Source organism: Corythoichthys intestinalis, chromosome 6, assembly GCF_030265065.1.
Source record: "Corythoichthys intestinalis isolate RoL2023-P3 chromosome 6, ASM3026506v1, whole genome shotgun sequence".
NCBI lineage: Eukaryota > Metazoa > Chordata > Actinopteri > Syngnathiformes > Syngnathidae > Corythoichthys > Corythoichthys intestinalis.
The window spans coordinates 39,110,675-39,399,032 of record NC_080400.1 but is presented as its reverse complement, the minus strand read 5'-3'; the positions used below and the strand labels follow the sequence as shown (position 1 = coordinate 39,399,032).

At 40.0% G+C, this 288,358-nt stretch overlaps 8 protein-coding genes across 19 annotated transcripts in view; 3 read left to right on the top strand and 5 right to left on the bottom strand.

Moving 5' to 3' along the window:
• sarm1 (sterile alpha and TIR motif containing 1) overlaps nt 1–8,281 on the bottom strand; it is an 8,302-nt gene extending 21 nt beyond the window's left edge. The window contains exons 1-8 of the mRNA XM_057839186.1: nt 7,336–8,281; nt 4,246–4,864; nt 2,125–2,337; nt 1,934–2,025; nt 1,544–1,870; nt 1,268–1,457; nt 973–1,094; nt 1–853 (exon numbers count right to left, since the gene is read on the bottom strand). The exon at nt 1–853 is cut by the window's left edge and continues 21 nt beyond it. Of these exons, the coding sequence (XP_057695169.1) occupies nt 751–853; nt 973–1,094; nt 1,268–1,457; nt 1,544–1,870; nt 1,934–2,025; nt 2,125–2,337; nt 4,246–4,864; nt 7,336–7,802 (2,133 nt within the window). The 5' untranslated portion in view covers nt 7,803–8,281 and the 3' untranslated portion in view covers nt 1–750. The remainder of the gene's footprint in view (nt 854–972; nt 1,095–1,267; nt 1,458–1,543; nt 1,871–1,933; nt 2,026–2,124; nt 2,338–4,245; nt 4,865–7,335) is intronic.
• A 14,316-nt stretch (nt 8,282–22,597) lies between these two features.
• Nucleotides 22,598–31,182, top strand: vtna (vitronectin a). Of its 2 annotated transcripts, none has more exons than XM_057839740.1 (8): nt 22,598–22,714; nt 24,065–24,184; nt 24,270–24,713; nt 26,816–26,955; nt 27,043–27,199; nt 27,283–27,435; nt 29,621–30,121; nt 30,408–31,182. In XM_057839740.1, exons 1-8 carry the CDS (start codon nt 22,657–22,659, stop codon nt 30,527–30,529), a joined length of 1,695 nt encoding a protein of 564 aa, XP_057695723.1. In that variant the 5' UTR covers nt 22,598–22,656; the 3' UTR covers nt 30,530–31,182. The 2 variants fall into 2 exon arrangements, with proteins under 2 accessions (XP_057695723.1, XP_057695724.1); XM_057839741.1 differs by having other exon boundaries at nt 22,656–22,714; nt 24,041–24,184.
• scarf1 (scavenger receptor class F, member 1) lies at nt 30,960–56,742 on the bottom strand. Of its 2 annotated transcripts, XM_057839738.1 has the most exons (11): nt 56,576–56,742; nt 56,304–56,365; nt 56,091–56,192; nt 52,575–53,115; nt 52,292–52,510; nt 43,544–43,672; nt 42,587–42,693; nt 42,395–42,506; nt 36,482–36,606; nt 36,251–36,388; nt 30,960–32,445 (listed from the first exon to the last, which is right to left on the bottom strand). In XM_057839738.1, exons 1-11 carry the CDS (start codon nt 56,674–56,676, stop codon nt 31,409–31,411), a joined length of 2,673 nt encoding a protein of 890 aa, XP_057695721.1. In that variant the 5' UTR covers nt 56,677–56,742; the 3' UTR covers nt 30,960–31,408. The 2 variants fall into 2 exon arrangements, with proteins under 2 accessions (XP_057695721.1, XP_057695722.1); XM_057839739.1 differs by lacking the exon at nt 36,251–36,388.
• A 4,679-nt stretch (nt 56,743–61,421) lies between these two features.
• Nucleotides 61,422–83,939, bottom strand: rilp (Rab interacting lysosomal protein). Of its 4 annotated transcripts, none has more exons than XM_057839783.1 (8): nt 83,371–83,939; nt 78,317–78,449; nt 71,929–72,050; nt 69,075–69,260; nt 68,768–68,931; nt 66,771–66,898; nt 66,591–66,665; nt 61,422–64,416 (listed from the first exon to the last, which is right to left on the bottom strand). In XM_057839783.1, exons 1-7 carry the CDS (start codon nt 83,698–83,700, stop codon nt 66,640–66,642), a joined length of 1,089 nt encoding a protein of 362 aa, XP_057695766.1. In that variant the 5' UTR covers nt 83,701–83,939; the 3' UTR covers nt 61,422–64,416; nt 66,591–66,639. The 4 variants fall into 4 exon arrangements, with proteins under 4 accessions (XP_057695766.1, XP_057695763.1, XP_057695764.1 ...); XM_057839780.1 differs by having other exon boundaries at nt 61,422–64,473; nt 66,776–66,898; XM_057839781.1 differs by having other exon boundaries at nt 61,422–64,473; nt 66,776–66,898; nt 78,317–78,446.
• A 2,485-nt stretch (nt 83,940–86,424) lies between these two features.
• On the bottom strand, nt 86,425–112,469 carry prpf8 (pre-mRNA processing factor 8). Of its 2 annotated transcripts, none has more exons than XM_057839505.1 (43): nt 112,333–112,469; nt 110,020–110,143; nt 109,755–109,923; nt 109,456–109,620; nt 109,166–109,384; nt 108,877–109,089; nt 108,635–108,760; nt 105,398–105,503; nt 104,907–105,097; nt 104,715–104,834; nt 103,417–103,606; nt 103,195–103,314; nt 102,979–103,113; nt 102,734–102,863; nt 102,152–102,348; nt 99,245–99,451; nt 98,786–98,949; nt 98,585–98,711; nt 97,106–97,298; nt 96,804–96,991; nt 96,476–96,714; nt 96,165–96,311; nt 95,862–96,072; nt 95,633–95,749; nt 95,279–95,526; nt 95,017–95,196; nt 94,587–94,722; nt 94,311–94,480; nt 94,039–94,168; nt 93,787–93,933; nt 93,526–93,686; nt 93,229–93,420; nt 91,791–92,028; nt 91,585–91,713; nt 91,363–91,476; nt 91,085–91,258; nt 90,764–90,957; nt 90,427–90,666; nt 90,203–90,344; nt 87,692–87,832; nt 87,466–87,605; nt 87,103–87,305; nt 86,425–86,969 (listed from the first exon to the last, which is right to left on the bottom strand). In XM_057839505.1, exons 2-43 carry the CDS (start codon nt 110,129–110,131, stop codon nt 86,815–86,817), a joined length of 7,020 nt encoding a protein of 2,339 aa, XP_057695488.1. In that variant the 5' UTR covers nt 110,132–110,143; nt 112,333–112,469; the 3' UTR covers nt 86,425–86,814. The 2 variants fall into 2 exon arrangements, with proteins under 2 accessions (XP_057695488.1, XP_057695487.1); XM_057839504.1 differs by having other exon boundaries at nt 112,253–112,423.
• A 377-nt stretch (nt 112,470–112,846) lies between these two features.
• On the bottom strand, nt 112,847–125,504 carry aifm4 (apoptosis inducing factor mitochondria associated 4). Of its 3 annotated transcripts, none has more exons than XM_057839512.1 (19): nt 124,858–125,504; nt 119,699–119,779; nt 119,275–119,384; nt 119,071–119,180; nt 118,896–118,940; nt 118,734–118,815; nt 118,555–118,667; nt 117,252–117,338; nt 117,089–117,180; nt 116,875–117,005; nt 116,665–116,780; nt 116,516–116,587; nt 115,521–115,584; nt 114,589–114,665; nt 114,380–114,497; nt 114,220–114,318; nt 114,078–114,153; nt 113,828–113,932; nt 112,847–113,539 (listed from the first exon to the last, which is right to left on the bottom strand). In XM_057839512.1, the coding sequence occupies exons 2-19, from the start codon at nt 119,776–119,778 to the stop codon at nt 113,509–113,511; spliced, it is 1,608 nt and encodes a 535-aa protein (XP_057695495.1). In that variant the 5' UTR covers nt 119,779; nt 124,858–125,504; the 3' UTR covers nt 112,847–113,508. The 3 variants fall into 3 exon arrangements, with proteins under 3 accessions (XP_057695495.1, XP_057695492.1, XP_057695494.1); XM_057839509.1 differs by lacking the exon at nt 124,858–125,504 and adding an exon at nt 120,304–120,471; XM_057839511.1 differs by lacking the exon at nt 124,858–125,504 and adding an exon at nt 120,304–120,471 and having other exon boundaries at nt 119,332–119,384.
• Nucleotides 124,941–164,512, top strand: tlcd2 (TLC domain containing 2). 2 transcript variants are annotated; one of them, XM_057839517.1, is made up of 5 exons: nt 124,941–125,539; nt 125,619–125,701; nt 134,316–134,398; nt 161,543–161,945; nt 163,784–164,512. In XM_057839517.1, exons 1-4 carry the CDS (start codon nt 125,361–125,363, stop codon nt 161,921–161,923), a joined length of 726 nt encoding a protein of 241 aa, XP_057695500.1. In that variant the 5' UTR covers nt 124,941–125,360; the 3' UTR covers nt 161,924–161,945; nt 163,784–164,512. The 2 variants fall into 2 exon arrangements, with proteins under 2 accessions (XP_057695500.1, XP_057695499.1); XM_057839516.1 differs by having other exon boundaries at nt 161,543–164,512.
• Nucleotides 164,513–172,297: 7,785 nt separating this feature from the next.
• On the top strand, nt 172,298–286,561 carry ccdc92ba (coiled-coil domain containing 92Ba). Of its 3 annotated transcripts, XM_057839513.1 has the most exons (6): nt 172,298–172,488; nt 172,589–172,686; nt 173,266–173,571; nt 174,017–174,211; nt 185,740–185,787; nt 285,232–286,561. In XM_057839513.1, exons 4-6 carry the CDS (start codon nt 174,079–174,081, stop codon nt 285,942–285,944), a joined length of 894 nt encoding a protein of 297 aa, XP_057695496.1. In that variant the 5' UTR covers nt 172,298–172,488; nt 172,589–172,686; nt 173,266–173,571; nt 174,017–174,078; the 3' UTR covers nt 285,945–286,561. The 3 variants fall into 3 exon arrangements, with proteins under 3 accessions (XP_057695496.1, XP_057695498.1, XP_057695497.1); XM_057839515.1 differs by lacking the exon at nt 173,266–173,571; XM_057839514.1 differs by lacking the exon at nt 173,266–173,571 and having other exon boundaries at nt 172,298–172,686.
• The last annotated feature ends 1,797 nt before the right edge of the window (nt 286,562–288,358 follow it).

The following is a 288,358-nucleotide window of genomic DNA, read 5'->3' as shown; positions in this document are numbered from 1 at the left end:
GTGACAATAATTGTTCAGTATATGCAAAATAATGCTGGACATAATTTGTCTGGCTGAAGCTGTTTAATTGAATATTACGTCATCAGGTAAATATTGAATTCCACCTCTGCATTATTGAAGAATGTGACTGTTGGTGTCAACAGGTCTAGAGCCCTGTGATTTATATTTGTGTTTTATGTTTTACTACGTGTACAGTAAGGTTCTTTCTCATAAATACACAGAAGAGGAAACAATTTGCCTGGCGAAACAATACAGTATTTACATGCTTAACATGTAATGCCATGGACAACAGGACCACAAATCTGAACAGGTTGTGTCATGGATTCAACTATATGCTATTATTGCATGTTCCAATGCCAAAGACAAATTGTGTGTTAAGTGTAAATTTTATTTTGAATGTAAGCTCAACAAAAATTACATTTTGATGCTATGATTTTACTGGCTGAACAACATAACTGCTAATCCTTTCACTGTTCCTGAGACAAAAAAGGTGTACGCTGTACCTGATAGCACATTATTAAGAACAGAGGGTCACAGTTTTATGCACAATCCATTAAGACTTAATATTATTTGCAATATATAATTTCTTTAAGCTTTTAACTCATTCACCTCCATTGATGGCAACAGTTCAATGATTGAACGTCTTCACCATCTATGGCAGCCATTGTGTTAATATTGTCAAGTTAGCTTCACATGCACAAAGGTCTGAGCAGGAGGCTTCTGTAAAGAGCTATTCTAACCAAATTATTTTCACTTCTTCTTTTGCTCTTTGGTGCTATCAAGGAGGTCTTGGTTTCCCTTTAGAAAGCGGAGGATCTTCTCAATTGAGGCCTCTTGATATTCATGGGACCATCTGTGTCAAAACAATGCAAGGGAGTAAGCTACTGATATGGTTCGTGTGTCGGTAAAATATAAATAATGCAGCGAAAACAATATTATTAATTTGTGATTTACAAAGCAATCACTACTCACTTGATGCCATTGAAGTTGAGAATTGATCTCATGTCCTCTGGCAGAGACATGGGATCGGGCCATGTAAAGTAATCCGTAACTGGGACAATGTTCTTCTTACCAGCCAAGGCGGTGACTATTTCCTGTGACATCAGATGAATGATAATGCTAGCTCTGCATATATAGTCAAAAAATACAGCCACTAAAGATATTTTAGAGTCTTTTTTTCTCTACATTCAGAATCAGTATTTTCAAATGGATCTCTCCAAATGAAATTAGGCCAACAACTATTATCAATACCTTACATTGAGCTGACCTTATGCACCCAGTCTTTCATGGCTGTGTCCCCCATGCACTTGTCTAAAGCGTTGGCAGACAGGACCAGGATGAAGTTCCGAGCTCGCTGGACACTCTGAATCAGTTTGTCTTCAAATTTACCAGCCTCCAGCTTTTCCACATCAATGAAGACACTGAACCCTCGAACTTGCAAATGCACCTTTAGAAGGCTTTGGTTCCAGGAATAGATGGAGAATAAAGTTGAGTTATGTAAACAGAACACATTTAGAAACAGAACTGATACTAAAGCTCTGACCTTGCTAGTTGAGATCCGGTAGTCCGGCGGTAGCTGATGAACACATCTGGTCCCGCAGGCTGGGCGTCCGTGTTGCAGGGTCTCAGCGGTTTCCGACTGATTGCGAGGATCTTGGCCCGGTGGACTCCATTGAGTATGTGACAGTCTTGCAAGAGTTGCTGATCCGTCAAGGTTTGGATGTTGTTGCGGTCCACTCCCGACTGGACGAGACCGTACGTGTACTGGCGGAAACGAGGGTCTGCCTCCGTCAGCCAGTCAGCCATATTGTGTGGGTCGCACGTGGCATAGTTGGCATACGTTTTGAGCACACGAAGGTCTCTAAGGAACCTGGACATACAGTGGGATCTCAAAGTGAAGGTGGTCCTGTCTGGTCGCGTTCAATTCACTTGCCTCTTGCGGCATATGCCAGCAGTCATGCCCAGGTCTTGACTCAAATCTTCCTCTGTGATGTTCAGCAGAAGGTCCCCATCCACCTGGAGCTCCTGGCTCATTATACAGAAACAAAACACATCAGAGACGAGCGAGACAAGATGCTTCATAATGAGGCTTCGTGATATGACAGGCCAAAAATCAAAACTGACCTGGAAGCGGTCGCAGAATGTGCTGAAGCCAACCTGCTGCAACCAGGTCTGCACTTCGCACGTTTTCCAATTCGGCACAGAAGACAGGATGCGCTTGGGAACTTCCTCTCCCATCATTCTGAGCGCGCGCTTGGCTAGTGAACAGGCCGTTCCATTGCTGGAGTACATCACGATTCTTTTTAGGCTTTGCACTGCTCCAATCTCTTGAAAAATCTGGGAACCGGATCATTAGGCATTTTGAGTTTGATTGGTCTATTTGACTTTTTTGCCTACATTTCGGACGGATATGACAGTTCACCCTATGTATGTGACGCATGAACAAAGCACCAACCACCCACACTTCTTCATGGACCAATCAATTAGGCACCATTTATTACACGCCAACTCTGTTCTAACGTTAATCAACATTCAATTACCTTGCACAAAACCACTACTGGCAATTTAACCATATAACCCCCACACGCACTTGAAGCTAGCAAATTGCTTTACTATTGACAACCAACCACTTAACTGAAACTCACTCAAATATTCACGCAAAAATGTTACCATTTTTTTGATCAATCTACCACTGTACTATAAATACTACAGAGAGGAAAATAAGTACCCTGTGAGAGACAATCTACAAAAAAAATCCCGTAATCACTGTATGATTTTGTTCACAATTTATTTGTATTATACTCCTGCAAATAAGTATTTGAACACCTGAGAGAATCAATGTTAATATTTGGTACAGTAGCCGTTGATTACAATTACAGAGGTCAAACGTTTTCTGTAACTTTCCACCAGATTTGTATAGACTGCAGCAGGGATTTTGTACCACTGATCCACATAGATCTTCTCTAGATCAATCAGATTTCTGGGCTGTCACTGAGAAACACGGAGTTTGGGGTTCCTCCAAAGATTTTCTGTTGGGTTTGGGTCTGGAGACTGGCTAGGCCCCTCCAGAATCTGTATATGCTTTTTACGGAGCCACTCCTTGGTTATTCTGGCTGTCTGTTTCAGGCGATTGACATGTTGGAAGACCCAGTCAGGACTCATTTTAATGCTTTAACTAAGGGAAGGAGGTTATTCTCTAAAATCTCACAATACATGGCCCTGGTCATCCTCTCCTTAATACAGTGCAGTCATCCAGTCCCATGTACAGAAACACTGTGCTACTACCCCCATGCTTCACAGTAGGAATGGTGTTCTTGGGATGGTACTCAATATTCTTCTTCCTGCAAACACTATTAGTGGAATTAAGACCAAAAAGTTCCATTTTGATGTCATATGACCAGATGACTTTCTCCCATGACGCCTCTGGTTTATTCAAATGTTCATTGGCAAACTTAAAACAGGCCTGGACATGTGTTGGTTCAAGCAGGGGAACCTTCCGTGTCATGCATGATTTCAATCCATGAAGACCAACAGTATCCTTGGAAATGGTGGTCCCAGCTCCTTTCAGGTCACTGATCAGCTCCTCCTGTGTAGTTCTTGGTTGATTCCTCACCATTCTTAGGATCATTGCGACCCTATGGAGCAGATCTTGTATGGAGTCCCAGTCTGAGGGAGATTGACAGTCATGTTTGGCTTCTTCCATTTTTTAATAATTGCTCAAATGGTCGTTCTTATATCACCAAGCTGCTTGGCAATTGCCCCGTAACCCTTTCCAGCCTTGTAGAGGTCTACAATTCTGTCTCTGGTGTCTTCGGACAGCTTTTTGGTCTTGACCATGTTAGTAAATGGAATTTTTCTTATTGCATGGGGTGGACAGGTGTTTATATGGAGCTAACTGCCTCAAACAGGTCGAAAAGTCAGACTCAAAAAGTCTACCTCCACTCCACTTATTTGTTGGACTTTTTAGGGGTGACTAACAGGTCTTTGAGGCTAACAATTCTCGCTAATAGACATGTGTTCAAATACTTATTTGCAGCAGTATAATACAAATAAATTGTTAAAAAATCATACAATGTGATTTATGGATTATTTTTTCTTTAGATTGTCTCTCACCGTGGACAACCACCTACCATGAACATTTCAAACCCACCCATCATTTGTAAGTGGGAGAACTTGCAAAATCACAGGGTGTTCAAATATTTATTTTCCTCACTGTATATATCCCTTTGAACACAGTAAATATACCTTGGTGTTGCGTTGTCGGGATTTGATGCTGGTCTCAACGCAGAGGTAGAAGGCCGCGATACACTTTCCTTCTAGTCTTGTTCCATCCAGAAGGGGCAAGAGGTGCTGCAGGTCAGACGCTGTCTTCCCCTGCATGCAGTCTGCGCTGTCTGACAAACTGCGAGCAAAATCATCTGGGTCTAGAGATGCAATGAAGGGTTCCACCAACTCCAAGGTGCCGGATTTCACCACCTCCTTCTCGATTTCTCTGTTTGCTGCCAAGACTGTGACGGCCAGGCACGCGTGGAAGCGAATGAGTTCGTCTTCTTTGGAGAAGGCCAGAGGAAAGAGCCATTCAGCGGCCTGCTTCTCGATCATCCATCTCTGGCAGCGGTGGCCGCCGTACATGGCGCAGTTGGCCAAGGCCACAGCACAGTGACGCAGTACAGTGGGGTCCGTACCCCTGCACCAGTACAGCAGAGCATCGAGGGCGCCATTTTTGATGAGGTGGACAGACGTCTCCTCGGTGTGTTTGAACATGTGCTCTAGGATTCCTGACACACTACGTGCCAGCTGGGCATCTTCTTGCTGCCGGGTCAAGTTGAGGATCACCCCCAACCCTAGACGGGCTACGTAATCTCTGTCAGAACAAGAGCCAAAATATTAAAATGGCACACTCAATCTAAGTTGAAAAGGGCACTTCTCTATAAAAAAATGGGAACCTCTTAAACACTATGTGATGCAGTTTGTGAATCCTCTCTATGAAAAAGGCTATATAAAAATAGGTACTATATGACTTCCCTGTAAGAATTTCACTGCACAGCCCACACTTCCTGGATTTTACCTGACCCATTTTATTATTATTATTATTGTAAATGTTATCTCTATGATTTATTATATTCTTGACCTGCTTTTTATTCATGTTATAGCTACATTCCCTGTATGGGACTACAAATGTGGTTTAGTTGGGGCAATGCTTTAAGTTTAAACAGTCATATGCACTGTTTTAAATATGCAGTGGTATGAAAAAGTATCTGAACCTTTGGGAATTTCTCACATTTCTGCATAAAATCACCAGTAAATGTTATCTGATGTTTCTCAAAATCAAACAGATGGAAAAAACAGTGTCTGATTTAACTAAAACCATCCAAACATTAATAGGTTTTCATATATTTTAATGAGGATAGTATGCAAATAATGACAGAAGGGGAGGGGGGGGTTAAGTGAACCATCACATTCAACATTTTTGATCGCAGGTCTTCAGACCGCTCTTTTGGCCGACCCATATTGCACAGACAATGCTTTTCTTCAAGACAATTCTTACCAGGTGTGTGTTTTATAGTGGGTAGGGCAGCTTTAAACCAATCAGGTGTGCGCCCAATCACTGATGACTTAAATTCATCGGTAAAAAATTGTTTCAATTGCTCTTTAAGTCTCCTTCGGAAGAGAGTTCACTTACTTATTTTTCTCCCTTCTGTCATTAGCCACGTTTACATGCTGACTTTTATTCATACCGATTCAAATCATTCCGAATGGAAATTTCACATCAGCTGTTTACATGTCACTTCATCTATTCCGATCCAGCGTTTACATGTGACTGCCTTTATTCCGAAAGGACGTTTGACAACTGCCGTCTGACATGCGCAGATTAATCAAAACAAAGCGTCACGTTGCAAAACATGGAGATCGATCGTCAGATCAGCTGCTGTTTTAACTTTTCGAGTGGAAACAAAACTTCAGAATGATACGCCGTTCATTTAAAAAGTTGTGTGGGTGCGCTGTGCGTGTGCTTGGAAGCCATGTTGCAAGTGACGTTACTTACCTCACCAAGTGACGTCACCACGTCAGTACGGCGCATGTGCAGAAAGAACGCAACCAGACACCATTCCGCTTCCCTGTTTACATGATATAATTTTACTTCTAATCGGTTTGGGAAAAGGAATATTCCACCCCTGTGAATCGGAATGAAATTCCATTCGGTTTGGGCCTGTTCATTCCGAATGAGGTGTTTATATGGAACACATTTATTCGGTTTGAACAAATATTCCGATTGTAATTGGAATATTTGGCGCCATGTAAACATGGCAATTGTTTGCATGCCATCCTCATTACAATATGAAAACCTATAAATGTTTGAGTGGTTTTAGTTAAAGCAGACACTGTTTGTACATCTGTGTGGTTTTGACAAAGATCAGATCACATTTGATGGTGATTTTATGCAGAAATGTGAGGAAATCCAAAAGGTTCAGATACTTTTTCATATCACTGTATATACCTCTACATATTGTTCATACATGTGATTTTCTGATAACATCCATTGCTGTCTGGTGCCACTGTGACCATTATAAGCAGTATAGAAAACAGATGTCTTGGTGGATGGACTGATTGATGAATTGCTTCTTATTTCCGGGATGCACAGGAAGTGTTGCTGGAATTGCACAACTTACATGTGATTCCTTCTCCATGCTGTCCTTCAGACACTTCAATAATTTCACCAGCTAAGAATAGATTATTTTTTATCAAAATTGAACAATCTCAGCTAAAACTTTGAAAGAAGAAGTGACATTTTGTTTTAAATTCTGATGGAGGAGAAACTGTAGAAAAAGAAAAGAGTGTCTCATTTGTGGCCAGGGCGGGGCTCAAATGAAACTAGTTAATGATTATAATATAATAATTGTAATACTCCATACCTGATAACAATGAACTGGTTTGGATCCTTGTGCTGTATGTAGATTGCTTGTCTGCTTCTTTTTTAAATGCATGTTCATTTTATTTTTTTAATGTATTTCTATAATTGTGATTTTATTTTGTCATTACTCTATTAATACAGCGTTGATTTACAAAAAACAGCACCTTTGACTTTCTCCAAAAAGAACGAAAATGTATAGCCTAATATTGAAGCATTCCGACATATTTATGGATACACTGTAGTGTGCCTATACCTTCCACTTGCGCTGCATATTAAAGAACTGATCATTATTTTTCTTTTCTTGAAACACAGCTTGGATTTAGTAACCTTTAGTGATCTATTTTATCGTGTGAACCATCATCTCTGTCCCAGCTCTGTGAGACAGGTGTCCCTCATGGTATTGTCCACAGTGTGACATTTACCTGTTGTCTGAGACCAGTATCTGCTCCAGAAGTTTAGCAGACTCGTAGGTGATCTCCACAGCAGGTGTCTGCTGGAGCTGTAGCAGGAGCTCCAGGGCTCCGTCCAGCCGGATCCTGTTGCAGATCGCTTCGGCCACCTGACGCCCCACTGCGGGGAGAACCCAGGCTTCCTCCACTAACTGGTAGATCTCCGCGATGGCCCTGCGCGTCTCGTCAGATTCGGACGTTTCCTTGGCGCGTTTCAGCCGCTGAATGGCGGAGCGCAGAGCGGGCAGTGCGCCGTCCAAAGCCGCTTGCACGTCAGCGTGGATCCCCGGAGACACCGGTCTCGGCTGCTCGGCCCCGGAGCCGCTCCTCCCGCGCTGGAGTCGGCTGACGTATTCGGGCACCGTCAGACGGTCTGAGCTGAACATGACTGATAAATGTCTGTAGATCCTCCAAAGGAAGAAAGTGAGAAAAAAGAGCATCTACCGGCGGAAGCAACGGAAACCGCGGCTTTGTTTACAAGAACATCAGATTGGCTGACGTGCTCTGTCCACTTGGTTAATAAGCAAGCAAACAAGGCCTCTAATATTAATCCCAAACGGCAACTCCCTTGAAATGTTTTTAAATGTTCAGATCTCCATCGACGTGCGCCAAATTCTAAAAGACATTTCAAACAATCATAACATGACGAAGCTTGGATGCAAATGAGGCATAAAGCGCATAGGAGGTCCTTTTGTCTTTTCCTGTTGTCAAGTCTGCTAGTCTCACACTTTCTTACAACCGACGCACGGTTTATTTCCAAACATCAAGACAGATGAAAAGATCTTTTTTGAAAAATAATGAAATACCGCTCCCCAGTCAGAGAAAATGACCTGTCACTGCAGTGACATCGGTCAGCAGTCGCATCCGCGAGCTGCAAGCTTGCGTCCTCCGGAGAGTTGCTCGCAATGCTCAGGTTGCACTTTGCACCGCCCGCCGATCGTGGAAGCTGGCGGGATGAAGCTTGGATTAAAACAAGCACCCCTCCTGATCGCCTCTCTCCTGCATCACAACTTCCCTTGGAAACAGGCATGCTGATGCTGGTCCTCTTCTACTGGACATCTGTCTTTGTACATTCAATTTGTTGTAATAAATAGAAAATAAAAACGGATTACTGTATTTTCTCTAATGTATTAAAATACGTATTAATTAGGGCTGCCAAACGATTAAAATTTTTAATCGAGTTAATCACAGTTTAAAAATTAATTAATCGTAATTAATCGCAATTCAAACCATCTCTAAAATATACCATATTTTTCCGTAAATTATTGTTGGAATGGAAAAATATGACACAAGACGATCAATGGATAGAAATACTTATAGTTCTTAAAAGATAAATGTTAGTACAAGATATAGAAATTTTATATTAAAACCCCTCCTAATTTTGTCGTTTTAATACAATTTGTAAAATTTTCAAGCAAAAAATAAACTAGTAGCTCGCCATTGTTGATGCCGCCGAGAGGTGACGTCACATGGGCTCCCTGCCGTTCTTCCACAGTGTTTTTAAAGCGGAAATGTGAACTAAGGTTGGCCAACCATGTTTTTGAATAATATCAATGGCTAAACAATTATAAGCATATTTTCATTATTTTTTTTAACGCAACCCTTCCAGATTCTTTGTTTAACCCATAGTAACGCCCTTGACGACCAAAATGCTTTTCTTTGACAATCTTCGGAAATCTTCGGAATTGACGTCACACCAAGAACTGCGAGGGAAGTCCACCATACACACAGTATTGTTGCATTGCTTCTCGGTAAGATGCCACGGCGGTGTGTGGCGATGATTTGTTCTCACTGAAACGAAAAGTTGTATGAAGGATAGCAGGGCACGTAAATGGACATCTTTCGTTCGCACGGAGCGAATAAATTTCACGCCATCATCGAGTAGTGCTCTCTGCTACAAACACTTCGAAGATGCCTGCTTCCTTAACCGGTCTGCTTATGATCAAGGATTTGCCAAAATGTAAATGTGATTTTTGGATAGATGACTGATGACTTTGTCAAAGCAGAGCTGCCAACTGTTGTGGAATGAACCGTAGAGGCTAGCGACGTTAGCCAAAAGCTAACTCGTGGCAATCCCCAATCATAGTTTTTGTTGCGTTCGCTAGGTTAACCGTGTTTAAATTGTGCTTCATCTACGATCTTGTCCGAAAGGGTTAATCCACTGTCAATTGGGAAAGGGGTGTGGATGTGCATATAAGCGGGTCGCCGTCGCGGTAATTCACGGTCACGTAGCCGTAAGAGACACACACCACCGGTGAGTTTATGCACATTTATTTGTATTTGTATTGCGATCGGGCCTCCTCCCACGTGAAGTGCAATCGAACTCTAGCGACACCTGCGCTCAACGTTGAGGTCCGGGGCCAAACTTTAGAGTCAAGGGTCAAAGGTCGAGCGCGATGCGGCCTCTGTCTTCAAATCGCGAAACGTTGACTGATTTGTATCAATTCTGCCCTACAATTAAATACGCCCTCTCTGATTGGTCATCAGTCCAGACTGTGGGGTGGAACCCCAACCCTGCTCTGATTGGCCAGTACTCCTTCCGGTCTGCAATCTGTGTGTGACCAACCCACTCCAATTGAACATCCCCTCCAGGGTGGCAGCTGTGAGTTTTTTGTAAAACAGTTTATGAATGAGTTTAAAGTGTATTTAAACAATGAGCACTAATTCCGGTTGCTTACTGCACTTTAGGCCCACATAGTCTAGTCAAATCATTTTCTCCATCATGTTTTGCCCGTTAAAGACTATTTAACAGATGAATGTGAGATTATTCCACTTACTTACTTCAGTAAATATTGCCATTTGTTCTTATTAAGCACATACATCTAAAAGTTGTTCATTTTTTACCTAAATAAAAAAAATTGCTTTCAAATAATGTTTTGAACCATATTTATTCTGGAATTAAGAATATTTATGACATTTCAAAGCTTTTTAAAGATTACATATAGGAATTTATTTTAAGGAAGTGTGTTTTTGGCCAATGTAAAAGAATCCTAAATGCCTTGTTTGTTATATAAAATACGTATTCACAGATGAGCTGATTCATTCATATTTTAGGTCAATTTGTGTGTGTTGTCTTTTCTGTGGTAGTAGCAGGCGGTTGAATACGGCTGTTTGAATGTTAGAATAGAATAGGCTTTGTCATTCAAATAGTACAATGACATTAAAAATAGCAACACCCTATCAGTGCATCACACAATAAATTAATGTCAATACATAAATAAATAATATACACTACTACTACCTAAAAATAAATTTAAACTAAGCAGTGTACGAAGGATGATGTTGAAATAAATAAGATAGCTGACTCCTGAACTACGCCAATAGCAAACTGCAATATGCAAGTGTTAATCAGATATACAAGTGTTAAGAAACTAGTATTCCATTAGAAGTAAGTCACTAGGTTTTAAATTTTCATTCACGAGGTCATTCTGCCCAACAGGTAACAAGTTACCTCTGGGTGGTCTTGGCATCTTTCCATTCCGCAGGGTGGTTGAGCATCTGTTCAGAGGCTGCGGGAGGGCGGGACCAAAGTTTGACGTTGTTTCCCTCAAGTGACGTCGTAGTCCGAAGCGCAGCATTATAGATTTCATCATTACTGCGTTTTAGCTGTTGTGTTGTCTTGGCCTATTTTTTCTCCACTTTCAATTAAGGGCATTAGGACTTTTCCCAATCTCTATGCTTTAAATGTATTTGTTATAACACTCAAATTCCAGTTTTTTTCTTGTATTTCAATAAAGGAGCTATAGTACACAGTAAAAGTTAAGCAGCCTGTATTGAGTCTTAAATAAGTTTAATGATAAGCAAGTGTTTTGCAGATATTGAAGTGTTGAGAAATAAGGACTAGGTTTTTAATTTTCTGTCTGCACTCATTGGGAAAGTGCACAATATACAGGACTATATGCTATGCCGAACATACTGCATATTTGTGTGTGTAAAAAGTAGCTGAGACATGAAGTACATATCAATGTGTTTTATTTTACAAGGTCATTGACCGCCTCCTTAAAATTTACAAAGTTTTCAAAAGACCTGCCAGAAAGTCCTTTGGACGTGGACGCCTTGACCGTGTAGTTTTTGTTTGTTTGTTTTTTTTTTGGAATATTTTTTTTGACCCTGTGCGGATTGGCCACAAAGCGCCCAGGCGCGTAGTATTTTACATTGCCAGTCTTCATCATCACCTTGTGGTGGTGGTGCTTGTTGTTGTGCTGCTGCTACTGCCGCTGCTGCTGATGATGGTGTATTTGCTACAGCAGGTCATGTTGATAATGCTGCTAATGCTGATGCACAAGCTGACGTGAGGGGCGTAGCTGGTGCAACTTTGCCTTTAGCTCGCTACAGAACAAAAAATAAATATCACGGGTAAGCCCTGAAATGCATTAAAACACTGGCAAAGGAAATTATGTTATTTTTTAATCGACCTACTAACCTCCTCCTCCTTTGTGAGGATGTACAATCGAAATCTCTTAACGTGACATTGATGTCCTACTCCGTCATCAGTAGCCACTGACGCACAAAGCAGAAGGCTTCCTGGGCCATCTTCCATTCTTCTGCGCTTTCGGCCTGGAGATCGTTACGGATGAGCTTGGAGAAGTCATAAAACTGCCACATATCCTCGAACGTGAAGGACCGGAAGCGGCCATGCCCGCAGATGGCCCGGTCGATGTTCTGCTCCAAGTGGCATGACACCGGAGGGAACATATCCACGTAGCGTAGAAGCTGCTCCTTCAGCCTCCACTCCCCAGTTTTGGTGTCGCACCTTCCCTTCTGTCGTCGCCTCTCCTTCACGTGGCCATCGAGGAGACTTTTTAAGAGAGCATGCAGTAGTTGTTTTAAACCGACATTTTTTATTTTGGGTAACAAAGACACACAATCCACTGCCTATTATCAATTTCTTATATATACTCACTACTTGACATAGCCGACATCTTCCTCCGTAAGCCACATGAAGGTCTTGCCTTTGTATTTCCCAAAGGTCACCGTGAGCTGGCCGGGGATCTGCTGGCCTGTTGGAGCTGCGGTGACGGCAAGGCAGTTTTTCCTACCTGTTAGGTGTAAAAAAAAAAAAAAAAAAAAAAACACATCAGACAAGAAGTAATAATATAGTTCAATTCATTTTTTAAATGAAGGAGATGTTTTTTTTTTTTGTTTAAAAGGCATCCAGAACAATACCTTGTTTGTACATGTACTTCTCAAGCGCAGTTTAGGCAGCAAAGCGTGGTGGCCGGTCATCGCTTCTGATGTACACTGAGAAACACAAAGGCAAGTGTCAACACAAAAGCAGGACATGACACGGAGGAAAAATTCTAGATGATGGTAATAATAAAATTGCGTTTTTGTCGGTTGTGAAGAGGATGCCTCCATTCCTAGCTGGCAATTAGAAAAAGAAAAATGACTTGATGTTCAGAGATGCTAAAATGTTGAGAGGGGTGTCTTGAGTTCATATAATTCCCAAATTCCAAATAAAAACGAAGTTATTGGGGAAAATGCAAAATTGGCCCACTTACAAAATGATGACGTCTATGTAGTACAGTATTTCTGTTTTGTTTAGTGTTTTTTTGTAATCCAAATAGGGAGCAATTACAGTGTGGGCATCATACTAGGGAGGATCACGTCACAACAAAAAATGCATTGAACAGAAGTGAAATGAATGAGTTATCGGTTAAATTTGTGACTAGTTACAAGTAATACAAGACGTATAGCACACGGAGTCATTGAACGTTAACTTTACATGCGTCGGCTAATTATTATTAGCGCGGCGCAACGCGCACAACACGGCTTATCCACACACCAGCTAGCCTAGCTAGCGTTAGCTCGAATCGGTAATTGAAAAACAACACTCGGTTTGCATCGTTTTTGGCGAATTTCATACACAATATTTACCTTTTCGGCTTGTCGATTGAGCGCGTGGGTCTTTTCGCCGATTGCGTCTTTTGGGCCAACCGCAGGCGCGCCGTAAGGAGGAGGCGGGCCGCCGCGGTCTGCGTTCGCGGAGCCAATCACGGGCGTCCGCGGTCGTAGGCGAGGAGAGCCGATTGGCCGCGGCCGAAAAAAGGAGGCGGGCCGCGGTCCACGTTTCGGCCAACGGCGACGCGGGATTATCCACAGCAAAAGGAGGAGGCGGACCGCGGTCTACGTTTCGGCCAACGGCCGCGCGCCGTCTACGCTCGTCCACGTTCTACGTTTGCACTCTCCGAGTTCCGAGTCCTGCGATCTATTTCCACCTTCATGCTTCAAGCATTGCATTGCATTTGTACGGGTCGGCGTTTCTTTCACGGTGATCGCTTCTAGTTTGTGTTTTACGAGAGCCGCTGACAGGTGACAACTAGCGTGTTGGCATTGAGTCCATCTCGTAGCGAATCAGCGAGCGGCTCAAGTCACGCAGTGAATCGTGGGAAATGTAGTCCCGGGACAACACTGAAGTGGTGCTTTGTTATCTGTTCGCTTGTGTGAAAAAACTACATTTCCTCACGCCATTAGACGCCACTTGCTGCCGAGAGCCCTAAGCTGTGTTTGTACTGTTAGCTCCATGTGTTAATAAAGAAACGAAGTTGTCAGCACGTCGTGTGTTCGATACCTTTGACAACAAAAAGCTCATAACAAGACACTATGCACGATCCGTTTAAGAGACGCTGGGACTGGAGAGCTGTGAGTGGGAGGAGGCGAGGCGGTGAGATGAGCGAGAAGCAAAACTTTGCGGTCAAATGTGGCGGCAGTCCACTATTATTTTGTTTTCTTATTGTTGCCACAATAAAGTGGAGAAAGCCATCAACGACTCATCTCCTTTCCCCCCAACGTTTTTATATTATTATTTTATATGCACAAGAGCTGCCGGATCTGCCAAAATGAACATGAAGTCTGATTATTATTTTTTTAAACAATGTCATCAGATAGACAAAAACATAAAATGATGTGCAAATGCCTGCATCTTCAAATCATGAAAATAATAACAGCCTATATATTACCAATCTTGTAATCTCGATGGGTCTTGTCTCCATTCCATGTCAGGTAGTCTAGGCACATTGTTTGCATCCTGATTAGCGTCTGGCTAATACATGTTAGGTCCAAAATGAAATTCCAACCTCCTCTTCTTCCTCCAACTCTTCAAAAATTTGGATCTCCTCCCTTGCGCTTGATCTATCGCTTATATCGCTGTTTGAATCATTGTTTGAAGGGCTTTGTATGGCGGCCGTACATATGGAGCGCTGCCATCGCTGTTCTCGGTGTGACGTATCACTTACGGGTTCGTCCACTTTTAGGCTCGAACTTCGGAAACGCGATTATTTTGTCAAATATACAACATATAAATTATTTTTTTCATGCATTATTTGTTGGACAATGTTTAATTACTTTACTTGTGACCCTATTTGGCATGTTATGAAATTACTTCACATTTCTGCTTTAACTACATAAGGTAGTGATTGAAATACACCACAAGGTGTCAATGGCGAGTTTTAAATTACTTAGAAATCAAGCCAATGAGTGTGTTTTGTCCCTCGACCGACGCTGTAGTTCCCTGTTTACTTGTCCATCCATTGTACATCATTTGAATGCTGGCTTCACAACGTACGTGACCTATGATCGTTTGTATATTGTGACTGAATATTGCCATCCAGTGTATTTGTCGAGCTAAATGACAGCTAAACGAAATGTTTGAATAGTTTGTCCAAAGTCTGAGCATCATTAATACAGATAGAAGCGCGTTTCTTTTTGTGAACATTATTTTTTTGAGCGATAGGGATATTATTTTTGCTCTGTATTCTGTCCTCTATGTGTGTGAGTACACAAATTGACAGATAGCGAACAGCAGAAACTCCACAGAGAAATCAGACGTTGAGGCAAAGTTAAATGGGCTTTACTGTAGTCATCAATTCTCTTGACAGGAGCACGTTTCAGATTATTGTAAAACTGAAAATAATAAACATTGTGCCAATAACTTGCACAAGACACAAAATAACACAAAGTATATACACACGTTTCCATATGAGTAGCACTAGCCAATTAGCTCACAAGCAACAAATAATGTAACTACATTGCACCATATATGTAAACAACCACATCACCAATAATTACACAATGTTCATGAATATATACAAAGGAAGAATGCAACTCACAAGCGATGCATGTATAAGAGACAAACAGTGTGATAAGACAGCGAGAACTGCCACTCAATACTGGATGCAGACGTTAGCTGGTCTGTATAGCAGTGTATTGGTATGAGTTCGCGTCGACGTAATCACTTCAGCAGAGCGTGCTGAAACCCATAAAATCAGTCGCACCCAAGCGCCAACAGAGGGCGACAAAACACCAAAAAACACAAGTAACAAGTGGACATGACACTGTGCTGTCATTTTAATCTGTTTGAGCGGGGCATTTGCGTTAAATGCGTCAAATATTTTAAAGTGATTAATTAAAACAAATATATATATTACCGCCCGTTAACGTGATAATTTTGACAGCCCTGGTATTAATTTATGAATTTATGTAAATAATACATATTTGTTCATGCATTCTTTCGTCTTCTATATATCGCTTATCCTCACAAGGGTAACAGGCATGCAGCAGCATATACCAGCTAATTATGTGCAAGAGACAGCGTATACCTTAAACTGGTTCTTAGCCAATCGCAGTACATGTTTATTACTTTATTTCTTTTACATATAAATGCTGTATATACAGTGTATCACAAAAGTGAGTACACCCCTTGCATTTCTGCAGATATTTAAGTATATCTTTTCATGGGACAACACTAAAAAAATGATACTTTGATATAATGAAAAGTAGTCTGTGTGCAGCTTATATAATAGAGTTAATTTATTTTCCCCTCAAAATAACTCAAAATTGGCAACAAAAGTGAGTACACCGCATGGGAACTACATACATCCCTACATATCTCACGAATATGAACCTAATTAATTGATAGGCTAACGACAGTACATACTGTAATTTTCGCACTATACGGCGCACCAGACTAAAAGCCACCACCCACCAAATGTAACAGAAAAATGACATTTGTTCATAGATAAGCCGCACTGGACTATAAGTCACAGCTCTCCTCACAGTATTATGGGATATTTACACTAAAAGATATTAACCAGTAACAATGTATTTGACAGCGGCAACATACAGTAGGGCAAATAAGTATTTAGTCAACCACTAATTGTGCAAATTCTCCCACTTAAAAATATTAGAGAGGCCTGTAATATGGGTAAACCTCATCCATGAGAGGCAGAATGTGGGGAAAAAAACAGAAAATCACATTGTTTGATGTTTAAAGAATTTATTTGCAAATCATGGTGGAAAATAAGTTTTTGGTCAATACCAAAAGTTCATCTCAATACTTTGTTATGTACCCTTTGTTGGCAATAACGGAGGCCAAACGTTTTCTGTAACTCTTCACAAGCTTTTCACACACTGTTGCTGGTATTTTGGCCCATTCCTCTATGCAGATCTCCTCTAGTGCAGTGATGTTTTGGGGCTGTCGTTGGGCAACACGGACTTTCAACACCCTCCACAGATTTTCTTTGGGGTTGGGATCTGGAGACTGGCTAGGCCACTCCAGGACCTTTAAATGCTTCTTACAAAGCCACTCCTTTATTGCTTTGGCTGTGTGTTTGGGATCATTGTTATGCTGAAAGACCCAGCCACGTCTCATCTTCAATGCCCTTGCTGATGGAAGGGGATTTTAACTCAAAATGTCTCGATGCATGGCCCCAGGGGCGGACTGGTAATCTGTGGGTTCTGGAGGATCACAGAACGGCCGGTGCCCTGGACGGCCGGCGGCCGCCATTCATTATACATCACTGTTTTTATCCCCCCCTACCCTCTGATTATCTACAGTTCGCATCCAATCCGACAGGTGGCAGCAATGCGCCTGGCTGTGCACTGCCAATCTGATAGAAGAACGATGAAAGCACAGAGTTCATTGGTTCCTTGTGGAAGCAAAATAGCGACGAGCGTCAATATGGATGGTGGTGGCAAAAAAAGAAAAGAGAAGGGGTGGCGCGGCGAAGGTTAGGGAGAAAAAAATCAAGAAACTGGAGAGCCAAGCATTAAAATGTCATAAATTGACAAATATTTTCGCAAGCAGCAGTCTGGCTGCAACGGCCACGTCGGGTAACAAGTCAACAGCCCAGCCCCCGACGATGGTGAGTGTGGGAGCGGCAGCCGCTCTGACTTGCAGCCGGTGCAGGGAGAGAGAAAAGAAGAGGGAGGGGGGTAATGATATGGAAGTTCCCCAGACAAGCGCAGGGCAAGTAAGTAGGGATCAAGAGGGTTACTTGCTCGGTATACTGGCAATTGTTATCCACCTGGTAGCTACATTTTAAATGAAATAAATGACAATTAAAGAGTTAGTGCCAGCTAGCCCATGTACCCGTTTACAATCGTGTCAAGTTACAGTATGCTAGTCCTACTATCACTCTCCTAAGAAAAATATTTTAGCTGTAAAACAACGTATGCACACGCAGCAGCAATATTAATTCAGAAGAAATATAACAAAATATTAATAAAATGAATGGTTTTACTTTAAAGTTTAGGTAGTTAAATTGATGTTATATATATTATTAATAATTTATATATCGTTTTGTTTTCTGGTTAATACTTTCCAATGATGGTTATGTATACAGGATTTGTCTTGAAATGTTTATTGTATTTTCTTTGAAATTTATTATTTGTATGGCAAGATTAATTATGGCAGGGGTCTCCAAACCGGTCCTCAAGGGCCGCTGTGGGGCCTGTTTTTTTTTTTTCAAATGATCGAGTACCGACAGTTTAACCAATGAAGTTTCGGCTAAAACAAGCAGCACCTGACTGCAATCAAAAGATTACACTTGTAAGACATCAGATTGGTGCATAGGTGTTGTCTTGTTTTGTTGGAATGAAATCCTGCGCCCGCTGCGGCCCTATGTGGAATGGTTTGGAGACCACTGAATTATGGCATAAACAATGAAGTCATTTTATAGACAGAGACATATAGAGATATATTATAATCAATTGGATACATAAAACTTGCTTTGAAAAATAAATTCTTTCATTTGTTTATTCAGGTTGATCATAGAGCTAGTACAGAAAATGAATGGATCAGCCTTGCAGTACTTTGAGCGCCCCAAGTCAGACAGTCACAGTCTAGACACATTTTCTTCATTTTCTCTCAAAGTGCACGAAATTGATGCATTTTACAATAAAATGTAAAAAGAAAAAAATTCTCCCCGCGGGGGCATGCCCCCGGGGGTCTGTGTCTCCCTTCGTATAGCGATTCTTGTGGGCTGGGCTGAGTCAAAGTCCAGGGCTGCTTTTTAGTCCCAGTCCGCCCCTGCATGGCCCCATTCATTCTTTCCTTTACACAGATCAATCGTCCTGTTCCCTTTGCAGAAAAACAGCCCCAAAGCATGATGTTTCCACCCCATGCTTCACAGTGGGTATGGTGTTCTTCGGATGCAATTCAGTATTCTTTCTACTCCAAAAACGAGAACCTGTGTTTCTCCCAAAAAGTTCTATTTTGGTTTCATCTAACCATAAAGCATTCTCCCAGTCCTCTTCTGGATCATCCAAATGCTCTCTAGCGAACCGCAGACGGGCCTGGACGTGTACTGGTTTCAAAAGAGGGACACGTCTGGCAGTGCAGGATTTGAGTCCCTGGCGGCGCATTGTGTTACTGATCTGATCTGATACTGTTACTGTGGTCCCAGCTCTCTGTAGGTCATTCACTAGGTCCCCCTGTGTGGTTCTGGGATTTTTGCTCACCGTTCTTGTTATCATTTTGACGCAACGGGGTGAGATCTTCCATGGATCCCCAGATCGAGGGAGATTATCAGTGGTCTTGTATGTCTTCCATTTTCTAATAATTGCTCCCAAGGTTGATTTTTTTTTTTACACAAAGCGTTTTACCTATTGCAGATTCAGTCTTCCCAGCCTGGTGCAGGTCTACAATTTTGTCTCTAGTGTCCTTCGACAGCTCTTTGGTCTTGGCCATAGTGGAGTTTGGAGTGTGACTGACTGAGGTTATAGGCAGGTGTCTTTTATACCGATAATGAGTTTGAAACAGGTGTCATTAATACAGGTAATGAGTAGAGCCTCGTTAGACCTCGTTAGAAGAAGTTAGACCTCTTTGACAGCCAGAAATCTTGCTTGTTTGTAGGTGACCAAATACTTATTTTCCACTCTAATTTGGAAATAAATTCTTTAAAAATCAAACAATGTTATTTTCTGTTTTTTTTTCTCAACATTCTGTCTCTCATGGTTGAGGTTTACCCGTGTTGACAATTACAGGCCTCTCTAATCTTTTCAAGTAGGAGAACTTGCACAATTGGTGGTTGACTAAATACTTATTTGCCCCACTGTATATACTGTATATATCAGAGGTGGGTAGAGCTAGCCAAAAATTTTACTCAAGTAAGAGTAGCGTGACTTCAAAATAATATTACTCAAGTAAGAGTATAATTGGTCATCAAAAATGTACTCAAGTACAAGTAAAAAAGTATTTGGTTAAAAGAATACTCAAGTAATGAGTAACATTGTGACTAACTGCTCACAATCTCTGATTTTTAAAAAGTATATTTTTTCTAAGCACAACTTCATCTATATGAACTTTTGTTATTATTATACTGTACTACAAACAGTTACATAACCACATTAAGCCAAAGAAATACAACAAAAATAATTGAATTCCGGCGAGAGAAAAAAAATCTGCAGAACTGAAGCATCATTCCTTCAAAGAGCATGAGTGCCCTCTGGTGGAGAAAATTGTTTGTAGGTGACTAAATACTTATTTTCCACTCTAATTTGGAAATAAATTCCTTAAAAATCAAACAATGTGATTTTCTGTTTTTTTTCCACATTCTGTCTCTCATGGTTGAAGTTTACCCATGTTGACAATTACTGGCCTTTCAAATCTTCGCAATTGGCAACTTGCACAATTGGTGGTTGACTAAATACTTATTTGCCCCACTGTAAGACTGTAAGAAGACCAAATGAACCACCATGAAGCTTTGAATCAATTTGCTGCAAAGCTTCATTGTTTCAAGAAGCTTCAGTTGGCCATTACTTCTCCCTTGGGGGAGACAGTCAACCTCTGCTACTACCTGCTGTAAACACTGTTGTCGTCTAACATGCCTCCTAGCATGCATTGCAGTGCTAATGATGTAAATAACAATCAAATTTTATATTCTGAGCTAATTATTTCTTCAATTACTGTGAAGAACTTAATTAAGCATTAATTTAGGAACTTCAATTCATGCTTATAACAGATGTCATTTAGTGTCATCCAGCAAATTATCTCACCTTTGAATGAATGTAAAAGATCTGAGCTGGACATAGAGTTAGTGACATAATTAGCCGGATGACACTGAATGACATCTGTCATAAGCATTCAGTAATGACCATGATACTGTCATGTCATAATTATGGTGGTCTAATGACAGTTTTAAGAAGAAAAAAAAAAAAGTAGTGGCTTATAGTCCGAAAATTACGGTACTATTTGTTATGTGTATTGGTTCAAGTGATACACCGTTTGATTCAAACTTTTGTTTAAAAAAGAAAAAAAAAAAAACTACTAAAGAAAGATTTTCAAAACCTTCAGAATAAAGGTCTGGGTTTTATTTGCAAATTTAAATTGCAATATTTTAACGTAAATTATATTAATATTCATAGTAAAAACAAACTTGTTATTAATGTCTTAACTATACAGCAATGCAAAAAATGAACATTTGTCTTAAGACCACTCAGCATTGTCTGTCTCAATAAACAAATTAAGTACAACTGAAAAACCTCTTGGTCAGGGAATAACAAAGATAAATAAAAATGTGGTCTTTAGTTAGGTAAAAAACTGCGGCTTTTGTCCCCAAGCACAGCCAAATCCTACAAAAAATAAATAAAACTCATTTGGGCTGCTTTAAGACCACCAAAATAAAATAAAAATGAAAATTGGGTGAGAAGGGTGTAAACCTACATTTCTGACGGTTTAATTAACCTTAACAGTAGAAAATACATACAGGAGTATACTTCTCTTTAAGCAGCTTCCTACCCAAGTTTTGCATGTTAGCAAGTTCACATAGCTTAATGTTATGCTAACTCTGATGCAGGTCAGACTTTCAGTAGCAAAATTAGTGGTGTGTTCCCCACCTCCACACCATTGATGTCTTTTTACATTACTTACAGTGGCTGCTGCTGGCCACAAAAAAATGTAATATCTCTCCTCATCAAAGGGGGCGGAGGAGGCGGCATGTTGTCGACATGTTGTCTGTGTTGGGCTGTGTGTGTGTGTGTGGGGGGGGGGGGGGTAAGTCAGCAGCCAAACAAACATGCATATCGGAAGACGATTTAAATTACCTACTGTACATATATAACTGAACTCATTATATAGTGGAAATGAGGTTGCTTAGTAGTTGGTGGAGACAATTTGAGCATCCTGAAAAGTTGGTAGTCTTATGTCCCTACCGTTCATATGCAAACCTACACCCTTGGTTCAATCCCAGGATATTGACTTCCTGTGTGGACCTTGCATGTTCATTCCAGAGCATTTTTTTCCCCAGGTACCAAGGTTTCCTCCCCTGTGCGAAAAACATGCATGGTATGCTGACTATACACTCCAGCTTGCACATAGGTAAGAGTGTATGCGTGTGCGTGCGTGTGTGTGAATGGTTGTTTGTCTTGTTGTTCCTGGTGATTGGTTAACAACCAATTTAGGGTGAACCCTGCCTACTGCTCATAGTTAGCTGCGATAGGCTCCTGCACCCCGACAACCTTTGTAAGGTTAAGCGCCACGGAAGATGAATGGATAAATAATACGAAAGCCCTGCTATTGTTACCAGGCAAAAATACGGTACGAACTTCTGTGCATTCATATTAAACTGTCACTTTTAAACATATGAATGATTCATTATCATTGCTCTGTAAAAATAAATCATCCACATTGGAACATAGTTACTCTTGTCACTTAACTCCATCCTCATTATCACACTGAGTGCAAAACATGCAAATAAAATTTTGGTCTGATTTAAGAGCTTAGTAAAAACCAACAGGTACTGTAAATGATGCCTGAGTGAAATCAAAACATACACAAACCCATAGAGTATTAAATTAAAATACGGGATTTGAAGTCATTAACATGTTGCTTAAATGTTCTTTTTGTATTGATCTCATTCACTGTATCTGTCTGTTCTTTGCCCATGTAGAAAGAATGCAGGACACTTGGCAAAAGCAAACACCGGAAGTGGGGTGACTGACACATGTTTCCAATGATTGAGAGCACACGGTCTATCATTTTGGTCTCATTCTGTCCTCTCCCACTGCAGAGGAAACATGAGGCTGCGGGTCTTGCTGCTCCTTGGTCTTGTCACTCAGATTTTAGCAGCAGACGGTGAGTACAAACAGGGATCTATATTTATGTTTCAAATAGGCAATAGTAAATTTCAAATATAGAGGACATTATGTGTTTCCCTGCAATTGGCTAGTGTACTTTGTTTCTTGTCCAACTCCAGCTGGGATAGTCAGGTTTGCAGTAGTTTGTCAAAAGAGAGAGTGTATGGTTGTCTGTCCCTATATGCATGTGCTTGGTGATCCGCTGTCCACCAGTGCATGCTGGAGTCACCCTGAACAAGCATAACCAGTATAGAAAATGAATTGATGGATCAACTTAATTATTTTAACTTTCATAATAAGACAGTTTTGTTATTTTGGGGTCTCAAAAACATTAAAAATTGAACAAAACAAATATAAAATGTGTTCAATTTTCCAGTCTTCAAGCAAAATTGAGCTTAAGTTGATCCTGTTTTACGTGATTGACTTTTTTTTCTGCAACCTAACAAAGGAACCGCTGCAGTTGAATCAGTCTAATTGTTGCTAATACACGTCAGAAATAATGTCCTACATTTCTGAGAGACAAAACTGCACTGAAGATCCTGACAAGCACAGCGTCAACATTAGGGAACAATGACATGCGAGTCCCTCTATTACCACTAGTGCTTTCCTGTGTTGAGAACCTTACAGAAGGAAAACAATTTCCGTACTGCCTTTGATGGGGGGAAAAAAAGCAATAAAAGAAATAAAAAATTAAAGATATCTTGCAAAAAAGACATTTCTACAGACGTGTCAGAGAAAATGTTTTCTCAATTTAAAAAAAAAAAGGACAATATTGGTGAAGACTTTTGAAGGTATCAAGGCAAAGATTCATGCAGCAAAGCAATACTACTGTAGATACAAAAAAAACCTGCTCGACAGTATAAGGACTAGGAGCCAAAATTGAACCTTCCAACCAGTCGATGATCCTGAACATGCTGCAAGGAAAACAAAGGAGTAACTCGAGGACAAGTCTGTGAATGTTCTTGTGTAACCTTAAATTGGATACAGATGGAAAAATCTCTAGTGAGATGAAGAATGAGAGAAACTGGGTAAAACTTGGTGTTCCGAGCTTACAGCATCATACTCGTTGGATTTTATTGTATTAATACTAAAATGAAAACATCTGTTTTTCTGTATTTTGTGAATGTATTACCATTCTATTACTACAAAGTACTTTGTGTGTTTACTTTGAAAAGTTCTATAGAAATATCCGAGACTGCTGCCAATGGACTGTATAATATTAGGTATTTGAAGAAGAGCCAAACGACTTTTCATGTCCTTGTTTTTGTTCAAATTAGAGGACAGTGGTTCAGTATTTTAACATGTGTGCATTTATTTTCTGTAGAATGCTAACTTTTCTTCGTTAAAGAGTCATGCATGGGCCGCTGCGAGAATGGCTTCGATTCCGAGAAGACGTGCCAATGTGACACCATGTGCAAGTACTACAAGAGCTGCTGCGCTGATTTTGAGGCCACTTGTGGCATGATGAGTAAGAATCCCCTCTTGTGGTATCGCTGCGCAAAGCTAAAATATTGAATAATTAAAACGCTAGCTTTTACTCTCTCTCCTCCTAGCTCGTGGGGACACATTTGAGTTAGCAGAAGATGACGATTATCTTGAAAGCACCACGCTAACAGCACGTAAAGCGCCCGTCAACAGTCCCACTCTGTTGCCTGTTTTGGACTTTGCGTACAAACCGCAACAGCGACCTGCAGCCACATTAGAAATGAAGAAACCTCCACCGAGGTCTCCGAGACCCACCGTCCCACTATCAGTGAAACCCTCTAATGACACTGAAGTCAGTTTACCAGCAGCCCCTCCAAGAGCCACCATCCTGTCTTCAGCAAAACCACAGAGTAGCACCTATGTCCAGAATGCCCAGACAACCACAACCCCCATGATACCTGCAACCACAACTGGCACCACTGCAGCTCCTGACCCTGACGCTGAGAAATGCAGCGGCAGACCCTTTGATTCATTCATGCAGTTGAAGAATGGCTCCATCTTTGCCTTCAGAGGTGAGTCTACACACCTTATATTTTTTCCAATTCAAACCATTAAAATCTTGAGAGATCAATGATGATGTTGTCAGAAAAAAATGTTTCTTTGATTGTTGCTGGTGTTCATTATCATTCAAAGATCAATCGTGCTTGAAAAAGCTCGGATGTTCCTCCACTGGTTCTCAGTTCCTTTCAACCTTCATGTCCCATACCAGGTCACAGCTTTGATGCTTGTTAACAATCCCAAGGGAAAGAATTCCCTAATTGCCAAAAAAGGGTGTTACCTATAAGACATGAAAGAAGAGGAATCTACCCACACACACTGACCATGAACAATTACCTATGATCATGAGGCGTGAAGTGGCGAAAGTGAGTCAACAACTAAAGTTTTTGTGAAACCTAGTATAAGAGAAATAATGTAAAAAAACAAATTGAATGTGTTAAGAGAAATTTCATACGTTCCCACTTCAGGGCGTGATGCCCATTAAGGAGTTTTTGTTGGTTCCGTATTTTTTGAGTAGCTGTGCATATCGCAAAAACAAATGCGTCTTATAGGTGAACATACTGTGTTAGTGACATGCCTGCCAGAGGTGGGTAGTAACGCATTACATGTACTCCGTTACATTTACTTGAGTAGCTTTTTGAGAAAAATGTACTTGTAAGAGTAGTTTTACTAAGCCATACTTTTTAATTTTACTTGAGTACATTTGTGAAGAAAAAAACGCCACTCTTACTCTGCTACTTTGGGCTACAAAGGACTCGTTACATTTTTCCTCTTTATTCTACATATTAGATTTATTTCTTTTTTTTCCAGCGATGCCAAGAGTACCTCTACTAATTTCACCAATCAGACGCCGCAACAATATTCACATGACTACAATAGCCCAATCAGATGCAAGCTTGCCGTTCTATGATCACGCCAGCCTGTTCAATCACGTGGCGTTTTTAAAGCACTGTAAAAAAGAAAGAAGTATAGAGCGCTGCCCTCAACATGACTCGAAAGCGCAGATTTTAACCTCTCTCCCAGTCTTTATTTGACACCGATTTACCAGGGAAAACTGAACATATGATCCTTTTAATTTCATAATAGTAACTATGAAGGAACTATTTACTATTCAAACTAGGAACTATTTTCTCCACTAGAAGGCACTCACGCTCTTTGGACGAATAATGCTTCATTTCATTAATTTTTTTTTCTTTTGCCAGAATTCTTTTTTTTTTCTTTCTTTATTTCTTTGGCTTAATTGGGTTATTTAATGGGTTACTGTACAGTATCATTGTAACAATAGTTCATATAGATAACTTTGTGCTGCGAAAAAAAATAGCGTTGTTTAAAAAAAAAAAATGTAAACAGTTACTCACAACGTTACTCATTACATGAGTATACTTTTCACAAAATAAACATTTCACAAAAACCAACAAACAAACAAAATATTTTTTTCTCTTGTCCCTGAGTACATTTTTTGGATGACCACTTTTACTTGAGTAATAATATTTTGAAGTAACGCTACTCTTACTTGAGTACAATTTTTGGCTACTCTACCCACCTACTGATGCCTGCACACAAAGCATGTCGTCACATGTCGTAGTGTGTTTCGGGCGGTAATTATGGTCCCTTCTGCATGTCTCAGTCAGTTGCTTTTTTGGCAATTTCGAGGATTTTGTACTCCCAGGGTTAACATTTTCTTAGATGTTTACGTGGGTAGAAAAAAAAAATCAAGCCAGTTACATTGTTTTCTTGAAATATTTTCAGAATTAAAAATTGTTATAATTTTATATTGCAGGAATTCCTCAAAAACACTTTTGATATTGTTCCATTTATATATTTCACATAGCTTTTAAACATTTTAAGAAATTGTAGTTTTTGTATTATTACTCCAAATCCATAAGTGGGTCAAAATGACCCTCGTGTATTTTCTTGTAATCCAATAGGAATGGGCTATCAGGAATAAATTACCTGGGGAGCACACAGATTATACAAGAAATGTCGTTTGTTTGCTTGTACGTAAATTTTGATCCTTTGCATCATGTTTGTCCAAAGTCGAAGCCTTCACTGCCTGACCTGACTTGTCAGTCCAAATGGAGTTTAAAGTTGGTGTCCTTGTCTGTGTTTTTAACAGGCGAGTACTTTTTTGAGCTGGACCAAAAGACAGTGCTTCCTGGATATCCCAAACTCATAAAGGACGTGTGGGGCATCAGTGGGCCAATTGATGCTGCTTTTACAAGGGTCAACTGCCACGGAAAGACATACATGTTTAAGGTAAGCAGCGCTGACCTAAGCAGAATTTTAAAATAGGGTAAAATCTGTATACGGAAAAGAATTCACATTGAGCTTAAATCCAAACAGGGGAACCAGTACTGGAGGTTTGACAATGGCGTGCTGGATCAAGACTACCCTCGTGATATCAGTGTGGGCTTTGACAATATTCCAGATCATGTGGATGCTGCCTTTGCCCTCCCAGCTCACAGCCACAATGGCAGAGAGAAGGTGTATTTTTTCAAAGGTGAAGCAGGTTTTTATGAGCTTCTTGCAATCATACCAAACAGGGCTGCTCAATAAATTGCCTGTTTTTGGTATCAACAATAGGGGATCAGTATTACATCTACGAGTTTTTGCACCAGCCTTCCCATGAGGAGTGTGTCACGATGTCTGAGAGGTCACCATCCATGTTGTTCAGCCGTTACACCGACATGTACGCCAGCAACTATGACAGATATTTAAGTGATCTCTTCTCAGACTGTGAGTACTCTAATACAGTGATTCTCAAATTGTGGTATGAGTACCTCTTTTGGTACACGGGCTCTTTATAGTGGTATGTAAAACAACCAATGTCCAATTACAGTTCAGTTGTATTTAGCTTTTAAATTCTTTACATTCTTCATTTTCTGGGTGTTGTTTTAAAAAATGATCATTTGGGAAAAATATGTTTTTACTTGTGAAATTATGACTTTTTTGTCATCTCAAGTTTCCATGTAAAATTTTGGACTTTAGTTAATTGTTTTTTTCCTTGCAATATTAAAACTTTTTGAATAATACTGTACCTCTCACATTTTATACGTACAAATTTTAGGCATAGTTCATAATACATGCTTTTAAATTTTGAAGTGTTATATAGTAAATTATCTTTGCGTGGTGGTGCTACATTGCTATGAAAAAGTATCTGAACCTTATGGAATTTCCCACATTTCTGCATAAAATCACAATCAAATGTGATTTGATCTTTGTCAAAATCACACAGATGTAAAAACAGTGTCTGCTTTAACTAAAACTACACAAACATTTAGAGGTTTTCATATTGTAATGAGGATAACAAGCAAACAATGGCAGAGGGGGGAAAAAATAGGTAAGTGAACCCTCCGTCAAAGGAGACTTAAAAAGCAATTGAAACCAATTTTTACAAAACAATTTAAGCCAGGTTCCTGCCCAATCCCTGATGAGTTGTTTAAAGCTGTTCTGCCCACTATGAAACACACATCTGGTAAGAATTGCCTTGATGAGAACCATTGTCTGATGTGCATCATGGCTCGGTCAAAAGAGCTGGCTGAAGACCTGCGATCAAGGATTGTTGATTTGTATAAAGCTGGCAAATGATACAAAACCATCTCTAAAAGTTTGAATGTTAATCAATCGATAGTCAGAGAAGTAGTCTACAAATGGAGAGTTTGGCACTGTTGCTTCTCTCCCAAGGAGTGGCCGTCCACCAAAGATGACGCCAAGAGTTCAGCGCAGAATAATCAGAGAGGTAAAAAAAAAAAATAAGAACCCTAGAGTGTCTGCTAAAGACTTACAGAAATCACTGGCACAGTCCAATATTTCTGTGCACTCATCAACTATAAGCCACCGCTGTCTACAAAAACATTGTTGCTCGTTTAATGTTCGCAAAAAGGATCTTGGACACTCCACAAAAGTTTGGCAAAATATTTTGTGGACTGGTGAAACCAAAGTTGAATTGTTTGGGAGTAACACACAGCGTCATGTGATAAAAAATAAACGGAACAGCTCACCAACATCAACACCTCATCCCCACCGTGAAGCATGGTTGAGGGAGCATCATGATTTGGGGCCGTTTCGCTACCTTAGGGCCTGGACAACGTGCAATCATTAATGGAAGAATGAATTCAAAAGTTTATCAGGATTTTTTCCAGGAAAACATGAGATAGTCTGTCAGACAGTTGAAGCTAAAAAGAGAATGGATGCTGCAACAGGACAATGATCCAAAACACAGAAGTAAATCAACTTGAGAATGGTTTCAGAAGAACAAAATACACGTTCTGGAGCGGCCAAGTCGAAGTCCAGACTTGAACCCCATTGAGATGTTGTGGCATGACCTAAAGACAGCGATTCTTGCCAGACATCCGAGGAATCTGACTGAACTACAGCAGTTTTGTGAAGAAGAATGGGCCAACATTAGTTCTGATCGATGTACCAGACTGATCTGCAGAAGTTATTGCAGCCAAAGCGGGGGGCACAAAATATTAAATATGATGGTTCACTTACTCTTTTTTCCCCCTTCTGTCATTGTTTGCATACTATCCTCATTAAAAAATGAAAACCTATACATGTTTGGGTGGTTTTAGTTAAAGCAGACATAGACTTCAAAATTATATGTTATATATTGTGAAATCTATGAGGCAGACATTGTTTTTTCGTCTGTGTGATTTTGACAAAGATCAGATCACATTTGATGGTGATTTTATGCAGGAATGTGACAAATTCCAAAAGGTTCAGATACGTTTTCATACCACTGTAGGTGTAAAAAGTATCAGAAGAGTCAGAACCACTGCTGTAATGCATTGTTTCCAGTGCCTTGCTCAATGGCATATTAACAGTATTGAAAGATTAACATTGGTGTGCGCTTTGAGATTTCTCAAATGAAAATTAGGTAGCATAGTTAATCTGATTTCTTTGTCTAATGTTTTTTCAGTGCCCCAGCATCACAGCCATCACCGTTTCATTGACAGAGACTGGAAGGGTCTTAAGTCACCAGTGGATGCCGTCATGGCTGGCCGACTGTATGTCCCCCCACGCCGGCTACAGCCGGACATACAGTGGGACCGGTACCAACAATATCAACAGTACCAACAGTATGGCCAGCAGTACAATCAACAGTACGGTCAACAGTGGGGGCGAAGGAGATGGAACCGATCGCCCTTCTGGGAATCCATGGCCGAGAGGGGCATGGGCATGGGCCAGCAGTTTGCGGAGAGGGGGATGGAAATGGGCCTGAGGCTGGCCGAGAGGAGGATGGAAATGGAAGAAAGACTGGGACGTGACTGGAGCAGGCGCTGGGATCAGGACTGGGACCAGGACAGGCGCAGAGACGGCTACAGGAATAACAACAGAGGCAACTACGACTCCAGATACAGGAACGACAGGCCGTACTGGAGGCGTCTGCCCGTACAGAGCGTCTATTTCTTTAGAGGAGGTATTGTTGCATATACTTTGGTGTTATAATCCCATTTGACTTTTGAGATTTCACTCTTTATTATATTTTAAATTCATGAAAGTTTTATGATCAAAACATTATGCCTGCAGTCTAATGGTCCACAGACTGACATTAGTATTTCCGTGTTCTAGTAACAGCTTTAAAGCTGTCAACATAATCTTTTACAGACTAAATGTCACGTTTTAACATAGAAGCAGCACCACAGTAACAAAAGTTTGTGCAATAATGATCCTAAAATTGTCGCATTCCCTCCTGTCTTGTGCAGATAAATACTACAGAGTCGACCTCAGCACCAAGAGAGTAGACCCGGCCTCGCCTCCCTATCCCAGATCCATCGCCAAGTACTGGCTTGGGTGCTCCGACACAACAGGAGCCGAGAAGAAGTAGTTTAAATCATTTGTGGATTTGTGTCAGATGATATCAGTATAACACATAACCAGCTTGCTTGTCAGCTTGAGCGAATATGATCTTACGTCCAAAGTCTACTTGACCTACTTTGTTTACCAACGTTTCGTCATAGTACAACGCAAAGGTAAAGCCTTCAGAAGTTCTGTTTCTCAATGTAACATTTAAAAGACTAATACCACCTGCAATTGTAGTATTTGTAATTTACACAACTACAGATAATTTATGCTCACTTTTTTTCCTTTTTTTGTTTTTGTTTCCATGAACCAATACAGTATACAATACGTGACACCCTCAGTGTAATAATTAATGCGTTACAAAGCCACTTTGGTGGGATACGATTTTCCGGTTCAATAAGTAACTTAGTCAACTTTTCGTTACATTTTTAATAACATATCAGTGTCTTGTGTGTTTATTTGCTGATTATGACAATCAAACTTCTAGGTGAGCGTGGTTGTTTTTTTAGGACTCGGTCACCTTTTAGAAATAAATAAATAAATGAACTTAAAAGGTGTTTGTATTGTTCATGAGTGACGAATGAAGACATTTTATAGTCCCACCATTCTTTAACCACTGTGGTGACATTTAAGAGAATTGAACAACAGTTTTTATTTTTAGTCTAAATTTTCCATCGATGGAAGCACCAATGTACAACGACCAAAGTGTCTAACCCAGTTACATACTGAAAACTATAGTTAAAACTATTGTAGTATACAGTATATAATGTTACTGATAGATACTGATAGAAAATATAAAATATTTACATGTGTGTTATGTATATTCTACTTTAATTATTTACATGCATGTTAAATTTTCAAATACAGTATACACCATAAGCCCCCATTAACAGAGTCGTAGTCCTTATGCGTTTGTGTTTGAGGTATACGAATGTGTAATCATAACGTTTTCATAGCATGGTTCATCGTTCCCACTTTTAATAAGAGCGGCAGCGTCCCCTGCTGGACCCACAGTCAGGTATCTACTCTCAGTTAGTGCCTCACTGCTCTCAAATTGCTGTATTCTGTCTGGGAGGTCACCCGAAGCCCCCTCCGGAACACTCTTCAAAATGGACGAGAGCGGTCTTTTGAGAGGAATGTTCTCTGTCGACCCCGTGTCAGTAGGGGTATTTCGCGAAGCGCGTTTCCTCCTCACGGGTTTAGCGATTGCAGGCTCAGCTCCTGAAGGCCCGCCTTGCTCCCACACACTCCTCCGTGCCCCTAGTCTCCTCCTGGGCGGTTTGGAGATAGCTTCGGCATCCTTAGTTTTGCTTTTGCCAGGATCCTGCTCTCTTTGTCTCTGGAGGCTTCCGAGTCTCCTTAACATGGCTTGAACAGGGCCTTCTGAGCTCGTCCCCGCCCTGCCCACCGTCACATAAACGGTGGTGACCTTGCTTGAAACGCCTGAATGATGATCTGGAGCAGAAAGGACTGACAGTTTTTGCTGGGCAACCGTGTTGGACATGGTGCATTTTCGTCCTGTGGCAGTTCGGGTCATATTGGTAGACTTTTTATCCTCATCCTGGTCCACAGCCTCGCCGCTGAAATCTTGGTGGTCTGTCACCTGTATCTCTATGCCATCTTCCCTCTCTTCTGCTTCATCTCCATCTTCCTCATCCGGTCTGACGGAATGGATCAAAGCACCACCCCGAGTGGACTTGGATTTGCGAGGGTGTCCGGACAGAGAAGCGGTATCTTGAGCTGAGCCGCGCCTCTCTTTGGGACTAAAGCGGGTGCCCTCTGCAAAAGAGACGGACGGCCGCTTGGATTTGGCTATGCTGGAAGTCCGTGGGATGTCAAATGGAGACGTTATGTCCTCGGTGCTGAAGCTGGATGGGTCCAGGAGCATGTTACATTTGGAGCTCATCTCCTGGAAGTGGCTACCCTCCATTCCTTGGATGTCTGTCAAAGACAGGGAGAGATCATTTTGAATCTTTGCACCAAAGTGTGAAGTACCGCAATTTCAATACTATAAATTTTAGTTATACAGCGGTACCTCGACATACGATCACTTCAACACACGATCTTTTCGACATCCGACGTAAAATTTGACTCGCCATTTGTTTATACAGTGTATCCAGAAAATCACATTGTATAATTTTCAAATAATAAATTTGTATTTAACTGCATGAACTAAGTATTTGATACATTACCAACTAGTAAATAATTCGGCTCTTAGTTCTTTTTTAAGTACCCCTCCTGTTCTCCACTCATTACCGGAAGTAACTGCACCTGTTTGAACTTATTACCTGTATAAAAGACACGTGTTCACATGCTCAAACAAACAAACTCCAACCTCTCCACAATGGCCAAGACCAACGAGCTGTGTAAGGACATATGGGATAAAATAATAGACCTGCACAAGGCTGGGATGGGCTACAGGAAAATAAGCAAGCAGCTTGGTGAGAAGGTAACAACTGTTGGAGCGATTATTAGAAAATGGAAGAAGATCAAGTTGACGGTCAATCTGCCTCGTTCTGGGGCTCCATGCAAGATCTCACCTCGTGGGGCATCACTGATCATGAGGAAGGTGAGGGATCAGCCCAGAACTACACGGCAGGACCTGGTCAATGACCTGAAGAGAGCTGGAACCACAGTCTCGAAGAAAACCATTGGAAACACATTACGCCGTCATGGATTAAAATCCTACAGCGCACGCAAGGTCCCGCTGCTGAAGCCAGTGCATGTGCACGTCTGCAAGTTTGCCACTGACCTTCTGGATGATCCAGAGGAGCAATGGGAGAAGGTCATGTGGTCGGATGAGACCAAAATTGAACTTTTTGGTCTAAACTCGGCTCGTCGTGTTTGGAGGAAAACGAAGGATGAGTACAACCCCAAGAACACCATCCCAACCGTGAAACATGGAGGAGGAAACATCATTTTTTGGGACTGCTTCTCTGCCAAGGGTACAGGACGACTGCACCGTATTGAGGGGAGGATGGATGGGGCTATGTATCGCCAGATCTTGGCTGACAACCTCCTTCCTTCAGTGAGAGCCCTGAAGATGGGTCGTGGCTGGGTCTTCCAGCATGACAACGACCCAAAGCACACAGCCAAGGCAACTAAAGAGTGGCTCCGTAAGAAGCATCTTAAGGTCCTGGAGTGGCCTAGCCAGTCACCAGATCGAAAATCTATGGAGGGAGCTGAAAGTCCGTGTTGCCCGGCATCAGCCCCGAAACCTGAAGGCTCTGGAGAAGATCTGCATGGAGGAGTGGGCCAAAATCCCTGCTGCAGTGTGTGCAAACCTTGTCAAGGACTACAGGAAACGTTTGGTATCTGTAATAGCAAACAAAGGTTTCTGTACCAAATATTAAGTTCGATTTTTGTGATGTATCAAATACTTATTTCATGCAATTAAATGCAAATTTATTACTTAAAAATCATACAACGTGATTTTCTGTTTTTTTTTTTTTTGTATTAGATTCCGTCCCTCACAGTTGAAGAGAACTTATGATACAAATTACAGACCTCAACATGCTATGCAAGTGGGAAAACCAGCAAAATCGGCAGTGTATCAAATACTTGTTCTCCCCACTGTACATCCGAAGACATGCTCGAAATACGACATGACAGCCCCGCAGACGAACACACGGCGGATTTTTATCGTGTGACAAATCAACACAGGTTTCAAAAAGGTTGGTACAGGTGGTGGAACAAGGAAAAAGGTGACATTTACCCTCTAAATGAAGATGCAAATTATAGAGAAATATGGGGAGCGCATCCGTGAACTGGCTCAATAATACATCTCCATGGTCCTCCGATGACCACCGTTTGCCAGTTTTATAAGTTAAGGTGGCAAATTTATTGTGGTAACATCGGCAAAGAAATCACCAGCTTCGTCAGATTTTTATAATTTATTTCAGAACTTATCCAACACAAAACACCTACCGCAGTTGACGGTGTTCTCAAGAAAACATTGAAAACGAAAGTAAACTCAAGCTCACCACTCCCTCTCTCTGTCACGTTAGCCACGCGGTGCCTTCAGGTACAGCAAAAAGCATCCGCCACATTAGAACCCGATGGGTTACATTATAACGGGAATTATTATTATTATTATATTATTCGATTTTTATTTGTACTTTATTTGTTTTGCTATGTGTAATTGCCATTTATAATTGTACCAGCAGTATTTATTAAGGATTTAGTGTAGGATTTTGGGCTGTAGAATGATTTAATGGAATAATAATGTATTCCTATGGGGAAATCCTGCTTGACAAACGACCATTTCGACTTACAAACAAGGTCCTGGAACGAATTAACTTTGTATGTAGAGGTACCACTGTTTATACATATACTGTAGTTACAGTATATTGTTTTGCTGCATATATTTGACTTTCCTATATATTAATTTAAAATTAAGACTTTCCTGGTAAAATGTTGTCTATAAAAGTTGTGAAGCACTAAAAGAAACAACAAAAATGAACGAAATGAACATAAAAATTTCATAAAAGGTCCAAATTATTTTTCGAACGGATCATATGATTAGCACCTCAGAGACAGTAATTTGCTTTGCTTAGCCAAAACCACCTGCGCACAGTAGATGCAAGATGGATATTCATAATTTTTTCAAACCACAGCTTTCAAAAGCGATAACTACCGAGCTAGAAACAAGGATTGAAGATGTGGACCATGAAACGCCGGTGAGAACCGCCAAAATGGTGAGCGGAGTTTCAGTTTACCCCACTAAAGATGTTAATTGTACTATTATATAATTGCATTATTATGAATATTCCTGGCTGGAATATTCAAATATTAGTCAATAGAATGCGGGGTCTACTTCTCCACTAAGTAGGACAGAAAAACGCGCGTGCTCACACACGCACGCACACACACACCCACACACACAGTTGGGATGCCTGTATGTACGAGCATGGCCTAAGCTACTATCCGAGCATATCCTGTATCTTGTAGGGTAATTTATTGCTGACACTGCGTTTCGGGGTCATCAACATGTTTTGTCCCCCCTGCTACAAAAGTCAAACTCCGCTTATGTTTTGCTGCATGGCCCTGCGACTTATACCCGGGTGGTGTTTTTGGGTTGTTTTTTTTTTTTTGTTTTTTTTAAATCACACTGACAGCCAAGAGAAGAGCCCTGTTGCCGTCCTCTCTGCTTCCAGAGTTGGTTCCAGAAACTGTTAGAAAATTATACTAAAGATGAAAACTTTAATTAATTTGATAGACATTTAGAGTGAGATCAAGACGTTTGTAAATTACGTAATCTTGTGTTGTCAAGGCCATCTTGCTAACTGCTTAGTCTGTTGTTTCCCATTTTATTGTTTTTATCCATCAGTACATTTGTTCTTGGTCTCTGATTAAATAAAATTACCCCCAAAAATACAATTTACTGTATACTGCAATGGAAGGTTATAATAGTTAATGAAAACGAAGTAACAAACAAAATGACAAAAACTAAGAATGAAAAAAAAGAATTCAGTTAACTAAACTAATAATAATAAACTAAAACTGTACTAACTGAAATGTATTGAAATTAAAAACACGGATTCATTAATTTTTACATTTTATCCCCAAAAGCAGAATTCACCAGCATTTACATAAATATGAGTGGGGGGAATAAGACTAAACTAAAAAAATTGAAAACTATTACTGTATAAACTTGCGCAATTGCTTGTTTTTTCCCACTTATTTTTACATTTTTTTGGCTGGTGCAACTTTAACTCAGGTGCAACTAGTCCGAAAAATAATGTACCTTCTCTCGGTGGGACGCAGTAAAGAGCCTCCCCCTCCTCTTCGTCACTGTCGAACGATGACCCTTCAGTCACCCAGCCGGAGGAAGGAGGCTCAATGAAGCTGTGGTTGAAAGTCAGCTCTGGGTCATGGTGAGAAACTATTTGGAATATGACACACATTCAATTCAACTATCCAATCATAAGCGTTTTTGAAAAGGCATTAGAGTATTATAATAATGTGTAACACTGACCAGTGACACGAGGGAGGCCAGAAGACCAGTCAGAAATGCAAGGTAGGGCGGCACCAATGTTAGCCAGGACACTGTAGACGTGATATTTCATCCGTACTGACAGCCCTCCATCTGCTACAGTCCTCCTGAAAAGGAAGACGAAACATTTGTTGATTTTAGGACGTTAGTACCGTATTTTTCGGACTATAAGTCGCACCTGAGTATAAGTCGCACCAGCCATAAAATGCCCAACGAAGAGGAAAACATATATAGGTTGCACCAGAGTATAAGTCACATTTTTGGGGGAAATTTACTTGATAAAATCCAACACAGAGAACAGATATGTCATCTTGAAAGGCAATTTAATTTAAAAATTAGGGCTGTCAAAATTATCGCGTTTATGGGCGTTACTTAATTTTTTAAATTAATCACGTTAAAATATTTGACGCAATTAACGCTCTCCCCCCCGCTCAGACAGATTTAAATGACAGTACAGTGAACTGCTTGTTAATTGTGTTTTATGGAGTTTTGCCGCCCTCTGCTGGCGCTTGGGTGCGACTGATTTTATAGGCTTCAGCACCCATGAGCATTGTGTAAGTAATTATTGACATCAACAATGGCGGACTACTAGTTTATTTTTTGATTGAAAATGTTACAAATTTTATTCAAACGAAAACATTAAGAGGGGTTTTAATATAAAATTTCTATAACTTGTACTAACATTTTTCTTTTAAGAACTACAAGTCTTTCTATCCATGGATCGCTTTGACAGAATGTTAATAATGTTAATGCCATCTTGTTGATTTATTGTTATAATAAACAAATAGTCCTTATGTACTGTATTTTGAATTTATATATCTATCTTGTGTCTTATCTTTCCATTCCAACAATAATTTACAAAAAAATATGGCATATTTTATAGATGGTTTGAATTGCGATTAATTGCGATTAATTACGATTAATTTTTAAGCTGTAGTTAACTCGATTAAAAATTTTAATCTTTTGACAGTCCTATTAAAAATACATTAGAGAACAACAGGCTGAATAAGTGTACAGTATGACGAACGAAATGCGAATATACTGTCCTCACCAGGACGCTACAGCTCGGTCCTGGCTGTACAGCGAGCTAAACTCCCAAATGACGATGTTTGACATCCGTATAATTTGCTGACTTTATTTTGGCTGTCGTTATGACACCATCATTTGAAGAGTGAAACTTAAAATAGAAATAATACAAATCAATTTTGTCCTCGATACCAAACAGGTTCGCATCAACGTAAATACGGTAAATGATAATTAGCTGCTATTACAGCAATGACACAAACGGTTAGCATGCGTTCGCTAGCATTAGCACATCGTTCAAACAACTGGCTCTAAGTGTCCGATTGTGGGTGGAAAACACACAACAACAACAGAAAAGATGATACACACAGGTGTTGCCTCTGTAGAGATATTTTACAAGCATAAACAATGAACGTGGGTTCGCAGCTGTGTTTCTCTCTCTCTCTCACCCACTCGCTCAGACGCTGCGTAGCTGTCCGTCTTCTACTGGCGTGTGAGGGCTCTTCTTTGCGTAAACAAGTGCGAGTGAGCCCCTACTTGGGCGTGAAAGCGCCACAAACGAAAAGCATGCATTCAATATAAAAAAGTCAATAATACAATTGAACACACATTGCCAAAGGCAGAACGCGAACGTGGCCATAGCTATTAAGAGTTATTCAGATAACTATAGCATAAACAACATGCTAACAAGTTTACCAAACCATCAGTGTCACTCCAAAAAACCAAAATAACATTTGAAATGATATCATAATGTGTTAATAATTTCACACATAAGTCGCTTCTGATTATAAGTCGCACCCCAGCCAAACTATGAAAAAAACTGTGACTTATAGTCCAAAAAATACCGTAAGTACAGTACTCTATTTTTTTTTTTTTTTTTAATTACCTCAATGATTGTCATTGACAGCTGTAGGAGTCAACTATACAATTGAACTGGCAGCGAATAATCATCTTTTAGTGCTATTAACGGCGCTGGGCCCCCAATCCATTTCAACTGGGCAGGTTGTCAGTGATCATTTACAGCCAGCCTTTCCAGTCAAAAAAGATTGGACGTCCATTGCCATCAGTGGCAACCAAGGGTCGTCAAGGGTCTATTTTAAAAGACCATTTTAACATTTGTAGTACAGAGAACCATCATTCTTTATCTTAGTGTTGTTTAGTGACCTTACATAGCTTCAGTGTTTGCCTGTCATAGCCCCTTTCATATATACCTGAACACAGTTTAGATCCCGGGATTTTACATTTACCAAGTCGCATCTTAGTATAATGTCCGGGACTTTCCCGGCAAGCAATGTGTGTGAAAGAGGGCATTAAATTCACTGGTCATAGCACGATGACCGATGATGTAAATACCATAGCGGGCCAATCGTCACTTCTTCTTTCTTAGCAGTAAGACGAAAAGCATTAAACAAGCATCGCAATTATAAACATAGCAAGCTGGAAATAGTTAAATTAAACTGAAAACATAACAGAATTAAATTGCTACTGGATCGCAGAGCCAAGAAAGAGAACTCAGCGTCCATCTTTGGAAATGTGTGGGTTTTTTTGTTGCCAATGTTAGGGTTTGCAACTGCGGAAACAGGGTTGTACCTCAAAGCATAAAACAACGGAGGGAAGCGTTCAGGGGTTTATTAAATACAAACAAAATTGCACGCGATCGCGGAAAAGGGGAAATAACACAATGGGTCAACGACAGTAGGTCGACGGGGATGAATAATACTAACCTAAGCGGTAAGCAGAGAGCTGATAAGACAACAAAACAAATACACTCAAATACCAGCACAACGTAGACAAAACAAGGGCTCAGACGTACAAGCTAGCAAATGCAAAAAGGTGTCGAATGGTGCCCAGCAAGTTAATACTTCTCTTGGATCACCTGGGCTTAAATACAGTTTTGATGAGCTTGATTTGACTGCAGGTACAACGTCGGGGACGCTCCCACATCAGTCTCTGTAACAAAACACGATCTGACCAACAGTATTGACTGCAATGTGTGTCCAATCCGTTTTAAGTAGGAAATGGTTCGGACGTCTACTGCCATTTATATGCGTTTTCAAAATAAAGTTCCTTCTTTTACTACTACAACACATACAGTGGGGCAAATAATTATTTAGTCAACCACTAATTGTGCAAGTTCTCCCACTTGAAAATATTAGAGAGGCCTGTAATTGTCAACTTGGGTAAACCTCAACCATGAGAGACAGAGTGTGGAAAAAAGAAACAGAAAATCACATTGTTTGATTTTTAAAGAATTTATTTGCAAACCATGGTGGAAAATAAGTATTTGGTCAATACCAAAAGTTCATCTCAATACTTTTTTATGTACCCTTTGTTGGCAATAACGGAGGCCAAACGTTTTCTGTAACTCTTCACAAGCTTTTCACACACTGTTGCTGGTATTTTGGCCCATTCCTCCATGAAGATCTCCTCTAGAGCAGTGATGTTTTGGGGCTGTCGTTGGGCAACACGGACTTTCAACTCCCTCCACAGAGTTTCTTTGGGGTTGAGATCTGGAGACTGGCTAGGCCACTCCAGGACCTTGAAATGCTTCTTACAAAGCCACTCCTTTGTTGCCCTGGCTGTGTGTTTGGGATCATTGTCATGCTGAAAGACCCAGGCACGTCTCATCTTCAATGCCCTTGCTGATGGAAGGAGATATTTACTCAAAATCTCTCGATACATGGCCCCATTCATTTTTTTCTTTACACAGATCAGTCGTCCTGGTCCCTTTGCAGAAAAACAGCCCGAAAGCATGATGTTTCCACCCCCATGCTTCACAGTGGGTATGGTGTTCTTCGGATGCAATTCAGTATTCTTTCTCCTCTAAACACGAGAACCTGTGTTTCTACCAAATAGTTCTATTTTGGTTTCATCTGATCATAACACATTCTTCCAGTCCTCTTCTGGATCATCCAAATGCTCTCTAGCGAACCAAAGACGGGCCTGGGCATGTACTTTCTTTAGCAGGGGGACATGTCTGGCAGTGCAGGATTTGAGTCCCTGGCAACGCATTGTGTTACTTATAGTAGCCTTTGTTAGTGTGGTCCCAGCTCTCTGTAGGTCATTCACTAGGTCTCCTCGTGTGGTTCTGGGATTTTTTCTCACTGTTATTGTTATCATTTTGACGCCACGGGATGAGATCTTGCATGGAGTCCCAGATCGAGGGAGATTATCAGTGGTCTTGTATGTCTTCCATTTTCTAATAATTGCTCCCACAGTTGATTTTTTGACACCAAGCGTTTTACCTATTGCAGATTCAGTCTTCCCAGCCTGGTGAAGGTCTACAATTTTGTCTCTGGTGTCCTTCGACAGCTCTTTGGTCTTGGCCATAGTGGAGTTTAGAGTGTGACTGACTGAGCTTGTGGACAGGTGTCTTTTATAATGAGTTAAAACAGGTTCCATTAATACAGGTAAGGAGTGGAGCCTCGTTAGACCTCGTTAGAAGAAGTTAGACCTCTTTGACAGCCAGAAATCTTGCTTGTTTGTAGGTGACCAAATACTTATTTTCCACTCTAATTTGGAAATAAATTCTTTAAAAATCAAACAATGGGATTTTCTTTTTCTTCGCCCACATTCTGTCTCATGGTTGAGGTTTACCCATTTTGACAATTACAGGCCTCTCTAATCTTTTTAAGTAGGAGAACTTGCACAATTGGTGGTTGACTAAATACTTATTTGCCCCACTGTACTCTGTGACCTGGGCTGGCACAGAATGAGTTAACACAATGATAACTTCTGAATAGATGCCCATGGTAGTGACCACTTTGAGATGCAAATAACAAGTATGAGGAATAAAGAATCCATAGTTCAGCTGTATTGGAATGTAAATACTTGTATGTAGCAGGAATCGCGTTAACTGAATATTTTCCGTCGTTGACCGGTTTTTTAAAACGGTGACGGAAAAAACTGAAGTCCGTCCGTCATTTTGACAGGTTGCAGTTCACACCCCAGACCACAGGGTGGCGAGTGAGCATATTAATTAGCTATTGTCTCTCTTAATGCATGACGTCGTTGGCTATTCTGTCAGAATATTGTCGCGTCACCGGGGTCTGGCGGCGGCACCGTGATTGACACATCAACGCGAGGTTCTTATTGGTGCATCCGGTGTGCCAGCACGTCATCCAACTGGTGGACTAGATTGCTGCCTGTGTATAGACCCCAATCACATGACATCACAACTCCGCCCCCCTGACTGGAGCCGCCATATTGTGTGTCAGCTCGTCGTGTTTACACATTACCGCTACGTACATGCCTCCTATTACGGCGTGTTTTTCTGCTCGTTAACATTAATAATCAAAATGGTGAAGGCTTGTGTGGCGGTTGGTTGCAGTAACAGAGAAGATAGACGGAGAGACTTGAAGTTCTACCGTATTCTGAGAGACCCGAAGAGGAGAGCGAGATGGACTGCTGTAATTCGACAGGAAATCTGGGCACCAAACGATCACCACAGACTATGTAGTAGTTTTAGTTTTATATCTGGTAAGATGCATTTAATATATATTTAGAAGATTTTGGGCTGACAACCACAATTAAGATCATTGTGTGACGTTGGTGATTGGGGTCTATATAGTTGCCTCTTTTTCTTTGGGGGCGGAGTTGTTGTTTTGTTGGTGTTGTTGGTGGTAAGCAGAGTAAAAAGAGGGAGAAAAATACCACGACTTCCGTGTCTAATTTTTCGCCGCCAAGCAAGCGTTACAATATTAATTAAAAATGAATGAAAACTAAATACTATTGAATATGTCATCATTATCATTTTAAAAATTTAAGTGACGGGTAAAAATTGATTATGACCGGATTTTTATGACCCTGTCAGTCAAAATGACAGACAACGAAAATGTCTAGCGCAACCTCTGGTATGTAGTGACACCTTACCTGTCTTTACCATCTGCTGGACCTCCTCCACAACAAAGACAGCAGCAGAAGATAGCAAGGAGCAACAGGAGGAGAGGAACCAGTAGGCCTGCCAATAGAGCGCTTCGGCCACCTGACACCCATTTAGAACACACACATTATGCATACATGCATAGACAGGGGTTGAAGGGATGAGTAGATATATGGACATACTGTTTGGGCAGGAACCAGTGACCGGGTGGCAGCCAACGCCTTCTCCACAATCACAGACCGAGGAACAGTTGAGCCCAAAATAAGCGACGGAGCACGTATTATTACAACTGCAAAGGATTCGAATATAAAAAAAAACAAAAAAACGATGATGTCATTTCACCACAGCAAAGATATATGGCCTCTGTACTTAAGTGATGAGTCATAATCTATTTTTATACAAGTGACAATAAAATGGCTGAGCAAAGGCCGGATGCCAGCGAGCGGAACATAAAATGGGCATTTCTTTTGCTTTGTCCTTTCCTTGACTTGTATGTTTGTATGTAGATGCAGAGTCATGTTACTAATAAATTCTTCTAAAAGTATTCTTAATCAAGCTGCCACTTCTATGGAGGGGGGAAAATTATTAAAATGAAAGTAAATCCCAGCAATGGATGAAAAACCTTAAATACTGTATATAATTCCTGCATTCATTTAAACATCTTTATTAAGCACTTAGCTCATGCTTTAGATTAAACTCCCTTCATATACATAGAGATGATCTGATTATTGATGATGACCTGTGAAAAAATGGTCCACTCCTCCGCAGTGGCTCTAAAATGTTGCTGGGTATGCAAGAACTGCTGCCTGTATTTATCAATCCAAGGCTTTGAAACAGGTGACACGTGTGCTGAGTGTGCAGCCCAGAAGAATTGGAATGATCTCATCTTCCTGGAATTATATAAAGATGTTGCCCTTCACATCTTTTTTATGTGGCTTGTAAAAGAACGCCCCATAAAAATGATAAGTACTGTCACAATTTTGTACTGCAATGAGCCAATTTCTATGCCTCCTGAACATAACATATTAGAAAAGAGACTAGAAGTGTGTGAAAATCAAAGTATAAATGTGGATGAATTGGACTAAAGGTGATGTTGTTCTGACTTTGTGTGTCTGCGGGTTAAGAGAAACACAGCGTACCTCTCCCCCTGAAAGCCCGGCTGACAGACACATTTTCCTGTCACGTGATGGCAGTCACCATGGTAACACGGGCTGCACAGGAAGCGGCAAGCCTCTCCATACGTCCTGTCGGAGCAGGCCACCTCGCACCTGGTAGGAGGGAATGATGACCCAGTTGAATTAATGAGCATATACAGTCACTCTTAGTATTGATTGATATTGTAGATATTTGTCCCCATTATGTTTTTTTTTTTTTTTTTTAATTGTACTTGGTACATTCATTCCTACAGTATATCAGTTTGTTCCAGATAAAGATTTGTTCAGCTCTCAGCGTCTTCTCTGAAGCAGGGTCATAAACAGATAACACAGATGCCTAGTAAAATTCCACTTTCTTGTGATCTACTTCATGGGTTAACATGGGGGCCTGCCTATTCCCATTGGAAATAACAAGTGTATGCATTGAGAGTTCAGGGATATCTTCTTGAAGGCACCAGTGGAGCTCTTGGGGACATTTGTCCTGGCTTTTAATTATTCTTTCCTTAATTAACATATTTATCTTAGGTCATTATTGTCTTCTTTTTGTTCCTGAATTGTGTGTCGCCATCTCCTGTTCACTAAGAGAAAAAAATAACCTGTAAAAAGAAAACTGACTTTTTTTCTTCTTCGATATTTATCAAACACACTGATTTGTGGTTGAGTTCTTGTATTAACTTATTGGCTGCCATTGACAGCGCTAGACGTGCAATTCATTTTGAGTAGGACAGGCGAATGAATGTTCGCTCAAAATGGATTCGACGTCTAGTGCCATCAATGGCACTGAAAGATCAGCATTCACTGCCAGTCTACCCAGATTAAATGAATTGGCTGTCCATCACCATCCATGGCACGCAATAATTAAATTATCTTCTACTTAACCCTGAAAAGACAGAAGTCCTTATAATAGGCCCAATAAGTGTGAGAGACTCTTTAACTACCCAGATAGTCACTCTGGACAATGTAAGTGTAGCCTCCAGCACCACAGTTAAAAACCTAGGAGTTATATTTGACCCAGACCAGGCCATTTGGGGGCCCTAAGCAAAATAATGCAAAGGGGCCCATATTTTTGGCCCACCATTTCATCGCAGTGTACTGTGAAACCCATACATGCAATCCAAGCCATACGTCCATATTTTGTATATTAATCAGATTTTGTTGCACTGCATACTTCAAACTTCTCACCCCAAATGATTGTCAGTACTTACAGTAGATAGCGCCAAACCTTTTTCTAAAAGAGCAAATAAAGAAGTTAAGGAAGAACTTTTATTTTTGTAAGCTTGTAATCAAGTATCAAAACTCACAAAAGTCAAATAAAGCAAACTGTAGTAAACAAAATAGAATATAAATTAAACAATTCCCAGATTGGGGGCCCCCTAGTGGTCAGGGGCCCTAAGCAGCTACATAGTCTGTGTATAGGCTGGGCCGGCCCTGACCCAGACTTATCATTTAAAGCTCATATTAAACAAACCTGCAGAACAACCTTTTTTCACCTGTGCAACACAGCCAAAATTAGAAATATTTTGTCTATAAACGATGCAGAAAAATTAATTCACACGTTTGTTACATCTAGATTGGATTACTGTAACTCCCTACTTGCAGCTTGTCCTAAAAGTTCTCTAAAAGGTCTTCAGCTAGTCCAGAACGCAGCAGCAAGACTTTTAACAGGAACGAATAGAAGAGAGCTCACCCCTGTGCTCCAGGCCCTTCACTGGCTTCTAGTCGAGTTTAGAATTACATTTAAAATCCTCCTTCTTGCATTTAAGACCATGAATGGTTTGGGGCCATCTTATCTCACCAATGCTCTGGTTCCATACTGCCCCAACAGAACACTCCATTCTCAGAATGCAGGTCTACTGATAGTTTCCAGGGTTTCTAAAAGTACAGTAGGCGCTATAGCCTTTAGCTACCAAGCTCCTGTCTTATGGAATCAGCTTCCAGCTAGTATTAATGAAGCTGACACAGTCTGTACATTTAAGATTAGACTAAAAACGTTCCTATTCGACAAAGCTTATGGTCAGGCTAGTTGAAATCGGACAGGACTCACAGTTCAGTCTAAGCTGCACTAGAAGCTATAATGCTGGGTGAAGTACAGCCACTGAGTCCTATCTCCTTTTTCTCACCTTACCTACCACGTGTCTTACTTTATTTCTCTTTTCTAATTTTAATATCTAGTTGACTAGTCTCTTCATCACTAGTCACCTGGTGTCCCCTTTCCCCCTCCCCTCAGGGGAGGGGCTATTTTTCAGGCGCAGCCTCCTGACTCTCCGGACCCCTGGCTGGATGGACGTCCTCATTGCCCCCCCGTCTCATCTGGCTAGATGGACCTCCTCTTGTTCCCTCACTCTATTGCATCTCTATAAACTTTAACTCTGTCTGCTAATTCCCATTAGCAGTCCTGGTGCATCTTGTCTATCCGTCCTGGGAGTGGATCTCTCCTGACTGTGGTTCTCCCCAAGGTTTCTCATTTTTTCCAAAGGGATTTTGGAGTTTTTCCTTGCCGACATGGGGGGGTCTAAGGATGAGGGATGCCCAGGACTTGGATTAGAACTTTATTTAATTCATCTACTGTTTCTGACTGTGTATCATATTGCCTCTGCAAAGCCCTTTGAGACAACCTTGTTGTGATTTAGGGCTATACAAATAAAATTGAATTGAATTGAATTGAATAAGTTAACTCTCGTATTGTGTTAGGGTCAGAATTGACCCGTTTTTAAATTTTTATATGCAAAAATCAATGGTACTTTGAAAGTACTTTGAAACTTGAAAACTGGCCGGTCTTGACCCGAAAACAATTTACTGCGAAGGTTTAGTGTTTTCAGGCCAAGTTAATTTACAGATCAAATTTTATTCACTAGCAAAAATATGGGCTGATTTCTAACACAAGACAAGGGTTATGAAATATCTTTTAAGAAAACAAAACAAAATGAATGATAATTCAAAGGTAATAAATAAAACGATTGTTAATGTTTACGTTTTCATCACATGATCAATCACACCAGGGATCCCCAAATCCGGTCCTCGAGAACCCCTATCCAGCTTGTTTTCCATGCCTCCCTCCTTTAACTAGGCTTGCCACCCATCCCTTTAAATAAGGAATCGTTCCGAATTGGGAATTAAAAAGTTGCGTTCCGCATTGAACCAAAACGGAATATATATAAATAGCTACATTTCTATGTATTTTAGGAGTTTTGGGGATGTCCTTTTTTTTTTCGTGGCCTGTACGGCTTTGGGCACGAGGGAGGCGTCCATTATTTCTATTTCTGAAAGGTGGCAACCATACCTTTAACACACCTGAATCAAACAATCAGCTCATCAGCAAGCTGTGCAGGAGCTTGATAACGATCCTGAATATTTTATTCAGGTGTGTTGGAGGATGGAGACATGGAACACAAGCTGGATAGGGGCTCTCAAAGACCGGACTTGGGCACCCCTGGTTTGATTGATCATGTTTCATTCCCAATGGATAGGATATCTATTGTCATCAATGGCAGCCAATAAGTTAATACTCATCGACTAATGCAATAGGTACAAATATGAGTATGATAGTACTTAATCGATTATTTGGAACTAGCTGTGGGTTCAACTCCGGTCTCTCGGTCGCAGCATTATAGCCACACACAAATCATTTTTACCGCCCGGAAATCTGTGAGTTAGATAATATGACTGGTAGACGCATCTGAAAAGCATTGACACAATTTGCAGCCGCAGGATCACTTATACAGTGCCTTGCAAAAGTATTCGGCCCCCTTGAACCTTGCAACCTTTCGCCACATTTCAGGCTTCAAACATAAAGATATAAAATTTTAATTTTTTGTCAAGAATCAACAACAAGTGGGACACAATCGTGAAGTGGAACAAAATTTATTGGATAATTTAAACTTTTTTAACAAATAAAAAACTGAAAAGTGGGGCGTGCAATATTATTCGGCCCCCTTGCGTTAATACTTTGTAGCGCCACCTTTCGCTCCAATTACAGCTGCAAGTCGCTTGGGGTATGTTTCTATCAGTTTTGCACATCGAGAGACTGACATTCTTGCCCATTCTTCCTTGCAAAACAGCTCGAGCTCAGTGAGGTTGGATGGAGAGTGTTTGTGAACAGCAATCTTCAGCTCTTTCCACAGATTCTCGATTGGATTCAGGTCTGGACTTTGACTTGGCCATTCTAACACCTGGATACGATTATTTTTTAACCATTCCATTGTAGATTTGGCTTTATGTTTTGGATCATTGTCCTGTTGGAGGATAAATCTCCATCCCAGTCTCAGGTCTTGTGCAGATACCAACAGGTTTTCTTCCAGAATGTTCCTGTATTTGGCTGCATCCATCTTCCCGTCAATTTTAACCATCTTCCCTGTCCCTGCTGAAGAAAAGCAGGCCCAAACCATGATGCTGCCACCACCATGTTTGACAGTGGGAATGGTGTGTTCAGGGTGATGAGCTGTGTTGCTTTTACGCCAAACATATCGTTTTGCACTGTGGGCAAAAAGTTCAATTTTGGTTTCATCTGACCAGAGCACCTTCTTCCACATGTTTGGTGTGTCTCCCAGGTGGCTTGTGGCAAACTTTAAACGAGACTTTTTATGGATATCTTTGAGAAATGGCTTTCTTCTGGCCACTCTTCCATAAAGGCCAGATTTGTGCAGTGTACGACTGATTGTTATCCTATGGACAGACTCTCCCACCTCAGCTGTAGATCTCTGCAGTTCATCCAGAGTGATCATGGGCCTCTTGGCTGCATCTCTGATCAGTTTTCTCCTTGTTTGAGAAGAAAGTTTGGAAGGACGGCCGGGTCTTGGTAGATTTGCAGTGGTCTGATGCTCCTTCCATTTCAATATGATGGCTTGCACAGTGCTCCTTGAGATGTTTAAAGCTTGGGAAATCTTTTTGTATCCAAATGCGGCTTTAAACTTCTCCACAACAGTATCTCGGACCTGCCTGGTGTGTTCCTTGGTTTTCATAATGCTCTCTGCACTTTAAACAGAACCCTGAGACTATCAAAGAGCAGGTGCATTTATACGGAGACTTGATTACACACAGGTGGATTCTATTTATCATCATCGGTCATTTAGGACAACATTGGATCATTCAGAGATCCTCACTGAACTTCTGGAGTGAGTTTGCTGCACTGAAAGTAAAGGGGCCGAATAATATTGCACGCCCCACTTTTCAGTTTTTTATTTGTTAAAAAAGTTTAAATTATCAATAAATGTTGTTCCACTTCACGATTGTGTCCCACTTGTTGTTGATTCTTGACAAAAAAATTTAATTTCTTATTAATTAACGCACATGCCCCGCTCAGATTAAAATGACAGCACAGTGCAATGTCCACTTGTGTTTTTTGGAGTTTTGTCGCTTTCTGCTGGCGCTTGGGTGCGACTGATTTTATGGGCTTCAGCACCCATGAGCAATGTGTAATTATTGACATCAACAATGGCGGGCTACTAGTTTATTTTTTGATTGAAAATTTTACAATTCTAATTAAAACGAAAACATTAAGGGGTTTTGATATAAAATTTCTATAACTTGTACAAACATTTATCTTTTAAGAACTACAAGTTTTTCTATCCATGGATCGCTTTAACAGAATGTTAATAATGTTAATGCCATCTTGTTGATTTATTGTTATGATATAAAAATACAGTACCTATGTACCGTATGTTGAATGTATATATCCATCTTGTGTCTTATCTTTCCATTCCAACAATAATTTTTCAGAAAAATATGGCATATTTTATAGAGGGTTTGAATTACGATTAATTAATTTTTAAGCTGTAAATAACTCGAGTAAAAATTGTAATCGTTTGACAGCCCTAATTTTTAGCTTAACTTAGGTTTTAAAGCCATTTCTTTCTGTAGAGAATTTAAATGGAAAAAATTAAATTTTTCTTTCAACGAATGGGGACTTGTTGGTTCCCATGGCAATGACGATGCCTCGTTGCAGAAACCATTATTTGTGTCTGATTCATGTTATTTCTGGCCACTGAATTTCTTGATCTACTACAATGCCTGAATTTCACTCAGCATATTAATTTCCCCACACACAGTCATGGTCACATACTCGATTTAGTCTGCTCCACTAATCTTAATATCCAGCACTTAAACAGCTATAACCTTCACATCTCTGATCACCTAGCTATCACTATGGACATAGACACTCCTATTCCCATTACCAAACAAAACCGCACGATAATTTTCAGGAATCTTAAATCCATCTCTCCCACAGCTTTAACAGCCTCACTCACCAACTATCTATCCACCTCGCCCCCCCCGTCAACTAATGACCCCACTATCCTGGTAAAATATTATGACACCATACTCTCTTCCTGCTTAAATCAGCTTGCCCCCCTTAAAACAAAAACAGTCTCCTTTACTCACTCTGCCCCTTGGTATACACCCACTCTCCGCCTGATGAAGACCAGGAAAAGACAACTCGAAAGACTCCATAAGAAAACCGGCTTAACAGTTCATCTACTAGCATACAAAGACCACTTACTGCAATACAAAGAAGCAATCAACACTGCCCGAACCACCCACTATGCCAACATTATTCGTTCTGCCTCCAACAATTCTAAGGCTCTCTTTTCCACCATCAACTCATTGCTCAAACCGCATGACAACACCTCTACTTCATTCACTCCTGAAAAGTGTTTATTATTTCTCTCATCTTTCCAAACAAAAATAGACAACATTTACAGTAACCTAAACACCTCCAGGATCCAGTCTACTGCTCCACCTTCCCCTCCATCTTTTTTACCATCTGCCTCTACGCCCACAACTATCCAGGAACTCACTGAGCTTTCTCCAATAACATCCACTCAACTTACAACCATTATGTCTGGAATGAAAACTGCCACCTGCACCCTAGATCCCATTCCCTCTGTTCTAATAAAAGACTGTCTTCCCGTCATCTCCTCACTTATTACTGATATCATTAACACCTCCCTACGCTCTGGCTCTGTCCCCAAACTTCTCAAACTGGCTGTCATCACGCCGATCATAAAGAAAACTGGTTTAGACCCCGACATCCCGACCAACTACCGGCCCATTTCAAATCTGCCTTTTCTATCAAAAATACTGGAAAGGGCAGTTGCGTCACAACTCCGAACCCACCTTACCGACAATAAGCTATTTGAACTTTTCCAATCTGGCTTCCGCTCACAACATAGCACCGAAACAGCACTTCTCAAAGTAACCAACGACATCCTCCTCTCCTCGGACTCCGGACAACTCACCATCCTCATCCTCCTGGACCTCACTGCTGCTTTTGACACAATCAACCACACCATCCTGCTCTCCCGACTAGAATCACTACATATCACTGGCACTGCACTTTCCTGGTTCCACTCCTACCTCACTGGCCGACAACAATTCATCAGCATTAACAACTGCACGTCCCCTGCTGCTTCCCTACCACAAGGTGTCCCCCAAGGTTCCGTTCTTGGCCCCCTCCTCTTCATTCTTTACATCCTCCCCCTTGGTCAGATCATCCGCAAATTTGGACTGCAATTTCACTGCTACGCCGATGACATCCAAATATACATCTCCACTAAAACCATCTCACACAGCACTAAAACTACACTCCACAACTGCTTCAGCGAAATCAAATCCTGGATGCAACTTAACTACCTTCAACTCAACAGCAACAAATCTGACATAATCATCATAGACCCTACAGCTCACATCAAAAACAGTCAATTCTCCCTTACCATCGACAACTGCACCCTCCCTATCTCAACACACTCCCGCAACTTAGGTATCATCTTCGACAATAAACTAAGATTCGATCAGCACATCAACCACATCACCAGAACCGCCTTCTTCCACCTTAAGAACATAGCCCGCCTCCGCCCCTCCCTCACCTACTCTGCTGCAGAAACCCTCATACATGCATTCGTCACCTCCAGACTCGATTATTGTAACAGCATTCTTTTCGGATCTCCAGCCAAACTCCTCAATAAACTACAATATATCCAGAACTCCGCTGCACGCCTTCTCACCCGTACCCCCTACAGGAATCACATTACCCCCGTCCTTCACAAACTGCACTGGCTTCCCATCTCACACAGGATAAATTTCAAAATCATCCTTCTCACATACAAAGCACTCAATAACTTGGCTCCTCCTTACCTCACGGACCTTCTCTGTCCCCACACCCCCTCCCGTCACCTCCGTTCATCTAATGGAAACATTCTCGCACTGCCCCCACAAATAACACACCGTACTTGGGGGGACAGAGCCTTCTCCATTGCTGCCCCCTCACTTTGGAACGCACTCCCTAAAACCATCCGCACCTGTTCTGATCTTCCCACATTCAAAAAATTGTTAAAAACTCACCTTTTTAAACTAGCTTTTAATGTGTAATTCTTTCCTCTATTGTTTTGTACTGCTCACGTTGTGTGAGTTTTATTTATTTTTTTCCCTCAACTGTAAAGCGCCTTTGAGCACCGGTAAAAGCGCTCTATAAATAAAATGTATTATTATTATTATTTCATACTTTTAATGATTTTGCGGCCAATGGCTTAAAAATATTCTTCTTCTGGCCAAGATGCAACCTACCACCAAGTTTGACAACAATGCAATTCATAGTCGTCAGATAGATAGACAGACAGCGAATTACAGTATTATGACAATAAATTGTTTTCACACATGACCATGAAAAATATATTACCTACTTTTTGTATTGTACCTCATTAGGATTTTCTGTAATGAATTTAAAGGCAATGCTTCACACACCTGGGTCCTTTCCATCCTGGATTACAGCTCCAACATGTTCCACTTTTGGGATCGCATGGCTCATTGTTTCTGCATCTTGGGCACGTCTCCTGGCAGCCGTCGCCAAAGTAACCAGGCGGGCACAGGTGGTCGCACTGTGTCCCATTCCAGCCGGGCTCACAGGCCGCACAGGAACCATCAGTGGACGAGCATGTTTCTTTGCCTTTACAGCGTCCACAACTGAGGATTGGAGAAAACAGTTGATATGTAACAGGAGCTTTAACCTTTCCGTCACTCATCGTACCTCATTTTACATCCACTGCCGTACGTCCCAGGTTTACACGGTTGGTTGCAGAAGTCCCCCTCAAATCCGAGGCGGCACACACACAGTCCCGTGGCGGGATCACAGCTACCGTGTGTAAGGTCGCAGTTACATCGGCGATCACAGCTGGGCCCCCACCAGCCGACTTGGCACTCGCAAACGCCGGTCCGCTGGTTGCACTGTGACAAGTAGCAGTTGCAAGTGGCAGGACACTTCAGCCCCCAGTGCCCCTTGCGACACTGACAGCGGCCTGTCAGCTGGTCGCAGCCGGGACCCTCCGAGCCCCCCGGGACACACTGGCACGGCTTGGCACAAGTGGATGTCCACCAACCCTCGTCGCAGCTGCAGTTTCCGTACACGGGATGGCAGACTCCGTGGCGGCCGCATTTGCAGGCGTACTGACACAGAGGACCCCAACGGTTTGGGTTGCAGGTGCAGTCGCCGGTGACCGGGTGACAGCGGCCGTGTGGGTGACATGGGCACACCCGACGGCAGTCTGATGACCAGAACTCAGGAGGACATCCTGAAATTCAAGACAGCTAGACTCTACCTCAGACATGTCCAAAGTGCGGCCCGGGGGCCAAATGCGGCCCCTGGTCAAATTTCATCCGGCCCCCAGCCTCTGTCATAAAATCAATAATGTCTGGCCCGCACACAGATTTATTAAATTGGTCAGCAGTACTGCTTACACATTAAATGCTCCTCATTTACCCACTAAAAGGCAGCAGCCCTCTAAGCAACATTACCCCGTGTGACCCTTGACTTCCAATTTTCTAAAATGGCAACAATCATCAACAAAAAACAAAGTTGACTGCGACGGCCGACGCTTCAAGGATAGGTGAAAATTGGACTATTTCTTCACTAAAATACGCAACAACTGTGTCTGCCTCATTTGCAAAGAGACAGTCGCTGTTTTCAAAGAGTTCAATGTGAGGCGATATTACCAAACAAGACACGCTGACATGTATGACAAGATTACAGGGACGATACGCAGCGAGAAATTGAAGCAACTTGAAGCTAGTTTAATTTCACAGCAGCAGTATTTCGCAAGATCCCGAGAGTCGAAAGAGAACGCCACAAAGGCTAGTTGCGAGATTGTTAAAATTATTAATTAAAAAAAATAAATGAATAAAGCAAATGTGACACACAGAATGGCTTGCTAAAATTTGCTTAAATATATTGTTCTACGTAAAGGACAACAGCCAAGGTCGCCCCCCCACATTTTTACCACACCAAATCTGGCCCCCTTTGCAAAAAGTTTGGACACCCCTGCTCTACCTCAATGGGATTCCACTAAGGACATTTTAATTTCAAACCAGGGAGTTTTTTAGATCATTATTACCAGTCTTCGCTGATAGGCTGAGAGTAATTACAGGATTCTATGACAAAATTGTACAGTGTTCAGTAGCCTTGTTTTGACTATTTGTAATGATGTTGACCAGCGTTGTTTTCGTCAACGATGACGACAACGAAAATATTTCGTCAACGAACAATTTTTTTCATGACAATGACGTCACGATGACGCGAAGAAAACGTGTCTTGGGAGACGAAAACATAAAGAGATGGATGACAGTTGTCGTGTGCAAAATTCGCCATTGTTTCCGTCATAAATTCACAATGTGGGAGATTGTGTAGTTTGCACACATTTAGCAGTGTTCGATCGTGTCACTCATGTGAGGTGCTGCACCTCCCCCCGACCCCCCATCTCACACACATGTGAGTAAGCCTGTGCCCATTCCAGGCTCCTTTTGTAAAACATATGCGTCAGGTGTTGCTTGGTAAGTTTTGCTTTCTTAACTTGGCTTTGATATGCCATGTTGCTTTAGCCTTTAAAGGTCTGTGCTGAGTGATCATCACACACTAAACTAACTTGTAGCGTTAGCATATCGTTCGCATTAGCATGTAGCGTGGTGACTCAGTGTCTTCTTAAATTATTGGAAAACATTTTACATACAGTTCGTAGCGTCCAGGTGAGTTTAATTGATTGCAAATAATGAGCTGTTTTCCTACTGAGTGTGTATTACCATACTGGCCTGAATGTAAGACTGTGCTTTTTGCATTGAAATTAGACTGAAAAAGAGGGGGTCGTCTTATATTCGCGGTCTAGACATTATAGCCATTCACGACGCTAGATGGCGCCAGATATCATTGAAGCGATGTTCTGTCATGACAGATCACAGCTACTCTCCCCATTCACGAGGCTAGATGGCGCCAGATATCATTGAAGCAATGTTCTGTTATGAAAGATCTCAGCTACTCTGAAGTTTAACAAGTTTGCATTATTCTATTGCAATGTTTTTCCTTATTCAGATTTGTTTCAAGACTACAGTTACAGTTAGACTTCACTTTGATGGTTAATGCAGTTATTGCAATTTTTTGTTTTATCACAATAGGTTGGTTTATTTTCATGTCAAAACCAGAAGCCATTCGTTTACGAATGTGATTGCATAGTTTACATATTTAAAAATGTTCAGATATTAAGATTTCAATGAGGCAAAATAATATGCTTTTTCTCTCAAATATATTGTTATAATCATTTGTTTCGGATGTACTGTAATTATTTTCTGTATAAAAATTAATTTGGTGTTCAAAAAGTCTTTGTTCAAACTAGAGTCTTGAAAAAGAGGGGGTCGTCTTATAATCAGGGCCATCTTATATTCGGGCCAATACGGTATTATCATGAAAATGGTGATATCCTTGTAGACTCTATTGTTATGTCGACTAAAACTAGACTAATACGAACAAAATTTGAATCGACTGCGACTAATAAGTATTTTCATCCAAAAGACTAAGACGAAAATTAAAATTGCTGCAAAAAACAACACTGGCGTTAACGTGATAGAATTAGTTGTGCTAACTTGAATTATCACATTTTGGGGTAAAACCTACATTTCTGAGTAAGCAGGACTTGAAAGATAGGTTGTGCTAATTTGAAATGTTAAGTTTTGCTTATGTGAAATGTTATGTGAACTCAGACCTTGCCTCACAATGCTTTAAAGAAAATTTCACTGGCAAGAACAAATATCAGTAGATCCAGGTTCAAATCTGGTTCGGGATAGTTTTATAGATACAGTATGGACTTGAACTTTAGTTATGCTTACTAAAAGTAAAAAAAAAAAAAAATGCTCAAATTCAGAAGTTTTGCTTACTAAAAGTGAGTTTTCATTGATAACTTGCATTTGTAAATTTTACATCAAATCAGTGTACTTGAAAATGCAAGTAAAATAGGTTGACTTGAAATTTTAACTTCTGTTAACTTTTTTTTTAATCATTGAGGCTGAATTAATAGTGTATACATTTTAATTGAATTTGAAGGATAAAATATATATTTACTTTTTTAAATTCCAAACTCATGAAACATTAATATTTTCCACAATTGTCCTACATTCAAATGATGATCTAATTGCATGGGCGAGCTTCATAATTTTCCCATCCATCATCTTTAACCATTTGTAAGATTAAAGTCTCCTTGGACAATAAAATTGTTTGTCCACTCACGTGTTTTACAGTGCGCTCCATAGTAGCCTGGTGGACAGCGACACACTCCAGGATATACACAGAGTTCATCCTTCAGACAGGCCTGCTCACCCTCACACATAGCTGTATATACACACACAGACACACACGCACATGCACACAAGACACCACTATAACCAAAGCCTATACAAATGACATACATAACAGAAATTGAATTGATGTGGTCAAACTCACGTATCGTGCACTCTTTTCCATCCTGATTCCAGCCCGTGCAGCACACAAGGGTGGACGGATTCCTGTAAAAGCATTTATGAACTAAATTAGCTCAGCAAAGTGGACATTTAACAAGTTCTCATAAACCAGACAAACAAGTGAACTCTGAACCAACATTAACAACTCCATTGCAGATTTAGTGAGATGCCAACAGGGTTTATTCCCTTGCTTCATAAACACAATGTCACCCGACCTCATAACTCAATCAGATAATGAAGTAAAGATGGTGCTACCTGGGGTTGTGGCAGACGTTCCTCCCTGCTGGGTCCAGTGTGAGTGAACAGGACAACCAACAGCAGCACAAAGTGGTCAGAGTTCTGAAGAGAAGAGGCATTTTCTTCAAATATCTCTCTAGAGTTTGAGCTCAAGTGTCTCCCTTAAACAAGGGCCGCCCTCCACCCTTCCCTCGCCCTCTTTCTGTCTCCACCCGGTCGTCTTGCAGCAGTAATGTAAGGGTCAGAGCCACCGGGTTTCCTCTTCCCATTTCCTGGGGAAGCTTAAGCCGCTTCCTTCTATTCAGCTACATGAGGCTTTTTAAAGATGGAGCCACACACATCAATGATTGTAGTATGCAAACACACGACCTGAACGTTTGTCTTGTTCCCAGAAACTACACTGGTCCCGTCATCCCTCAGATAACGTGTACAGCCACAATGTGGTTTGGGAAGTGTTTTAATTCAGCAGGACATAAAATTGCAACTCGGGAATATCTTAGTTTTTGATATATTTGAACAATGCAACAATTTTTCTTGGTGTAAAACTACCTGTACTTTCCTTCCAGCAGCAGTAGTTCCTAAACATTTTACAGCAAATACCATCTCAAATAAATATTTTGCTTTTCGAATGCCACCATCAGGGCCAACATTGACGGTGCTAGACGTCCAATCAATTTTGACTGGGAGTTGTACAGTAGTTATATTATTACACTGCTGGCCAAAAGTATTGGCACCCCTGCAATTCTGTCAGATAATGCTCAATTTCTCAGAGAAAATAATTGCTTTGGTAATAATATTTTAATTGATTTTGCTTGCAATGAAAAGCTAATGGAAAAAAAACACAAAACTCCCAAAGTTAGCAAAAACATTGGCAGCCTCAGCTTAATACTTGGTAGCACAACCTTTTGACAAAATAACTGCGAACAACCGCTTCCGGTATCCATCATTGAGTTTCCTATAATGCTCTGCTGGAATTTTACTAGTTGAATCTTTTTAATGGTTTTATCATAACAAATCAACATACATGTACTTCATGTATACGAACAAACAATAACAGAATATTAATGCTATCCAAAGATTGACATGGAGGCAGCCGTCAGTGCACACACTCACTGACAAAAAAGAAAAAGAAAAAACAGCAACAACAACAACATGGACACACCATTCACAAGTACATAGTCTGGGATGCAAAATACGGCTACTTGGTTTGGAGTTTCCACTCCAAAGACTCAGGGGGAACACAGGCTCTGTGGGTAGGTAAGTAGGCAAAACTGGACAACACCGGAGTGCATTTCATAGGGCGTATATAAACTCTGCTGGAATTTTAGACCATTCTTTTTTGGCTAACTGCACCAGGTCTCTAAGATTTGATGGGTGCCTTCTCCAAACTGCCATTTTCAGATCTCTCCACATGTGTTCTATGAGATTCAGGTCTGGACTCATTGCTGGCCACTTTAGAAGTCTCCAGTGCTTTCTCTCAAACCATTTTCTGGTGCTTTTTGAAGTGTATTTTGGGTCATTGTCCTACTGGAAGACCCATGACCTCTCAGGGAGACCCAGCTTTCTCACGCTGGGCCCAACATTATGCCGCAAAATTTGTTGGTAGTCTTCAGACTTCGTAATGAAATGCACACGATCAAGCAGTCCAGTGCCAGAGGCAGCAAAGCAACCCCTAAACATCAGGGAACCTCCGCCATGTTTGACTGTGGGGACCGTGTTCTTTTCTTTGAAGGCCTTGTTTTTTTCCCTGTTAATTCTATGTTGATACCTTTTTCTAAAAAGCTTTACTTTGTCTCATCTGACCAGAGAACATTCTTCCAAAATGTTTTTGGCTTTCTCAGGTAAATTTTGGCAAACTCCAGCCTTGCTTTTTAATGTCTCTGGGTCAGAAGTGGGGTCTTCCTGGGTATCCTACCACGGAGTCCCTTTTCATTCAGACGCCAACGGATAGTACGGGTTGACACTGTTGTACCCTCAGACTGCAGGACAGCTTGAACTTGTTAGACGAGGTTCTTTATCCACCATCCGCACAATCTTTCGTTGAAATCTCTCGTCAATTTTTCTTTTCCGTCCACATCTATGGAGGTTAGCCACAGTGCCATGGGCCTTAGACTTATTGACAACACTGCGCACGGTAGACACAGGAACATTCAGGTCTTTGGAGTTGTAGCCTTGAGATTGCCCATGCTTCCTCATAATTTTGCTTCTCAAGTTCTCAGACAGTTCTTCGGTCTTCTTTCTTTTCTCCATGCTCAATGTGGTACACACAAGGACACAGGACAATGGTTGAATCAACTTTAATCTATTTTAACTGGCTGCAAGTGTAATTTAGTTATTGCCACCACCTGTTATGAGCCAAAGGTAAGTACTGTAACAGGTGCTGTTAATTACACAAATTAGAGAAGCAACACAAGGTTTTTCAAAGCGTGCCAATACTTTCGTCCGTCCCATTTTTGGAGTTTTGTGTAAAATAATAATGATTTATTTTTTTTTCCCATTCTCTTCTTTGCTTTTTAATTGCAAGCAAAATAAATGGATATTTCTACCAAAGCATTTGTAATTGCAATCATTTTCTGGGAAAAATTGAGCACTACCTGGCAGAATTGCAGGGGGCCAATACTTTTGGCCAGCAGTGTATAGGTATTTGAGTTGTGACACATTAAATGTAAATCATTTGTAGTCAAAATTAAACATAACTGAACTGCACTTGATTAAGTGCTGTGTCGTGGATTAAAAAAGGTTGTTTAAGGATTTAACCCTTTGAGGGACAGTGGTCGCTACAATGGACGGTAATTCAAAAGTTGGCACTTAAGACCTAAGACCCTTTATTGAGCAAGTGCCTGTTATGGTCATTTTTAAAATATTTATATTGACACTTAAGAACTTTAACCCTGTATAGGCAAAGTGACTATTTTTGGTCATTAAAAAATATATTACTAGCAATTATAAATTATTTAATAATGATAATTGCTGTATTTTTATAATATTGTCAAATAATTATACAGTACACTTATAAATGAATTAGGGCTGTCAAAATTATCGCTTTAATGGGTGGTAATTAATTTTTTTAATTAATCACGTTAAAATATTTGATGCAATTAACGCACATGCCCCGCTCAGACAGATTTAAATGACAGTACAGTGAAATGCCCACATGTTAATTGTGTTTTATGGAGTTTTGCCGCCCTCTGCTGGCGCTTGGGTGTGACTGATTTTATAGGCTTCAGCACCCATGAGCATTGTGTAAGTAATTATTGACATCAACAATGGCGGGCTTCTAGTTTATTTTTTTGATTGAAATTTTTACAAATTTTATTAAAACGAAAACATTAAGAGGGGTTTTAATATAAAATTTCTATAACTTGTACTAACATTTATCTTTTAAGAACTACAAGTCTTTCTATCCATGAATCGCTTTAACAGAATGTTAAGAATGTTAATGCCATCTTGTTGATTTATTGTTATAATAAAGAAATACAGTCCCAATGTACCGTATGTCGAATGTATATATCCATCTTGTGTCTTATCTTTCCATTCCAACAATAATTTACAGAAAAACATGGCATATTTTATAGATGGTTTGAATTGCGATTAATTGCAATTAATTACAATTAATTAATTTTTAAGCTGTAATTAACTTGATTAATAATTTTAATCGTTTGACAGCCCTAAAATTAATACAATGTGAATGACAGCTAAATTAATGGCAATAAAACGAATTAAACTGACTTACATTCTGGTTAAGGCCCAAAGTAACACTCTAAACTATTTTTTGAAAAAAAAATTCCCCATACTATATGTAGTATTTAATTGACGGCGATAGACGTCCAATTCTTCTTTTGACTGCAAGGGGCGAATGAACATGAGTTAATGAGTTCCCTGTAAAGGAAATATTATATCATAATTTGTACTTGAAAGGGTTAGTTCAGTTGATCATTACAGTACCAGTTGAGGCTGGGGCTGTGGCTTGAGGCACCCTGGATTCCGGGGGGGGGGGGGCTCCTTTGCTGGGCTGCGGGAGGAGGGATGGGCTGCGCTGCCCCCTCCCGGAAACCACCCTCCCTCCCCGGGCTGGCTGGATGGGGGCCATGGCCCTGTGTCAGCGCCCGCGTGGCGTCTCTGCTCGTCTGCGTGGCTGTTGCGTGCCCGGTGAGGCTCGCGTGCGGCTGGAGGTGATTGGGCACGCTCGGGAGGGGGGTCCCGGTGCCGGGATTGGCGATGGGGCGGCGTAGGGTCGGTCGCCAACGGGCTTACACTCACAAGAGATTCACACGATTACTGGGTTCTAGATCACAGAGCTGATCTGTGTACACTCTACCCCTTTCAATCACTTAGCTTATAGACTCCCCCATCCCTTTCCCCCTCTTTTTCCCTGGTCAACAGGCCCCCCACATGGTGTCAACTGGAAATACATTTAGCTGACGATAGCACCAACATATTAGTAGTTAGTGTAGTTAGGCGTTCAATGTATTTCTTGTTGTTGTTTGTGTTTCTTTTCTTTCTTCTCTTGTGTTTCTTTTCTTCTGTTCCCCCATAACCCCTTCCTGTTCGCTGCTTTGTCATAATAAACGAGGTATGTTGAATGATCACAATGGGAGTATGTCAGACTCTCAATGTGAAACATTAAAACTGTTCAGACTATCCGGGCACTTAGACTTCCATTCTCCGTGTCGAACAGCAGAACAGGACAGGTTAAAAAAACATATATAGAGAGTACCAGTTGAAGGTGGTACTTGTACCACACTTGAACAATCACTGTTTTCTTGTGACACAAACAAATCCAACGAAAGTTATATTTTTCAAGTCCATTGTAAAACAGTTGTGTTAAACAACTCATCATGGGTTGCGAATAATAAAAAGTTATAGCCACTTTTAATTGATAGACTTTAATGAGCAATGTGTCAGTTTCACAATCTCTTTCTTTATTTAAGTTACACTTTTCTTCAAACATTTCATTTTTGCAGAAAAAAATACATGCTTACAAAAATAAACCACAAATACTATTGGAGGAAAAAAGACTGTACAGTAGAAGCATCATGTGTTCCATTCGTATCTAAACCACAAGTGCTCACTGGCCGTTCATTGCCACCTACAAGAGAAGCAAATTGAACTGGTGACTGGCATGTTATTAGCTAAAGGTGTTGATTACTCAAGGCTGAGTATTTGTTTTGCATATTAAAATGTTTATACACATACATTACATGCCCAATAAATGGTACGTACATGGAATAATGTGTTCTCAAGAGCATTTTCCATTCAGTTAAATACATTTTTAAGCATATAATGTTCAAACTGCACTGTCGGTAGAAAAAAAAAATATTCTAGCCGTGGAAAAGCTCTATTTTGCCAACAAAGTCTATACTTAAAGGAACCATATGAAAGAATAATTATTTATTGAATAGCCTTAACATTTCAACAGACATTGAAGAAGCATGCTTTTTAGAAATACTGTCGGTCTAGCACATTTCTCAATGGTGTAGCCTAGATTTTCCCATTTTAAAAGTTGTCAGCCCGTAAAATTTATTGTATTGATTCTGTGTTTACAACGGATGTACCTCCCTCCACCAATCAGCCAATTACGAGATCAGTTCTGCATCCAGGGTGCCAAAGCTCAACTACAACTTTTACAAACAGTCTGAATTGATGATGTCATCTACAACTGGAGGGAAAGAAAAAAAAAAACTCATCACAAATCTCAAATGAGTCATGACGTAATAAGAATTAAGACAAAGTATGCACTTTAGATGCCTTCAATCAATGGAATCGAGTGACAAGGAAGAAAAAATTGACAACTGATGCCAAAAGTTACATGTGTTTTGAGTTTTCCTATATTACCTTTTTGTATGGTAAACAGACAATTGGGACATGAACAAAGTTGGCATGCTCATGTTATGTTGTTTAGCATGTGGGTCCATTGACAAATAGCGTCTTTTACCAGGAGCATATTTTGGTAGGACACTGAAAATGCTAACCTCCTTTGCAAAAAACAATTATTTATTTGTGCATCAACTTAACTCCGGTGCAAGATGAAAGCCTTATGTTTGAAGACTGTAGCATGTACTCATTTAATTTTTGGTATATAGCAGACATAGATTGTAGACAAATGCTGCATGTTCAGATCATCGCCTCTCTCTTTTCTGATTGAAATGCAACAGTGGTGTGATAAAATAGCTTGATTCTCTATTGGGAACTATTGCCCAAAGATTATTCTCTTCAATACAGCATTTTAGTGCTGCAACAATTAATCGATTCACTTGAGTAATTCGATTAGAAAAAAGCTTCGAATCAAATTTTGCTGCTTCGAGGATTCATTTAATTGAAGTGGTGTTGCAACGGTTTGTTTTAAAAGGGTTTGCATTTAGTTTTATTGATTTGGGTGGATACAATGCCCTTTAGTGGCAACAGTGAATATGACATAACTCATCTAACGTAGCTGAATCCAGCTGCTCCCTGTTAAGACCAACCTAAGGTAGGTTTTTGTTTGAGCTAATAGGTTTGTTTATGCATTCGTAATTAAGTTTAGAGTTATATTTAGCTGTTTTTTGTGTAAATTTATGTTTGAACGATTTGTCAAGAACTTTGTACAAAAAAAAAAAAAAAGTTTGCATTTTATAGCATTTAAACTTATGGACTTTTGTTATGCAAGTTAGGCAATTGTTCTGTTTTTTTTTGTAATTAGACTCATTGGTTTATTTTTTTTATACCATTTGAGGCTAAGTTCAGGTATTTTAATTTAGTCTTGATAGTATTTATTGCTCTTGTGAAATTAAAGTGCAATTTTACATAGTTTGAAGAAACACTCAGGTATTTTAATTTGTATTCACATTTAATGCTCTTTTTAAAGTGCAATCTTAGCAAGCCAAAATATATGTTGTTGCAGGCATAAACACTTGTTTCTTTGTTTTACATCTCCTAAAATGTATTCTGCAACGCATTAAATGTTCCTAATCTAATTACTCAAGTATTCGAACTAACTAATCAATAGATTAATCAATTACTTGAATAATCGAGTTCCAGCCCTACAGTATTTTGATATCCTGGTTGCAGTACCATTTTTGGCCCCAAATCTTAAATATGGCTCCTTTAAAATAATCTCAAATGAGTTAGGTGGTGGGAAAATCATATACTGTAGTTTGTTATGCGTTTTTTTTTTTTTTTTTTTCCAATTAAAGACAGTGGCAACCGGGGGAAAAAATACAACTCTTGCGACTAATTACAGTGCATTACTTTCTTTACAGAATTCAACTAGTGAGAGTAGAAACACAGTGAACAAGCAACAGTTTAAGGCTGATGGGTTAAAATGCAGTGGCTGCTAAAGGAAGTGTGATATATAAAATTCTCTGAAAGAAGTAGCATTTCCACAATATAATTTTTGGTTAAATTGTTATAATAATTTATTTAAAAAAAAAAAAAAGTGCTTAACCTACATTTTTTAACCCTTGTTAGAGTGCACATCTCTTTTCTCCAAATACTTACATTGGTTAATCTTTGGTTTGTAAAAGAAATTAAGGATACGTATAAATATATAATTGCAGTACCTTTTGTCAGGCGTAAAATTAATTACACTTAAATATCATCCTGGTATAGAGATTATACTGTAGTTATTTCTCTTTCATGACTAAAAGCAAAATAGCGGGATAATGCAAGAGAGCTTGCAGCGGTTAAGAAGTGGTGGTGGGATAAAAAGGTGGAGAGCAGCTTTAAAACAAACTTGTCATGTCTGTTACAAGCCACGGGAGGTCATTTACTGCGGAGACTCGCCACTGGCCTCTGAGTCGGCGATGATCTCCCAGCTGGATGTGGCGTTGCTCATGTGGCTGGGGCTCCGGCCGCTGCCCGACCACGTCAGGAAGCCAAAGCTGCACCACGCAGAGACAGACAGGGTTGAGGTCAGCTCATTGGGGCGGGGATTAAGGCTAAATATAGCAGAGGATTGGCAAAGGTCTTATGATAATAATAGGAGGGAAGACTAATGCACAAAAGACCACTGTACTTAAGAGTTTCCTATTTATTTGTGTTTAACACTTGTAGGAACAGTGGTCCCTACAAGTATGTGTTGTGGTAGTTAGTAAAAGAGGGTGGTTGATATTGATACCTATTGATGGCAATAGACATCAAATTCATTTCAACTGGAAGGGCGCTGGAAGCAATCATTTGATTGCTTACAGGCCCTTGGACGTCTATTGCCATCAATAGCAGACGAAGAGTTAACATATTTGAAGAGATTTATAAAAAATATTTACAAAATAAAATAAAAATCCCACAGCAAAATACACAAATGCCACACTTATTTGAATTAATGTCTTGTTCTTCTTCTTTTCAATTTATTACAATTTTTTTTTTTTTAATTAATTTAATTTAATTTGGAATTGTTTATATTTTTTACTCGACGTGGCTTTTTTCAGTTCACGTTTTTAAACATTTCTTTTTCTTATTGACATTATTTAAATAAGGTTTTTTTTCCCTGAAATGGATCCCTAAATTAATTCATTTTATTTTTCTAAAATCATTTATATATTTTTTTTTTTTTATTGCCCATTGTAAAATATGCGCGGGTAACACTACTACTACAATTGGATGTCAAATGGGGAAAAATATTGTTCCGCAGGCTCCAATTGGCCCCTGGGCCCAAAGTTTGAGACCCATGTCCTATATAAATGTAATATAAATAATAATATAATATCATAATCATTAAAAAAAAAAATCATAATTTGTGCCTGAAATGGTTTACATAAGCATTGTCCCATATTTAAGGAGTTGATTTAATTATTCTCCTAAATGGATGATCAAGTCCACCATTATTCTGATTGTGATAGCCCACAGATTTCTGCAATATAGCAATGATTTCCACTAGAAACACATTCAGTACCTTCCTTCCACACGAAAAAATCCTCAGTTGGGATGTAACGATACATTGATCCGTATGAAATCGTGATGGACTTTGTGATACTGGCAAATATTGTGCTGTTGGCCAAAGAACCAATACCGTATCATATTGTGATTTTGGTGGTTAAAACTTGGACTGCAACAAATGTCTTTTACTCAAATGTTGCAGTAACAACATTTTCAAAAAAATCCACAACTCGTTTGTATTTTTTTGTAAGTTAAGTTTTTGTAGTTTAAATGATTGCGTTAAATGTGTACATAATATCGGATTCAATTCATCAAAGGCCTTGGAATAAAATCGAATTGTGGCAAACGTAATACAGTGTTCCCTCTTTTTTCGCCCTTAATGGGGAGCAGAACCATCCGCGATAAGTGAAAAACCACAAGGTAGCGCACCCAATTTATTTATTTCTTCAATTTATTTATTCAGATTTAGTTTTGGAGAGAGATGCATATAAGACATGTTTTTTACTTTTTTTCCCCCCAAAGTATAATTAAACAAAAAAAAATTATATACATATTTCAATAAATGTTTTTTAAGCACTTCAAATGTAATAATTATGATCCGTTTTAAACATGTTACTGTCCCACCGAATTATTTTTAAACAGGAATAAAGTAGTAGAAAAATGCTTGGCTTTATTAAAGGCTTCAACGAGTGAGTCAACTCAAATCCGCTATAGCTGCTCACTTACACTCAATGAGTTGCCACAGCAGCTGTTTAACAAGTTAAAAAGATGATTGACGCAAGCGGCGCTTTTGAAGTTCGTGACTGGCAAGATCAAACACAAACATCTCTCAATCATTGATAACTTTAATAAGCAACTCCACTGAACGTGCACTGCCTGACGAACAAAGAGCAAGAAGAGGGAGGGAGCGAGAGTGAGACTATGTGATCGGCTCAGGACAGCTCATCTGTATTTTTTTTAATTGGAAAAAAAAAAAAAATCAACAATAGACTGAGGTTGCGAAGTTTGAAGCACGAAACAGCGAGGGATGACTGTATTGACAAATATCGTATCATTGACCATGAACCGATAGTGTGTCATATCGTCAAGAAATTGGTTCTTTATGCCCCAGCAATAAAGCGTAGAAAGCAAGGAATCACTGTATGTAGCAGTGTAACATGTAGCTGCACGATTTACTCACAGGTTTCGAATGCGTGACTCTGCTGGCTTTTCAGTACCGTCCACTTCTGTCACAGGGCACTTGTCCTCCTCATCACTAAAGAAAAAAACAATCAATGATTAAAAACATTTGAAGTCTAACGTCCTCTGAGGTGAACAAGTTATGCAAATGTACATGTTTTAGATGGTGACAGACAGAGACTTGACCTGCTATTTTCTGGGGGAGGAATTCCAAGCATCTTGGCTTTGATGACTTTTCTTCTTTTGGTAATGGCAGATCGCACAGCTTCCAGGAGGAACCCAGGACATCTCTCTTCATTCAGAATCTCCCTGGAGATACAGTGGGGGCAAATAAGTATTTAGTCAACCACTAATCGTGCAAGTTCTCCCACTTGAAAATATTAGAGAGGGCTATAATTGTCAACATGGGTAAACCTCAACCATGACAGACGGAATGTGGGGAAAAAAAAAAAACAGAAAATCACTGCTTGATTTTTAAAGAATTTATTTGCAAATCATGGTGGAAAATAAGTATTTGGTCAATACTAAAAGTTCATCTCAATACTTTGTTATGTACCCTTTGTTGGCAATAGCAGAGGTCATACGTTTTCTATAACTCTTCACAAGCTTTTCACACACTGTTGCTGGTATTTTGGCCCATTCCTCCATGCAGATCCCTAGAGCAGTGATGTTTTCCGGCTGTCATTGGGCAACACAGACTTTCAACTCCCTCCTCACCCCATGGTGTCAAAATGATAACAAGAACGGTGAACAAAAATCCCAGAACCACACAGGGGGACCTAGTGAATGACCTACAGAGAGCTGAGACCACAGTAACAAAGGCTACTATCAGTAACACAATGCGCCGCCAGGGACTCAAATTCTGCACTGCCAGACATGTCCCCCAGCTGAAGAAAGTACACGTCCAGACCCGTCTGCGGTTCGCTAGAGAGCATTTGGATGATCCAGAAGAGGACTGGGAGAAAATAGAACATTTTGGAAGAAACACAGGTTCTCGTGTTTGGAGAAAAAAAGAATAATGAATTGCACCATACCCACTGTGAAGCATGGAAGTGGAAACATCATGCTTTGGGGCTGTTTTTCTGCATAGGGACCAGGACGACTGATCTGTGTAAAGGAAAGAATGAATGGGGCCATGTATCGAGAGATTTTGAGTGAAAATCTCCTTCCATCAGCAAGGGCATTGAAGATGAGACGTGGCTGGGTCTTTCAGCATGACAATGATCCCAAACACACAGCCAGGGCAACAAAGGAGTGGCTTCATAAGAAGCATTTCAAGGTCCTGGAGTGGCCTAGTAGTCTCCGGATCTCAACGCCATAGAAAATCTGTGGAGGGAGTTGAAAGTCCGTGTTGCCAAATGACAGCCCCAAAACATCACTGCTCTAGAGGAGATCTGCATGGAGGAATGAGTCAAAATACCAGTAACAGTGTGTGAAAAGCTTGTGAAGAGTTACAGAAAACGTTTGGCCTCCGTTATTGCCAAAAAAGGGTACATAACAAAGTATTGAGGTGAACTTTTGGTATTGAACAAATACATATTTTCCACCATGATTTGCAAATAAATTCTTTAAATATCAAACAATGTGATTTTCGGGGGGGGGTTCCACATTCTGTCTCTCATGGTTGAGGTTTACCCATGTTGACAATTACAGGCCTCGCTAATATTTTCAAGTGGGAGAACTTGCACAATTAGCAGTTGACTAAATACTTATTTGCCCCACTGTATGCCAAAATGGCAGTCAATTTCATATAGAACAACAGATGTAAAGATTACATTGATCACACTGAGGAACACAAATTTTGTTCAGCTCGGTCTTTTTTCTTTTTCTTTTCGAGAACGCATAACAGATCTTAGTTTGCCTCCATCGTGTCCATTTTTTTTTTTTTTTTTTAAATCTCCAGGATGCTTCTTCTCTTAAAAAAAGATGCACAGCTGACTTGATTTCAAGGAGCCACACAGACCTACAAATTTTGCTTTTACTGCCTCCTTGTGGAACAATAAGAAACGTACTTCTGATTGGTTACAGTGGTCGTTTTAAAGACTGGCATCCAAAGAAAAGTTAAAGATTGCACAACCATTGCTGAAATCATTTTATGGCAGCCCTCCTAGTATCGCCATCAGTGGCAGCCGATGAGCAAATATTAAGACAAGAATTGACAGTTTACAGTTTACAAACCTTTGATAGTAGTTAAGCTCCTCTTGCACCAGGAAGAGGTTGGTTTTGAGCTCATTCCGCTCAAAAATGATGTCACGCACCTCCTTCTTGGTGAAGCAAGGCTGGTCAGGATCACTGTGAACCGCTGAAGGCTCAGTTGTACTATTGATCTGACTCGGACTGGACTAAAAAGTATACAAGAACGCACCGGATTCATTCAAAATCTGTAACAGTTTAGTAAAACTAGGCACACATTTAGCACTATTCTTGTTTTGTTCTTAAGGCGTGTACATTGGTCAAGAGAAAAGATGAAAAGTAAAAGCCATACGTGGTTGTTGCTGTTGGTTCTGTCCATCTGCTCTTGCAGCTTTTCGATCACTTTGACTTTCTCTTTCAGGTCGGCCTCCATGTCGGCCTTTCTCTCTACGGTGCTCTTGAGCTGGGCCTGCAGGACATTCTGCTTGTGTCGCAGCTCCGCATTCATCTTCATAAAGCGCTCCAACTGCTCCTGGAGCTGCACAAGAGCGCATCTGTCATGACCAGGAACATTCACACTTTACACAATTTTTTTTTTTTTTATCATTATTTAGCCTTTATTTCACCAGGAAGTCCCACTGAAATTAAAAATCTTTTTTTTCAAGGGAGGCCTGGACAAGACACAGCAGTACAATAAACATGGTTACAGATGTACTATACTGTGAACCCTCACTACTTTGCGCTATAAACTTCGTGCCCTCAGTACATCGCTGATTTTTTTTTTTTATTCAAACAAAAAAAAAAACAGAAAAAATGATATTTCAGATCAAAATGTTAAGATATATGTATGTACACAAGTACAAATCATTGTTTTCTTTTATATTTCTCATTTATATCAAAAACATTACTTTTACAGTGCTTAAAAAACTTTTGTTAAAATATACATATAAGGGTTTTTTTATTATACTTTGAGGAAAAAAAGGGAAAAAGCGTGTCTGATATCTCTTTCCACTGCGTTTAAATCTGAATAAAAACATTGTACACACACATTAACCATGAAAAACGAGGGATCACTGTATGTATCAGTACTTCCCTAGTCACCCCCCCCCCCCCCCATTCTGGGGGTGGCTCGTGTGACCTCGAGGAAACATACTTTTTTGCAGTACTTAGTAGCAACCCACTCAGAGGGTGACAGTGGCGCCCTCATTTTCAGACTGTGCGCAGTATTTTTAAACTAAACAAGGCCACACAACAAAGAGCCGTGAGCACTGGAGATATAAACAGAGGTGAAAGTGGTTAGAATTTATTGCCAGAACTCCCCGACGTGAAGGTCACCACGGAGCCAGATGTGTATGTAAATCTGAAGTTTGTAGATTGTTTTCTTCTTGGAGATGTAATGCATGTGTGGCAGCTTTGTATATTTTTTTTTACATAGCGTTTTGACAGTTGCCGTCATATTTTCGGAAACAAAGCACCGTATACCGGAACAGTTTTCCGGCCCTGATTCTTACACCGGAACCGCGTTCCGGCCCTGAATTTTATACCGGAACTGCGTTCCTGACCGTTCTGGCCCACTTTCCCCCCTGGATATACAGAACTAGATGATTTAACGTCTGGCTTTTGGCTTTGAATTTTAATACAGTAGGAGATGAGGAAAGATCAGTCTGTTCACTACGACGTCACTTAAAGAAATTAGACCCCGATCACATTGATAAGCCGCATGATTGTTTTTCAGCAAAAACGTGCCGAATATTACCAACAATCGTCCCTCTTTGTCAGTGTTACATCAGTAAACCAGCGAGCACTGTTGGCTTGTTCGGTGCAAAATAACCCCACGACGTAGCAAAGGAGCTGATACTGCCTGCAGCAAAAATACAAACTGTCCACCTGTCCAACGACAATTTCGTTTCTGTTCTATTTTTGGTTTTTCAGTCAAATTGTTTGGCATATTGTCTTTGTAAATTAATTTTGCTGATCAATTTGAATTAATTATTATTTATTGGTTTTGTTAAATTTAAATTTTCAGTATCAAATGGTCAAAAAAATGTACCTTGAGTGTATTTTTACAGTTTGGATGTGCTTTTATTTTTAGATTCATTTTTTAATTCATTTATTTATGAATTGATGCGCTTTATGTCTTTTCTGTTGCAAACAAAACAACGTGAATAAAGTTATACTTTATTCTAGGTTGATCAATATTACTTTTTTCCTTTGATATAAAAAAGGACACAATGTTACGCAGAGATGAAGTTATAATAATAATAAAAATTTTAGTGACAAATGATACTATTTACAATGGCAGCAGAGAGTTGGGGGGGGGGGGGGCAAACGTTTATGTCATCTGGGGGTGGCGTTATAGAAAATAATTGAGAAGCACTGGTCTAAACTATTATTAAGGTCACCAGTTTGGAGGTAAATAGCAAATACACACCCAGTTATGACAGCTACTGACATCATGTGGTAAGCATAGCATTACAACCGCACACAAATGATGGGGGAAAACCTGCTTAGACTTGTCGAAAGTACTTAACCAGGAACTATAAGGGCAACGTCTGTCATCTTGTCTCTAACACAGCTCTTGCCATTAACTGTATTTCATTTGTGTGCATGCAACATACCTCTGGATTAAACATGCCCATTTTAAAATTTCCAATATTACATTTTAAGTGAATTTTATGAATGCATTTTTATCATAATTAAACTATTGTTATTATAAGAACATTTATTTCTGCTAAACTTTGAACATGTTGAAACTTGACGGTGAGTCAAGTTCCCGCTCAGCTAAGGAAGCCTCTTATTTTTAATGAATGCAGTTAGCGCTTAAGCGTTTAAGATATGCAAAGATAACAGCAACATGCGAGAAACTTTCCTAAATCTGAATCAAAAAGAAAACAACCTATTTTTAATGAATCAATACGAGCACAACAAATAGAAAATTTATCGAATAATTTCCCCAATATTCCATATGATTATTTATAATAGGATATATTCCAATATTCCATTAGAATCTTTTTACCAGATCATTTTTCAGATATTTATGATGTGAAGAACTGACACATTATACAATTTCCATGTAGAGTTCAAAATCAAAACAAGTTTCATTTTTTAAAAAGTGAATGGGGAAACCCCACATTAATAAAAATATCCCTTCAGGAGGAAGTGGAAAATGTCACAATTGCAGCTAAACAGACTTCATGCCTGCTTACCGCTTCCACTTCCCTGGAGATACCGGTGATTTCTTGCACTTTGGCCCTCAGTTCATCTCTCTGCTTATCCACCACTTGTTTCAACTTCAGCATCACCTCTCGCTCCTGCCGCTGGACACGATCTGCACACCACATATGGGGAGACGGGGAAGTTTTTTTTCAAGTTGTCAACTGAAATTCAGACATCTTTAGGCAGACATTGACAACAGCACATGAGATAGCTTTTTTTTTTTTTTTTTTTGTATCCAGCAAGATGTTGTGCATTTTCTGACTTTAAATTAGACACTGTTTTCCCTCCACTCTTTCTGCGATACCTAATTTGAATTTGTCACACCAAATGTTGCTTCAGTGTGGAGCCGTGGAGACCATTTGTGTGGTAATATGTTTCGTTTGATTTGTGAAATGAAGTCAAACGTCACTAGTGGTTACATTGGAATGGTGAAGCAGAATCATGTGATAGTGCCTGGGGTACAACTCTCTGATGGACCAAAACAAACAAAATGTTGGGCAACATGGAAAATATAATCTATCAATGCGTAGGGTTGCCAACAGTCCCGAGTTGAACGGGACAACCCAGAATATAGGAAAGTCTGATTGGTATCGCTGCTGGCCGCTGCACCATTTTATTTCATATCATGATAATAATACGCCATCGTTTACCATAATATATATTTAATCATTTATTCAAAAGAGTTGAGGAAGACTATACAATATTACCATATATAGCCATTTTTGCAATAAAATATCGCCCATTACTAAACCAGGTCTCCAGACTGCTTCTAAATGGGAGCATTTCACGCCTAAAATTTGACACAGGTTACAACACAAGTAAATTTTTCATCTACTTGCACCAGTGCTAGTAGGACTTTTGCAGATTTAATTTGAAAAAAAAAAAAAAAAAAAAAAAAAAAAACATTATTGTTGAATTTTTTTCTGGTAGACAAACTTCTACTCCACACTTAAGCCTAATTATTGGCGGTAATGCACAAATAAGTTGCTAAAGCATTGCATTTATCATTTATACAGTAAAAATGAGAAATGAAAAGATTGACAGGGTTCATCCAGCTAATGGAAAGTTAAATTCAAGACCTATTAATGTTGTTTGAGACACGCAACAGGCGCAACAGGACGTCAAGTAGTGTGATCGAGTCGTTGCTAAAAGCCACACCCAATCAATCGTATGACAATCGACAAGTGGAGCCAAATAAACAACATATAGTATCGGGAAGTGATATCAATTGATTTATCTGTTTTATTCTTACCACAAAAAAAACATTTCTTGCAATAGACCTGTAAATTCAAGATTCTTTGTTGAATTTCATCATTTTGACAGCGCCATAGTTTAGTTACGCCTGCGTGAAAACTCGCCAAAACTTACAAGATCGGTAAAATCCTAAATTTAACATGAAAAACAGCAGGGCTCCAGACTGCGACCAAATGGTCCTATTTTGACGTTGTATGGAGGTAGGTTTGTGTCTTTATTATTCAATCCAAAAAAGTTATATTTAAATTTATATATTATATTTTTAAAAAATTGTTTCGATCAAAATATCTTTTCAATCAAAAAAAAGTCACTTCAATCAAAAAAAAAATGTGTTGGAATGAAAAAAAAATTAATTTGAGACTCAACAAAAAGCATTTGAAAACTATTTTTCTTATATTTAAAAAAAAAAAATTTTTTGAGTTTTTTTATTTTTGATTGAAGTGGTGTTTTTTTTTTTTTTTTTTTAATTTAAACAACTTTTTTTATTGAAGTAATGTTGTTTTGCGTTTAGGCCACATGTGTCGTTATTATTCCATAAATTTTTTATTTTTAAATTCTCAAAAGAAAAATCACTTCAATCAAAAAAAAAAAAGATTTAAGAAATACTGTATATATTTTGTTATAGCAAAACAACAAAAGAAAACTTAAATGTTACTGGTCGTGCATGTGTGAGTAGATGAAAAAAATACTCGTACTGGCTCTAATTTTAGTTGCAAAATGTGACCATTTGGTCTACTATTCAATCCTAAAATAGTTGCTTCAAACAAACAAAAAATATTTTTTTTCCAAAGAAAAATCACTTCAATCCCCCAAAAAAACAAACAAAAAAAAAATCAAAAAATTTTCAAAAAAATTTAAACAAATAGTTTTGAAATGCTTTTTTTTGAGTCTCAAATTTATTTTTGTATTCAACCACATTTTTTTTTTAATTGAAGTGACTTTTTTTGATTGAAAACATACATTTTGATTGAATAATAAAGACGCAAATCTACCTCCACACTATTGCTGAAAAACTGCTTCACGGTTAAATCCACTAGTTGGCGGAACTGTAACGAGCTGGTTTGCCATGGGAAAATACAACAGAAGAAAAAGAAGGTGGAGGTGGGCAATGTGTGGATCGGGACAGGACCTCGATACACAGGAGGCGATGAGCGATGGCGAAATGCAATTTCATCGCCGTTGAGCTGAAAGCCAAAACACGGGGCGCGATGCGACTGCAGCGGCAAGCGACGGCGACACGCACCGCCCTATGCCTGTGCGTCATCGCTCGTCTCTGATTAGCTATGAATTTGGAGGGCATTTAAAAAATTTCCAGTCTTTTCTGAACACCAACAACTCTCCATACTGCTGCCCTTTATCTATGTTTAAAAAAATCATGCCGAGAGGTATCATAAAGTATGAGACTGCTAAAATGATACGCTCGTCTATGTTGACAAAGTGTGGCGGTGGGGTGTCAATTTCCAGGTTGGCCAGTGTGATTTGTCGATAAATTAATGTGGGATGTATAAATAATGATGATTGGTTGTAGTGCCAGGCAGAGGCGTAGCAAGAGTCCCGGGGGGGGCCTCATGCAACAAGCAACAATAGGGCCCTTCGAGCGTGTACAAGTAAGGGGGACAGTTGGACTTGGAGCAATAGCATATTTAATAAAAGTATAATAACGCCTCGGTCTGATAGAGCGCTTTTTAGGACACTCAAAGTACCCGGCTGCTACTACATTAGGACATAAAACTACAGTAACATAGTACACTCACCGCTGTCTTGCTTCCTTTTATCCTCTTCTGCTTTTTTTTTCCTTTCTTTTGTTGCTTCCAGAAGGATAACTTCTCTTCATTTTGGATATACGCCAATTAAAAAAAAGCCAAATCGCCGCTCACTCTCACTCTGAGTCATGTGAGGGAGGGGGGGTGTAGAGCGAGTGAAGGGGCCCCTTCAGGGAACTCAGACACATGGCTTTCACTGGCACTGTCGCACTTGTCGCTGCGACAGTGCAGTAAAGCTGCGTGTGCTAAATCTGTTGGCCCTCTGGGGGGCCCTGCTGGCTGGGGGCCCTAGGCAATTGCCTGGTTTGCCTAATGGGACGCGACGCTTCTGGTGCCCGGTGACAGCGACAGAAATAGAACAAAATTCCATGGTAACCTAATTTCTAAGCAGTATACTGGTTGATAAACTAATAGAGAATAAAATATAGATTCATAGGTTTGTAGTTTTATGCATTTATTATTAAAGTATTGATCAGTTAAACAGTGAAAATTAGAGGAAAACTTTCCATGTCAATTTACAGTGTGCGCCCCTTCTGCTTGTGCCCCTAAAATTTTAAGTTAGAGGCCACTGTGCTCCTAGTAAAAAATTTTAGTCTGGATCCCTATAAGCACTTTTAAAAGTTGCGAGTGGAATGTAGTTCAATGTACAAGGTAAATGTAGTGCTTCTGAATAAAAAAACATATCATGAGTGATGCCAAAAATTATGTCCCATGCAAACAACAACAATCCAAAACACACAGACACACATGATAAGGTGTGATAGATCTGAATATTTTCTCCAAGAGCTGCAATAAAAACAATAAACGTTAGTAGAAAATTTAATCTTAGCACTGAATTTATCAGCTGCTTCTCCAGAAAGCAAATATGCCACAGAGCATGTTATTCATCTTTACTGTATTGAGGGAGAGAACATTTTGAGTAAATAAACCCAATGTGGACACAACGTGGCATAACTCAAGTGACTTTTGAAAGTGTTAATTCATACCATTTTTGCTACAATGTACTCATCCACTACTGCACTAGCACACTAGGTTAGACCCTACAGTATGAAACTTTTCAGTCAGACTTACTGACAGATTTTCCACTATTGATTGACACTCCTTTACATGACAGCTACAGTATATTGCATTTCTGTGCCGTGGGAATCTGTATTTGACATCATATTCAGTACATAATTTTTTTTTTTAATCCAGTCATATGACCTTCTTCCCCTCGTTTTACTGCTTGAGAACGAAAATACAACTTAAGCAAGCTACTCCACCCTCTGACTTCAGATTGATGACCAATGATGTCAACAATCTGGGACACATTAGCAGACACAACGATAATAGAATCCAGTACATATTCAAGCATATGCCCCAAATAACTAATAACTGCAAACTGAAATACATAAAACCATACATTCATTCTCTCTACCAATTATCCTCAAAACTTCACAATTGTTCTCTGTATAAAATGTATTTGAGCAACGAGACTCCAGGGAAAATCTCCCTTGTTTGTTGCACAATGTCGCAACCTTTTGAGTCAGATTTTTTGGTGTGAACAGGGAGGCCCACTGTGACAAGAGAGTGCATATAAGCATTGATAACATGTTTAACTTATTCCGTGTCAGGTATTGTGACATTGGAATCACAGCATTATTCTTGCGCCAAGTGAATCGCTCTTTTCTGGAATGCATTAAACTCACTTAGCCTGTGTACTCATCTTGAAGAATAAGTCACCTTAAGCCCACATTAAAGTTTCCTACTGCCTATAGTTTTTTTTTTTTTGTCTAAACGAAGCTCCACAACTCAATTCAACACAGTTTTTGGTACCAAAATACATCCCGCCACCTCAGAACTCTGTACATACTGTATTTGGAATGTGTTGGTTTTCGTGGTGTGCCGTACAATTTTTCTAATATAAAATATGCCCCCTAAGATTGCAAAACACTGCCTGAGACAAATGGGTGGTGCTAAATTGTAAAGCTGTTTTGCCATTCCTATCTGCAGAGGTGGGTAGAGTAGCCAAAAAAATTACTCAAGTAAGAGTAAAATATTGAATATTACTCTTATTAATAAAGAATATTACTCAAGTAAAAGTAAAAGTAGTCATACAAAAAATGCACTCAAGTAAAAAAAATCATAATCAAAATTGTATTATTTTTAAAAAGTATTTTGTCAAAATACTAAAGTAATGACTAACATTGTGAGTACCTGCTTACGCTGTGTGATTTTTTTTTTTTAATGGTATTTTTTCTCTCCACACAAAGTTGTCTATATGAACTGTTATTGTTATACTGAACTATAACATATTAAATAACCATTTTATGCAAAAGAAATACAAAAAAAAATCATTGAATTCTGGCAAGAGAAAAAAAATCTACAAAAATGAAGCATTATTTGTCCAAAGAGCATGAGTCTAGTGGAGAAATTTTTCCTGTTATTAAACTATAAGGATCATATCTGTTTTTCCGTGGTCAATCGGTGCCAAATAAAAACTGGGAGATTAAAAGCCGCGCTTTCGAGTCATGTTGATGCTCTGCGTCAAATAAATAATTTTTTACGGTCTCCATGTGATGAACAGGCCGGCGTGATCATAGAACGGCAAGCTTGAGTCTGATTGGTATAATGGAGTCATGTGATTATTGTTGAGATGTCACAATGGTGAAACTGGTAGAGCCTCTGATTTGGAGTCTCTAGCAAGAAAAAATGTAAAACTCTAATATGTAGATTAATGAGGAAAAATGTTAACGGCTAGTGTAGCCCAAAATTAGTTAAGTAAGAGTAGTGTTTCTTCTTCAGAAATTTACTCATGTAAATGGGGCGGCTGTGGCGCAGTTGGTAGCTGGACTTGCCCTCGGACCGAAGGGTCAGTGGTTCGTTTCCCAGCTACGACTGCACACTGTCGAAGTGCCCTTGGGCAAGGCACTGAACCCTGATTTGCCTCCAATGGGTTGACAGCGCCGTGCATGGCAGCAGCCCCGTCGGTGTGTGAATGTGTGCGTGAATGGGTAAATGTGTGCTAATGTAAAGCGCTTTGGGCATGGTAACCATGCAGATAAATGCGCTATATAAGTACTGTCCATTTGCCATTAAAAGTAAAAAGGCTTTGTAAAACTACTCTTAGAAGTACATTTTTCTCAAAAACTTACTCAAGTAAATGTAATGCGTTACTACATATATGAATGAGTCTATTAAATGTACATCTCTTCTATTTTTCTGTTGCTGCATCATTGAAGACACGTGAGTCGTGTACTGAGATCTGACATACCCACCTCTGGTTATCTGATATGGGTGGACCACAGCAAAAATGATAAAACTTGCCATGAAAAAAGGGGTGCTTTGGCCAATTCATTTAAAATTGACTACTTGAACATACCATCATGTGCATAGCTGCCCTTAAGCCTACTCTGCAGCAGCTCGTTGTCCCCCTGAAGCTGTTGGATTTGCACTTGCAGGTCCTCACACTTGCTTTTCCACTGTTGCGACTCCTTCTGTTGTTGTTGCTCCTGCTTGACAAACGAGACAAAAATAAGGTATCAACAGTCTTCCTTCACAGAGCTTGAGTAACTGTAAACTTGTATTAACCCTTTTAGAGACAAAAGTAAGATGTATTTATTTTCATTCTTAGTATTAATTCATTGACTGCCATTGACGGCGAAAGACTAATATATACACAGGGGTTGGAAAAAATAATGGAAACCCCTTAAAAAAATCAACAAACTAATTTGATATGGTGTAAGTCCGCCTTTCGCGGCAATTAAAGCCTCGATTCTCCGAGGTATTGATTCATACAACTTGTGAATTTTTTCCAAAGGAATTTTAGGCCATTCTTCAGTTAGAATGCCGTCTAACTCTTTTAGAGACGATGGCGGTGGAAATCGACTTCTAAATTGAATCTCTAAAGCTGACCATAAATGCGCAATAATGTTGAGGTCTGGGGATTGTGCCGGCCATACGAGAGATGTTCAGCTTCATTAGAATTTTCCTCATGCAATTCTTTAACAATTATGATCAATGATTATGATGCCAAAATGTTAGGTGTTTCCATTTTTTGTCCAAACCCTGAATGTATATGGCGGAAAACACTCAGGTGACTTGAAGTTCAGCTCTTAGACCCCCAATTTGGCCAAATTTCAAAATTGGCCTATGTGTGTTTGTGATACATCATTGGAAAGCTTAAAATCTCATTTTGCTGGGGGAAGAAAAATTTTGAACAGGAGGGCATTAAAAAAACAAACAAAAAAACTCCTAAACCCTAACTGGAGGTGAGAGCATGAGAGAGCATAATTAAAGACACCATGATTTTAACGAGATATTATCGCGTACTCACCTGTTTCGATCCAAAGACTCTGTGTAGCATGTCTCACCGAGTGTCAAGACACAGCTGGGAATGGCCAAAGCCGGACTTTTTAGGGATTTTATGAGTGGTCACAATGCAGAAATGGCAGACATCAAGGAGTGGTCGAGATTTTCTTTTTTAGAAATTTAGGCTTTTAGACATTTTTTTTTTTCTCTCCAATTTTTCTTTGTTTGGATCGATTATTTATCATATAAAATATCAGGGAAATTGCGACAGTAACAAAAAAAAAATACAATTAAGCGATCGTTATGAGGTAGATATCCAAGATTTATTTACAGACACTTTTTTTTCATTGTGACGTAATTTGTTTAAAGGTGTAAAATATCTATAAAGTTTTTATTTTATGTTTTTTTTCCAAACTAATTATTAGACATTAATTCATGATTCTAAGCTAAAAAATGATAGACATTTTGAATAATAAATATGATGATTAATTGATGTCTAATATTTAGTTTAAAAAAAAAAAAAAGACTAAAATTTTATTCACTCGCAAATCATGTCACAATGAAAAAAATATACGAAAAAGAAAATCTCGACCACTCCTTGATGTCTGCGATTTCTGCATCGCAACCCTTGTTATATTACCATGTTTCAGCCATAAAATCCCCCCAAAATCCAGCTGTGGCCATTCACAGCTGTGTCTTGACGCTCAGTGATACATGCTACATGGAGTTTTTGGATCGAAACAAAGTAGGTAAGCGATAATATCTGCGCAACAGCTTTTGCTTCAACCCAGCCATAAAACAAAGGTAATTAATTATATTTATTATTCAAAATGTCTGTCATTTTTAGCTTGGAATCATTAATTTATGCCTGATTTTTTTTGTTAAAAAAAAAAAAAAAAAAAAAAAAAAAAAGGACTTCAAAAAATTATTCACACACATATTTTAAACTTTTAAACAAATTATGTCAGAATGAAAAAAATGGCGTCTGTAAAAAAGTTACGGATATCTACCTCATAACTATTGCTTAGTTGTATTTTCTTTTGTTACCGTCGCATTTTCTCCGATATGTTAGATGATAAATAATTGATCCAAACAAAAAAAGTTGAAAAAAAAAAAAAAAAAAACGTTTAAAAGGGTAAATATATGAAAAAGAAAATCTCGACCACTCCTTGATGTCTGTGATTTCTGCGACCCTTGTTATATTATTCTGTTTCACCCATAAAATCCCCCAAAAATCTGTCTGTGGCCATTCACAGCTGTGTCTTGACACTCGGTGATACATGCTACATGGAGTTTTTGGAACGAAAAGAGGTAAGTACACGATAATATCTCGTTACAATCATGGCGCCTTTAATTATGCTCTGGCGTGCTCTCACCTCCAGTTAGGGTTTTGCTGTTAAAGATTTTTTTTTAAATGCCCTCCCGTTCAAAAATTTTCTTCCCCCAGAAAATTGAGATTTTAAGCTTTCCAATGATGTATCACACATGCATATAGGACAATTTTGAAAATTGGCCAAATTGTGGGGTCTCAGAGCGGAACTTCAAGTCACCTGAGTGTTTTCCGAAATTTATTTTTTTTTCCGGCAAGGCCATTGTTTCTCTGGAATATTTTGTTACTTTTTAGCCATTAAAAAGTAAAATAAATAAATTAGACCTAAACAGTATTGGAAAAAACTATCATTACGATTATATTCCTGAGTTTGCGATATCTTGTGATATTAAATTGTGTATATATACTCACCGGCCACATTATTAGGTACACCTGTCCAACTGCTCGTTAACACTGAATTTCTAATCAGCCAATCAAATAGCGGCAACTCAGTGCATTTGGGCATGTAGACATGGTTTAAGACAATCTCCTGCAGTTCAAACCGAGCATCAGTATGGGGAAGAAAGGTGATTTGAGTGACTTTGAACGTGGCATGGTGCCAGAAGGGCTGGTCTGAGTATTTCAGAAACTGCTGATCTACTGGGATTTTCACGTACAACCATCTCTAGGGTTTACAGACAATGGTCCGAAAAAGAAAAAATATCCAGTGAGCGGCAGTTCTGTGGGCAGAAATGCCTTTTTGATTCCAGAGGTCAGAGGAGAATGGCCAGACTGGTTCGAGCTGATAGAAAGGCAAAAGTGACTCAAATAACCACCCGTTACAACCAAGGTAGACAGAAGAGCATCTCTGAACACACAGTACGTCAAACTTTGAGGCAGATGGGCGACAGCAGCAGAAGACCATGCCGGGTGCCACTCCTTTCAGCTAAGAACAGGAAACTGAGGCTACAATTTGCACAAGCTCATCGAAATTGGACAATAGAAGATTGGAAAAACGTTGCCTGGTCTGATGAGTCTCGATTTCTGCCGCGACATTCGGATGGTAGGGTCAGAATTTGGCGTCAACAACATGAAAGCATGGATCCATCCTGCCTTGTATCAACAGTTCAGGCTGGTGGTGGTGGTGTAATGGTGTGGGGAATATTTTCTTGGCACTCTTTGGGCCCCTTGGTACCGATTGAGCATCGTTGGAAGGCCACAGCCTACCTGAGTATTGTTGCTGACCATGTCCATCCCTTTATGACCACAATGTACCCAACTTCTAATGGCTACTTTCAGCAGGATAATACGCCATGTCATAAAGCTGGAATCATCTCAGACTGGTTTCTTGAACATGACAATGGCCTCCACAGTCACCAGATCTAAATCCAATAGAGCATCTTTGGGATGTGGTGGAACGGGAGATTCGCATCATGGATGTGCGGCCTAATAAAGTGGCCGGTGAGTGTATTGACTTGAAGTTCTGAGACCCCCAATTTAGCCAATTTTCAAAATTGTCCGATATGCATGTGTGATACATCATTGGAAAGCTTAAAATCTCAATTTTCCGGGGGATGAAATTTTTTGATCAGGAAGGCATTTAAAAAAAATTTTTTTTTTTTAAAACAGCAAAACCCTATCTGGAGGTGAGAGCCGCGAGAACAGAATTACAGACGCCATGACTTTAACGAGATATTATCGCGTACCTACTTTGTTTCGATCCAAAAACTCCATGTTGCATGTATCACTGAGTGTCAAGACACTGCTGTGAATGGCCACAACTGGATTTTGGGGGGATTTTATGGGTGAAACATGGTAATTTAACAAGGGTTGCGATGCAGAAATCGCAGACATCAAGGAGTGGTCGAGATTTTCTTTTTCATATATTTGTTTCATTGTGACGTGATTTGCGAGTTAATAATTTTTTTTTTTTTTTTTTGGATCAATTATTTATCATCTAACATATTGGAGAAAATGCGACGGTTACAAAAAAAAAAAATACAATTAAGCGATAGTTATGAGGTAGATATCCGTGACTTTTTTACAGATGCCATTTTTTTCATTGTGACATAATTTGTTTAAAAGTTTAAAATATGTGAGTGAATAATTTCTTAGTCGTTTTTTTTTTTTTTTTTTTTTTAAACAAAAAATCAGACATCAATTAATGATTCCAAGCTAAAAACGACAAACATTTTGAACAGTAAATATAATTAATTACCTTTGTTTTAATGGCTGGGTTGAAACAAAAGCGGTTGCGCGAGGTCTGTAAACGGAGGTTTTCAGGGTAAAAAAGACAACTTAAAAATAATTCAGGGGCTTAATGTGCCATGAATCTGCTATGGCAGCATATAGACATATTGTTCTATCAAACACAACAGTTGTTTTAGCTTAAAATACACCAGTGTCTTTTAAAGAGGAGTGCAAGAGCAGAAACTGCTTTTTCAGTCGTCTGTGTTTTCCGCCATATATATATATATATATTTCTATAATAAAGTAATCACCTGAAAACGTTTTAAATGTAGGCAACTAGGGAAATACATGATGTACAGCAAGTATTGCGCAATTGCAACCATTGTGTATATTGTTTTTAGTATTTTAAGATATTTATATTTATATGCAGGCTGCCGAGGCGGCTTTTCTGACTTCGGCTCTTCAATTGAGTTAAATTTAAACTATCTTTGATACGATAGATCAGGATATAGCAAGTTATCGAGACGTTCACGTGCATGTAATAACACGGTTATGACGCTCTTGTTACAATTTGCGACAAGTCGCCAGTCAGAACTGTAGGTGAGGCTTGTCACTCATTTTCTCACCCGCGTTTCGTGATTTTCATTTAATTCGTCGCTGTCCTTGCTCGTCTTTTTTTTCTGCTGCAGCTGTAAGCTCTCAAAAGTCCGCAGCAGTTCTTCTTCCCTGTATTTGTGAACCTGATTCCTGGCCGTGAAGCTCTCGAGAAGCTCCAGCACTTTCACCACCCTGGGCACCAGGCCCAGGACGCTCTCCTTGCCATAGCCGTCGATGAGTCTCTCTAGCTCGGTTCCGATCACTTTGGCGATATCGTAGACGTCGTCCACCGTCAGAGACGAGCAGTTCTTGTCGAAGCAGCCAAGGATCGCGTCCGTGTGAGACGCAGGTAGCTCCATGTCTGAAATCGAAGCCTCCAGCTTGTCATGCTCTTGTTCTGCTACAACGAAACCGAAGGTGGCTCGTCGGAGCAGCCAACCGTAAAAAATGGCAATTTAGGAGGAAAAATGAGGCGAATATTAACCTGCTCATGTGGTCACATAAACAGAAGGGAGGCGGTTAAAAAAAAACTAGGACATCTGTGTACTAAACTGCATGATAATACCGTACTGGCTAGTACATGCAGTCAACCCGCAGTTGGATCCTCCCACTTTTCTAACCAATCTAGTGCATGAGCACACAACTAAGGACTTGCATGACAGGTCGGCGTTGTGGTGCATCCACTAGAGCAGGGGTGTCCAACAAAGCCCGGGGGCCAAAAGCGGCCCCCTGACCAGATTTTATTGGCCCGCTGCAAATCATGAAAATATCATTCGTTGAATATGGCCCACATCAGCAGCTTGAGTTCAGCCTACATTCTGTTGCACTTCTAAGCTTCAACAGTAGATGAAGCCGGTCCCTCTAAAAAATTTTGCATATTGTGAGAAAGTTCATTATTTTCTGTAATGTACTGATTAGACTTTCATATATTTTACATTCATTACACACAACTGAAGTAGTTCAAGCCTTTTATTGTTTTAACATGAATGATTTTAGCAAAAAAATCAGGAACGACCAAAAATCCCTATCACAAAAAATTTGCATATCATGAAAAGATATTCTAAAGAAGCTACTAACCTTATCATCTGAATCAACGAATTAACTGAAAAACCCCTGCGAAAGATTTCTGAGGCTTTTAAAAACTCCCAGACTGGTTCATTACTCAAAACCGCAATCATGGGCAAGACTGCCGACCTGGCTGCTGTCCAGAAGGCCATCATTGACACCCTCAAGCAAGAGTCTAAGACACAGAAAGAAAATTCTGAGCGAATAGGCTGTTCCCAGAGTGCTGTATCAAGGCACCTCAGTGGAAAGTCTGTGGGAAGGAAAAAGTCTGGCAGGAAACGCTGCACAACCAGAAGAGGGGACCACAAGAAGGGCCGATTCCAGTCCTTGGGGGACCAGCAGAAACAGTGGACTGAGTCTGGAGTAGAAAAATCCAGAGCCACCGTGCACAGGCGTGTGCTAGAAATTGGCTACAGGTGCCGCATTCCCCAGGTCAAGCCACTTCTGAACCTGAAACAGCGGTAGAAGCGCCGGACCTGGGCTACAGAGAAGCACCACTTGACTGTTGCTCAGTGGTCCGAAGTACTTTTTTCAGATGAAAGCAAATTTTGCATGTCATTCAGAAATCATGGTGCCAGAGTTTGGAGGAAGACTGGGGAGAATGAAATGCCAAAATGCCTGAAGCCCAGTGCCCAGTACCCACAGTCAGTGATGGTTTGGGGTGCCATATCAACTGCTGGTGTTGGTCTACTGTGTTTTATCAAGGGCAGGGTCAATGAGCTAGCTGTCAGGCGATTTTGGTGCACTTAATGCTTCCATCTGCTGAAAAGCTTTATGGAGATGAAGATTTTATTTTTCAGCACGACTTGGCACCTGCTCACAGTGGCAAAACAAATGGTAAATGGTCTACTGACCATGTCATTACTGTGCTCAATTGGCCTGCCAACTCTCCTGACCTGAACCCCATAGAGAACGTGTGGGATATTGTGAAGAGGAAGTCGGGAGACACCAGACCCAACACTGTGGATGAGCTTAAGGCCGCTATTGAAGAATCCTGGGCCTTCGTAACACCTCAGCAGTGCCACAGGCTGATTGCCTCCGTGCCAAGCCGCATTGAGGCAGTCATTTCTGCAAAAGGATTCCCGACCAAGTATTGAGTGCATAACTGATATAATTAATTGAAGTTTAACTTTTTTTTGTATTGATCGGATGAAATACGCTAATATATTGGGATTTTTGGTTTTTCTGGAATTTTTTGCCAAAATCATCAATATTAAAACAATAAAAGGTTTGAACTTCAGTTGTGTGTAATGAATCTAAAATATATGAAAGTCAAATGTTTATCAGTGCAGTACAGAAAATAATGAGCGTTATCACAATATGCAATTTTTTTTGAGAAGGACTAGTAGATGAAGCTAGTCATGTAGTCCTTCTCCATTAGCTAAGGGGTCATAACTTGACTCGTTGAAATGTAGGAAATTATGAAGAATTTATGTATTTTGTTTTAAACAAATAAAAAAAAGTTCCAATGTCATGAAATGAACCACTAGCTTGTGATTGACTTTTTTATTTATTTTTTTTTAAAGTCACTGAACATTTTCTCTTTGGTCAGCAGTTTGCTTCAGCAGTGTTTAGTGATAGGAAATTATACAGGGTGATTAAAAAAGAATGTGCCTCAACCTTTGCGGCTAAACCTTTGCGGTATTTTTTATTATTATTTTTAAAAATAATAATAAAGCAATTAAAAACTAGCTGGATACAAGTATTGTATATAGCTTCATGTTTTAATTTCATGCTTTACAAGTGCTCAATGTAACCACCACCAGCAGCACCAGACATCAAGCCGATATGGCTTTTGTTAAAATTTCTTACTTGTTAAAAATACTTTTATCATTAAATAATAATTCAGTCTATTTCAGTTATTTTAAAATGAATAAATGTGTGATGATTTTGCCATTCTTTCTGAATCACCCTGTATAATGTTTAACTTTTGGGTTTTTTTTTTTTCAGTTGACGCATGATAAACTAAGATTTGAAAGTGAAAGTGGATAAAAATATGCGGAACGAGATAAGGGCACTTATCAATGTATAAAAATGCCATCTTTATTTGGGTCAAAGCTACCATGTCACAGAACAGCAATAGGGAATTACAGAAACAAACAAATCGACATTTTACTTCTCAAATGGCAAATGCAAGTACTTCTGCCTTTGAAACAATTATTACACGATAGTCCCGTTTACAGATAACCAGAAACAAATGCAGATTTCGTGTCCTAGATCTCTTAACACACAAAGGCCGCACATAGATGAAGAAGCCTCACTCCAACTAAAGGGACTGTGTATACAAACTGGAGTAAATAATAGGAATAACAAAAAGTGTCTAGTTTTAACATTAAAATTTCCAGGAAAGAAGTACACATGTTTAGAAGAAATTTTACAAGAGTGGCCCATAAAATGAGTCTTTCGGCTCAACCGTACATGTCTTCACGGTCGGCGTTATATATTTCACCCTCCTGTAACGAGGCAAAGTTAAGGAAGTGCGATGGCCGGTGCACTTCATGGTAGAACTCCTTGGGGTTGGCAAGCTGCAGGTCATACTTCATGTTGGGGTCATGACGCACGCCTAAATCGGGAAAAATATAGAGGAAAGACTGGGAATTAACTCTGGAATTGGAAGAGTATTACACGGTACAGTGATTTGGGTAAATGAACATTTCTGTGAAGCACAAATAGGGCAACAAGATACTACTACTGACCCATGAAATTGTAGTTCCAGGATACTTGGCCTGGGACCATGAAGAAGCCCAGGAAGCGGTCAGAGAGCAACATCTGGACTCTCTCATAGTGGGACGGCAGGTAGCCTTTCGGGTTGTTCCCCTTGTCTGTGTTTTGTCGGCCCCACTCGTAACCGCTGGGTGTCAGCTTGTAGGCTGTCAGCGTGCATGAGCCTGGTGTGAAGCTGCAAATCAAAACAAATTATGAACTTCTTCTCATCATAAGACAGATTTTTTTGTTTTGTTAATTATGGCGAGCAAGAAGTCAGAAGGGATAAACAGAACTACAAACACTTATATCCAAACTACTTCTATCATCACTTTAACATGAGATCAAACATTTACCTGCATGTAATGATGATGGTCTTTTCTCCATCCCAAGAGGGATTGTCAGCCATGACCTTGGCGTGAGTGGTGACGTCCTGGGGGGACAGCTGTGGTGACTCATTAGGCTGTGTGTGGATCCAACCGAGGGGTTCCATTTCCTTTTGGAGAGACAGAGATTTTAGTATGACCACTTAAATATCTTATGCAATGGTTACGGAAATAAAGCATTTTCCTCGAATCTTACCTTCAGATATTCATGTCCAGGCAGCTGATTAGGTAAGTGGACAGTTTGGTGGGTCCCCCACTGTGGCACCATGACAATACAACGGATCTCCTTTACTTGTGGGTTGTCAGGTGGGCTGGTGCCATACAGATAGCCTGCAATCTGGAACACAACACAATATTACTGCATACTAATGAATAGAGCTGAAACAATTACTCGAATAATTCGAGTCACTTCATTTTAAAAATTGATCGAGGGATTTTTTCTAACTCGATGAATCGTTTAATTTTGTGAGCTCTAAGCATGACCTTTTGCCCGGACTACTTTTAATGCGGCAAAACGCGCTGACATAGAGCGCGTAGAGGAAGAAACAATAATACCTGACTGCAGTGGTCAGCCGCTACAAACAACGCTAAGGTTGCTACAAACTATGCTCACATGATGCTACGGTGATTGCGTCTGATGAGTCTGATCCGAAATGACAGACTCGCCGGCGTTAGTAAAAAGCTGCCAATCTGCCATCTTAAACCAGAAGACTTCTCAGCGTTAATAAATGTTACTGTACCTTGCTAACGTAACGTTAGCCCTGTAGAGGGCTTGGTTTCTATTAATTCTGACTACTGTCGACGCGTGACTAATGTGTCTTTGAAACAGACTTTATTTAATCTGTAAAACTGTGCTGTAGAGTGATAAAGGTAAAATAAAAACATAATAAAGCTGTCAATTTTTGCTCAGTAGTCATTGATGGGCAGTGTTGGGAATAATGCCGTTATAAATAACACCGTTGCATAACGGTGTTATTTTTTCAGTAACGGGGTAATCTAATTATTTTTTCCGCCGTTAAAGTTACTGATGGTCAAAAGCGGTGCGTTACTTACTCTAAATAAATTGAAGAAACTACCAGCCGTAGTGAGTCTACTCTGCTCTGTTTGTCATCCAAGACTTGGGGTGCGTTCAAGTTCGAGAATAGCACACGTACTTCTTATGACTCCAGGCTGTTTGTCCCTGCTCATTCAATTAGACAAGGCTTTCCAAAGCTTGCTAACGTTTCTGTGTTTGCTACACCTGAATGCTAGCCTCGTTCCCATCCCCCACTGTCAACCAGAAAGAATGCTGCTTCCATCTTAAGGACGGCAGCCGCTTTGAGGGTGACGGGAGGAGTAGGGTGACGAGGCTACCTGAATGCACCCCCTGGATAGATGCGATTGAAGCGATTGTCATTGGCTGAGGGTTAGAGTCATGTGTCATGGTAAGCCAATCAGAGCCGGTGTTTTCACACACAAACCGGAACAGCGCGTGCGGCAAACGCACACACGCAAAACAGATGCAGAGGGTTACGATGGCAGAGCATTCAGAGGAAAATTTGTCCTTTACCAGGTGGAGATATAACACTATTTCAAGTTGGTCGAAATTAAAGGAAAGAACGTGCATGTAAAGTGTAATTCATGTCCTAGGGCAAAGCTTTTGTCGACATCTGTGGCAAGCAATTCAAATCTACTGAAGCACCTAACAACTACACACGCTACCACAAAGCTAGTGGCGAAAAATCTTACCGTTTATTTTTGTTGCACTTTAAGTGTAGGATAAATCTGTTGCTGGTGAGGTGCAATAAATACTATAATTTTATCATTTTTAGAAATAAGACAAAAATAATATCTTATTAAAAAAAATCAAGTTTTTGGAGTGAAAGCAGTGAATTTGTTGTTTTATTTTTCTAGTCACATCTGAGATCCAATTGTTGGCTGTTTTCAACAATGTACATCTAAAATAAAGACATTGTCTAAAAATGTTTCAATATTAGGTGAAATGACTCTTTTTCTCATGTATATTTATAACTGCACTTTATTAATCGATGGAATTTTCAGTAGAATACTTGATTACCAATATATTCGAAAGCTGCAGCCCTACTAATGAGGCACTGCCAACTGTAATAATTGCAAAACCAGAGGTGTCGAACTCATTTTTGCTGTGAATCATATAATGGTTTTGCTTTGGAAGGTTATCATGACTGGACCCAAATAAATCATGATATTACATACACAACAGATTGAATGATACCTGTTATTGAAATCGGATGCCAGTCCAAGAACTGATAGAAATAAAAAACAATTGCAATACCTCAACATTTTTAATAGCGACAATTTTAGGGTTTTCAGTCTTAATTCACTCAAAATATAAAAAGGTGTTTCATCTGGATTTTTTTTTTTTTTTTTTTTTTAAGTGTGCTGCATTGGAGGAAATTTCATCTGAGAAATTTCTCAACGTTCAGACTAACATTTTTTTTGTCAGTTTGGTTGTGAAATCTTTTTCGGGATTGCCATTAAATTAATTCCATTCTAGGTGGTCTAGGTGGTCTTAAATCTATATTGATGAAACCCATAGGAAGCCTGGTCATGGCATTTGAGCATGAAAAAATTAAGTCCATGCACATGATTTGCTTCTGAGGGCCAAACAAAGTGATGTGGTGGGCCTGATTAGGCCTTGAATTTTGGCACATGTGATCCAAAACGTCAACTTCTTGGACATACAAACCTGTGCACGCAAATCTGAAATGCAGATGAACTTCTTGAGGACATTTTTGGGCAGGATGTAGGTGTATCCCGTCTCCTTGATGTCATCAGAAGACACGTAAATGTGGTTGGTTCGGAGATGGAGATTGGCAGCAGATATAGCTCTGACAGGGAAAGTACAAAGTGTTTAACTATTACTCAATAGCAGTAAACCTCTGTAGTCAATTTCCTCAATCTGAGACATACCTGACCCTCCATTCAGTCTTGGAGGAGAAGGTCTGCGTCTCGTAGTTGGATGTGGTAGAAGTGATGATCTCGTCACCGTGTTTGTTGACGGTACGCGTCTGCGTGGCTGTGAGCTGTGATTGCTCTTTGGTTTGCTTTTCAATTTCAGCGATCTGCTGCCTTTGCTGCGAGGGAGCGGAGATCTCCATGCCCAGGATGATGTCACGGATCTCAGACTGGGTCAGTGAAGCCACGTTCACACTGGAAGAGGAGAAGCAACAGAAACGTGTTTGGTGATCAATTTGTTTGTCCTGTTCTTCACGGTTCACACAAAAATTAAACCAATCCCAAGACTCACTTGTTCTTTTTGCCATAGTCAGCCAAAATGAGGTCTTTAAGTTGCACTTCCACCTTGATCCATTCCTCGTCTGTGAGAGTGGGCCAAATGTGGTGAGGCTCAGTGATGGTGGTCTTATCAGGTTTGAGGATCACTTTGGCACGGTCATTGTTGACATGGAGTGCTCTGAGGATCAGGATGAGTCGGGAGAAAGCCTAGAATGGGACAAATCACAGAAAAGTCTTATAAAAAGCAAATAAGTAATCAATTTCTTTTAGGGATCATTTAATGACAAAAAAAGCTTTAAATAGTAGTATTTTTGCGGTTCATAGAAAGACTCACTGTGTAAGAAGAAATGGTCTTAAGCCAATCATCGTAAAGGTTGAACAGCACCATTTGGGGCTCAGTTGCTTTGAGGATCAGGTCTCCAAACTTCTCCACCTTTAGACAGGCCTGGAATGGTAGCTGTAACTCAGAGCCCTTGATCACAATGTTGGGGAAGTCAAGCAAGTGGACCTGCGGAAAGGGGGATGCCATTAGAAATGTATGGCATTGACGTTATGCCAACACGGAGAGGTCTTAATTTTTCCATTCAATAATACTTGGTGTAACGGTCTTACCTCAAGAGGGTCCAACATACCCTTCCTGGTCACGATAATCTGCTTCGGTTGCTCCTCCACGGGTAGTGAGCGAATCAAGGCAGCGACTTCTTCGGCTGTCTTCCATTTAGCCAACTACAGGAACATCAAAATGACTTATGAGTGGGTTGCTAATCGTGTCTTTGTTGTAATTGCCGAGAAGAATGCCATTTGTGATGACTGGATATCAGCAAGGGCACTTACCTGACCCAGACGTTTCTGTCCGGCCCACACAGACGTGTGAATGATCTTAAGGAAGAGCTGTCCAGTCCTGGGGTTGAAGATGAAAATGGCTCCATTGATGGGTTTGGTGGTCAAATTACCCTCAAAGGTCTGTTGACAGAAGGAAAAATGCATGTGAATAGAGAAAACGCATCTAAACAATAAGACATGAGCAAGTCAGAACAAACCTTGTGAATGGTGACTCTGTAGACATTGGTGTCATCCACAAACCAGATGATTTGGTTGGAGAAGAGTTCACCGTAGTTCTGTGAGGACAGGTAGGGCTCAGTAGGTTCGGACGAGTAGAGCTGCAGACCCTTGCGGATGCGCTCCCTCAGCACATAAAGGGCAGGGTTGGCTTTCATGATCTTAGCCATGGCCTGCTGGATCAGAGGCTTGCTGCCTGGGAACCAGTTTCCATAACCACTGTACAAACACAGGAAATGGAGAAATTAAGAATGGTCTGTCATAGACTTCAAAATGTATTGGTGGATCAGATTGGTCATGCACTGCGCCTCGCATTCAAATAGAGGGCCGCCCACATCTATTCACAAGCACTTGCACGCAGTGATCTAACGCCGGATTTCTGCTGGAAAAGTAAGAAAGCTGTACCGCATACAAACAGGAAGGATTGTCTCAGGAGTGATTTGTTCGAGGATTTAAGGTATTATATTTTTCGTACCATGCATGCATTTTGAAACGTTGTGAAAAAAATCAATGGGAGAAATTAGCCGCCACTGCATTGGCATCATAGTTCGCAATATTTACGTAAAATAAATGCTAACAGCACGGGTTTTTTGCTTTTAACCAAGAATCGAGACTATTTTACGTCCATATCTATAAAGAATTCGGGGGTTTAAGCATTTATTCACAAGAATTTTCACCGGAAAAACTGTTTACATCAGGCGGCCGATAGCTACATTCACTAACAGACTAGGATTGTACTTCGACATATTTACGTAAAATAAATGCTAACTTCGTTTTTTTTTTTTTTGCTTTTAACCAAGAATCAAGACTGTTTTATGTCCATATCTATAAAGAATTAGGGGATTAAAGCATTTATTCACAATTATTTTCACCGGAAAAGCTCTGTTTACATTAGGCAGCCGCTAGCTACATTCACTAACAGACTACCATTGTACTTCGACATATTTACATAAAATAAATGCTAACTGCACGGTGATTTTTGCTTTTAACCAAGAATCGAGAATGTTTTACGTCCATATCTATAAAGAATTAGGAGATTTAAGCATTTATTCACAAGAATTTTCACTGGAAAAGCTCCGTTTACATCAGGCGGCCGCTAGCTACATTTACTATCAGACTACCATTATACTTCGACATATTAGCGTAAACGTGAATACCAACAGCGCTGTTTTTTGCTTTTAACCAAGAATCGAAACAGGTTTACGTCCATATCTATAAAGTATTCAGGGAGTTAAGCATTTATTCACAAGAATTTTCAACGAAAAAAGCTCTTGGTCTGTGATTCCACTCGGTCAGCTTTCAAGGCCTCGCCAACAATGCAGGCCCCCTATTTATCGGCCCCTCGCCCTATGTCCCGTCAATACATTATGAAGTCAGTGGTTCTGTGCAAAACTCTAAGCTTGTATAAAGAATACTAACCTGTGGAGGTTGTATGCCAAGTCGATGGCAATGAGCACCCCAGTGGGCGAAGGGTAGATACTCATGTTGTCTGTGGTGTAGTCCAAGAACTTGGCCCTGGCGTACCGTTCAATGTCGTGCGAGTCATAGTCACCCCAACGCAGCTGGATGTCTATCCAGTACTTTTGTGTCGTGGTGCTGTCCATCACATCCCTTGAAGAGCAGAGATAAATGGACTCAATAATCACACATATTTCACTTTATGTTCTCGTTGAAAAAGGCTTATAAAAGGAGTATCCTGATACTATTATTTCATACTTTGAGTCTGCAAGCAGAGACGGTCGAGAGACGTTCCACTTGTAGGAAGCGAAAAGGAGGATGTCGGCACATGATGAGTTCATCTTGTACGACTTCCTGGGATGGATTGTCTCCTTCTGCACAGTCTCAATCTCCAGAGCATCAAGTTCCTGGTCAAACACCTGAAAGCCAAAACGTTTAATTCCCGTTAAAGTCTTTGCCCTCCTTTTATACCATTCAACACGCAGAAATGGTAAGAAATAGAAGTGAAATAAAACCAACCTGGCAGAGATCCATGACAATGCTCTCGTGGATCTTCTGCCACAAGTGAGCTCTGAATATCTGGATGAGGGAAATTTTCAGGGTGGGAATCTTTCCGTGCATGAAGATTCCAGTCAGGTCAAGTTGCACCTGGAAACCCACATAAACCTATCGACAAGAGGAGAAATCCATTAGCTTTCAATTCAACACCTAATAATATGTTTAAAGATATTTATACATTAAAAAAAGTAGCAATTTCATTGTTGGACATACATTGGCTCTGTTAATTGTGGGTGACCACCACAGAGTGAAACGACGGTTGGGAATTTGGTTAAGACCAGATCTCTGTGCATTTGTCAGCTTCTTCCACTTCATGGATTCTTCAAATCCACTGGCTTTCTCCCTAAATATCAGAAGGAAAATTAATGCAGATTAAACCTAGCTATAATTTTGACCAAAAAAATACACAATGTGGGAAACTTTGTAAAATGAAAAGTTTTATAGAAAGCATGTCATGTTTATTTTAACAAAGATGACTTTCTCACCAGAAGAGACCCTCCCAGGTGGGGAAGTAAGTGCCTTTGAAGAGGGTGTGTTCAAGGATGCCCTCCACACCACCAAGGGCCTGAATCATGTCTGTGCGGTAGTTGTTAAGGTTCCACAGTTTACCATCATGCCTCTGGTGGGTCCACCAGAATGGATTCTGCTTCAGGACCTGGAGTCCACAGACAGACATTAAACTGCTGATTTACACCAGTGTCTATGATGCTAATCATGTGCTTTGGCTGAGAAGAAATAGTGGCCAAGTCCTTTTGATGTACCTGGTATTGTTTAAAATCTGTCCTGACTCTCCAGCCTTTGTCATAGGCCAATGTGTGTCTGTCCTTCTGGAAAAGAGTGTTGATACGCGGGATTCCTCTGTCCCACGAGTCCTCCAAATCCTCCAACGTCAGTCGCCTGGAAGACAGAACACAAAGGGACATTTGTTTCAGTCAGAATTTAAGCACTCTTTCTGTATTGTTTTTGAAAACTGGAAATGGGCAAAGACTATTAGAATGCATCCCATGTGATACCTATTCAATTCAGACACATTCCAAAAAATATATTGAATTGCCCCTGAAGAGAATACGATAAATGTCAACATGTTCCTGCAGGAACTGACTTTCGTTTGAGTACATTAAAAAAAAAGCAACAACAATCCAACGTTATCCAGTGCAAAGGATTAAAAAACGATAATATACAGCAGTATACCTGTTCTGTGCAATGGCCTCTTGCCTCTTGAGGGCGTATTCAGCCCAGACCCTTTGGGAGTCTATGAACTCACTTTCCCAAGGCTGAATGTAACGGTACAAATTTGGAATGAGCTGGTCCTCTTCGTGACTCATTCCGGACCTGAAGTGGGTGATTCCCACATCTGTCTGCTTGGACCAACTGTGGGTAAGAGAAGTCATTTAGCCAAACTGACACATAAGTTATTTCTAGAGTGAAGTCAAATATATGGGTCGGGACTGACCGTAGATCAGACTGTGGGATGAGCACATGGCCCATGGACAACATGCCCAGGCCACCCAACTCTTTGGGAGTGTAGAAAACAACAGGCGGGAAACGGCTAGGCATTTTAGAGTTCAGCCCGATTTTGATTCGAGTCTGAATCTTGTTCTCACACTTGACCAGCAAATCCAGTAGCTCCTGGGTGTTGACGACTGCTTCACGGAAGTATGTCATCAGGCCAATAAGAGCAGTGTTCCATTTGTTTACAATCTAGGGGTATCAACGGAGGTGGGGATTATTATTCATGTTCTAGTTTTAAATGTTTAACTCATCATGTTTTTTTTTTTTTTTTTTTTTTTTTTTTGAGTCTGTCCACCTTTGTGAAAGTGGTTGAGCCTGAGGCCATTAGGATCTGGCGCACTCTGTTATGGAAACGCTGCATTGACTCATCGTCCACACGCAGGAAACATTGAGCTGTCCTCTCTTTTGTAACCTTCATAAGCAAAAAAATCAGAACTAACAATTAAATACGGTAGTGGGTGTGAAGGGGCATTAAAAATGGAAGCGAGAAGGCAAAACTCTAGTGTAAAGGAGGCTGACGTTACCTCATTCTGCAAATTCCAGACACCGTCCTTATGGGTAAACTCTTCGTAGCTTGTTCGGCATTTGGGCAAGATGCGGCACTCAAAGCCACACATGTTAAAGAGCAGGTTGGGGTTGTCTTTGCTGTAGACAGACACAAAGCTGTTCTCCCATTGGACTGTGGTCACTGACCTCGGCAGACGGTTCTTGATGTCCCAAAAGACTGCACGCCCACTGAGATAAATACAATGAATGAAGTTATGGGCTTTTGTTATGGACTAGCGAAACCTGTGTGCATTAATGTAAAGATGGAGCTGAGAACTTACAGATTGACATCATGCTTCATCAATCTCATGCGGGCATCACGTGGCCAGCACTTTTTGTTGTTGTAGCCCACAATGTTCTCATTGTTGGGATCAGGGTGCTCTGTAAGGTACCTCTGAATGAGGTCTCTTGCTTCATCAGCAGAAAACCTGAGAAGGGCATGAAAAAGTTATCTTTGGTGTTTTAATCAATGGGTCTCACTTTAAATATAGATATTATTGTTACAGACAGAGTCATTCGGCATCGAACCATAGTTACATTGAAAACTCTGGTTCTCTTTCCAAAAACAAAGGAAGGGCTGAGTCAATCTAACCTGAAGAAGATGTGGATGCGGTCAATGTAGCGGCAGTATAACCGGATTGGGTGAGCGCTCTCAGTCGCTGTATCTTGGAAACTGAGGAAGTCGTTGGGCATTTGGGGTGGACCGGCCATCTCGCTGGCACGGTGCAGGCCCAGCACAAGCAGATCCATTACCAGACCGTAATACTGCACAATGAACGAGGCAAACTGCAGGCCACGGATGATCCCGTAAGAGTTTGTGTGGTTCATGTCCTAGGAAAGAGTTTTGAAAAAACATATTTACAATTACCATTAGATTTAATATTATAATGAAAATACAAGAATTACAGGTAAAAGGCTACCTTGTAGTTGATGACTACATTGTTTTTGGCTGTCATGTAATCAGCAATGTTGTGGTCGACAATAAGACGCAGCAGCCTGTTGAGCAATGTCAAATCAATCTTCTCATACATCTTCTCGTAACGTGACTCAAGCATCACATTACACTCTCCTTCTGCAGTTTCCCAAACATCCTGCAGGTTGTTGATGCCTGCAAAGACACAGCACAATTCAGTCTGACTAACATACTAAAAACAGGAGGTTGTGTTCCTAAAAGATTAATTGCAGACGGTCAAGATTGCGCTTAAATGACAAAAGGTTTGACCTTGGCACCACTTGTAGACAAGAAGTGGAGGCGGCTCAGTGTCAGCTGGTTTGATCCAGGGTGGGAAGAGTCGTCTTTTGTCTGCTTCATACCACAGATATTGATCAAGATAGGCATCGGTGATCTTCTCCAGTGGTTCGACATCATACACTGGTACCAGGTGACTGTACAGGTCCATAAACTCAATGCCCACCTATGAAAGATTGAACAAGGGCTGGATTTGATAAAGTGGTTAAAATTATCAGAAAACAACACCTAATTATTGTATGTTAAATTTTTGCACCAAATGTTTGTGATTTATCACACCCAAGGTTTGCTAATCTTGGGACATCTAGTGGCCGTTCTGCATCATTGATGTAACAAATATCAGCACTACTAGTATAAAGTTGAGCACAGAGTATTTTATGATACATAAAAAAAAAGACATTAGTGACCAGAGTAGGAATGTATAATGATACATAATTTACAACGGTTTTGGTGATATTTATCATCATAGACCACACACTAACTTGAAGGCTTTTTTTTTTTTTTTTTTTTAAATAATCAACTGTAGGGTTGCAGCTATTGATTATTTCAGTAGCTGATTAATCTATCAACTAGTTAGTTCAAATAATCGGATTAGGAACATTTAATGTGTTGCAGAATATATTTTAGGAGATGCAAAATATTTCTTCAAACTATGCACTTTCATTTAAAAAATAAATTAAAATACCTGAGCCTAGCCTCGAATGGTATAAAAAAAAAAGGAGCATCCAAGTACAACAAAAGAACAACTGACTAACTTGCCCAGCAAAAGTCCGTTATCTTACATGCTATAAAATGTTTTTTTCTTTTCTTTTTTTTTTTACAATGCTCTTAACAAGTCGTTCAAACTCATATTCCCATAAAAAAACAGCCAAATATACCTCTAAACCAGGGGTGGGCAAATTATTCCACAAAGGGCCGCGGTGGGTGCGGGTTTTTGTTGCAACCCATTAAGAGGACACCTTTTCACCAATCTGCTGTTTTACAAGTGCAATCAGTCGATTGCAGTCAGGTGCTTCTCATTTCTGCTGAAACCGCATTGGTTAAACTATCTGTGCTGGGTCAGTTGGAAAAAAGACCAGGACCCACTGCGGCCCTCGAGGACCGGTTTGCCCACCCCTGCTCTAAACTAAATTATGAATGTATAAAAAAAATTAGCTCAAACAAATAATTACAAGCTTATGTTGGTCTTAACAGGGAGCAGCTGGGTTCAGCCATGTTACATGAATTGTGTCATATACACTGTTGCCTTTAGAGGGCAGTGTATCTAACCAAATCAATAAAACTAAATGCAAACACTTACAAAACGCCACTAATTTAACGAATACTCAAAGCAGCAACTTTGATTCAAAGCTTTTTTTTTTTTTTTTTTAATTCGAATTACTCGAGTTAATCTATTAATCGTTACAGCACTAATCAACAGTGATCAGTGCTTGGATCCTCATCTTTGCTGACCTCTTTGAAGGCTCGCTGTGTGAGCAAGTGACGCTTGATCCTGGACAGAGCCTCATGAGGGTTGTCATAAGCTTGCTCGATGAGTCCAAGCTCTTCCCTTTGAGACTGGTTCAATCGAGACTTCACACTAAATACAGACAAAACTAAGCATTAATCAAGAACTCCTGAAAGAGGTCATTAATATGTTGAATGGATGCTTACCTGTAAGCCTCTTTAAGCCTCTCCAATGCCAGGATGAGCAACTTTGTGTCATGTTTGTATGAAAGGGGAGGAAAGGGGATGGGTGAGAAACGTCGACTTTCCAGCCAGTGAACAGTTGTGGTGTAAATAGCTACAGCTTCCTCAGCTGTGATGTAGGGACCATCCTGAAAGGCAAATCATGACCACCGAATTTATTTTAAAAAATGTGAAAAAACTATGGCTTTAATTGTATATTTTAAATCACCTCAAACCAGAAATTAATGAAACATTTCAATTATATTAGAAGCAATGTCTTAAAGGTGGCAAGTCAACTGCAACTGCAGCCAGTAAACAAAAACCACCCTTAAATGTAATATTCCTCTATTTCTTACGCACATGCAAGCAAACCAATGCAAATGCGTCTTGGTGAGAGGATTTTACAAAAGAGAAATGTTTTTTCCTTTTTCCTCTGTGTAATACCTTCAAGTAGTTGTGCTGTCTCTCCTGCTCAGCCTTCAGGTACAAACGGGTCAGCCTCCCGAGGTTCTTTTTGCAGACCGTCTTGTCCACAGTGGCCCCGCGGCGGATTCGCTCACGGTTGTAGTGGGCCGTGTTGGTCCACCAGTCAGCTTTGGCTTTCACGTAGCGCAGGATCATGTTCTCAATAGGTGTTGGCAAGCCAGGGACCTGCAGATTTGCTTTCATTTTATTTCTTTGGTTTTACTGAGTGAACACAGTTCCGTATATTCCATACATTATACAGTGCTAAATTTGGGCACAACTGATAATTTTCTTGATTTTTATTTATAAATCATTGAATACCTGTAACTAAATATCACTGCTTAATTGGAATTCACCAAAATTGGCATGAGAGCTTACAAAGCCTTGAACCTAATAGAAAGACGCAATAGCGACAAAATGTATTTAAGTTAGTCGATTGGATCTAATGTTTTGTTTCTTTTTGAATCTCCATCAAAGGGTAGCAAAATGGAGGTTTAAAAAATTTAGGGTTGCAAGGATTCAAATAAATATCAAAATATTCTTGAGAATAATGTTCAACTAACGGTCCTTAATTTTGAAGTGACGTCAGGGCGAGATATTTCAACAATACAACCACCCACAGCATTGCTCAAAATATATTCTAGTATTCATACAAAAACAGCAACTACAATGTTTTAGGAGGGCCATCCCTGTCCCAGCGATAGTCTGGTGCCGTTCCCGTGGATCACATTCCTATGGCGGATAAAGTCACAGCAAACAGACAGCGGAGTGGACCAATCAGCGACGGGCGGACGTGACATTTGTAAAGCGACAAGAAACTATAGCGCGAGCGTAGAATGGAGAAGTTTATTCAACATGGCTAGCGCGAGAGAATGTTGTCATTGACTTGTGTCGATGTGTTTTTGGTCATTTAAAACTGAATTTACCGCCGATCGGAACATATTCTCGGCTCTCCCGTTCGCCATCTGTGTTGTTGTGGAGACGACTTCACGTCACGCAAATAAACAAATCTGATTGCACGCATGATTTCGTTTAGGCTCAAGAAGCCATTAAGGAGCTGGGTCCCAGACTATTCTCACAGTGTTTGAAAAATACAGGCAGAACAGTCTGGCCGTGCATGGTAATGTCCCCAGGCCTGAAAATCTGTGGCGGGCTGTCCATGTTCAGCAACTTTCAAACTTAACCGAACGGCAAATGTTTTGTAAGACTAATTAGCCCAAAATATGTCTATACAGAACCTCGAAACTCATTGGAAGTCATTAGCAATGTCTAGAAGCAATTATTTTGGCAAAGGGAAGTACTACTGAATACTAAAGATGCACGATAATATCGGTTACCGCTAATTATCGGCCGATAATGGCAATTATGACATCACACAGATAATCTAGATTATAAAAAATTTAAAAATTAAATCGATAATGCAATCCGATAATTATATACTTGATTTAGCCTCTAAATGTGCGAAACCGAAGCAGTTTTGTCCACTCATGCACCGCCGCTTCCTCAACCCCTCCTCCCTATGAAGCCCCTGAGGGAGGAGGGCTTGAGGTGTATGGCGTCATAGAGGAGGCGGTGTTACACAACAGGGTTGATGCACTAGGATATCATGGCAGCTCTGTCACTAGCGTGGGTTGATTTTTCCGTGTGTGAAACAAACGATGCTCTCGCCATCTGCAAAACATGCACTGTAGAAGTTCCACGAGGCGGAAAGAAAGCGTCCTCATTCAACACCACTAACCTGATCAGCCATTTAAAGCTGCATCACAAAGATTTTTGGAACGAATACGAGGCTGCTGCTAGTGCGAAGGCTAAAGATAATGTCAACAAACAAACCGGCACGACGGCACAGTGGTTAGATGACAATTTCAACATGCACCAACCACACCCAAAAGAAGTCAGTCAGTAATGCATTCTGTTCGCTGTAAATTTATGACGTCTTAATCATGTCATTCGTCTTAAATCTAGTCAAATAATTTTCTCAATCTTGTTTTGAGTGTTAAAGACTAGTTAACAGATGAATGCGCCACTTATTTGAAGCAAATATTACCATTTGTTCTTATTGATCCATACATCTACAAAATTGGTATTCTTGAATAAAGAACATTTCTGACAAACAAGTTTTTTTTAGGATTAAGTATAATAATTTATTGCTTAAAATAAGGCTGTTAAGCTTAATTTCAGATAGATTTCTTGAAATAGGAAAAATAGCTAAGTTAATGAAATATACTTGAAGCGCTGCCAGATAATTTCACTTATTTCCAATATATTTACACTGAAAACAAGGTAATTTAACTAGTTTTAAGGAGGTGTGCTTTTGCAATGTTGGAATGTTATACGTATGTTTGGAATGGCTTTATTTTAAAGGCATTTTTGTGCAACTTAGGCATTTACTCTGTCAGTAATTGTTGCCAAAATTTAACCATTACACAATGTCAGACAATGTCATTATTTAAATTATGTAAACTAATTGTTCACATTTAATGTTGGAAGAAAAGCACTAAATTCTATTTTTGCACAGTAATCTTTTCTCTTGTGTATACTTTAAAATTCTACATAAATCTTTTAAAAGAATTATCAAACTTGACATTATGAGATATCGGCTGGAACGAGGAGGAAATTATCGTTTATCGGTATTGGTTGAAAAATGTATTATTGTGCATTATTAAATTTAGTTTTTCTGTTAGGTACTCACATTTTTTAACCTGTATAATTTTGTTTTGATGCATTTTACACATCTTCCATTTTTGTAATAAATACTTCTGAAATATTACTCTGTCCATCAGTTTTTTGATATATAAAAATTAAGTGGCTGGTCCAAACACCAAATGATTTATAAATGAAACTAACAGAAATTGTTCAGGGGTGTACTATGTATGAAGTACCAACCTTCCACGGGATGTTTGCTTTCCAGCATCTCCAAGACTCACTGAGATGTTGCAGAATTGTCCTGGCTTTGTTCTGTTTGATACCCTCAGGCATCATGTCCAAGATGTCGTGCATCACAGCAGCTCGTAACTCCAAGTCAAAGTGAGACTCCACACGCTGTTTGGTCACAGTCTTGGCCACCCCCTTAGAGTGACGGCCTAGTGGGGAAAATTCAACAAAACCGTTAACAGAACATTACAAGCATGTAGAAAGCTGCAGTTATGTGGTATCTATTTGAGAAGTGACAATTAGGGACGTCACCATTAATTAAATTTCAAATTAACACCTATTTTGATAGTTAATTAATTGCTTAGAGACACTGTTGACCTAAAACTTGTCCAGATTAGTGCACTAATCACAAAAATAATTGACGTTTAGTCAACTATCAAAATAATTGTTTTTGGCAGCCCTAAATTCATTCCTTCATTTTCCAAGCCACTTATCCTCATGAGGGTCATGGGGGGTGCTGGAGCCAATCCCATCTAACTATGAGCAGTAGCAGCCCTAAATGTAAAGCATTATTATCCTGAGAATGCAGCGGACCTTCAAATTGCCTGGCAAGCAGATTTCCAAGCCACCTCTCCAACAGTGGTGTGATGCCCCTCATGAAGAAAAGCCACACCCTCCATCCAGGTGCCCAGAAGCCACAACCCGGTCCCTTGCCGACAGGACCCTACATTACAAACAGAACATGAATCAAAAGGCAACCAAAGCTTCCTTTCAGCTTTTCAACAGTGATCCAATGATAGCTGTCATGATGCTGTAGTTTACTGCAAAATTGCACTTACTGTATTGAAACGGTAGTAAATGAGATGCTTCAGATCTTTGCACATCCGGATTTGTCTCATCAACTTGTACTTGTAGCGGTACATGCCAGTCAGCTGACCCACATGAGCAAAGATGTACTGGAGCCCATCTGCCAACTAAAGTGCAAAGACAATTCTGTGTTTAGTCCTACGAAGCGGCTTACGAACCCCGAAGGCGTAATGTTTTAAGAGTATGACCTGAAATGCATCCACATTTCCCAGTCTGTACTGCACATGGCTGTCCACCACCAGCTTGCTGAGTCGCAAAACCTCTCGACAGAGATGGAAAGCATTGCCAAATCTAGACTTTTTACGTTCCTGGAGGACAAAAACAAAAACAAAGAATTAAATGGACTAAAAGACAGCGAGGGCCATGTTTTCATGTTACAGTTTACATCTTTATGCTGAACTACTTTGCACCTTGGTGGTCAGTGTTTTGACAGGCTTCAAGTTGAAGTTGTAATCCAAATGCAGGTAGTTGAGGTTCTTTCGGTGGATAAGAAGATTGAGCATGTTGTACCCCTGCCGACACACCTGCAGACCCACCTCCACCCAGTCAAGTTTAGTAGACTGAAAGAATTTGGTGGCCTTGAAGGAACGGAAGAGATACCTGCGAGGCAAGGAAGAGACACCTTAACTCACCAGCCCTGGTCACAGAGTATGTGTTTATTGCCTTAAATGGCAGCCAAAGAATTTTAAAAGCCACATCAAGCTATTGAGTAAATTATTCTAGAATTACTACATCAAATTAACTCATTCACTCCCAGCCATTTTCACCATAGCAAGGCCCTTCGCTCCCGGCCGTTTTTTTCCGGATTTTGACTGATTTTACAAGGCCCACAGAAAATTCTGTTCCATTGCTATATAAACATGGAACCCACCAAAAGAAAGATTAGACTCTCTTCTTTCAGCAGAAAAAAAAAATTAAGTTCATATCTTTTTCCATTCTTTAGAAATCAGCATTAGAAAATAGCTTAGTTTGAGCAATTTTCCAATTTCTGATGAAAAAACGGAGAAAATTAGCTTTTTCTAAACGCATACATTTCAAACATGTTTGACTTTAACACGGCTATTTTTTGCTTCAGTGACATCCCAAACATCTGAATAATGTTTTCCTTTTACAAAATAACATGAACAACCAGCCAAATAGAGCTTTTGATAGCAAAGTAGCAATTTATTCACACATGACTACTGAGAGATGACAGTTTGTCGCCGAGATGACGCCGTTGTCGCAACGTCAGCCGCGTAAACTTTTCCCTCATCGTTGTCTGTCTCACAAAGATGGATTATTTTTGCGTTTCTGCGGGGTCTGCCTGGCGAGCCGCTTTACTAAGGGTCTCACTCGTTTTGCGTAGTTGTCCAACGCCTGGCCTTCCAGGCGTCCTCTCATTGTTTTGTTCAGTCGGAGCGCCGCCTGACATCGTGCCGCCAGCGCTCCGACCATGCTGCCCGGCCGTTCACTGCTGTTGAATCGGGTTGCCTGTTCTTGCAAAATGCGCTACTGCCCTCCAGTGGCCAGTTTTTATTGCTTTAAAATGGGGTTGGAGTGTTTTTCTTTGTTTCTCAGATACAGTGGAAGGTATATATGCTTCTTATTAAAAAAAAAAAAACGCAAAAGACGTATGAATACGTTTTTGGGACAGTGAAGCATTTAAAAAATAGAACGTATTTATACGTTTCCGGGAGCAAATGAGTTAAGATGATCTAGTAGGACGCACCTCTTTTTCTGGGCCTTGGGTGGTCTGTGTTTCAGAGCATTGAGCACATAGTACTTCAGCAGTTTTTGGTATGACACACGCACTTTTACTGGCTGACCTGCAGGGCAGTGCTCACGATACCTTTAAAAAAAACCATTCTATTAATACTTTGATGATAATTATAATAATTTTGCCACCGCATTGTTTATTTACCAGTTTTTGATGAGAGGTATATCAATGGCTCTCCTGGTGCGGCCCGAACGCAAGTTGAAAGGTCTCGGCGCCCACAGCAGGGCAATGCCGTTGGCTGTGTTGTCAGTGTAGAGAGGAGTCTCTTTGAGGAAAGGCTCGACAAACTCAGGAAGCTCAAATTCCTCGTCGTCATCAGGCAGAGGTTCTTGACTCTAAAAGGGAGCGTTAAGGAACACTCACTACAAAACCAACGACTGGTTTGTCACAAGATTGAACATTTGATTTTGTACTATTTGAATGATGACAGGCCGGCTACGACTGCAGCCAGTGACGAAAAGAAAAAAAAAACGCCACCACTCATTTTAATATTCCTCCGGTTCTTACGCACAGGCAAGCAGGTCAATGCAAGTGCGTCTTGGTAAGAGGACTTCATGAACTTTCTCTAAACTTTGCCACTAATGAATTGAACTTAAGCAAATTTATCATCAGGTTTCGCTTGGGTGCACACATACCTTGACCGAATGTCTGTGAGAAATGGGGTTGATCAGCGGATCAAAGTAAAAAGCTGGAAGATCAGGATCCTCCGTCTTGATGAACACCACATTTGGTGTGTGGTACCTGCACACGGCAATCAATGCGGACTCTTTAGAACCAGTGAAAAAAATTGAGTACTTCCAATATGGAGAACAATGAATGTATTCACAGCAAATCAATTATTGATTATTTAAATCCTAAACAGGCATGAAAATGGTTAAAAAGGTGAGAAAGGTGTGGAGGAAATATGTTCCAGTACACTGTACAACTACGGCTGTCCCAAACGACTAATCTTCTCCTGATTAGTCAGCAGACTATTTTTATGATTAGTCAAGTAATCTAATAATTTTTCACCCCTTTTTTAACTAATTTAGCAATGATTTTTTTGATGACACTTATTAACTGACAAAAACATTTTGGAACACATAAATTCTTATTAAATAAATAATAATAAAATGTATAATAAATTCTTATTAAATAAAATTCTTATTTATATTAAAGTACAAATAAACACGTAAATCACAAATAAACAATGAGGTCAAATGCTGATAGCATTAACTAGTGCAAAAGAATGGAATGTAAACAGATTCAGAACATTGACAGCCTTTCCAACATGATTCAAAACAATTCTTAAAAAAATATCTAGCATTAATATTAGTGATGCACGATAATGCATTTTTCAGCCGATTCCGATAACCGATAATTTCCTCCTCGTTCCAACCGATAACCGATAATGTCAAGCCGATAATTTTATTAAAGATTTATGTAAAATTTTAAAGTATACACAAGAGAAAATATTGCTGTGCAAAAATAATATTGCTCTTTTTTTTTTCAACATCAAATGTGAACAAGTAGTAGTAGTAGTAAATTCCAACATCTAAATAAAGACAGATTGTCTGACATTGTGTAATGGTAAACTTTTGGCAACAATTACTTACAGAGTAAATACATACGTTGCACAAAAATGGCTTTAAAAGTATGCCATTCCTAAAGTATAACATTACTACACAGCAAAAACACAGCTCCTTAAGACTAGTTAAAGTCCCTTGTTTTCAGTGTAAATCTATTGGAAATAAGTTAAATTAACTGCCAGCACTTCAAGTATATTTCACTCAGATTTCTTGAAGAAAAATGGCCAGCTGAAAATAAGATTAACAGCCTTATTTTAAGCAATAAATTATTATATATAATCCTTAAAAAAAAATAAAAATAAATAAATAAAATAAAAAATAAAAACTTGTCAGATATGTTCTTTATTCAAGAATATGTATGGTTCAAAACATTATTTGAAAGCAATTTTTTCTTGATTTAGGTGAAAAATGACCTTATTTTTTTAGATGTTTGGGCTTAATAAGAACAAATTGCAATATTTAGTTCAAGTAAGTGGAATAGTCTGGCGCATTCAACTAGTCTTCAACACTCAAACAAGATGGGGAAAATTATTTGACTAGATTTAAGAAGAATGATCTGATTAAGACATCATAAATTTAAAGCGTACTGAATGCATTACTGACTGGATGACTTCTTTGTGTCGTTTGGTGCATGTTACAATTATCAACTAACCACTGTGCCGTCATGATAAACATGGTTTGTTGACATCACCTGTGTAAATGTCCGTGGTAAAACTGATGTGATCGACATGTCTTTCACGAAGAATCGTGGTCGTATAAACTGCATTATTTTTCATCCAGGGGTTTGGCTATCGGGTCATTTCGGGAATTTCCTCCCGCCTGTGCCCTTCAGTCCGCCCGGCTGCCAAATTAGCACCCGCACCAGGCCTCTGTCTTGAACCGGAGTGGCGGCGGCAGCAAAGTTCGTACCGTATATCCGCCCGCCCCGGCCGGCTCGCTGAGGCGCATTCGGTGCATGGCTCTGCTCTTATGCTCTACCCGCCTAGGGCGAGGCGGCGGCCTGCCGGACCGGCGGGCTCCGTCGGAAGACAGCTACTTGTCAACTATCGATCTCGTGAGGTGTTTAGCCATAGATGGGAGTTTACCACTCGCTTTGGGCTGCATTCCCAAACACCCCGACTCCGGGAGGACCGCAGCGTCTCTGTATCGTCACAAGCCCCGTAGCTTCCTTTATAGTTTATTTGTTAACAATAGCTTTAGCATTCGTGCTAGCAGCAGCATATTCGTTCCAAAAATCATTGTGATGCAGTTTTAAATGGCTGCTGGGTTAGTGCTAGTGGTGTTCAATGAGGACGCTTTCTTTAGGCCTTGAGGAACTGTTTTGTAGATGGCGAGAGCGCCGTTTATTTCATTTCACACACGGGAAAAGCAACGCACGCTAGTGAGAGCGCCTCAACACTGATGTGTAACACCGCCTCCTCTATGACGCCGTACTCCTAAACCCCTCCTCCCACAGGAGCTTCAGAGAGGGGAGGGGTCTGTGTGACGTCATAATTGCCATTATCGGCCGATAATTATCGGCAGCTGATATTATCGTGTATCTTTAATTAATATAGTATACTACTATACAGTGTATATAATAGTATTATAATCATTGCCAATCAGATTTTTCATAAAGGGTGTCATTTTAAAGCTCTTCTAAGTGTAGAATCTGAATTCTGAAGTATGTGGGATTAACTCCAGAAATCGTTATTTATATGATGAACATGACATGCTCTTATTTTGAAATGTTCACCGGAAGTACGTTCACTAAACCGCTAACAGTAAGCTTAATACTAGGCAAAAAAAGCTCTTTTTGTCATTGCATGTAGTGCCTGTAATCAATTTTTTTCATTTCGTTCGTTTTCAAATGCTGTTAACCAGCGATTTTTCATGTTTGAAGTGTCACTTTTTAACCGCAAGTTTGCATTTTTGGAGAAGACTGGCAATGTTTTTTTGCAGGCTAAAGTAGGTTGTTATTTCCCACATTAGACTCAATGTAGCAATGCTAACATTTACAGTGTTTGATATAGATGGGTTTCCTTATTTTGTATGTCTGAACTTTAATTCTCCGGTGTGTTGATGACCAATAAACATCTGTGAAAGAACCTGTAGTCGCATTTGCCATCAACATGCAGGTGTACACGCACGCACAAATGTATGCACGCATGCACACAAACATTTTCTCCTCGGATCTACACAATTCACCTAGGTCACCCTTTTTTTACTTCAAAACGGCGAATTTCGCCGAAAGGAAGAGAGTTTCATGCCTGATAAAAATCTACAGAAATTCAAAATCGATGCCAGTGTATGGTGGAAACCTACCAGGTGAGGTGTACATGGTGCGGCAAGTTGTTGTACAGGTAGGGGAAGGCGATTTTGTACTCTGTCCTGATTGGCTGTCTAATGATGATCTTGTTGATGTCATTAAACTCATTCCAGTCTTCATCCCTATTAGAGAAAATAAAAACACAAAAGCTCAGAAATTTTGAAGTGAAACTATAAAACACAAAGTATGTGTTTAATTATTGAAAAAAAAAGCCCCACAATCATTTGACAGTTCTTACTGGAGGTTAATGTCTCTAACGAGAGGCTCAAATTTCGGTCCTCCTGGTATGGCCATGTTTAAAGCCTTGGAAGTGAAGAAGGCCTTAAGGTCAAATAGGTAGAAGTAGTTGTAATCCACCAAGTCTGTGAGCAGCTGGTTGGCCAAGCGGTACAGCGTAGACATCATGGGGAGTGAAAATTGCCATCGACGGTAAGTGGTACCATTCACAAACCTGAGGGAGAAAAAAAGGCAAGGTTAGCCGGATTTCTTGCAAAGAAGTGAGACAAAACATTTCAAGAGGCCTTTACTTTGTAGTCTCTTTTAGGGGCTGGTGCTCGTACAGCCACTCCACAACAGGACCATCCTCCTCTGTGTCCAGCTCCATTTGAATGGCCTCCAGTGGTTCAACATCAAGGATGTTGTCTGCATAATCCAACGGCGGCTCTTCATCATCGAACGGCGGAAAACGCATTCTCTTAAAGTGCCGTCTGTCACGCTTCTCTCGCCGCATCATGATCCACATGGTGCTAAGAGAAAACACAAGAATCATTTAAATGCAGTGACAATCGTTAATATGAAGTGAGTTATTCCAACTTACCCCCACTGAGCGATGTAGACTGGCTCGATAACCCAAGGGATTTCATTTACAAATGAAATGGCTCCAGTGATGTGATAGAGGACAGGTACGTCTCTGATTTGTTCCCAGGGCATGGGCATGTTCTCCAGCAGTTTCAGCACGGCATGAGGCATGTACTTGAGGGCACTGTTTTATAAAATGACAAAACAAAGTTTAAGCAGTCACAGTTGAGGATTTTCAACCACAGATATATTATTTCTTAAGATAGTGGCAAAAAAAGTGACTAAAATAACAATTATGTCATAGGTTTCAGTTCTTACCCCAAGTAGACTCTCTTGTCATGCCGAAACTTCCTATTGGTCATGTCACCGTGGTCCCTGATGATTTTACGGACATGTTCAGGTGGCATATCTTCCTTCTGAGCGTCCACAAAACCAAACTTTCTCTTCTCCGAGTAGCGTTTTGCTTGCAACTGTTGCCATTTCCTTGCTGTGTTTCAGAAAGACATTTCAACCGATAAATACACAATTTCAAAACGTCCCAGTTTAAGCATGTTTTACAAAATCTGTAGGGTAATCAGTTAACCTTTCTCTTGGAGTTTCTCCTCAGTCATATAGTCTGGAACCTGTGGTGGAAGCGGCACACCTGGAGGTGGGACTCCCGCAGGAACACCGCGGAAGGGGAAGGCAACTGCCATGGTGCCTTGAGACTATAAACAACACAAGCAGACGCAAAATATCAGTAGGCCTCCTGGTCTCCCTGATTAGCAACAGAAACACTATTCCATAATTCACTGGATCCACTTAATTTCCCTGACCACTGAATACCAAATCTGTGGATGCAAAATACTTTGTTAATAATTACAAGTTTATAGTAGGCAAAACAATCAGGGTGAGTGCTTTTAGTGTATTTGCAATTCATAATTTGCATTTTCTATACATGCTCCGAGTGGCTTTATAAACCTAACTTTGGCATTAGGCAATTTTTTAATGGAGATGTGAGATGCGCAGAGAACTTTCGACCGAAAAAAGCTGAAATTGGATTTTCGGTTAAAAAGATGGAAAGTTCACCACCGAAAAGTGTGAAGAACTGTCGTCCTCTTGTAATGACGTCATCAAAACACTGTGAAAAGCAAAACTACTGGCTCACTGCCAACATGTCTGTGGTTTGGAAGTATTTTGAGGTGTCAAATAAATATATAATTATTAAATGAAGGAAAATAAAATTTGCTTCATCGCTGCAACATGCGCATTCTGAAGTTGCTTCACTGATGTCCCGCGTCAAATCGAGTACAGTGCATTTGAGACCGTGCATGCGTGAGTAGTTTGGAGTTTAATCAAGCAAGCAGTATAAAAATAAAGTAGTATTTAAATGCTGACATGTGCATTGGTTGTGGTTTAGTACAATTTTATGACACGACCACTTCCTCGTTTTGTCACATTTTTTCTGCGACTTCCACACCCACTTTCTGCCAGTTGCCGTTTAATCCGGCTGGGAGCAACTTCGCTCGGCTTCGTCACCGCTAGGGCTCGGCCATATCGCCTGGCTCTTGATCGATTCCATTTGTTATTCAAGAAAACAGCTAATCTTAGTATGAGAGGTTGTAATAGCCTTGTAAAGAGCTTTACTACTCTCGGCAAAAACAGAATCGTTTTTTGCTATTGTTGTGAACTACAGTTCCACAAAAACGTACATTGAGATCTCATTTAGTTTAGCAACTGAAGGCATGAGAACCATTTAGTCCCAAACTTCCAAGAAAGTGCATTTATTAGGGTTTTATCGGCAGTGATGCCCACCAAACAGAATGCTACAACGACACCGGCATCTCTCCTAATAGGACACCTTCAGTTCGCCACAAAATGCTTATTGCCGCCGGGAACACATCATCCCAAGGGGTTTCAGAATCTGCACCTTTCAAACAAAATTTCTCACGCTCGGAGGTCGTAGAACATTTTGGAAGATGTTTGCGTACTTGTAAGACGGGACCATGTTTTATTTCTGCCTGATCATTAAAAAAGGCAAAGGGCATTAATCGTACAATTGTGAAATAAAATAATTAAAATAAATAATGAATTGTAGGAATGTGTATTATTCGGCCTGTCGGCCAAGTGTTTCCATTGTTCGGTTTTTGGCCAAGAATTTTGCTATCAGTACATCCCTAATATTTAGCATCATTATATTCTAAAGTGAGCGTGCAGCAAGCTCCTACATTATATTTTTTAAATTACTATTTACTAAACGTAAAACTGAGCCTGGAAAGGTAACATCTGAAATGTAAATCACTTTTGACTTTAAAAAGTTCACCAGAAATTGGTGTAATTTTTTTTTTAACTATTAAAGATTGTGTTTATTAGAATTTCTTAGGTACCTGCAAAGTACCGATAGACGATTTTGCCAATTAAAAATGCACGTTTTCACATTCGTGCATTCAAAACTAGAAAACAAAAAATGATATTCACCATTTCATTACATTTTAAAGCGGTGTATATTTTGAGTGGGGGAAAAAATAGCATCGACGCTTGGCTATGTCTACGACTGTTTAGCTAACCCATTGTACAACGGCATACGTAGGCATGAAACAACAAGCACAATAGCGTGGATATCAAGTTTTAATGCATAACATGCTGACACTGTTAGCGTGTCTACTATTAGGGGAACGAAACGATGTGATTTAAGATTAGTATTTTAATAGACTCAACAATGGCGCAAATAAGGCCAAACGTGGTTATGGCGGCGCGCAAGCTAAAAGCTAAGCAAATAGCACGGCAGCCAAGGCCAGGAAGTTACTAAGTGACCGAATCCACGTAGCGTCGCTCACCGTTCTCCCTTCGCTCCCACGATGATTTGTTTGATTAAATAATCAGTTTTTTCGACACGATCTTGTTCATGAAAACATGCCTTTTTCAATGGAGTTTGTCTTCCGAAAACCTCATCACACACGACGAAGAACGTTGGTCTGACGGACTACGCCGACTATTATTCGCAGCCGCAATTACGACATGTATTACATAAAGGAAGTGAAGCCTACGTACAAAAAGGGGGAAAAGTGCGCAAGGTCAATTAGTGGATGCCCGGATGCAATATTCGGCTATCTACTGCCACCTACAGTGTTGGAGTATGTTCTGCCACTTGCATTTCCTAGGCTGTTTATATTTTTATTTGGCTGGTACTGTATGTTATACTAGTATACTGGACCATAGACTTGACATATGGTTTATAATATTATAGACACATTTTTCCCTCTCCCTCCACAATAATTATGCAAAGGTAAAGGAACTATATTCTGGACATTATTTGATTTGCTGGGGAGTTATTGCGTAGACAAAGCATATAGGCTACAGTAACTGGTAAATTAAGACATACAATGAGCTGATGACATTGAAAATAAATGCAGTATTTCAAGTTGATTGTTTAGAAAATATACACAATGTTCAGTGAAATATTTTATAAGAATTTAGATGCAACAATAAAACAATATGCAAACATACAAAGATGATGTAACAATCATTGGCATGTAGAGTGCACCAAAACTGACATAAAAGAACTAAAGCTTATCCACAGTAAACAATCATCATACACCAGGCATTGCAGCACACACATTTCATATTAGCTACGACTATTATGCAAGTGGAGTGGTTTTCCAGCTAATTAGCTTTTTTTTCTCAAGTAAATCTGTCACGAAGTAGCCATGAACTCGTGTCTAGTCCAAGCTAAAACAGACGTACCCGTAAATACTGTTATTAAGCCTGAATGTTTCTTGCATTATTCCTGTCCCTGATATTTTTTTAGGTTGTGCACAGCACACTGTAACTGATGCATCTTCTGAAAACATTTAGTAGCTTACTGTATATAATGTAAATTAACTTGTGTATATAATTCAAGCTAAATAATGAGCAATATTGAGAGGGAGGAGAGCATCCATTCTGTTGTTGCTGGTGTCTTGATGAATATGGAAGTGATAAGAGCAGGGCAGACAGACATTGACCGACTTTCAAATTGCCAGAGGCGATAAGTAGATGGGATCAAGACAGATAGCAGTTGTGTTCTTCGTCTGTGAGATGTAATTCAGACCCCTCACATCTGGAGCCAACTCAGGTCTTCTAATCTGGATAGAAAAAGAGTCATAGAACATACATGTGCTGTAACTTCTTACAAAGATAAGGAAATTTAGATGGTATCAAAAGGGGGAAAAAATCCTCAATATCACCCTATTTTAGTACACATGTAAACACCTTAATTCCCATTCTTTATTTTTCACAATTCATAATCATCCTCTTGAACCTGAACAAGCGATTGAACAAACTGCACGCCATGCAGGAGCATGAGCAATGCAGTTGAATATCCGCTTTGCTCAAATGTAGCTTCTTTTGTATAAGTGAATAATCACACTCACTGAGTCTGCGCTTTTGTAATGCGCTGGCCTGCTGCCATTCGCTCTGCCAGCTGAGCCACAGCGGGATCAAACATGAGGCTGGCCACCGCCACCACAGTGTCATCTCTATCGAGAAACAGAAAGGAAATACAGTAAATCATTTAGTCAATCCATTGATTAATCAATTATTCGTTCAATGATGACAAGTTGCACAGAAAACGGATCGGCGCAAACAGTTGTTCATATTAGGCAATATTCAGCATCTACTTACTTAATATAAAACGCCAGAAATTTTCTTTCCTCCACTTTGCCTTTGAATACAATTTCTGTGTAGCCCTCCCCATAACCTACAATAAAAAAAGTACATTGGCAGTTAGAACTTTGATCTGAAATTCAATAAATAAAAACACTACCTGCATATCTGATACTCTTCTCAAGCAATACAGTCCAGAAGAAAGGTATAGACTCTATTTTTGTAGGTATATTCAGCATATTGAGGGCAGCAACTCTTCCTGAGGGTGCAAAAATGCAACATGAGCTTCATGATGTTCAACAGAATGAAGCATGTCCTACCATGAGCTTGTGACATTTGCCAGTGACCCACACTGACCCGTTGATCACTTCGAATAGTCAAAGGGAAGGAGGTGACGTCTCCCGCACTAAAAACATCTGCTACGTTGGTCCTCATGAACTGCAGAAATGTGTCACATATAATTGTCACAATATTTAACATGCACTTAGTCATGAACACTACAGCGACAGCCACTGACTGGTTACGTCACCTTGTCAACAACTACTGCTTTTCTGGGATCTAAATCAACTTCACTTCCAGCTAGAAAGTCGGAATTAGGGATTACACCTGAAACAAAAACATAAACATAGGCTGAAAAAAGTTACATTATGACAAATCCCAGTATTTAAGTTTTTATATTTTGGTGTTAAAGTGTCATTGAGTTGTACTTTACTCACCTTTTAAGAGTTCATGGTTTACTTCCGTCAATAAAAAAATGCAAAATTGCACACATTTTAAAAAATTATTAATTAAAAAAAAAAACTTTTTTAACTTGAATTTATTATTACTAATTCATGGATCACAAATTAAAAAAACTGAATTTTAAGAACAGAGAATTTCAACCTATTTTTTTCCCCCTCAGTTTGACAATTTTGGTTGTATTTTGGAAATGTATCCTGCGTCAGCAGTGTGCAAGTAAGCTTGTCCAGCACTTCACTATCAATAGTTCATGAGAATTGCACATTTAAAACAGTGTGAAAACTGTTTAAGCTTTTTCACTATTGTTCTTATTTAAAATGTATCGTCTTAACAACGAGAACACCATTTTCAAAATAATTTTCCCTGCTATTTTTTCCCCCCCAAGTTACCGGTAGTCTGTTCACTATCTATTTTTTTATGATTAATAGAAGCAAAACATTTTTTTGACTTTATTTTATAAAAATATGAAATTCCAATCTAAATTCACCTTTTCAGACCTAAACCTGAGTCAGAAAATTCATGCTATTTTTTCTGTTCAAGAATGCATAACTATAATTTGGCACGCTAATAACAAAACAACTACGTACTTTACAAATTTTTAAAGGATTAAAACAGTGTTTTTTTGTTTTTTTTTTCATTCATTTTTTAAAATACATATTTTTAATATTATCCTAACCAAAGTAATTGCCAATCCTGTTCATTTAAGACTGCTGGATTATTTACCTATTCCTGCAATCACTACATCAGCCTCCAGAAGTGTGCCACTCTTCAGCATGACCTCTTTCACCTGCAAAGACGGCGTTATTTTTCTCCAGTAACATTTTTAAAATCAAAGGTTCAAATTCGTTAACAGAAAGCTTAAGAAAAATAATACAGTTGTACCTCAACATACGAAGTTAATTCGTTCCAGGACCTTGTCTGTAAGTCGAAATGGTCGTATGTCGAGCAGGATTTTCCCATAAGAATACATAATAATTCCAAAAATTTGTTCCACAGCCCGAAAACCTACACTAAATCCTTAATAAATACTGCTAGAACTATTGCAAATAACAATTACGTAGAGCAAATCAAATAAATTATGAATAAAAATCGGAATAGTAATAGTAATAATAATAATAAAACCTATAATAATGTAACGAATCGGGTTCTCATGTGGCAGATGTGTTTTGCATGCTGTACCTGAACGCACCACGTGGCTGATGTGACAGAATGAGAGAGGACTTTTTTCCCCCCACTTTTCATGTTCAGCATCGGGGTACAGTAGGCATGTTGTGTTGCACAGGTTTTGAAATAAGATTAAAAACCTGACGAAACTGGCAAAAATTATAATTCTCGCCTTAACTTATAAAGACTGGCGAACGGAGGACCGTCGAGATCGTACAGTAGATATTCTACGGCTGTATTGTCAAGTTCACGGACGCGCACAACACCCTCATATTTTTCTATCATTTCCATCTTTATTTCAATGGTACGCCTCACCTTTTTCCTTTTTTCACCAACTACACTAACAATCTTGGAACCCATGCTGATTTCGCTCACAAAAAAATACGGCGTGCATCCGTCTTGCGGGAAAACAAACTGCGACACTGTCATAAATTGTCGTATTTCGAGCACGTCGTTGGATTTAGAAACAAATGACGAGTCAAATTTTACGTCGGATGTCGAAAAGATCGTGTGTCGAAGCGATCGTACGTCGTGGTACCACTGTATTCAATTACCGAGCCATTCACTCCTCTGATTTCAGTGACGCTGTCATTCATGTAGAACTTCACATTCTTTTCTTCCAACATCTTAAAAAGATGAGGCATTACCGTGTCATAACAATAACAAGCGTTATGTTCAGAATTGTGTCCCAATTTCTTCTTACTTGCATGGTCATTTGGCCAATTTGGGAACCCAAGGACTGTTGAAATGGGTATTTGGTGGTTCCAACAATGGCAACACTGGAGGCTTTGTTGGCGAGGTAGGATGCTACCTCCATACCTTGAATTAAAAAACACACACATTTTCGACAATTAAGAACAACAAAAGACATGTCTACAGTTTGTTACAACTAAAAATGAAAAAACGTAACAACCTATGAAGGATGTTCCAACGACAACAGCCTTGCGGCCCAGGCAGGAAGCATGAATGTCTTTGGCGTCTTCGTATCTCTCTAGTAACTTCACTCCTTTCAGATCACTACCGGGACAAGTGAGTCGCCTCGCTCTGTGGATATTGACATGTTTTACACGTTCTCATGGTCTGACAAAGAAAATGTCTGTTGAGGTGAGACAAAAGATAAGTTTTGCCTGCAGCCTGTTGAGATAAGAAGCTGGTCGTAATGCAGCACAGCACCATCCTTCATTGTCACGGCTTTTTCTCGCGTGTTTACAGTCACCGCCTAAATCAAAACATGAAAACATCAGCCTTCATCGGATGTTGTTAAACAAGACAAATGTGCTATTTTTTCACCTCTTGCCCTATCCGCACTTCTATCCCGTACTGTTGAAGAAATTCATTGGAGCGGAGGACAATGTTGCTTATGTCCACATTCATAGCCTGAAAAAAGTTCTTATGTCTTTGGTTTTTGGGGGTATTGTAATGGAGCAAATGAAAATACAAGTGGAAACTCTGCAGTTGATACAATTCAGAAAGCGACTTATTTTGGTAGGAACGTATGCCTTTATTGCAAAAGCGCACTAACCTATTTAACTTTGAAACTGGCATCCAGCAGAGGATGTCAGCAGATCTCAGAAAATTTTAGCTCAAAGAATATACATATGAAGCATTTATGAAATTTTGCTTCTTCCTCGGAAATTTGTGTTTTTTTAATGTGTATTCATCACAGAAGGGTAACAGTAATGACGAAAAAAAAAGTTTGGCGATGATGAGCGTGGAAAGGAAACTGGAACATATAGCGAAATCCTTGCAGCTCAGCAGTTTCCAAAAGGTCCGCTACACAGCAACTAAAGTTGTCGAACGCGGCTGAAGTGCGCAATCATAGAAAAACAACATCTCTGAAATTGAAAAACTACCACCTTGTATTATGTTTTCAGGCTCTTCTACTTTATTTTCCATTTAACCGAAAAAACATGGCTTGATTTGCAGGGGAGAAGCAGATTGCCACAAACTAACTCAATGTTAATTAAAAACCAAATAAATGAAATTATGGTGAATAAAAACAGAAATACAAAGGGCCACAAGTGACACTTGAGATTACTTTTTTCAAAGTATTTAACTCATCGCACACCATTGACAGTAACAGACGTCCGATTCATTTAAATTGGGAGGATTGGCCGTGAGTAATCATCTTTCAGTGCCCTGGACGGCACTTAACATCCAGTCCATTTTGACTTTAAGGGGCAAATGAACCAATGCTCATTCGCCTCTCCCAATCAATGGCAGCAAGTGAGATAAAAGAGTGCCCTGAAAGGGTTGAAAAATAAATGAATAAATAAAAAGTCATAACTGCCTGAAAGCTTTAAATCTCATTGTACTCTGAACAATGACAATAAAGGCTTTCTCTTCTATTGTAAAACCTTGACACAATTTTTCGGGGGTGAAAGGTTGCTAGCTGTCGAAGCTCGTACATTATGCGACAGTGCAGCTCGTCAGTTATGGCTATGTCGCTCAGTGTGCGGCAGACAAGTATTCTAAATCTAAATCAATCAGCGTTCCCAAGCCTCCCAGTATGAATTGTATTCAACTGTCGAGATTCCACCGTATTGACAAATGTCCTTTTTGCAAATAAACAGACAGATGAACAAATTCTTACCTTACTCAGTTTGGGCTTGTCAAAAGGAGGGCTGGAATCTTTGGTTACCATGACAATTCGGCCCTGGTAGCAGTTCTGACGCAACGTTTCAGCACACACCAAAGCAGCAGGGCCTAAACTCACAATGCATCAAAGATCAAGCTGATCCATTGATGGACAGACTTTGAACCAATCCTTACCTCCTCCAATGAGCAGGATAGTATGTGTGACATTTGGTAACACATTACACATCTCTTTCACGCGCCTGGTTTGCTTAAGAGCCTGAGGGGAGAAAGGAAGTAATTGTTTAACATTAGGTCATACGTGCATTACTTCAATCCATTTAGTCTGCATTCACTTGCCTTTTTCTTGATGGAAACGTACACCTTTCCATCTTGAACATTCACCTGTGTCAAAATGGTAAATATACGATTAAGACCAGAAAGAAAACTCTTTTTGTGTATGCACAATATATGCAACTTGAAATAACATTTTGAGAATCAATACAAGCATGTCTAAAGTTGACTTTTATTTCACCTTGTAGCAAGGAAGGCAGTCAAGACCAGGATACTCTTCAATATCTCCTGTTTTAATATTGAAACAAGCGCCATGGAAAGGACATCTCACTCTGTTGCCAACCAATGCTCCTAGAATGTCAAAGATTATGCATTAACTGAATGTAAAACAAAATGAATTCTGAGCTGAATGAATGTTTTCAATTTGCAATGAAAGAAATTGTACCATTAACTAGAGGAGCGTTATAATGAGTGCACTGATTCCCGACTGCACTGTACTGACCCTCCGTCCGGACAAGCAACACCTTCTGGTCTGCCACAGAGACTACTTTCATCCTTAATTTCAATCAAAGAGGCGGAATCACAATGTCATTCCTCTGATGAATGTATGAGCTGTGTTGGAAACGTTCTAAGACTTCTGTCACAAAACTACTAGTTTTCCTTTTTGAAGTGATCCTACAACGCCTGCATCTTTTCGCACACTGAATGACGGTGCAGGGTCTCTTGGTATGCGTGCTGGTTGACCTTCTGGCCTGAATTCAACGGTAAATCTTTTAATTTGGATTTGAGATATGTGTTTTGTGACAACAATCCTGGAACCTTTCTGACACACACACCTAATTTTGTCAGAGACATGTCATGTAACATACTGGCCATCATTGAGGTCATCCTCCTGACAAACCAGTCCAGACACCTCCTCCAAAGCTTCGCCTTGATCTTCATTGTTCATACTGTTGAAACATGAATCTCATGAATGCTCCATTGTTTGGTTGAATGGGTGGATTATTACAGGCTTTTCTGCAACACACGCCACTCAATTTCTGTGTGCTGTGTAAGAAATGAGTGATGAAGTTGGTGTGCCCTATACATACAGTTTGTTTAAGATTATGAATGACATGGAAGAATTATTATCCATTTATCCTGTTGAGGAATAATGCCTGAAATGCGGCAAATAAAACACCAAACAAACAAACAAACAAACAAAAAAAAACATACACAGTAAAAATGCACATAAAAACACATTACTGAAAACTGCAAGCAGATTAACCGGATTATTTTCTTTTCAACGTATAGAGACAGCGAGATGCAAAACTTTAAAATCATCAAGTGCACATTTAAAACTTATTTTTGAGTAAATGAGGCTACTTTTTAATCGCACATAACATCTTTCGTGCGGTGCGCTCTGAGTGACAGCATAGTCATGCAACGACAGTACTAAATAATCCCCAAATCGCTGAACAAGATCGACGCTCACCTTATGTATTCTTTAGTGAAAAATTGCTTGATAAAACTGGAAAAAGTCGGTCGGTGTAAACAGCATACGATCACGAGCGTGCGTGATGCGTTCAAAAGCATGTGACAGTCGACTCGACTGTTCTGCTTGCCGGTGTTGTGCAACTGACTACGCCATTGTGCTTAACCCGGAAGTCTGATTCTGTGTTGACATCTAAAAAACGACATTTCCCATAGTTCCTGAGTAAGACTACATTGTCACGTCTGCAGTATTATTATTATTAGGTTTGAGACGTCCTTAATCTGAGCGTTTTTAACGATCTCAATGAAAAATATACAATACAATACAATGAAAATGGGTTTGTTCCCAAACACAACCCACGTTGCAGGATAAATGAAAATTACACTTATTTTGTGTTACATGTTTCAAAAACAGAAAATGTCGTAATTATAAATGCCAAAAGTCTTTACAAGCATTGATATAATATGTACAATAGACATACACACTTTATATACCATATACTAGGGGTGTGACAAAATATCGAAATGGTGATATGCTGTATCATGATTCTTGCAGTCGGACATCCGGGCATTAATGGCGTCACCAGCCACAACAAAGCGTCGCCATGTTGAAATGGGGTCAAAACACGAGTCACAAGCAGTTGCTCTGTCGTGCATTGTAGTACAAACGCGTTGAATTTTTGTCTTATTTGCGGTCTTTTTTTCCGTCGGAATGACTAAAAGTTGCCGTGTTGCGGGTTGTAACCCAAGGAAGAGTTCGGAACCGCATTTGAAGTTCTTCATTCTTCCACATGAGAAGAAAAGGACAAGCAATTGGCTGAAAGCAATCAATCGAGGAACAGTAAAAGAAGACGATTCCGTGGACCAGGCACACTTACATTAGCAGCCGACATTTTATGACTGGTGAGTAAACTTTAATCGATTTTTTTTTTTGCCTCAGTTAGCTGCTAGGATTCAATAGACCCTACTCACATAACGTCACAACCACGCCCCCGCGCCATATTGTCCATCAACTCGTCACTGTTGATGCATAGTCATTTTATATCTGGTAAGATGCATTTAATATATATTTAGAGGGTTTTGGGCTGACAACCACAATTAAGATCATTGCTAGGCTAATCGCCGACAACATACACTCAGACGTTGTGAATGAACTACCTGAAAATATATAATGATAAGGGGATAATAAGACAGTTGTCATACAATTAATTTACAATTTCACTATTGAGGTCAAAAGCCAAAAAATAAATTCAACTAGGGACAATCTGGAGTAGTGCTATCGCATTTCATATTTATTACATATTATATATGTATGTAGTGAGAGTGCTATCGCTAAATCATATAAAAATTAAAAGCCCTAGCTCCATTGACAAATGACATGAAATACATTAGACTTGACAGTGGATGTTAGCAAGAACAAAAGATTTTGAATTGAAAATTTCGTAACTCACCTTCCCGAGCACAAGATAGATTCCTGCCGAATTTTCGTGGACGAGGACCTGTTTCACCCAACCAGCAACGAAGTATTTATAAGCCTCCAAGCGCTTAAAGTTTTTCAAACTTTCGTCAGAATAGGCTGATTTTGTGTGGACAAGATAGTTGTAAATATCAGGGTAGCAGATGTCAGGCAGAGACGGGCGAAGACAGCGGGTCGAAAAACATCGATTTAGGCATCAAATATGGATCTGGCGAATGGATAAATTGAAGCTTTTCCACATAACGCCTTTTATGCAACGCATCCAATGAGTTTACAGCGTCAGATAACACCGGGGCTTCCATGAATTGCTCTATAAATTGCACGACTAATTGAAACCATTGAGAATAGGGCTAGAAAATGACAGACAATATGGTGGCCGGATACAGCGACACGTCATTTTGTGACGTAGGTGAGTAGGGTCTATAAACTAGGCAGTGGTTATTATAACCGGAACCGACAACTCGCAAAGCGTTATTTTATCTTTTGCCGTGAACTGCTCTGATCGGTCAATCAGTATATTATTGGCTTGGTGGGAATTGGTTATTTTGCTGTGACGTGTTCACGGCTAAATAACGCTTGGAGGCGAATTACCGGTTACAACAGAAATAATCACTCCGTATATACTACCAGTTTTCTTAGTTCCACACAGTACATATTCCACGTAACTGATAAAGGTCAACTTACTGGGTGACTTTATGAGGTAGGTGTAGATGTTTCCGAACTCCACTGCGGGCCATTCCTTTGGATTGTTTATCCAGCTATCAGCTGCGACTTTGTATGGGCAGATTTGCAGGCCAATACACGCTAATTTTAAGTTGTATCGCCTCCTCGCGTCTGTTGGCAGTGACTCGTGATAACAATGTCATGTTTAAGACATTTTTATAAAAAAAAAAAAAAAAAAAAGACGCAAAACACAGCTGAAATATATGAATTTCAGACAACGCTTGTCTACGGATGTTTACCTGTGCGTGCTTCCCTCTCAAAATGGTGACATGTTATGCTATGCGAGATGACATCATCGTGACATCACACCGACTGCAAGAATACTTTGTTTCCCAAAAGGTTATCGATATGCTCCTGCCAAGAATCGAGATAACGTTTTAAAAAGGTGTCAGTGTCGAAAAAAATATAAAGGAACCAACAAGTTGCTACCAAAATCTTCTACCATAATAGTGTCTCAGTTAACTCTGAGGCTGCATTGACGGTGCACGACGCCCAATGTATTTAGACTGGGAACGTCAACAGGTAAATTACCTTAAGTGGCCCAAAATTTACCTCATTGCTAGGCAATGGCTGCCACAGACAGCCATAGACATTCAATCTGTTTGAAGTGGGAGGGATGCCACCCTCCCAGTTGAAATGGATTGGACGTCTACTAGTGATGTACTCATTCCAATTCACAGCAGAAGCTTGTTTTTCTGTTTATTAGTTGTTTGTAGAATACCCCAGAATGATTTCCTGACCAGTGTATCGATAATCATTGTATTTAACATATTATTGCTAATTGCATTGCGATGTCCTACTGGATGCTTTAATAATGATAAATGTAAGAACTTCAAAGTTTTACAAATGAAATATGCATTCTGTGAAAAAAAAAACCAAATGAAATTATAGAAAAAAATAAATAAATAATGCCTTGTATAAATAAAATAAATTGAAATGAGCCAAAATGTCTGTAATTAATCAAAAGGAATAACACAAATAAATCACATTTAGACTTGTTACCCCAAAGCCACTAGAGGGCGACCAAAGCATTACAAATATAGGAAGAGAATCATAGGACATGCCAATGCAATGGAAATTCTCAAAATGCATTTTGCTGGGCTTATGAAAATAATATTTTAAGTTATAATTAGGTGTTTTATGACTTTTCTTAGTGACTATTTCTTTCTAGTGACACAGTAGTTACGTATGATGAGTTTATAATTCAATATTTTTTCATTTTTCATTTAATTTGTGCAGCATGAACGATTGGGGTCTTTCCCTCAGGCAACAAATCCCAACCATCTTAGTTTGGAGACATCTAGCGGTCACTTTCAGCACATCTGCTGGTTAAGCTGTGACCGGCTCATGCTCAAAGGCGACAGACTTGCTCATTAACGAGTAATTAACATATAGGCGCAACCCCGATACCGATTTTTTTTCCTGATATTAATTTAAATGCTTTTATCGGGTGGCCTATATTATCGGAAAACTCTCATTGTAATCTGTAGTAAATGTAAGTGGCTTGCTGCTCAATTGACTTTAAAAACAATCTTAAAAGGGTTCTTTGATGTGTTTTTTACTTTGGTAAGCAAGCTTTGCTCCAAAGAAAGTTGTTTTATCGCGGTTATCCTCAATTTCATGATGATCGATATCCAATCTATTAAATTGAAATATATTCAACTCAACTCATTTAGTGCCAGTGAGTCAAAAAGAATGTGCCAAAACCATTGGGGTATATTTAAAAAAAGCAAAAAAAAAAAAAAACAAAAACAATGAATAACTCGCTGGAAACAAGTATTGGATATAATTTCAAGTTTTGATTTCATGCTTTACAAGTTCTCAATGTGACCACCACCAGTGGCATGGACAACATCAAGCCATTATGACTTTTAATTTGTTAAAGTTACTCACTTGTTAAAAAGACTTTTAATTCTTATTAAATTATTAATTAATTGCTTAATTAATTTTATTTAATTAATTAATTAATAACTCAGTCTATTTCAATGGTTTTAAAATGAATAAATGTGTGATGGTTTTGGCAAATTCTTTTTTAATCACCCTGTATATATAAACATACATGGTACAGTATTCACAAAGTATGTGCTGTTGTAGTTGGTAAAAGGAGAACATAATTATATATATAACACCCATTATATATATCACATATACATTAAGGGCACAAGAGATTCCAATTTAGCTGGGAGGGATTGATTTTTCCAATCAAGATGGATTGAATGGATTGTCTATTTCCATCAATTGCAGCCAATGAGTTAAGTATATCTGATAAATGAATAGCAAATGTGTCTCTTCTGTTTGTTTGTATCCAGAAATGTGCAACTTGCAAGCAGTGTCTTAACAATACCCTCGCCTCACCTCACTTATTGGATTTCCAGGGGAACCTGAACGCGCCACAAAACATGCTTGCTCGTAGCCGCGCCCCCTTGTAGTAGGGCGGAGAAAAGCAGTCGGTTTGGTTTCTCTCGTTGTCAAAAAGTTACACAAGCATCGAACGAGATTGTACAACAGAAGCCGTTTCACAACCTTGAACAAGTCGTCGTGACGGCTTCGCTGTCCATTCGTCCCCGCCGGGCGTGTCCGCCTCTAACACCGAGCTTTTGAACCCGGGCACGAGGCACGTAAATCTCCGCTTCACGCACTCAGTGGTGTCCCCCCCCACCCGTCATTTCAACACCGCTTTTGGAAGGAAGAGCAGCCGATCAAAACAAACGCCTTTCAAGATCTGGCGCGAGTAACTTCACGGGTATGTGATTTTGGAGGGTTTCTCCTGACAAGAATTAGTTAACCACGGCGACCAGAGTCACAGACGAGAGCAATCGGCCGTCAAACCTTCGGGCTCTTCACGCGTTTTGGGGGCCATGGAGCTGAGCTCGGTCTTTCTCACCACCGGAGGAGCCTTCGGATTTTTTCGATGTATCAACACCGCTGTCGGCAGACTACCTGTGCCTGAAGCTGCACACAAGAACACGACCAGATGGAGAAATATCTCCACGTCCTTCGTGCACAGCCTCATCACGGCGATTTGGGCAGTGCTTTGGTAATGTCTTATTTTGTAATGGGTCATTTCAATCAGGGTTAAGTTGGGATCACGTGACTGAACTTTTGATATTTTCCAGCTTTTTCCTGCAACCAGAAATGGCTGAAGATTTGATAGAAACACATTCTATGGTTTCCCATGCGCTGGTGTCCTTTTCAATTGGTGAGTACTAGGGGTGTGACAAAATATCGAAATGGTGATATATCGTGCAATTTTGTATCCTAAAAGGTTATCGATATGCACCTGCCAAGAATCGAGATGACGTTTTAAAAAGGTGTCAATGTCGAAAAAAAAATAAAAAGGAACCGACAAGTTGCTACCAAAATCTTTTACCATAATAGTGTCTCAGTTAACTCTAAGCCTGCATTGACGATGCACGGCGCCCAATCTATTTAGACTGGGAACGTTCGTTCATTCGAAACCAGGTCATTTACAGGTCACTTGCGGTTCATTTTAGGGCATTTACAGGTCATTTCCTGTTGAGTTTGAGTCACTGCCTGTTAATTTGGGTGATTTCCAGGTCGCTTCCTGTTCTGTAACTCAAAATAAACAGGAAGTGACCCATAAAGTACCTCAAAATCAACAGGAAGTAACTGAACATCAACAGGTAACCCTCCCAGTTCAAATGGATTGGACGTCTACTAGTGATTTACTCATTCCAATTCACAGCAGAAGCTTGTTTTTCTGTTTATTAGTTGTTTGTAGAATATCCTAGAATAATTTCCTGACCAGTGTATCGATAATCGTTGTAATCAATATCGTCAGATCATCGTTATCGTGAGTTTTGTATCGCGTATCGTATCGTGAGTTACCAAGAGGTTCCCACTCCTAGTGAGCGCTAATGAAAAAACACAAAACAAGCTTTGACATATAAGAAATGAGTTGGGTGTGTGTCTGTCTGGGAGGCTTGATCTCATGATGGCAATCCACCCTTGTGTGTCCTTTCCTTACTCATAATAATTTTTATATTATAATCACGCAACATACGCCCGTCATGTTCCTTCATGGTGTATATTGTACAATGAAAACGGCTTGGAAAAAACAAAAGATTTGAAATTCTTTTACTTGGATTTTTGCTGTCACGTAGATGATAAAGCAAGCTGAGAAAGGTAATTCAAATACATAATAAAACAACCATAAATAATTCTAAATTATTGTACGGCGACCTTGAGTGCCAGAAAGGCACCTTCAAATAAAATGAATTATTGTTATTATTATAAATAATTGAATAAAATGCCCCCCCCCCCCCCCCCCCCCCCGCCAAAAAATGATAATTTGATGCAATTTAGCGACAGGAAGCATATATTAAAAGGAATTAAAAAGACATTGAGGCTGATATGAATGTGGACTGTGGAATGTGACTATTTTGCAACAATGGGCATCAAGGGGTAAAAATGTAAATAAATATTATGAGTGGTAGCACGTTTGCCTCAGAGTACCGAGGTTGTTTGATTTTTCATGTTCTACTGTTTGCGTAGAATCCCTTCCCCACCCACATTCTAAAAACATGTAAGTCAGGTTCATTGAAGACTAAAATACCACCCCAAATCAGCTGGGATCAGCTCCAGCTCATCTAAATGTGACTCAAAAGATAATCTGAAGTATTGAAGAAGGATTTTTTATTTTGTATGCTTGAGATTAAAAAATGATTAGCTGGGATACTGCAACCCAACTGTGACCCTCTATCTTTTTGAGGCTTCATATACTGTAGTATACATTAAATGCTGTCCGGTATTGTTTTAATGAAACGGTTATCACGGAAAAAGCATAATGACGGATGAAAATCCGGTTTTTAATTAAAAAATATATATATATTTGTTTTTCTGCTACATGCTTGTACAGCGCCACACTCTCCCTCTTGCTAAGCTGTCCAGTATAGCTGATGTTTGGTACTTAAAGTTGACGACGATTACAGGTTTGTAGATTTGATCTTGCCAGAGAAGCTTCGGTAGCTCTTAAGTTCAAAAGCACAAATGTAGTAATCATCGTTAGCATCCCAGTCATAAGTGTGCTGTGGCAACCCATCGTGTAAGTGAGAGACTGTTCTCGGCAGCATGAGCGTCAAAGTGCATGGATTTGAGTGGACTCACTCAATTAATAGTTAAATTATTTAAACTATTTAAACTATTTAATTATTCAAAATTATTCACATTGTGAAGGCGGCACGGTGGGACAGTCCACTTCACAGTTCTGGGTTCAATCCCGGCTCCTGCCTTCCTGTGTTGAGTTTACATGTTCTTCCCATGCCTGCGTGGGTTTTCTCAGTCCTGCCACATCCCCAAAAAAGTACATGGTATGCTGATTGATACGGCCTCCAAATTGTCCGTAGGTGTGAGTGTGTGCGTGGATGGTTGTATGCCCTGCGACTGGCTGGCAACTTATTTAGGCTGTACCTCGCCTTCTGCCTGGAGCTCGCTGTGATAGGCTCCAGTATCCCTGCGACCCTCGTAAGGATCAGCAGTTTAGAAGATGAATGAATGAATGAATGAATGAATGAATGAATGAATGAATTATATGAATATGATGGAGAGTGATTCAGAGTGTGGCACTAAAGGTGATGCAATGAAAAATGTGCACCTGAAGAAAAAAATTAGGCACACTAGTGCAACTAATGCAAAAAGTAAGTATAGAGCAGGGGTGTCCAAACTTTTTGCAAAGGGGGCCAGATTTGGTGTGGTAAAAATGTGGGGGGCCGACCTGGGCTGACGTCCTTTACGTAGAACAATATATTCAAGCAAATTTTAGCAAGCCATTCTGTGTGTCACATTTACTTTATAAATTTTTTAAATTAATAATTTCAACAATCTCACAATTAGCCTTTGTGGCGTTCTCTTTCGGCTCTCGGGCTCTTGCAAAATACTGCTGCTGTGAAATTAAACTAGCTTCAAGTTGCTTCAATTTCTCGCTGCGTATCTTCCCTGTAATCTTGTCGTACATGTCAGCGTGTCTTGTTTGGTAATATCGCCTCACATTGAACTCTCTAAAAACAGTGACAATCTCTTTGCAAATGAGGCAGACACAAATGTTGCGTATTTTAGTGAAAAAAAATAGTCCAGTTTCCACCTATACTTGAAGCGTTGGCTGTCGCAGTCAACTTTTTTTTTTTTTTTTTTTTGTTGATTGTCACCATTTTAGAAAATTGGAAGTCAAGGGTCACATGGGGTAATGTTGCTTAGAGTACTGCTGCCTTTTAGTGGGTAAATGAGGAGCAGCATTTAATATGGAAGCTACTTCATTTTCTGGTAGCAGTACTGCTGACCAATTTATTAAGTCTGTCTGCGGGCCAGACGTTATTGATCTTATGACAGAGGCTGGGGGCCAGATGAAATTTGACCAGGGGCCGCATTTGGCCCCCGGGCCGCACTTTGGACATGTCTGGTATAGAGCCTTGGCAAAATATGTCTCGATGTTAATTTTTCCCAAACAGAGCTACTCAAGTTATCTCTTCTAGTTATATAGTAGTTATATAATATCGCAATTTAATATCACAATATATTGCAAACCCAGGAAAAAAATGGCAATGATAGTTTTTTTCCAATACCGTTCAGGTCTAATTTATTTATTTTGGTTTTTAATGGCTAAAAAGTAACAAAATATTCCAGAAAAACAATGGCCTTGCCGAAAGAGACAAAAATATATGGCGTAAAACACTCAGGTGACTTGAAGTTCCGCTCTGAGACCCCCAATTTGACCAAATTTCAAAATCGTCCTATATGCATGTGTGATACATCATTTGAAAGCTTCAAATCTCTATTTTCTGGGGCAAGAAAATTTTTGAAGAGGAGGGCATTTAAAATACAGCAAAACCCTAACTGGAGGCGAGAGCACGCGAGAGCAGAATTAAAGTCGACATGATTTTAACGAGATATTATCTTGTACAGTACTTGCCTTGTTTGGAGCCCAAAACTCCATGTAGCATGTATCAGCGAGTGCCAAGACACAGATGTGAATGGCCACAGCCGGATTTTTGGGGGATTCTATAGGTGAAACATGGTAAGATAACAAGGGTCGTGATGCAGAAATCGCAGACATCAAGGAGCTGTCGAGATGTTCTTTTTCATATATATATATATATATATATATATATATACCCTTTTAAACTTTTTTTTTTTTTTTTTTTTTTTTCTTTGTTTGGATCGATTATTTATCATCTAACATATTGGGAAAAATGCGACAGTAACAAAAAAATACAATTAATCGATAGTTATGAGGTAAATAGACTTTTTTTTTTTACCGACGCCATTTTTTTCATTGTGACGTAATTTGTTTAAAAGTCAAAATATGCGATTGAATACCTTTTTAAAGCCGTTTTTTTTTTTTAATGAAATACTGGACATCAATTAATGATTCTGAGCTAAAAATGACAGACATTTTGATTAATAAATATAATTACTTCTTTTTACGGCTTGGGTTGAAACAAAAGCGGTTGCGCGACTTCTGTAAACGCTGGTTTCCAGGGTAAAAGGGACATTAAAAATAGTTCGGGGGCTTAATGCGCCATGAATCTGCTATGGCAGCAGATAGACACATTGTTCTATCAAACACAACAATTCTTTCGGCTTAAAATACAGCAATTTCTTTTAAAGAGGAGTGCAAGAGCAGAAACTGCTTTTTGAGTCTTGTCTGTGTTTTCCGCCATACACATTTTATACTCTGCAACACTCCTGGAAAAAGTTGGTTAGAACTTTTGTTCAAATAAATAAAACAATTTAAAAAACAACTTTATTTTTGTTACAACCTAAGCATGGGTAGAAATACACGTAGAGCCAAGATTTAAAGCAGGAATTTTAGAACTAAACACAGGTCCTGCTGTCTCTTACACAAATAATTTCAATGTCTTTTTTTTTTTTTTTTTTTTTAACTTGTAGATTTTCATACATTTCTGACAGAGACCTTTTGAACTTGACTTTGTTCCACACAATTTACCCTCAAGAAAACGTGTCATCTCAATTTGATTTATGTACATCAAAATTTAGCCTTATTGCCTCATACAAAGGTTTGATCAGCTGGCCGACTGCTAAAATATTATACGTTGAAAACAAACTCGGGTGTTAATTTAAATTTCTTGTGTTGTTGTCGTTGTTGTTTTTCAATCTGCCAATCCTGAGTCCACAAGCTCGTCCACAGTCTTAAAATAGCAACTGCTACTGTTTCCCCAATTAATCCACAAGTTGTGTAAGGGTTGCCCTCGGCCTTCCGAACCGCAACTTAATTGGCCACATGCCACAAGACTCGGGCTCCCCCAAGAATTCTCAGGATGCCTAACATTCCTGGAAGAAGTCCAGCCCTGAAAACTCGCAGAACAAAGCTTGTTGATGCTACGTGATCCTCAATGGAGGCCATTATGAGCGGTCTGTAGCACCACACGTCACCCCCGTTCAAATTTGTGACAACACAAGGGCAACAACAGTGCAAGAAGTCGTTGGTTTAGACTCATTCCATTGGAAAATTCAGGCCTCCCTCAATGACTGTGGTGCGGTTCTGAGGTTTTGCTCATTTTTTTAGAGGAGTTGGTTCCACATGCTTGCTGTGACACCATGGCCACGCTACTCTTGTTATGGCTTTTCATCTGTGGTACACAGCTTGTTGAAAGAAGTCCTTGTTTGGGGACTCCACCACAATCTCCAGAACAAATCCTGTTAACAATACTGTTGAATATGTGCTTTTACTGTATCCTAATGGTTTCTTCAGCGTAGATGATTGCATTAAACAAGATGAAACCACAGACAGACAACACGAAGAGTAATAATTATTCTGTCATGTTTGCACTTGTCAATCACAAAACACTTTTGCCATGTACTGTAACTCTGAGAGAATAAAACAAAGAAAAGCAACCTTTACGATGAGTTCAGTATGATAATGATATGTGACAAAAGGTTTTCTTTGAAAGCAACAAAATAGTTAATAATCCTGTGAGACCTTGCAAGGAAAATGGCCATCTCTTACGGCTGTTTTTTCCAGCCAATTGCTCCAGACATACTTTGGATGGAAATCAGTGGAAACTGTCTGACTCCTGCACTGAGGGTGCACAGAGCCATTATTCTGGCATCAGCAACATTTTGACACCCTTCTAATTTCCCCAGCATTGGTATGTTGCTGGCTCATGGTAAAATCATTACAATATTCATTTTTCTAACTTTTACCATATTTTGATGTGCGTTTTACTTGTGGTAATAGTCTTTGTAGTGTCATTATGGTTTGGAATCTAGGTTCCTATGTGGAGTTCAGTGTTGTTAATCTTACTTTAAAAAAGTAATTAGTTACAGTCACAAATTACTTCTCCCAAAAGGTAATTGAGTTACTCAAATACCTCATTGTGAGAGTAGTAACTCGGCAAAGTAACTGACGTTACTTTTCATGTTCTACACGTTATTAGTTACATTTTATAACAGCTTTCACAACAACATTTTTCACTCAAATATGTTTGTATTAACTGAATAAATTGAACTGATTTTTTCATTTAAAAAACAAACCATTGGTGACACTTGTTACATTTTTTAAATTCCACCTATATAAGAGGGTAAGGGGAGACAAACTAACTTTCAAATGCTGTGAGAAAAATGCTTGTTTTTACTGTTGTACTGAACCCGCACTTGTATGTATCGTCACACCCCAACTATATATACCGTAGATACAATATGCTCTGAATATCCTGAATCTCCTGTCTTTGCTCTCGTTGTTTTGAATAAAAACATCACACAAGGTTCATGGATACGTCATTCAAGAAAAGTTTAAGGCAAGTGACTATATTTGCTGATAATAATAATAATATATTATTAGATTGTAGCATCTACAAGGACAACGCCAACTCGGTGATGATCATGAATACTCAACAGGAAAACAGTACATCATTTTCAATTATTTTTTTGCCAACCTGGGCGCCACGAACTGCATGTGGAAAAGAGGTGTTCGAGAATTTACGAATGCTAAATGCTAATGCTAATGGGAACCCGAATGCTATGCTAACGCTCCGAGCCACCTAGTATCGCATTTGCAATGGCATCGCCACCCATTCCCCCCTCCCAGGCAGCTGTAACAAAATCAGGGAACAAGCGGTTCATTCAACCTAATTGTAGTCACGCCGCAAACGCGCCCCTTCACATCCTCAGTAACGGCGTTGCAAAGATGAGAAAAGTAATTGATTAGATTACTTATTCTTGAAAAAAGTAAACCGCCGTTATACACTAACGCCGTTATTAGCAACAGTGGTGGAGTTTGCGTGTTCTCCACATGCTTAAATGTCTCATCTACAATTACACCAACTTCATCCCCCATTCCAAAAAAACTGCATGTTAAGTTTGTCCATATTCCTATTACCATTACCCTCACGGGTTGGTTGGAGCATCTCGGTTGGGCTGCGGGATTGCCCTGGGTCCTGGGGCACAGATGGTATATCACAGACTATAGCTCCCTCGAGGGTGTGTGCTGGCTTGGCTCCCCTTGTGGGTGGCTAGAGTAGCGCCTCCCCTGTCCTCTGGTGCCTGTGCATCTGTTCTGTTTACTGCATGACGAACACACATTTAAGAATGGGAGAGTTATGAATAGGCATAACTCATAGGCTTGCTACCCGTCCCTTGAAATAAGGAATTGTTCCGAATTGGGAATTAAAAACTGCTTTCCATATTGAACCAATACGGAATATTTATAAAGAGGAGTTTTGGGGCTGTCCCTTTTTTTCTGCCTGTACGGCTTTGGTCGCGAGGGGGGCGTCCCTTTTTTCTAATACTGAAAGGTGGCAACTCTTAATAACAAGACATATAGATTTTGTTAATAATAACTTAGTGAATAGTAGAATGACAACTCACTTATTCTCACAGGTGATTAGTCTTAATATGGGTTTCATACTATACATCATTAGCACTGCTTGCGCACTCACCTTCCTTTGTCATACCCTAATCTTTCCTGTCCTCCCTCGTCTTGTCCTATTGGTTAGTGGCATCCCCTCCTCTTTGGGTGTCCACTCAGTAAGTGAAGTTGTGATGATTTTGCAACACTAATTGTAACTAGGCAGCATATGCAGTTTCAACATAACTATTACCCATGGTTGTTCTTTCTGCCCCCTTAAATCCTCATATGTCCAGCTGCATTATTTAACGAACACTACAGTATTAGCAACTGCAAAAAGAGAATACCAAACTTGCCTGTGCCGCATGAAAATCATTTCAGCATGAAAAGGCATTCAGATCTACCATTCAGTGCGTCCAAGCCAAAGATTCAGGAGGGAAAAAGGAAAGAATAATTTTATGTAACGCTTTACACGAACAAGACAGCATCGTGAAAACAAAATTGAAGGATGTCTTGGTATTTTATAAAGATGCTACCAGATGTACAAGTTCCTGGTTTGCTGTGACGTACAGGTGTGACCTAAAACCTACATCATTGTTAAGGGGGGGAATCGGGCATAAAATGACCCTTGGTGTCGAATATCAGACATAATGGGACTAATCCTGGCCTTACTAAAGCCCCGCCCTCGCACACTCCCCGTCACCTTCATCTTTACCACTCCATTATTTTTTACAGCATTCTAAAAAGCTGTCACCATGGATACGGCTGGTGGCGGCAAGAAGGTGGGTGGGTGTCGGTGGATATGAATAGCTCTGCACTCTGAGACGCATCTTGGTTGCCATCATGGTTGTCATGGAAGCAGAATCCCCTCGGACTGCCTTGATGCCAATGGCAGCAGTTGTGGCACTGAATGTGTTTTGTTTTTATCAATGATGAACTGCCAAAAATAATCTCGACATTTATGTGAGCTACGTGTTTTCTGTCCCAACAGGTTATTTCATCTATGACCTGTCTGACATTGTGAGATACCAGAGGTTCAGTCAGTGCTGGGAGCTCGCCTTACATCATACTGTTGTAAGTCTTCAAATACAATAATCTCTTAAGTCTGCTTCAAGTTGGGTTGCATGAAAGGTCAATTTGAGGTTTGTATGTTGCTAATCTGGGTTTACACTACACTACAATACTAGATAGAAATGAATAGCATAGCACCAGTTGGACCAGAGCTCCAGTGCAACAATCACAAGCGCAGATAGGTTAAAGACAAAATACCTGTCTTTCTTGTCTCTTTACGAAGAACAAGTGAGGGAAGAACAAAGTGACAATCATTGTGAAATGTGACAAACCCCAGGCATTTCTATGTCTTGACAAAGTTAAACTTACTGTTTCTTGCCAACACAGCAGTGTCGTCCGGACAAACTGGTTCGGTTAGATCAGCTTAGTCTTCCTTTGGCATGCTGGAAAACAGTAGGGATGTGAATAAAAAGACCTCATGTGAAACACATCAGGAATATTTAAAACTATCACGTCCTTTTGCGCCTCAAAATTTTTACGAGCAGTAATGGAAATTTGTGCTTTTTCAGGGCTGTATCTCACATTAATAGAGTACTGCAATAGGCCTGCACAATATACCGTTTGAACATTGCCATCGCAATGTGCGATGTGCAATAGTCTTCCTTTCTTTTTTATTTTTTTTTAATGTAAACTTTTATTTTTCTTCAGAAAACAGCAATTGTGCAGAGACATGGCTTCCTGAATCCCTTTTATGTACACCAATCTTCATCATTCAAAGATAAACCCCCTGGATTAAACAGTATTATATTAATACTAGGGATGTACCGATCGCATATTTTTGAACCGAGTCACCTAATTTTGAGAATCTGTCGATACCGAGTCCCGATACCAGAGGAAAAAAAATGTTTTTGCTCTGTCGGTCACACTGCCGAGAACAGCCTCTCACACAATAAATGAGTTGCCACAGCACACATCAGACTGTAGTGTATACCAAGTTTAACGATAATCAACACATTTGTGCCTTTGAACGTAGAGCTACCAAGGCATCTTTGGCCAGATCAATGCTACAAACCTGTCAATCATCGTTAACTTTTGTCTGAAACGCCAGCTGCACTGGTGACCAAGAAAAGCAGTTTGGTCGCACTGCTCAGCAGGAGGGAGGGTAAGAGGCTGTACGAGCGCAAAGCAGAAAAACATAAATATACAGTATATATATATATTTTTTAATAAAAACCCAATCCTTTTCTGTAATGAATACAATGTGGTCATAGTGATCCACCAAAGTCTTCCCAAAACAGCTATTCAAGTCATCTGGTGAAAAGTTTTAGTTTTAATATCGCAATATATCACAAACCCAACAAAAAGTTGCAATGTCCGTTTTTTCCAATATTGTTCAGCCATTTACTGCAAGTACATTTTTACCTGGATATAAAATACCTTGTAAACCTCCAAAATCTAAAAATATACAAATCTGCAGCAAGAAAAAAATGTAGGTGACCTACGCCCTAATGTAAAAAGCCTAAGTCTTAGTCATTAGCTGCCATATACATTGATCGACGTCCAATCCATTTTTACTGGGAGTGCTTGATGACAGTTGATGAGTGTTTTTCATATTAATCTAACAACCACAACATTTCCTTTGTGAAAAGCATGCATATACCAGCCTGGCAATGAGTTGGTACAGTATTTGCATGCCTTCTACAATATAGTTCAGGGCTCGGGAACTTTTTTGGCTGAGAGGGCCATGAACACCACATATTTTTAAATGTAATTCCGTGAGAGCCATACAATATGTTTAAAACTAAAAATACAACTAATGTTAGCATTTTATGTAATTTCAACACTTTTAAAGTACAATAAGGCTCTGAATTCTTTTTAACATTCACATTCTTAACATTGTTATGCTGTTGCTAATCAATTATGAGTATTTCTTACCATTAATGCGACTTCTGGTGCTGCATGGTTTTGCTGATGGCTTTGTAGTCTGGTTGATGCTTGGTGAGGTTAAGCTTCATGCAGGCGTTGAAAAACTTAGGATCCTGTTTTTGCCCACCGTGCATGGAACGGAGCACCATCAGTGCACGCCGAAGCAAGTTTATCCATCGGTAGATTTTTTTCTTTAGCGAACTCAGTGACGGACTTGAATAAATCCTCCCATCTTGTTGTCCCTTTCATAGTCAAAACCTTGCAATCACGCTGAACTGGGATAAATTGCTTACGTCTGTTGACTCATCCAAAGCGAGACAAAAAAAAAAAAACGGTCCCGCATTCATGTCCTTCGCTTGCGTTGCCTCAGTTTGATTTGACATCATGATGGTACAATCGTGAACTGTTCTTGCCGACAGAGGCATGTCCTTTATCCATTTAATTATCTTGTCTTTATCCGAAAAGGTTTCAAAAAGTTCATCAAGCATGAATGCTTTGGAATACTCCCCATCTGTGAATGGCTACCCGTTTCTCACAATTGCTAAAGCTTCAGCAAAGATAGCAGAGTTCCAGTTACCCTGTTGGGTCCAAACATGGAGTTGCTGCTGACTAGCTTGCACTCTTGATAGTAGCCCTTTCTGTAAAGGCCATGAATGGATGCTTTGGTTGAGCCAGCTGGCCACAAATTGTCTCCAGAGCAAGGAAGGATGAGACTTAGCTTTCATCCAAATGCCCCCCATCTTAACCAGTTTCTGCTGTTATTCACATTTGCTCCCAGTTTTCCTTCTACAAAACCATCCTCAACGTCCTTTAGCTTTTTAGGCCCTCACATTCCTTCAGATGACATTGTGTAATGACATATAATAAACATCAGTGAGCTAACTAAACTGGAGGATCTTTAATATTTGAACAGTCAAGTTTTTGACTGCAAGCACAACTTATACACAGCTCATATAATATGGTTAATCAGCCAAAGCTCGCAAACATCACAATTTTACTGGATATTAAATGAATGCTGCAAGAATGTAATATCAATATTTTCATTAGAATTGAAGCCACTGTTTTGACACTGTTTATTTTCTCTACCCAAATAAATAAATGTCTTTACCATCTAGTGTTTATAGTCACCACAGCTGTCTGAAGTGTTAGTAAGACGCCTTGTGGCGAGTGTGGTTAACTCCTGGCGTTTTGAGACACGGCAACTATTCAAATTTGAAAAATCCATGGAATCTTTCTTCCTCTCCTCCTGACTGAAGGGAATCTCGCATCTTATTGCTACTTGAGAGCTTATGGAAAATGAAATCTGGTCGTATTGTTTTTTAAAAGAAATAGGTTCCCCCAATATGATACGGATGTGTTTTTTTAGTACCGTAGATAGAACTTCCCTGACCTCGACATGGGTAATGGTCAGTATATTTTGCCTGGCATTAAGGCAAATCCAATTACCAACTGGCTTAGACAGACATGTGTAGTGCAATTGCAAAACAGGACATATTTAGTTCAATGGTCATCCTCTTATTTTTCCTCTTCGCCATCACGAGCACTCTTTGGAATTTGGTTCTAAAAACACAGGAAAATAACACACTTGCGTAGGTTGAATACTAATGGAGCTAAAATCTCACAAGATATGCTGAGGTTTTGCATGACGCCTTACTTGTTTTGAGGGGATTTCTCAGGCTTTTTTCCCCAGCATTTTGGTTGAATGCTGTCTGAATGCTAGGACACTTCTTTTACTTCATTGACCTTCGCTAATGTTTTTCACTGTTGTACAACCTTTCATGGTATTCAGGAATGGATTTAGCATGGTGGTGCTAGTCTTCTTTAGCCCCTTTGTGTGAAATTTGCATAGCTTCTCCCCACATTCCAAAACATACAGTGGGGCAAATAAGTATTTAGTCAACCACTAATTGTGCAAGTTCTCCCACTTGAAAATATTAGAGAGGGCTGTAATTGTCAACATGGGTAAACCTCAACCATGAGAGAGAGAATGTGGAAAAAAACAAACAGAAAATCACAATGTTTGATTTTTAAAGAATTTATTTGCAAATCATGGTGGATAATAAGTATTTGGTCAATACCAAAAGTGCATCTCAATACTTTGTTATGTACCCTTTGTTGGCAATAACGGAGGCCAAACGTTTTCTGTAACCCTTCACAAGCTTTTCACACACTGTTTCTGGTATTTTGGCCCATTCCTCCATGCAGATCTCCTCTAGAGCAGTGATGTTTTGTCATTGGGCAACACGGACTTTCAACTCCCTCCGCATATTTTCTATGGGGTTGAGATCTGGAGACTGGCTAGGCCACTCCAGGACCTTAAAATGCTTCTTACGAAGCCACTCCTTTGTTGCCCTGGCTGTGTGTTTGGGATCATTGTCATGCTGAAAGACCCAGCCACGTCTCATCTTCAATGCCCTTGCTGATGGAAGGAGATTTTCACTCAAAATCTCTCGATACATGGCCCCATTCATTCTTTCCTTTACACAGATCAGTCTTCCTGGTCCCTTTGCAGAAAAACAGCCCCAAAGCATGATGTTTCCACCCCCATGCTTCACAGTGGGTATGGTGCAATTCAGTATTCTTTCTCCTCCAAACACGAGAACCTGTGTTTCTTCCAAAATGTTCTGTTTTCTCCCAGTCCTCTTCTGGATCATCCAATTGCTCTCTAGCGATTCGCAGACGGGCCTGGACGTGTACTTTCTTCAGCAGGGGGACACGTCTGGCGGTGCAGGATTTGAGTCCCTGGCAGCGCATTGTGTTACTGATAGTAGCCTTTGTTACTGTGGTCCCAGCTCTCTGTAGGTCATTCACTAGGTCCCCCCGTGTGGTTCTGGGATTTTTGTTCACCGTATTTGTTATCATTTTGACGCCACGGGGTGAGGAGGGAGTTGAAAGTCCGTGTTGCCCAACAACAGCCCCAAAACATCAATGCTCTAGAGGAGATCTGCATGGAGGAATGGGCCAAAATACCAGAAACAGTGTGTGAAAAGCTGTTGAAGAGTTACAGAAAACGTTTGGCTTCCGTTATTGCCAACAAAGGGTACATAACAAAGTATTGAGATGAACTTTTGGTATTGACCAAATACTTATTTTCCACCATGATTTGCAAATAAATTATTTAGAAATCAAACAATGTGATTTTCTGGGTTTTTTCCTCAAATTCTCTCTCATGGTTGAGGTTTGCCCATGTTGACAATTACAGGCCTCTCTAATATTTTCAAGTGGGAAAACTTGCACAATTAGTGTTTGACTAAATACTTATTTGCCCCACTGTACGTGTTAGTTAATTGAAGACTCAAATTTGTGTGGTTGTGCTCAATGATTGATTGCCGATCACTTCAGGGTCTTGGTCAAAGTCCATTCAGATAGACTACAGGTCATCCTCTGCTAGTAGTTTGAAAGATGAAGTCATGGGTGAATGGATTCAGCTATTGTAACGTTCAAATACTTGAAATCTAAACCTAAACAAATATTTGTAGAATGTTCCAGTAAAAGAAAAAATAAACAGTCCTTACAGCATATCCGGGTACCAGATACTGTTGGTCATATTTTGCTTCTTGCTAGTTTGTGGAATCCACAATTACTGTATGTGATTAATTGTCTGTGATAAACATGGGGGACTTCCACGACATTTGGCAGCAGTTTCAATATCAATTTGGGCAACTTTCATGTGATTTTGTTCTAGTCAGCTGCTTTCAGTCTGTGTTTAAACCTTTGCAAAACATGTTTGCCTGCAGTAATTTGTTTCATCCTGCTTTTATGAGGTAAAATTAAATTTTCTGCCAGATTTGTGGCACCACACACACTCTCTCCATGTATATTGGGAATACACAGTTATTTAGCCATGTTAGGGCAAGTACGTACACACACTCGGGTTTTCTGTATTATGTTTTATACACGAATTTAGCAATGGCTTGCTGGTCTATTGATGCATCAGGGTTGTAAGGGAAAATTTATTAATTTCAGACAAAACTCACAAAATTCCAAAGGTCATTCTAAAGTTAGCACTCATACAGCCAATGTGCCTCTGTGTAATAAAATAATGAGATGCTTGGTGACATCAGTACTTACACTACGTCTCCTAGAGGTGGGAATCTTTGGGCACCTAAGCATTCGATTACGATTTAGAAGCTTCGATTCCATTGTAAATCGATTATTGATGACCCCCCCCCCTTAGTTACAAAAAGCCTCTCAGGCTTAAATAAATGACTATTTCAGCATCAAGTTAACAGTTCAAAACGGTGAATAAAATACTCCAGTCCCCATTCTGTATCAGCAGCTTTAAACTACATTCAAAACCGTTTAAAGTTGTAAAATTGCTCCCGTTATTCCATAATTTCCCTTCTGTCTACTTTCGACAAGTCAAGTTTGAAAACTGTTTATTTGGTCAGATGAGACCAAGATTGAGCTTTTTGGAACCAAACACTCTAAGTGGGTCTGGCGTGCCACGAAAGATGCGTATGCTGAAAAGCACCTCATACCCACTGTGACGTATGGGGGTGGGTCAGTGATGCTGTGGGGCTGTTTCGCTTCCAAAGGCCCTGGGAACCTTGTTAGGGTGCATGGCATCATGAATGCTTTGAAATACCAGGACATTTTAAATCAAAATCTGTTGCCCTCTGCCCGAAAGCTGAAGATGGGTCGTCACTGGGTCTTTCAGCAAGACAATGACCCTAAACGTATGGCCAAATCTACACAGAAATTGTTCACCAGACACAAAATCAAGCTCCTCCCATGGCCATCTCAGTCCCCAGACCTTGTTTTGTTGGCAAAAGGGTGTTGTACAAAGTATTAACACCAGGGGTGCTAATAATTTTGACACACATTATTTTATGTCAAATAATTATTTCTTTGAGGGATTTTTTTCCTCACTGAATAAATGCACTTGTGTTGAAGGTTGGATTTTTCTCCATTTTTCCATTAAGGTCCCATATTATTTGAATTAAAAAATATATATATTAGAAGCTAAAAAAACACATCTTAACCAGGGGTGCCAATAATTATGGAGGGCACTATAGGTTCCTGACCCCTGTTCTGGACTCTAGAAGATTAACTGTAAACAATGACTGTGGAAAAGAAAAGAGGAGCAGGAATGCCATGTCTTGATCATCCGCCTCCATTGTTTCAATGCCGTAATGCCACACTAAAAGTGGCGATGGCGCGCTCCATGACATCACTTTCTTGTATCCGATTCACCAGTCTGTATTAACTGGCTGGTCTGTAGTTTATAACATTACACAGCTGCCTACCCCGTGCAAGAACACATACGGTGAAGAGGTACATTAGTGTAGCCGACATGCCTTATACTTACAGTATAGTCTAACTAACTACACGTTTAATGCCATTATCCGTCCTAGTTTCGACTTAGCCTTAGAACGCAATTGCTTCAACACAAAGGCAAAAGTTTCAACACAAAGGCTATGGGAAGGCGTCTTTTTGGTGGCGGGCTGTCTCCAGTTTGTTTTGGGGGTACTACTTTCCGCCTCGGCAAAATTTGATCGTACTGTAGTACACCATGTCTTAGTTTTCCGGAGCTGAAAATGGATATTTCCAAGAGCCGTCAGTTCGCTTTAGAGAATGCACAAAAATAGCATGCAAGGGAACCTCTGATATCAAACGCAATCTATTCCAGGATGCTTGTCAACTTCCCAATATTTCCCTATAGGAAATGGAAATGTAATAAGTTTAAATTCACAATGAATTCCTACTTCCTTGCTTGGTTGATAATAGCAAGAACACCAAAGTGAGTAGCCATTTGAGGGGGGGGGGCGGAACAAGCGGCAAAGGGGGGAGTAGGTGGTAGTGTGAGATGTTTTAAGGGGGTTCACATGGATGTGGGGGCAGCAAGTTAAGTACTGTGGGTAAAATATGGAGTAGAGTTACAACACAGCGATGTTTGGAAGGGTTGCATGCATTTGTGGAACGCTACTCAGGAAGCTGGAGGTATGTTTTTGGGTGTGTTCCTTCCATAAGGGAGAGTGAGTGGACACCAGATGTCTCTCCTCTCTTTGAGGGAACTCCGTTCCACACTAAAGGGATTAGACAGCTGAGATATAAACACCTTTATCTCATTGTTCAGCAAACAAAACGTCCACATTCCCTCTGAAACATTATCATCATGTTTTAGAGTTGATGCATGATCTAATGATAAAGTTGCAGGATAAAAATGTCAGTAAGAAAAAGTGATTAGGAATTGTGAAGAGCAAAGAGAGACCTATTAAATATAGCAGCAATTATCTAAACAGTGTGCAATTAATCATGTGAGAAACAATGACTGTATTCTTTGAGGAAGTGTTATTATTAAAAAAGTGTTTTGCACAACAATGGGCTGGCCATATGTGACTACGAACGGGGTGCAAATCAAGTGAATTGATCAGGCTCGGGCCGGGTCGGGTTGGAATCTTTTAGGCCCAATCTAACAAAAAAAAAAAAAACACACAAAAAAAAACATATGTATTCAAACAGTCAATGGGACTAAACATACAATCATCCTGCTTCATCTGGTGATGCACGATAAATTATTTCTTACAGTTAACGTACCAAATCTTATTTTATTGTCCTGACAGCAGGCTTTATTTCTTTTCATGGACATAAGTAAACTGGCATATTGACGCATTCACAAATCACACGATCTGTAAATTCACTGCCAACAGACCAGTCGTGCTCTACTCGCCGAAGCGGTGTTTGATTTTGCGGTGAGGGTGGATTTTAATTTCTCATAACTCCGCATGATTATTGCGCATTCCTCCTCCGTGAAGTAAGGTGCCCGTGCCATCGTCACAAATAGTGTTGACTCTGGACTCCGCCCCCTTTTATGTGAACGTGCAGTAACTCTGACTGGGCTGACACAGGTTCGACTAATCAACCTCATAATGATCGTCGTAGCACCGATTGACCACAAACTAGATAACCAGGTTTTGTCAACTCCAGTTACCCGCTGGTGAACTGGATTACTTCTGGGGAGGTTGAACTCCGTTCGTAGTACAGGCCACTGAAGTAATCCTGCTTACCAGCAGGTAACCGGAGTCGACAAAACCTGGTTATCTAGTTTGTGGTCAATCGACGCTGAATTACAGATCGTGTGATTTGTGAATGCGCCAATATGCCAGTTTACTCATGTCCATGAAAATAAATAAAGCCTGCAGTCAGGACAATAAAATAAGATTTGATATGTTAACTGTAAGAAATAATGTATCATGCATCACCACATGAAGAAGGACGATTGTATGTTTAGTCCCATTGACTGCATGAATATGTATGTCCTTTGAATATCTTCAGAGTAGAGGTTATATTGGGCCTAAAAAAAATCCAGCCCGAGCCGATCAATTAACTTGATTTGCAGGCCCGAGCCCGAAACCCCCCCGCAATTTTATGTTATATTTGTGAGGACTCAGGAGAGTTTTCCTTCCCACAGACTTCACACGGAGGTGCCTTGATACAGCACTCTGAGAACACCCTATTCGCTCAGAAATGTTTTTCTGTGTCTTAGCCCCTTGCTTGAGGGTGTCAATGATGGCGTTCTGGACAGCAGTCAGGTTGGCAGTCTTGCCCATGATTGCGGTTTTGAGTAATGAACCAGCCTGGAAGTTTTTAAAAGCCTCAGGAATCTTTCGCAGGTGTTTTGAGTTTATTCGTTGATTCAGATGATAAGGTTAGTAGCTGATTTAGAGTACCTTTATATGTATGCTAATTTTTTAGATAGGGATTTTGGTTTATCTTGACTTTTTTGCCAAAATCATCAATATTAAAACAATAAAAGGCTTGAACTACTTCAGCTGTGTGTAATGAATCCAAAATATATGAAAGTCTAATGTTTATCAGTACATTACAGAAAATAATATACTTTATAACAATATGCAAATTTTTTGAGAAGGACCTGTATCCTCATGGGAAAATCTTGCTCGAAATATGACCATTTTGACTTAAAAACAAGGCCCTGGAACGAATTAACTTTGTATGTAGCTGTACCACTGTATATGGTTGAAAACAAATTTTATGAAAGGATTATGGGTTATCGTGAGTTGGAACAGAAAGTAATGAAACACACTTATTATACATTTGAAGTTCTCATCAAGTCAATTGGAATGCAATATATCAACAAGATGGACCCAAATATTCAAATTCCCAGTTCCATTCCACAGAACTGAGCTTGCCGTCTTGTCTTTAGGAGGCCCGGATTGGGTCACACAGCCCAACACGTATGTGCCGTGCATACCAAAGAGCCTGTAGACAAGGAGAGTCAAGCTGTATACATTTCAATGGAGATGGTATTTATTTACAATTGACGTCTGCTCACTTAAAGCTATGCAGGCTGGCAAGGTGAGGTTGCCACACCCTGTTCAAATCATAACCTTTCACGGGGGAAAAGTGAAAGGGGTGTGGGTTCGTTGCTCCACTTAGTGCTATTGTAATTGTCTTCCAATTTGGAACATTTGCTGTGTGATCTTGTTAAGTCTCATCCGGTGAATTCTTTCCAAAAACGCGCGTGACTTCAACGTGGTCTGCTGTCAGGCGACCAGCGTTAACTTAAGTCGCATGATATCAGTCACTCTGTGTACTCGAGATGGATGTGTATGTCTTTTGAAACATTGAACTCTGGTTTAATCATTACTTTGTCTAAGGAGTGGCTGTGTGGTTTCTCTCTCTTTGTCGAGCTTCATCTTTGTTTCCGCTCTTGACCTCTGTGAGGGAAACAAGCACGGCTTTTAGAGGCTTTATGATTTAATTGCTCTTTGAGCTTATGCTATGATAGTTATATGCAAGCCAACCGGACATCCGCTGAGTGGCATAGCTAGTTATTTTCTGAAAATTGTTTGTTGGTCTTATTTATCTGCAGTTTCCCCGCCTCATCTGCACACTGCAAATTTATGCCATTTTAATCAGATTATTACTCTTAAATCTAGTCAAATAATTTTCTCCATATTGCTTGGAGTGTAGTTAATACAGTGGTACCTCTACATACGAATTTAATTCGTTCCAGGACCTTGTTTGTAAGTCGAAATGGTCGTATGTCGAGCAGGATTTTCCCATAGGAATACATTATAATTCCATTAATTCGTTCCAAAGCCTAAAAACATACACTAAATTCCTAATAAATACTGCTGGCACTGTTACAAATGGCAATTAAACATAGAAAAACAAATAAGTTATAAATAAATAAATCAGAATAATATAATAATAATAATAATAATTAATAATTATTCCTGTAAATAATGTAACGAATCGGATTCTAATATGGCGGACACTTTTTACTGTCCCTGAACGCACCGCGAAGCTGACGTCTCAGTGAGATAGGTCGGTGCGGTAGAGATAATACTTTCGTTTTCTTGAGAGCAGTCAACTGCTTAAGACAATGGGCGTTTTGTGTTGGATAAGTTCTTAAATAAATGATAAAAACATGACGAAGCTGGCGATTTCCTTGGCAATGTTACCACAATAATAATTGTCACCTTAACTTATAAATAGTGGCGAACGGTGGTCGGAAGAGGACCATGGAGCTGTATTGTTGAGCCAGTTCAGGGACGCGCACACCAAGCTCATATTTTTCTATAACTTGCATCTTCATTTCAAAGGTAAGCATCACTTTTTTCCTTGTTTCTCCAACTGTATCAACTTTTTTTGAAAACTGTGTTGATTTCTCACACAAGAAAATCCACCGTGCGTTCGTTTGCAGTGCTGTCATGTCGTTGTATTTCGAGCAACTCGTCGGATGTAGAAACAAATGGCGGCTCAAATTTTACGTCGGATGTCGAAAAGATCGTGTGTCGAAGTGATCGTATGTAGAGGTACCACTGTAGATTAATACGTCAGATTTTCCACATACTTTAAGTAAATATTACTATTTGTTCTTATTAAGCCCATACATTCTAAAAGTTGGTCATTTTTCACCTAAATCGAGAAAAAATGCATTCAAATAATGTTTTTGAGCAATATTCTTGAATTAAGAATATTTTGACATTTCAAAGCTTTTTTAAAGATTTTAATATTCCAATGTATTGCTTAAAATAAGTCTATTAAGCCTATTTACGGCTAGCTATGTTTCCTATTTCAAGAAATCAGAGTGAAATTTACTTGAAGCACTGGCAGATAATTTGACTTATTTCTCGTAGATTTACACTGAAAACAAGGGAATTTAACTAGTTTTAAGGAGGTGTGTTTTTGAAGTGTAGAGCTGCCATCTTGTTAGGTTCTGATTTGCTGACAAGTCCAGGCAAAACGATCTTGGCCCGTTTATTCTTAAAATGCAACCATGTGCTATATCTCAGAATTCCTTTCCAAACTGATTTCAAACAACATGAAAGACTATGAATGCCAGGCCAGTAGTTGATGTCATTTTGTAAAGAAACACTCCACACGTGCACTGAATTTGTGTTATTGGGTACTACTATTGCGTATCTTTTCCAATGCCCTTAATCTGGCTTTTGCACACAATTAACATGAACTTTGCAAAGCATACTTGGAAAGTCTTCAGCCGGTGTAGGTGAGTGATTTATCTTTTAGTGGATTTTTTTTTTTTTAACTTCCTTATGGGGCGCAGCTTTTCCTGTCCTGTCATAAGCTGTAAAGAAGAAGGTCACAAACATTCTTAACTTGCTGGATATGTGATGATTGTTTGGTTGTTACTTATTCATTTCTTCCGTAAAAATTGTAAATCAGTGTAATTCATTGCTCCTTAAGTGAACCTCTTAACCCCTTCAGATCTAAGCATGCTGCTGAAGGACATGACGAGTTTGCGTCTCTAAACCAATAAATACACTGAATTTAGTTGCTGTTGCCCCTTCTGGGAGATGATTGGAGGAAACTTTACCTAGCAAAATCAAATCATGAGATTTGGCACACCCTCTTTGCTATTTTTGGCTCTTTGAAATTGGCTGACCAAACGCAACTTCAAAAAGGATAACGCGAAGTGCTCATTTCTCAATAAAAAAAAAAAACGTTAATATTCAAAATAACCAATAAAAGCATGAAATATCTCCAAACAAAAAATTGCACTTTGTTCTGGTGTTTGAGTAAAAATCAGCTCTGATTTTTTTTTTTTTTTTTTCCCCCAGCAGAAAAAATGCAGGTCTGATTTAATCTCGGAAAGACGATGTAGTCCTGTAGCAGGGGGAAAACTTGTGTGAAATACAATTGCACTAACCGGGCAAGCCACATTGATTGTTTCATATATGGGCAACAAATATAGTCCACATCTGAATCCGGGAAAGATCCAATCAAGACCTGTCACATGGGAGAAACCTTAAAGCGGAAATGTGAACTAAGGTTGGCCAACCATGTTTTTGAATAATATCAATGGCTAAACAATTATAAGCATATTTTTCGGGTTTTTTTTTTTTTTTTTTTTTTTTTTTTTTTTTACGCAACCCTTCCAGATTCTTTGTTTAACCCATAGCAACGCCCTTGACAACAAAAATGCTTTTCTTCGGCAATCAAAAATTACGTCACACTGAGAAGTGCGAGGGAAGTCCGCCATAGAACAGTATTGTTTGTTGCATTGCTTCTCGGTAAGATGCCACGGCGGTGTGTGGCGATGTTTTGTTCTCACTCAAACGAAAAGTTGTATGAGTGGCCAAAGGATAGCAGTGCACGTAAATGGACATCTTTCGTTTGCACGAAGCGAATGAATTTCACGCCATCATCGAGTAGTGTTCTCTGCTACAAACACTCCGAAGATACCTGCTTCCTTAACCGGTCTGCTTATGATCAAGGATTTGCCAAAAAGTACGTGTCATTTTTGGATAGCTGACTGTTGACTTTGTCAAAGCAGAGCTGCCAACTGTTGTGGAATGAACCATAGAAGCTAGCGACGTTAACCAAAAGCTAACTCGTGGCAATCCCCGATCATAGTTGTTGTTGCGTTCGCTAGGTGAAGTGTGTTTAAATTGTGCTTCATCTACGATCTTGTCCAAAAGGGTTAATCCACTGTCAGTCGGGAAAGGGGTGTGGATGTGCATATAAGCGGGTCGGCGTCGCAGTAATTCACGGTCACGTTGCCGTAAGAGACACACACCACCGGTGAGTTTGTGCACATTTATTTGTACTATGTATTTCCACCTTCATGCTTCAAGCATTGCATTGCATTTGTACGGTTCGGCGTTTCTTTCATGGTGATTTTTACGAGAGCTACTGACAGGTGACAGTTGATGAACAAGCGTGTTGGTTTTAATGTCTCGCAGCGAATCAGCGAGCGCGCAGGTCATGCAGTGAATCATGGGAAATGTAGTCTCGGGACAACACTGAAGTGGTGCTTTGTAATCTGTTCGCTTGTGTGAAAAAACTACATTTCCTCACGCCATTAGACGCCACTTCCTGCAGAGAGCCCCAAGCTGTGTTTGTACTGTTAGCTCCATGTGTTAATAAAGAAACAAAGTTGTCAGCACGTCGTGTGTTCGATACCTTTGTCAACAGTTCGATACCTTTGTCAACAAAAAGCTCATAACAAGACACTATGCACGATCCGTTTAAGAGATGCTGGGACTGGAGAGCTGTGAGTAGTAGGAGGCGAGGGGAAGATGAGCGAGAAAAAAAACATCGCGGTCGAATGTGGCGGCAGTCCGCTATTATTTTGTTTTCTTATTGTTGCCACAATAAAGTGGAGAAAGCCATCAACGACTCATCTCCTTCTTTCCCCCCAACGTTTATATATTATTATTTTATATGCACGAGAGCTGCCGGATCTGCCAAAATGAACATGAAGTATGATTATTATTTTTTTTAAACAATGACATCAGATAGACAAAAACATAAAATTATGTGCAAATGCCTGCATCTTCAAATCATGAAAACAATAATAGCCGATATCTTATCAATCTTGTAATCTCGATGGGTCTTGTCTCCATTCCATGTCAGGTAGTCTAGGCACATTGTTTGCATCCTGATTAGCGTCCGGCTAATACATGTTAGGTCCAACATGAAATTCCAACCTCCTCTTCCTCCAACTCTTTAAAAACTTGGATCTCCTCCCTTGCGCTCGATCTATCTCTTATATCGCTGTTTGAATCATTGTTTGAAGGGCTTTGTATGGCGGCCGTATGTATGGAGCGCTGCCATCGCTGTTCTCGGTGTGACGTATCACTTCCGGGTTCATCGCCTTTCAGGCTCGAACTTCAGAAACGTGATTATTTTGTCAAATATACAAGATATAAATAATTTTTTCATGCTTTATTTGTTGGACAATGTTTAATTACTTTAATTGTGACCCTATGTGGCATGTCATGAAATTTCTTCACATTTCTGCTTTAAATATGTATACATCTGCTGATTGGATGATAGCTCCGCAAGTCACACTTGTGAAAACATTGTTTCCTGTCAAAAAGTATTTTTGTGATGTTCTTTGCTCCTATTTTAATGAGTAAATGATATGTGTTTCAGACAAACCACTTTGCTTTCCGCCATAATAGTATTCAAGCAAGTAGACGCTTCCTGGTCTTTTCTGCAGCTCCCGCCTCTTTCCTCTGATTGGCTCGCCATCAGAAGGTGACCAGTCCACATTACTCTGCTCTTTTCCCCCCTGACACAGCCCGGAGTGGCTAATCGCGAGGATCGGGATAAATCCCAGTGGGCCGGGTTATACACATTTTTAAACAATTCAATTTTTTTGTTTGGTATTTATTCATTCCAAATATTTTTACTTAGACATGCTGTTACTGCTGTCCCTGTGGAAAAATTTTTAAATATTTTTTTCTAGACTCATCCTGACGTATGCAGCCAAAAAATAAACATGCAGCTCCGCCCGCCAATCGGTGTCTGTTTTGAGCCAAATTAGCTACTAGCTCGGTGCTTGGATCATGAATAAAAAGAGCAAGGGTGGAGCTGAAAAAATGAGAATTAAAAGAAGAAAAGCACTCGTAAAAGAAGCTTAAAAATATGCAAAAATAGCAATTTATTTATGCAGCGAGTTTGCATTCTCAAACGACATAGTATTACAACAAAAGTGGTAAGAATTCAATTTGCACAGTTCGATACGACAACAACACGTAACTGGAAATTTCTGAGCACCTCATAAGGGAGATGTAGCAGCAAACACCAACCTTGATGACTATGAGCGTACGCAGGTGCAGAGCAGGCAGGTAACATTGCCATGTTCAGTGAGTGAGTATTAGAATTAATATCATCAATTATGTGGCGTCTTTAAAGTGCCATAAAATTGACTTGAATTATTTAGAATACTTTGTAAAAAGAAAGAAAAAGGAGTGGGGGGTTCTGTTAAGTTTCTGCCTCGGAAACTATGTAAGTATTTTACTGTGTGTTTACGTTTCTTTTTTGTTACAGTTCCACAACCTTAAACGAATGACTTTATATATAAAAACAAGAGCAAGTCCACCTTGTGTTTTATTGGAGGACATTAAATGTTAGCTCGCTGTCAGGCAGTGCACAAGGAAACGCTCTTTTTTGGCCAGTACACTTATATATTTTTGTATTCTTTAACAGCTACAAAAGTAACAAAATAATCCAGAAATACAGTGGCATTTCCAAAAGAAACAAAAATATACACATTGTATCATCTGCAACACTCCCAGAAAAAGAGGAAGAGTGTGACGGAGTAGCCACGTCAGATCTCGCAGGAAACCCTGCGTCCTCAGTAAGACATGAGAAACTGCTTCGGTTGCCATTCATTGTGTGTAAGAGCCCCACCACTACGAATGGGACCTGTCACCTATGAAGTACATAAACCTGACAAGAAAAAGTCAAAAGCAGACTTACCATGTGAACCTTTTCAAGGGATGGAAGGGGGCTTCTCCAGCAAATCCAGACATCACTTGTTTAGTGAGGAAGGTGGAGGTGGATAATGAAGATCGTGGTGTTCCTGTGGTCAACGATGCAACGGACCCTCACGTGGCTCACCTTATGGTTGACCAAGATGCCGACCTTCAGAAGATCTTCGAAGAGATACCATCAATCTTCAGGGCGGAGCCTGGCCAGACCACCGTGACAGAGCATGTTATCCGGTTGAAGGACACCAACCCCAACCCCATTCGTCAGCGCCCATACCGGATCCTCCAACAACTGACAGAACAGCTGAGGCTGGAGGTTGAGTCGATGCTGGCACTGGGAGTCATTGAACCATCAACATCAGAGGGGTGCAGCCCAGTCGTTATCGTCTTTAACAAGGACTGGTCCTTGCCTATCTGCATTTATTCCAAAAACTCAATTCCATCTCAGCATGCGATGCTTACCCTATGCCCAGAATAGACGACCTCTTGGATCGCATCGGCTCAGCAACCTTCATTACGACATTGGACTTGTTTAAGGGCTTTTGGCAGGTGCCGCTGGAAGCCTCCAGCCGGCCATATACTGCCTTACCATTTCGAAGACCTACTGACCTGTTTCAGTTCATAGTAATGCCATTCAGCCTGCATGGTGCCCCAGCAACCTTCCATCGCCTCATGGACAGGTTTCTTCAGAGCTGTGAAGTATCCAGTGCAGCTTACCTGGATGATGTTGTGATTTTCAGTAGCACATTAGAAGAACATCTCCAACACCTGAGAGTAGTATTGGGGAACATCAAAGAGGCGAGACTGACCCTGAATGTATCAAAATGTGAGTGGGCACGCCAGGAAACCCGATACCTAGGTTATCAACTGGGCTGAGCAGAGGTACGACCCCAAATTGACAAGGTGGAAGCAATTTGGGGGTGTCCTCATCCTCGCACGAAGAAGGAGGTCCAATCTTTCCTTGGCCCTGCGGGGTGGTATCGCAGGTTTGTTCCACAGTTTGCCACAATTGCAGCCCCACATACTGCTCGGACTACAAAGGACAAAAAGAATCCAGTGGACATGGATGAAGGAGTGTGAAGCTGCCTTTAAGACCCTAAAAACACTCCTCTGTTCATCTCCAGTACTGCGCCGTCCAGATTTCAACCATCATTTCTCAGTCCAGGTAGATGACTCCGATGTAGGCCTCGTAGCAGTTCTTGCACGGAGCGACCCCGGGGCTGAGCAACCCATCCTCTATCTGAGCCGGAAACTGCTACCACGTGAAGCCGGATACTCCGTGGTGGTAAAGGAGGGGCCAGCCATCAAGTGGGCTCTGGAGTCTGAAGTATTACTGATTGGGATGAGAATTTGATCTAGAGACGCACCATCAGGCCCTGATTTTGGTTCAAATTCTTATTATTATTTTTTTTTTTTCAGTATTGGATCGGGAATCTTTATCGACAGATTCTTAAAATCAGGTGAATCGGACTGGGGTGCATAAACATGCGATTGGGACATCCCTATTTTAAATAATATAAAGTGGGCCGGTCTGAGGCATGAAATTCCCGTGCTGGAAATGAGTCCCACTCCGGCCCTGCCCCTGACACTAATTTGTTCCCTCAGCGGTGTGATGCAATACCTGCCATAAAAGATTCTGGGCTTCCAGCTAATGTTTAAGAATTCCAATTGTTTCCAGGAGCAGTTTGGGAATTAATAGGATTCCCCATCCTTCACCTCTTATCTAGGACAGCCAACAGCAGAATTGAAATTAACCTGACTCCATGAATGACTTTCAGGCATCTTTCAATCTCAATTAAAATTTAGTTGGGTTTATTTTCTCCGGTGTGTTTATCTTTTGAACCTTGTTGTTGTGACATTTCTCACCAGTTTAACTATGCGATGACTCTGATAGCTGCTCTTCTATCAACTTTTAACTACCAAGATTAGTCAGGGGTAGTCGTGATTGGCTGATGCCAATATGCACAAACACTATAACCATAAAGGAGGCTTAACAACCACCATGCTATAAACATCTCATTGGGTTATCACCTTTCATACGCACAAAGTTTGTGTGTTTTCTAGGTTGTGTGACTATATTTTATTTTTTTTTCTCCATACTGCAATAAGCATGTACTGATATTAATATTATACATGCCCACAGACAACAACACTGCCATACATTGTGCAGTTGTAGGTTTTTTATACACAGAAAATGATATCCTTTCTTTCAGGTTTTGCTTTTCCAACCAACTTTCATCGACTCACTGAAGCAATTTGAAGGTCGTATTGGGAAAAAGTAGAACTACAGTCATGTGAAAAAATTAGGACACCCCATTAAATATTCAGTTCTTTATTGACAAAATCTTCACATATCAATGTCTGATCTTGTTTTTCTTTATGTCTGGTAAAGAAAGTGATATAATTGCAGGTAAATAACAAAAAATAACATTGTTTTACTCATTAAACCAGATCAACAAAAATGTGTATTCAAACTGGGGAAAAAGTTAGGACAACCTACCACCTAATAGCTAGTGTTACCCCTTTGGCTGAAAAAACTTCAGTTAGATGCTTTTTGTAGCCATCTACCAGTCTTTGATATCAGTCTGAAGAAAGTTTGCCCCACTCGTCAACGCAGAATACTTTCAGCTGTGAGGTGTTTGCGGGGTTTCTTGCAAGTACAGCCCGTTTCAAGTCACCCCACAGCATCTCAATAGGATTAACATGTGGGCTTTGACTCGGCTATTCCAGGACTCTCTATTTCTTCCTTTTCAGCCAGTCCTCGGTGGATTTACTGTTATGTTTTGGGTCTTTGTCATGTTTCAGGGTCCGGTTTGGGTTCAGCTTTAATTTTTTCACAGATGATCTCACATGTTCCTCAAGTACCCTCTAATACACGATAGAATTCATGGTGGATTCTATCATGTTGAGCTGGCCAGGTCCTGCTGTAGCAAAGCATCCCCAACCCATGACACCTTCACGTCCATGCTTCACACTTGGTATGAGGTTCTTTTCCTGGAGTGCTGTATTGGGTTTACGCCAAACATGTCCCCTGTTCTAGTGTCCAAATAATTCAGTTTTAGATTGATCTGTCCAAAGAACATTATTCCAGAAGTCATACTTTTTGTGGCAACTGGCTTGAACGGCCAGACCTTGGCATGTTGGCAGTTGTTTTGAATGTCCTCCACTTGTAGACTATTTTCCGGACAGTGGAATGACTGTTTTTATGTTCTTTTGAGATCTTTTGAAATCCCTTACCAGGCTCATAATCGTCTACAATCTTCTTTCTGAAGGCCTCAGACAGCTCATTTGATCTCACCATGGTGTTTTCTCTCACTTCAACAGTCAGGGAAACTACATTTGAGGTTTAAATAAGGCAAGCCTCCTTCAAAACACTGGGTAGAGATGTTATAATCATGTGCACCTGATGTGATACCCCTGTGTGTGATTTTAGCCATTTTAAGTGGGATTGAATTTGGGGGTGTCCTAATCTATTCCTCAACAGAAATTGCATTTATTTAAAATTACATTTTACATTAAGTTATTAAAAAAATCTTTTTTTCTGTTTTAATTGTTTAGTTCTGTTACTTGAATCTCTCAACATTGTTAAAATTGATATTAAATATCCATATGACAAAATATGTTATAAAACACACAGGCTTTCATAGGGTCTCCTAATTTTTTCACATGACTGCGTAAATACAATTCTGTTTCAATTTCAAATCGATGCCAAGTGCCAACAAAAAACATTAATTTTACAGGCAGTTGACACTTTGACATTGTCACACACATGTAAAACTAACTCATTAGCATGAGTATATTTTTAGATAAAGTGTTTCCCTTTTTTTTAATTGTGAAAAACGACCGTCATGAGGTAAAAAACTTTATTTTGTTGACTAACTGCAGTTAACATTAGTCACAAGACTATTCTAAGAGCTAACATGCTTCTTCCCATAAACCTACTTGTGGTTGCCTTTTTTTAGCCACACACATTTGCCTAACAGATTTTATTTGATTCCTGTTGCAAAGTGGTGACATTGTTGCCGGATAACAAGACACATATTACAGTAAACAACTACCAAGTTACGAGTGCTATCTCTGCAATACTACTGTTACAGGAGGTGAAAACAAAGCCAGACATGCGCTCGTGGTGTCAAATGTTTTTGTTAGAAAACAACCACCTCATCAGAGTGCCTTTTGTTTTGTGCTCAACAGCGTTGTGCCCTATACACATTGCTCTTAAGCCTTTGGCTGTGACCCTGCTGGGGCACTCAGTTTCATGATAAAGGTACTTGGTTGGACTATATGTCTATGACAACAGAGTTGAATGTTTGGATGTCAACTGTGAGGTTGTTCAATAAAAATACTAACAATTTGGAATCGTTTAAAATTCATAAATTAGATCACTCGCCTGACTTCCAATTACTATTATTAAATGTATTATTCGTGGACCACCTGCATCGTGGCGTCTGTGCTTTTTTCCCCAGCCAACAAAGACCACACAAATTATTTTGCAGAATTGAAGTCAAATTTTCATGATCTGACAAGTACAGCAACATAGCTCAACAGACTTGACTCATGACTTAACTAGTGTCTTCTTTGTGGTACGCTGCACAAGTAGTACTGCCACTATGGGTGTGACAAGTTGAGTTTGAGTCACTGCCTATTCATTTGGGTGAGTCCCAGGTCATTTCCTGTTCTGTAACTCAAAATAAACAGGAAGTAACTGAAAATCAACAGGTAAATGACCTTAAATGGCCCAAAATTACCTCATTGCCTGGCATTGGCTGCCACTACCGGCCATAGACGTTCAATCCGTTTGAAGTGGGAGGGATGGCAGCAAATGAACGAATGTTCATTTGCTGCCATCCCTCCCACTTCAAACGGATTGAATGTCTACTAGTGATGTACTCATTCCAATTTACAGCAAAAGCTTGTTTTTCTGTTTATTAGTTGTTTGTAGAATATCCTAGAATACTTTCCTGACCATTGTATCGATAATCGTTGTATCGCCATATCGTCAGATCATCGTTATCGTGAGCTTTGTATCGCAAATCGTATCGTGAGGTACCAAGAGGTTCCCACTCCTAACTGCCACAGTGGGGGAGAAATATAAATCAAGATGCTCCAGTAAAAAGGAAAAAGATTGAATAACTACCGTTTTTTAAATGACAAAAGACCAAAGTTATAACACAAGAAAAATGGTAAATTTTACAAAAGTAAAATCTTGAAATGGTATGGATAAAGCTGTACCTCAAGTTAAAAAAATTCTAGTCAATCAACCTAAAGTCCTGTCACAAAAGTATCTCTAAAAACATGGGAGTTCAATAGTCCATGTAAGACAGCATGCTTATAGAGAAACTTCAGCACTGTTAATCTTCCTATAGGTGGCTTTCATGCTTTGGCCAAATTCATCGGACTTAAGCGTTCTTTTTTTTTTTTTTTTTTTTTTTAAATTAATGAGGCATAATGTTAAGTACTCTAAACTGAGTGCGAAAATGTCTGACATGCAAATTCCGATTATTGAATTATACCAGGTAAAGCGGAAATAAAACACAGTCAGAGCGGTCTTCGAGACGCAATGAGGAACGGACCGAGAGTAAATATGTTCAACTCATGCCGCTAGATTAAAAAAAACAATAATATCTGACTGCGACTGTCAATTGCTACAAACAGCGCCCAGTTGCTAGTTTCTACAAACATACGGCAACATGTGGCTATGATAGAGATCACATATATCTAGAACTAGATGTGAAATGACAGACGGCGGCCATTAGAACATGTAACAAGAACTAGATGCTAATATAACGGTACATGTATTTATACTGAACCGTTTCGGTACGGGGTGCTCAGTTCAGAATGGAGGCGTACCGAACGAGTTTCCGACGTAATGTAACCCTTACTTTTCGAGGCTGTGAGTCGATCGGGTTACAGTTTCTTATAATTATATTTACTCCGTCTTCTCTACTATAATGAGGACCAACACGGACAGTACATAACCCAGAAACGTCAATGGCGCGACAACGTGGCCGCCGCGAGACCGCAGTGAAACGCGGGCGTTAAAGTCAATCAGCCAATGCACACCAGTCGCAGTGCGGCTGCGTGTTTGACGTGTCCCAGCACGGCTCAACGCGACGCACGCGAAAAAACGGCAAAGTTTATTATTTGACATGAGACGCGGCCCTCCTACGTCAATACTACTAGCTAGGATCGGGCAGACCGGAAGTCACTCGTGTAAAAATACGGTGGATCCGGTCGATTTTCAAACTAATATGCAATCGTAACCCACTTTTTGAGTCCATCAGATCTCTTGAGTGGTAGATCAGGGCACAGTTGACTGGTCTTTGTGGATTTACTGCTGTCTTCTCTGCTATAATAATAACCAGCACGGCCCCGTGTTTAATACAAAACCCTCCTACTGCAACAAAACAAGTAGGAACTAATGTTCACATAGGAACTAAAATTATACAACATTAAATATACAATATAAATGAATACTACATCACATTTGTAAAATAATAACACATAATAAAATAAATAATAGCCCATTTAAATAAAATTAATTGAAATGAGGTAAAACACCTGTGATTAAATAATAAGAATAATACACAGATCCTGCTTACACAATTAAATTTACTAATTTCTGTGTGGCGCTTTAACTTGAGAAAATCCACCAATAAAGCTTTTGAAAACCGGTCATAAGAAAAAAAAAAGTGATTCATTGAGGCATTTCATTTGCAAAAAAAATCTTTGTCATTGAGATTGCTTTTTCTCTTTAGCACAGGACTTATTTTTTCTTCTTTCTTTCAGAAAGAAAGCTGACCAATACGCGGGGTCTGAAAGGCAAATTGTTGTTGGATTATTATCCTTAAATACCCGCTACTTTGTGAGCAGAATTCTAGCTTTGTATCAGATAATGTTTCTATTGTTCAAAGCACAAAAGTGTGTAATAAACAACTTGTACATTTATATTTTGCGTTTTGTTTTCTTACTGTACCGAAAATGAACCGAACCGTGACCTCAAAACCGAGGTACGTACCGAACCGAGATTTTTGTGTACCGTTACACCCCTACTAGATGCGAAATGACACTTTCCCGCGCTAGTCGACAGGTGCCATCTTAAAGCAGTAGACTTCTCTAGAAGGCTCTGTTGTAGCGAACTTACTTTTTATCTAAAATACCCCTAAATCGGCAAAATCTTGACTTGAATTTATCTTTAAATGATGAAACCGTTTTAAAACTTTCACATGTGGAAAGTAAACAGAAGGGAAGTTATGGTATAACGGGAGCAATTTTAACATATTGAACGGTTGATTCACAACATTAAATTGATTGAATGTAGTTTAAAGCTGCTGATACAGAATGGGGACTTGGATGGATGGAATGGGGAGTATTTTATTTACTGTTTTGAACTGTTTGGTTTAGCCTGAGAGGATTTTTGAACAATTTTGGAACTAATGTACAAAACATTAAAAGCGGGGGTAGGGGTGGGAGGTTCATCAATAATGGATTTATAATCGAATCGGAGCCCCTGAATCGTAATCGAATCATTAGGTGCCCTATGATTCCCACCTCTTCTCTAAATTAAAGTGACTGCACAACACAACCAAGTTGTCACAAGCCACTTTTGCTCACATGGTGACATGTCAAACTGGTTCCATGACACCAATTGTCACCACACTGTTTGTTTCCTTGCTCCACTTTGACTTGGAATGACCTTAGTGTGCTTGATTCCAAATGGGCGTGTTCAAACATCGGATGTTATGGTTGTAATCGTATGAATGAACGTCACGTCATGAAAGCACAATTTGTTTAATTGCTTGCTTTTTCAATGCTGCCATCTTGTGGAACGTTGGCGTAAGTTGTTATTCAACACTTTTGTAAGCCCTGTTTAGCAAAGATGTGCTGACCTTTCCTCTCAATCCTGTCACACTAAAATACTTTTGTTTTCAGTATTCTTTCATGGCCTGATGTGTTCTAGCTTAAATTAGAAAATAAAACCCACAGCTGTCTGACAAAAAACAAGACACCAATAATACTACTGCTGCTACTTCCAAATGTGAATAAAAATCAGACACACTTTGCTTATTTTCCAAATCAGCTCCAGCATAAATGGACAGATTGCATCTACGCCATTACAGGTACCACTGATAAAATTAGAATATTGTATGCTGTATTTCTGAAATTCAACTTTAAAGGTCAACTTGCCGTATTGAATGAACAAAATGCAAATCAATATTCAAGTTTTATATCTTTTAGTCTTTGGGCCGACAAAAGTGAAGCTTTTCACAGTATTGTAATTGTCTGTGTTTTTATGGCGGTAGATTTGCTTTTTAATAAAAAAACAAAATGCTCACTTGAATTAAAAAAAAAATGCGTTTGAATGCAAAAATAAATTTGAGACTCAAAAAAGCAATTGAAATCTATTTTTCTTTGTTTTGTTTGGTTTTTTAAACATTTTTGATTGAAGTAATGTTTTGCGTTTGGGCCGCACCCAAACTTGATTGATTGAATCATTTTGACACAAATTTTGCACTTCGTTATTGGTCAGCAGCGTTGGGCACGTTACTTTAAAAGAATAATTAGTTACATTACTCACTACTTCTTCCAAAAAGTAACTGAGTTAGTAACTGAATTACTCTATAGTAAAAGTAACTAGTTACCAGGGAAAGTAACTATTTCCGTTACTTTAAAAAGAACTTGTTGTATGTCAAAGAATTTGAAATTTTCTGAGCAGTATTCGAGTCAGTGGAATAGAGAAGAACAGACAGGTAGTTAACTTGTTAGGTTTTTCAGCAGATTTGAATTGCTTACCACAGATGTCGACAAAAGCTTTGCCCCGGGACATAAATTACACATTACATGCAGGTTCTTTCCTTTAATTTCGACAAACTTGAAATAGTGTCTATATCTCTACCTCTTAAAGGACAATTTTTCTTCTGAATGCTCTGCCATCCCGACCCTGTGCATCTATTTTGCGTGTGTGTGTTTGCCGCACCCGCTGTTCCGGTTTGCTTGTGAAATCACCGGCTCTGATTGGCTTATCACGACACATGACTCTAACCCTCAGCCAATCACAATCACTTCCATCGCATCTCTCGAGGGGCATTCAGGTAGGCTCGTTTCCCGACAATTCACGTCACCTTCAAATCGTCTGCCGTCCTCAGGATGGAAGCAGTATTATTGCTGGGTGACAGTGGGAGATGGGAACGAGGCTAGCATCAGGTGTAGCAAACACAGAAACGTGACCAAACTTTGGAAAGCATTGTCTAATTGAATGAGCAGGGACAAACAGCTTGGAGTCAGAAGTACGTGCGCTATTCTCGTACCTGAACGCACCCCAAGTCTTGGATGACAAATCAACAGAGCGAGAGTCGACTCGACAAGCTGGTAGTTTCTTCAATTTATTCAGAGTAAGTAACGCACCGCTTTTGACCGTCAGTAACGGTAACGGCGTTGTAACGGCGGAAAAAGTAATTAGTTAGATTACCACGTTACTGGAAAAATAACGCCGTTACGTAACGGCGTTATTTATAACGGGGTTACTCCCAACACTGTTGGTCAGGCATGTTTCGAAAGTGAGTTCAAAACTTTTTGCACTTAAAAAAAGAAGTGAGTTCAAAACCTTTTGCACTTCACTGAAGAAAATAATTTCAAATAAAATAATATCCACCCCCCCCCTCCAAAATAAATATTATTTTTAGGGGAGGGCAATTTAATTTATGCAAATAAATTTTTCTTTGACTGAAAATATTTTTTTGATTGAACCAACTTTTTGGGGGATTGAATGATTTAGACACAAATATCCTGCCCTAATATGGCCCAAACACAAAAAGGTTTGCTTCAATCAAAGAAAATATTTTCATTGAAAAATTAAGTGTTCGAATGCTAATTTATTTAGTCTCAAATGTTTATTCGCATTCAAAAACTTTTTTTCTATGATTGAAACATTTTTGGGAAATGAAGTGATTTTTCATTTTAAAATGTTTTTGTTTTGTTTAAAGCAACTTATTTTTTGATTGAATAATAAAGACACAAATGTCCCAGCCAAAATGTGGCCCAAATGCATTAAAAAAAAAAAAAAAAACTTCAATCAAAAAAAGAAGAAGAAAAATAGTTTCCAAATGCATCTTTTGATTCCCAAATGAGGTTTTGCATTCAAAGACATTTTTTTAATTGAAGTGACTTTTTTTTTATTGAAAATATATACTGTATTTTGATTGAGGCAATTTTTTGGGGGGATTGAATAATAAAGACACAAATATACCTCCATGTTTTGGGGTTTGTGGTTTTAATAATCTGAATCTTAATCCGCAAGGTTCAACAATGAACTGCTTGAGATTTGTGAATGTGCGTGTAATGACTTATCTCATCTTTTATCGTAAATTGCCAAAATAACTTTTACTTGGTATTCTAATTTTTGGGGTTGTACCTGTATATGTATGCTCATCCAAATAGAGCAACAAGTAATGTATTCACTTTAGTGTCTACCCAAACGATACACAGAAATGAGATGTCTGAAGGTTATCCTGAGCATGTTCCTTTTTTCTATCGTAACACATTTTCTTCCTGTGGTTTCCCTTTTTAGGTGATCACTTGTTTCGGCCTGTCAGTGTTGACGTATCGCTACCTGGGTTTTGCCGTGGTGGCCCTATTGGTTGAGATCAACTCAGTGTTCCTCCACCTGAGGCAGATCCTTCGGTTGGCCAACCAGGCCACCGGCACCGTCTACCGGGTCAACAGCATGATCAACCTGGGCACCTATGTGGTGTTCCGCATCAACACCCTAGCCTGGATGACCCGTTGGCTGGTGCTCAACAGGGACAATGTGCCACTCCACTCCTATACATTGGGTAGCGTGGGTCTTGCCATTATGACGCTCATGAACATTATCCTGTTTTACCGCCTGCTTAGGAGCGACTTCTTGAAGAGCAGCACTCGGGAGGCCAAGAAAGAGAAGGAAACATAGGGAGAATTCATTTCTGCATCACGTGGGTTAGATTTGTTTCAGTTTTTGTTGTCGGTGTTGTTTGCTACTACATTTCAGACCCGCAGGTGTTTCATTAACGTAGCTAATGGTGATAGAAGCCCACAGCCACCTCCATTTGGAACCTTGAATGTAACCATCGTATGACGTATGGCTTTGGATGCCATCACATGAATTAATCAACCAAATCTAAACACTATTTAATCTAGTATATAAAGCTAATGTCTTTTTGATCTCGTTAACTTCAAGCCACTTGCTACCTCAAAGCTTTTAACACTTGTTTGCCTTCTCAGAACAAGCATTTTAAATGATGGTCAAATGTGGTACAATGCATAAACTGTGCTCATTCCATAAATGGCCCATTTAATGGAAGTGAAAAGATTTAAGTAAAAATCTCGAGAGCTTCATCAGATGTCATATTTGGTAATCCAAATCTTCAAATCCAGCAGCCAAGTGACACCACTGTTTGGGAACACAGATGAAAGCTGTGAAATCTAATTGAAACTTTTTGGTTGGATTCTGTCTACTGTTGTTGGAGTTACCGTTTACCAAGCTGGTGGGAAATGCTTTTCTTGTAATGACCTTCAAAAGGCAGCACTCATCAAATTACCTCAGTTAGCTTCCAAAACTTAAAACCATTCTTGGGCTTCTTAATGAAGGGTGTACGAGGTTCTTCCTATGTAATCTCCAAAGCAAGTAGAATTAGTGCCCAAATATTCGTGGCAAATTGGAATTATTTTGTGTTGAATGTCAGATCTGTCTCATGTAAATGCAAAGTGTAGCATTTTGTACCATGCAGACCAGTAGCAGTGATTAGGACAGAGTGACTGACTACATTGGTACTGAGGCAAACCATATACCCAAGTTTTTAAATATAAAATTGAAAAATAATCAAATTTTGGATGTGTCCTTTGAGAAAATAGGCGAGATGTGTCTTCACTTTGTAATGGTTGAATGAATTCAATGGCAGCTTATAAGCTTCATGTTGGAATAAACACATCTGAGGTCTGTGAATACCCCAACAATTCATGGATTGGGACGGAGGCCCGCCACAGATTACAAAAATTTACAAATAATCTATACCCCAAAAGGGGTTTGTAAATGCATATAGATGCCGCAAATATGTGGAAAAACACTTGAAATGTAGACTATCACCTACATTTAGCAGTAACACAATCATTGAGACATGTTGCATAAATGATTATTTGGTTAAGAAATGATTCCGCACAAAGTAACATGCTAGCAAAGACTGGTTTGACACCACGTAGAACTTTGTGCTAAACGTATAAGTCATTAAACTTACCTTTCAGCATTTACAGGCAAATTTTTATCCCAAGTTGGTTGTCACAGGTTTTTGGCTGCTGCATTTCGAGACAAGCAGAAATATGGTTTAAATTCCACTTTGACTTCATCCGGTGTGTTCATTGACCACTAACAAAACTGGGATCAATTGAAATTGGGGTGGAAAAATCCACCATCAAAAATGTAAAGCTAATATCACTCGGATTCTACCAGCTAGAGCCAAATTCACTCTTTGGCCTTGAAACAAAAACGGCAAACATTAGATTTACAGCAAATGACAATTTTCTCTAAATTAGATGCAAATTTGTGAATATGGAGGTGTTAACATGACTGTGGACTGGTGAAAAGTTGACAAACGTGCACATAGGCATTGATACGTTGCAGTCTATTTGTGTTTAAAAGATTTTTTTTGTTCATCAGGTGAAATTGTGGATATTTCAAAGTTGTTCTAAAAGTGACCAGTTATAGTTGACACGGTTTAAGTGAAAACATTTGAAGCTAGTGATAGTAATTGTGTCTTTGTTGTTGTAATCTCCACAGGCAATATTTTTATCAGCCTGCAGTTAAAGGGCGAATCAATCTAGGTGTCAGATCTATTGACAAAGATACAGGTGGACTACAGATGCTGAGTTTTCCACCCAGCGTGTTCCCTGTTGAACATAAAACAGCGTTTCTTCAAAATGGAAAAGACAAATGTTTAATCTTCACCACAGCAGCCTTATGAAGATCAATATAGAGTACTGTTGTTTCAGACTTTACGAGCAAATGTAGGCAGTTTACTGTTCCTCCTTCGACCAATGTAATGTTTTTTGTGTGTGATTGCACTCTTATTGTAAAGAGTTGTATCAAAGATTGGCAGCCAAATTGAGATGCAGTACCTTAATCTAGCAAATTTGTGAAGTTTTGGCCAAAATGTAATATTAACACTGTGAGACTAATTGATATTTTATCATGATTTTCTTGTGTGTAACATCTTTCCCAACATGCATAATGATTTGGAGTTCTGTTGTCAATATTATTTTACTTCTTAAAAAAAAAAAAAAAAAAAAAAAAAAAGCAGCAAAGACTTGTAATTGTAATGTGAAACACATGAAATATATATTTAATGTGAAAATCTCATGAATTACAAAGCACAAGATAGTTGACTGAGGGAAACATCCATGTGCAGTGTAAATATCACCTTGCGTTTCTGGCACAGAACATTTGATCACCCTCTAATTTCTGTTTATAAAAACGATTTGTGTTTTAATAAAGAGAATAATTCTGAAACGTTGATATTGTGTTCGGGTGATTTGAAAAAAAAAAAAAAAAAAAAACTTTTAACCTTTTTTACGGAACTCATTGAGAGCACTAGCCGTCCAATCAATTTTTAGTGGGAGAGATTGGCAGCGATCATTCAAACTGATCAAAAAGAATTGGACGATTAACACTGTCAATGGCACAGAAACATGAGCACTCACAAAAATGAACTGTAGTTCTGTCTGTCAATGGCAAATACTATGGAGGAAAGAAGACTTAAAAAAAAAAAATAATAATAATGTGGGCCACAACCAGAGTGCATTCCTGTTTTTATTCATTTTAATATTATTTTAACATTTTTTCAAATTTATACATTTATACAAAAAAATACTGTGTACAAAATAATTATATACAAATTAATTAAATGTGACCTAAAATGTGAAGTTCACATATGGTATTTTCTTGAATTACTTGTTTCATATACATATGTATGTGTATGTATATATTAAAAAAGTATTATGGAAAAATCCCTTATTGTAAAAATACTTGCCCTGTAAAAAGTAACACGAGTGAAGGAAACCCACGGCTCTACAGCCGCATGTGGCTCTTAAACACTGCCCTAGTGGCTCCCTGGAGCTTTTTCGAAAAAAATTGAAAATGGAGAAAGATGGGGGAGGGAAATATATTTTTTGTTTTAATATGGTTTCTGTAGGAGGACAAACATGACACAAACCTTCTTCCAGTGTATTAATATTGTAATGAAGTTAAACTTGCGGCGCCATCATACAACAGAGTAGTCACATGGTGCGTCATTCTCTATACTCTGATGCATTGCAGGGAAAATAAATATTGTCATGAAGGCATGTATAGTATATGTATTATTATTATTATTATATTATAATGCATTATGTATTTGTAGCCAACTTAGTCATTTTGATTGTAGGCTAATATAGCTAATATGGATTGATAACATGTGTTGCCTTCATTTTTTAGCTCATATAAGACTTAATTTTTTGCAGCTCCAGACATATTTGTTCTTTTAGTCCGATAGGTATGGAGGACCAGGAGTGCAAAAATTCAATAAATAAATACACAATTAAATAAATAATTAAAAGTGTCATTAAAATGCTTTTATTTCAATATTTATTTATTTCACTATTTATTTCAATTTTTATTTATTTATTTCAATTTATATTTATTTATTTCAATTTGTATTTATTTATTTCAATTTGTATTTATTTATTTCAATGTATATTTATTTATTTCGATTTATATTTATTTCAATTTTTATTTATTTCAGTTTATATTTATTTCGATTTATATTTATTTCGATTTTTATTTATTTCAATTTACATTTATTTATTTCAAAATTTATTTCGATTTTTATTTATTTATTTCAATTTTTATTTATTTCTATTTTTATTCATTTATTTCCGTTTTTATTTATTTATTTCATCATTTATTTATTTATTTCAACTTTTATTTATTTCACTTTTTATTTATTTCATTCTTGCACTCTTGTTCCTCTGGAGGGTGCAACCATGAAATAATTTCATCTGTCACGTTTGCTCGTCAAAGTTTCTAACGTCTGATTGGTTGCTCAGCAAAGCAAGTCTTAACTAGTCGATCTCAGATAATAGATTGACGCCTGAGACGGTTCTTGTCTCGTGACGTTTCTGGCGCAATGCATTGTGGCTTTTCGTGTATTGCAGAACAACAACAAGCCCGCGACGTGATCCTTTGCTAAGCATCCATTCTGCGTGGTAATCGTTGAAAATGGTACACTCGTGTTGTGTGAAAGACTGCCATTCTATGTCCCATGATAGAAACGAATGCAAAAAGGATGGGATAGGTTTTTTTTTTTTAGCAATCCCGCCTGGAAGAGAAGATATGGAACTTAGATGAGTTGACCAAGAGGCTTCAATGGTTGCAGCGGTGAGAAGAAAGGCCATCACTTTTTATTCATCAACTGAAAACATGTCGGTCTGTTCCCTACATTTCCATAAAGGCAAGTAACTGGAAGTGTTAATGTTCTTCGGATGCTGATACTGACTGCATTTAAACGCTTATGGCGTGTGGTTGTGTTGTTTACTTTGGCTAACCACGCTAGTGTCGAAGAGAGGCTAACTGTGCATAAGCAACAGGCGTTCATCGTATGGTACTAGTACACAAAAAAACAGTTCAAAGGGAACAAAGTAAGGGTAGTAATGAAGATGTAACCGCACACAATGAATGATTATAAGTATGGGAGATGTTTTAGAAAAAAATGCGATATTTACCTCCCGCTTAGGCTACTGATATGCTTGACCAAGCACTCTGTGGAGGAGACTACAGATCTACTAAATCACCAGAAGAATCTTCTGCTTGTTTGTTATGCCTAATGATCAGTTAAACTTAAAAAAAAAAAAAAAAAAAAATCAATAAAAAGTCTGTTGCATACAAATCAGTGCCATATGAGGGCAGGTCCCACCATCCTTATGCCTGGGACACACATGTGTTCAGCCCACCAACGTGGACCACTCTTCTAGGCGAAGTAGGCGTGAGAAATTGAGGACGGAGGAAGACGTTGGTGAGCTACAGGAGGAGCCGTCAGCGCCCTTTAGATGCTCCTTCTGACCTTCATGCGCCTGCGTTTGGACCTGCCTACACTACACATTGCACATATATTCCATGTTTCCCGTAAGACTGGGTATTGAGTGTTCAGTGGCATGGTGCCCTTTTTACATGCTAACTTGAGACGAGCAATTGTTTGGCCCAACAGAGAAACACTCTATAAAACAATGCTTCACGAGTTTGTTGAGTTCTTCAGACGCAGAGTTGCAGTGATTATTGAGTTTTTTGAAATTGGTACAGAGAAACCATCAAATCTTAAGGCGCATGCGCAAATGTTTTCTAGTTACAAGCATAACTACACCATGAAATACCTAACTGGAATCACACCAAAGGGGGGAATTTTAATGTCAAAAGGTTGGGGTGGTCGCACAAGTGACAAACATATCACCTTGAGCAGTGCTTTTTTTAATAACGTTTTGCCCGGGGACATTGTCTTGACTGACAGAGGCTTTGATATTCAAGAACATGTGGGTATGTTATGTGCAGAGGTCAAACTCCCTGCGTTCACAAAAGGTCGCTGTCAGTTAGCTGGTAGAGATGTGGAGGAGACTAGGAAGAAAGCACATTTGAGGATCCATGTTGAACGGGTAATTGGTAATCTTTGCCAGAAGATCCAACAGGAACTATACCTATTAACTTGGTTCTGCCATGTGACGGCGAAGATTGCACATTGTTGGATAAGATTGTTTATGTATGCGATGCCCTTACAAACCTTTGCCCAACTGTTGTGTAGTTTGTACTGTTATAACATTTATTATGCTAACCGTTTCAGCCTTTCAAACTTAGCTGTTATTGATATTTTGTATTTTGTTGTGACTTGATTGTATTTAATAAAAAATATTAAGTCATCTTGAATCCTATTCTGTGTAAGTACAGCATGTGTCAATACTGTATTATATATATATATATATACAGTGCCTTGCAAAAGTATTCGGCCCCCTTGAATCTTGCAACCTTTCGCCACATTTCAGGCTTCAAACATAAAGATATGAAATTGAATTTTTTTGTCAAGAATCAACAACAAGTGGGACACAATCGTGAAGTGGAACAACATTTATTGGATAATTTAAACTTTTTTAACAAATAAAAAACTGAAAAGTGGGGCGTGCAATATTATTCGGCCCCTTTACTTTCAGTGCAGCAAACTCACTCCAGAAGTTCAGTGAGGATCTCTGAATGATCCAATGTTGTCCTAAATGACCGATGATGATAAATAGAACCCACCTGTGTGTAATCAAGTCTCCGTATAAATGCACCTGCTCTGTGATAGTCTCAGGGTTCTGTTTAAAGTGCAGTGAGCATTATGAAAACCAAGGAACACACCAGGCAGGTTCGAGATACTGTTGTGGAGAAGTTTAAAGCCGGATTTGGATACAAAAAGATTTCCCAAGCTTTAAACATCTCAAGGAGCACTGTGCAAGCCATCATATTGAAATGGAAGGAGCATCAGACCACTGCAAATCTACCAAGACCCGGCCGTCCTTCCAAACTTTCTTCTCAAACAAGGAGAAAACTGATCAGAGATGCAGCCAAGAGGCCCATGATCACTCTGGATGAACTGCAGAGATCTACAGCTGAGGTGGGAGAGTCTGTCCATAGGACAACAATCAGTCGTACACTGCACAAATCTGGCCTTTATGGAAGAGTGGCAAGAAGAAAGCCATTTCTCAAAGATATCCATAAAAAGTCTCGTTTAAAGTTTGCCACAAGCCACCTGGGAGACACACCAAACATGTGGAAGAAGGTGCTCTGGTCAGATGAAACCAAAATTGAACTTTTTGGCCACAATGCAAAACGATATGTTTGGCGTAAAAGCAACACAGCTCATCACCCTGAACACACAATCCCCACTGTCAAACGTGGTGGCAGCATCATGGTTTGGGCCTGCTTTTCTTCAGCAGGGACAGGGAAGATGGTTGAAATTGACGGGAAGATGGATGCAGCCAAATACAGGAACATTCTGGAAGAAAACCTGTTGGTATCTGCACAAGAGCTGAGACTGAGACGGAGATTTATCTTCCAACAGGACAATGATCCAAAACATAAAGCCAAATCTACAATGGAATGGTTCAAAAATAAACGTATCCAGGTGTTAGAATGGCCAAGTCAAAGTCCAGACCTGAATCCAATCGAGAATCTGTGGAAAGAGCTGAAGACTGCTGTTCACAAACACTCTCCATCCAACCTCACTGAGCTCGAGCTGTTTTGCAAGGAAGAATGGGCAAGAATGTCAGTCTCTCGATGTGCAAAACTGATAGAAACATACCCCAAGCGACTTGCAGCTGTAATTGGAGCAAAAGGTGGCGCTACAAAGTATTAACGCAAGGGGGCCGAATAATATTGCACGCCCCACTTTTCAGTTTTTTATTTGTTAAAAAAGTTTAAATTATCCAATAAATTTTGTTCCACTTCACGATTGTGTCCCACTTGTTGTTGATTCTTGACAAAAAATTAAAATTTTATATCTTTATGTTTGAAGCCTGAAATGTGGCGAAAGGTTGCAAGGTTCAAGGGGGCCGAATACTTTTGCAAGGCACTGTATACACACACACACACGCATAATAATGTTTATACAAAGGACGACAGTTAACTACTTTGGCCAGGCACTTTTAATGTTGCCAAATTGTCAGTTAAAACAAACTACCAACCACCACTAACTTAAGTGGAGCACAGAGAGCAGAACCAACACGTCTTTATCTGTTTCATGCGGTGTAGACCAACACAGGTTAAATAATAATGGGGCAGATCTCATTATCACACGCAACCATGTCATCTTTGGTCTCCAGACCACAGCAGAGGCACCATAACTGACAAATACCGATCTCTCGCTTCCTTTTCAAGCTTCTCCACATAAGGAGTCTTGTCGTTCTTCTGGCTTTTCCCCATTTTTATGTGACATTCGCGTGGCTGCTTACTCGCAAAATTGTCAACAAAACAAACGTGACCGGGGCGGATGTAGTCCAGGTCACTGAGATACACGAAAGATGGCGGCTCAGGTGGTCGTGATGACGTAGGTGACAACAACATAAGGTGGCAGTGTAGATCCGTACAATCTGAAAAATAATTGCTCCCTCAAAATCACAAAGACGACGAAGATTAGTAGCGTCACGAGCGTGGTCAGTGTAGCGGTAGTAGGCTTTGACGCATTTCGCGTGTTGTCCAAGCAAAACATACATATGTCCAAAATGTGCCCGGAGCTGCTCAGAGAAGCAGCAAATTTAATCGAGGACACTCTGAGGAGAACTCCACCAGCAGCCCATGGCGGAGTCCAGTCTGTGGCTTCTACATCGCGCAGGCCAGCGACATTAAACGGGCTGATGTCTGCATACGAGAAACTCTAGTATAACTCAGAAGTGGAACGGTCCTTGGATATTTACCAGATTTTATTATTATTTTTTTTTTTAATCAAGTTTTGAAATAAGGCTAAATGACAGAAATAACTAGCAGTTTTCTAAGTAGTTTAACTCTGAACTCTGACATAATTTTTACATGATAATGATTTAGTTTGGGTCTAGGGGTGCTCCAGTGTCTCTCTAAAGTGGACCCGTTATCGAATAGGTCACCGTTTTTTCCCCTATATATTTAACAAAGGGACTTGCGCTCTGAAGCCACGTCATTGCATTCTGAAGCCAGCGCATTGCATTACCGTAATGCACATAATGCAAACAATAATCCAAATGAGGGGCGGCTGGTTTGACTTCGTTTTTACGAGTGGAGGCTGGCTTGACCGCAGTTCTAAAACTATCGAAAACTCTTCGATCAACATCTTGATCTGACAGAGCCGAGATGATGCAAATAACGTTAATTAATTGCTCTGTTTTGTAGGACACGTACTCAGGGTCCAAATGTCCTGCTTTAATTTGTTCTGAGAAATCTACCATGTCCCAAGAGAGCTCATGCAAAATCTCAGATAATGCCGCCATGTTGAGAAGAAATAGGACGAAGCAATCGCTTATTACTCGACCAACTCAAACCCCGCCTAGTTCACGCCCGCCCACCGAGTTTGATGAGCCAGTGACAGATAAAATTATTTCATGCGGCCACACGGGGAACAAGAGTGCAAGAATGAAATAAATAAAAAGTGAAATAAATAAATGTTGAAATAAATAAATAAATGATGAAATAAATAAATAAAAATTGAAATAAATAAATAAATATTTAAATAAATGAATAAAAATTGAAATAAATAAATAAAAATTGAAATACATTTTGAAATAAATATAAAATGAAATCAATAAATATAAAATGAAATAAATAAAAATTGAAATAAATAAATAAAAGTTGAAATAAAAGAATAAAAGTTGAAATAAATAAATAAAAATCGAAATAAAATTTGAAATAAATAAATATAAATTGAAATAAATAAAAATTGAAATAAATAAATATAAATTGAAATCAATATAAATCGAAATAAATAAATAAAAATTGAAATAAATAAATATAAATTGAAATAAATAAATAAAAATTGAAATAAATATTGAAATAAATAAATAAATATTGAAATAGAAGCATTTTAATGACACTTTTAATTATTTATTTAATTGTGTATTTATTTATTGAATTTTTGCACTCCTGGTCCTCCATACAGTAGGGCTCAACATTTGAGTTGTCGTACCCTAGTTGATCGTTTCGTGTTGTTGTAATTCGTTTTAGATCCACTAGGTGGAAGTGCAATATTATTTAATTTTATATATTTGTCAGGTCACCAGTGTATGAGCTTTTTTTGTCCATGTATTTATGTTATAGGGAGCAACTTCCCACCCCACCCACCAAATTTTTGACAATGGCTATGAAAAGAATAGATCTAAAAAGAATTGACTTTGACAACTACAAACATGAAAACAAGAGAATGTATTTGGTTAGCCTAATTTACTTGTTCGTGGCTGTTATTCTTTTGTTGTTGTTGCTGAGAATTGAATTGAAACTGTGGGTAGTACCAATTAAATTGCCGTTCTTACATGTAACAAGGTGGAAAGTGAGGATGCCCAATTTTCCCACAGTCACAAACACATCATGCTTAATTGACTTTCACTCCTCCATCAGGCACTATAAATTAGCTCATGCGCAGCACCTGTGCATGAACAGGTGTTCGGCCATTCCTTACTACGCGGCGAAACGTCTACACAAGGCTCAGCGCGCTTGCGCAAGCATCCACACGCATGCGCACATCGGTTAGAAGCGGCGAGTACTCACTTTTTGTTTTTATTTAGTTATTTAGAACCTTTTCACTGCCTCAAAGATACTTTTTGCACGTATTACCCTCTCATACGTTTAACCATTGTGTTTTTTTGTGTTAGCTTTGAAACAGTTGACCACATTAGTCACGTAGCCTATTTAAACCGTCCTTATTTGATATAACTACATTTAAGTATTTTCTGCAGGCATTTTTTTTAGTACGTTACTCCTGTATGCATTTAAACAAAACAAGTTTAGAGCGCACGGTAGTACTTTGGGTGTCAAATTCGACTAATGTAGGACGTTTCGCCGATGTAGGAGATGGAGATTTTGGCAGAACGCTGGTTTGTTGCTTTTGCCCTTGAAGACGTGAGACCTGCTGAGAACCAGCTTTTGAGCAGAGCTGGCTGCGTGAGGTACTTTTACATTATTATTTTATTTTTTGTACACGATAAGGTTCAATGTTTGAACCTGATGTTGTTGTGAGCAGTGGCCACCTGGACTGACTGCTGCTTTGGGTGACTGCTGTTTAGTGAAGTTCCCTTTTAATTCACTTAAATCGGGTACGTTTTAAAGAATTTAACTGAAGTTGCAAATTTAGTAGTGTTCCTTTTTTTTTTTTTTTTTTTTTTTTGCCTTTTTCTTGGTTGGGGGTATTTTCGTTTGAGTTGTTCGCAGTGATTTTGTTTTCTTCAAAGATTCACACAAGCTTTTAGGAAGTTTTGAATAAAGAGCGTGTTTTATTATTGTTAAAATAAATTCGCAAAGATAAATAAATTGTTCTTTGATGCTATCACATCTTTTACTTGCTTAATTTTTGCCAGACCTGTGTTTTTATTTGTTACCAGGGGGCTTGCCTTGCCCGACACGGTTACATTGTGACATTTTGGCATGTTTGAATCCCACCAATCGGCTGCCATGTCGCATCAGTGGTACGATGTTTGTTCTCGCGAGATTTGATCACCGTTTCTCGTCTCCTCTCTCGCCAACCCTAGTCCACTCACTCAAAACGTCACCACCCCAGTTTACGACATCTGCTTCACTCCGTGGGTGAGCAAGAAGGATGTGGCGCGTATTTGCACGGAGATACGAACCTCAACGCTGGGTTTAGCTGCGTTTTTCAGTACCGAAGCAGGCTGCATGTTCGGTCCATATGTTCAGCATTTGAGCACTATACTCACTTTATAACTGCTTCACGCTAACTGGAGTCGCATGAAGGATGCTGCCTGCCAGATCTACACTGACTAGGCACAGCAAGTCTTTCATCCTCGTGGGTCTATTTTCTTAAGCTAAAAATAAAGGTAGGTAAAATCCAATCAAAAGCTGCATGGTGATTCTTCCATCCATGTGCATCCAAGGTTAATTTTCCTCTTAGAACCTGAGCTGGTGTTGACATCTTTAAAAGCACAACCATGCAATAGTGGTCAACTTCTATGGGAATTTAAGATTGGGAGTCTTGGAAATGGCGTTTCAATTACAGTTATGGGAATTGAGGGGAATTAAGTTGAAATTGGCTGTAAAAGCTTATACAACGTGTTGTGATACTGCATTTCATTACACCTGAGCAACAACATACTGTATCTCAAGCTTGCCTGTACTTCAAATTTTGCCTCGCAACACCAGATTGAGTTTGAAAGAAACTTTTTTTTTTTAATGGGGGAACCAGCATGTTAAGGTACCACTGTAGATATATGTGAATTTTCTTTAAATTTTGTTCTAATTTATTGCCATACATTACATGGAAAGTTCCCACTTCCTGGAATTTTGCAACTCAAGTCCCCCGCCTCACTGCGAGTGCAAACCAAACCATGGGCGAAGAGTACAACGTGGCTCGGCAGCTGGAGAGCGTAGAGAGGAGCGTGGTGTTCCTCAGGCAGGAGCATCTCACTTTGCTACACGGCCTCCATCTAGAGATCGTTTCCCTGCAGAGACGCTGCTCGGGTAAGTGTCTCATTAAAAATGTATGTGTATTATGATTCAGCAGGTTCACAGACACTGACCTCTTTCTACTAGAGAAAGTCAGATCTAAGTGCAATTACTATTCTATAAAGTATTACCCTTAGAAAATGCCTTTCCTTAAAAAAAATGCATCCTTTCCATAAATGTTCTTGTCATGTAAAATATATTGGCTGCCCTTAGTGGCAGTCCTATTTGTCCATTTGATGTGAATCAGTGCAAGACGGTGACAACACGGTGATGTCATGCTATGATTCCTGGAGATGACATCACTTTCCCTTAACCGCTAGTGGACCTATATTTCATTTGTTCTTGGATACCCTTACAATGCATACAAAGCTACCTTAACTTGAAATAACAATGTTAACCAAATCAAGCCTGTTTAAACCAAGCTTTTATATTCCTTTTTTTTTTTTTTTTATGTATATTGGCGTCTATAAATGGTCCCTTAACCGCTAGTGGACCTATATTTCATTTGTTCTTGGATACCCTTACAATGCATACAAAGCTACCTTAACTTGAAATAACAATGTTAACCAAATCAAGCCTGTTTAAACCAAGCTTTTATATTCCTTTTTTTTTTTTTATATATTGGCGTCTATAAATGGTCATATTTTGTACACATACAGTATAATGTATAGTAGGGTTATAGGATCAATGGAAAGTATATCCTTAATGTTTAATCCGTGCATCCTGTGGGTTTAGTAATCTAGTGTATATAAATGAGATGGGCCTGAGTGTGCGAAGGGATTGCTCGGCGCCAGTGCCAGCAGTTGTTAAGAAAACCCTCTCCTCCATCAGTTAGTTGTGCCAGTCTATAATTGTGCATGTGTGTGTTCTTTTTCTCTCTTCTGTGTCAGTGGGTTTTCCCATTGCTCTTGTATCTTATCACATGCTGTACAGATAAATCCTTTTTTTTTTTTTTTTTTTTTTTTTTTTTAAATCATTAACTCACTGGATGCCATTAACCCTAATTTTTTTTTTTTTTTTTTTAACTTGGGAGGGCTGGTAGTGATCATTCACATGATCTGTATTAAAATGAGCAGAATTGGATAAATCCCTCTCAATACTAATTTAGAAATGGTAAAAACAACTTGCTAGATAATCACTGTGTAAATTCCTGGGTCCATCCAAAATGAAAAAAAAACCTATCTAGTAGATTATCGAAGCTCAAAAGGGCAAAAGGCCATTAAATCTTCAGAGTTAAAATTAAATAAATAAAACATTTTGAAATACCAGTTTGATAAATGGCAGTGTATCAAATACTTGTTCTCCCCACTGTATGTAATATGGCCCCTAAATTGTAAAATAAGATATTATTACGAACAATCTTTTACAAATTCAGTGTTTTCGCTAAGTATTTTTTTAATTACATGTCTTATTCCACAATGGCCTTTTTTTTATTTCATAATGTCGTTTTTCAGCACAATCGCTTGGTCTCAGTCAATCAAACACCATAGACTTCATAATATACTGACGGGGCGGAGGGCCGATTAATAGGGGGCTTATCTCCGTCAAAGCTGGCCTAGTGGAAACACAAAGAGCTTTTTACATTAAATTCATGTGAATAAATGCTTAAATCCCACAATTCTTTATAGATATAGGCGTAAAACAGTTTCGATTCTTGCTTAAAAGCAAAAAACTGGGCAGTTATTAGAGGTGCACGATAATTATCGGTCCGATAATTATCGGTCTTATAGGAATATGACGTCATCCCAATAACTCCAGTAACATTATATATTATCGGGCATATTAATAATATTTTTGGCACGGTGTCGGATTGGGATGTGAGCGTTTGTTTCTACTCCTGTTTTGCCAGTATGCAGTTTTGTTAGTGTTCTACAGGCTGTATTTTTCCTTCAATGAGTTATAAACCTTATTATGGCAATTAGCAAATTTTTACATGTTTACAAGTTCTTAAGAGGCCTTTTGGTTATTGATAGGCCTGCTGTTCTATAATTCCCACGTTAAGAAAGTTGTTTCATGGACCAAGACGACAAAAGTCTCCTCTCCTGTTGCACTAAATGTTTTATCTGCTGACAAAGCACAATACACATTGAGTTTGTTTGTTTTAGATCAGTTCTCATTGTTCAGGGGAACACATCGTCAATGATGTTGACTGACTGATTGTGATTGACTCAAATTATGTTTATTTGAAAAAATTTAATATGGCCACTTTTTTGAAGTCAAAACTGTTCTTGTCTTTGTTTTGTTCATTATAATAATGTTCATGTCATCATGAAAATTCTGGTTTGGTCAAAGGCAAATCTATGCTGAATCAACCACTAGATTTTTGACCTACAGGTGTTTAAAAACTCAGGTAAATATACATTGAAAAATTATTGACATATTATCGGTTATCGTATCGGCCTTGGGGAGCAAGCAGTTATCGATATCGGTATCGGTGTAAAAAAAAAAAAAGGATATCGTGCACCCCTAGCAGTTATTTATTTTACGTAACTATGTCGAATGTGCTGCTAGTATTTAAGCCACTGTGGCGCCGTCTTATCACCACAAACAGCTTTTTACTTTAAAAATTCTTGTGAATAAATGCTTAAATCCCTGAATTCTTTATAGATATGGTCATAAAACTATCTTTATTCTTGGTTAAAAGCCAAAAAGAAAACGGGCAGTTAGCATTGTTGAATGTGCTGTTAGCACTAGCCCTGCCTTAGCACCACAAAGAGCTTTTTATGTTGAAAATTATTTTGAATAAATGCTTAAAAACCTGAATTATTTATACTGTAGATATGTAAAACAGTCTTTGTTAAAAGAGCAAAGAACCGGGCCGTTAGCATTTATTTTACATAAATTTGTCGAATGTGCTGCTAGTTTTTAAGCCACTGTGGCAGCAGCCTTACAACAAAGAGCTTTTTACGTTGAAAATTCTTATGAATAAATGCTTAAATTCCTGAATTCTTTATAGATATGAATGTAAAAGTCTTGAATCTTGGTTAAAAGCAAAAAACCGGGCAGTTAGCATTTATGTTACATTTTGCGAATTATGACACTAGTGGTTAATTTCTCCCGTTGATTTTTTTTTTTTCCCGCAACATTTCAAAATGCATGCATGGTACGAAAAATGTAATGATTACCTTGAATCCTCGAACAAATCACTCCCGAGACAATCCTCCCTGTTTGTATGCGGTACAGCTTTCGAACTTTTTCAACCTAAATACGGTGTTGGATCGCTGCATGTGTTGAATGACTGCGACCAATTGCGAATAACTGAAGCGGAGTGTGGGACGACCCCGTACTTGAAGGCGTGGCGCAGGGTCTGTGGAATGTGTAGCGTCAATATAATTATGAAGTCTATGCACACACATAAGACTGAGACAACACATCAAATAGCAGACCGCCAGGCGTACTGATATCTGTGCTATCATGCTGTTTCAGCGGACGGATAAGTACAAGTGACAGCAGGAGGAAACCTTGAAATATGCGCATTTTTTAAAAGTTTGTGTTCTGGGACATTCGTAAAATGGCTCTTACAACTCTTCTTGCTAAGCTAAATGATATTTTGATGTAAGTTTGTGTGGAACTGTCATTGGCGAATAACAAAATAATATTGTCCAATATTATGAGGTAGCTGATAAAATTGCCCATTAAAAACACTATAAAATGATAGTGGATAATATCTATCAGTTTTTCATAATTGGTTTTGGGTTAAAATGACTGTTGTCTTGCCTTCAAAGTGAATGTAGAAGCTTTTTCAAGTAGAAAAGAAAATTGTTTGTTTTGATTTGAAACCTATCTTGGTTTTGGGATTGATATTGCAGATGTAAAAAAAAGTCAAGGATTGCTTTCTGCCAGCTTGCTAATGTACTGTACGTCCTGAAGGACACTACGAGGTTGATTTGATGTCTGCTGTAGTGACGTGCATGAATATTGGCTTGCTCTTCTGGTAGAGACATGTACCTTTTTGTGTCCCTGGTACACATCTCATGTGTCTCCTTGTTATTAACCCCCCCACCCCATTTTAGGATTCTAGGTGATGCTTAGTAGAGGTGTGCATCGGCACTGCCCTCACGATTTGATTCGATTACGATTCGGAGGGCCACGATTCAATTCGATTCAGAGGGTCACGATTCGATTCGGTTCGATTCGGCAATGCATCGCGATGCCTTAAAGCATGGGATGCATTAAAATTCTAAAGCAAAGCTTATTTTTCGTGAATCATGAGGGAACACATTATTGGCTCTTGTGTCACTCCTGATTGAAGTCAAATGAAAATACTTTCAGATATATATATATTTGAAAAAAAAAAAAACAGATCACAGCATTTAATTGGTGCTTTGAGACCAGGGCTTTCTTTTTTTTTTTTTTTTTTTTTTAACACACAGTAGCAGCCTTTCACACAGTGCAACATTTGAACTCATGTGCAAAATCAATAATAACAGTCACTGTATTTTAGTCACAACGACCCATCAATAAAAATATTCAAGTAAATATTAAAGAAAACGACAAAGGAAATATTGTAGTGCAGCAGCATCTTTATCGCAATATCAATCCAGGGATAAGTTCAGTTGCAAACAAAACATCAATTAAATTGCAATGTAGAACAAAAGTAAAATGTAGGCCTAGCCCACTATGTATGTGCAATCAATTTAGAAATGCAATCAATAACTACCACATAACAATAAAAAATAATGAATTAAAATGAAGTGCAGCAGCAATATTAGCAGCCATAACAATCTGTTTCAACATGAGGAAATATCAGTTTTTTGCAATCGAGAGAGCAGAGAGATAGTAGAGGTTAGATCGGGCCTAAAAAATCCAGCCCGACCCGACACGGCCCGCTGGTATTGAAGCCCGACCCGGCTTGGAGTGACGCGAAAAAAAAAATCCAGCAGCAGCAATTTATTTTCATTTCTTCGAGTTGGCAGAAAAAACGCAAGTTTTCTTAATGTTTAAATAGTCTACATTTTTTAATGATCATTATAAAAGCATTTACACAACGAAATAGCGCTGGGAAAGTTTAATTAAAAAAAATTAAAAAAAACATGCGATTTTGCAGACACACAGAGGAGAGGATTCAAAAGGATCACATTTGTGTTGCCTTTGTGTGCAAATAAGTGTCTTTCATAACGAATCGCAAGCTCCACAGCAAAGAAGAAAAAGCTGCGGCGCCACTGCGTTTATGTGCATGCACAAGCAAATGCACAATACAGAGAGCATGCTCTCGGTTTTATCCTTTTTTTTAAATTTTTTTATTTTTTTAAAATAAATTATTAGTCCGGCGGCCCGACCCAACCCGAACATTTTGGGCCCGACCCGTTCGGGTTCGGGCACAAGATCTAACCTATAAGAGATAGGACATAACATAACAATGGCTGAAGCGGAGAAAGAGGAAGCGAGAAAGATTATTGATGCACCTAAGACATTGAAAGTAGACATCTGGAGACATTTTGGCTTCCACGAGGTTGGTGGGAAACTTGACCAGAGTTATGCAGTGTGTAAAAAATGAAACATGATAATAATAGAGATGTCCCGATCCGATATTTGGATCGGATCGGACTCCGATATGGGCAAAAAAATGCGCATCGGTATCAGATCGGAACACGGGAAAAATTCCGATCCAGACTTCCGATCCAGTTTTTTTTTTTTTTTTTCAATTCCGGTCCCGGTTTTCCAGCGCACCGATTTACATAATCCATTCCAGTTTTTGCTTCGGTTTCCCTAAAATCCGGTCCGCATTTTACGGTACACCTTCAACACACCACATTTACATTACCGTCTCCCAATTTACCGAGAGACTTTATCGGTAAAAATGTCAGCTGTGTGAGATCATTTCACCTTAAAGGACGACAAAGACGAAGAGGCAGAGAGCAACATATGCCACAATAAAGTCAAGCGTAGTGGTAAAGCTGTAATAAGTTTTAATGCAACCAACCTAATCAAGCATTTAGCGAAATACCACAAACAATATGAGGAGTATGTTAAGAAAACCGAAGACAGAAAGGTCCTACACAACGAACACTGGCAGAAACTTTTGCTATGCGTGACAAACTGGCGCTCGACAGTCCCAAAGCCCAGGGAATAACAAGGGAGTCATTGCCGAAGAATTCATTCTGGATGACGAGCCATTATCTCACGTAAGTAAAGACGCACCATCCAACACGCGATTCGGCCGCTGAAGATTCGAGAACGATTCACAAACATCCAAATTCCAATTATTGAAATATGTCAAGTAAAGCGGAACTAATACACAGCGCGGTCTTTGGGACGCAATGAGAAACTGACCGCATTGCGTCCCGAAAGTAAACATAACTTGTCTTAGACCCGGGTAATGCCAATGCTCAACTCACGGCTTTAGCTCAACTCATGCCGCTGGATAAAAAAACACAAGAATACCTGACTTCTGCTGACAGCTGCAACAAACTACGTCAACATCGTTTTACTGGAGATAATAGATATCCTAAGTATATAGAACCAGATGCTACACGACAGACTCGACTGCGTTAGCAACATTGAAGTATTGAAAACCAGATGCGTTAGTAAACAGCCGCCATCTTAAAGCAGAAGACTTCCCTAGTAGGCTGTTGTGAACCTTCCAAGCGAACCTAATATACTTTTTATCGAAAATACTCCTAAATCGGCAAAATCTTGACTTGAATCTATCTTCAAAACAGTTTTAAAACTTTCACATGTCGAAAGTAGACAGAAGGGAAATTATGGAATAATGGGAGCAATTTTAACAACTTTAACACTTGATTCGCAAAATTAAATGAATGTAGTTTAAAGCTGCTGATACAGAATGGGGACTTGAGTATTTTATTTACTGTTTTAAAATGTTAACTTGATACTGAAATAGTCGTTAATTTAAACCTGAGAGGCTTTTTATACAATTTTTGTAACTAATGCACGAAACATTAAAAGCATCTAATAGCTTGGGGGATTTGTGGGATTTTCCACTGAGGTTGTTGGTGTGTTTTGCTTTTTTAAGACAGTTTACAATACTATTTGCACGTTTTACTGACTGACTATGCCATTTCTGTTTATTTATAATGTTTTGTGTTTGTCACTGAATAAACAGGTCAGTTTCTTGTTACCAACCGTTGTGTGTTATTCAAACTCACCTAATTCAGCTGGCTAGTTGTTATCAAGGGTACTAAAACCTTTTTCAACATGAGTCTAACAACTAAGGAGGCTAAATAACTTTAAACTTTAACACATGCTCAGATAGTATCGGCCAGTATCGGTATTGAATCGGAAGTGCAAAACAATATCGGATCGGAAGTGCAAAAACCTGGATCGGGACATCCCTAATAATAATACAAATGGGGGAACCAAATCCGTTGCATCACCGGAATTGCGCTGGGAAGATTTTTTAACGTACTTATATATTTCAAAATGCGCTGAATCGATTCGGCTTGTTGCCCGAATCGAATCGTCCATGCCCCGCATCGGGATGCATCGATTATTGTTGACACCACTAATGCTCAGCTATTATTCAGTACAGACATTTCCCTGTAAAATGTGAGTTTTCACCGCTGGGTGTGGAGGACTGAAGGACAATAGTGTGACATTATTACAGCACAAAGTGGTGCATTACCCCAATAAACTGAACAATAAAGATTGCGAACACCCTTTTAGTTACAATACTAGCACATTTGGTACTAAAAAGCACAGCTGTACTGAAAGGTCATTTAGCTATACTCAAATTTGTCGATAAATCTGGCAATGGTGAACATTAAACTGTTAACAAAAAAAATATTTGAACAGTTCTATTATGAAACAGTCATTTCTTGTTCAGTGGGGATTCCCAGACTTGCTTGGCCCTTTGAGTAAGACACTGGATGATTAACTCATTTAGTGCCAAAGCAGTACACACACATGCATGAAAACTCATAGTACACATTTGATTTCTGTTTATTACAATGGGATGTGAAAGAATGAATAATGGCAGTGTGACAAATATTGCGATCAAAAGGAGACAAAACAAATTAACCTTAATTGATAGGGTCCAGCACCCCCACGACTCTAGTGATGTGGTTCAAATGATGAATGAATGCTGAACTTCTATACTCGTTGTTGAATTTAAAAAAAATATATATATATATATATATATACACAGTACTATAATTTTTGGACTATTAAGCACACACGGCTATAAGCCACACCTACTAAGTCCTCTTATTCGTTTACATATAAGCCCAGGGGGTGGGTGTTGGGGTGCTGAGGGTGCTGCAGTACCTCTTGGTGTTGCCATAGCCACTGCCATTGTGCATGACTTGTATGCAGGGCCGGCCCAGCCCATTTGGGGGCCCTGAGCAAAATAATGCCAAGGGGCCCATATTTTTTGCCCACCATTTCCTTACAGTGTACCGTGAAACCCATACATGCAATCCAACCCATACGTCCATATTTTGTATATTAATCAGATTTTTAGTTTCTCTGCTCCAGAAGGATAAATTCTTTTCGACATATTCATTCATCTATTTTTCAAGCAAGTTTGAGCACCAGTCATCGCAAAGCAGGTTCAACGTCACTCCCCAGGTTGCCAGATTGTAATGACAAGAAAATGGATGTTTGCGTAGATAAACGGCAATGCGTGCCACATTATTCACGATGCTCTATTAACAACGTACAAAATGAGGTTGCCAGATTGGGGGCCCCCCAGTGGTCAGGGGCCCTAAGCAGCTGCACAGTCTGCGTACAGGCTGGGCCGGCCTTGCTGTATGGAGAAAATGCACGCTCATGACCAATTTGGACCGAAACTACTGCTTTTGAATGGGGAAAAAATGAAAGATCCTCAGCACCCCCTGCTGTGAGTGACTTCCAGCACCCCTGTATAAACCAGACACTGTATAAGCAGCAGATATATTTGCATAAAAAACATGCAGCTCATTAACCTGTAAAAATTCATATACAGTGATACCTCTACATACGAAATTAATTTGTTCCAGGACCTCGTTTGTAAGTTGAAATGGTCGTTTGTCGCACAGGATTTTCCCATGAGAATACATAATTGCATTAATTCGTTCCACAGCCCGAAAACCTACACTCCTTAATCCTTAATAAATACTACTAGTACTACAGCAATTACACAGAGCAAAGCAAATTATAAATAAAAATTGGAATAATGTAATAATACCTGTAATAATGTAACGAATCGGGTTCGAATGGGGCGAATGTGTTTTTGTGGTGTACCTGAATTCATTGTGTTGCTGACTTGACAGAGTGAGCCCGAGTGAGATGGGACTTTATACTTTCACTTTGTTTACTTTGTTCAGCTGTGAGGGACAGTAGGTTGATAGAATAAATGATTAAAAACCTGGCGATGTTTCCACAATAATTGTCACCTTAACTTATAAAGAGGCCCGTCGAGATTAGACATTCTACAGCGGTATTGTCGAGCAAGTTCATGGATGCGCACCCCACGCTCATGTTTTTATATCATTTTCATCTTTGTTTAAATAGTAAGCATCACCTTTTAACCCCCCCCCCCCCCCCCCCCCCCGCCACCTGCACTAGCATTGTTGGAACCCCTGTTGATTTCTCTCACAAGAAAATCTGCCTTGCGTTCGTCGTGCGGCAAAGCAAACTGCGGCGCTGTCATAGATCATCGTATTTCCAGCATGTAGTCGGATGTAGAAATAAAATTGGCAAGTAAATTTTACGTCGGATGTTGAAAAGATAGTGTGTCGAAACGATCCTATGTCGAGTTACCACTGTATAAGCTCCACTGTAGTAGAAACTGCAGGGATCGAAGTGGAGGAAAAAAGTAGTCTTATAATACAAAATTACAGTAATTTGAAATTTTGTGGTCCAGTTTGAATCATTGCATTGAAAAACTATCTGAAATTTAGCAATTTACTCATTTTTGTCCCATTTTAATTTTCACTGCTCAAACTGTATGTACTGTATGATTCACTGTTCTTTTACACAACTACTAGTATATTGATTGTTTTGGATTGTGCAGGTGATAGAAATGAGTGCAAATCACATTTTGTCTAGTAAGAGTTGAAGTACAGTACATAAACCATGCCTTTCTGTTTGTTGAGCCCTGAAGTAGGGCGCAGCAGTCATTTAAATCTTCTAGTTAATTAAAGCTGCATGAGACCTATCATCATACATCTATGAAAATCTGACTGTCAAGTCATGCTTGCAGCATTATGTGCTACTTTAATCCATCCATAATTTTCAAAAGCACAGCGCATTAGTCGTGGTGTTTGTCGAGCATCAGATATAATCCACCCAAAGGCTCCCAGATGTTTCTAGGATGAAATGTGGATAAGCTGGCCAAAAATGTCTATTCCAATCACGGTTTAGTCCAAAAATCTTTTTTTCCCCATTTTGCTTGGAAGTTTGACGAACCAATTTACGAATCACACAGATGTAGACATTGTCTATATGGGAACACGTTGACTAATTTTCTTTTCCTGTACTGTTGCTTCAAAGTTGTGAGCATGGAAAATTACTTTGTGCTCAGAGTTCCCTGGTTGGTTTATTAGGGGGTGTTTCACTTGTTATTTGTTCATGTAGTGTATTCAAAAACTAATGCATCATCTTACTTTTAACCTAACATAATTTGTGGAACTCTCCTTCTGTCATTAAAGATTGTGCATTTTAATACAGGGTTTCCGCGGGGTCTTAAAAAGTCTTCATAAAAAATGTTTTTTTAAATCATTAAGGCGTGAAAATGTCTCAAATTCTCCTAAAATAAATGGTCTTAAATACAACAGTGAAAGGTATTAGTCTATTGACTTTCCTTTATTTAGAACGTGCATAAATTTCAGTCTCTCAGTTAAATGTTTTGATTTTTGACTACAAAACGGAACTACCTGCTATTGCTGCGAACGCGCAGTTGTGTGTTGACAGCTTAACATAGCAGTGGAGAAAACTTTAATCAGACCCGAATTACAGTACTTGCATCCATGGGTAAGTGGCCATTGGCTTTAGAGTTTACAAGTCTTGATTCACAACAGAGAAATTCCTGCTGTTTACATTTAGGTTAAGCATTTTGTATTACAATGTTAAAGAGCTGTGAATAAATGTATTTCTTTTGCAAGTAATTACGGGCGTCTAATTTTCCTTCAAGTCTTTTGTACTTTTTTCTGGTATTGATGTGAAATGGGCTTTAAATTGGCTCCGTTATGGTCTTTAAAATTCTTAAAAAGAATTTGGCTTGTTGAAACCTGCAGAGACCCTGTAATAGTGCATCAGCAGCATTTTTCTTTAAGCACATATTGATTTCAGTGAGCAATACTCATAAAGCTGCTGCTTTATGTCAGAGCGCAATAAAAACTGTTTTGACGAGTAATGTATATTGGCCAAGTCTCTGACAGTGATTCTTTAATGCAAAAGTTTCAGATTTAGCTTCACTATTTATATATGAACTTGTAGGAAATGTGTTTGGAGCAGCACCCAGCATCGTTTAACTTGTAATTGAAAATATTAAAGCCAATTGAAATGTCAGTGCTTACTTTCAAAAGATATTTTGGCTCATAATTGACACTATAACATGATGTCCAATATTGACTTTTCTTCAACCTGTTTCTTTTTTCCAGAGCTAACAAATGATCTGAAAGTGAAACCATCGTGTCGAAGCCAAGTAGGTATGTTGAAAGAGATTCTAATCCATTTTAGTTCAGTAATATCAATCGTTTAGTTGATCTTTATTTTTTTGACCAAGACTACCTCTTTCTGAGCCCAAGTGTTTAGTCCCCATCCAAGCACAACCCCCAATGCAGCATCAGCAACACGCTGCATCAGTCCCTGCCACCTCCCCATCCCCCATGGGAAATCTCTCCCTCTCTTTTTCTCTCTCTTGCGCTGACACTTTCCTGACAATCCTTACACAAAACGGTCTCTGCTTTGTACTTTGATGAGAGCTGACCCATTAATCTGAGATGAAAAGAGCAAATGGCTTTATTAGGGCAGTGGCTATAGGAAAACTACAGCAAAGACCTGACACACTATATGCAGTCTCTGTTGCCGAAGGTTTTACTGTAACCTCTATTTAGAGAAGTGCAGTACATTTGGTCAGGATGAGCGAAAAAGAGTCGAAAGGCGAACAGTGCTGTGCAGCTGCATTACTCAGCCATTAGAGCCATCTCTTTTTCCTAGGCAGGTTACATGGCTATCCATCAAAAGAATGCTCTCCTCCCTCGCTGGCAAATTGATCCGTCCTTTTTTCCCCCTGCTATCGTCTCTCCTCGTTCTCCCAATGGGGGTGTCTGTTTACAACAGACAGCAAGAGGAAGCAGAAGTAGGCAATAAGAGATGCAAGATGCAAAGCAGGGGGAGGTAGGGAGGAGAGTGATAAAAGGGATATGAAAAAGCGACAGACTGAGGGTAGAGGGCAAAGAGTGTGGAGTGATGTGAAGATCACATTCGGAAGTCTCGAGTATTGTGAGCTCAACCTGGGTGTGGTGATGATGGGCGACAGCGATCAAGGGAATCAATGTCTGAGAATTTTTCCTGGAATACAAAACAGAGAGACGGTGTCCAGGAATATCAAGGAGAGCTTGAGTTAAACACTTAAGTACATTACTGTACATGAACACATAAGTACTGGGCCAACTGGAAATGAATATCAGGACTCAATTCCCCTCTGCGAAATACAGTCTCCTATACTTCTGGGGAATAAGATGTTGGGAATTGGAGTTTTTTCATTCAAAGGTTTTTGGACATACTTTTTTGTAGTTCATACCAAATGTGTTTATATAACTGGTTCAGAAGGGAAATTTATTATTTGTTTTGGGAATATCATACATATTACATATGGCATTGACTTCATTACCTATTGACGTGACACGTCGTGATTCTTTGTGTAACGCCTTATCAGAGGGGGCCAAGCTTCATTTAGTCATAGCCGAAGACTGCACACGCTCATATCAGATTTAAGCTTGGATTTTTGAAGAACCATGAAAGCTGTACCGCATACAAACAGGAAGGGTTGTTTCAGGTGTGATTTGTTCGAGGATTCAAGGTAAATATTTTTCGTACCATGCATGCTTGATTGAAGCATTTATTCTCAGGAATTTTCTTCGTTTACACATGGAGGCAGCTAATTTTCGTAACTGACTAGTCTCATAGTTGGCAATATTTACGTGAAATAAATGCTACCTGCACATTTTTTTTTTTTTTTGCTTTTAACCAAGAATTGAGACTGTTTTACGTCCATATCTATAAAGAATTCAGGGATTTAAGCATTTATTCATAAGAATTTTCGCCAGAAAAGCTGTTTACGTCGGGCGGCCACTTGCCTCATCCGCCAACAGAGTAGCATTGTACTTCGACGATATACGTAAAATAAACGCTAACTGCACGGTTTCTTTGCTTTTAACCAAGAATCGAGACTGTTTTACGTCCATATCTATGAAGAATTTGGGGATTTAAGCATTTATTGACAAGAATTTTCATCAGAAAAACTCTTACATTCGCTAACAGTATATAGTGTATAATGATTATAAAGGGCTATCCTATTCTATAATAAGTTGTAATTGTATATAGAATTATCTATTTACATATTATTTATAATTGATTCTGCATGTTTTCCTCAAGTATTAAGTTTCTGATGTTAAATTAAGTGATTTATTAGCTGTTGAAAACTTGTAGTAAATAAAAATAAAAAAAAAAATGCTATTTTGGTCAAAAACTGATATGATATATTAAATATTGCTATTGATCCTGAAAATATAGGTGATTATCTCTGCATTTGGTGATTTTTATTCATCTAATGTAAAATCTGAGACTTTTATAGCCACTTTAAGTTGTGTTATACATACAGTATATAGAAAATAATTAATCGGGATTTTATAAGGTAGACTCGTTTTTGGCTAAGGTAGGTGCCTGTTTTGGTTGAGGTCAGTAGCAGCTTTGGTTTTGAAAATATTTGAATTTGAAGTTTTTGAAAATAGGCCCCCTACGAATCAGCAGCAGTTTCTCATGTCATGTCAATAGGTTATGAAATCTATGGATATGGCATGTTACATATTTTTGTTCAGTATACGTATTTTATAACGCTTTTTAATGGCAACTGTTGTGTTGAAATGAAAACGCTTCATTCATTGCTGTTCACACGAGATTGGAAGTACAGTATACAGTTGTCAATTTTTTTTTTTCTCGCTCTCCTGATCTCCTCCTATTTATTGTCAGTCCCCACGTACAAAGCAGTGTTGTTTTTGGCAGCCCTTTTAAATTTCATCTTAGTCCTATAGATGATAATATTGATTAGTTGTAGTCTTATTTTAGTCATCTCAAAATGTGATTGTCTTCGTCTAGTTTTCGTTGACGAAAACTCAAGAAAAAAAAAAAGTGTCTAGTTTAAGTCGACATTTACTAAAATTGTCATCTGTAAAATTTCAAAAATTGACGCCAAAAATAAATAATAAAGGTTTCCAACTATTTCGAATGTACATTGACAGACGAGCATATTGTAGCGTCTACAAGGGCAACGCCAACTTGGTGATGATACACACTTAGCATGAAAACTACCTATTTTCGATGAATTATACTCATCTGGATGCCAAAAAGGTGCCCGAGAGTTTAGGAGGACGCTCGCCGTTAGTATTAGGCTAATGCGAATGCTTTGCTAATGTTACAAGTTGCATTTAGTGTGTAATGATCACTCAGCACACTTTTAAAGGCAACAGCAGTATTGGATTTTTCTCTGACCAAAATAAGAAAACAGATCTTACCGTGCGTGCAAGCCTTGAGAGGACACTGGCAAATTGGGGGTGGGGGGGCACAGCACATCAAATGAGTGACTCAACCGAACACTGCTACGATGCAGGCTAACTACATATAAAATGTCACATTGTGAACTTTTGACTGAAAATATTGCGCATTTTCGTCTGTTTTAGTCTCCCAAAACACGCTTTTAGCTTGTTATCGTTTTGTCATCATCATGAAAAAAAGTGTTCGTTGACGAAAACAATGCTAATACTAAGTAATAACTATAACAAGAAACAAAACTCAAAACAAACTCATTCTCATGGTACAATTTATTGAAAAGATTTCCATTCTCTCACCTTCACATGACTGTGCCAATGATGATGATAAACGGCCAATCATGTGGCTCTTTTTATCCTTCTGGTGTGAATTCAAATTAATTGATCAATCGTCAACGTACAAGCCATTTGAACTGGGAGGGCTGTCAGCGAAAGTTTGTCGTCATTGGCACCCATTGAGTTAACAGTTGCATTAGACACACTTGACACCTTCGTTACTAACAGCTTCAAATACTTAAAGCAGTATTGGCGGGGGGGGGCTGATCCAGCCTGAAATGGTGGTATCGGTACCGGCGAGTACCAACAAAGAGGGTGCCGATACCATTTACCGGTCCAGTATTATAACACTTGACCACAGCCTTTTTTTTTTATCCTGACATTCACTACTAGAGCTGGGAATCTTTGGGCACCTAACGATTCGATTACGATTACGATTCAGAGGCTCCGATTCGATTATAAAACGATTATTGATGCACCTCCCTCTTTTTTTTTTTTTTTTTTTTTTAATAAAGTTTTGTACATTACTTCCAAAATTGTTCAAAAATACTCTCAGGCTAAACCAAACTACTATTTCAGTATCAAGTTCGCATACAGCAGTAAACAAATATACAAAAATAACATTAAATAAAAAAACTCCAGTCCCCATTCTGTATCAGCAGCTTTAAACTACATTCAATTAATTTAATGTTGTGAATCAACCGTTAAATTTGTTAAAATTGCTCCCGTTATTCCATAATTTCCCTTTTGTCTACTTTCCACATGTGAAAGTTTTAAAACTTTTTTAAAGATAGATTCAAGTCAATATTTTACCGATTTAGGAGTATTTTAGATAAAAAGTTAATTAGGTTTGCTTGGAAGGTTCGCTACAACAGCCTTGCAGGGAAGTGTACTGCTTTAAGATGGCGGCCGTTTACTAACGCCCGTATCTAGCTTTTTGTAGATATGCTGCTTACGCTACCGAATCTATAATGCATCTAGTCCTATATAAATTATATCTACCGTAACATTATGTGGCTGTACTTTGCAGCAGCTTTTCAGCAGCAGTCAGGTATGTTGTTATTTTTTTATCTCGTGGCATGAGTTGAGCTAGAGCCGTGAGTTGAGCATTGGCATTACCTGAGGGGCCGGGTAATGAGAAGCATGATGTTTAGCTACTCTCGCTCTGTTCTGTCCCGAAGACCGCGCGGCGCGCTGAGTGTGTTGTACTTCCGCTTTACTTGGCATATTTCAATAATCGGAATTTGGATGTTTGTGAATCGTTCTCGAATCTTCCACGGCCGAATCGCGAATAATCTAAGAATCGGAAATTTTGCACACCTCTACTCACTACACTCTGTTGTGTGATGACACGTGATCACTTAGCATGCCAAGCAGCTGTCGCTATTGGCCTGCTCCAGACCAATGAAAGCGGGCCAATAGACTCTCTTAACCAATTCTGGGGCAGATTTTTCTTATGTAGGAAAAACAAACTACGAGACGAAAATGTCGGCGGTCTGGAACTATTTCAGTTTATACTGCATTTTACACTATGAAGTGTTAACACATGTAGCATAGAAATTGTTTTTTTGTGTGTTTTTGTTTTGCTTTTAGGATTGGCTGGGTTTAATAAATCATTTCATTTCATTTTGGTAAAGGCAAATTGATTCAATATCAATATATTAGTTTATAGCTTGGTTTAGAGAATAATTACGACTGTAGAATTCTAAACAAAATCTGACGGACACATTCTAAGCAAAGTTCCCCCGAAATCTCACCTTCGAAGTTCATAGAGACAAATACTTGTTTGAATAGGCATTTTGTAATGGAATCGCTGCTCTGGAATGGCTGTAAAAACTAGGAGTGGGAACTTTTTGGTACCATACGATAACGATCTGACAATATGGCGATACGATTATCGATACATTGGTCAGGGAATCAAAATTCTAGGATATTCTACAAACAACTAAAAAACAGAAAAACAAGCTTCTGCTGTGAATTGGAATGAGTTTATCACTAGTAGACGTCCAATCCATTTGAACTGGGAGGGTTGTTGACAATTACAGGCCTCTCTAATATTTTCAAGTGGGAGAACTTGCACAATGAGTGGATGACTACTTATTTGCCACACTGTATCAAGGAGTGGTCGATATTTTCTTCATCATATATTACCCTTTTAAACTATTTTTTTTCCCTTCAATTTTTCTTTTTCATCGATTACTTAAAATATTGTGGAAAATGCGACAGTACCAAAAAAAATAAAATAAAGCGATAGTTACGAGGTATATCCGTGACTTATTTACAAACAGTATTTTTTTTATTGTGACGTAATTTGTTTAAAAGTTTAAAATATGGGAGTGAATAATTTGTTAGTTTTTTTTTTTTTAAGCTAATATAAAACATCAATGATTCTAAGCTCAAAATGACAGACATTTTGAATAATAAATATAATCACTTGGCTTCTTTTTATGGCTTGGTTAAATCAAAAGTGGTTGCGCGACGTCTGTAAACGTAAATTTAAAATTAGTTCGGGGGCTTAATGACCCATGAATCTGCTATGGCAGCATATAGACATATTGTTCTATCAAACACAACAGTTCTTTTGGCTTAAGATACAGCAGTTTATTTTAAAGAGGGGTGCAAGAGCAGAAACTGCTCTTTTTCAGTCTTGTCTGTGTTAACCACCATATATATTTCAAACAAAGTGGTATCACTATGGTATCGCTATCGGCCATTACACCACAGCCAGGTATCATTATTGGGGCCAAAAAATGGTGTCGGTGTAACACTAATACTTATGGTCGCTCTATTCTTCCAATTTTCTAGATGGGTGCATGTGCAGTTTTGTCACAAATTTTCCTTGCTCTACTTTTAAGGAGCGCTTTGATCCTCATGCTCCACGCATGCATGCGTGTGCCAGCTGTAGCAATAAAGCAATCATGTGCGGGTGCTATATGGTAAGAATGAAAAAGTGCCTCTCTTTAGTCTGATAATATCTGATTTCGATGAATAATGCACCCCAAGAGTGGGTGGGAGCATGTTAAATTGCCTGCAATAAAAAAAACTTGAATTGATTTATTAAATTCATATACTGCTGTAATACTTTTGTCTTTATACCAGTGTGTCTAAATCCAAGCCAGGCTTTAGATTCACCTTGAGGAATGACCACCCCTTCCCCTGCCCTTAGGTCAGATTTGCAGAAGAAGAGAATCCTATTTCTGTTGGTGAGGTATCTACACTGACCTCAAAGGATGTAATCTCCTCCTCTGGCCAGCTTTGCTCAGTCAGCCCTGAGGCTTAGCTTGAACCCTCTATTCATGTGCACGTCCCTCCTCCTCTCCCCTTTCCGTGGCGTTTGACAGGAATATAGGGCGCAAAGGTTGTGGACAGAGCAAGCGAACAAAAAAATATGCTTTTGTCAGCTTTAAATCCAGTGGAGTGGGACATTATTAGTCTTACTGTAGTATTAGCAAGATAAACTTTTAGTATTCACTCCTTGGTAACACTTTATAATATGGGTCCGTTAATTTAACATTAGTTAATGCATTTTTAGACAATAACTCATGTTCAAATAACATTACAATAAATTAATCCCTTATCTAACATTCATTAATATATTAATTAACATGAGTTAATGCATTAGTTAAATGCATTTTAAGACAATAATGTTTAACATTACAATAATTCATATGATCCCTTATTTAGTAATATATTAATAAACATTAGTTAATGCATAACCAGACAGTAAATAATACTTTGGTAAAATTTAAAAATATATACTGTATAGGCCTATATAGGGTTAGGGTTTGTTAACTTAAGCTTTTATAATTTCTTAGTTAAGGGACACATGTCCTACACTTTACAATACGGGTCCAAAAAACATTCAATAATGGTTAATTAAGGTTAAGGGTTGGGGGGGGGGGCGACTTAAGCATTTATAATTTCTTAGTTAAGGGACACATGTGGCACACTTTACAATAAGGGTCCAAAAAACATTCAGTAATGGTTATTTAAGATTAAGTAATACTTATGAGGTACGTTCACGTGAAATAATACCATACTAATGGCTAGTTAGGGCCCGAGCACTAAGCGTGCGAAGGCCCTATTGTTTTGCAAAGGATTATTATTATTATTAGGGCCCGAGCACTGAGCGTGCGAAGGCCCTATTGTTTTGCAAAGGATTATTATTATTAGGGCCCGAGCACTAGACGTGCGAAGGCCCTATTGTTTTGCAAAGGATTATTTTTATTTTTTTTATTTATTTATTTTTTTTTCAGGGCAAATGAAAACGGCCAATTTGGAGGCCTGAACATGCACGAAAAGTCACCAAAATTTGCACATACGTCCGGAAAATTGTAAATTTCGATAATTTTGCAACGTTGCAAAAAAATATAACAAAATGGCTCAGTGGCGCCCCCTTGAAATTTTAAAATTGGCCTATAACATTAGGGTATGTCAGCGTAGAGCAATGAAATTTGGGGGGTCTATACCTTGTCCAAAACCGCTCCAAAAAAGCATTTACACGCATATTCCAAACCCAACAGGAAATCGGTTATTTTGGATCAAATATGAAATTTTTATCGATTCACAGGGTGCACATTTGAGACCTTTTCGCCGAGGGAGTTAGTTGGATCATCTTCAAAATTGGTGAGACTGTTCAGGAGACATATGAAATCTTAAGTTTTGAAAATGGTGTGTTTTCATTCACGGGTCTGACCTGGGCGTGGTGCCAAAGTCGACCATTTTTTCGGCAAAATGACAAATTCAGTAAATGACTAATAGTTCCTTGACACAACGTTCAATCTTTTTCATATTTGGCATGTATGTGTGGTATCCCACCCTTAACACGAGTGCATTGAAATATTACCCATTAGGTCTAGCGCCCCCTAGTGAGAACAGGAAATGCCTTTTTTTACGAGACAGGTTCCTCCTCCAAGGGAAAAAAATCTGTTGACCTCAAACCTGCATCAGGGGAGCCTTAAGACCTGTGTTCAGGTGCCTGATGAAAAATATTGAGGTTTCGTTGAGGCGGAGGGGTCCAAACAGGAAAGTGAAAATGAACGTCAACAATTTGTCACGCAAAAAACTTTGAACAGTCATAACTCGGCAGATATACAACATATCTGCGCCAAACTTTCCGTGTTTGTTGAGAGTCATACCCTGAAGGTTCTTGTAGGGGTCATTTGCATCAACTCTACAGTGCCAACTAGTGGCGACAGAAAGAAGTTTTAAAAAAGGCCTTTCCTATTGGGTTTTTTCAACATAGAGCAAGGAAATTTGGGGAGTAGATACCTTATGCAAAACTGCTCCAAAAAGTCTCTTGCACCCGTATTCCAAATCCAACAGGAAATCGGGTATTTTGGATCGAATGTGAAATTTTCATGGGTTCACAGTAGGAGTTTACATTTGGAGGCTTGAATATGCACAAAAACTCGTAAAAATTTGCACATACATGCGGCTTTGGATAACGTTCGATAATCTTGCAATGTTACGAAAAAATGTAACAAAATGCCTCAGTGGCGCCCCCTTGAATTTTTCAAAAAGGCGTTTCCTATTAGGTTTTTTTAACATAGAGTGATGAAATTTGGGGAGTCGATACCTTGTGCAAAACTGCTCCAAAAAGTCTCTTGCACCCGTATTCCAAATCCAACAGGAAATCCGGTATTTTGGATCGAATGTGAAATTTTTATCGGTTCACAGTAGGAGTTTACATTTGGAGGCTTGAACATGCACGAAAACTCACAAAAATTTGGACATACATGTGGCTTTGCATAACGTTCAATAATCTTGCAACGTTACGAAAACATGTAACAAAATGGCTCAGTGGCGCCCCCTTGAAATTTTCAAAAAGGCCTCTCCATTTAGGTTTTTTCAACGTAAAGGGATGAAATTCGGAGAGTCGATACCTTGTACAAAACTGCTCCAAAAAGTCTCTTGCATGCATATTCCAAACCCAACAGGAAATCGGGTATTTTGGATTGAATGTGAAATTTTTATCGATTTACAGTGTGCACATTTTACACCTTGGCACCTAGGGAATTAGTTTGATCATTCTCAAAATTGGCGAGACTGTTCATGAGGCATATGAAATCTTAAGTTATCAAAATGGTGTGTTTTCATTCACGGGCCTGACCTGGGCGGGGTGCCAAAGTCGGCCATTTTTTCGGCAAAATGACAAATTCAGTAAATGACTAATAGTTCCTTCACACAACGTTCCATCTTTTTCATATCTGGCATGTATGTGCGACATCCCACCCTTAACACGAGTGCATTGAAATATTACCCATTAGGCCTAGCGCCCCCTAGTGAGAACAGGAAATGCCTTTTTTTACGAGACAGGTTCCTCCTCCAAGGAAAAAAAATCTGTTGACCTCAAACCTGCATAAGGGAAGGCTTAAGACCTGTCTTCAGGTGCCTGATGAAAAATATTGAAGTTTCGTTGAAGCGGAGGGGTCCAAACAGGAAAGTGAAAATGACTGTCAACAATTTTTCTCTCCAAAAACTTTGAACAGTCATAACTCGGCAGATATACAACATATCTGCGCCAAACTTCCCGTGCTTGTTGAGAGTCATACCCTGAAGGGCCTTGTAGAGATCATTTGCATCAACCCTACAGCGCCAACTAGTGGCAATAGAAAGTCACTCGTTTTTCCAATACATGTCCAGTTCTTTTCAGGTTGGTCATTGTAATTTGAAGACCTATTGTAATACTTATTTACGGCCCATGTCCACGTGTCTCTGTCTGTTGCCGTGACGACCCTTTATCCGCCATTTAAAGGAAATATTTTTTTTCAAAGACTCAGGCAGCTTATATAGCCACAATATTTGGCACACTTCGTCGAATTGGCCCAGTTAGAAGATTAATTTTGGTTTTGAATAAGGGCTTGGCTGCACAGCTCAGTAGTGGCTCCTTTTTTGTAGTACTCTCTCCAATAGGGGTTTTTATCTCTTGGGTGTGGGAATGTAAATAGGCGACTTTCGAGCATGTTATGTTCTAATGAGATGATTAGAGAGGAGCATCTGCCACCACCCTGACCTGCACACAGTCCGAGTTGCGTGACGTCCGAGTTGCGCTAGATTGCGAGGGCCCGTTCAGTCCTGCTTGCAGGCCTAGTTATTATTATTATTATTCTTCTTTTTTCAGGGCAAATGAAAATGGCCAATTTGGAGGCCTGAACATGCACGAAAAGTCACCAAAATTTGCACATATGTGCGGCTTTGCGTAAAATTCGATAATCTTGTGTCGTTTTGAAAAAATGTCAAAAAATGGCTCAGTGGCGCCCCCTTGACCCTTAAAATTTTCAAAAAGGCCTCTCCTCTCAGGTTTTCAACGTAGAGCAATGAAATTTGGGGAGTAGATACCTTATGCCTAACTGTTCAAAAAAGCCTCTTGCACCCATATTCCAAATCCAACAGGAAATCGGATATTTTGGATCAAATGTGAAATTTTTATCGGTTCACAGTTAGAGTTTACATTTGGAGGCCTGAACATGCACGAAAACTCACCAAAATTTGCACATGCATGCAACTTTGCGTAAATTTTGATAATCTACAAAAAAATTTAACAAAATGGCTCAGTGGCGCCCCCTTGAAATTTTCAAAAAGGCCTTTCCTATTAGGTTTTTTCAACGTAGAACAATGAAATTTGGCGAGTCGATACATTGTGCAAAACTGCTCCAAAAAGTCTCTTGCACCCATATTCCAAACCCAACAGGAAGCCGGAAATTTTGGATCAAATGTGAAATTTTATCGATTTATATTTGAGACCTTGTCGCTGAAGAAAATAGTTGGATCGTCTTCAAAATTGGTCAGACTATTCAGGAGACATATGAGATCTTAAGTTTTCAAAATGGTGAGTTTTCACTCAAGGGTCTGACCTGGGCGTGGTCCCAAAGTCGGCCATTTTTGGGCAAAATACCAAATTCAGAAAATGATTAAAAACTCTGTGATACAACGTTCAATCTTTTTCATTTCTAGCATGTATATGAGCTATCCCAGCCTGAACACGACTGCATTGAAATATTACCCATTAGGCCTGGCGCCCCCTAGTGGGAACAGGAAATGGCCTTCTTTACGAGACAGGCTCCTCCTCCAAGGGAAAAAAATCTATTGACCTCAAACCTGTTTCAGGGGAGCCTCAAGACATGTGTTCAGGTCCCTGATGAAAAATATTGAGGTTTCGTTGAAGCGGAGAGGTCCAAACTGGAAGTGAAAATGACCGTCAACAATTTGTCTCGCCAAAAATTTTGAACAGTCATAACTCGGCAGATATGCAACATATGTGCGCCAAACTTTCCGTGTTTGTTGAGAGTCATACCCTGAAGGTTCTTGTAGGGGTCATTTGCATCAACTCTACAGTGCCAACTAGTGGCGACAGAAAGAAGTTTTTAAAAAGGCCTTTCCTATTGGGTTTTTTCAACATAGAGCAAGGAAATTTGGGGAGTAGATACCTTATGCAAAACTGCTCCAAAAAGTCTCTTGCACCCATATTCCAAATCCAACAGGAAATCGGGTATTTTGGATCGAATGTGAAATTTTCATGGGTTCACAGTAAGAGTTTACATTTGGAGGCTTGAATATGCATAAAAACTCACCAAAATTTGCACATACATGCGGCTTTGGATAACGTTCGATAATCTTGCAACGTTACGAAACAATTTAACAAAATGGCTCAGTGGCGCCCCCTTGAAATTTTCAAAAAGGCCTCTCCATTTAGGTTTTTCTAACATAGAGTGATGAAATTTGGAGAGTCAAAACTTTGTGCAAAACTGCTCCAAAAAGTCTCTTGCACACACATTCCAAATCCTACAGGAAATCAGGTATTTTGGATTGAATGTGAACTTTTTATCGATTTACAGTGTGCACATTTTACACCTTGGCACCTAGGGAATTAGTTTGATCATTCTCAAAATTGGTGAGACTGTTCATGAGGCATATGAAATCTTAAGTTATAAAAATGGTGTGTTTTCATTCACGGGCCTGACCTGGGCGGGGCGCCAAATTCTTCCATTTTTTCGCCAAAACACCGAATTCGGAAAATGACTGATAACTCCCTCATACAACGTTCAATCTATTTTAAATCTGGCATGTGTGTGAGGTATAACAGCCTGAGCAGGACTGGATTGAAAATTTACCATTTGTGCCTGGCGCCTCCTAGTGGGAACAGGAAATGCCCTTTTTTACGGGACACACTCCTCCTCTAAAGGGAAAAAATCAATCTACCTCAAACCTGTATAAGGGAAACCTTAAGACCTGTCTTCAGGTGCCTGATGAAAAATATTGAAGTTTCGTTGAAGCGGAGGGGTCCAAACAGGAAAGTGAAAATGACTGTCAACAATTTTTCTCTCCAAAAACTTTGAACAGTCATAACTCGGCAGATATACAAGATATCTGCGCCAAACTTCCCGTGCTTGTTGAGAGTCATACCCTGAAGGGCCTTGTAGGGGTCATTTGCATCAACCCTACAGCGCCAACTAGTGGCGATAGAAAGTCACTCGTTTTTCCAAAACATGTCCAGTTCTTTTCATGTTGGTCATTGTAGTTTCAAGACCTATTAAAATACTTTTTTACGGCCCATGTCCACGTGTCTCTGTCTGTTGCCGTGACGACCCTTTGTTCGCCATTTAAAGGAAATTTTTTTTTTCAGAGACTCAGGGAGCTTATAGAGCCACAATAGTTGGCACACTTGGTCGAATTGGCCCAGTTAGAAGATTAATTTTGGTTTTGAATAAGGGCTTGGCTGCACAGCTCAGTAGTGGCTCCTTTTTTGTAGTACTCTCTCCAATAGGGGTTTTTATCTCTTGGGTGTGGGAATGTAAATAGGCGACTTTCGAGCATGTTAGGTTCTAATGAGATGATTAGAGAGGAGGATCTGCCACCACCCTGACCTGCACACAGTCCGAGTTGCGTGACGTCCGAGTTGCGCTAGATTGCGAGGGCCCGTTCAGTCCTGCTTGCAGGCCTAGTTATTAGGGCCCGAGCACTAGGCGTGCGAAGGCCCTATTGTAATGCAAAGGATTATTATTATTATTATTATTATTATTATTCTTCTTTCTTCATGGCAAATGAAAATGGCCAATTTGGAGGCCTGAACATGCACGAAAAGTCACCAAAATTTGCACATACGTGCAGATTCGCGTAAAATTTGATAATCTTGCGTCGTTTTGAAAAAATTTTTTAAAATGGCTCAGTGGCGCCCCCTTGACCCTTAAAATTTTCAAAAAGGCCTCTCCTCTCAGGTTTTCAACGTAGAGCGATGAAATTTGGGGAGTAGATACCTTATGCCTAACTGTTCAAAAAAGCCTCTTGCACCCATATTCCAAATCCGACAGGAAATCGGATATTTTGGATCAAATGTGAAATTTTTTCGGTTCACAGTTGGAGTTTACGTTTGGAGGCCTGAACATGCACGAAAACTCACCAAAATTTGCACATACATGCAACTTTGCGTAAATTTTGATAATCTACAAAAAAATTTAACAAAATCGCTCAGTGGCGCCCCCTTGAAATTTTCAAAAAGGCCTTTCCTATTAGGTTTTTTCAACGTAGAATGATGAAATTTGGTGAGTCGATACATTGCGTAAAACTGCTCCAAAAAGTCTCTTGCACCTTTATTCCAAATCCAACAGGAAGTCGGAAATTTTGGATCAAATGCGAAATTTTATCGATTTACATTTGAGACCTTGTCGCTGAAGAAAATAGTTGGATCGTCTTCAAAATTGGTCAGACTATACAGGAGACATATGAGATCTTAAGTTTTCAAAATGGTGAGTTTTCATCCAAGGGTCTGGCCTGGGCGTAGTCCCAAAGTTGGCAATTTTTGGGCAAAACACCAAATTCAGAAAATGATTAAAAACTCCGTGATACAACGTTCAATCTTTTTCATTTCTAGCAAGTATATGAGATATCCCAGCCTGAACACGACTGCATTTAAATTTTACCCATTAGGCTTGGCGCCCCCTAGTGGGAACAGGAAATGGCCTTCTTTACGAGACAGGCTCCTCCTCCAAGGGAAAAAAATCTATTGACCTCAAACCTGTTTCAGGGGAGCCTCAAGACATGTGTTCAGGTGCCTAATGAAAAATATTGAGGTTTTGTAGAAGCGGAGAGGTACAAACTGGAAGTGAAAATGACCGTCAACAATTTGTCTCGCCAAAAACTTTGAACAGTCATAACTCGGCAGATATACAACATATCTGCGCCAAACTTCCCGTGTTTGTTGAGAGTCATACCCTGAAGGTTCGTGTAGGGGTCATTTGCATCAACTCTACAGTGCCAACTAGTGGCGACAGAAAGAAGTTTTAAAAAAGGCCTTTCCTATTGGGTTTTTCCAACATAGAGTGAGGAAATTTGGGGAGTTGATACCTTGTGCAAAACTGCTCCAAAAAGTCTCTTGCACCCATTTTCCAAATCCAACAGGAAATCGGGTATTTTGGATCAAATGTGAAATTTTTATCGGTTAACAGTAGGAGTTTACATTTGGAGGCTTGAACATGCACGAAAACTCACAAAAATTTCGACATACATGCGGCTTTGCATAACGTTCAATAATCTTGCAACGTTACGAAAAAATGTAACAAAATGGCTCAGTGGCGCCCCCTTGAAATTTTCAAAAAGGCCTCTCCATTTAGGTTTTTTCAACGTAGATGGATGAAATTCGGAGAGTCAATACCTTGTACAAAACTGCTCCAAAAAGTCTCTTGCATGCGTATTCCAAACCCAACAGGAAATCGGGTATTTTGGATTGAATGTGAATTTTTTATCGATTTACAGTGTGCACATTTTACACCTTGGCACCTAGGGAATTAGTTTGATCATTCTCAAAATTGGCGAGACTGTTCATGAGGCATATGAAATCTTAAGTTATCAAAATGGTGTGTTTTCATTCACGGGCCTGACCTGGGCGGGGTGCCAAAGTCTGCCATTTTTTCGCCAAAACACCGAATTCGGAAAATGACTGATAACTCCCTCATACAACGTTCAATCTATTTTAAATCTGCCATGTGTGTGAGGTATACCAGCCTGAGCACGACTGGATTGAAAATTTACCATTTGTGCCTGGCGCCTCCTAGTGGGAACAGGAAATGCCCTTTTTTACGGTGACACACTCCTCCTCCAAGGGAAAAAATTAATCGACCTCAAACCTGCATAAGGGAAGCCTTAAGACCTGTCTTCAGGTGCCTGATGAAAAATATTGAAGTTTCGTTGAAGCGGAGGGGTCCAAACAGGAAAGTGAAAATGACTGTCAATAATTTTTCTCTCCAAAAATTTTGAACAGTCATAACTCGGCAGATATACAACATATCTGCGGCAAACTTCCCGTGCTTGTTGAGAGTCATACCCTGAAGGGCCTTGTAGGGGTCATTTGCATCAAACCTACAGCGCCAACTAGTGGCAATAGAAAGTCACTCGTTTTTCCAATACATGTTCAGTTCTTTTCAGGTTGGTCATTGTAGTTTCAAGACCTATTAAAATACTTATTTACGGCCCATGTCCACGTGTCTCTGTCTGTTGCCGTGACGACCCTTTGTTCGCCATTTAAAGGAAATATTTTTTTTCAGAGACTCAGGCAGCTTATAGAGCCACAGTATTTGGCACACTTGGTCGAATTGGCCGAGTTAGAAGATTAATTTTGGGTTTTGAATAAGGGCTTGGCTGCACAGCTCAGTAGTGGCTCCTTTTTTGTAGTACTCTCTCCAATAGGGGTTTTTATCTCTTGGGTGTGGGAATGTAAATAGGCGACTTTCGAGCATGTAAGTTCTAATGAGATAATTAGAGAGGAGGATCTGCCACCAGCCTGACCTGCACACAGTCCGAGTTGCGTGACGTCCGAGTTGCGCTAGATTGCGAGGGCCCGTTCAGTCCTGCTTGCAGGCCTAGTTATTATTATTATTATTATTATTTTTTTTTCATGGCAAATGAAAATGGCCAATTTGAAGGCCTGAACATGCTCAAAAACTCACCAAATTTTGCATATACATCCGGCTTCGCGAAAATTTCGAAAATTTAGCAACGTTTTTTAAAAAAATCAAAAAATGGCTCAGTGGCGCCCCCTTGAAATTTTAAAAATGCCCTTTGCTTTGATGTTTTTCAACGTAGAGCGATGAAATTTGGGGAGTGGATACGTTGTCCAGAGACGCTTCAAAAAGTCTGCAGCACCCATATTCCAAACCCAACAGGAAATCGGATATTTTGCATTGAATGTTGAAAAACATAGCATTTTGGGCGAAAACCAGCATGCACGTTTCACACCATTGCGCCGAGCCAGTACGTTGGATCTTCCTCAAAATCGGTGTACGTCTTCATGAGACATATGAGATATTAAGTTGTGAAAATGGTGAGTTTTCGTCCACGGGCCTAACCTGGGCGGGGTACCAAAGTCGGGTGTTTTTTTGGCAACGCGCCAATTTCAGTAAATGATTAATAACTTCCTGATACAAGGTCCAATCTTTTTCATATTTGGCATGCGTGTAAGGTGTCTTAACCTGAACACGACTGCATTGAAATATTTTCCATTAGGCCTGGCGCCCCCTTGTGGGAAGAGGAAACACCCATTTTTACGAGAAAGGCTCCTCCTCCTGGTGAAAAACATCAATTGACCTCAAACCTGCATCAGGGGAGCCTTAAGACATGTCTTTAGGTATATGATGAAAAATATTGAGTTTTCGTTGATGTAGCAGTACCCAAACAGGAAAGTGAAAAGACCCTCGGCATTTTGTCACAAAATGGCCAATTTCCAGGTCTGAACATGCTCGAAAACTCACCTAAATTTGCACATACATGCGGCTTCATGTAAATTTCATGAATTTAGCAACATTGCCAAAAGATGTCATAAAATGGCTCAGTGGCGCCCCCTTCAATTTTTAAAAAAGGCCTGTCCTATTAGTTTTTTTCGACGTAGAGTGATGAAATTTGGGGAGTGGATACGTTGTGCAAAACTGCTCCAAAAAGTCTCTTGCACCCATATTCCAAACCCAACAGGAAATCGGGTATTAGGGATTGAATCTTGCACAACATGGCATTTTTGTCTAAAACCAGCATGCACGTTTGACACCATTACGCCGAGGCAGTAAGTTGAATGCTCCTCAAAATTGGTCAGACTATTATTGACACATATGAGATGTTAGGTTATCAAAATGGTGACATTTCATTCACGGCCCTTTCCTGGCCAGGGGAGCAAATGTGTCTTATTTTTGACAATACAATTCAGTAAATGACTATAAGTCGCGGTTTTTTTCATATTTTGCTTTGGGGTGCGACTTATACTCAGCAGCGACTTATGTGTGAAATTATTAACACATTATGATAAAATTTCCCATGTTATTTTGGTGTTTTGGACTAATGGTTTTGTAAACTTGTTAGCATGCTATAGTTATCTGAATAACTCTTAATAGCTATGGCCACGTTCGCGTTCTGCCTTTGGCAATGTATGTTCAATTGTATAATTGACTTTTTTAAATTGAAATGGATGCATTTAGTTTGTGGCGCTTTCACGCCCACCTGGGAGCGCACTCGCACTTGTTTACGTGAAGAAGAGCGCTCGCACACCAGAAGAAGACAGACAGCTACGTAGCTCTGAGTGAGTGAGTGAGTGAGTGAGTGAGTGAGTGAGTGAGTGAGTGAGTGAGTGAGTGAGTGAGTGAGTGAGTGAGTGAGTGAGTGAGTGAGTGAGTGAGTGAGTGAGTGAGTGAGTGAGTGAGTGAGTGAGTGGGCGAGTTAGCGAGAGGGAAAGACGGCTGCGAAGCTACGTTCATTGTTTATGCTTTTAAAATATCTCTACAGAGGCAACGCCTGCGTGTATCATCTTTTCTGTTGTTGTTGTGTGTTTTCCACCCGCGAGCGGACACTTACAGCCAGTTGTGTGGTTGTTTGAATGGTGTGCTAATGCTAGCGAACGCATGCTAATCTGTTATGTTATTGCTGCAATAGTACCTAATTATCATTTATTTACGTTGATGTGAACCTGTTTGCTATCGAGGACCAAATTGATTCAACAAATTATGCGGACGTCCAGCATTGTCTTTTTGGAGTTCGCTGTATATAGCCAGGACCGAGCGGTAGCGTCCTGGTGAGGACAGTATATTCGCATTTCGTTGTTTATGCACTGTACACTGTAGATTTATTCAGCATGTTGTTCTCTATTGTATTTTTATATTAAACTGCCTTTCAAGATGACATATCTGTTCTATGTGTTGGATTTTATCAAGTACATTTCCCCCAAAATTGCGACTTATACTCCGGTAAGACTTATATATGTTTTTTTTCTCTTTGTTGGGCATTTTCTGGCTTGTGCGACTTATACTCAGGTGCGACTTGTAGTCCGAAAAATACGGTAATAACTTCCTGATTGAAGGTGCAATCTTTTTCATATTTGGCATGAATGTGAAGTATTTCAGCCTGCACATGACTTTATTGAAATATTACTCATTACGCCTGGCGCCCCCTAGTGGGAACAGGAAACACACTTTTAATTAAATAGAAAGGCTCCTGCTTCTCAGGGTCAAAAATCAATTGACCTCAAACCTGAATCAGCGGAGCCTTAAGACATGTGTTCAGGTGCCTGATCAACAATTTTGTTTCGTTAAAGCAGAGGGGTCCAAAAGGAAAGTCATAATGACCGTGTTCAGGTGCCTAATAAACAATTTTGTTTTGTTAAAGCAGAGGGGTCCCATAGGAAAGTCATAATGACCGTCGCCATTTTCTCTCCCCACTAATTCTGAACATTCAGACATGCAATATATCTGCCTGGATATCTGTCTGTTGTCGACTGCCACCGCCCCGACCTGCCTGCCCTTCGACTTTGTTTGACGTCCGAGTTGCGCCATACGCGAGGGCCCGTTCAGTCCTGCTTGCAGGGCTAGTTATTATTATTATTCTTCTTTTTTCAGGGCAAATGAAAATGGCCAATTTGGAGGCCTGAACATGCACGAAAAGTCACCAAAATTTGCACAAACGTGCGGCTTTGCGTAAATTTCGATAATCTTGTGTCGTTTTGAAAAAATGTCAAAAAATGGCTCAGTGGCGCCCCCTTGACCCTTAAAATTTTCAAAAAGGCCTCTCCTCTCAGGTTTTCAACGTAGAGCAATGAAATTTGGGGAGTAGATACCTTATGCCTAACTGTTCAAAAAAGCCTCTTGCACCCATATTCCAAATCCAACAGGAAATCGGATATTTTGGATCAAATGTGAAATTTTTATCGGTTCACAGTTGGAGTCTACATTTGGAGGCCTGAACATGCACGAAAACTCACCAAAATTTGCACATACATGCAACTTTGCGTAAATTTTGATAATCTACAAAAAAATTTAACAAAATGGCTCAGTGGCGCCCCCTTGAAATTTTCAAAAAGGCCTTTCCTATTAGGTTTTTTCAACGTAGAACGATGAAATTTGGCGAGTCGATACATTGTGCAAAACTGCTCCAAAAAGTCTCTTGCACCCATATTCCAAACCCAACTGGAAGCCAGAAATTTTGGATCAAATGTGAAATTTTATCGATTTACATTTGAGACCTTGTCGCTGAAGAAAATAGTTGGATCGTCTTCAAAATTGGTCAGACTATTCAGGAGACATATGAGATCTTAAGTTTTCAAAATGGTGAGTTTTCACTCAAGGGTCTGACCTGGGCGTGGTCCCAAAGTCGGCCATTTTTGGGCAAAATACCAAATTCAGAAAATGATTAAAAACTCCGTGATACAACGTTCAATCTTTTTCATTTCTAGCATGTATATGAGATATCCCAGCCTGAACACGACTGCATTGAAATATTACCCATTAGGCCTGGCGCCCCCTAGTGGGAACAGGAAATGGCCTTCTTTACGAGACAGGCTCCTCCTCCAAGGGAAAAAAATCTATTGACCTCAAACCTGTTTCAGGGGAGCCTCAAGACATGTGTTCAGGTCCCTGATGAAAAATATTGAGGTTTCGTTGAAGCGGAGAGGTCCAAACTGGAAGTGAAAATGACCGTCAACAATTTGTCTCGCCAAAAATTTTGAACAGTCATAACTCGGCAGATATGCAACATATCTGCGCCAAACTTTCCGTGTTTGTTGAGAGTCATACCCTGAAGGTTCTTGTAGGGGTCATTTGCATCAACTCTACAGTGCCAACTAGTGGCGACAGAAAGAAGTTTTAAAAAAGGCCTTTCCTATTGGGTTTTTTCAACATAGAGCAAGGAAATTTGGGGAGTAGATACCTTATGCAAAACTGCTCCAAAAAGTCTCTTGCACCCATATTCCAAATCCAACAGGAAATCGGGTATTTTGGGTCGAATGTGAAATTTTCATGGGTTCACAGTAAGAGTTTACATTTGGAGGCTTGAATATGCATAAAAACTCACCAAAATTTGCACATACATGCGGCTTTGGATAACGTTCGATAATCTTGCAACGTTACGAAACAATTTAACAAAATGGCTCAGTGGCGCCCCCTTGAAATTTTCAAAAAGGCCTCTCCATTTAGGTTTTTCTAACATAGAGTGATGAAATTTGGAGAGTCAAAACTTTGTGCAAAACTGCTCCAAAAAGTCTCTTGCACACACATTCCAAATCCTACAGGAAATCGGGTATTTTGGATTGAAAGTGAACTTTTTATCGATTTACAGTGTGCACATTTTACACCTTGGCACCTAGGGAATTAGTTTGATCATTCTCAAAATTGGTGAGACTGTTCATGAGGCATATGAAATCTTAAGTTATAAAAATGGTGTGTTTTCATTCACGGGCCTGACCTGGGCGGGGCGCCAAATTCTTCCATTTTTTCGCCAAAACACCGAATTCGGAAAATGACTGATAACTCCCTCATACAACGTTCAATCTATTTTAAATCTGGCATGTGTGTGAGGTATACCAGCCTGAGCAGGACTGGATTGAACATTTACCATTTGTGCCTGGCGCCTCCTAGTGGGAACAGGAAATGCCCTTTTTTACGGGACACACTCCTCCTCTAAAGGGAAAAAATCAATCTACCTCAAACCTGCATAAGGGAAACCTTAAGACCTGTCTTCAGGTGCCTGATGAAAAATATTGAAGTTTCGTTGAAGCGGAGGGGTCCAAACAGGAAAGTGAAAATGACTGTCAACAATTTTTCTCTCCAAAAACTTTGAACAGTCATAACTCGGCAGATATACAAGATATCTGCGCCAAACTTCCCGTGCTTGTTGAGAGTCATACCCTGAAGGGCCTTGTAGGGGTCATTTGCATCAACCCTACAGCGCCAACTAGTGGCGATAGAAAGTCACTCGTTTTTCCAAAACATGTCCAGTTCTTTTCATGTTGGTCATTGTAGTTTCAAGACCTATTAAAATACTTTTTTACGGCCCATGTCCACGTGTCTCTGTCTGTTGCCGTGACGACCCTTTGTTCGCCATTTAAAGGAAATTTTTTTTTTCAGAGACTCAGGGAGCTTATAGAGCCACAATAGTTGGCACACTTGGTCGAATTGGCCCAGTTCGAAGATTAACTTTGGTTTTGAATAAGGGCTTGGCTGCACAGCTCAGTAGTGGCTCCTTTTTTGTAGTACTCTCTCCAATAGGGGTTTTTATCTCTTGGGTGTGGGAATGTAAATAGGCGACTTTCGAGCATGTTAGGTTCTAATGAGATGATTAGAGAGGAGGATCTGCCACCACCCTGACCTGCACACAGTCCGAGTTGCGTGACGTCCAAGTTGCGCTAGATTGCGAGGGCCCGTTCAGTCCTGCTTGCAGGCCTAGTTAGGGCCCGAGCACTCTCAGCGTGCGAGGCCCTATTGTTCTTCGAAGGATTATTATTATTAGGGCCCGAGCACTCTCAGCGTGCGAGGCCCTATTGTTCTTCGAAGGATTATTATTATTATTATTATTAGGGCCCGAGCACTCTCAGCGTGCGAGGCCCTATTGTTCTTCGAAGGATTATTATTATTATTATTATTATTATTATTATTATTTTTTCATGGCAAATGAAAATGGGCAATTTGAAGGCCTGAACATGCTCAAAAACTCACCAAAATTTGCACATACATCCGGCTTCGCGAAAATTTCGAAAATTTAGCAACGTTTAAAAAAAAAAAGCAACAAATGGCTCAGTGGCGCCCCCTTGCAATTTTCAAAATGCTCTTTGCTTTGATGTTTTTCAACGTAGAGCGATGAAATTTGGGGAGTGGATACATTGTCCAGAGACGCTTCAAAAAGTCTGCAGCACCCCTATTCCAAACCCAACAGGAAATGGGATATTTTGGATTGAATGTTGAAAAACATAGCATTTTGGGCGAAAACCAGCATGCACGTTTCAGACCATTGCGCCGAGCCAGTACGTTGGATCATCCTCAAAATTGGTGAAAGTGTTGATGAGACATATGAGATACTAAGTTGTGAAAATGGTGAGTTTTCGTCCACGGGCCTGACCTGGGCGGGGTACCAAAGTCGGGTGTTTTTTTGGCAACGCGCCAATTTCAGTAAATGATTAATAACTTCCTGATACAAGGTCCAATCCTTTTCATATTTGGCATGCGTGTAAGGTGTCTTAACCTGAACATGACTGCATTGAAATATTTTCCATTAGGCCTGGCGCCCCCTTGTGGGAAGAGGAAACACCCTTTTTTATGAGAAAGGCTCCTCCTCCTGGTGAAAAACATCAATTGACCTCAAACCTGCATCAGGGGAGCATTAAGACATGTCTTTAGGTATCTGACAAAAAATATTGAGTTTTCGTTGATGTAGTAGTACCCAAACAGGAAAGTGAAAAGACCCTCGGCATTTTGTCTCAAAATGGCCTATTTCAAGGTCTGAACATGCTCGAAAACTCACCAAAATGTGCACATACATGCGGCTTCATGTAAATTTCATGAATTTAGCAACATTGCCAAAAGATGTAATAAAATGGCTCAGTGGCGCCCCCTTCAATTTTTAAAAAAGGCCTGTCCTATTAGTTTTTTTCGACGTAGAGTGATGAAATTTGGGGAGTGGATACGTTGTGCAAAACTGCTCCAAAAAGTCTCTTGCACCCATATTCCATACCCAACAGGAAATCAGGTATTATGGATTGAATCTTGCAGAACATGGCATTTTTTGTCAAAAACCTGCGTGCACGTTTGAGACCATTACGCCGAAGCAGTAAGTTGAATGCTCCTCAAAATTAGTCAGATTGTTCATGACACATATGAGATGTTAGGTTATCAAAATGGTGACATTTCATTCACGACCCTTTCCTGGGCAGGGGAGCAAATGTGTCTTATTTTTGACAATACAATTCGGTAAATGACTATAAGTCGCGGTTTTTTTCATATTTTGCTTTGGGGTGCGACTTATACTCAGCAGCGACTTATGTGTGAAATTATTAACACATTATGATAAAATTTCCCATGTTATTTTGGTGTTTTGGACTAATGGTTTTGTAAACTTGTTAGCATGCTATAGTTATCTGAATAACTCTTAATAGCTATGGCCACGTTCGCGTTCTGCCTTTGGCAATGTATGTTCAATTGTATAATTGACTTTTTTATATTGAAATGGATGCATTTAGTTTGTGGAGCTTTCACGCCCACCTGGGAGCGCACTCGCACTTGTTTACGTGAAGAAGAGCGCTTGCACACCAGAAGAAGACAGACAGCTACGTAGCTCTGAGTGAGTGAGTGAGTGAGTGAGTGAGTGAGTGAGTGAGTGAGTGAGTGAGTGAGTGAGTGAGTGAGTGAGTGAGTGAGTGAGTGAGTGAGTGAGTGAGTGAGTGAGTGAGTGAGTGAGTGAGTGGGCGAGTTAGCGAGAGGGAAAGACGGCTGCGAACCTACGTTCATTGTTTATGCTTTTAAAATATCTCTACAGAGGCAACGCCTGCGTGTATCATCTTTTCTGTTGTTGTTGTGTGTTTTCCACCCGCGAGCGGACACTTACAGCCAGTTGTGTGGTTGTTTGAATGGTGTGCTAATGCTAGCGAACGCATGCTAATCTGTTACGTTATTGCTGTAATAGTACCTAATTATCATTTATTTACGTTAATGTCAACCTGTTTGCTATCGAGGACCAAATCGATTCAACAAATTATGCGGACGTCCAGCATTGTCTTTTTGGAGTTCGCTGTATATAGCCAGGACCGAGCGGTAGCGTCCTGGTGAGGACAGTACATTCGCATTTCGTTGTTTATGCACTGTACACTGTACATTTATTCAGCATGTTGTTCTCTATTGTATTTTTATATTAAACTGCCTTTCAAGATGACATATCTGTTCTATGTGTTGGATTTTATCAAGTACATTTCCCCCAAAATTGCGACTTATACTCCGGTAAGACTTATATATGTTTTTTTTCTCTTTGTTGGGCATTTTCTGGCTTGTGCGACTTATACTCAGGTGCGACTTGTAGTCCGAAAAATACGGTAATAACTTCCTGATTGAAGGTGCAATCTTTTTCATATTTGGCATGAATGTGAAGTATTTCAGCCTGCACATGACTTTATTGAAATATTACTCATTACGCCTGGCGCCCCCTAGTGGGAACAGGAAACACTCTTTTAATTAAAGAGAAAGGCTCCTGCTTCTCAGGGACAAAAATCAATTGACCTCAAACCTGAATCAGGGGAGCCTTAAGACATGTGTTCAGGTGCCTGATCAACAATTTTGTTTCGTTAAAGCAGAGGGGTCCAAAAGGAAAGTCATAATGACCGTGTTCAGGTGCCTAATAAACAATTTTGTTTTGTTAAAGCAGAGGGGTCCCATAGGAAAGTCATAATGACCGTCGCCATTTTCTCTCCCCACTAATTCTGAACATTCAGACATGCAATATATCTGCCTGGATATCTGTCTGTTGTCGACTGCCACTGCCCCGACCTGCCTGCCCTTCGACTTTGTTTGACGTCCGAGTTGCGCCATACGCGAGGGCCCGTTCAGTCCTGCTTGCAGGGCTAGTTATTATTATTATTATTATTATTTTTTCATGGCAAATGAAAATGGCCAATTTGAAGGCCTGAACATGCTCAAAAACTCACCAAATTTTGCATATACATCCGGCTTCGCGAAAATTTCGAAAATTTAGCAACGTTTTTTCAAAAAATCAAAAAATGGCTCAGTGGCGCCCCCTTGAAATTTTAAAAATGCCCTTTGCTTTGATGTTTTTCAACGTAGAGCGATGAAATTTGGGGAGTGGATACGTTGTCCAGAGACGCTTCAAAAAGTCTGCAGCACCCATATTCCAAACCCAACAGGAAATCGGATATTTTGGATTGAATGTTGAAAAACATAGCATTTTGGGCGAAAACCAGCATGCACGTTTCAGACCATTGCGCCGAGCCAGTACGTTGGATCTTCCTCAAAATTGGTGTACGTCTTCATGAGACATATGAGATATTAAGTTGTGAAAATGGTGAGTTTTCGTCCACGGGCCTAACCTGGGCGGGGTACCAAAGTCGGGTGTTTTTTTGGCAACGCGCCAATTTCAGTAAATGATTAATAACTTCCTGATACAAGGTCCAATCTTTTTCATATTTGGCATGCGTGTAAGGTGTCTTAACCTGAACACGACTGCATTGAAATATTTTCCATTAGGCCTGGCGCCCCCTTGTGGGAAGAGGAAACACCCATTTTTACGAGAAAGGCTCCTCCTCCTGGTGAAAAACATCAATTGACCTCAAACCTGCATCAGGGGAGCCTTAAGACATGTCTTTAGGTATATGATGAAAAATATTGAGTTTTCGTTGATGTAGCAGTACCCAAACAGGAAAGTGAAAAGACCCTCGGCATTTTGTCACAAAATGGCCAATTTCCAGGTCTGAACATGCTCGAAAACTCACCTAAATTTGCACATACATGCGGCTTCATGTAAATTTCATGAATTTAGCAACATTGCCAAAAGATGTAATAAAATGGCTCAGTGGCGCCCCCTTCAATTTTTAAAAAAGGCCTGTCCTATTAGTTTTTTTCGACGTAGAGTGATGAAATTTGGGGAGTGGATACGTTGTGCAAAACTGCTCCAAAAAGTCTCTTGCACCCATATTCCAAACCCAACAGGAAATCGGGTATTAGGGATTGAATCTTGCACAACATGGCATTTTTGTCTAAAACCAGCATGCACGTTTGACACCATTACGCCGAGGCAGTAAGTTGAATGCTCCTCAAAATTGGTCAGACTATTATTGACACATATGAGATGTTAGGTTATCAAAATGGTGACATTTCATTCACGGCCCTTTCCTGGCCAGGGGAGCAAATGTGTCTTATTTTTGACAATACAATTCAGTAAATGACTATAAGTCGCGGTTTTTTTCATATTTTGCTTTGGGGTGCGACTTATACTCAGCAGCGACTTATGTGTGAAATTATTAACACATTATGATAAAATTTCCCATGTTATTTTGGTGTTTTGGACTAATGGTTTTGTAAACTTGTTAGCATGCTATAGTTATCTGAATAACTCTTAATAGCTATGGCCACGTTCGCGTTCTGCCTTTGGCAATGTATGTTCAATTGTATAATTGACTTTTTTAAATTGAAATGGATGCATTTAGTTTGTGGCGCTTTCACGCCCACCTGGGAGCGCACTCGCACTTGTTTACGTGAAGAAGAGCGCTCGCACACCAGAAGAAGACAGACAGCTACGTAGCTCTGAGTGAGTGAGTGAGTGAGTGAGTGAGTGAGTGAGTGAGTGAGTGAGTGAGTGAGTGAGTGAGTGAGTGAGTGAGTGAGTGAGTGAGTGAGTGAGTGAGTGAGTGAGTGAGTGAGTGAGTGGGCGAGTTAGCGAGAGGGAAAGACGGCTGCGAAGCTACGTTCATTGTTTATGCTTTTAAAATATCTCTACAGAGGCAACGCCTGCGTGTATCATCTTTTCTGTTGTTGTTGTGTGTTTTCCACCCGCGAGCGGACACTTACAGCCAGTTGTGTGGTTGTTTGAATGGTGTGCTAATGCTAGCGAACGCATGCTAATCTGTTATGTTATTGCTGCAATAGTACCTAATTATCATTTATTTACGTTGATGTGAACCTGTTTGCTATCGAGGACCAAATTGATTCAACAAATTATGCGGACGTCCAGCATTGTCTTTTTGGAGTTCGCTGTATATAGCCAGGACCGAGCGGTAGCGTCCTGGTGAGGACAGTATATTCGCATTTCGTTGTTTATGCACTGTACACTGTAGATTTATTCAGCATGTTGTTCTCTATTGTATTTTTATATTAAACTGCCTTTCAAGATGACATATCTGTTCTATGTGTTGGATTTTATCAAGTAAATTTCCCCCAAAATTGCGACTTATACTCCGGTAAGACTTATATATGTTTTTTTTCTCTTTGTTGGGCATTTTCTGGCTTGTGCGACTTATACTCAGGTGCGACTTGTAGTCCGAAAAATACGGTAATAACTTCCTGATTGAAGGTGCAATCTTTTTCATATTTGGCATGAATGTGAAGTATTTCAGCCTGCACATGACTTTATTGAAATATTACTCATTACGCCTGGCGCCCCCTAGTGGGAACAGGAAACACACTTTTAATTAAATAGAAAGGCTCCTGCTTCTCAGGGTCAAAAATCAATTGACCTCAAACCTGAATCAGCGGAGCCTTAAGACATGTGTTCAGGTGCCTGATCAACAATTTTGTTTCGTTAAAGCAGAGGGGTCCAAAAGGAAAGTCATAATGACCGTGTTCAGGTGCCTAATAAACAATTTTGTTTTGTTAAAGCAGAGGGGTCCCATAGGAAAGTCATAATGACCGTCGCCATTTTCTCTCCCCACTAATTCTGAACATTCAGACATGCAATATATCTGCCTGGATATCTGTCTGTTGTCGACTGCCACCGCCCCGACCTGCCTGCCCTTCGACTTTGTTTGACGTCCGAGTTGCGCCATACGCGAGGGCCCGTTCAGTCCTGCTTGCAGGGCTAGTTATTATTATTTTTTCATGGCAAATGAAAATGGCCAATTTGAAGGCCTGAACATGCTCAAAAACTCACCAAAATTTGCACATACATCCGGCTTCGCGAAAATTTCGAAAATTTAGCAACGTTTTTTAAAAAAATCAAAAAATGGCTCAGTGGCGCCCCCTTGAAATTTTAAAAATGCCCTTTGCTTTGATGTTTTTCAACGTAGAGCGATGAAATTTGGGGAGTGGATACGTTGTCCAGAGACGCTTCAAAAAGTCTGCAGCACCCATATTCCAAACCCAACAGGAAATCTGATATTTTGGATTGAATGTTAAAAAACATAGCATTTTGGGCGAAAACCAGCATGCACGTTTCAGACCATTGCGCCGAGCCAGTACGTTGGATCTTCCTCAAAATTGGTGTACGTCTTCATGAGACATATGAGATATTAAGTTGTGAAAATGGTGAGTTTTCGTCCATGGGCCTAACCTGGGCGGGGTACCAAAGTCGGGTGTTTTTTTGGCAACGCGCCAATTTCAGTAAATGATTAATAACTTCCTGATACAAGGTCCAATCTTTTTCATATTTGGCATGCGTGTAAGGTGTCTTAACCTGAACACGACTGCATTGAAATATTTTCCATTAGGCCTGGCGCCCCCTTGTGGGAAGAGGAAACACCCTTTTTTACGAGAAAGGCTCCTCATCCTGGTGAAAAACATCAATTGACCTCAAACCTGCATCAGGGGAGCCTTAAGACATGTCTTTAGGTATCTGATGAAAAATATTGAGTTTTCGTTGATGTAGCAGTACCCAAACAGGAAAGTGAAAAGACCCTCGGCATTTTGTCACAAAATGGCCAATTTCGAGGTCTGAACATGCTCGAAAACTCACCTAAATTTGCACATACATGCGGCTTCATGTAAATTTCATGAATTTAGCAACATTGCCAAAAGATGTAATAAAATGGCTCAGTGGCGCCCCCTTCAATTTTTAAAAAAGGCCTGTCCTATTAGTTTTTTTCGACGTAGAGTGATGAAATTTGGGGAGTGGATACGTTGTGCAAAACTGCTCCAAAAAGTCTCTTGCACCCATATTCCAAACCCAACAGGAAATCGGGTATTAGGGATTGAATCTTGCAGAACATGGCATTTTTGTCTAAAACCAGCATGCACGTTTGACACCATTACGCCGAGGCAGTAAGTTGAATGCTCCTCAAAATTGGTCAGACTATTCCTGACACATATGAGATGTTAGGTTATCAAAATGGTGACATTTCATTCACGGCCCTTTCCTGGCCAGGGGAGCAAATGTGTCTTATTTTTGACAATACAATTCAGTAAATGACTATAAGTCGCGTTTTTTTTCATATTTTGCTTTGGGGTGCGACTTATACTCAGCAGCGACTTATGTGTGAAATTATTAACACATTATGATACAATTTCCCATGTTATTTTGGTGTTTTGGACTAATGGTTTTGTAAACTTGTTAGCATGCTATAGTTATCTGAATAACTCTTAATAGCTATGGCCACGTTCGCGTTCTGCCTTTGGCAATGTATGTTCAATTGTATAATTGACTTTTTTATATTGAAATGGATGCATTTAGTTTGTGGCGCTTTCACGCCCACCTGGGAGCGCACTCGCACTTTTTTACGTGAAGAAGAGCGCTCGCACACCAGAAGAAGACAGACAGCTACGTAGCTCTGAGTGAGTGAGTGAGTGAGTGAGTGAGTGAGTGAGTGAGTGAGTGAGTGAGTGAGTGAGTGAGTGAGTGAGTGAGTGAGTGAGTGAGTGAGTGAGTGAGTGGGCGAGTTAGCGAGAGGGAAAGACGGCTGCGAACCTATGTTCATTGTTTATGCTTTTAAAATATCTCTACAGAGGCAACGCCTGCGTGTATCATCTTTTCTGTTGTTGTTGTGTGTTTTCCACCCGCGAGCGGACACTTACAGCCAGTTGTGTGGTTGTTTGAATGGTGTGCTAATGCTAGCGAACGCATGCTAATCTGTTACGTTATTGCTGCAATAGTACCTAATTATCATTTATTTATGTTGATGTGAACCTGTTTGCTATCGAGGACCAAATTGATTCAACAAATTATGCGGACATCCAGCATTGTCTTTTTGGAGTTCGCTGTATATAGCCAGGACCGAGCGGTAGCGTCCTGGTGAGGACAGTATATTCGCATTTCGTTGTTTATGCACTGTACACTGTACATTTATTCAGCATGTTGTTCTCTATTGTATTTTTATATTAAACTGCCTTTCAAGATGACATATCTGTTCTATGTGTTGGATTTTATCAAGTACATTTCCCCCAAAATTGCGACTTATACTCCGGTAAGACTTATATATGTTTTTTTTCTCTTTGTTGGGCATTTTCTGGCTTGTGCGACTTATACTCAGGTGCGACTTATAGTCCGAAAAATACGGTAATAACTTCCAGATTGAAGGTGCAATCTTTTTCATATTTGGCATTAATGTGAAGTATTTCAGCCTGCACATGACTTTATTGAAATATTACTCATTACGCCTGGCGCCCCCTAGTGGGAACAGGAAACACACTTTTAGTTAAAGAGAAAGGCTCCTGCTTCTCAGCGACAAAAATCAATTGACCTCAAACCTGAATCAGGGGAGCCTTAAGACATGTGTTCAGGTGCCTGATCAACAATTTTGTTTCGTTAAAGCAGAGGGGTCCAAAAGGAAAGTCATAATGACCGTGTTCAGGTGCCTAATAAACAATTTTGTTTTGTTAAAGCAGAGGGGTCCCATAGGAAAGTCATAATGACTGTCGCCATTTTCTCTCCCCACTAATTCTGAACATTCAGACATGCAATATATCTGCTTGGATATCTGTCTGTTGTCGACTGCCACTGCCCCGACCTGCCTGCCCTTCGACTTTGTTTGACGTCCGAGTTGCGCCATACGCGAGGGCCCGTTCAGTCCTGCTTGCAGGGCTAGTTATTAGGGCCCGAGCACTCTCAGCGTGCGAGGCCCTATTGTTCTTCGAAGGATTATTATTATTATTATTAGGGCCCGAGCACTAAGCGTGCGAAGGCCCTATTGTTTTGCAAAGGATTATTTTTTTTTTTATTTTTATTTTTTTTTTTTTTTTTCAGGGCAAATGAAAACGGCCAATTTGGAGGCCTGAACATGCACGAAAAGTCACCAAAATTTGCACATATGTCCGGAAAATTGTAAATTTCGATAATTTTGCAACGTTGCAAAAAAATATAACAAAATGGCTCAGTGGCGCCCCCTTGAAATTTTAAAATTGGCCTATAACATTAGGGTCTGTCAGCGTAGAGCAATGAAATTTGGGGGGTCTATACCTTGTCCAAAACCGCTCCAAAAAAGCATTTACACGCATATTCCAAACCCAACAGGAAATCGGTTATTTTGGATCAAATATGAAATTTTTATCGATTTACAGGGTGCACATTTGAGACCTTTTCGCCGAGGGAGTTAGTTGGATCATCTTCAAAATTGGTGAGACTGTTCAGGAGACATATGAAATCTTAAGTTTTGAAAATGGTGCGTTTTCATTCACGGGTCTGACCTGGGCGTGGTGCCAAAGTCGACCATTTTTTCGGCAAAATGACAAATTCAGTAAATGACTTATAGTTCCTTGACACAACGTTCAATCTTTTTCATATTTGGCATGTATGTGTGGTATCCCACCCTTAACACGAGTGCATTGAAATATTACCCATTAGGTCTAGCGCCCCCTAGTGAGAACAGGAAATGCCTTTTTTTACGAGACAGGTTCCTCCTCCAAGGGAAAAAAATCTGTTGACCTCAAACCTGCATCAGGGGAGCCTTAAGACCTGTGTTCAGGTGCCTGATGAAAAATATTGAGGTTTTGTTGAGGCGGAGGGGTCCAAACAGGAAAGTGAAAATGAACGTCAACAATTTGTCACGCAAAAAACTTTGAACAGTCATAACTCGGCAGATATACAACATATCTGCGCCAAACTTCCCGTGTTTGTTGAGAGTCATACCCTGAAGGTTCTTGTAGGGGTCATTTGCATCAACTCTACAGTGCCAACTAGTGGCGACAGAAAGAAGTTTTAAAAAAGGCCTTTCCTATTGGGTTTTTTCAACATAGAGCAAGGAAATTTGGGGAGTAGATACCTTATGCAAAACTGCTCCAAAAAGTCTCTTGCACCCATTTTCCAAATCCAACAGGAAATCGGGTATTTTGGATCGAATGTGAAATTTTCATGGGTTCACAGTAGGAGTTTACATTTGGAGGCTTGAATATGCACAAAAACTCGTAAAAATTTGCACATACATGCGGCTTTAGATAACGTTCGATAATCTTGCAATGTTACGAAAAAATGTAGCAAAATGCCTCAGTGGCGCCCCCTTGAATTTTTCAAAAAGGCGTTTCCTATTAGGTTTTTTTGACAGAGAGTGATGAAATTTGGGGAGTCGATACCTTGTGCAAAACTGCTCCAAAAAGTCTCTTGCACCCGTATTCCAAATCCAACAGGAAATCGGGTATTTTGGATCGAATGTGAAATTTTTATCGGTTCACAGTAGGAGTTTACATTTGGAGGCTTGAACATGCACGAAAACTCACAAAAATTTGGACATACATGTGGCTTTGCATAACGTTCAATAATCTTGCAACGTTACGAAAACATGTAACAAAATGGCTCAGTGGCGCCCCCTTGAAATTTTCAAAAAGGCCTCTCCATTTAGGTTTTTTCAACGTAGAGGGATGAAATTCGGAGAGTCGATACCTTGTACAAAACTGCTCCAAAAAGTCTCTTGCATGCATATTCCAAACCCAACAGGAAATCGGGTATTTTGGATTGAATGTGAAATTTTTATCGATTTACAGTGTGCACATTTTACACCTTGGCACCTAGGGAATTAGTTTGATCATTCTCAAAATTGGCGAGACTGTTCATGAGGCATATGAAATCTTAAGTTATCAAAATGGTGTGTTTTCATTCACGGGCCTGACCTGGGCGGGGTGCCAAAGTCGGCCATTTTTTCGCCAAAACACCGAATTCGGAAAATGGCTGATAACTCCCTCATACAACGTTCAATCTATTTTAAATCTGGCATGTGTGTGAGGTATACCAGCCTGAGCAGGACTGGATTGAAAATTTACCATTTGTGCTTGGCGCCTCCTAGTGGGAACAGGAAATGCCCTTTTTTTACGGGACACACTCCTCCTCTAAAGGGAAAAAATCAATCTACCTCAAAGCTGCATAAGGGAAGCCTTAAGACCTGTCTTCAGGTGCCTGATGAAAAATATTGAAGTTTCGTTGAAGCGGAGGGGTCCAAACAGGAAAGTGAAAATGACTGTCAACAATTTTTCTCTCCAAAAACTTTGAACAGTCATAACTCGGCAGATATACAACATATCTGCGCCAAACTTCCCGTGCTTGTTGAGAGTCATACCCTGAAGGGCCTTGTAGGGGTCATTTGCATCAAACCTACAGCGCCAACTAGTGGCGATAGAAAGTCACTCGTTTTTCCAATACATGTTCAGTTCTTTTCAGGTTGGTCATTGTAGTTTCAAGACCTATTAAAATACTTATTTACGGCCCATGTCCACGTGTCTCTGTCTGTTGCCGTGACGACCCTTTGTTCGCCATTTAAAGGAAATATTTTTTTTCAGAGACTCAGGCAGCTTATAGAGCCACAATATTTGGCACACTTGGTCGAATTGGCCCACTTAGAAGATTAGTTTTGGGTTTTGAATAAGGGCTTGGCTACACAGCTCAGTAGTGGCTCCTTTTTTGTAGTACTCTCTCCAATAGGGGTTTTTGCTACTTTCGAGCATCTTAGGTTCTAATGAGATGATTAGAGAGGAGGATCTGCCACCACCCTGACCTGCACACAGTCCGAGTTGCGTGACGTCCGAGTTGCGCTAGATTGCGAGGGCCCGTTCAGTCCTGCTTGCAGGCCTAGTTATTATTATTTTTTCATGGCAAATGAAAATGGACAATTTGAAGGCCTGAACATGCTCAAAAACTCACCAAAATTTGCACATACATCCGGCTTCGCGAAAATTTAGACAATTTGGCAACGTTTACAAAATTTTTTTTTAAATGGCTCAGTGGCGCCCCCTTGCAATTTTCAAAATGCCCTTTGCTTTGATGTATTTCAACGGAGAGCGATGAAATTTGGCGAGTGGATACGTTGTCCAGAACCGCTTCAAAAAATATAAAGAACCCATATTCCAAACCCAACAGGAAATCGGATATTCTGGATTGAATGTTGAAAAACATAGCATTTTGGGCGAAAACCAGCATGCACGTTTCAGACCGTTGCGCCGAGCCAGTACGTTGGATCTTCCTCAAAATTGGTGTAGGTGTTCATGAGACATATGAGATACTAAGTTGTGAAAATGGTGAGTTTTCGTCCACGGGCCTGACCTGGGCGGGGTACCAAAGTCGGGTGTTTTTTTGGCAACGCGCCAATTTGAGTAAATGATTAATAACTTCCTAATACAAGGTCCAATCTTTTTTATATTTGGCATGCATGTAAGGTGTCTTAACCTGAACACGACTGCATTGAAATATTTTCCATTAGGCCTGGCGCCCCCTTGTGGGAAGAAGAAACACCCTTTTTTACGAGAAAGGCTCCTCCTCCTGGTGAAAAACATCAATTGACCTCAAACCTGCATCAGGGGAGCATTAAGACATGTCTTTAGGTATCTGATGAAAAATATTGAGTTTTCGTTGATGTAGCAGTACCCAAACAGGAAAGGGAAAAGACCCTCGGCATTTTGTCTCAAAATGGCCAATTTCAAGGTCTGAACAAGGTCAAAAACTCACCAAAATTTGCACATACATGCGGCTTCATGTAAATTTCATGAATTTAGCAACATTGCCAAAAGATGTAATAAAATGGCTCAGTGGCGCCCCCTTCAATTTTTAAAAAAGGCCTGTCCTATTAGTTTTTTTCGACGTAGAGTGATGAAATTTGGGGAGTGGATACGTTGTGCAAAACTGCTCCAAAAAGTCTCTTGCACCCATATTCCAAACCCAACAGGAAATCAGGTATTATGGATTGAATCTTGCAGAACACGGCATTTTTTGTCAAAAACCTGCGTGCACGTTTGAGACCATACGCCGAGGCAGTAAGTTGAACGCTCCTCAAAATTGGTCAGACTGTTCATGACACATATGAGATGTTAGGTTATCAAAATGGTGACATTTCATTCACGACCCTTTCCTGGGCAGGGGAGCAAATGTGTCTTATTTTTGACAATACAATTCAGTAAATGACTACTGTATTTTTCAGACTGTAAGTCGCGTTTTTTTTCATATTTTGGTTTGGGGTGCGACTTATACTCAGCAGCGACTTATGTGTGAAATTATTAACACATTATGATAAAATTTCCCATGTTATTTTGGTGTTTTGGACTAATGGTTTTGTAAACTTGTTAGCATGCTATAGTTATCTGAATAACTCTTAATAGCTATGGCCACGTTCGCGTTCTGCCTTTGGCAATGTATGTTCAATTGTATAATTGACTTTTTTTATATTGAAATGGATGCATTTAGTTTGTGGCGCTTTTACGCCAACCTGGGAGCGCACTCGCACTTGTTTACGTGAAGAAGAGCACTCGCACACCAGAAGAAGACAGACAGCTACGTAGCTCTGAGTGAGTGAGTGAGTGAGTGAGTGAGTGAGTGAGTGAGTGAGTGAGTGAGTGAGTGAGTGAGTGAGTGAGTGAGTGAGTGAGTGAGTGAGTGGGCGAGTGAGTGAGTGGGCGAGTGAGTGAGTGAGTGAGTGAGTGAGTGAGTGAGTGAGTGAGTGAGTGAGTGGGCGAGTTAGCGAGAGGGAAAGACGGCTGCGAAGCTACGTTCATTGTTTATGCTTTTAAAATATCTCTACAGAGGCAACGCCTGCGTGTATCATCTTTTCTGTTGTTGTTGTGTGTTTTCCACCCGCGAGCGGACACTTACAGCCAGTTGTGTGGTTGTTTGAATGGTGTGCTAATGCTAGCGAACGCATGCTAATCTGTTATGTTATTGCTGCAATAGTACCTAATTATCATTTATTTACGTTGATGTGAACCTGTTTGCTATCGAGGACCAAATTGATTCAACAAATTATGCGGACGTCCAGCATTGTCTTTTTGGAGTTCGCTGTATATAGCCAGGACCGAGCGGTAGCGTCCTGGTGAGGACAGTATATTCGCATTTCGTTGTTTATGCACTGTACACTGTACATTTATTCAGCATGTTGTTCTCTATTGTATTTTTATATTAAACTGCCTTTCAAGATGACATATCTGTTCTATGTGTTGGATTTTATCAAGTAAATTTCCCCCAAAATTGCGACTTATACTCCGGTAAGACTTATATATGTTTTTTTTCTCTTTGTTGGGCATTTTATGGCTTGTGCGACTTATACTCAGGTGCGACTTGTAGTCCGAAAAATACGATAATAACTTCCTGATTGAAGGTGCGATCTTTTTCATATTTGGCATGAATGTGAAGTATTTCAGCCTGCACATGACTTTATTGAAATATTACCCATTACGCCTGGCGCCCCCTAGTGGGAACAGGAAACACCCTTTTAATTAAATAGAAAGGCTCCTGCTTCTCAGGGACAAAAATCAATTGACCTCAAACCTGAATCAGCGGAGCCTTAAGACATGTGTTCAGGTGCCTGATCAACAATTTTGTTTCGTTAAAGCAGAGGGGTCCAAAAGGAAAGTCATAATGACCGTGTTCAGGTGCCTAATAAACAATTTTGTTTTGTTAAAGCAGAGGGGTCCCATAGGAAAGTCATAATGACCGTCGCCATTTTCTCTCCCCACTAATTCTGAACATTCAGACATGCAATATATCTGCCTGGATATCTGTCTGTTGTCGACTGCCACCGCCCCGACCTGCCTGCCCTTCGACTTTATTTGACGTCCGAGTTGCGCCATACGCGAGGGCCCGTTCAGTCCTGCTTGCAGGGCTAGTTAGGGCCCGAGCACTCTCAGCGTGCGAGGCCCTATTGTTCTTCGAAGGATTATTATTATTATTATTTTTTTTTCATGGCAAATGAAAATGGCCAATTTGAAGGCCTGAACATGCTCAAAAACTCACCAAAATTTGCACATACATCCGGCTTCGCGAAAATTTCGACAATTTGGCAACGTTTACAAAAAAAATTTAAGAATGGCTCAGTGGCGCCCCCTTGCAATTTTCAAAATGCCCTTTGCTTTGATGTATTTCAACGTAGGGCGATGAAATTTGGGGAGTGGATACGTTGTCCAGAACCGCTTCAAAAAGTCTAAAGCACCCATATTCCAAACCCAACAGGAAATGGGATATTCTGGATTGAATGTTGAAAAACATAGCATTTTGGGCGAAAACCAGCATTCACGTTTCAGACCGTTGCGCCGAGCCAGTACGTTGGATCTTCCTCAAAATTGGTGTAAGTGTTCATGAGACATATGAGATACTAAGTTGTGAAAATGGTGAGTTTTCGTCCACGAGCCTGACCTGGGCGGGGTACCAAAGTCGGGTGTTTTTTTGGCAACGCGCCAATTTCAGTAAATGATTAATAACTTCCTGATACAAGGTCCAATCTTTTTCATATTTGGCATGCATGTAAGGTGTCTTAACCTGAACACGACTGCATTGAAATATTTTCCATTAGGCCTGGCGCCCCCTTGTGGGAAGAGGAAACACCCTTTTTTACTAAAAAGGCTCCTCCTCCTGGTGAAAAACATCAATTGACCTCAAATCTGCATCAGGGGAGCATTAAGACATGTCTTTAGGTATCTGATGAAAAATATTGAGTTTTCGTTGATGTAGCAGTACCAAAACATGAAAGTGAAAAGACCCTCTGCATTTTGTCTCAAAATGGCCAATTTCAAGGTCTGAACATGGTCGAAAACTCACCAAAATTTGCACATACATGCCGCTTCATGTAAATTTCATGAATTTAGCAAGATTGCCAAAAGATGTAATAAAATGGCTCAGTGGCGCCCCCTTCAATTTTTAAAAAAGGCCTGTCCTATTAGTTTTTTTCGACGTAGAGTGATGAAATTTGGGGAGTGGATACGTTGTGCAAAACTCCTCCAAAAAGTCTCTTGCACCCATATTCCAAACCCAACAGGAAATCAGGTATTATGGATTGAATCTTGCAGAACATGGCATTTTTTGTCAAAAACCTGCGTGCACGTTTGAGACCATTACGCCGAGGCAGTAAGTTGAACGCTCCTCAAAATTGGTCAGACTGTTCATGACACATATGAGATGTTAGGTTATCAAAATGGTGACATTTCATTCACGACCCTTTCCTGGGCAGGGGAGCAAATGTGTCTTATTTTTGACAATACAATTCAGTAAATGACTACTGTATTTTTCAGACTATAAGTTGCGTTTTTTTTCATATTTTGGTTTGGGGTGCGACTTATACTCAGCAGCGACTTATGTGTGAAATTATTAACACATTATGATAAAATTTCCCATGTTATTTTGGTGTTTTGGACTAATGGTTTTGTAAACTTGTTAGCACGCTATAGTTATCTGAATAACTCTTAATAGCTATGGCCTCGTTCGCGTTCTGCCTTTGGCAATGTATGTTCAATTGTATAATTGACTTTTTTATATTGAAATGGATGCATTTAGTTTGTGGAGCTTTCACGCCCACCTGGGAGCGCACTCGCACTTGTTAACGTGAAGAAGAGCGCTCGCACACCAGAAGAAGACAGACAGCTACGTAGCTCTGAGTGAGTGAGTGAGTGAGTGAGTGAGTGAGTGAGTGAGTGAGTGAGTGAGTGAGTGAGTGAGTGAGTGAGTGAGTGAGTGAGTGAGTGAGTGAGTGAGTGAGTGAGTGAGTGAGTGAGTGAGTGAGTGAGTGAGTGAGTGAGTGGGCGAGTTAGCGAGAGGGAAAGACGGCTGCGAACCTACGTTCATTGTTTATGCTTTTAAAATATCTCTACAGAGGCAACGCCTGCGTGTATCATCTTTTCTGTTGTTGTTGTGTGTTTTCCACCCGCGAGCGGACACTTACAGCCAGTTGTGTGGTTGTTTGAATGGTGTGCTAATGCTAGCGAACGCATGCTAATCTGATACGTTATTGCTGTAATAGTACCTAATTATCATTTATTTACGTTAATGTTAACCTGTTTGCTATCGAGGACCAAATCGATTCAACAAATTATGCGGACGTCCAGCATTGTCTTTTTGGAGTTCGCTGTATATAGCCAGGACCGAGCGGTAGCGTCCTGGTGAGGACAGTACATTCGCATTTCGTTGTTTATGCACTGTACACTGTACATTTATTCAGCATGTTGTTCTCTATTGTATTTTTATATTAAATTGCCTTTCAAGATGACATAGCTGTTCTATGTGTTGGATTTTATCTGGTAAATTTCCCCCAAAAATGCGACTTATACTCCGGTAAGACTTATATATGTTTTTTTTCTCTTTGTTGGGCATTTTATGGCTTGTGCGACTTATACTCAGGTGCGACTTGTAGTCCCAAAAATACGGTAATAACTTCCTGATTGAAGGTGCAATCTTTTTCATATTTGGCATGAATGTGAAGTATTTCAGCCTGCACATGACTTTATTGAAATATTACCCATTACGCCTGGCGCCCCCTAGTGGGAACAGGAAACACCCTTTTAATTAAAGAGAAAGGCTCCTGCTTCTCAGGGACAAAAATCACTTGACCTCAAACCTGAATCAGGGGAGGCTTAAGACATGTGTTCAGGTGCCTGATCAACAATTTTGTTTCGTTAAAGCAGAGGGGTCCAATAGGAAAGTCATAATGACCGTGTTCAGGTGCCTAATAAACAATTTTGTTTTGTCAAAGCAGAGGGGTCCAATAGGAAAGTCATAATGACCGTCGCCATTTTCTCTCCCCACTAATTCTGAACATTCAGACATGCAATATATCTGCCTGGATATCTGTCTGTTGTCGACTGCCACCGCCCCGACCTGCCTGCCCTCCGACTTTGTTTGACGTCCGAGTTGCGCCATACGCGAGGGCCCGTTCAGTCCTGCTTGCAGGGCTAGTTATTAGGGCCCGAGCACTCTCAGCGTGCGAGGCCCTATTGTTCTTCGAAGGATTATTATTATTATTTTTTCATGGCAAATGAAAATGGCCAATTTGAAGGCCTGAACATGCTCAAAAACTCACCAAAATTTGCACATACATCCGGCTTCGCGAAAATTTCGACAATTTGGCAATGTTTACAAAAAAAGTAAAAAAATGGCTCAGTGGCGCCCCCTTGCAATTTTCAAAATGCCCTTTGCTTTGATGTATTTCAACGTAGGGCGATGAAATTTGGGGAGTGGATACGTTGTCCAGAACCGCTTCAAAAAGTCTAAAGCACCCATATTCCAAACCCAACAGGAAATGGGATATTCTGGATTGAATGTTGAAAAACATAGCATTTTGGGCGAAAACCAGCATGCACGTTTCAGACCGTTGCGCCGAGCCAGTACGTTGGATCTTCCTCAAAATTGGTGTAAGTGTTCATGAGACATATGAGATACTAAGTTGTGAAAATGGTGAGTTTTCGTCCACGGGCCTGACCTGGGCGGGGTACCAAAGTCGGGTGTTTTTTTGGCAACGCGCCAATTTCAGTAAATGATTAATAACTTCCTGATACAAGGTCCAATCTTTTTCATATTTGGCATTCATGTAAGGTGTCTTAACCTGAACACGACTGCATTGAAATATTTTCCATTAGGCCTGGCGCCCCCTTGTGGGAAGAGGAAACACCCTTTTTTACGAAAAAGGCTCCTCCTCCTGGTGAAAAACATCAATTGATCTCAAACCTGCATCAGGGGAGCCTTAAGACATGTCTTTAGGTATCTGATGAAAAATATTGAGTTTTCGTTGATGTTGCAGTATCCAAACAGGAAAGTGAAAAGACCCTCGGCATTTTCTCTCAAAATGGCAAATTTCAAGGTCTGAACATGCTCGAAAACTCACCAAAATGTGCACATACATGTGGCTTCATGTAGATTTCATGAATTTAGCAACATTGCCAAAAGATGTAATAAAATGGCTCAGTGGCGCCCCCTTCAATTTTTAAAAAAGGCCTGTCCTATTAGTTTTTTTCCACGTAGAGTGATGAAATTTGGGGAGTGGATACGTTGTGCAAAACTGCTCCAAAAAGTCTCTTGCACCCATATTCCAAACCCAACAGGAAATCGGGTATTATGGATTGAATCTTGCATTTTTGTCAAAAACCTGCATGCACGTTTGAGACCATTACGCCGAAGCAGTAAGTTGAATGCTTCTCAAAATTGGTCAGACATCCCAAAAATATGCATGGTAGGCTGATTGAGCACTCTAAATTGTCCGTAGGTATGAGTGTGCGCGTGAATGGTTGTATGTCTCCTTGTGCCCTGCAATTGGCTGGCAACCAGTTCAGGGTGTCCCCTGCCTACTGCCCCGAGTTAGCTGGGATAGGCTCCAGCACCTCCGCGACCCTCGTGAGGAAAAGCGGCATGGAAAATGAATGAATGAATGAATGTTCATGACACATATGAGATGTTAGGTTATCAAAATGGTGACATTTCATTCACGGCCCTTTCCTGGGCAGGGGAGCAAATGTGTCTTATTTTTGACAATACAATTCAGTAAAAGACTACTGTATTTTTCCGACTATAAGTCGTGTTTTTTTTTCTTCATATTTTGGTTTGGGGTGCGACTTATACTCAGCAGTGACTTATGTGTGAAATTATTAACACATTATGATAACATTTCCCATGTTATTTAGGTGTTTTGGACTAATGGTTTTGTAAACTTGTTAGCATGCTATAGTTATCTGAATAACTCTTAATAGCTATGGCCATTTTCATTTGCCATGAAAAAATAATAATAACGAGTGCGCTCCCAGTTGGGCGTGAAAGCGCCACAAACTAAATGCATCCATTTCAATATAAAAAAAGTCAATTATACAATTGAACATACATTGCCAAAGGCAGAACGCGAACGTGGCCATAGCTATTAACAGTTATTCAGATTACTATAGCATGCTAACAGGTTTACAAAACCATTAGGCCTGGTGCCCCCTGGTGAGTGAAATTATTAACACATTATGATATAATTTCCCGTGTTATTTTGGTGTTTTGGACTGATGGTTTTGTAAACTTGTTAGTTAGCATGCTATAGTTATCTGAATAACTGTTAATAGCTATGGCCACGTTCGCGTTCTGCCTTTGGCAATGTATGTTCAATTGTATAATTGACTTTTTTATATTGAAATGGATGCATTTAGTTTGTGGCGCTTTCACGCCCACCTGGGAGCGCACTCGCACTTGTTTACGTGAATAAGCGCTCGCACACCAGAAGAAGACAGACAGCCACGTAGCTCTGAGTGAGTGAGTGAGTGAGTGAGTGAGTGAGTGAGTGAGTGAGTGAGTGAGTGAGTGAGTGAGTGAGTGAGTGAGTGAGTGAGTGAGTGAGTGAGTGAGTGAGTGAGTGAGTGAGTGAGTGAGTGAGTGAGTGAGTGGACTAGTTAGCGAGAGAGAAAGACGGCTGCGAACCTACGTTCATTGTTTATGCCTTTAAAATATCTTTACAGAGGCAACGCCTGCGTGTATCATCTTTTCTGTTGTTGTGTGTTTTCCACCCGCGAGCGGACACTTACAGCCAGTTGTGTGGTTGTTTGAATGGTGTGCTAATGCTAGCGAACGCATGCTAATCTGTTACATTATTGCTGTAATAGTACGTAATTATCATTTATTTACGGTGATGTGAACCTGTTTGCTATCGAGGACCAAATTGATTCAACAAATTATGCGGACATCCAGAACTGTCTTTTTGGAGTTCGCTGTCTATAGCCAGGACCGAGCGGTAGCGTCCTGGTGAGGACAGTATATTCGCATTTCGTTGTTTATGCACTGTACACTGTACACTTATTCAGCATGTTGTTCTCTATTGTATCTTTATATTAAATTGCCTTTCAAGATGACATATCTGTTCTATGTGTTGGATTTTATCAAGTACATTTCACCCACAAATGCGACTTATACTCGGGTAAGACTTTTGTTTCCTTAAAGCAGAGGGGTCCAATAGGAAAGTCATAATGACCGTGTTCAGGTGCCTAATAAACACTTTTGTTTTGTTAAAGCAGAGGGGTCCGATAAGAAAGTCATCATGACCGTCGCCATTTTCTCTCCCTACTAATTCTGAACATTCAGACATGCAATATATCTGCCTGGATATCTGTCTGTTGTCGACTGCCACCGCCCCGACCTGCCTGCCCTCCGACTTTGTTTGACGTCCGAGTTGCGCCATACGCGAGGGCCCGTCAGTCCTGCTTGCAGGGCTAGTTATTATTATTTTTTCATGGCAAATGAAAATGGCCAATTTGAAGGCCTGAACATGCTCAAAAACTCACCAAAATTTGCACATACATCCGGCTTCGCGAAAATTTCGACAATTTGGCAACGTTTACAAAAAAAATAAAAAAAATGGCTCAGTGGCGCCCCCTTGCAATTTTCAAAATGCCCTTTGCTTTGATGTATTTCAACGTAGGGCGATGAAATTTGGGGAGTGGATACGTTGTCCAGAACCGCTTCAAAAAGTCTAAAGCACCCATATTCCAAACCCAACAGGAAATGGGATATTCTGGATTGAATGTTGAAAAACATAGCATTTTGGGCGAAAACCAGCATGCACGTTTCAGACCGTTGCGCCGAGCCAGTACGTTGGATCTTCCTCAAAATTGGTGTAAGTGTTCATGAGACATATGAGATACTAAGTTGTGAAAATGGTGAGTTTTCGTCCACGGGCCTGACCTGGGCGGGGTACCAAAGTCGGGTGTTTTTTTGGCAACGCGCCAATTTCAGTAAATGATTAATAACTTCCTGATACAAGGTCCAATCTTTTTCATATTTGGCATGCATGTAAGGTGTCTTAACCTGAACACGACTGCATTGAAATATTTTCCATTAGGCCTGGCGCCCCCTTGTGGGAAGAGGAAACACCCTTTTTTACGAGAAAGGCTCCTCCTCCTGGTGAAAAACATCAATTGATCTCAAACCTGCATCAGGGGAGCCTTAAGACATGTCTTTAGGTATCTGATGAAAAATATTGAGTTTTCGTTGATGTTGCAGTATCCAAACAGGAAAGTGAAAAGACCCTCGGCATTTTCTCTCAAAATGGCAAATTTCAAGGTCTGAACATGCTCGAAAACTCACCAAAATGTGCACATACATGTGGCTTCATGTAGATTTCATGAATTTAGCAACATTGCCAAAAGATGTAATAAAATGGCTCAGTGGCGCCCCCTTCAATTTTTAAAAAAGGCCTGTCCTATTAGTTTTTTTCGACGTAGAGTGATGAAATTTGGGGAGTGGATACGTTGTGCAAAACTGCTCCAAAAAGTCTCTTGCACCCATATTCCAAACCCAACAGGAAATCGGGTATTATGGATTGAATCTTGCATTTTTGTCAAAAACCTGCATGCACGTTTGAGACCATTACGCCGAAGCAGTAAGTTGAATGCTTCTCAAAATTGGTCAGACATCCCAAAAACATGCATGGTAGGCTGATTGAGCACTCTAAATTGTCCGTAGGTATGAGTGTGCGCGTGAATGGTTGTATGTCTCCTTGTGCCCTGCAATTGGCTGGCAACCAGTTCAGGGTGTCCCCTGCCTACTGCCCCGAGTTAGCTGGGATAGGCTCCAGCACCTCCGCGACCCTCGTGAGGAAAAGCGGCATGGAAAATGAATGAATGAATGAATGTTCATGACACATATGAGATGTTAGGTTATCAAAATGGTGACATTTCATTCACGGCCCTTTCCTGTGCAGGGGAGCAAATGTGTCTTATTTTTGACAATACAATTCAGTAAAAGACTACTGTATTTTTCCGACTATAAGTCGTGTTTTTTTTTCTTCATATTTTGGTTTGGGGTGCGACTTATACTCAGCAGTGACTTATGTGTGAAATTATTAACACATTATGATAACATTTCCCATGTTATTTAGGTGTTTTGGACTAATGATTTTGTAAACTTGTTAGCATGCTATAGTTATCTGAATAACTCTTAATAGCTATGGCCATTTTCATTTGCCATGAAAAAATAATAATAACGAGTGCGCTCCCAGTTGGGCGTGAAAGCGCCACAAACTAAATGCATCCATTTCAATATAAAAAAGTCAATTATACAATTGAACATACATTGCCAAAGGCAGAACGCGAACGTGGCCATAGCTATTAACAGTTATTCAGATTACTATAGCATGCTAACAGGTTTACAAAACCATTAGGCCTGGTGCCCCCTGGTGAGTGAAATTATTAACACATTATGATATAATTTCCCGTGTTATTTTGGTGTTTTGGACTGATGGTTTTGTAAACTTGTTAGTTAGCATGCTATAGTTATCTGAATAACTCTTAATAGCTATGGCCATTTTCATTTGCCATGAAAAAATAATAATAACGAGTGCGCTCCCAGTTGGGCGTGAAAGCGCCACAAACTAAATGCATCCATTTCAATATAAAAAAGTCAATTATACAATTGAACATACATTGCCAAAGGCAGAACGCGAACGTGGCCATAGCTATTAACAGTTATTCAGATTACTATAGCATGCTAACAGGTTTACAAAACCATTAGGCCTGGTGCCCCCTGGTGAGTGAAATTATTAACACATTATGATATAATTTCCCGTGTTATTTTGGTGTTTTGGACTGATGGTTTTGTAAACTTGTTAGTTAGCATGCTATAGTTATCTGAATAACTGTTAATAGCTATGGCCACGTTCGCGTTCTGCCTTTGGCAATGTATGTTCAATTGTATAATTGACTTTTTTATATTGAAATGGATGCATTTAGTTTGTGGCGCTTTCACGCCCACCTGGGAGCGCACTCGCACTTGTTTACGTGAATAAGCGCTCGCACACCAGAAGAAGACAGACAGCCACGTAGCTCTGAGTGAGTGAGTGAGTGAGTGAGTGAGTGAGTGAGTGAGTGAGTGAGTGAGTGAGTGGACTAGTTAGCGAGAGAGAAAGACGGCTGCGAACCTACGTTCATTGTTTATGCCTTTAAAATATCTCTACAGAGGCAACGCCTGCGTGTATCATCTTTTCTGTTGTTGTGTGTTTTCCACCCGCGAGCGGACACTTACAGCCAGTTGTGTGGTTGTTTGAATGGTGTGCTAATGCTAGCGAACGCATGCTAATTATTATTATTTTTTCATGGCAAATGAAAATGGCCAATTTGAAGGCCTGAACATGCTCAAAAACTCACCAAATTTTGCATATACATCCGGCTTCGCGAAAATTTCGAAAATTTAGCAACGTTTTTTAAAAAAATCAAAAAATGGCTCAGTGGCGCCCCCTTGAAATTTTAAAAATGCCCTTTGCTTTGATGTTTTTCAACGTAGAGCGATGAAATTTGGGGAGTGGATACGTTGTCCAGAGACGCTTCAAAAAGTCTGCAGCACCCATATTCCAAACCCAACAGGAAATCGGATATTTTGGATTGAATGTTGAAAAACATAGCATTTTGGGCGAAAACCAGCATGCACGTTTCAGACCATTGCGCCGAGCCAGTACGTTGGATCTTCCTCAAAATTGGTGTACGTCTTCATGAGACATATGAGATATTAAGTTGTGAAAATGGTGAGTTTTCGTCCACGGGCCTAACCTGGGCGGGGTACCAAAGTCGGGTGTTTTTTTGGCAACGCGCCAATTTCAGTAAATGATTAATAACTTCCTGATACAAGGTCCAATCTTTTTCATATTTGGCATGCGTGTAAGGTGTCTTAACCTGAACACGACTGCATTGAAATATTTTCCATTAGGCCTGGCGCCCCCTTGTGGGAAGAGGAAACACCCATTTTTACGAGAAAGGCTCCTCCTCCTGGTGAAAAACATCAATTGACCTCAAACCTGCATCAGGGGAGCCTTAAGACATGTCTTTAGGTATATGATGAAAAATATTGAGTTTTCGTTGATGTAGCAGTACCCAAACAGGAAAGTGAAAAGACCCTCGGCATTTTGTCACAAAATGGCCAATTTCCAGGTCTGAACATGCTCGAAAACTCACCTAAATTTGCACATACATGCGGCTTCATGTAAATTTCATGAATTTAGCAACATTGCCAAAAGATGTAATAAAATGGCTCAGTGGCGCCCCCTTCAATTTTTAAAAAAGGCCTGTCCTATTAGTTTTTTTCGACGTAGAGTGATGAAATTTGGGGAGTGGATACGTTGTGCAAAACTGCTCCAAAAAGTCTCTTGCACCCATATTCCAAACCCAACAGGAAATCGGGTATTAGGGATTGAATCTTGCACAACATGGCATTTTTGTCTAAAACCAGCATGCACGTTTGACACCATTACGCCGAGGCAGTAAGTTGAATGCTCCTCAAAATTGGTCAGACTATTCATGAAACATATGAGATGTTAGGTTATCAAAATGGTGACATTTCATTCACGGCCCTTTCCTGGCCAGGGGAGCAAATGTGTCTTATTTTTGACAATACAATTCAGTAAATGACTATAAGTCGCGGTTTTTTTCATATTTTGCTTTGGGGTGCGACTTATACTCAGCAGCGACTTATGTGTGAAATTATTAACACATTATGATAAAATTTCCCATGTTATTTTGGTGTTTTGGACTAATGGTTTTGTAAACTTGTTAGCATGCTATAGTTATCTGAATAACTCTTGATAGCTATGGCCACGTTCGCGTTCTGCCTTTGGCAATGTATGTTCAATTTTGTAATTGACTTTTTTATATTGAAATGGATGCATTTAGTTTGTGGCGCTTTTACACCCACCTGGGAAGCACTCGGACTTGTTTACGTGATGAAGAGCGCTCGCACACCAGAAGAAGACAGACAGCTACGTAGCTCTGAGTGAGTGAGTGAGTGAGTGAGTGAGTGAGTGAGTGAGTGAGTGAGTGAGTGAGTGAGTGAGTGGGCGAGTGAGTGGGCGAGTTAGCGAGAGGGAAAGACTGCTGCGAACCTACGTTCATTGTTTATGCTTTTAAAATATCTCTACAGAGGCAACGCCTGCGTGTATCATCTTTTCTGTTGTTGTTGTGTGTTTTCCACCCGCGAGCGGACACTTACAGCCAGTTGTGTGGTTGTTTGAATGGTGTGCTAATGCTAGCGAACGCATGCTAATCTGTTACGTTATTGCTGTAATTGTACCTAATTATCATTTATTTACGTTGATGTGAACCTGTTTGCTATCGAGGACCAAATCGATTCAACAAATTATGCGGACGTCCAGCATTGTCTTTTTGGAGTTCGCTGTATATAGCCAGGACCGAGCGGTAGCGTCCTGGTGAGGACAGTATATTCGCATTTCGTTTTTTATGCACTGTACACTGTACATTTATTCAGCATGTTGTTCTCTATTGTATTTTTATATTAAATTGCCTTTCAACATCACATAGCTGTTCTATGTGTTGGATTTTATCTGGTAAATTTCCCCCCAAAATGCAACTTATACTCCGGTAAGACTTATATATGTTTTTTTCTCTTTGTTGGGCATTTTATGGCTTGTGCGACTTATACTCAGGTGCGACTTGTAGTCCCAAAAATACGGTAATAACTTCCTGATTGACGGTGCAATCTTTTTCATATTTGGCATGAATGTGAAATATTTCAGCCTGCACATGACTTTATTGAAATATTACCCATTACGCCTGGCGCCCCCTAGTGGGAACAGGAAACACCCTTTTAATTAAAGAGAAAGGCTCCTGCTTCTCAGGGACAAAAATCAATTGACCTCAAACCTGAATCAGGGGAGCCTTAAGACCTGTGTTCAGGTGCCTGATCAACAATTTTGTTTCGTTAAAGCAGAGGGGTTCAATAGGAAAGTCATAATGACCGTGTTCAGGTGCCTAATAAACAATTTTGTTTTGTTAAAGCAGAGGGGTCCAATAGGAAAGTCATAATGACCGTCGCCATTTTCTCTCCCCACTAATTCTGAACATTCAGACATGCAATATATCTGCCTGGATATCTGTCTGATGTCGACTGCCACCGCCCCGACCTGCCTGCCCTCCGACTTTGTTTGACGTACGAGTTGCGCCATACGCGAGGGCCCGTTCAGTCCTGCTTGCAGGGCTAGTTATTATTAGGGCCCGAGCACTCTCAGCGTGCGAGGCCCTATTGTTCTTCGAAGGATTATTATTAGGGCCCGAGCACTCTCAGCGTGCGAGGCCCTATTGTTCTTCGAAGGATTATTATTATTATTATTTTTTCATGGCAAATGAAAATGGCCAATTTGAAGGCCTGAACATGCTCAAAAACTCACCAAAATTTGCACATACATCCGGCTTCGCGAAAATTTCGACAATTTGGCAACGTTTACAAAAAAATTTTTTAAATGGCTCAGTGGCGCCCCCTTGCAATTTTCAAAATGCCCTTTGCTTTGATGTATTTCAACGGAGAGCGATGAAATTTGGCGAGTGGATACGTTGTCCAGAACCGCTTCAAAAAATATAAAGAACCCATATTCCAAACCCAACAGGAAATCGGATATTCTGGATTGAATGTTGAAAAACATAGCATTTTGGGCGAAAACCAGCATGCACGTTTCAGACCGTTGCGCCGAGCCAGTACGTTGGATCTTCCTCAAAATTGGTGTAAGTGTTCATGAGACATATGAGATACTAAGTTGTGAAAATGGTGAGTTTTCGTCCACGGGCCTGACCTGGGCGGGGTACCAAAGTCGGGTGTTTTTTTGGCAACGCGACAATTTCAGTAAATGATTAATAACTTCCTGATACAAGGTCCAATCTTTTTCATATTTGGCATGCATGTAAGGTGTCTTAACCTGAACACGACTGCATTGAAATATTTTCCATTAGGCCTGGCGCCCCCTTGTGGGAAGAGGAAACACCCTTTTTTACTAAAAAGGCTCCTCCTCCTGGTGAAAAACATCAATTGATCTCAAACCTGCATCAGGGGAGCCTTAAGACATGTCTTTAGGTATCTGATGAAAAATATTGAGTTTTCGTTGATGTTGCAGTATCCAAACAGGAAAGTGAAAAGACCCTCGGCATTTTCTCTCAAAATGGCAAATTTCAAGGTCTGAACATGCTCGAAAACTCACCAAAATGTGCACATACATGTGGCTTCATGTAGATTTCATGAATTTAGCAACATTGCCAAAAGATGTAATAAAATGGCTCAGTGGCGCCCCCTTCAATTTTTAAAAAAGGCCTGTCCTATTAGTTTTTTTCGACGTAGAGTGATGAAATTTGGGGAGTGGATACGTTGTGCAAAACTGCTCCAAAAAGTCTCTTGCACCCATATTCCAAACCCAACAGGAAATCGGGTATTATGGATTGAATCTTGCATTTTTGTCAAAAACCTGCATGCACGTTTGAGACCATTACGCCGAAGCAGTAAGTTGAATGCTTCTCAAAATTGGTCAGACATCCCAAAAACATGCATGGTAGGCTGATTGAGCACTCTAAATTGTCCGTAGGTATGAGTGTGCGCGTGAATGGTTGTATGTCTCCTTGTGCCCTGCAATTGGCTGGCAACCAGTTCAGGGTGTCCCCTGCCTACTGCCCCGAGTTAGCTGGGATAGGCTCCAGCACCTCCGCGACCCTCGTGAGGAAAAGCGGCATGGAAAATGAATGAATGAATGAATGTTCATGACACATATGAGATGTTAGGTTATCAAAATGGTGACATTTCATTCACGGCCCTTTCCTGGGCAGGGGAGCAAATGTGTCTTATTTTTGACAATACAATTCAGTAAAAGACTACTGTATTTTTCCGACTATAAATCGTGTTTTTTTTTCTTCATATTTTGGTTTGGGGTGCGACTTATACTCAGCAGTGACTTATGTGTGAAATTATTAACACATTATGATAACATTTCCCATGTTATTTAGGTGTTTTGGACTAATGGTTTTGTAAACTTGTTAGCATGCTATAGTTATCTGAATAACTCTTAATAGCTATGGCCATTTTCATTTGCCATGAAAAAAATAATAATAACGAGTGCGCTCCCAGTTGGGCGTGAAAGCGCCACAAACTAAATGCATCCATTTCAATATAAAAAAGTCAATTATACAATTGAACATACATTGCCAAAGGCAGAACGCGAACGTGGCCATAGCTATTAACAGTTATTCAGATTACTATAGCATGCTAACAGGTTTACAAAACCATTAGGCCTGGTGCCCCCTGGTGAGTGAAATTATTAACACATTATGATATAATTTCCCGTGTTATTTTGGTGTTTTGGACTGATGGTTTTGTAAACTTGTTAGCATGCTATAGTTATCTGAATAACTCTTAATAGTTATGGCCACGTTCGCGTTCTGCCTTTGGCAATGTATGTTCAATTGTATAATTGACTTTTTTATATTGAAATGGATGCATTTAGTTTGTGGCGCTTTCACGCCCACCTGGGAGCGCACTCGCACTTGTTTACGTGAATAAGCGCTCGCACACCAGAAGAAGACAGACAGCCACGTAGCTCTGAGTGAGTGAGTGAGTGAGTGAGTGAGTGAGTGAGTGAGTGAGTGAGTGAGTGAGTGAGTGAGTGAGTGAGTGAGTGAGTGAGTGAGTGAGTGAGTGAGTGAGTGAGTGAGTGAGTGAGTGGACTAGTTAGCGAGAGAGAAAGACGGCTGCGAACCTACGTTCATTGTTTATGCCTTTAAAATATCTCTACAGAGGCAACGCCTGCGTGTATCATCTTTTCTGTTGTTGTGTGTTTTCCACCCGCGAGCGGACACTTACAGCCAGTTGTGTGGTTGTTTGAATGGTGTGCTAATGCTAGCGAACGCATGCTAATCTGTTACATTATTGCTGTAATAGTACGTAATTATCATTTATTTACGGTGATGTGAACCTGTTTGCTATCGAGGACCAAATTGATTCAACAAATTATGCGGACATCCAGAATTGTCTTTTTGGAGTTCGCTGTCTATAGCCAGGACCGAGCGGTAGCGTCCTGGTGAGGACAGTATATTCGCATTTCGTTGTTTATGCACTGTACACTGTACATTTATTCAGCATGTTGTTCTCTATTGTATTTTTATATTAAATTGCCTTTCAAGATGACATAGCTGTTCTATGTGTTGGATTTTATCTGGTAAATTTCCCCCCAAAATGCGACTTATACTCCGGTAAGACTTATATGTTTTTTTTCTCTTTGTTGGGCATTTTACGGCTTGTGCGACTTATACTCAGGTGCGACTTGTAGTCCCAAAAATACGGTAATAACTTCCTGATTGAAGGTGCAATCTTTTTCATATTTGGCATGAATGTGAAGTATTTCAGCCTGCACATGATTTTATTGAAATATTACCCATTACGCCTGGCGCCCCCTAGTGGGAACAGGAAACACCCTTTTAATTAAAGAGAAAGGCTCCTGCTTCTCAGGGACAAAAATCAATTGACCTCAAACCTGAATCAGGGGAGCCTTAAGACATGTGTTCAGGTGCCTGATCAACAATTTTGTTTCGTTAAAGCAGAGGGGTCCAAAAGGAAAGTCATAATGACCGTGTTCAGGTGCCTAATAAACAATTTTGTTTTTTTAAAGCAGAGGGGTCCCATAGGAAAGTCATAATGACTGTCGCCATTTTCTCTCCCCACTAATTCTGAACATTCAGACATGCAATATATCTGCCTGGATATCTGTCTGTTGTCGACTGCCACTGCCCCGACCTGCCTGCCCTTCGACTTTGTTTGACGTCCGAGTTGCGCCATACGCGAGGGCCCGTTCAGTCCTGCTTGCAGGGCTAGTTAGGGCCCGAGCACTAGGCGTGCGAAGGCCCTATTGTAATGCAAAGGATTATTAGGGCCCGAGCACTAAGCGTGCGAAGGCCCTATTGTTTTGCAAAGGATTATTTTTTTTTTTATTTTTATTTTTTTTTTTTTTTTTCAGGGCAAATGAAAACGGCCAATTTGGAGGCCTGAACATGCACGAAAAGTCACCAAAATTTGCACATACGTCCGGAAAATTGTAAATTTCGATAATTTTGCAACGTTGCAAAAAAATATAACAAAATGGCTCAGTGGCGCCCCCTTGAAATTTTAAAATTGGCCTATAACATTAGGGTCTGTCAGCGTAGAGCAATGAAATTTGGGGGGTCTATACCTTGTCCAAAACCGCTCCAAAAAAGCATTTACACGCATATTCCAAACCCAACAGGAAATCGGTTATTTTGGATCAAATATGAAATTTTTATCGATTTACAGGGTGCACATTTGAGACCTTTTCGCCGAGGGAGTTAGTTGGATCATCTTCAAAATTGGTGAGACTGTTCAGGAGACATATGAAATCTTAAGTTTTGAAAATGGTGCGTTTTCATTCACGGGTCTGACCTGGGCGTGGTGCCAAAGTCGACCATTTTTTCGGCAAAATGACAAATTCAGTAAATGACTTATAGTTCCTTGACACAACGTTCAATCTTTTTCATATTTGGCATGTATGTGTGGTATCCCACCCTTAACACGAGTGCATTGAAATATTACCCATTAGGTCTAGCGCCCCCTAGTGAGAACAGGAAATGCCTTTTTTTACGAGACAGGTTCCTCCTCCAAGGGAAAAAAATCTGTTGACCTCAAACCTGCATCAGGGGAGCCTTAAGACCTGTGTTCAGGTGCCTGATGAAAAATATTGAGGTTTCGTTGAGGCGGAGGGGTCCAAACAGGAAAGTGAAAATGAACGTCAACAATTTGTCACGCAAAAAACTTTGAACAGTCATAACTCGGCAGATATACAACATATCTGCGCCAAACTTCCCGTGTTTGTTGAGAGTCATACCCTGAAGGTTCTTGTAGGGGTCATTTGCATCAACTCTACAGTGCCAACTAGTGGCGACAGAAAGAAGTTTTAAAAAAGGCCTTTCCTATTGGGTTTTTTCAACATAGAGCAAGGAAATTTGGGGAGTAGATACCTTATGCAAAACTGATCCAAAAAGTCTCTTGCACCCATATTCCAAATCCAACAGGAAATCGGGTATTTTGGATCGAATGTGAAATTTTCATGGGTTCACAGTAGGAGTTTACATTTGGAGGCTTGAATATGCACAAAAACTTGTACAAATTTGCACATACATGCGGCTTTAGATAACGTTCGATAATCTTGCAATGTTACGAAAAAATGTAGCAAAATGCCTCAGTGGCGCCCCCTTGAATTTTTCAAAAAGGCGTTTCCTATTAGGTTTTTTTAACAGAGAGTGATGAAATTTGGGGAGTCGATACCTTGTGCAAAACTGCTCCAAAAAGTCTCTTGCACCCGTATTCCAAATCCAACAGGAAATCGGGTATTTTGGATCGAATGTGAAATTTTTATCGGTTCACAGTAGGAGTTTACATTTGGAGGCTTGAACATGCACGAAAACTCACAAAAATTTGGACATACATGTGGCTTTGCATAACGTTCAATAATCTTGCAACGTTACGAAAACATGTAACAAAATGGCTCAGTGGCGCCCCCTTGAAATTTTCAAAAAGGCCTCTCCATTTAGGTTTTTTCAACGTAGAGGGATGAAATTCGGAGAGTCGATACCTTGTACAAAACTGCTCCAAAAAGTCTCTTGCATGCATATTCCAAACCCAACAGGAAATCGGGTATTTTGGATTGAATGTGAAATTTTTATCGATTTACAGTGTGCACATTTTACACCTTGGCACCTAGGGAATTAGTTTGATCATTCTCAAAATTGGCGAGACTGTTCATGAGGCATATGAAATCTTAAGTTATCAAAATGGTGTGTTTTCATTCACGGGCCTGACCTGGGCGGGGTGCCAAAGTCGGCCATTTTTTCGGCAAAATGACAAATTCAGTAAATGACTAATAGTTCCTTCACACAACGTTCCATCTTTTTCATATCTGGCATGTATGTGCGACATCCCACCCTTAACACGAGTGCATTGAAATATTACCCATTAGGCCTAGCGCCCCCTAGTGAGAACAGGAAATGCCTTTTTTTACGAGACAGGTTCCTCCTCCAAGGAAAAAAAATCTGTTGACCTCAAACCTGCATAAGGGAAGGCTTAAGACCTGTCTTCAGGTGCCTGATGAAAAATATTGAAGTTTCGTTGAAGCGGAGGGGTCCAAACAGGAAAGTGAAAATGACTGTCAACAATTTTTCTCTCCAAAAACTTTGAACAGTCATAACTCGGCAGATATACAACATATCTGCGCCAAACTTCCCGTGCTTGTTGAGAGTCATACCCTGAAGGGCCTTGTAGAGATCATTTGCATCAACCCTACAGCGCCAACTAGTGGCAATAGAAAGTCACTCGTTTTTCCAATACATGTCCAGTTCTTTTCAGGTTGGTCATTGTAATTTGAAGACCTATTGTAATACTTATTTACAGCCCATGTCCACGTGTCTCTGTCTGTTGCCGTGACGACCCTTTATTCGCCATTTAAAGGAAATATTTTTTTTCAAAGACTCAGGCAGCTTATATAGCCACAATATTTGGCACACTTCGTCGAATTGGCCCAGTTAGAAGATTAATTTTGGTTTTGAATAAGGGCTTGGCTGCACAGCTCAGTAGTGGCTCCTTTTTTGTAGTACTCTCTCCAATAGGGGTTTTTATCTCTTGGGTGTGGGAATGTAAATAGGCGACTTTCGAGCATGTTATGTTCTAATGAGATGATTAGAGAGGAGCATCTGCCAACACCCTGACCTGCACACAGTCCGAGTTGCGTGACGTCCGAGTTGCGCTAGATTGCGAGGGCCCGTTCAGTCCTGCTTGCAGGCCTAGTTATTATTATTCTTCTTTTTTCATGGCAAATGAAAATGGCCAATTTGGAGGCCTGAACGTGCACGAAAAGTCACCAAAATTTGCACATACGTGCAGATTCGCGTAAATTTCGATAATCTTGCGTCGTTTTGAAAAAATGTCAAAAAATGGCTCAGTGGCGCCCCCTTGACCCTTAAAATTTTCAAAAAGGCCTCTCCTCTCAGGTTTTCAACGTAGAGCAATGAAATTTGGGGAGTAGATACCTTATGCCTAACTGCTCAAAAAAGCCTCTTGCACCCATATTCCAAATCCAACAGGAAATCGGGTATTTTGGATCGAATGTGAAATTTTTTCGGTTCACAGTTGGAGTTCACATTTGGAGGCTTGAACATGCACGGAAACTCACCAAAATTTGCACATATGTTCAACTTTACGTATATTTTGACAATCTATGAAAAGAATTAACAAAAAGGCTCAGTGGCGCCCCCTTGAAAATTTCAAAAAGGCCTCTCCTATTAGGTTTTTTCAACGTAGAATGATGAAATTTGGTGAGTCGATACATTGTCTAAAACTGCTCCAAAAAGTCTCTTGCACCTATATTCCAAATCCAACAGGAAGTCGGAAATTTTGGATCAAATGTGAAATTTTATCGATTTACATTTGAGACCTTGTCGCTGAAGAAAATAGTTGGATCGTCTTCAAAATTGGTCAGACTATTTAGGAGACATATGAGATCTTAAGTTTTCAAAATGGTGAGTTTTCATCCAAGGGTCTGGCCTGGGCGTGGTCGCAAAGTCGGCCATTTTTAGGCAAAATACCAAATTCAGAAAATGATTAAAAACTCCGTGATCCAACATTCAATCTTTTTCATTTCTAGCATGTTTATGAGATATCCCAGCCTGAACACGACTGCATTGAAATATTACCCATTAGGCCTGGCGCCCCCTAGTGGGAACAGGAAATGGCCTTCTTTACGAGACAGGCTCCTCCTCCAAGGGAAAAAAATCTATTGACCTCAAACCTGTTTCAGGGGAGCCTCAAGACATGTGTTCAGGTCCCTGATGAAAAATATTGAGGTTTCGTTGAAGCGGAGAGGTCCAAACTGGAAGTGAAAATGACCGTCAACAATTTGTCTCGCCAAAAATTTTGAACAGTCATAACTCGGCAGATATGCAACATATCTGCGCCAAACTTTCCGTGTTTGTTGAGAGTCATACCCTGAAGGTTCTTGTAGGGGTCATTTGCATCAACTCTACAGTGCCAACTAGTGGCGACAGAAAGAAGTTTTAAAAAAGGCCTTTCCTATTGGGTTTTTTCAACATAGAGCAAGGAAATTTGGGGAGTAGATACCTTATGCAAAACTGCTCCAAAAAGTCTCTTGCACCCATATTCCAAATCCAACAGGAAATCGGGTATTTTGGATCGAATGTGAAATTTTCATGGGTTCACAGTAAGAGTTTACATTTGGAGGCTTGAGTATGCATAAAAACTCACCAAAATTTGCACATACATGCGGCTTTGGATAACGTTCGATAATCTTGCAACGTTACGAAACAATTTAACAAAATGGCTCAGTGGCGCCCCCTTGAAATTTTCAAAAAGGCCTCTCCATTTAGGTTTTTCTAACATTGAGTGATGAAATTTGGAGAGTCAAAACTTTGTGCAAAACTGCTCCAAAAAGTCTCTTGCACACACATTCCAAATCCTACAGGAAATCGGGTATTTTGGATTGAATGTGAACTTTTTATCGATTTACAGTGTGCACATTTTACACCTTGGCACCTAGGGAATTAGTTTGATCATTCTCAAAATTGGTGAGACTGTTCATGAGGCATATGAAATCTTAAGTTATAAAAATGGTGTGTTTTCATTCACGGGCCTGACCTGGGCGGGGCGCCAAATTCTTCCATTTTTTCGCCAAAACACCGAATTCGGAAAATGACTGATAACTCCCTCATACAACGTTCAATCTATTTCAAATCTGGCATGTGTGTGAGGTATACCAGCCTGAGCAGGACTGGATTGAAAATTTACCATTTGTGCCTGGCGCCTCCCAGTGGGAACAGGAAATGCCCTTTTTTACGGGACACACTCCTCCTCTAAAGGGAAAAAATCAATCTACCTCAAACCTGCATAAGGGAAACCTTAAGACCCGTCTTCAGGTGCCTGATGAAAAATATTGAAGTTTCGTTGAAGCGGAGGGGTCCAAACCGGAAAGTGAAAATGACTGTCAACAATTTTTCTCTCCAAAAACTTTGAACAGTCATAACTCGGCAGATATACAAGATATCTGCGCCAAACTTCCCGTGCTTGTTGAGAGTCATACCCTGAAGGGCCTTGTAGGGGTCATTTGTATCAACCCTACAGCGCCAACTAGTGGCGATAGAAAGTCACTCGTTTTTACAAAACATGTCCAGTTCTTTTCATGTTGGTCATTGTAGTTTCAAGACCTATTAAAATACTTTTTTACGGCCCATGTCCACGTGTCTCTGTCTGTTGCCGTGACGACCCTTTGTTCGCCATTTAAAGGAAATATTTTTTTTCAGAGACTCAGGGAGCTTATAGAGCCACAATAGTTGGCACACTTGGTCGAATTGGCCCAGTTAGAAGATTAATTTTGGTTTTGAATAAGGGCTTGGCTGCACAGCTCAGTAGTGGCTCCTTTTTTGTAGTACTCTCTCCAATAGGGGTTTTTATCTCTTGGGTGTGGGAATGTAAATAGGTGACTTTCGAGCATGTTAGGTTCTAATGAGATGATTAGAGAGGAGGATCTCCCACCACCCTGACCTGCACACAGTCCGAGTTGCGTGACGTCCGAGTTGCGCTAGATTGCGAGGGCCCGTTCAGTCCTGCTTGCAGGCCTAGTTATTATTATTATTTTTTTTTCATGGCAAATGAAAATGGCCAATTTGAAGGCCTGAACATGCTCAAAAACTCACCAAAATTTGCACATACATCCGGCTTCGCGAAAATTTCGACAATTTGGCAACGTTTACAAAAAAAAATAAAAAATGGCTCAGTGGCGCCCCCTTGCAATTTTCAAAATGCCCTTTGCTTTGATGTATTTCAACGTAGGGCGATGAAATTTGGGGAGTGGATACGTTGTCCAGAACCGCTTCAAAAAGTCTAAAGCACCCATATTCCAAACCCAACAGGAAATGGGATATTCTGGATTGAATGTTGAAAAACATAGCATTTTGGGCGAAAACCAGCATGCACGTTTCAGACCGTTGCGCCGAGCCAGTACGTTGGATCTTCCTCAAAATTGGTGTAAGTGTTCATGAGACATATGAGATACTAAGTTGCGAAAATGGTGAGTTTTCGTCCACGGGCCTGACCTGGGCGGGGTACCAAAGTCGGGTGTTTTTTTGGCAACGCGCCAATTTCAGTAAATGATTAATAACTTCCTGATACAAGGTCCAATCTTTTTCATATTTGGCATGCATGTAAGGTGTCTTAACCTGAACACGACTGCATTGAAATATTTTCCATTAGGCCTGGCGCCCCCTTGTGGGAAGAGGAAACACCCTTTTTTACGAAAAAGGCTCCTCCTCCTGGTGAAAAACATCAATTGATCTCAAACCTGCATCAGGGGAGCCTTAAGACATGTCTTTAGGTATCTGATGAAAAATATTGAGTTTTCGTTGATGTTGCAGTATCCAAACAGGAAAGTGAAAAGACCCTCGGCATTTTCTCTCAAAATGGCAAATTTCAAGGTCTGAACATGCTCGAAAACTCACCAAAATGTGCACATACATGTGGCTTCATGTAGATTTCATGAATTTAGCAACATTGCCAAAAGATGTAATAAAATGGCTCAGTGGCGCCCCCTTCAATTTTTAAAAAAGGCCTGTCCTATTAGTTTTTTTCGACGTAGAGTGATGAAATTTGGGGAGTGGATACGTTGTGCAAAACTGCTCCAAAAAGTCTCTTGCACCCATATTCCAAACCCAACAGGAAATCGGGTATTATGGATTGAATCTTGCATTTTTGTCAAAAACCTGCATGCACGTTTGAGACCATTACGCCGAAGCAGTAAGTTGAATGCTTCTCAAAATTAGGCCTGGTGCCCCCTGGTGAGTGAAATTATTAACACATTATGATATAATTTCCCGTGTTATTTTGGTGTTTTGGACTGATGGTTTTGTAAACTTGTTAGCATGCGATAGTTATCTGAATAACTGTTAATAGCTATGGCCACGTTCGCGTTCTGCCTTTGGCAATGTATGTTCAATTGTATAATTGACTTTTTTATATTGAAATGGATGCATTTAGTTTGTGGCGCTTTCACGCCCACCTGGGAGCGCACTCGCACTTGTTTACGTGAATAAGCGCTCGCACACCAGAAGAAGACAGACAGCCACGTAGCTCTGAGTGAGTGAGTGAGTGAGTGAGTGAGTGAGTGAGTGAGTGAGTGAGTGAGTGAGTGAGTGAGTGAGTGAGTGAGTGAGTGAGTGAGTGGACTAGTTAGCGAGAGAGAAAGACGGCTGCGAACCTACGTTCATTGTTTATGCCTTTAAAATATCTCTACAGAGGCAACGCCTGCGTGTATCATCTTTTCTGTTGTTGTGTGTTTTCCACCCGCGAGCGGACACTTACAGCCAGTTGTGTGGTTGTTTGAATGGTGTGCTAATGCTAGCGAACGCATGCTAATCTGTTACATTTTTGCTGTAATAGTACGTAATTATCATTTATTTACGGTGATGTGAACCTGTTTGCTATCGAGGACCAAATTGATTCAACAAATTATGCGGACATCCAGAATTGTCTTTTTGGAGTTCGCTGTCTATAGCCAGGACTGAGCGGTAGCGTCCTGGTGAGGACAGTATATTCGCATTTCGTTGTTTATGCACTGTACACTGTACATTTATTCAGCATGTTGTTCTCTATTGTATCTTTATATTAAATTGCCTTTCAAGATGACATATCTGTTCTACGTGTTGGATTTTATCAAGTAAATTTCACCCACAAATGCGACTTATACTCGGGTAAGACTTTTGTTTCCTTAAAGCAGAGGGGTCCAATAGGAAAGTCATAATGACCGTGTTCAGGTGCCTAATAAACACTTTTGTTTTGTTAAAGCAGAGGGGTCCGATAAGAAAGTCATCATGACCGTCGCCATTTTCTCTCCCCACTAATTCTGAACATTCAGACATGCAATATATCTGCCTGGATATCTGTCTGTTGTCGACTGCCACCGCCCCGACCTGCCTGCCCTCCGACTTTGTTTGACGTCCGAGTTGCGCCATACGCGAGGGCCCGTCAGTCCTGCTTGCAGGGCTAGTTAGGGCCCGAGCACTCTCAGCGTGCGAGGCCCTATTGTTCTTCGAAGGATTATTATTATTATTAGGGCCCGAGCACTAGGCGTGCGAAGGCCCTATTGTAATGCAAAGGATTATTATTATTATTATTATTATTATTATTCTTTCTTCATGGCAAATGAAAATGGCCAATTTGGAGGCCTGAACATGCACGAAAAGTCACCAAAATTTGCACATACGTGCAGATTCGCGTAAAATTTGATAATCTTGCGTCGTTTTGAAAAAATTTTTAAAAATGGCTCAGTGGCGCCCCCTTGACCCTTAAAATTTTCAAAAAGGCCTCTCCTCTCAGGTTTTCAACGTAGAGCGATGAAATTTGGGGAGTAGATACCTTATGCCTAACTGTTCAAAAAAGCCTCTTGCACCCATATTCCAAATCCGACAGGAAATCGGATATTTTGGATCAAATGTGAAATTTTTTCGGTTCACAGTTGGAGTTTACGTTTGGAGGCCTGAACATGCACGAAAACTCACCAAAATTTGCACATACATGCAACTTTGCGTAAATTTTGATAATCTACAAAAAAATTTAACAAAATCGCTCAGTGGCGCCCCCTTGAAATTTTCAAAAAGGCCTTTCCTATTAGGTTTTTTCAACGTAGAATGATGAAATTTGGTGAGTCGATACATTGCGTAAAACTGCTCCAAAAAGTCTCTTGCACCTATATTCCAAATCCAACAGGAAGTCGGAAATTTTGGATCAAATGCGAAATTTTATCGATTTACATTTGAGACCTTGTCGCTGAAGAAAATAGTTGGATCGTCTTCAAAATTGGTCAGACTATACAGGAGACATATGAGATCTTAAGTTTTCAAAATGGTGAGTTTTCATCCAAGGGTCTGGCCTGGGCGTAGTCCCAAAGTTGGCCATTTTTGGGCAAAACACCAAATTCAGAAAATGATTAAAAACTCCGTGATACAACGTTCAATCTTTTTCATTTCTAGCAAGTATATGAGATATCCCAGCCTGAACACGACTGCATTTAAATTTTACCCATTAGGCTTGGCGCCCCCTAGTGGGAACAGGAAATGGCCTTCTTTACGAGACAGGCTCCTCCTCCAAGGGAAAAAAATCTATTGACCTCAAACCTGTTTCAGGGGAGCCTCAAGACATGTGTTCAGGTGCCTAATGAAAAATATTGAGGTTTTGTAGAAGCGGAGAGGTACAAACTGGAAGTGAAAATGACCGTCAACAATTTGTCTCGCCAAAAACTTTGAACAGTCATAACTCGGCAGATATACAACATATCTGCGCCAAACTTCCCGTGTTTGTTGAGAGTCATACCCTGAAGGTTCGTGTAGGGGTCATTTGCATCAACTCTACAGTGCCAACTAGTGGCGACAGAAAGAAGTTTTAAAAAAGGCCTTTCCTATTGGGTTTTTCCAACATAGAGTGAGGAAATTTGGGGAGTTGATACCTTGTGCAAAACTGCTCCAAAAAGTCTCTTGCACCCATTTTCCAAATCCAACAGGAAATCGGGTATTTTGGATCAAATGTGAAATTTTTATCGGTTAACAGTAGGAGTTTACATTTGGAGGCTTGAACATGCACGAAAACTCACAAAAATTTCGACATACATGCGGCTTTGCATAACGTTCAATAATCTTGCAACGTTACGAAAAAATGTAACAAAATGGCTCAGTGGCGCCCCCTTGAAATTTTCAAAAAGGCCTCTCCATTTAGGTTTTTTCAACGTAGATGGATGAAATTCGGAGAGTCAATACCTTGTACAAAACTGCTCCAAAAAGTCTCTTGCATGCGTATTCCAAACCCAACAGGAAATCGGGTATTTTGGATTGAATGTGAATTTTTTATCGATTTACAGTGTGCACATTTTACACCTTGGCACCTAGGGAATTAGTTTGATCATTCTCAAAATTGGCGAGACTGTTCATGAGGCATATGAAATCTTAAGTTATCAAAATGGTGTGTTTTCATTCACGGGCCTGACCTGGGCGGGGTGCCAAAGTCGGCCATTTTTTCGCCAAAACACCGAATTCGGAAAATGACTGATAACTCCCTCATACAACGTTCAATCTATTTTAAATCTGCCATGTGTGTGAGGTATACCAGCCTGAGCACGAGTGGATTGAAAATTTACCATTTGTGCCTGGCGCCTCCTAGTGGGAACAGGAAATGCCCTTTTTTACGGTGACACACTCCTCCTCCAAGGGAAAAAATTAATCGACCTCAAACCTGCATAAGGGAAGCCTTAAGACCTGTCTTCAGGTGCCTGATGAAAAATATTGAAGTTTCGTTGAAGCGGAGGGGTCCAAACAGGAAAGTGAAAATGACTGTCAATAATTTTTCTCTCCAAAAATTTTGAACAGTCATAACTCGGCAGATATACAACATATCTGCGGCAAACTTCCCGTGCTTGTTGAGAGTCATACCCTGAAGGGCCTTGTAGGGGTCATTTGCATCAAACCTACAGCGCCAACTAGTGGCAATAGAAAGTCACTCGTTTTTCCAATACATGTTCAGTTCTTTTCAGGTTGGTCATTGTAGTTTCAAGACCTATTAAAATACTTATTTACGGCCCATGTCCACGTGTCTCTGTCTGTTGCCGTGACGACCCTTTGTTCGCCATTTAAAGGAAATATTTTTTTTCAGAGACTCAGGCAGCTTATAGAGCCACAGTATTTGGCACACTTGGTCGAATTGGCCGAGTTAGAAGATTAATTTTGGGTTTTGAATAAGGGCTTGGCTGCACAGCTCAGTAGTGGCTCCTTTTTTGTAGTACTCTCTCCAATAGGGGTTTTTATCTCTTGGGTGTGGGAATGTAAATAGGCGACTTTCGAGCATGTTAGGTTCTAATGAGATAATTAGAGAGGAGGATCTGCCACCAGCCTGACCTGCACACAGTCCGAGTTGCGTGACGTCCGAGTTGCGCTAGATTGCGAGGGCCCGTTTAGTCCTGCTTGCAGGCCTAGTTATTATTATTATTATTATTATTTTTTCATGGCAAATGAAAATGGCCAATTTGAAGGCCTGAACATGCTCAAAAACTCACCAAAATTTGCACATACATCCGGCTTCGCGAAAATTTCGAAAATTTAGCAACGTTTTTTAAAAAAATCAAAAAATGGCTCAGTGGCGCCCCCTTGAAATTTTAAAAATGCCCTTTGCTTTGATGTTTTTCAACGTAGAGCGATGAAATTTGGGGAGTGGATACGTTGTCCAGAGACGCTTCAAAAAGTCTGCAGCACCCATATTCCAAACCCAACAGGAAATCTGATATTTTGGATTGAATGTTGAAAAACATAGCATTTTGGGCGAAAACCAGCATGCACGTTTCAGACCATTGCGCCGAGCCAGTACGTTGGATCTTCCTCAAAATTGGTGTACGTCTTCATGAGACATATGAGATATTAAGTTGTGAAAATGGTGAGTTTTCGTCCACGGGCCTAACCTGGGCGGGGTACCAAAGTCGGGTGTTTTTTTGGCAACGCGCCAATTTCAGTAAATGATTAATAACTTCCTGATACAAGGTCCAATCTTTTTCATATTTGGCATGCGTGTAAGGTGTCTTAACCTGTACACGACTGCATTGAAATATTTTCCATTAGGCCTGGCGCCCCCTTGTGGGAAAAGGAAACACCCTTTTTTACGAGAAAGGCTCCTCCTCCTGGTGAAAAACATCAATTGACCTCAAACCTGCATCAGGGGAGCCTTAAGACATGTCTTTAGGTATCTGATGAAAAATATTGAGTTTTCGTTGATGTAGCAGTACCCAAACAGGAAAGTGAAAAGACCCTCGGCATTTTGTCACAAAATGGCCAATTTCGAGGTCTGAACATGCTCGAAAACTCACCTAAATTTGCACATACATGCGGCTTCATGTAAATTTCATGAATTTAGCAACATTGCCAAAAGATGTAATAAAATGGCTCAGTGGCGCCCCCTTCAATTTTTAAAAAAGGCCTGTCCTATTAGTTTTTTTCGACGTAGAGTGATGAAATTTGGGGAGTGGATACGTTGTGCAAAACTGCTCCAAAAAGTCTCTTGCACCCATATTCCAAACCCAACAGGAAATCGGGTATTAGGGATTGAATCTTGCACAACATGGCATTTTGGTCTAAAACCAGCATGCACGTTTGACACCATTACGCCGAGGCAGTAAGTTGAATGCTCCTCAAAATTGGTCAGACGATTCATGACACATATGAGATGTTAGGTTATCAAAATGGTGACATTTCATTCACGGCCCTTTCCTGGCCAGGGGAGCAAATGTGTCTTATTTTTGACAATACAATTCAGTAAATGACTATAAGTCGCGGTTTTTTTCATATTTTGCTTTGGGGTGCGACTTATACTCAGCAGCGACTTATGTGTGAAATTATTAACACATTATGATAAAATTTCCCATGTTATTTTGGTGTTTTGGACTAATGGTTTTGTAAACTTGTTAGCATGCTATAGTTATCTGAATAACTCTTAATAGCTATGGCCACGTTCGCATTCTGCCTTTGGCAATGTATGTTCAATTGTATAATTGACTTTTTTATATTGAAATGGATGCATTTAGTTTGTGGCGCTTTCATGCCCACCTGGGAGCGCACTCGCACACCAGAAGAAGACAGACAGCTACGTAGCTCTGAGTGAGTGAGTGAGTGAGTGAGTGAGTGAGTGAGTGAGTGAGTGAGTGAGTGAGTGAGTGAGTGAGTGAGTGAGTGAGTGAGTGAGTGAGTGAGTGAGTTAGCGAGAGGGAAAGACGAATGCGAACCTACGTTCATTGTTTATGCTTTTAAAATATCTCTACAGAGGCAACGCCTGCGTGTATCATCTTTTCTGTTGTTGTTGTGTGTTTTCCACCCGCGAGCGGACACTTACAGCCAGTTGTGTGGTTGTTTGAATGGTGTGCTAATGCTAGCGAACGCATGCTAATCTGTTACTTTATTGCTGCAAAAGTACCTAATTATCATTTATTTACGTTGATGTGAACCTGTTTGCTATCGAGGACCAAATCGATTCAACAAATTATGCGGACGTCCAGCATTGTCTTTTTGGAGTTCGCTGTATATAGCCAGGACCGAGCGGTAGCGTCCTGGTGAGGACAGTATATTCGCATTTCGTTGTTTATGCACTGTACACTGTACATTTATTCAGCAACTGCCTTTCAAGATGACATATCTGTTCTATGTGTTGGATTTTATCAAGTAAATTTCCCCCAAAATTGTGACTTATACTCCGGTAAGACTTATATATGTTTTTATTCTCTTTGTTGGTCATTTTCTGGCTTGTGCGACTTATACTCAGGTGCGACTTGTTGTCTGAAAAATACGGTAATAACTTCCTGATTGAAGGTGCAATCTTTTTCATATTTGGCATGAATGTGAAGTATTTCAGCCTGCACATGACTTTATTGAAATATTACTCATTACGCCTGGCGCCCCCTAGTGGGAACAGTAAACACACTTTTAGTTAAACAGAAAGGCTCCTGCTTCTCAGGGACAAAAATCAATTGACCTCAAACCTGAATCAGGGGAGCCTTAAGACATGTGTTCAGGTGCCTGATCAACAATTTTGTTTCGTTAAAGCAGAGGGGTCCAAAAGGAAAGTCATAATGACCGTGTTCAGGTGCCTAATAAACAATTTTGTTTTGTTAAAGCAGAGGGGTCCCATAGGAAAGTCATAATGACCGTCGCCATTTTCTCTCCCCACTAATTCTGAACATTCAGACATGCAATATATCTTTATTATTATTTTTTCATGGCAAATGAAAATGGGCAATTTGAAGGCCTGAACATGCTCAAAAACTCACCAAAATTTGCACATACATCCGGCTTCGCGAAAATTTCGAAAATTTAGCAACGTTTTAAAAAAAAAGCAACAAATGGCTCAGTGGCGCCCCCTTGCAATTTTAAAAATGCTCTTTGCTTTGATGTTTTTCAACGTAGAGCGATGAAATTTGGGGAGTGGATACATTGTCCAGAGACGCTTCAAAAAGTCTGCAGCACCCATATTCCAAACCCAACAGGAAATGGGATATTTTGGATTGAATGTTGAAAAACATAGCATTTTGGGCGAAAACCAGCATGCACGTTTCAGACCATTGCGCCGAGCCAGTACGTTGGATCTTCCTCAAAATTGGTGAAAGTGTTGATGAGACATATGAGATACTAAGTTGTGAAAATGGTGAGTTTTCGTCCACGGGCCTGAGCTGGGCGGGGTACCAAAGTCGGGTGTTTTTTTGGCAACGCGCCAATTTCATTAATGATTAATAACTTCCTGATACAAGGTCCAATCTTTTTCATATTTGGCATGCGTGTAAGGCAGCGGTCTCAAACCGACTCCACAAAGGGCCGCAGTGGGTCCTGGTTTTTGTTCCAACAGATCCAGCACAAACAGTTCAACCAATGAGGTTTCTACTAACATAAGCAGCACCTGATTGCAATCAACTGATTACACTTGTAAGAAACCAGATTGGTGAAAAGGTATTTGTCTCGTTTGGTTGGAATGAAATCCAGTACCCCCTGCGGCCCTTTGAGGACCGGTTTGAGACCACTGGTGTAAGGTGTCTTAACCTGAACACGACTGCATTGAAATATTTTCCATTAGGCCTGGCGCCCCCTTGTGGGAAGAGGAAACACCCTTTTTTACGAGAAAGGCTCCTCCTCCTGGTGAAAAACATCAATTGACCTCAAACCTGCATCAGGGGAGCCTTAAGACATGTCTTTAGGTATCTGATGAAAAATATTGAGTTTTCGTTGATGTAGCAGTACCCAAACAGGAAAGTGAAAAGACCCTCGGCATTTTGTCACAAAATGGCCAATTTCGAGGTCTGAACATGCTCGAAAACTCACCTAAATTTGCACATACATGCGGCTTAATGTACATTTCATGAATTTAGCAACATTGCCAAAAGATGTAATAAAATGGCTCAGTGGCGCCCCCTTCAATTTTTAAAAAAGGCCTGTCCTATTAGTTTTTTTCGACGTAGAGTGATGAAATTTGGGGAGTGGATACGTTGTGCAAAACTGCTCCAAAAAGTCTCTTGCACCCATATTCCAAACCCAACAGGAAATCGGGTATTAGGGATTGAATCTTGCACAACATGGCATTTTTGTCTAAAACCAGCATGCACGTTTGACACCATTACGCCGAGGCAGTAAGTTGAATGCTCCTCAAAATTGGTCAGACTATTCATGACACATATGAGATGTTAGGTTATCAAAATGGTGACGTTTCATTCACGGCCCTTTCCTGGCCAGGGGAGCAAATGTCTTATTTTTGACAATACAATTCAGTAAATGACTATAAGTCGCGGTTTTTTTCATATTTTGCTTTGGGGTGCGACTTATACTCAGCAGCGACTTATGTGTGAAATTATTAACACATTATGATAAAATTTCCCATTTTATTTTGGTGTTTTGGACTAATGGTTTTGTAAACTTGTTAGCATGCTATAGTTATCTGAATAACTCTTAATAGTTATGGCCACGTTCGCGTTCTGCCTTTGGCAATGTATGTTCAATTGTATAATTGACTTTTTTATATTGAAATGGATGCATTTAGTTTGTGGCGCTTTCACGCCCACCTGGGAGCGCACTCGCACTTGTTTACGTGAAGAAGAGCGCTCGCACACCAGAAGAAGACAGACAGCTACGTAGCTCTGAGTGAGTGAGTGAGTGAGTGAGTGAGTGAGTGAGTGAGTGAGTGAGTGAGTGAGTGAGTGAGTGAGTGAGTGAGTGAGTGAGTGAGTGAGTGAGTGAGTGAGTGAGTGAGTGAGTGAGCGAGTTAGCGAGAGGGAAAGATGGCTGCGAACCTGCGTTCATTGTTTATGCTTTTAAAATATCTCTACAGAGACAACGCCTGCGTGTATCATCTTTTCTGTTGTTGTTGTGTCTTTTCCACCCGCGAGCGGACACTTACAGCCAGTTGTGTGGTTGTTTGAATGGTGTGCTAATGCTAGCGAACGCATGCTAATCTGTTACGTTATTGCTGTAATAGTACCTAATTATCATTTATTTACGTTGATGTGAACCTGTTTGCTATCGAGGACCAAATCGATTCAACAAATTTTGCGGACGTCCAGCATTGTCTTTTTGGAGTTCGCTGTATATAGCCAGGACTGAGCGGTAGCGTCCTGGTGAGGACAGCATATTCGCATTTCGTTGTTTATGCACTGTACACTGTACATTTATTCAGCATGTTGTTCTCTGTTGTATTTTTATATTAAATTGCCTTTCAAGATGACATATGTGTTCTATGTGTTGGATTTTATCAAGTAAATTTCCCCCAAAAATGCGACTTATACTCCGGTGCGACCTATATATGTTTTTTTTCTCTTTGTTGGGCATTTTATGGCTTGTGCGACTTATACTCAGGTGCGACTTGTAGTCCCAAAAATACGGTAATAACTTCCTGATTGAAGGTGCAATCTTTTTCATATTTGGCATGAATGTGAAGTATTTCAGCCTGCACATGACTTTATTGAAATATTACCCATTACGCCTGGCCCCCCCTAGTGGGAACAGGAAACACCCTTTTCATTAAATAAAAAGGCTCCTGCTTCTCAGGGACAAAAATCAATTGACCTCAAACCTGAATCAGCGGAGCCTTAAGACATGTGTTCAGGTGCCTGATAAACAATTTTGTTTCGTTGAAGCAGAGGGGTCCAATAGGAAAGTCATAGTGACCGTGTTCAGGTGCCTAATAAACAATTTTGTTTTGTTAAAGCAGAGGGCTCCGATAGGAAAGTCATAATTAGGGCCCGAGCACTCTCAGCGTGCGAGGCCCTATTGTTCTTCGAAGGATTATTAGGGCCCGAGCACTCTCAGCGTGCGAGGCCCTATTGTTCTTCGAAGGATTATTATTATTATTTTTTTTTTTTCATGGCAAATGAAAATGGCCAATTTGAAGGCCTGAACATGCTCAAAAACTCACCAAAATTTGCACATACATCCGGCTTCGCGAAAATTTCGACAATTTGGCAACGTTTACAAAAAAAATTAAAAAATGGCTCAGTGGCGCCCCCTTGCAATTTTCAAAATGCCCTTTGCTTTGATGTATTTCAACGTAGGGCGATGAAATTTGGGGAGTGGATACGTTGTCCAGAACCGCTTCAAAAAGTCTAAAGCACCCATATTCCAAACCCAACAGGAAATGGGATATTCTGGATTGAATGTTGAAAAACATAGCATTTTGGGCGAAAACCAGCATGCACGTTTCAGACCGTTGCGCCGAGCCAGTACGTTGGATCTTCCTCAAAATTGGTGTAAGTGTTCATGAGACATATGAGATACTAAGTTGTGAAAATGGTGAGTTTTCGTCCACCGGCCTGACCTGGGCGGGGTACCAAAGTCGGGTGTTTTTTTGGCAACACGCCAATTTCAGTAAATGATTAATAACTTCCTGATACAAGGTCCAATCTTTTTCATATTTGGCATGCATGTAAGGCGTCTTAACCTGAACACGACTGCATTGAAATATTTTCCATTAGGCCTGGCGCCCCCTTGTGGGAAGAGGAAACACCCTTTTTTACGAAAAAGGCTCCTCCTCCTGGTGAAAAACATCAATTGATCTCAAACCTGCATCAGGGGAGCCTTAAGACATGTCTTTAGGTATCTGATGAAAAATATTGAGTTTTCGTTGATGTTGCAGTATCCAAACAGGAAAGTGAAAAGACCCTCGGCATTTTCTCTCAAAATGGCAAATTTCAAGGTCTGAACATGCTCGAAAACTCACCAAAATGTGCACATACATGTGGCTTCATGTAGATTTCATGAATTTAGCAACATTGCCAAAAGATGTAATAAAATGGCTCAGTGGCGCCCCCTTCAATTTTTAAAAAAGGCCTGTCCTATTAGTTTTTTTCGACGTAGAGTGATGAAATTTGGGGAGTGGATACGTTGTGCAAAACTGCTCCAAAAAGTCTCTTGCACCCATATTCCAAACCCAACAGGAAATCGGGTATTATGGATTGAATCTTGCATTTTTGTCAAAAACCTGCATGCACGTTTGAGACCATTACGCCGAAGCAGTAAGTTGAATGCTTCTCAAAATTGGTCAGACATCCCAAAAACATGCATGGTAGGCTGATTGAGCACTCTAAATTGTCCGTAGGTATGAGTGTGCGCGTGAATGGTTGTATGTCTCCTTGTGCCCTGCAATTGGCTGGCAACCAGTTCAGGGTGTCCCCTGCCTACTGCCCCGAGTTAGCTGGGATAGGCTCCAGCACCTCCGCGACCCTCGTGAGGAAAAGCGGCATGGAAAATGAATGAATGAATGAATGTTCATGACACATATGAAATGTTAGGTTATCAAAATGGTGACATTTCATTCACGGCCCTTTCCTGGGCAGGGGAGCAAATGTGTCTTATTTTTTACAATACAATTCAGTAAAAGACTACTGCATTTTTCCGACTATAAGTCGTGTTTTTTTTTCTTCATATTTTGGTTTGGGGTGCGACTTATACTCAGCTGTGACTTATGTGTGAAATTATTAACACATTATGATAACATTTCCCATGTTATTTAGGTGTTTTGGACTAATGGTTTTGTAAACTTGTTAGCATGCTATAGTTATCTGAATAACTCTTAATAGCTATGGCCATTTTCATTTGCCATGAAAAAATAATAATAACGAGTGCGCTCCCAGTTGGGCGTGAAAGCGCCACAAACTAAATGCATCCATTTCAATATAAAAAAGTCAATTATACAATTGAACATACATTGCCAAAGGCAGAACGCGAACGTGGCCATAGCTATTAACAGTTATTCAGATTACTATAGCATGCTAACAGGTTTACAAAACCATTAGGCCTGGTGCCCCCTGGTGAGTGAAATTATTAACACATTATGATATAATTTCCCGTGTTATTTTGGTGTTTTGGACTGATGGTTTTGTAAACTTGTTAGCATGCTATAGTTATCTGAATAACTGTTAATAGCTATGGCCACGTTCGCGTTCTGCCTTTGGCAATGTATGTTCAATTGTATAATTGACTTTTTTATATTGAAATGGATGCATGTACTTTGTGGCGCTTTCACGCCCACCTGGGAGCGCACTCGCACTTGTTTACGTGAATAAGCGCTCGCACACCAGAAGAAGACGGACAGCCACGTAGCTCTGAGTGAGTGAGTGAGTGAGTGAGTGAGTGAGTGAGTGAGTGAGTGAGTGAGTGAGTGAGTGAGTGAGTGGACTAGTTAGCGAGAGAGAAAGACGGCTGCGAACCTACGTTCATTGTTTATGCCTTTAAAATATCTCTACAGAGGCAACGCCTGCGTGTATCATCTTTTCTGTTGTTGTGTGTTTTCCACCCGCGAGCGGACACTTACAGCCAGTTGTGTGGTTGTTTGAATGGTGTGCTAATGCTAGCGAACGCATGCTAATCTGTTACATTATTGCTGTAATAGTACGTAATTATCATTTATTTACGGTGATGTGAACCTGTTTGCTATCGAGGACCAAATTGATTCAACAAATTATGCGGACATCCAGAATTGTCTTTTTGGAGTTCGCTGTCTATAGCCAGGACCGAGCGGTAGCGTCCTGGTGAGGACAGTATATTCGCATTTCGTTGTTTATGCACTGTACACTGTACATTTATTCAGCATGTTGTTCTCTATTGTATCTTTATATTAAATTGCCTTTCAAGATGACATATCTGTTCTATGTGTTGGATTTTATCAAGTAAATTTCACCCACAAATGCGACTTATACTCCGGTAAGACTTTTGTTTCCTTAAAGCAGAGGGGTCCAATAGGAAAGTCATAATGACCGTGTTCAGGTGCCTAATAAACACTTTGGTTTTGTTAAAGCAGAGGGGTCCGATAAGAAAGTCATCATGACCGTCGCCATTTTCTCTCCCCACTAATTCTGAACATTCAGACATGCAATATATCTGCCTGGATATCTGTCTGTTGTCGACTGCCACTGCCCCGACCTGCCTGCCCTCCGACTTTGTTTGACGTCCGAGTTGCGCCATACGCGAGGGCCCGTCAGTCCTGCTTGCAGGGCTAGTTATTATTATTATTTTTTCATGGCAAATGAAAATGGCCAATTTGAAGGCCTGAACATGCTCAAAAACTCACCAAATTTTGCATATACATCCGGCTTCGCGAAAATTTCGAAAATTTAGCAACGTTTTTTAAAAAAAATCAAAAAATGGCTCAGTGGCGCCCCCTTGAAATTTTAAAAATGCCCTTTGCTTTGATGTTTTTCAACGTAGAGCGATGAAATTTGGGGAGTGGATACGTTGTCCAGAGACGCTTCAAAAAGTCTGCAGCACCCATATTCCAAACCCAACAGGAAATCGGATATTTTGGATTGAATGTTGAAAAACATAGCATTTTGGGCGAAAACCAGCATGCACGTTTGAGACCATTGCGCCGAGCCAGTACGTTGGATCTTCCTCAAAATTGGTGTACGTCTTCATGAGACATATGAGATATTAAGTTGTGAAAATGGTGAGTTTTCGTCCACGGGCCTAACCTGGGCGGGGTACCAAAGTCGGGTGTTTTTTTGGCAACGCGCCAATTTCAGTAAATGATTAAAAACTTCCTGATACAAGGTCCAATCTTTTTCATATTTGGCATGCGTGTAAGGTGTCTTAACCTGAACACGACTGCATTGAAATATTTTCCATTAGGCCTGGCGCCCCCTTGTGGGAAGAGGAAACACCCATTTTTACGAGAAAGGCTCCTCCTCCTGGTGAAAAACATCAATTGACCTCAAACCTGCATCAGGGGAGCCTTAAGACATGTCTTTAGGTATATGATGAAAAATATTGAGTTTTCGTTGATGTAGCAGTACCCAAACAGGAAAGTGAAAAGACCCTCGGCATTTTGTCACAAAATGGCCAATTTCCAGGTCTGAACATGCTCGAAAACTCACCTAAATTTGCACATACATGCGGCTTCATGTAAATTTCATGAATTTAGCAACATTGCCAAAAGATGTAATAAAATGGCTCAGTGGCGCCCCCTTCAATTTTTAAAAAAGGCCTGTCCTATTAGTTTTTTTCGACGTAGAGTGATGAAATTTGGGGAGTGGATACGTTGTGCAAAACTGCTCCAAAAAGTCTCTTGCACCCATATTCCAAACCCAACAGGAAATGGGATATTCTGGATTGAATGTTGAAAAACATAGCATTTTGGGCGAAAACCAGCATGCACGTTTCAGACCGTTGCGCCGAGCCAGTACGTTGGATCTTCCTCAAAATTGGTGTAAGTGTTCATGAGACATATGAGATACTAAGTTGTGAAAATGGTGAGTTTTCGTCCACGGGCCTGACCTGGGCGGGGTACCAAAGTCGGGTGTTTTTTTGGCAACGCGCCAATTTCAGTAAATGATTAATAACTTCCTGATACAAGGTCCAATCTTTTTCATATTTGGCATGCATGTAAGGTGTCTTAACCTGAACACGACTGCATTGAAATATTTTCCATTAGGCCTGGCGCCCCCTTGTGGGAAGAGGAAACACCCTTTTTTACGAGAAAGGCTCCTCCTCCTGGTGAAAAACATCAATTGATCTCAAACCTGCATCAGGGGAGCCTTAAGACATGTCTTTAGGTATCTGATGAAAAATATTGAGTTTTCGTTGATGTTGCAGTATCCAAACAGGAAAGTGAAAAGACCCTCGGCATTTTCTCTCAAAATGGCAAATTTCAAGGTCTGAACATGCTCGAAAACTCACCAAAATGTGCAGAGTGATGAAATTTGGGGAGTGGATACGTTGTGCAAAAACTGCTCCAAAAAGTCTCTTGCACCCATATTCCAAACCCAACAGGAAATCGGGTATTAGGGATTGAATCTTGCACAACATGGCATTTTTGTCTAAAACCAGCATGCACGTTTGACACCATTACGCCGAGGCAGTAAGTTGAATGCTCCTCAAAATTGGTCAGACTATTATTGACACATATGAGATGTTAGGTTATCAAAATGGTGACATTTCATTCACGGCCCTTTCCTGGCCAGGGGAGCAAATGTGTCTTATTTTTGACAATACAATTCAGTAAATGACTATAAGTCGCGGTTTTTTTCATATTTTGCTTTGGGGTGCGACTTATACTCAGCAGCGACTTATGTGTGAAATTATTAACACATTATGATAAAATTTCCCATGTTATTTTGGTGTTTTGGACTAATGGTTTTGTAAACTTGTTAGCATGCTATAGTTATCTGAATAACTCTTAATAGCTATGGCCACGTTCGCGTTCTGCCTTTGGCAATGTATGTTCAATTGTATAATTGACTTTTTTAAATTGAAATGGATGCATTTAGTTTGTGGCGCTTTCACGCCCACCTGGGAGCGCACTCGCACTTGTTTACGTGAAGAAGAGCGCTCGCACACCAGAAGAAGACAGACAGCTACGTAGCTCTGAGTGAGTGAGTGAGTGAGTGAGTGAGTGAGTGAGTGAGTGAGTGAGTGAGTGAGTGAGTGAGTGAGTGAGTGAGTGAGTGAGTGAGTGAGTGAGTGAGTGAGTGAGTGAGTGAGTGAGTGAGTGAGTGGGCGAGTTAGCGAGAGGGAAAGACGGCTGCGAAGCTACGTTCATTGTTTATGCTTTTAAAATATCTCTACAGAGGCAACGCCTGCGTGTATCATCTTTTCTGTTGTTGTTGTGTGTTTTCCACCCGCGAGCGGACACTTACAGCCAGTTGTGTGGTTGTTTGAATGGTGTGCTAATGCTAGCGAACGCATGCTAATCTGTTATGTTATTGCTGCAATAGTACCTAATTATCATTTATTTACGTTGATGTGAACCTGTTTGCTATCGAGGACCAAATTGATTCAACAAATTATGCGGACGTCCAGCATTGTCTTTTTGGAGTTCGCTGTATATAGCCAGGACCGAGCGGTAGCGTCCTGGTGAGGACAGTATATTCGCATTTCGTTGTTAATGCACTGTACACTGTAGATTTATTCAGCATGTTGTTCTCTATTGTATTTTTATATTAAACTGCCTTTCAAGATGACATATCTGTTCTATGTGTTGGATTTTATCAAGTAAATTTCCCCCAAAATTGCGACTTATACTCTGGTAAGACTTATATATGTTTTTTTTCTCTTTGTTGGGCATTTTCTGGCTTGTGCGACTTATACTCAGGTGCGACTTGTAGTCCGAAAAATACGGTAATAACTTCCTGATTGAAGGTGCAATCTTTTTCATATTTGGCATGAATGTGAAGTATTTCAGCCTGCACATGACTTTATTGAAATATGACTCATTACGCCTGGCGCCCCCTAGTGGGAACAGGAAACACACTTTTAATTAAATAGAAAGGCTCCTGCTTCTCAGGGTCAAAAATCAATTGACCTCAAACCTGAATCAGCGGAGCCTTAAGACATGTGTTCAGGTGCCTGATCAACAATTTTGTTTCGTTAAAGCAGAGGGGTCCAAAAGGAAAGTCATAATGACCGTGTTCAGGTGCCTAATAAACAATTTTGTTTTGTTAAAGCAGAGGGGTCCCATAGGAAAGTCATAATGACCGTCGCCATTTTCTCTCCCCACTAATTCTGAACATTCAGACATGCAATATATCTGCCTGGATATCTGTCTGTTGTCGACTGCCACCGCCCCGACCTGCCTGCCCTTCGACTTTGTTTGACGTCCGAGTTGCGCCATACGCGAGGGCCCGTTCAGTCCTGCTTGCAGGGCTAGTTATTATTAGGGCCCGAGCACTAGGCGTGCGAAGGCCCTATTGTAATGCAAAGGATTATTATTATTATTAGGGCCCGAGCACTAGACGTGCGAAGGCCCTATTGTAATGCAAAGGATTATTATTATTAGGGCCCGAGCACTAGGCGTGCGAAGGCCCTATTGTAATGCAAAGGATTATTATTATTATTATTATTATTATTATTCTTCTTTCTTCATGGCAAATGAAAATGGCCAATTTGGAGGCCTGAACATGCACGAAAAGTCACCAAAATTTGCACATACGTGCAGATTCGCGTAAAATTTGATAATCTAGCGTCGTTTTGAAAAAATTTCAAAAAATGGCTCAGTGGCGCCCCCTTGACCCTTAAAATTTTCAAAAAGGCCTCTCCTCTCAGGTTTTCAACGTAGAGCGATGAAATTTGGGGAGTAGATACCTTATGCCTAACTGTTCAAAAAAGCCTCTTGCACCCATATTCCAAATCCGACAGGAAATCGGATATTTTGGATCAAATGTGAAATTTTTTCGGTTCACAGTTGGAGTTTACGTTTGGAGGCCTGAACATGCACGAAAACTCACCAAAATTTGCACATACATGCAACTTTGCGTAAATTTTGATAATCTACAAAAAAATTTAACAAAATCGCTCAGTGGCGCCCCCTTGAAATTTTCAAAAAGGCCTGTCCTATTAGGTTTTTTCAACGTAGAATGATGAAATTTGGTGAGTCGATACATTGTGTAAAACTGCTCCAAAAAGTCTCTTGCACCCATATTCCAAACCCAACAGGAAGCCGGAAATTTTGGATCAAATGTGAAATTTTATCGATTTACATTTGAGACCTTGTCGCTGAAGAAAATAGTTGGATCGTCTTCAAAATTGGTCAGACTATTCAGGAGACATATGAGATCTTAAGTTTTCAAAATGGTGAGTTTTCACTCAAGGGTCTGACCTGGGCGTGGTCCCAAAGTCAGCCATTTTTGGGCAAAATTCCAAATTCAGAATATGATTAAAAACTCGGTGATACAACGTTCAATCTTTTTCATTTCTAGCATGTATATGAGATATCCCAGCCTGAACACGACTGCATTGAAATATTACCCATTAGGCCTGGCGCCCCCTAGTGGAAACAGGAAATGGCCTTCTTTACGAGACAGGCTCCTCCTCCAAGGGAAAAAAATCTATTGACCTCAAACCTGTTTCAGGGGAGCCTCAAGACATGTGTTCAGGTCCCTGATGAAAAATATTGAGGTTTCGTTGAAGCGGAGAGGTCCAAACTGGAAGTGAAAATGACCGTCAACAATTTGTCTCGCCAAAAATTTTGAACAGTCATAACTCGGCAGATATGCAACATATCTGCGCCAAACTTTCCGTGTTTGTTGAGAGTCATACCCTGAAGGTTCTTGTAGGGGTCATTTGCATCAACTCTACAGTGCCCACTAGTGGCGACAGAAAGAAGTTTTAAAAAAGGCCTTTCCTATTGGGTTTTTTCAACATAGAGCAAGGAAATTTGGGGAGTAGATACCTTATGCAAAACTGCTCCAAAAAGTCTCTTGCACCCATATTCCAAATCCAACAGGAAATCGGGTATTTTGGATCGAATGTGAAATTTTCATGGGTTCACAGTAAGAGTTTACATTTGGAGGCTTGAATATGCATAAAAACTCACCAAAATTTGCACATACATGCGGCTTTGGATAACGTTCGATAATCTTGCAACGTTACGAAACAATTTAACAAAATGGCTCAGTGGCGCCCCCTTGAAATTTTCAAAAAGGCCTCTCCATTTAGGTTTTTCTAACATAGAGTGATGAAATTTGGAGAGTCAAAACTTTGTGCAAAACTGCTCCAAAAAGTCTCTTGCACACACATTCCAAATCCTACAGGAAATCGGGTATTTTGGATTGAATGTGAACTTTTTATCGATTTACAGTGTGCACATTTTACACCTTGGCACCTAGGGAATTAGTTTGATCATTCTCAAAATTGGTGAGACTGTTCATGAGGCATATGAAATCTTAAGTTATAAAAATGGCGTGTTTTCATTCACGGGCCTCACCTGGGCGGGGCGCCAAATTCTTCCATTTTTTCGCCAAAACACCGAATTCGGAAAATGACTGATAACTCCCTCATACAACGTTCAATCTATTTGAAATCTGGCATGTGTGTGAGGTATACCAGCCTGAGCAGGACTGGATTGAAAATGTATCATTTGTGCCTGGCGCCTCCTAGTGGGAACAGGAAATGCCCTTTTTTACGGGACACACTCCTCCTCTAAAGGGAAAAAATCAATCTACCTCAAACCTGCATAAGGGAAACCTTAAGACCTGTCTTCAGGTGCCTGATGAAAAATATTGAAGTTTCGTTGAAGCGGAGGGGTCCAAACAGGAAAGTGAAAATGACTGTCAACAATTTTTCTCTCCAAAAACTTTGAACAGTCATAACTCGGCAGATATACAAGATATCTGCGCCAAACTTCCCGTGCTTGTTGAGAGTCATACCCTGAAGGGCCTTGTAGGGGTCATTTGCATCAACCCTACAGCGCCAACTAGTGGCGATAGAAAGTCACTCGTTTTTCCAAAACATGTCCAGTTCTTTTCATGTTGGTCATTGTAGTTTCAAGACCTATTAAAATACTTTTTTACGGCCCATGTCCACGTGTCTCTGTCTGTTGCCGTGACGACCCTTTGTTCGCCATTTAAAGGAAATTTTTTTTTTCAGAGACTCAGGGAACTTATGGAGCCACAATAGTTGGCACACTTGGTCGAATTGGCCCAGTTAGAAGATTAATTTTGGTTTTGAATAAGGGCTTGGCTGCACAGCTCAGTAGTGGCTCCTTTTTTGTAGTACTCTCTCCAATAGGGGTTTTTATCTCTTGGGTGTGGGAATTTAAATAGGCGACTTTCGAGCATGTTAGGTTCTAATGAGATGATTAGAGAGGAGGATCTCCCACCACCCTGACCTGCACACAGTCCGAGTTGCGTGACGTCCGAGTTGCGTTAGATTGCGAGGGCCCGTTCAGTCCTGCTTGCAGGCCTAGTTATTAGGGCCCGAGCACTCAGCGTGCGAAGGCCCTATTGTTTTGCAAAGGATTATTATTATTATTATTATTATTATTATTATTATTATTATTATTATTATTCTTTTTTCAGGGCAAATGAAAATGGCCAATTTGGAGGCCTGAACATGCACGAAAAGTCACCAAAATTTGCACATACGTGCGGCTTCGCGTAAATTTCGATAATCTTGTGTCGTTTTGAAAAAATGTCAAAAAATGGCTCAGTGGCGCCCCCTTTACCCTTAAAATTTTCAAAAAGGCCTCTCCTCTCAGGTTTTCAACGTAGAGCGATGAAATTTGGGGAGTAGATACCTTATGCCTAACTGTTCAAAAAAGCCTCTTGCACCCATATTCCAAATCCGACAGGAAATCGGATATTTTGGATCAAATGTGAAATTTTTTCGGTTCACAGTTGGAGTTTACGTTTGGAGGCCTGAACATGCACGAAAACTCACCAAAATTTGCACATACATGCAACTTTGCGTAAATTTTGATAATCTACAAAAAAATTTAACAAAATCGCTCAGTGGCGCCCCCTTGAAATTTTCAAAAAGGCCTGTCCTATTAGGTTTTTTCAACGTAGAATGATGAAATTTGGTGAGTCGATACATTGTGTAAAACTGCTCCAAAAAGTCTCTTGCACCCATATTCCAAACCCAACAGGAAGCCGGAAATTTTGGATCAAATGTGAAATTTTATCGATTTACATTTGAGACCTTGTCGCTGAAGAAAATAGTTGGATCGTCTTCAAAATTGGTCAGACTATTCAGGAGACATATGAGATCTTAAGTTTTCAAAATGGTGAGTTTTCACTCAAGGGTCTGACCTGGGCGTGGTCCCAAAGTCAGCCATTTTTGGGCAAAATACCAAATTCAGAATATGATTAAAAACTCGGTGATACAACGTTCAATCTTTTTCATTTCTAGCATGTATATGAGATATCCCAGCCTGAACACGACTGCATTGAAATATTACCCATTAGGCCTGGCGCCCCCTAGTGGAAACAGGAAATGGCCTTCTTTACGAGACAGGCTCCTCCTCCAAGGGAAAAAAATCTATTGACCTCAAACCTGTTTCAGGGGAGCCTCAAGACATGTGTTCAGGTCCCTGATGAAAAATATTGAGGTTTCGTTGAAGCGGAGAGGTCCAAACTGGAAGTGAAAATGACCGTCAACAATTTGTCTCGCCAAAAATTTTGAACAGTCATAACTCGGCAGATATGCAACATATCTGCGCCAAACTTTCCGTGTTTGTTGAGAGTCATACCCTGAAGGTTCTTGTAGGGGTCATTTGCATCAACTCTACAGTGCCCACTAGTGGCGACAGAAAGAAGTTTTAAAAAAGGCCTTTCCTATTGGGTTTTTTCAACATAGAGCAAGGAAATTTGGGGAGTAGATACCTTATGCAAAACTGCTCCAAAAAGTCTCTTGCACCCATATTCCAAATCCAACAGGAAATCGGGTATTTTGGATCGAATGTGAAATTTTCATGGGTTCACAGTAAGAGTTTACATTTGGAGGCTTGAATATGCATAAAAACTCACCAAAATTTGCACATACATGCGGCTTTGGATAACGTTCGATAATCTTGCAACGTTACGAAACAATTTAACAAAATGGCTCAGTGGCGCCCCCTTGAAATTTTCAAAAAGGCCTCTCCATTTAGGTTTTTCTAACATAGAGTGATGAAATTTGGAGAATCAAAACTTTGTGCAAAACTGCTCCAAAAAGTCTCTTGCACACACATTCCAAATCCTACAGGAAATCGGGTATTTTGGATTGAATGTGAACTTTTTATCGATTTACAGTGTGCACATTTTACACCTTGGCACCTAGGGAATTAGTTTGATCATTCTCAAAATTGGTGAGACTGTTCATGAGGCATATGAAATCTTAAGTTATAAAAATGGCGTGTTTTCATTCACGGGCCTCACCTGGGCGGGGCGCCAAATTCTTCCATTTTTTCGCCAAAACACCGAATTCGGAAAATGACTGATAACTCCCTCATACAACGTTCAATCTATTTGAAATCTGGCATGTGTGTGAGGTATACCAGCCTGAGCAGGACTGGATTGAAAATTTACCATTTGTGCCTGGCGCCTCCTAGTGGGAACAGGAAATGCCCTTTTTTACGGGACACACTCCTCCTCTAAAGGGAAAAAATCAATCTACCTCAAACCTGCATAAGGGAAACCTTAAGACCTGTCTTCAGGTGCCTGATGAAAAATATTGAAGTTTCGTTGAAGCGGAGGGGTCCAAACAGGAAAGTGAAAATGACTGTCAACAATTTTTCTCTCCAAAAACTTTGAACAGTCATAACTCGGCAGATATACAAGATATCTGCGCCAAACTTCCCGTGCTTGTTGAGAGTCATACCCTGAAGGGCCTTGTAGGGGTCATTTGCATCAACCCTACAGCGCCAACTAGTGGCGATAGAAAGTCACTCGTTTTTCCAAAACATGTCCAGTTCTTTTCATGTTGGTCATTGTAGTTTCAAGACCTATTAAAATACTTTTTTACGGCCCATGTCCACGTGTCTCTGTCTGTTGCCGTGACGACCCTTTGTTCGCCATTTAAAGGAAATTTTTTTTTTCAGAGACTCAGGGAACTTATGGAGCCACAATAGTTGGCACACTTGGTCGAATTGGCCCAGTTAGAAGATTAATTTTGGTTTTGAATAAGGGCTTGGCTGCACAGCTCAGTAGTGGCTCCTTTTTTGTAGTACTCTCTCCAATAGGGGTTTTTATCTCTTGGGTGTGGGAATTTAAATAGGCGACTTTCGAGCATGTTAGGTTCTAATGAGATGATTAGAGAGGAGGATCTCCCACCACCCTGACCTGCACACAGTCCGAGTTGCGTGACGTCCGAGTTGCGTTAGATTGCGAGGGCCCGTTCAGTCCTGCTTGCAGGCCTAGTTATTATTATTATTATTATTATTATTCTTCTTTCTTCATGGCAAATGAAAATGGCCAATTTGGAGGCCTGAACATGCACGAAAAGTCACCAAAATTTGCACATACGTGCAGATTCGCGTAAATTTCGATAATCTTGCGTCGTTTTGAAAAAATGTCAAAAAATGGCTCAGTGGCGCCCCCTTGACCCTTAAAATTTTCAAAAAGGCCTCTCCTCTCAGGTTTTCAACGTAGAGCAATGAAATTTGGGGAGTAGATACCTTATGCCTAACTGTTCAAAAAAGCCTCTTGCACCCATATTCCAAATCCAACAGGAAATCGGGTATTTTGGATCGAATGTGAAATTTTTTCGGTTCACAGTTGGAGTTTACGTTTGGAGGCTTGAACATGCACGAAAACTCACCAAAATTTGCACATACATTCAACTTTGCGTAAATTTTGATAATCTACAAAAAAATTTAACAAAATGGCTCAGTGGCGCCCCCTTGAAATTTTCAAAAAGGCCTCTCCTATTAGGTTTTTTCAACGTAGAACAATGAAATTTAGTGAGTCGATACATTGTACAAAACTGCTCCAAAAAGTCTCTTGCACCCATATTCCAAACCCAACAGGAAGCTGGAAATTTTGGGTCAAATGCGAAATTTTATCGATTTACATTTGAGACCTTGTCGCTGAAGGATAAAGTTGGATCGTCTTCAAAATTGGTCAGACTATTCAGGAGACCTATGAGATCTTAAGTTTTCAAAATGGTGTGTTTTCATTCAAGGGTCTGGCCTGGGCGTGGTCCCAAAGTCGGCCATTTTTAGGCAAAATACCAAATTCAGAAAATGATTAAAAACTCCGTGATCCAACGTTCAATCTTTTTCATTTTTAGCATGTTTATGAGATATCCCAGCCTGAACACGACTGCATTGAAATATTACCCATTAGGCCTGGCGCCCCTAGTGGAAACAGGAAATGGCCTTCTTTACGAGACAGGCTCCTCCTCCAAGGGAAAAAAATCTATTGACCTCAAACCTGTTTCAGGGGAGCCTCAAGACATGTGTTCAGGTGCCTGATGAAAAATATTGAGGTTTCGTTGAAGCGGAGAGGTCCAAACTGGAAGTGAAAATGACCGTCAACAATTTGTCTCGCCAAAAACTTTGAACAGTCATAACTCGGCAGATATGCAACATATCTGCGCCAAACTTTCCGTGTTTGTTGAGAGTCATACCCTGAAGGTTCTTGTAGGGGTCATTTGCATCAACTCTACAGTGCCAACTAGTGGCGACAGAAAGAAGTTTTAAAAAAGGCCTTTCCTGTTGGGTTTTTTCAACATAGAGCAAGGAAATTTGGGAAGTAGATACCTTATGCCTAACTGCTCAAAAAAGCCTCTTGCACCCATATTCCAAATCCAACAGAAAATCGGGTATTTTGGATCAAATGTGAAATTTCTGTCCATTTCTAGTACAGTTTACATTTGGAGGCCTGGACATGCACGAAAACTCACCAAATTTTGCACATACATGCGGCTTTGTGTGGATTTCGATAATCTCTCAACGTTACAAAAAAATGTAACAAAATGGCTCAGTGGCGCCCCCTTGAATTTTTCAAAAAGGCGTTTCCTATTAGGTTTTTTTAACGTAGAGCAATGAAATTTGGGGAGTCGATACCTTGTGCAAAACTGCTCCAAAAAGTCTCTTGCACCCATATTCCAAACCCAACAGGAAATCGGGTATTTTGGATCGGATGTGAAATTTTTATCAATTAACAGGGTGCACATTTGAGACCTTGTCACAGAGGGAATCAATTGGATCATCTTCAAAATTGGTTAGACAATTCAGGAGACCTATGAAATCTAAACTTTTCAAAATGGTGTGTTTTCATTCATGGGTCTGACCTGGGCGTGGTGCCAAAGTCGGCCATTTTTTCGGCAAAATGACAAATTCAGGAAAGGACTAATAGCTCCTTGAAACAACGTTCAATCTTTTTCATATCTGGCATGTATGTGCGGGATCCCACCCTGAACACGAGTGCATTGAAATATTACTCATTAGGCCTAGCGCCCCCTAGTGGGAACAGGAAATGCCTTTTTTACGAAACAGGCTCCTCCTCCAAGGAAAAAAAAATCTATTCACCTCAAACCTGCATCAGGGGAGCCTGAAGACATGTGTTCAGGTGCCTGATGAAAAATACTGAGGTTTGGTTGAAGCAGAAGGGTCCAACAGGAGAAGTAAAAATGACTGAAGCCATTTCGTCTCACCACAAGTTTTGAACAGTCATAACTTCTACAACATATCTGCGCCAAACATATCGTGCTTGTTGAGTCATAGTCTGAAGGGTCCTGTAGGGGTCATTTGCATCAACCCTACAGCGCCAACTAGTGGCAATAGAAAGTCACTCATTTTTTTAAATATATGTCCAGTTCTTTTCAGGTTGGTCATTGTAGTTTCAAGACCTTTTAAAATACTTATTTTACGGCCCATGTCCACATGTCTCTGTCTGTTGCTGTGATGACCCTTTATTCGCTCCTTTTTTGTAGTCCTCTGTCCAATAGGGGTTTTTATCTCTTAGGTGTGTGAATGTAAAGAGGCAACTTTCGCGCATGTTAGGTTCTAATGAGATGATTAGAGAGGACGATCTGCCACCACCCTGACCTGCACACTGTCCGAGTTGCGTGACGTCCGAGTTGCGCTAGATTGCGAGGGCCCGTTCAGTCCTGCTTGCAGGCCTAGTTATTAGGGCCCGAGCACTAGGCGTGCGAAGGCCCTATTGTAATGCAAAGGATTATTATTATTATTATTATTATTATTCTTCTTTCTTCATGGCAAATGAAAATGGCCAATTTGGAGGCCTGAACATGCACGAAAAGTCACCAAAATTTGCACATACGTGCAGATTCGCGTAAAATTTGATAATCTAGCGTCGTTTTGAAAAAATTTCAAAAAATGGCTCAGTGGCGCCCCCTTGACCCTTAAAATTTTCAAAAAGGCCTTTCCTCTCAGGTTTTCAATGTAGAGCGATGAAATTTGGGGAGTAGATACCTTATGCCTAACTGTTCAAAAAAGCCTCTTGCACCCATATTCCAAATCTGACAGGAAATCGGATATTTTGGATCAAATGTGAAATTTTTTCGGTTCACAGTTGGAGTTTACGTTTGGAGGCCTGAACATGCACGAAAACTCACCAAAATTTGCACATACATGCAACTTTGCGTAAATTTTGATAATCTACAAAAAAATTTAACAAAATCGCTCAGTGGCGCCCCCTTGAAATTTTCAAAAAGGCCTGTCCTATTAGGTTTTTTCAACGTAGAATGATGAAATTTGGTGAGTCGATACATTGTGTAAAACTGCTCCAAAAAGTCTCTTGCACCAATATTCCAAACCCAACAGGAAGCCGGAAATTTTGGATCAAATGTGAAATTTTATCGATTTACATTTGAGACCTTGTCGCTGAAGAAAATAGTTGGATCGTCTTCAAAATTGGTCAGACTATTCAGGAGACATATGAGATCTTAAGTTTTCAAAATGGTGAGTTTTCACTCAAGGGTCTGACCTGGGCGTGGTCCCAAAGTCGGCCATTTTTGGGCAAAATACCAAATTCAGAAAATGATTAAAAACTCCGTGATACAACGTTCAATCTTTTTCATTTCTAGCATGTATATGAGATATCCCAGCCTGAACACGACTGCATTGAAATATTACCCATTAGGCCTGGCGCCCCCTAGTGGAAACAGGAAATGGCCTTCTTTACGAGACAGGCTCCTCCTCCAAGGGAAAAAAATCTATTGACCTCAAACCTGTTTCAGGGGAGCCTCAAGACATGTGTTCAGGTCCCTGATGAAAAATATTGAGGTTTCGTTGAAGCGGAGAGGTCCAAACCGGAAGTGAAAATGACCGTCAACAATTTGTCTCGCCAAAAACTTTGAACAGTCATAACTCGGCAGATATGCAACATATCTGCGCCAAACTTTCCGTGTTTGTTGAGAGTCATACCCTGAAGGTTCTTGTAGGGGTCATTTGCATCAACTCTACAGTGCCAACTAGTGGCGACAGAAAGAAGTTTTAAAAAAGGCCTTTCCTATTGGGTTTTTTCAACATAGAGCAAGGAAATTTGGGGAGTAGATACCTTATGCAAAACTGCTCCAAAAAGTCTCTTGCACCCATATTCCAAATCCAACAGGAAATCGGGTATTTTGGATCGAATGTGAAATTTTCATGGGTTCACAGTAAGAGTTTACATTTGGAGGCTTGAATATGCATAAAAACTCACCAAAATTTGCACATACATGCGGCTTTGGATAACGTTCGATAATCTTGCAATGTTACAAAAAAATGTAACAAAATGGCTCACTGGCGCCCCCTTGAAATTTTCAAAAAGGCCTCTCCATTTAGGTTTTTTCAACGTAGAGGGATGAAATTCGGAGAGTCAATACCTTGTACAAAACTGCTCCAAAAAGTCTCTTGCATGCATATTCCAAACCCAACAGGAAATCGGGTATTTTTGATTGAATGTGAAATTTTTATCGATTTACAGTGTGCACATTTTACACCTTGGCACCTAGGGAATTAGTTTGATCATTCTCAAAATTGGCGAGCCTGTTCATGAGGCATATGAAATCTTAATTTATCAAAATGGTGTGTTTTCATTCACGGGCCTGACCTGGGCGGGGTGCCAAAGTCGGCCATTTTTTCGCCAAAACACCGAATTCGGAAAATGACTGATAACTCCCTCATACAACGTTCAATCTATTTTAAATCTGGCATGTGTGTGAGGTATACTAGCCTGAGCAGGACTGGATTGAAAATTTACCATTTGTGCCTGGCGCCTCCTAGTGGGAACAGGAAATGCCCTTTTTTACGGGACACACTCCTCCTCTAAAGGGAAAAAATCAATCTACCTCAAACCTGCAAAAGGGAAGCCTTAAGACCTGTCTTCAGGTGCCTGATGAAAAATATTGAAGTTTCGTTGAAGCGGAGGGATCCAAACAGGAAAGTGAAAATGACTGTCAACAATTTTTCTCTCCAAAAACTTTGAACAGTCATAACTCGGCAGATATACAACATATCTGCGCCAAACTTCCCGTGCTTGTTGAGAGTCATACCCTGAAGGGCGTTGTAGGGGTCATTTGCATCAACCCTACAGCGCCAACTAGTGGCAATAGAAAGTCACTCGTTTTTCCAATACATGTCCAGTTCTTTTCAGGTTGGTCATTGTAGTTTCAAGACCTATTAAAATACTTATTTACGGCCCATGTCCACGTGTCTCTGTCTGTTGCCGTGACGACCCTTTGTTCGCCATTTAAAGGAAATATTTTTTTTCAGAGACTCAGGCAGCTTATAGAGCCACACTATTTGGCACACTTGGTCGAATAGGCCCAGTTAGAAGATTAATTTGGTTTTGAATAAGGGCTTGGCTGCACAGCTCAGTAGTTGCTCCTTTTTTGTAGTACTCTCTCCAATAGGGTTTTTTATCTCTTGGGTGTGGTAATGTAAATAGGCGACTTTCGTGCATGTTAGGTTCTAATGAGATGATTACAGAGGAGGATCTGCCACCACCCTGACCCGCACACAGTCCGAATTGCGTGACGTCCGAGTTGCGCTAGATTGCGAGGGCCCGTTCAGTCCTGCTTGCAGGCCTAGTTATTATTATTATTATTATTCTTTTTTCAGGGCAAATGAAAATGGCCAATTTGGAGGCCTGAACATGCACGAAAAGTCACCAAAATTTGCACATACGTGCGGCTTTGCGTAAATTTCGATAATCTTGTGTCGTTTTGAAAAAATGTCAAAAAATGGCTCAGTGGCGCCCCCTTGACCCTTAAAATTTTCAAAAAGGCCTCTCCTCTCAGGTTTTCAACGTAGAGCGATAAAATTTGGGGAGTAGATACCTTATGCCTAACTGTTCAAAAAAGCCTCTTGCACCCATATTCCAAATCCAACAGGAAATCGGATATTTTGGATCAAATGTGAAATTTTTATCGGTTCACAGTTGGAGTTTACATTTGGAGGCCTGAACATGCACGAAAACTCACCAAAATTTGCACATACATGCAACTTTGCGTAAATTTTGATAATCTACAAAAAAATTTAACAAAATGGCTCAGTGGCGCCCCCTTGAAATTTTCAAAAAGGCCTTTCCTATTAGGTTTTTTCAACGTAGAACGATGAAATTTGGCAAGTCGATACATTGTGCAAAACTGCTCCAAAAAGTCTCTTGCACCCATATTCCAAACCCAACAGGAAATCGGGTATTTTGGATCGAATGTGAAATTTTCATGGGTTCACAGTAAGAGTTTACATTTGGAGGCTTGAATATGCATAAAAACTCACCAAAATTTGCACATACATGCGGCTTTGGATAACGTTCGATAATCTTGCAACGTTACGAAACAATTTAAGAAAATGGCTCAGTGGCGCCCCCTTGAAATTTTCAAAAAGGCCTCTCCATTTAGGTTTTTCTAACATAGAGTGATGAAATTTGGAGAGTCAAAACTTTGTGCAAAACTTCTCCAAAAAGTCTCTTGCACACACATTCCAAATCCTACAGGAAATCGGGTATTTTGGATTGAATGTGAACTTTTTATCGATTTACAGTGTGCACATTTTACACCTTGGCACCTAGGGAATTAGTTTGATCATTCTCAAAATTGGCGAGACTGTTCATGAGGCATATGAAATCTTAAGTTATAAAAATGGTGTGTTTTCATTCACGGGCCTGACCTGGGCGGGGCGCCAAATTCTTCCATTTTTTCGGCAAAACACCGAATTCGGAAAATGACTGATAACTCCCTCATACAACGTTCAATCTATTTTAAATCTGGCATGTGTGTGAGGTATACCAGCCTGAGCAGGACTGGATTGAAAATTTACCATTTGTGCCTGGCGCCTCCTAGTGGGAACAGGAAATGCCCTTTTTTACGGGACACACTCCTCCTCTAAAGGGAAAAAATCAATCTACCTCAAACCTGCATAAGGGAAACCTTAAGACCTGTCTTCAGGTGCCTGATGAAAAATATTGAAGTTTCGTTGAAGCGGAGGGGTCCAAACAGGAAAGTGAAAATGACTGTCAACAATTTTTCTCTCCAAAAACTTTGAACACTCATAACTCGGCAGATATACAAGATATCTGCGCCAAACTTCCCGTGCTTGTTGAGAGTCATACCCTGAAGGGCCTTGTAGGGGTCATTTGCATCAACCCTACAGCGCCAACTAGTGGCGATAGAAAGTCACTCGTTTCTCCAAAACATGTCCAGTTCTTTTCATGTTGGTCATTGTAGTTTCAAGACCTATTAAAATACTTTTTTACGGCCCATGTCCACGTGTCTCTGTCTGTTGCCGTGACGACCCTTTGTTCGCCATTTAAAGGAAATATTTTTTTTTAGAGACTCAGGGAGCTTATAGAGCCACAATAGTTGGCACACTTGGTCGAATTGGCCCAGTTAGAAGATTAATTTTGGTTTTGAATAAGGGCTTGGCTGCACAGCTCAGTAGTGGCTCCTTTTTTGTAGTACTCTCTCCAATAGGGGTTTTTATCTCTTGGGTGTGGGAATGTAAATAGGCGACTTTCGAGCATGTTAGGTTCTAATGAGATGATTAGAGAGGAGGATCTGCCACCACCCTGACCTGCACACAGTCCGAGTTGCGTGACGTCCGAGTTGCGCTAGATTGCGAGGGCCCGTTCAGTCCTGCTTGCAGGCCTAGTTATTATTATTATTATTCTTCTTTCTTCATGGCAAATGAAAATGGCCAATTTGGAGGCCTGAACATGCACGAAAAGTCACCAAAATTTGCACATACGTGCAGATTCGCGTAAATTTCGATAATCTTGCGTCGTTTTGAAAAAATGTCAAAAAATGGCTCAGTGGCGCCCCCTTGACCCTTAAAATTTTCAAAAAGGCCTCTCCTCTCAGGTTTTCAACGTAGAGCAATGAAATTTGGGGAGTAGATACCTTATGCCTAACTGCTCAAAAAAGCCTCTTGCACCCATATTCCAAATTCAACAGGAAATCGGTTATTTTGGATCGAATCTGAAATTTTTTCGGTTCACAGTTGGAGTTCACATTTGGAGGCCTGAACATGCACGAAAACTCACCAAAATGTGCACATATGTTCAACTTTGCGTAAATTTTGATAATCTTTGAAAAAAATTAACAAAAAGGCTCAGTGGCGCCCCCTTGAAATTTTCAAAAAGGCCTGTCCTATTAGGTTTTTTCAACGTAGAATGATGAAATTTGGTGAGTCGATACATTGTGTAAAACTGCTCCAAAAAGTCTCTTGCACCTATATTCCAAATCCAACAGGAAGTCTGAAATTTTGGATCAAATGCGAAATTTTATTGATTTACATTTGAGACCTTGTCGCTGAAGAAAATAGTTGGATCGTCTTCAAAATTGGTCAGACTATTCAGGAGACATATGAGATCTTAAGTTTTCAAAATGGTGAGTTTTCATCCAAGGGTCTGGCCTGGGCGTAGTCCCAAAGTTGGCCATTTTTAGGCAAAATACCAAATTCAGAAAATGATTAAAAACTCCGTGATACAACGTTCAATCTTTTTCATTTCTAGCATGTATATGAGATATCCCAGCCTGAACACGACTGCATTGAAATATTACTCATTAGGCCTGGCGCCCCCTAGTGGGAACAGGAAATGGCATTCTTTACGAGAGAGGATCCTCCTCCAAGGGAAAAAAATCTATTGACCTCAAACCTGTTTCAGGGGAGCCTCAAGACATGTGTTCAGGTGCCTGATGAAAAATATTTAGGTTTCGTTGAAGCGGAGAGGTCCAAACTGGAAGTGAAAATGACCGTCAACAATTTGTCTCGCCAAAAACTTTGAACAGTCATAACTCGGCAGATATGCAACATATCTGCGCCAAACTTTCCGTGTTTGTTGAGAGTCATACCCTGAAGGTTCTTGTAGGGGTCATTTGCATCAACTCTACAGTGCCAACTAGTGGCGACAGAAAGAAGTTTTAAAAAAGGCCTTTCCTATTGGGTTTTTTCAACATAGAGCGAGGAAATTTGGGGAGTAGATACCTTATGCAAAACTGCTCCAAAAAGTCTCTTGCACCCGTATTCCAAATCCAACAGGAAATCGGGTATTTTGGATCAAATGTGAAATTTTTATCGGTTCACAGTAGGAGTTTACATTTGGAGGCTTGAACATGCACGAAAACTCACAAAAATTTCGACATACATGCGGCTTTGCATAACGTTCAATAATCTTGCAACGTTACGAAAACATGTAACAAAATGGCTCACTGGCGCCCCCTTGAAATTTTCAAAAAGGCCTCTCCATTTAGGTTTTTCTAACATAGAATGATGAAATTTGGAGAGTCAAAACTTTGTGCAAAACTGCTCCAAAAAGTCTCTTGCACACACATTCCAAATCCTACAGGAAATCGGGTATTTTGGATTGAATGTGAACTTTTTATCGATTTACAGTGTGCACATTTTACACCTTGGCACCTAGGGAATTAGTTTGATCATTCTCAAAATTGGTGAGACTGTTCATGAGGCATATGAAATCTTAAGTTATAAAAATGGTGTGTTTTCATTCACGGGCCTGACCTGAGCGGGCGGCCAAAGTCGGCCATTTTTTCGCCAAAACACCGAATTCGGAAAATGACTGATAACTCCCTCATACAACCTTCAATCTATTTTAAATCTGCCATGTGTGTGAGGTATACCAGCCTGAGCAGGACTGGATTGAAAATTTACCATTTGTGCCTGGCGCCTCCTAGTGGGAACAGGAAATGCCCTTTTTTACGGGACACACTCCTCCTCTAAAGGGAAAAAATCAATCTACCTCAAACCTGCATAAGGGAAACCTTAAGACCTGTCTTCAGGTGCCTGATGAAAAATATTGAAGTTTCGTTGAAGCGGAGGGGTCCAAACAGGAAAGTGAAAATGACTGTCAACAATTTTTCTCTCCAAAAACTTTGAACAGTCATAACTCGGCAGATATACAAGATATCTGCGCCAAACTTCCCGTGCTTGTTGAGAGTCATACCCTGAAGGGCCTTGTAGGGGTCATTTGCATCAACCCTACAGCGCCAACTAGTGGCGATAGAAAGTCACTCGTTTTTCCAAAACATGTCCAGTTCTTTTCATGTTGGTCATTGTAGTTTCAAGACCTATTAAAATACTTTTTTACGGCCCATGTCCACGTGTCTCTGTCTGTTGCCGTGACGACCCTTTGTTCGCCATTTAAAGGAAATATTTTTTTTCAGAGACTCAGGGAGCTTATAGAGCCACAATAGTTGGCACACTTGGTCGAATTGGCCCAGTTAGAAGATTAATTTTGGTTTTGAATAAGGGCTTGGCTGCACAGCTCAGTAGTGGCTCCTTTTTTGTAGTACTCTCTCCAATAGGGGTTTTTATCTCTTGGGTGTGGGAATGTAAATAGGCGACTTTCGAGCTTGTTAGGTTCTAATGAGATGATTAGAGAGGAGGATCTGCCGCCACCACCCTGACCTGCACACAGTCCGAGTTGCGTAACGTCCGACTTGTGCTAGATTGCGAGGGCCCGTTCAGTCCTGCTTGCAGGCCTAGTTATTATTTTTTTTCAGGGCAAATGAAAATGGCCAATTTGGAGGCCTGAACATGCACGAAAAGTCACCAAAATTTGCACATACGTGCGGCTTTGCGTAAATTTCGATAATCTTGTGTCGTTTTGAAAAAATGTCAAAAAATGGCTCAGTGGCGCCCCCTTTACCCTTAAAATTTTCAAAAAGGCCTCTCCTCTCAGGTTTTCAACGTAGAGCAATGAAATTTGGGGAGTAGATACCTTATGCCTAACTGTTCAAAAAAGCCTCTTGCACCCATATTCCAAATCCAACAGGAAATCGGATATTTTGGATCAAATGTGAAATTTTTATCGGTTCACAGTTGGAGTTTACATTTGGAGGCCTGAACATGCACGAAAACTCACCAAAATTTGCACATACATGCAACTTTACGTAAATTTTGATAATCTACAAAAAAATTTAACAAAATGGCTCAGTGGCGCCCCCTTGAAATTTTCAAAAAGGCCTTTCCTATTAGGTTTTTTCAACGTAGAACGATGAAATTTGGCGAGTCGATACATTGTGCAAAACTGCTCCAAAAAGTCTCTTGCACCCATATTCCAAACCCAACAGGAAGCCGGAAATTTTGGATCAAATGTGAAATTTTATCGATTTACATTTGAGACCTTGTCGCTGAAGAAAATAGTTGGATCGTCTTCAAAATTGGTCAGACTATTCAGGAGACATATGAGATCTTAAGTTTTGAAAATGGTGAGTTTTCACTCAAGGGTCTGACCTGGGCGTGGTCCCAAAGTTGGCCATTTTTGGGCAAAATACCAAATTCAGAAAATGATTAAAAACTCCGTGATACAACGTTCAATCTTTTTCATTTCTAGCATGTATATGAGATATCCCAGCCTGAACACGACTGCATTGAAATATTACCCATTAGGCCTGGCGCCCCCTAGTGGGAACAGGAAATGGCCTTCTTTACGAGACAGGCTCCTCCTCCAAGGGAAAAAAATCTATTGACCTCAAACCTGTTTCAGGGGAGCCTCAAGACATGTGTTCAGGTCCCTGATGAAAAATATTGAGGTTTCGTTGAAGCGGAGAGGTCCAAACTGGAAGTGAAAATGACCGTCAACAATTTGTCTCGCCAAAAATTTTGAACAGTCATAACTCGGCAGATATGCAACATATCTGCGCCAAACTTTCCGTGTTTGTTGAGAGTCATACCCTGAAGGTTCTTGTAGGGGTCATTTGCATCAACTCTACAGTGCCAACTAGTGGCGACAGAAAGAAGTTTTAAAAAAGGCCTTTCCTATTGGGTTTTTTCAACATAGAGCAAGGAAATTTGGGGAGTAGATACATTATGCAAAACTGCTCCAAAAAGTCTCTTGCACCCATATTCCAAATCCAACAGGAAATCGGGTATTTTGGATCGAATGTGAAATTTTCATGGGTTCACAGTAAGAGTTTACATTTGGAGGCTTGAATATGCATAAAAACTCACCAAAATTTGCACATACATGCGGCTTTGGATAACGTTCGATAATCTTGCAACGTTACGAAACAATTTAACAAAATGGCTCAGTGGCGCCCCCTTGAAATTTTCAAAAAGGCCTCTCCATTTAGGTTTTTCTAACATAGAGTGATGAAATTTGGAGAGTCAAAACTTTGTGCAAAACTGCTCCAAAAAGTCTCTTGCACACACATTCCAAATCCTACAGGAAATCGGGTATTTTGGATTGAATGTGAACTTTTTATCGATTTACAGTGTGCACATTTTACACCTTGGCACCTAGGGAATTAGTTTGATCATTCTCAAAATTGGTGAGACTGTTCATGAGGCATATGAAATCTTAAGTTATAAAAATGGTGTGTTTTCATTCACGGGCCTGACCTGGGCGGGGCGCCAAATTCTTCCATTTTTTCGCCAAAACACCGAATTCGGAAAATGACTGATAACTCCCTCATACAACGTTCAATCTATTTTAAATCTGGCATGTGTGTGAGGTATACCAGCCTGAGCAGGACTGGATTGAAAATTTACCATTTGTGCCTGGCGCCTCCTAGTGGGAACAGGAAATGCCCTTTTTTACGGGACACACTCCTCCTCTAAAGGGAAAAAATCAATCTACCTCAAACCTGCATAAGGGAAACCTTAAGACCTGTCTTCAGGTGCCTGATGAAAAATATTGAAGTTTCGTTGAAGCGGAGGGGTCCAAACAGGAAAGTGAAAATGACTGTCAACAATTTTTCTCTCCAAAAACTTTGAACAGTCATAACTCGGCAGATATACAAGATATCTGCGCCAAACTTCCCGTGCTTGTTGAGAGTCATACCCTGAAGGGCCTTGTAGGGGTCATTTGCATCAACCCTACAGCGCCAACTAGTGGCGATAGAAAGTCACTCGTTTTTCCAAAACATGTCCAGTTCTTTTCATGTTGGTCATTGTAGTTTCAAGACCTATTAAAATACTTTTTTACGGCCCATGTCCACGTGTCTCTGTCTGTTGCCGTGACGACCCTTTGTTCGCCATTTAAAGGAAATATATTTTTTTCAGAGACTCAGGGAGCTTATAGAGCCACAATAGTTGGCACACTTGGTCGAATTGGCCCAGTTAGAAGATTAATTTGGTTTTGAATAAGGGCTTGGCTGCACAGCTCAGTAGTGGCTCCTTTTTTGTAGTACTCTCTCCAATAGGGGTTTTTATCTCTTGGGTGTGGGAATGTAAAGAGGCGACTTTCGAGCTTGTTAGGTTCTAATGAGATGATTAGAGAGGAGGATCTGCCACCACCCTGACCTGCACACAGTCCGAGTTGCGTGACGTCCGAGTTGCGCTAGATTGCGAGGGCCCGTTCAGTCCTGCTTGCAGGCCTAGTTTATAATATATAATACATAACATTAATTCACATGTACATTACTGCATTAATAAATAATTATTAATGTATACTGGTACTAGTAAGTGATTGTTATTTTAAAATGGGGAAACATTGCTCTGTGAGTCCTTGGGTGCTGCTAACCTAACCTTAAGAATGGTATTATTTCACGTGAACGTACCTCATAAGTATTGCTTAACCTTAACTAACCACTACTGAGTTTTTTGGACCCTTATTGTAAAGTATAGCACATGTGTCCCTTAACTCAGAAACTATAAATGCTTAAGTTAAAAAACCCTATATAGGCCTATATATATTTTTAAATTTACCCAACCATTAGTCTGGTTATGCATTAACTAATGCACTAACTAATGCTTTAACTCGTTTTAATTAATACTGTATATTAATAAATGTTAGATAAGCAATTATATTACTTATTCTAATGTTAAAAATTAATTATTGTCTAAAAATGCTTTAACTAATGTTAATTAAGGGACCTTTATTGTAAAGTGTTACCCACTCCTTGAGTCCAACTGTGGTTTATTTTCTACATAAACAAATTTTAGAGTCGTACACTTTATTGGACTCTGTCCACAAATATCGACAACATAAATAGTTTGCATAATATACAGTTGTGTTCAAAATAATTCAACCCCTATTGCTGTAGTTTTGTAGCAAGTCTGACATTTTTTCTCATTCGTAAACAGATCAAATAAACAAGAGGTGTTTGTCAATATGACAGGTCTTAATTTGACCTGATGGTGAAATAAATGTCACACTACAACACCATACTGCAGCAGGGGTTGAATGATTTTGAAAACTGTAGACAACTTTGTTAAAGTATTTTCTAATTTGTATACTTACAAATAATATGTGACCGGTTCACTGTTTTAAGAACGCCTGTAACCTATCACTTTTCACTCGTGGAATTTCAAGCAGTCATTTTTGTTTTTTAACTGAATAGTTACAATGGGAAATTAGAGCCACACTCACTGCATGCACTATTTAAAATTCATAAAAACCCAAGACAACATTAAAGCTGTAGTGTGAACTAATTTCTTTACTTGTGACCCTATTTGGCATGTGAAGTAATTAAACATTGTCCACCAAATAAAGCATGAAAAAATAATTTATATGTTGTATATTTGACAAAATAATCGCGTTTCCGAAGTTCGAGCCTGAAAGGGGACGAACCCGGAAGTGATACGTCACACCGGGAACAGCGTTGGCAGCTCCATACATACGGCCGCCATACAAAGCCCTTCAAACAATGATTCAAACAGCGATATAAGCGATAGACCGAGCGCAAGGGAGGAGATCCAAGTTTTTGAAGAGTTGGAGGAAGAAGAGGAGCTTGGAATTTTATGTTGGATCTAACATGTATTAGCCTGATCAGCTAATCAGAATGCAAACAGTTTGCCTAGACTACCTGACATGGAATAGATACAAGACCCATCGAGATTATAACATTGGTAAGATATAGGCTGTTATTATTTTTATGATTTGAAGATGCAGGCATTTGCACATAATGTTATATTTTTGTCTATCTGATGACATTGTTAAAAAAAATAATAATCAGACTTCATGTTCATTTTGGCAGATCCGGCAGCTCTCGTGCATATAAAATAATAATATAAAAACGTTAGGGGGAAAGAAGGAGATGAGTCTTTGATGGCTTTCTCCACTTTATTGTGGCAACAATTGAAAACAATAGCGGACTGCCGCCACATTCGACCGCGAAGTTTTGCTTCTCGCCGATCTCCTCGCCTCCCACTCCAGCGTCTCTTAAACTGATTGTGCATAGTGTCTTGTTATGAGCTTTTTGTTTACAAATGTATCGAACACACGATGCGCTGACAACCTTGTCTCTTTATTAACACATGGAGCAGTTCTTATGGAAAAGTTAGAACACAGCTCGGCACAGCTCTCGGCAGGAATTGGCGTATAATGGCGTGAGGAAATGTAGTTTTTTCACACAAGCGAACAGATTACAAAGCACCACTTCAGTGTTGTCCTGAGACTACATTTCCCATGATTCACTGCGTGACCTGCGCGCTCGCTGATTCGCTGCGAGATTGACTCAATGGCTACGCTAAACCAACACGCTATTTTTCAGCTGTCACCTGTCAGCGGCTCTCATAAAACACAAACTAGAAGCCTATCATGCGATCACCGTGAACGCTGAACTGTCCATAAGCAATGCAATGCTTGAAGCATGAAGGTGGAAATACATAATACAAATACAAATAAATGTGCACAAACTAACCGGTGGTGTCTCTTACAGCAACGTGACCGTGAATTACCGCGACGCCGACCCGTTTATATGCACATCCACACCCGTTTCCCGATTGACAGTGGATTAACCCTTTCGGACATGATCGTAGATGACGCACAATTTAAACACGCTTAACCTAGCGAACGCAACAACAACTATGATCGGGGATTTCCACGAGTTAACTTTCGGCTAACGTCGCTAGCTTATACTGTTCAATTCCACAACAGTATGCAGCTATGCTTTGACAAAGTCATCAGTCATCTATCCAAAAATCACACTTACTTTTTGGCAAATCCTTGATCATAAGCAGACCGGTTAAGGAAGCAGGCATCTTCGAAGTGTTTGCAGCAGAGAACACTACTCGATGATGGCGTGAAATTCATTCGCTTCGTGCGAACGAAAGATGTCCATTTACGTGCCCTGCTATCCTTTGGCCACTCATACAACTTTTCGTTTGAGCGAGAACAAAACATCGCCACACACCGCTGTGGCATCTTACCGAGAAGCAATGCAACAAACAATACTGTTCTATGGTGGACTTCCCTCGCATGTCTAGGTGTGACGTAATTTCCGAAGATTGCCGAAGAAAAGCATTTTCGTTGTCAAGGGCGTTGCTATGGGTTAAACAAAGAATCTGGAAGGGTTGCGTTAAAAAAAATAATGAAAATATGCTTATAATTGTTTAGCCATTGATATTATTCAAAAACATGGTTGGCCAACCTTACTTCAAAGTTCCCCTTTAACACACAAGGATCATGCTCATGCAAAACTTGCTGTTGACTACAGCTCTTGTCCAGACTCTCAGAGGCATACTCGTTGGCATCACTGTCTGACAAACACTAAAAGACAGCATATTTTTGTTTGATGGTTAAAAAAGCACAACTAGTACTTTGTGTCTCGCCGTTTTATGGCTTTTTAACCATTGTGGGTGGATTGGGAAAGTATCCCCTCTTTTCATTTTAGTTTCTTTTCAAAGTGGCATTGACGTCATATGAATGAGCATTTTCATCCAAATCTTGTGAAACATTTTTGGTCTGACATCCCTTCCTTTGGTCTTTGCCTTTTTCAGAAATACAAGAAGAAGAAGACCTGCTGGAGGTCCGCTGCAGGGACATAGAAGATCGTCTGTCCGAGCAGGAGTACACCATAGGAGAGATTCGCAAAGAGCTGAGCCACAAGGGTGCGTTGGTAGGAGCTCTTCGAGCCAATCTGAAAGAAAAAGAGCGCCACTTTCTGGAGGAGCTCAAACGGCGAAGCCACTGCTCCACAGTCTTAAACACGGAGCTGCAGAAACAAACTGAGGTGGCGGCATACCTTTCCTTCCAGCTGCACGCTGCCAAGCAGAAGTTGCACCACCAGCGTCTGCAGCAGAGGCACACGCTCCTGACCAGAGGATCTGGTCAGGGCCTCCAGTTCGGAAGCGAGCACAACTCCCCCCAACAGTTGCTCGCAGGGCCCGCCAGTCCCTCTCCCGTGGTCAAACCCAAGCGCAAGAGCACAAGAACCTCCTCCAGAATGGAGCGCGCCCGTGAGTGTGTACCCATGGAGAAAGTGACGGGCCCCGCCGAGCCTGCCGCCATGCCGGACCCAGCCCTCTTCCTTCATCCGTGGAGGTTCCGAGTGCGCTCCAGACAAACGCAGAGACCAGCTCCACTTGGTGTAGAACGAGAGGATGAAAATGAAGGAGTCACTCAGCAAGTGCCAGTGGTTGCTCAAGAAGATGCAAACATACTCGTCTCTGCAACTGGAGCGCCCCCTGCTGCTGGAGCACCAGCAGATTAGCAAATTAGATTAGCCTCAGAAAGCTATTTTGTTGTCTTGCATCTTGACTGAAGTACATCATAGACCAGGAATGGGCAAATTGTGGCTCTGGGGCTAAACATGGCCCACCCAAGCATTTATATTTTCAAAACTCCTGTCATATTTTTTGCAATGATTTATCTCAGTTTCACCCCACAATTGGTTAACGTCTTTATTCTGTTTTTTTTTTTTTTGCTTCATTTAATTGAATAACTGGTTTATTCATTTATTGTACATAAGATTTGCAACATGTTACTGATATATTTGTATTTTTTAAATATAGTTATTTTGTTTTATTATACACACATTAAGAAATGGAAAATGATATACACATAAAATTATTTACATTTTTATACTCTAGTCTTAACCTCATCTCAGAATGAACTGAGCCATGTGTCCATTTTAAAATCAGATGTGATCCTTGAGCACTCAACCCCCTACCCCCTTTACCCCTCAATGTTATGAACTTAACTAGATACAAAACTCAGTACATGTCACTTTAAGTCTGTCCTTGATTCAACTGGAAGGATGTGTTTACGCGGGTGTCACTTGTATACTGTGGGGCCTTAATAGTAAAGCAATCCCTTTTTTGAGTCCAACTGCGGGTGCAGCCATTTTGGGAGGACAAGCTTTTATTTTGTGTCGCCGTGACCAACTGTGACCTTTAAAGGTGACCCATAAATCAGCCTGACACTGTGTTCGTGTGACCTTGAAGACGAGTGACAGCTGAAACTATATCTGAAGCATGTCTGAGTCTGCCACCAGACGACTGCAAATACCCAAAAATTTGAAGTCGTACCTTTTGACTGGTGAAATTCTGTAACACTGTACATTTGAATAGATCAACGAAACTGAAATTCTATTACTTGAGTATTTGCGACTTTTTTTTTTTTAAGTTTACAACATGCCATATCCAATTTTAAATAAAACTGACTTTTATCTTAAGGGTTTTGACATGTTCCTCATTAATGAAAGTGCACTAAGAGTTATTTTTTAAAATGTCTGCTTGATGCATGAATTGCAATTGTGCTTCAAACAAAAACACGAGAGGCAACTAAACTGCTCGAGGGATTTCCTTTATTTACAACTCAGGAAAAATGGACCAACAAGAACGTGACTGCTCGTCAAGTGAGGGCTTTTTTTTTCCTTTCAAGTTGATGGTGCGCTTTTTCCAAGTATACAGTGCTAACTCTTCAATATTGTTTCTGTACAAACGTGCAGGGAGATTGTAAAAAGAAATGCTTTGCACAGAATATTGTTAGTTATGCAACGGTGAGAAGGGCCTCCAGTGTAAGAACCGAGAAATAAGTAAACTTTAAAATTCTGTCAATATTTATTTTTTTGCTTAACATGGAGAATGCTTGTAACGGCTGCCTTATAAAAGAGCAAACGACTTTTTATTTATGAAAGAATAGTAAGAAGCTTACACATTTTTGCATTTTTTTCATGTAATTAATGTGACTGTCCTGCTCTAAAACTTGTTTTAGTTGTGATCAGACACGTGAGACTTGTTCTGTAATATTTTCTGATTAGAAATGAAGTACAAGTACTGTATTATGTTGTCTTTAGCAGAGAAGTGTATTCGTATATTAATATGATCTAATCTAGGTTGTGAGAGCTGTTCTAGAGATTGTTTATATTTCATTACTGCTGTACGATGTTCTTTTATTTATTTTTTTTGACGTCAGTTATATTCTGTTGATCTGATGAGTGGTAGCAGACTTAACATGGAAGACAGATATATGCTGCATGAGAGGCAGCAATAAATGTGTGGGCGTGTTGTTATGCCACGTTAAGTGTGACTGTCAGGATATAATGCCAGCTGAAACCCTTGTCCTAACTGGTTAAGCCATTATAGCATAATTGTGTGCACTATTCCAATATAGGACATTTCTTACCACTAACTGGTACAATTTTGCTTTCCAGCAGGGATACTGAATTAAGACTGTTATGACTCTCAGTATCCAAAAATGAAACATCAGGTAGATTAAACTCTTCATACGTCCAGTTCGAGCTTATTGTAGCACTACTATACAGTAGGTCCCATTCAGGATTTATGTGTATTTAGCTTTAACAAGCTTGTTTTCATCTGTGCTTCAGTATGATTTACGGGAATGAGCCAAAGAGAGCTTACCTCAATGTGAGTGCTGTGTTATAATAAAAATTTTTTATTTTTTATTTTTTTAACTTTTTTGTTAATAATTGTCACGTTACTGCAATATATCACCACATCTCTCAACCATGCAGAGAAAATGTCTTCCATCTTTTAATCCAGTTTGGTGTTATTAGAACAGCTTTAACCAGCACCAGAAAACCAAGGGCATAGGGAGAGCAGGGACAAAGCACTACCAACTTTTCAGGATCCTCAAATTGTCCCCACCAACTTTTAAGCAACC

Excerpts from the sequence above, each read along its gene's own strand:
- vtna (XM_057839740.1), top strand. The coding sequence starts at position 22,657 with ATGAGGCTGCGGGTCTTGCTGCTCCTTGGTCTTGTCACTCAGATTTTA. Across the intron at positions 22,715-24,064 it reads TCAGATTTTAGCAGCAGACG|AGTCATGCATGGGCCGCTGC; the intron begins GTGAGTACAAAC and ends TCTTCGTTAAAG. Across the intron at positions 27,436-29,620 it reads AAGTGATCTCTTCTCAGACT|TGCCCCAGCATCACAGCCAT; the intron begins GTGAGTACTCTA and ends ATGTTTTTTCAG.
- scarf1 (XM_057839738.1), bottom strand. The coding sequence starts at position 56,676 with ATGCCTCTTCTCTTCAGAACTCTGACCACTTTGTGCTGCTGTTGGTTG. Across the intron at positions 42,694-43,543 it reads CCGGGCTTTCAGGGGGAGAG|TTGTAATAATACGTGCTCCG; the intron begins GTACGCTGTGTT and ends AATCCTTTGCAG. Across the intron at positions 36,389-36,481 it reads TGGCCTCCCTCGTGTCACTG|TTTCTCACCATGACCCAGAG; the intron begins GTCAGTGTTACA and ends TATTCCAAATAG.
- rilp (XM_057839780.1), bottom strand. The coding sequence starts at position 83,700 with ATGGAGCTACCTGCGTCTCACACGGACGCGATCCTTGGCTGCTTCGAC. Across the intron at positions 78,450-83,370 it reads ATGAAAATCACGAAACGCGG|CAGGAGCAACAACAACAGAA; the intron begins GTGAGAAAATGA and ends TCGTTTGTCAAG. Across the intron at positions 66,899-68,767 it reads GAGCTTAACTACTATCAAAG|GGAGATTCTGAATGAAGAGA; the intron begins GTTTGTAAACTG and ends CTGTATCTCCAG.
- prpf8 (XM_057839505.1), bottom strand. The coding sequence starts at position 110,131 with ATGGCAGTTGCCTTCCCCTTCCGCGGTGTTCCTGCGGGAGTCCCACCT. Across the intron at positions 109,385-109,455 it reads GTCTACATCGCTCAGTGGGG|CACCATGTGGATCATGATGC; the intron begins GTAAGTTGGAAT and ends GTTTTCTCTTAG. Across the intron at positions 109,090-109,165 it reads CCCCTAAAAGAGACTACAAA|GTTTGTGAATGGTACCACTT; the intron begins GTAAAGGCCTCT and ends TTTCTCCCTCAG.
- aifm4 (XM_057839509.1), bottom strand. The coding sequence starts at position 120,404 with ATGCTTTTGAACGCATCACGCACGCTCGTGATCGTATGCTGTTTACAC. Across the intron at positions 118,668-118,733 it reads TATCCTGCTCATTGGAGGAG|GCCCTGCTGCTTTGGTGTGT; the intron begins GTAAGGATTGGT and ends TTGTGAGTTTAG. Across the intron at positions 114,319-114,379 it reads GCAAATGTCACAAGCTCATG|GAAGAGTTGCTGCCCTCAAT; the intron begins GTAGGACATGCT and ends TTGCACCCTCAG.
- tlcd2 (XM_057839517.1), top strand. The coding sequence starts at position 125,361 with ATGGAGCTGAGCTCGGTCTTTCTCACCACCGGAGGAGCCTTCGGATTT. Across the intron at positions 125,540-125,618 it reads GCGATTTGGGCAGTGCTTTG|CTTTTTCCTGCAACCAGAAA; the intron begins GTAATGTCTTAT and ends GATATTTTCCAG. Across the intron at positions 134,399-161,542 it reads TCGCCTTACATCATACTGTT|GTGATCACTTGTTTCGGCCT; the intron begins GTAAGTCTTCAA and ends TTCCCTTTTTAG.
- ccdc92ba (XM_057839515.1), top strand. The coding sequence starts at position 174,079 with ATGGGCGAAGAGTACAACGTGGCTCGGCAGCTGGAGAGCGTAGAGAGG. Across the intron at positions 174,212-185,739 it reads CCTGCAGAGACGCTGCTCGG|AGCTAACAAATGATCTGAAA; the intron begins GTAAGTGTCTCA and ends TCTTTTTTCCAG. Across the intron at positions 185,788-285,231 it reads ATCGTGTCGAAGCCAAGTAG|AAATACAAGAAGAAGAAGAC; the intron begins GTATGTTGAAAG and ends TGCCTTTTTCAG.